This window comes from Vanellus vanellus, assembly GCF_965231255.1.
Source record: "Vanellus vanellus genome assembly, chromosome: 3".
Taxonomy (NCBI): Eukaryota; Metazoa; Chordata; class Aves; order Charadriiformes; family Charadriidae; genus Vanellus; species Vanellus vanellus.
Genome location: NC_138907.1, coordinates 103,071,911 through 103,360,268, shown reverse-complemented (window position 1 = coordinate 103,360,268; position 288,358 = coordinate 103,071,911). Strand labels below are relative to the sequence as shown.

The 288,358-nt window shown below is 38.9% G+C and overlaps 3 protein-coding genes across 5 annotated transcripts; 2 read left to right on the top strand and 1 right to left on the bottom strand.

Moving 5' to 3' along the window:
* Positions 1-45,897: 45,897 nt before the first annotated feature.
* MCPH1 (microcephalin 1) lies at positions 45,898-180,356 on the top strand (the record flags this gene model as incomplete). Its single annotated transcript, XM_082480419.1, has 14 exons — positions 45,898-45,916; positions 48,323-48,414; positions 50,791-50,909; positions 55,263-55,347; positions 55,984-56,104; positions 56,520-56,660; positions 57,907-58,002; positions 60,174-61,196; positions 66,569-66,681; positions 84,708-84,745; positions 87,881-88,043; positions 95,611-95,688; positions 177,845-178,082; positions 180,107-180,356. 14 exons carry the CDS (start codon positions 45,898-45,900, stop codon positions 180,160-180,162), a joined length of 2,382 nt encoding a protein of 793 aa, XP_082336545.1. The 3' UTR covers positions 180,163-180,356.
* ANGPT2 (angiopoietin 2) lies at positions 99,793-143,167 on the bottom strand (the record flags this gene model as incomplete). 3 transcript variants are annotated; one of them, XM_082480422.1, is made up of 8 exons in its annotated part: positions 142,750-143,167; positions 118,259-118,380; positions 116,256-116,488; positions 113,853-113,983; positions 107,212-107,313; positions 106,531-106,697; positions 102,064-102,194; positions 99,793-100,624 (listed from the first exon to the last, which is right to left on the bottom strand). In XM_082480422.1, exons 1-8 carry the CDS (start codon positions 143,032-143,034, stop codon positions 100,464-100,466), a joined length of 1,332 nt encoding a protein of 443 aa, XP_082336548.1. In that variant the 5' UTR covers positions 143,035-143,167. The 3 variants fall into 3 exon arrangements, with proteins under 3 accessions (XP_082336548.1, XP_082336546.1, XP_082336547.1); XM_082480420.1 differs by lacking the exons at positions 99,793-100,624; positions 102,064-102,194 and adding an exon at positions 120,484-120,639 and having other exon boundaries at positions 106,527-106,697; XM_082480421.1 differs by lacking the exons at positions 99,793-100,624; positions 102,064-102,194 and adding an exon at positions 120,484-120,639 and having other exon boundaries at positions 106,527-106,697; positions 113,853-113,980.
* A 32,279-nt stretch (positions 180,357-212,635) lies between the features above and the next one.
* Positions 212,636-272,639, top strand: AGPAT5 (1-acylglycerol-3-phosphate O-acyltransferase 5). The gene is made up of 8 exons (XM_082481319.1): positions 212,636-213,053; positions 230,344-230,413; positions 230,636-230,751; positions 236,795-236,884; positions 244,671-244,761; positions 256,130-256,291; positions 270,484-270,607; positions 272,227-272,639. The coding sequence occupies exons 1-8, from the start codon at positions 212,835-212,837 to the stop codon at positions 272,450-272,452; spliced, it is 1,098 nt and encodes a 365-aa protein (XP_082337445.1). The 5' UTR covers positions 212,636-212,834; the 3' UTR covers positions 272,453-272,639.
* The last annotated feature ends 15,719 nt before the right edge of the window (positions 272,640-288,358 follow it).

Sequence of the window (288,358 nt, the reverse complement as noted above, 5' to 3'; positions counted from 1 at the left end):
ATCGGCTTCCCTGGTTTACTATAAACACGACCTGAGTTTTCCAAGAGGTCTTCAACCACTGTTTCACTAAGAAAAGAGCAAACAGAAAACTAGGTCTCATCTGGCTGATGATACTGCTAAAGGGCCTGTTACGGGGCTCGCGGCTTCACCTGTAATGTGTGATAAGCAGCTTCTTTTTCCGCAGCAATGCCTCCAGATCGTGTTTTAGGATAGTTTTTTCTTGCTGAAGGCTGCTCTTTTTTACAGACCATCATAGCTACACTGGCAAAACAGCATTGAAAACCTTCCTAAGGTGATACAAAAACTACGTCCGCATTAGCAAGTCTTTAAGACAAATAGGAGAACATCTGTAGAGTGAAACAATTAGTGGTTGAGACTGGGTATTCATGACTTTTTTATATTGGACTTGCCTTAATCTGTTCCCATTGCCCAGACACTCATTTGCAGCTGGACCTCATCTAGTTTTTATTTCATCTAAAATGCAATTCATGTGTACTAAAGCCACCCCACAGTGTGAACTAAGAAAGCAATTGGGGGATGTCAGGAGATTCACTTCAAAAGTTCACTCCTGATCTGAACTAAAACACTATGTCCACATTGTCCATAAAAACAGAAGTTTTCTTCTTGTGTAAATTTACTTCCTCTTCAAATGACATAAAGTCCATTGAGTTCTTTTCTGCTCATACAAGAGCTGAGATTTTTCATGCCCGTATTCAAAGCCAACTTGCTTGTACCGGCAAAAGTCTATTTCATAGACCTGGTATACAAGTAACATCAAAGGTATATCAGCACAAAGTATTTCTAAACATGAGACAAAGATTCCTGCATGTACATCGCTCTTGTAAAAATGATAGGTATATTCATCATGCCATAGACAAGCAGAGCTGCTGACACCTAATGCCATTTCTGTATTTTCTGAATTTATTACCATTATGTAAAATGCAGCCTCAACCAGTCAATGCATAAAACTTTTATTTGTTGGACATTGGGGAGAAAAAATGAATAGAGAACACAAAGCTTCTATAGGTATGTGTATGTACATAATCCTTTATGGTTTGCACAGCAACTATCATTAATTTTAGAAGTCATCCAGTCATATTCTTCCACAAAGCTTTGAGAAAGTAAGAGTAAGCTCGCATGTACACGAAAATGATAAATGTATTCCTCTGCCTCGTGGATATTATTTATATTTACCAGTGCATTGCCCATCATTTTTATGTAATGCAATGCATTGTAATGACTTCTAAGTAAATGAACATTTTAAAATAAAATAAATCAGAGAACTTCAGGAAAGAGCTTGTTGGAATTTTTCAGTGAAACTTTTATTATTTGGGAGAGCCAATTTATCAAAGGTTTTTGTTGGATTAGCATGAATGACACTAACTGGGAAAGGCTTTTGATATCTAATATGGACATGCTAGAAACACAGGAAGAAATACGGGCAGTAGCACCACTTACATTTGCAGGTGGTCTTTCTATGTACCAGACTCTTAGGAGCCCTTCTTTCTCATGATACTTTTTTTCTGTGGGTGGTACTTTTCTTATATCTCCAATTAACTATTTATTAGTTGAGAGAGAAAGAAAGGCTATCACACATATACTAGAGCAGTGGTCTCCAAACTGGTTTGATTACACACCCCTATCGGTAAAAAATTTCTGAACGTATATGCCCGATATAGCTTTATTTATTTATAAATTATATACATTTACTTCTGTACTAATATATTACATATATTAAAAAACATACACAAAAATAGAAATTAAAAAGGATGAGATAAAATAAACACTATTTTAAAAATTATTTTATTTTATGTATTAATGGTACAACAAATAGTTTCTTCCTGCACCCCAACGGAATATCTTGAGCATCCCTGAAGTGTGCACACCCTACTTTGGAGATCACTGAACTAGAGTACTCACCTCGAAGACATGAGTCCAACTCCTTCATCTGAATCTAAAAGAGCAGGGACTTGGTTTCCCACAGAAACTTCTTCCAAGGAGTCTTGACTTTGCTACGATAGTTAAGATTGTAGTACCACATTCCTTTTGTCCAAATTCTTCTCTCATACCACTAGAAAGAACATGTGCTGTCATTTCAGCTATCATGAGCCTTGCCCATTTGCAAGACAACTCACTAGATTTTCAGTATGAAGTAGTAACAACATGTCTGTATTCAGTAAAACTGCCATTACCCAACAGAATGACTCAAAAAGAGATGTCTGTCTGTACTTCTGTAAAAGCATCACAGCTACTTTCAAATTATTATTACCTAGCCACCTTTAATACATACTCAAATAACTCTCAAACATAATTGTTCTTAAAGTTACACGCAACAGAGCTCATTCAGTCTTCTTTAAGCTCAGATCTAATCGCTTAATACCCATTTCTAAGTGCCGTACAGGAAGTCCCAAAAAGCATATGAGTCTTGCTTTACTGGATGCCTGCCTCTGCTTGCCTGGTTTCCTAGATGCCCGAGTCACTAATACACTAATAAACTAATGCTCAAGTCACTATTACATGTGCAGAGTGCCTTTTCCAAAGAGATATGCACCTCTCTCTTCCTTAATGGGCCACGGCTAACCAGGTTTAGCACGCAGGAACCCAATCTCTGCCCATGCTATGGGAAGCCTGAAAAATTAGTTGCAGTCAGCAATACAATTAATTTCATCTGCTGTGATGGTAGGTTGTACACCATTTGTATAATGACTATCTGTTAGAGAACTCACCTAATGGTTAGAATATAGAGCAGCCTGAGCTCATCCCAGGAGATGTGGGATTAACCATCTGGCTTTCAGTTATCGTGAGGTAGAAGATATGCCATCTGCCTTCAAAACTTATCTGCTGTATACAGAAAATAGTCAGAAGGTGGTCCAGGACAGGCCTGCTCTCTAATGGCTAGACAATTCATGGAACAGAGACATTTAAAGCTCTGATTATGGTCTGGAGCCACGACTCAAAAGTCTCTTTTTTAATAACAAGTGTTCTCGCTGCTACAACCAGACTTACCCCTGCTGGGTGTTCATCTGGTCCTGTGATACTTTTCACTATGTAAGGGTACAAGATGCAAGAGAAGGCACGGAAAGTTCATTTATTCATATTGGAAAAGAAAAGAGTGCTACTTTTAGTCAGTAAATTTTAAGTCGCGTAATACATGAATATGAAAAGCTACTGATGAGACCATAACTATAGCTACCTTTCTAATACATCTTTGTGAAATCCTAGATATGATACAGTCATAATTTAATCATGGCAGTAATAACATTACTTCTGGTAAGCAATTAACACAATGCATTTTACATTGCTGATATAAAATCATTAATATATCTTGTCATTCCAGTGCATCAGCAAACGGTTGATTTTGCTATAAAGTAGAGTCATCCTGCTACACCAGCCCAGAGGAAGCTCGCTCCCGGGCTGCATTGTTAATTCAGGGTTCTTGCTCCCAGTTGAGAGATTGGTTCCAGGCAGGTACTCAGTACTCTGCCTCCCTCTTAGGTATGTAAAATTGTAGAGTTTTAGCTTGAAATACAGAAAAACAGTGCTATTTAGTTAAATTCTGTTTCACATAAGTTCATATTCAGTTTACAATTGCCTTTTCCGAACATTTGGGTAAGCAAAGCTTCACCTATACAAATGCCCACAGAAACCCATTTCCGAATCCACAAAATGCATGTATTTTAGTTTGGTGCCAAAACAATAATTGTCTTAAGTGGAAGTAGAAGTGGAGACTGGTTATATGCTTCACAGCAAATCAGAAACAGTAAGATAGGTTCGGCTGACCAGTCACAGCCTGCATATGAGACTGTGTTTATGAATTCCTGAAGGAAGAAAAACACTGTTCTAGTCCTACACAAACTGATCTTATCACATGCTCTTTGACCCTTCTGAAATATTAAGAATCATGTTAAAAAACATTGGCATGTAAAATGGACGTCGTGAAAAGGCAAACTGTGCCCTTCCAATAGTAAATAATCCAGAATTCATACTCTGCCACAGAATCTTGTCTAGAATATTATCATGCAGAAAAACCCTGGAGATGTATATTTAGAATAAGGATGACTTTGGATTACTTTTCTCCTGTACCTGACTTCCTGAGGCCCCATGAAATTATGAGATCACCAATGCCCAGTTGTATCACACAGCTCTTCCTATCCAAAAGCACTAAAAAACCCTCAAATTAATCACTTCAGACACCATCAGAGTGTAGCAGTATACAGGCCAAAGCTTAGGGAAAACAATTAAGTGTTTCTAGATTGTATACCTACAATATTGCAATTAACCTCAGTATATTCTTATATATGGATACTTACATGAATTTGCATAGGAAGCTCTTGCTTATCCTACTTGCATTCATTGTATGTGTTTATTCAGTGCAACGCATTCATCATTCACTGAACGCTCAGCTTCAATAAATAAAAGCTTTCTTCCACTGACATAATACGTATATATGTTTTCTTGCCACAACTGCCTCCTTAACCCATTCGCTTCAGCTCTCCCATCCACATGTCCCTTGAAGCTGGTTTCTGTCTCTGATCTGCCTCATGCCTGTTTCTGATCTTCTTTAGGTTACTCAAGTTCTGATACCTTCCTCCCCAAGGGCTGTGGGGCAGGCAATGAACATGGGATTTACAAATGTTGGAGGCAGGGAGCAGCAGCAAGAAGGAAACCAAAAACATGCAAAGGATTCAGAAGATCATGAAAAGGAAGAGAGTGCATCGGGTGAACTGTAAAGTATCAAGGATAATCAGGAGTTTATTTTCTGAGCACTCAAATTTTCAGAAATAAAAAGTTATGTATTAGCTGTTTTCAGAGTAGATCTCTCAGACTATTGTTCAAAATACATATGCATACACATATACATTCCTTTCTTCAGGGCAGAAAGCAGATTTGCTTCACAGTCTGTGAAGCTCAAAGAAATCCTTAGTGCTGAGAAAACAAAAGTACCTATTGACACAATCACGTCTAATTGATGTCTAGGAATTATGATGACGCTTGGTCTCACTGGCTGCAGTAGCAGCCTTTATTGAAAAACTGCTAAGAATTCTAAATGTAAGACAAAACCCTGTTTTGTCAAAAATGAACATGGAGGGAACAGGGGGAAAACAAAGACAGCAGGCACAAGCAGCAGACCACTGCTTTAGCACTCTCCTGAGCACTCAGAAAGACAGCAAATGATCTTGCCAGTACACCTCAAGCCTAGACTTGAAAACTTGAAAGCCCCTGTATCGTGTCAGTGCAGATACCGGTGATGGTTTTTTGAGCTTATTCAGGCACACGTCTCCTAATATGGTCTCCTCAAACTTTCATGGTTAAAATGTCCCATAATGCCACAGTCAGTATACATTACGTGTTATTTCCATTTCTAATGTCAAAGTTACAAGTTAAACCAAAATGACATTTTTCTGTTTGAAAATATTTCTCCAGTAGCAAGCCACAGATCTGCAACACTAGCTAGCACTGTGTTTTATTTTTTTTAGATCCATTTGCAGAAAATTAAATATGTGGTTTATATCCACTTTTATGCTTAACATAATGGCAGCTACATCAAAAAGTTAGTATATCTCTGGTCCAAGATTTCATACATTCTTCTCCAGATGACAGAAACAAGTCCTATACAAATGTTTTCAAATAAATATAAACATTTATTTAAAGTAGTTACTCACAGGAAAGGTTTGGGTTTTTTTCCCCAGAAATATTACCTGCAGTCTGTTTCTGGAAGCAACCTCTCTGCTTTAAATGGTTTCTGTAGTGTTTACAAACTCTTCGGACCTGCAGTCCATTGAGAATACAACTGAAACCGCATGTTGTCTCACCCTACGCCACTTTGTAGTATTGCCTACAATACGGCTTGAACACTGCCAGTGCAACACTGATAACTGACTACCCTTCTTCATTCTTGTCTTTTTCTAACACCAAACGTAGGATATGCTTCCCTTTCAAGCTCCAGCCCATTCCTGACCTAACAGCTCTCATTCAGTTTGGAAACGATAACTCTCACCTCCTGTTATTCCACGAGGTCAGCCTCCACTGTCCACTTACTCAATTTTCTAACAACATTTTCACCATGTCCCATGACAAATTCATGTAGAATTTTCACTAAGCATTTGCAAAGACTTTCTTTCGCCTTCTTCAAGTCACTTGTTGAAACTCTGATTTACAGCTAAGATCACTGTCAATCATGTTAACTGATATCTCACCGTGTCTTTATTCTCACCCATTTTAAGCATTTTAAGCATCCTTTCTTCTGTCCTGCGCATGGACTGTAAAATACTTAGGAACTATCTTTTTGTTCAGGGTTTGACTCACAGATTATGACTAGCATTCCTATGTGCAGATAGGAAGATAATATATGATTTAAATTAGTAATTTTTGTAAGGAACATCAAGAAGAAAGGCATTTGTAGGAGAAGAGCAGTACTTCATAATGCCGCGCTGAGGCTTTTGATCAGTATCTACCCAGAAAAAAGAATGCCACCCACTAAGATGGTAATACAGATGAGTCATTAAAAGCATCCAGGAGAGTTTTTGCAGTAATCATTTGACTTAAGTCAGGCAAACCTACATAACATGAAGAGAAAAAGAGTTCAACATAGCAAGGCAGAAGAAATGAAGGGGTGGAGAGTGTTTTTTAAAATGAATTCTTTTGTTTATCTAACATAGAGCTACACCATAAGAATCCGACTTTTTCCACAATTGTTATTCCATGTTCATATCTAATGACTTGGAACATAAAGAGCTCATTTAATACAGTCATTGCTGTTTACAGTGTTTAAAAATTCATGAACTCATTGTGTAAGCCCACTTGCTGAGATACATGCTAAATATTCTTCCCTGAAAACAGTGCCACACCTGCATAAAAGAAAATTGGGTATACATCAGGGAAAAAAGGTGCAAAAGATGATGTGCAGAACTATTTCTGTACAATATTTACCTGTCTCAACTTGCACTGAAGAAAATACTATAATTAAATAACCCTGGAGTTTATCAGAGCAATTTATTTTATAACACTAATGTACATCAGACATACGGTGGTACATAACAAGAAGCAGGATGTGCCACAATGCTTGCTTCCCATGAGTCCTAGTTTGCATGTATGTTATACAGACTGTGCTACAGAAATAACAGAATAGATTCATTGTTTGTTTGGGTTTTTTTTCTAAGAGGAACACTCTAAATATCAAGCATTCTTTACAGAAAGCACAAAGTTAAAATAATACTTGAGGGCAGCTTTAGAAAGGAATGATCAATGGGAAGAATAACAGTTTTTCTCTTTTATTTATTATGGTAGCATTTGAGGACCCCACACTTGGACCAGAAAACCATTGTGCTTGGAACTGTGCAAGAGTATAAAAAAAAAAAGAGAAGAAAACATTGCTGAACCTATAACCCCAACTTCATCGTGACTTGATTTTGATTTTATAACACATAGGTATACTGAGCTTTATACTCCACTCAGAATGCAAAGCTCAGATGCACTTTGCAGTCAAGTGCAATTTTTTAGCTTTATTCAGGCTATAATAGGAAAGGTCTGCTTATATGCACAAGCACTTCCAAAAGTTTAGATAAAAGCATCTCTCGTAGGTAATTCATAATACTTTTTACACAACAAGATGAAGACGAAAGAAGTTTGCTTCCTAAAAATGGGATGGAACATCAAGAAAGCATGTAGATTTGGTTCTGTATGCAACCTGAACAATTTCTCAATCTTAAAACTCATGGAAACCTTGACAATCTCTGTTATGTTCAAAACATGAGGGTACATCAACACTACTTATTTGGAACACGATATTACAAGAAATTCCAGCTGTGGTAGACCTTTAATTTTGTGATGACATAGCAAAAATATTGAAAGAAATAATGGTATGGCACCAACCTCAAAGTACTATTGTCTGTGGACATCAAACTTGTTAAATACAACTAAGCCTGGGGTTTGCACGATGGCAGAAATATTTAAGAAAAGAATGTAAACACATGAGGTAAGTTACTCATTGTGTTAGACTGAAAATGTCCTCCAGAAGTTTCATCAAGAATGTTGTTTGCTAAAACATCTGCCAAAATGAGAGTTTTCATTTCCTTGGAGCTTTGCTTACTCTATGCCTGAATGACTCCAGGAAAACAAGATTCTCTGCTTAACTACCTCAGAAAGCGGAAAGCATGCAAAAAGTTATTTTAATTACCACTCAATAAAAATTAATATTCAATTTTGTTGAGGTTTTCTTCACGGTCGCAATACTCTGATGGCAAATATTGCTCTACCTTATGTACCGAAAGTCTTCTTTTTCTTGTCTGAATAAATACTGTTTTCAGTCTGGCAACAAAGAAGAACAGACATTAACTTCAGTAAATAATTTACCACCAATAAAATAGTTGCTTTCTGGAATTTGGCAGAGCAAAACATTGAAACCATAATACTCTGCAGTGGTCATAACCTGAATCAGAAAAAAATCACCATATAGATGTAAACATCCACACTGAATTTATGTTTATCATTTCATTCACACGTTCAGCATAGTAAACCATGCACTGTTGTTAAGTTCCTCTCTTGTATGTGATCAGGCAAAACTATAAACCTGAACTTGTGATATTATACATCATTTTAATGTTCATGTTAACAGAGGACATTATTTAACTCAATACAATCTGTTCACTTGCCTACTCACTAATTAGGGGGAAAAAATAGAAGTATTTGTGGTGAAAAGTATCACAGTTAAAAGGAGAATGCATGGCTACTTCAAAATCATGGAAGTTCCAACAGTCAAATGTTATTGCTTTTAAGATATTGATTTCCAAAAGCAGCATTTGTGATGCATGATGCTGCAATACTGTCTCCTTAAGGGTTAGGAGATTGGTAATTATTTTTTCTGGACAAATCAACCAGTCAAGTCTGCAAACAGCAAATCTTTCTTTCTTGCTGCTGGTCTCCCTTGTCACCTTATCTTGGCACATTTCCCTTTCCCTTCCTAGCCAGCAGCTATTTGAATAGCACGCTATTGCAAATGTCAGTGAGGGTTTTTTTACACTTTTCCAAAGGTGTTTCTCATTTTTCTTTTGCTGGTCAGACAAGTTAATTTGCAATTTTGCAATAAACAATTTAAGCAAGATGGGAGAATAACTGAAAAAGGCATCGAGTGTTAATAGCGTGATTAGTTCCAATACACAGTATTCAAGGCAAACCAGTTTGTTCCCACTCGGTGGGACTGATTGGACATACAGAAGGTTAAGATATGGTTGTTTAGGTCAAGGCTCTTTGTTTGGAGCTGGTAATGACACTCTGATACATTCCCAACATCAGCTGTCATGGCTCCTAAGGAATCAGCAAAAAGGTTGCAACACACTCTCTGCTGACTTCCTTCCACTAACAAACGGGAGTTTCTGTCAAACACCTTTCTCCACAGTATGAAACCCAAGTGAAGCTGTGGTAGTAGTGCTTTTTAGCAAGGTACTTCTCTGGGGTACTGGAAAAGGCAAGTTTTGCATTATGAATGTGCTACAGCTTCTTTTCCAAACTTTAGTTTGGTTTAATTCTTTAGGTTTAGTTGAGAATGCCTCCAGTGCCTATGCACTGTGCTCCCTTGGGTGCCATGGTCCAAGGCAGGTGGAGAAGGCAGAGGCAGGCACAGCAGAACCCTCTTCTCACCCAGAAAGCCATCTCTGATGGCTCCCCCTTAGCACATGGATAAAGAGAGGCAGAATGGCTGGATCCCTTATAGTTGCATACTTTGACAAAATTATCCAGGCAATGAAGCTGAAAAAAAGCCTCTGCGAATTGTGTGGACAACAGTGGATAAGTTAACCTTTTGGATGAATCAAAGCTATGATTTCTTGATAAGCTGCTCAGTGAATGCAAGCTGAGTGCAGGCTGAATACAAGCTGAATCCTCAGTGAATATATTGGTTAGTTAACTGATGTTTCACTTGAAATATATATTCCTCAACTGACCTATCAATATCAAAGAATTTTGTGAAAGTATTGCTTCCTCTTTTGGATTACTTATCATGCCTGATTTCTATCTTTTGTAGCTGCTAACCAAAATAACTCTGTGGACTTTTAAATATTGCAAAGATATTTTTCATCCAGAATTACCAGGGTTTCTCTTTCCTTGCCCCTTTTCATGTAAGACCCTTTCACTATCATGTATGAAATACCTGTTGTGATCATTTACACAAAAACTGCATTATCTATTGCTTTCATTTGCCCTTCATTTCTCTGTACTTCATGAATTTACAAGGAAAGATGTGTTAGGGAACAGACAAAGCCACATATCTGGCATATCTATTTCTCTTTGGATCATGTTAGGAGTGGATAGCCAGGAACTCAGTGATAAGCATTAGAAGTACTGCATCTGAAACATTATTTTTGAAAGCAGAAAATTAAAAACTTCGGCTGGAGTTGTGAAGCCTTTGAATGGGTGTCAGAATTCAGACCATGCAGACCTCACTTTATTTTATTTTGTTCTTTCTAAAGATATGCTGCTCAATCCATCCTCCCATGCACAATCACACACAAAAAAAAACCCCATATGCTGGTCCAATGATGGAATAAATCCCATGGCTAAAAAAGCCAATATACAGCTGTGAGCAAGTGATAAAGCTACCTGCCAGCTCAGCTGTAAAGGCATGTAGGAAGGTTTTTTCCTCCCTCTGGAACAATGTGAATAGGGTTGTGATTGCTACCTGTGGAGTTTTATCACATAAAGCAAAATGCCCATGTTGTGTTGCAACATTTCATCGGTGTCTCATCACTCTTTATTGGATATGTAATGACAGTTCAAAACTGCATGGCAACCTTCCTTTGAAATATGATGTTGTCAGGAAGCCTGACACCATGGTAGTTCCCTCCCTTCTTTTAAACAGCAAGCCCAGTCCTGAAGAACTTTCATGTGAAAAATTCCAAATCCAAAGCAATGCTTTAGTCAAAAAATGCTGATTCACTGAAACAAAAATATTTTGTATAAGCATCTTGCTTTCAGCAATGCATAGCACAAACATAGGCAGGCTCTTAAGCAGAAAAAGATCCGGTTCTGATCTCTTCCTAGCTAACCTGGAAGGCAATTTGGACCCTGGGTCACAAGTTTAACGATTTTAAGAGGTTAGCCACATATGTATGAAAACTGGAGATCCTAAGGTTTCCAGGCCTGGATCTGAAGAAAAATCCACTATGTATACAGGACTGGGGTCAGAGACCGCGACAATGAATTTCTATTGCAACAGGACTCCTGAAGTTGGTGAGTGACAATTCAGAGCACACAGCTCGGGAGCCTGGAGAATGCAGGATAAGCAGAAACTCAGGGCTTCGACACCTCCTGGTGTGAATTTGTGAGCCTGGAGAAACTCAGAGCAACAGCCTAAGCCACAGTTTTCCGTGTTTATAGCCTCCCAAGAGTTAGAACAGGAGTTCTTAGTTCAAGAGGGGCCTCCCAAGCTGTCCTCCCCCAAAACCACTGGAAAAATAATTGCGCACAGTGCTGGAATGTGTAATGAATCATATTGTTAGAGGGTGTAAACTCAGGTGATAGTCAGTGTGCTTCCTCAAGCTGGGGACAAGGTTCACAGAGCCTATGGACCACATGTCAAACCGCTATTCTTCTGAGACTCTTGCAGCCTTGTATTGTCTATCATGCTTTGATAGGTTCCTGAAGATTTTAGACGTTGATAAGCTCCTGCAAAATGGTTAATTACAATATATGGCCATTTAGTGATTTCAGTGGACTTCATGTGAGAGCCCAATGTGCTTCTGGATGTTTAAAAGCACTAAAAGTCATCCTCACTCTATTCACACTTAAGCTAAAGGGGCATTCGAGACATAAAGTCAAGATAGTGTTAAGTATCTTTAAATATAGTCCTCTATACTCTTCTAGGTATATGGTTAGTAACTATCAATCATGATTGTGCAAGGATGAAGATTTTATAGGCTGGAAACTATCTAAATATAAATAATCTGCTGAACCGCGTGCAGCACAGCTACATATAAAAGTGTACATAGGCCCCAGAGAGAGTAAAACTCATAATTCAGCAAGGTACCACCTTATGATGGACACAGATAAATTAATTCTTACACTGTGAACAACAGGTTGCTTAGCAACAGGCAAACATAAGATAGACTAAACTGGTATATTATATTCAGGGTTTCAGAAAGGCTAATTTTACAAAGCTCAGGAAAATCTGAACACAGCTGTTTAAAAGGACCCAAAGGACGGTCTCACCAGTGCACCGTACAATGGCACTAATACTTTTCTCTACTGGAAATACTTTAACAGATACATCCTTGGGTTACCTGCCCTTTTAACAGACTCATCCTATTGTTACACTCTGGCTGACCCAGATCATTCTCCTTTGTTGTCATTTCCAACTGATCAGCCCCCAGCTTCTGGAAGAAATTCTTGTTATTAGTCCCTAAATGCATGACCTGGCACTTTTCATTATTAAATGTAATCCTATTCTATTACTGCAGTCCTTGAGGTCATCCAATTTCTTCTTTGTACTGATAATACTTCCCAAATTTTGTCATCAGCAAATTTCATTACCACATTCCTACTATTTCTGCCAAGACCATTAATTAAACTATTATATGAGATCAACCTCCAAAACCAGTCCTTGAGGAACTCTACAGGCAATCTCTTTCCATCACAATTCTTCCTTCAACCAACATGTTGTCATATTGTCTTCAGCCAGTTTTCCTCTCAGCTCCTGTATTTCTATCCATTTTCGCTATTCTTCATTTTAACTAATATCTTCCCAAATGGTGGTGTACTTAATGCCCAGATGTAGAGCAGATAAAATGTCTTGAATTTCCATTACTTTCCAAATCATCTAAGAGTGATAAGGAGCTTTATATTGCCATGACTCATAGTCAGGATTCTCAAACTGGTTAGCTGGCAAACCTAGTATGATTTATGTGCATATAACAAACACCAGGACAGCAGGGAAATTTCAGAAGAAAAGATATGTGATCATCTCAGGTAATATCTTTAATGAAAGCAATGATTTAGACCTCTGAATAACTAGGTTGTCATCAAAACCAAGCAAAATTGTGGAGAAACCCAGAAATGCTGATAAAGGATTTCTCCAAAAACTTAAAATAGCAATACAATTAATGTCAGGAATTTTGATTTTTATGGAAAACAGATCTCATCAAACAAAAGTGATTTCATTCTTTCATAAAACTGATGAATGGAATTATATACACTTTATATATAGACTTGGAAAGCATTCGATATGCACTGCTTTACACTGTGATTAATGAAACAGCATCATACAATACCAATAAAGCCCATGGTAAATAGGTTAAAAGCTACCATGGACAGTATATACACTGAATCTTAGGCTGACCTTGGAGTCACCCAGAAGGATTGCCCTGTCTGGTTTCTATTATACATTGTACTACCCAGCAAAGCCACCCAGGATATGGGGTAGCTTTTCTTTTCTTTTTTTTTTTTTTTTTTATATAATTCATGGAGTGAGATAGAAAGAGATGAACTAGCATGCAAAAGTGCCAGAAATCATTGTTATTTGGAAAATTTAATACTCAAAGATTGCATATGCAAGTGAGCTTGAAATACCTTTTGAAAATGTATGAACTTATCCATCAAGCAAAGTCAGATTCATCCTGGAAATTGAAGGGAGTCTCTGAAATGGGGCTGGACAACCCCTGTGATCAAGCTAAAAGACTGACAGAGGAGGAAAGGCTGAGAACTTGGACTCAAGGGCAATCTGATTACGATGCAGTATAAGAGGCTACCGTACTGAAATACCTTCAAGATCTGCAGTCACTGAAAAGTTTTCCATTGACTGGGAGCGTTTTTCTGTCAGTCCCAAAGGAACTGGTTCAAAGCCTGATTCTATTCAACATTTTCATTAGCGAGCTAGTTACAAATTACTACACATGACCATACAGTTAGCAGAGTGATAAATAACGATGAGGAAAAGGAATCATGCAGAACAATCTGTCTCACTTGCTCAGTTTGTTTTTTATTTAAACAGCATATAATTTAGTAATGCAAAATGCAAAGTTATAATTGTAGAAACCAAGAATAGAGGTAAAACCTACAAGTATGACAGACTGTATCCTGAAAAGCAGTGACTAAAAAGCATCTAAGACTCATAGCAGATTAGCAACTAAACATAAACTCCTGGTGTGTTGCTATCACCGTGCTGTATACAGTCCTGGTGAGAGTAATCCAAGGAGATTGCAACTAGGTCTAGGACATATGTCTAGAAAAAGTTGTTGATAATTCAGCAGTATAGAAAAGAATACAGAATAATTTGAGGGTTGTAGAAAATGCCTTTTAGTGAGGGATAAAATAGATCATCCAGTTTTATCGAAAAGATGAAGCTATGAGATGATTACAGAATATAAGTGTATTTGCAGGGATAAAACACCAGGTGCTAAGGCTATTTAATCCAGAAGGAGAAAGCAAAGAAGGAACCAGCAGTTTGAAGTTGAATCCACAGAAAATCATGTGAAAGCTCAGGCACAAAATTCCAGCGATGAGAATGTGTAACCACTGAATTTTCCCATTACTAACAAAAATCAATTACAGATTTGATCTATTTTCAAAAGATGTGCCTTAGAAAAACAATGTGAAATGCAATGATTTGTTATGAGCAACTGGATGATCAAGCAATTTTGGCCTTCAATTTATGCATGCCAAACAAATGACAACATAATCTCTATCATATGTCAAACATTCTCTGTAGTTCCTAGAATTTACCAAAAAAGACTATGAAAATATTTTTTTGTATTTAAGAAATATTATTAGTGTCTCTTTCATCTTTCTCCAGCAGTAAAATAAATCCTTTAATATCAGGAGTATAACTGTGCAGACATTTAAAGAAGAGTGAAACGATCACTAACACATTGTGGAAATGTAATAATTAAATATAAATTGCTTTTTCACACATAATATGACAAGTGCAAGGTCTGATATTTTAGCAATGACATGATTGATAGAAAGTACTCAACACATTCCATTTCCTTTTCAATGATCTGCCCTGCCAATGGTATACAGCTCCCATTTCTACACTGATGGATCACGAAATACTGGATCTTAATCCTGTCACTGATACATTACAGAATATTGCCTGTCCTGGGCTTCAGGCCATATTGAAAGAAATTCAGCATTTGTGGTGGAAGCAGAAAGAATGAAATATTTCGCTAGCAAGATATTTTTCTTCCCCTGCTTTTCAAAAGAGAATGTGCATCTTGAAACTAATCAGTGGCTTAGAATGTTAAAAGAAATCCCAACAGAACTTTATGGGCAAAGTGGAGTAACAGAAATAGGTATTGGATGGATATTAAAACCACATCATCATCATCAGTGGCAGACTTATGAATGTGTTTAGACCTTAAAAGAAAGCCAGTGCAAACATCTGAAGTGCAAATAAAGTACAGAATTACTATTGATAGCAGTAGAGTAGAGTAGAGTAGAGTAGAATATTTTCAGTTGGAAGGGACCTACAATGATCTAGTCCAAATGCCTCACCAATTCAGGGCTGACCAAAAGTTAAAACCTGTTGTTAATGGCATTGTCTCTTAAACACTGACAGGCTTGGGGCATCAACCACCTCTCTAGGAAGCCTGTTCTGGTGTTTGACCACCCTCCTGGTAAAGAAATGCTTCCTGATGTCCACTCTAAACCTCTCCTGACACAGCTTTGAACCATTCCCACACGTCCTATCACTGACTACTAGGTAGAAGAGCTCAGCATCTCTCTCTCCACTTCCCTTCCTCAGGAAGCTGTAGGGAGCAATGAGATCACTCTTCAGTCTCCTTTTCTCCAAACTAGACAAACCTAAAGTCCTTAGCTGCTCCTCACAGGACATTCCGTCCACCCCTTTCACCAGTTTTGTTGCCCTCTAGATGCATTCAAGGACCTTCACATCCTTAAATTGCGGGGCTCAGAACTGCACACAGTGCTCAAAGTGAGGCCACACCAACACTGAACGCAGCTGGTTATACTGTGTTTGATGCACCCCATCATATTTGTTATATGATGCAAAAAATTACAAAGACTGTGTGATTTATGCCAGATGTGGGATGGATATTCATACAAGTTACTTAGAAAAAATACAACAGATGGGATCGACTCCTGAGTGGGATGACAGGCAAAGTTAACACAAAGGACTGCCTTACTAATTTTCTTTTGAAAATCCTTAGGTCAGCCTTCAACACAAGGACAGATAATGTTTGGAAGCAAATGTCGTTAACAGTTATTTTGCAAAGCCACTCAAGGAAGCTAGAACTAGTTGTGGAAAGCACTTGCCACTGGTTAGAGATCTTCAGGACTCATGTTCAAGGAATACTTTATACCATATACTAATACTCCACAAAAAAGCATATGTGCCTTGAGCTTGTGTTGGAATGGATTAAAAGACATTAAGACACTGTAAAAACATATAGATGTACTTTTATGTTTCTCATGAAAATTCCTCTTCAATCAAATGCTTTATAATGGGAAAATGAAAAACTATTTTTGTTTCTTTTTCTAAAGCTAATGTTTTGCCTTTTTTCTGACAGGTTCACATGCGTAAAGATTAGCAGGGTCTGTATCAAAGGCATATAGAAAAATACCGCAAAAATTACTTTTGGGGAAAAATGAAAACAAAAAGGGGGGGGGGGGGGGGGGGAAGGAAAGGGAAGACTCCCCAGTGGCCAACTGAGAAGAGAAGTGATGGAAGTGATGGGAGTCCTCCCCAGGAGGTGTCCACCAACATCACTGAAAGTTTACAGAGGTGCAAGTGAAAAGCAGACTACAGAAACAGAAAGAGAAGGCCCTTAGCACTACAAAGGCTAAGGAACCTAAGGCACTGTGCAACTTCACCGATACATTCCAACATTAAATTATAGAAAAAAAGTCTCAGTAATTGTGAGGAGCAACAGAATTTGAACTCAAAAAAGGATTCTTGGTTTCATCAATTAATTCAACAGTTCCAGTCATTGGGGAAAAATGTGCCTTTTCATTTGGCTTCTCGGGTGCTAATCAATTCTTAATTATCTTTAACCGTATTGACCTGCTCCCACTGTTTGTGCCATATAGATTAATGAATGACATTCTAAAGAACACAATATCACACTTGGAGAGTAAGGGATTCATGTATTATTCACTCTACATAAATATATGCTGTTACCCCTTTTTGACCTAAGCAGTTAGTCAGACTTTGGGACTGGCAGGTTGTTTGTGTGAGGAGGTGCTGTTAATGCAATCTTGTTTATTTACATCAACATTAAAAAATACAGTTATTTTTTCTCTGAACACAGAAAGAAATAAGTCTTTTAGTTTACAGCTCTGCCCTGGAGTTCTCAGTCCCTAAAGCTGCCTTTCTCAGGACCGCATTCCCAAGACTGGTTCAGGCTATGCCTGGTACTTCCTTGGCAGCTCCTCTCTTTTCAACTCTGAGTTTTCTACCTTAACAACACAACAGACCAAAAAATCTCGCCAGCCTTTCATCTGCTTTTCTTTCATACCCAGAAATATGTACCCAGGTTTGGGACTGACGCTGCAGTCTAGTTCTTTGAAGAACTAACTGCTTTTTTTCCCAGTGGTTGTGCTTCTCTCTCTTGATGCAGAAACAACGCATTTGGAGGAGGTGAGGGGCTTGAGAGGTCAAAGCACAAAACATAAGAGGGAAAATGCTGTTGTGTAGGCACAGTAGGGAAGAGGACAGAAGAAGTCACTGCACATAAACAGAGAAACACATGCCTCAGGAAAACCCAGGAAAGAAAGAAAATAGACTTGCAGAGATGAAACTGAAACTGGAAAATTATTTGAGTACTTACTCATGTTCACAAGGCTTTTTTTCCCATGGTGCCCACAGCCAAGTGCAACAAGCGTGTGGAATACAATCCCTCCCAATATGCTATACTGAAAAAAAATATTCCTAATTTTGTTTGTAATGCTGAGAAAAAGGGGAAGGATATTCTGAATTTGTGCCTTGTTCAGCTGAACATAGAAGTGCCTTTCTGTTTTTTGCTGTTCTTTTCCTAAGCTAACCTAATTTCTCCTGATCAGAGATTGAGTGATTTATTCTGGCTTCTGCCAAATGTCATGGCAGCCAACAATCTGTCAGAGCCTACCCTCGCCTCTTCCATGCTCTGCTATTCCTATGAGGGCAGTTGGGACAGGTGTTTGGAGAAGGGTGTTCTGACTTTATGGAATGGAAAGGTTGAGGTCCTTGGGTCACATTTTTTTCTGCAGCTTTAATGGTTTCGTACCAAGCAGGAATCTGGCTTCAGAATTATGATGGATGAGTCCTTTGTCTGACTCGCTGATCTGGACAGGAGTGAGGTAAGTGAGAACTGGTCCAGCATTTTAAACCAAGGGCTGTAAAACAATGAAGCATATTTTTTCTGTTGATGAAAATAAAAAAGGTTACATGGAGACAGACCAGGTACACAGAAGACTCAGTGATATACCTATAAATGTGCACAGAATGAAAACAACCCCTGCATACAGAAGCCAAAAAAACCCCCAACCTTGTCTGACCTTATGCTCATTTAGAGCCTGTTTTGATAGATGAGGTGGGATTTGAGCGGGTACTTGAATCCGTTGCATATGCTCTCCTGAGGTCTACTCTAAAAGCGCAGTTACTCTAGTTCTCTTGCACAGAGTACAAGTGCAATAACAGCTTTCAAAGACTGCCAGGTAATAATATCATGCCAGGAGCCATGTCACTAATAAATACTGAATTGAAAGAGTATTTGCAGTGCCTTGGTATATCAAGAATTGATCCAAGTACTTCTCACAATTTAATCCTGAACTGTATATATTTTCAGAATTTAATACTTTGAAAGGGATAAACCCGTCATCAATTATTGCCCTATTCAAAACCCTGGGCTTTTCCAAGGATAGATATGTATCTTTGTGTGTGGTGACATGAACGGTGATAGCACAGTTTACAAATCCCTGTCCAAAGCAGAGATTCTATTCTTTACTATGGATTTTCCAATGTTTTAAGTATCTTTAGATATTCTGCACCATGCAGTCAAACTCTTTACAGGAATATGTGTGCTTATGTAATGGTTGCTGCATCAGGGCCCATATGTTTGCTTTACTGCATGGGAGCACGAACATGCTATTTTAATTCTCTCTTTACTGTTTTCATCTAAAGAACAACATTTTCCCCATCTGGTCCATGACTAAATATGTAACTAGAGTTACTATAACCTGAAGAGAAGTGAAAGCCAGGAGGAAGATGGGGATGAAAAGGAGGCTGAGGGGAGACCTTATTGCTCTCTACAACTACCTGAAAGGAGGTTGTAGAGAGGTGGGTGTTGGTCTCTTCTCACAAGTTACAACTGATAGGACAAGAGGAAATGGTGTCAAGTTGCGCCAGGGGAGGTTTAGGTTAGACATTAGGAAAAACTTCTACACTGACAGGGTTATCAAAGACTGGAACAGGCTGCCCAAGGAAGTGGTTGAATCGCCATCCTTGGATGTATTTAAAAGCCATCTAGATATGGTGCTCAGGGACATGGTTTAGAAGTGGGCCCAGCAGAGTTAGATAACGGTTGGACTTGATGATCTTAAAGGTCTTTTCCAGCCATAACGATTCTATGATTCTATGTGTCCTGGGGAAAACATGAAGGAAAAGGAGGTTCTTGCACTCTGCCGCTAAGTGCAGCATGAGCGGGGGCCTGTATCAAGTGCCTCTACACAAATGGATGCAGTGTGGGAAATGAACAAGAGGAATCACAAGTTCTTGCATATCTGTAGAGAAGTGATATCCCTGGGATAGAGAAATGTGGTGGGACAGCTCACATGACTAAGTGCTGCAATCACTTTTTGTCTAATTTTTTTTTACTTCAGAGGACAGACCAACACAGGTGACATTCTGGTATGCATGTTACATACACCTGATCAGGAATACAAGAAGATGAAAGCTTCTTTAGACACATCACCTTCACATGCCTTGGTATGCATGGGGACTTCAGCCACCCTGATATCTGCTGGGAGGACACACAGTTGGGTGCAAACAATCTGGGAGACTTCTGGAGTGTGTTGACAAGTAGTTGAGTTCCTCCTGATGAAAGGGATCAACTGACTAGGGAGATGCTCTGCTGGACCTATTACTCTCACATAACTAAGAATTGGCCAAAGATGTGAAGGTCAAGGGCAGCCTTGGCTGCAGTGACCTTAAGATTGTGGAGTTTAAAATTCTGAGAAAAGTGAGCAAGACGAGTAGTAGAATCACAACTGTAAACATAAGGAGAGCAAATTTCAGCTTGTCAGGAATCTGCCTGGCAGGATGCCATGGGAGACATTTTCAAACAAACCTGAAAACTCAGGGAAGCAGCTATTACCTTTCGAAATACTTACACATTTATGCAAGTTCTACTATGCGATGTCCATACCTTCACTATAGTGATACTAATGCAGAGTAGAGAGACAATGACTAATCACCATCTACTCAGCTCTTCAAAAATGTGAGCTGAAATTAGAAGACTATGCTAGAGTCTAAATCTGAAGACTAAGTGGTGGTTAAGATTTGCCTAAGATATGTACTATAGGCAATGTAGACGATGTGGATTATATAATGCATATATTTATTATGATGAACATCTAATATTTATATAACAATTGAAAAAAATCCATGTGTCTTAGTTGGGCCCTAAATATGTATACAATCATGTATATCAAAGCGGGAAGGTTGTTATGAAGATATAACACCTGTAAATGTTCATCAAAGTGAATTTTGGGTTTTCACGATTTTCTAAAGCCTACCCCTTGTTAAAGTATAGATTAGGAAACATAACCTCAAATAAGCAAGTACGGACAGGGGGTGGAGCACACTATACAGGAGTCACAAGACTTTAAGCAAGGAATATTTTCTAGGCTTGTATACAGTAAAGGGAGAACATCTTCTCTAGAAAGCACCTCAGAGCAAAACAAACTAAGCTGCTATTCTGAAGTATTTAATAAAGGGACCTCTATCAAACACTGAGGAACCCTGGAGAAATTAGCCTCCTGTGCCTTAAGTTAGCTGTTGCAAATAACCCCTGATACTCTGCTTTATACTATGTCTTTTCTATAAAAGTACATCAAATAATTAGACTGTCATAAAAATATGGCAAAGGTACTTGTGCAGATGAGGAAGGCTTCTTTGATGCAAATTTGAATTTTGAACTTTATGAGATATATGATGATATTATAGTAAATCAGAAAGAATCCCTGTGGTTGGGAAGACAAAGATAAAAGCAGAGCATGGATTTATTCTGCCTCCATTTCTCTCTCTTTGACCATTAGTTGGAATCCTAAACTAATGAGTAAAGGAAAAAATATAATGTTAATATTTAAATATTAACGTTCTCTTACTTTAAAAAAGTAGTCTTTTTTTCTTACCTTTATTTACCATTTAATCATTCCATTTGTGTAGGGAACATTTAGACCCTCATTCTACGGTCTATGAACATAACGTTTTTTTCTACTTAAAATAGAAAAAAAAAATCTGCTAAACTGTAAGACGAGTTAGCCAAATGTCTAATGAAACTTGTTTACATAGCACTGTAATAAAATATAGATGTTATGTATGTGCATCCTAAGTACGTCACATCACCAGTCTAAAACATTTTATATCACCCTGAAGGTCTTTCTAGGCAACAGTTTGAAGCTAATTTTTTGTTTACTCTGGCATTTTTTTTCCTATTTATATGCCTTGAATATGTACAAGGTTAACTTTGAAAGAGGTGATGCATTCCCTCTGTGCTTTCCATATTGGGAAAGATATTTTGGATATGTATCTGTTTTATCTTTATTTGAAAGGATTTCACGAATAGATTGTTTTATACTTCTCTTCATGATCAAAAGAGAAAAAGACCTGGATAAGCCATGATCAAAAGAAATTTAAAAACAATCCCATAATAATTCATTTGAGCATAAATAAAGAAATAAAGGCAAGTCAAATAAGACTGAACAGACAGATGGCAAATAAAAATCATAAATAAATAACACTAAACTTATGACTGTGCATAAGACCTTTCATGCAGTACAAAGAATCTACAAAGACAAAATCAGTAGCAAATAGTGTTTTTACTCTTTCTATGTAAAATTTAATTTTCTGCTTAGGATTTAAAAGATGTGTAGTAAAGATATCTTGTTTCTGCAATTTTGCAGGGACTATTGCGTATCTATTATAGCTTGATATGAAGAACGATTTTTATAAAGGAAAACCATCAGAATAACCACCATCTATGTGATAGAAATGTCCTTGAATTCAAAAAAGAAAGGCAAAAAAAAGAAAAGCTGAAATTCCAGTATCCTCAGTGCAACATTTGGTGTAAAAACATTGAAATGAAAATATTGGTAAGTCTTTAAGCTCAGCAGTTGATTCAGTATTGAATACAGTTTCAAAGGCTGTAGGAAGTATGACAGCGCAGTAGATTTCAAACCTGTACAAATTTAGAGATACTTTTTTAGTGAGTAATTGTACTGAATTCCATGGAATTTTCAGGATAGAAAAGTTATTTTGCTTATGCATGCTTTAAGGCAATTACGATGCTGTAAATATTCATTAATTTATCAGTGGGGTAGACCAATAATTAAGTCAATCAACATAAGGTAACAAACTCAGTTTTCACTTGCAATTTTAAATAATCTCTAATATGCCCAATCACCATATTATGACATGGAATTCACTCAACATCAAATAGAGGATGACTTACTCATATAAGAGGTGAATTTAAAAGATTTGTGAGAGAAATCTGTATGGATTCTCTCCAAAATCAATGATGAAAATAAACTTCTCACGTGAAAAAAACGAGCAGTTTAATTAGGGTCCAACTCTGAGCCATCCATAGAAGGAGCCTTTCAATTAGCTATTAGAAAAGCCTAGAGAAACTAGGATAAGATAGGTATTATGAGCACCCTCCTCTGTCAGTATAAAATTGGAACCACGGCTGCTGAATGGTTATTACAGCTTAGGGTGCAAAACCTTAAATTAATTCTCATTAGGTCTGAAATAAGAGGAGAACAAAATCCCTAAGGTTATATCTAAATGGATTAAAGGAGAATGGACAATAAATGGTTACACCTTCTAGTCCTGAACTTCAAAATAATGACATGGGAATGCATTTCCTGGGATGTCCCAAGTGATTTACAGATTTATCATTCTTTTCCAATATTAGTATTACCACTGAACCCTGAGGCCACTGTCAGACTTTCAACAGATAGTGTTCAACATCTTCAACAGTTTAAAGACAAGAAGACAAGTAACATTAGAGTGAGGGATAAAAGCCTAAAGTCATATACACGTATACTAAATTACTTATCTACATCTGGCAATTTCTTGCAATTTTACAGATAAGATTGGTGGGACTGCTTGTTATTCAGGTTGGCTGACATTTCCCATTATAGCATTCAGCACTTAGCTGCATATATTGTTGCAAAACTTTATCAGTTTCAACTGAAACTTTTTAATTCATAGGCCAAACGCCTTGGGAAAATCTTTGTCAAGCTGATTCAGGTCCTCCTGAGGGTAAATACGGGGTAAGTTATATTGTAAACTCAAGGAAAAAGCATTCTGAGGGCTATTTGTGCTGTGAAGATCTGGTACCCAAATGCTTTGACTTAAGGCATATTTCTAAAATGTGCCTTATCTAACTTCATGCAAATATATCTAAAATTGTCCAAGTTAGAAAACTCGGGATGTTGCCATTCATGCACGGTCTGTAAAAACTTTTGATCTTAACAGCTTTGGCTTGGTGTAGATGCTTTCTTCGCTGGGTGAGCCTGCTTCAGCCAGCGCAGAGTAATAGTTTCTACACAGCTGCTGGTTTGGATGGCTGTGAGCCATGGGTCGTCCAGGAGCAAATTCTGTACATAGAGCAGGAGTGTTCTCCTCTGCGTTCACTGGGCACTGAGGCACTGCAGACATTCAGAACTGAAAAAGAAACAAGCTGGGCCTAAATGGGTAGGAGAGAGTGAATCAGGGCCAAAAAAAAAGGAAAGGCAGTACAAAATTGGATCTCGGAGTGCTGTGGGTAACTGCAACCGCACAACAGTAGAAACTGGAAAGTGAAACCACAAATGGGTTAGCAAAGACACAGCAAGACACAGGGAAAAAGAAGAGGCAGGGAACAGGGTGCATGTAGGTACAAAGAAAGAACCAGAGGCATTAGCGAGCAAAATTAGCTGGCAAGGCACTGGGGCTGAGATTGGGAGGGGAACTGGATAGGGCAAGTGCGAGGCAGTGGGACAGATCTCAGGAAGAGCTGGGGTACTGGAGGGAACCAGGGCAAGGCCCGTACCGTGCCGTGGCTGTAGGAATGCAGGCACAGGAGGAATCAGAAGACTAATTTAAAAGTAAAGGAAGACAGACCTGGGACTAAGCAAAAAAACTGAGGAAAAGATAGGGTCTGACTGGTCCAGAAGATTAAGAGTGGCATAGAAAGTACAATAGAAGTCTGGAGTGAGGGGAGCAGTTGGATATTGCCCTTTTGCATCCTGTCACCATGGAAAAGGCAGAGGACAAGTTCTGGGTAAAGCCTACTTGCTTAGTTGAACAGTCTCCTAGTTATTCAATAAATTACTTAAAAAGGAGTCATTTGATCACCAGGTAATGCAGTCAAGTGGCCAGGGAAGGCATGCCTGTTCTTTATGTGCTAATTTCAAAGCTCTTAGCACAATATCTTAGATTCTCAACTTGTAAAAAATGCTGGAAGAGAACCCCAGTGTCAAGATCGGGGTCCATAAGGTTGAAATTCACTTTATTCTCCAAATCTGGCAGTGACAAATGACCAGTATGGCAAGAGAAACTTAATTTACTACTGAATCACAAATTACTACAAACCATTACTGTGAAGCCACTAAGGAAAAGACAATATAAGTTTGAGTTTTATCCGTTTATGAACATGTTTACTTGACATGGTCATTGGTAAAAACAGGAAGCAGTCTTAGAAGCAGTTTGAAAAAATCCGTGTCTTGTGCTTTTAGTAAAATTATACAGAGCTACACTTTTTGTTTGGAAAATAATACACTTCTCAAACACATGTAGCAATACAGTAGCATTTTTTCATTTTCCTGTTTTATACTGGGGAGGTATTTATCTTTCAGTATCATAAATAACAAATTCTGTACCACTCTGCACATTAAATGATGCCAGAGCATAAAAGTGGCAATGCTGTTTCATATTACAAGAATATAAATAGATAAAATGTAAGACACTTCAAAGTATTTTCAGGAACTTTAAATTTTATTATCGATATGTAAATAAGTGGTAAAAGATGATAAAGATAAGTTTTCAGTGCTATAAAATTTATACCGACTAAATTATCTTCATATATATGTGAGTGAGAGGAAGAGGTTGCAATGCCTCACAGATCAAACACATTACCATAATTTCCTACACGCCCTGAGACACCTACCTGACACAGTAACTTTCATTCACTTGTGCCGAACTTTTCAGCTTTCTGAAAAAACAGCTGAGAAATGCATTCCCAATTTCTCTTTAAGATTTCCCTTCTAACCCTCCAAAAGACTTTCTTATCTTTCTACTATTTAAAAAAAATGGGGTTTAAGCATTACTAAGATAACATCATGAACGTCTGGCTCTTTTTACTGCCTTCCATCAGTCTGTTTGAATATTCATGCCTATAGGTTTTCATCTTGGTTGTTAACGTTGCCACTAAATATCACAGCTAGCAAAATCTGAGCAAAATCCTCCAGCACTGCAAGCAGTGACACAAGTAGTTTCAAGTCATGACATGAATTTCATATAATATGTAATCAGTAGCACATAGTAAATGGTCAGAAAACAAAAAAAATCTGTTCTCTCATCTTACAATGCTCTAGCATCTTCGGTATTATTTGCAGTTACATAACTTTAAAACTGCAGTTGTGATTGTGCAGTTAATGGCTTCCTTACGAATTTGCTATTTCACTTAAAGATAGTTTCAAGTTTTGGGCTTCATTCAGATACTGTCACTGTTGCAGGATTTTTCTCTGTGGCTGTCTTTGCAACACGACTTGCTTTTAAAAAAGTCACACAGTTAATTTGCTAAAACCTCTTAGAGTAAATCCTTTAAAAAATGTTTTTAATGCATTTTTAAAAGGATCACTACAAAATATTAGAATTACGTTGTAATGCATATATGTGGGGATAATTACCCTGCTAAGCACTCAAATTACAACAAAAAAAGGCTGTAATGTTTTGCAAAGCAATTGTTCTATCTTTGCTAAATTACAACCTTAATTGTAACTCAGCAAATGTTTCTACGCACCTGTAACAAACATTATGAACAGGATGATTCTGATTACACATTTTTTTCAACAGATTATATCTTCCTTCTCTAGTTCACCTGTCTTGCAGCCCTGACAAATTCCAAAGCAGAGGAGCACCATCTAGTTGTTCCTATACCAAAGCTGCTGCTCTTTTCTCTAGAAGTATGTACCGCTTTTGATAGTATCAGAGATTATTATAAACATTAAGATGTTAAACAAATATAATGGCTTTAGGTATATCTAAGCATGAGCTCCCTTTTTACTGTTTAATATTTATTTCTACATGAATGCAAGAAGATATTCAAGCAAGGAAGAACTTAGCATATTAGATTTGCTTGGCTGTATTGTGTGTGTTTGCAAGTAGGATTTGATAGATAGACAGAGGACATCTCTGCATCACGCATCAGCCGGAATGATCTCAGGAATTCCTTTGTCCTGTTCTCAGAGATGGGAGCCAGACCTGCTGGCACATTCAGCCTCTTGTCAAAGTCCTCAGCAAAGAGGAAAGTAGTAGATGTATGAGACGCAGCTTGCTAATGTGGGATACACCCACATGCCTCTTGCAGCCTCTCCTAAAGTAAACACCTATCACTCAGGTGGGTTTAGCTTTTTCACTTTTAAATTTAACTGTAATATTTTTTTCACTGTTTGGGGCAAAACAATCAGGACTTTTAGTCCTAATTTTAGCAGCATTCTCCTTATTGAATACAGCATAGGTATTTTATGCAGACTGCAGAAAAGTGCAGAGTCAGGATCTTTGTTGTAATCAGCTCACCCGCAGACTGATATTGCAGACTATCCACTGAAAAATTTAAATGGATAATTTTACCTATGAATTCTATAGTTTGTCATACAGTATATGTATTACTACCAGAAGAAGTACTTGGCAAAAACATAATACCTAAGGAAACCTATATAAGTCTGCCTATAAAAGAGTCTGGCAGGGGAACTAAGAAGGTCATTGTATCATTTTTACAGTTTCCCAAGAGCAAATTATCTTCATCCTGAAAAACTTCCTAAGGCTGCATATCCAAAGGCACCTGGAGACCTACACTATATTCTAGACATTAATTTAAGAAATCCAAATAGACTGTAATACACAGAAGAAAAACTATCTTGTCATAGGCATATTTCTTTGCCCTTGGCTGTTTAAAAAAAAAAAAAAAACAACCAAAAACCCAAAAAAAACCAACACACCAAAATCCAACACTTCCAAGTTACAAACTAAACAGGCTCAATCATTGGACTGGTATGAATAAAGTCAGCTCTGTATTGACCTATTCTCAGAGACAACAAAATATGAGTAAACCAAAGGTGGAGAATTGTGTACAGGTCTATAGACTTAATGACAGAGTTGCTAGGGGACAGCAGGGAAAAGCACAAAGCACATTTATGTATGTCTTTAGTGTTAAGGTAGAGCTTGTAAAGAGTTATTAATTGACTGAAGAAAGAAAGGTACTAAAGAGCTTGAGAAACAATACTTTAAGTTATTCAAGGTAGAAGCTTGTCTTAACCTGTTATATAATTCACTTTATAAAAGTTGGTACCCTGGGAAGCAGATGGATGCTACAAATTCAATTCTTTGAAAGAACTGTTAGAAGCAGCTTTCTGTGACTCCTAATGAGGTCAAGGTTTAATATGAAATGAACTAAAGCATTCTAATATTGGAAAAGAACATTTAAAGTTAAAATCACCAAAATGTATTTTCATGAACAAGTGCTAACGGTAGGAATGTTACCCTTCTTCAGCTTTGCTTCTCTAGGAACCACTAAGCTAGACAGACTGCAAAGACTGAAAGAAAAAAACCCCAACTTTTAAAACAGCAGATGCCATCTCATTTTCTGTTTGGATCCTGGAATCCTGCTGAACGTTCCTAATCTGGATCCTGAAAATCATCCTGACCTGTCACATAAATACAAATAAAAATAAAACAAACCAAATAATAATAAACACAAATACAGAAGAGCTGGTAATTCACATTTAGAAATTAAAATACTCAGTACATTTTATAGAACAGTATTAGGACCTACTGTGTTTATTAAATCAAAGCCTGGTAACCCTGAACTAGTTAAAAAGAGCCAGAAAAATAAACAGAGGAAATAGTTCAATATGGATATCAGTAAACTACCCCCACTGGAAGTGTCAGAATATTAAAACAAAGTCACTGGCAAATCTCCAAGATAACAGCTGTACCATACCCAGCAAAGTCATACATCATAACAAACAATCTCTGTAGGAAGAGAGACCATCTAAATAAAACCAAAAATGGTTCTGATTCTCTGCTTCTTGGGAAGATCTAGAATGTTAGCCAACACTTTGCTGGGTTGCTCTTGATGATCAGCCTAGCCACAGTGCCCCAGATCGCTATGTGCTTTCTGCATTCATGCATGAAATCCTTCAAACATCTTGCTTAAACCCTGAGGAGTGTGGTGTCCTTCTACAAGCAAACTCTTCCATAGATCTTTGTAAGATGCAGCAAGGCATTCCTGTCACTTTGTCAACCCCTTTTTGTCTATACTGCACAAATTAGTTGATACACATCACTGTTACAGATGCTGCTGCCTTTCACCAACCACACTGACCACATTGTGTCAGTATGTGAAAAAACAGGTCATTTGTGAGACTGCGAAAAGTCAAGAAAGAGTCTGAGCTGCCCAAGACACCTCTACCTAGAAAGGAGCAAAATCCAGCACAGTAATGTCCCACTTTATCCCACATCTAGTCTTTATTCACAATGAAAGGTAAGAATTGTTCCATGCATCTCCAATGGGATGGTAATTCCACATCTGCTGCTGAGTTGAGGAATGAATATCAACCTTGTTGCAGACAAGAGGAGACAGCAGTAAAGACATCTCAAGCACTTAGAAATACCACAGATACTAGAAAAACATTCAAGCCCACTCTGTGGGCAGCATGTTCCTACCACGGGACCAGGGTTGTATTTATTTTGAGGACAAGGAGAGCTATCACTTCAGAAGAACTATGAGAGAACAGAAAGAGCCTAGCGTTAAGCTGTGACCCGGTCTCCAATTTTCTACCTAAGCTATGGGTAGTCAGCACAAGTGTCTCACTTTTTGTTCACATCACACGGACTGCTACAAGATGCTATTTACTCTTGGGTCCACAGAAGCAGCCTGAGCAAGGAGAATGAATGCTCTAGAACTGTCCTCCTCCCTCCCACACCTTCCTCTTCCAACACCCTGGTAAACTGCTGGCCAAGAACCAAGGGGCAGGAATCTGCAGAGGAACTGGTGTTGCTGCAGCTGCTGTTCCTGGTCCAAAATGAAGTTTCCAGGCATTTTTTTTTTTCGTTTGTTTTTCAAGAGGGAAAAGGCAGGACAATGGTGAGGTCAAAAGAGCAGCAAGGGAGGTGTTATGACAGTGTGTCAAAGGAAAGTACACTCACCAATCTGGCAATGGGGGGTAGTCAGCTCTACTCCGTTAGAGAGTAACACTAAAACTTTTGGTTCTTTTCTGGGTTTGGGTGGGGTATTTTTATGGTCCGTACAAATTCACTGTTAGCTTGGCTTATTGCTACAATGTTTGTCCAAGGAAAGATTCAGATTAGACATAGAGTAGCCACTATAATGAGCAGAGACTGCTCATTTCAGGTGAGAGAGAGGTGGTGTTGCTGGTGGGCAGGAAGCACCAAGGACATCATTGGTGGTGTCAGGCAATTTAACTTTTCATTTCCAGTACTGAGGAAACTCCCTTTTTCTCTTCTTTGTGTAATAGAAATTCAGATAAGAACTCATGCAGTCAGTAAGTAGCGGGTTTGCTTTGTAAATGCAGTTGGCCAATTTGGTAAGTGTACTACATGGCTGATGATTCTAGTAACATTTTTTTTCCCTGAAGATTTTTCTTTATTTAATGTTTGTGAACAAATGTAGGAGCCAACAGACATTGCCCAAGACTTGTTTCCTTACTAACAATCCTACCTGGACCTCAGCCATGTTCCTTCCCTGCTACTCTTTTATTTTTCTGAAATCGTCTTGCTCTCTCTGCTTCCTCTTTCTCTGTTGGAAATACTGTTGATGGGAGAGGAAAGCACTCTCTCCTTAAAGAATATGTACAACTCCATCCTGTTTACTCCACTTTCAGACTGACCTCCTGGTCAAACCAGCAGAGCTACACCATTTTATCACAATAAATTACAGCCTCTTGAAACAATGAAACTTGAGTTGAAATATTTCTGCTGAGTATAACAGGACATAAGGGCACCTAGAAAAAAAGCAATGAACAAACATTAACTAATTAATTCTTATACCATTCCCATGCTACAGGGAAGTAGGAATGATTAAATCAGAGTGAGAAAACAGATGCATCTCCTGACATCTTGAAAACATATCATTGAAGATTTCTCACGTTAAAAAGCCACACTACCCCACACTACCATGTTGGTACCTGTTTATATTCAGAAATGAAACCCTTCAGTCATTATCTATGAATCACTTTGGTTACCCTTGAATTTAGTAAATAATACCTTTATCTCTGCTGGTCAGATAGCCTACTTTCAGAGCAGGACAGCAAGAGCAATGTTCCTATGATGTAAAATAAAACTATTGCAAAAATTGCTAGCTGTGTTTCCTTTTTAGTTTCTAGGTGACTTCTGAAACCCATCTGAGGTTGAAAAGTTATGCATAGTTTTAAAAAATTAAGAAACTGCTTTCCCTGCAGCATTTCAGATTAATAATGCTCCTGATTTTTTCTTTGTAACCAGAAGCATAGATCAGCTTTGATTCATGTAAAGATCATCTTCTGGGGTGTTTCTTTCTTGTGATGTGATGGATATAATCTAATTTTCTGAAACTTGATATGTCTGTTTTACTAGCAGTTTTTTTCTTTATTCTTGCTTTCACACCCCGCCCACCCCAAACTATGTACATTTCCTGTCTTCACCAATCAGACACAACTTTTGCAGCAATACATGCCATATCCTGGCTTCACAGTCCGGGTGCAGCGATCCTGATGTTACGATCACAGACAGGTCTGGGACAAGGACATGATTTTCCTTTTTCTCTCTGAGGCCAGATACGAATAAAGTCCTGAATTTTTTTCTCATACAACATAGGGTCACAGTCTGCAAAAAGCAAGGATCATCACTGAATAATGCAAAGAAAAGATGCCATGTATAACAGTTGTCAAAAATGAGGCTGTAGTTCATAATATGCTGTCTTTAACAATGAAGCACACTAAAGTTTCTCATCCTCAAGAGCTCCTTCTGGCCCCTCCTACTTGCTCTGAATCAGATCACCAAAGTGAAATAAAATTCTTCCAAAAAATGGGCCTTGGAAGAGAAGACATTACCTTTAACCTGAGTGCAGCCAACAGTGTATCATGAACATGTAACAGCTTACTGCCACTAAGAGGGGACAGCAAACAACAGTGGTGTTACAGTGGGTGTATGGAAGAGAAAATTTCTTAAACCTGTTTCACCTTCAGAGATATTTTATGATGGATGTACTGCATGAAAATTGTGTGCCCAACTACTTAAGGTCTCTGCATTTAAAACAAAAGGAGCCAAATGTTATCCTTGCTGTTGTCGTGAAGTTCAAAATGCCCCTGATATTTATCATACTGAGAATTACAATGAGCCTAATTTGTAGTAGACTTATTCAACTGTTGAAAAGCATACATCACCTAGTAATATTTTCTCCAGGCTTCTTGTAAGATATACACATACTGGATCCAAAGTTCTCCCCTTACAGGAAGAGAAAAAGACATAAACCTCACTCAAAAAGACATAGACCTCCTTCATCCTATTGTTTCTCCCGAGCTTTGCTGCTCCTGAAGTTTTTCTCTCTAAGTTTCTCTCTTTGTCTCTTCCTCAGACCCAAGAGACATTCAAATCCTTTTTATAACCCAATATATTGCCAGTAAGAACTCCATGTTCCAACAGGAAGGCAAAGCAGATGAATTCCACATCACTGAGTATATTCGTAGAGCATGAATCCTTTTACAATCCCATTTGAGACTTTATATACTGCTTTTTATTTGAGCAAGTATAGTGATGCAACTTTTTTCCTAATAATATATTCACTTCCTTTTTGTCTGACACAAATTTGCTGCTATCTGCAAGTCCTACATGAGAGTGCAATGAACTATTTCTTTGCCCTCGTATTCTGCTATTTTTGAGAATGTTTAGGATTAATTTTTCCAAACCAATAAACAGTTTTAGATGCTCAATCCAAACTTTTCTACATACCTTGTTTCAGAGGAAGGCAGATGATATTTTCTAAGACTATCAGCAACTTAGCAAGATAAAAGAAGTTAACACAGGCCATGAACATGCAGTGAATGTGTCATTCCACTGTAACAATTCATGTACACACTTTGCCTCTTGTAAACATTTTCTTGCTAGTCAGTAAGAAAGGGTAATCAATCATTCACTTGCTTCTAGGTAAGAGCAGTTACTTTTTGGCAGTTATTGGACAAGGTGTTGTGCTGTAAATTAACAGATGAATTCCATAGTGACTTCACTACAGGCCTGTATCTTAACAACAAAAATGTTCTATACAGTAGCCACACTGAAATTTAGGCACCCAAAATTATTATTAAAAGTCTAATCATGGGTCTGGAGCCTACTGCTCATACCCAAACTGCTTTTACTGCCAGCCATATCCTTGTGAGTCTCAGGCCTTAGTCTCTAGCCAACAAAAACTGAAGTGAAAACTTCAACTAGATGAATAGAAATCAGTTTTGACATGTTATGTAGCACTGCTGGGCTGCATGAAAGAATAACTTTTTAACCTTATCAACAAGCATATGGAAATGTAACACGTGTGGCAGATTAACACGATACAGCAAAAACAATTAATCTTTTCGTTCACATAGTGTCTAGCTTTGTGTTACACAATATATCAGAACTGCATTATGTGAAAGAATACAGAAACTAAAGTAGCTAGACAACTACCTCAAAATAATCTCATTCTTGGACTTTGTCCAAAACAATCTTTACTTTAAAACTTTAGGATGCCTTATAAAAGTCAAATAAGAGCCCTGTTATGAGTCGGTAGCTTTCACTGTTTTCCAGTCTGTGGATCTCTATAGCTTTTCCAGTAGATCTATATGTCACTTTAAATTTTCTCATCCAGTGGATTATTGCATAACAAATACTGTTCATATTGCAAATCCCTAGGATGTGATCCCTGTATCTGTAGCTCACAAGGTAGAAACACTGCCTTAATAAATATAATTCTTGTAAGTGTTCTGCAATCATTACATAATGACATTGATCACTTTTAATGGGGGAGTACTCTTTTACTTTGTTTTGTTACATTTTGAACAGTCTGACAAAGTTGCTTACTCTTCTGATAGGTTTTGTTGTATTCTGATGATCCAAATACATTCTTTCTCTGCCTTGCTGAAAGAGAAATTTGAATCCAGCTTCAAAAAGCTAAAAAGCAAATGGGTTAATCTTTAGTGCTCCCAAGTCTCCCATCTGCCATTTACCTTCTTCCTTATAATCCATTTCTGAATTATATTCCATTTAATATTAAATAGGCCATATTCATTACTGGCTTGACTAGAACTGCATAAAAGATTAGTTTGATCCCTGATGACTAAAAATATATGATGAGCAATAGAAACAACCAAACTGGATTTGCTCTACTTGAACATAAATGGATGTTTATCTAACATTTGTCATTTGCTCTTTCACTGCTTGTCTATAGTCTGCTTGCACATGCAACAGTACTGAGAGTTATACTTAGTTCTGTTATACTCCTTCCATCCAATTACTGTGATAACAGATTAACTAAGCAGAGCTAGAGGCACACTAAAAACTTTTCATAGCTCTTATTCTAGATACTGTTTAAACATATTTGAAGAGGACAAGCAGAATAAAACAAACAAACAAACAAAAACAAACACAAAAAATTTCCAGATCAATCATTTCATTAGAATGTACACTACAAAAAAAACCACCAACCATTAGAAAATGAGATGAGAACGCCAGTTGATTTTATCCATTTTTATAAATGCTGCACTAAAGACTAAGAGCTCCATAACATCCTGGAAGACAGCATTCCCAATGATGATCTGTTCATAGAATCATAGAATATCTCAAGTTGGAAGGGACCCATAAGGATCATCAAGTCCAACTCCCTGCTCCTCCCAGGACTACCTAAAATTAAACCATAGGACCAAGAGTATCGTGCTTCCCTGGGGAGCCTGTTCCAGTGATCAGCCACCCTCTCAGTGAAGAACCTTTTCCTAACGTCCAATCTGAACTTCCCCTGATGCAGCTTCAGCCCATTTCCTCGTGTACTATTGCTGGTCACAGGAGAGAGGAGATCAGCACCTCCCTCTCCACTGCACCCCTTTGAGGACGTTGTAGACTGCAATGAGGTCACCCTTGGTCTTCTTGTCTCCAAGCTGAACAAACCAAGTGACCTCAGTCACTCCCTTTAAGTTTTGCCCCCAAGACCTTTCACCATCCTGGTCACCCTCCTCTGGACACACTTTTAATCATTTCATGTCCTTCTTATATCCAGGTGCCCAAAACTGCACACAGTACTTGAGGTGGGGCCACACCAGTACAGTGAAGAGTGGGACAATCACCTCCCTTGACCAGCTAGCTACACTGTGCTTGATGCACCCCAGGACACAGTTGGATGTTTTGGCTGCCAGGGCACACTGTTGATTCATATTCAACTTGCCATCAACCCAACCCCCCAGATGTCTTTCTGCAAGGCTGCTCTCCAGCCTCTCATCCCCCAATTTGTATGTATAAACAGGATTACCCTGTCCCAGGTGGAGGATCTGGCACTTGCTCTTGTTACATTTCATATGGTTGGTGATTGCTCTGCTCTCTAGTCTATACAGATCTCTCTGTAAGGCCTCTCTACCGTCGAGGGAGTCCAAAGCTCCTCCGAGCTTAGTAGCATCAGCAAACTTACTTAATGTACTATTGATTCCTTCATCCAGATCATTTATAAAAACATTGAAGAGCATTGGCCTTAAAATTGAGCCCTGGGGAACCACACTGGTGACAGGCTGCCAGTCTGATGCAACCCCATTTACTATAACCCTTTGAGCCTGACCCGTCATCCAATTTCTCAACCAACAAATTATGGACTTGTCTAGCTGTGTGCTGGACATTTTATCCAGAAGGATACTGTGAGAGACAGTATCAAAAGCTACCACATCTACTGGCTTCCCTTGGCCACCTAGATGGGTGACCTTGTCATAAAAGGAAATCAAGTTGGTTAAGCAGGACCTTTCCCTTGTGAACCCATGCTAGCGATAACCAATGACTGCATTGTCTCTCAAGTGTTTTTCAATAACTCCCAGAATAACGTCCTCCATTATTTTACCAGGCACTGAAGGGTCTTTCTTCTTCCCCTTCTTGAAAATTGGGACAACATTTGCCAGCTTCCAGTTGACTGGGACCTCTCCAGACCCCCAAGACCATTAAAAAATAATAGAGAGAGGTCCCACAATAAGCCAGCTCTTTCAGTATCGTGGGATGAATCCCATCGGGCACCATAGATTTATGTGCATCTAGCTGGAGCAGCAAGTCCTGAACAAGTTCAGAATTGGTTGTGAGTTTTTCACTCCCCTAGTCACAATCTTCCAACACAGGGCTCTGGGCGTCCCAGGAGCCATCAGTGTTGAAGACAGAGGTGAAGAAGGCATTGAATGTCTCTACTTTGTTTACATCTCTATTTGTGAGGTGACCGACACCATCAAGCAATGGACCGATGTTACCTCTGATTGTCCCGTTGCTATTAACATATTTTTAAAAGCCCTTTTTATTGTCCTTCAGAGTGCTGGCCAGCTTGAACTCAAGCTTTCACCACACCAATTTTCTCTCTACAGTGGTGAACAGCATCTCTGTAGTGCTCCCATGTCACTGGACCTTGCTTCCAATGTCCATACAGTTTCCTTTTCTGCCTAAATTCTAGATTACTGCTTAGCCAAGCCAGCCTTTTATGCAGCTTGCTTGACTTCAACGCTTTGGAATTGCCTGCTTCTGCACTCTTAAGAGATGGCTCTTAAAAAGTGACTAGCATTCACGGATCCCAATACCTTCAAAAGCAGATTCCCATGTGACCTTACTAACTAGTTCCTTCAGCAGGCCGAAGGATATGTTCTCTCCATAGGGTCAAAGTTTTGCTGGCCGCTTTTCTCCTGTGGCCAGTGATTTGAAACTCAACTACTTTGTGGTCACTATGACCAAGACAGCAACCAGTCACCACTTCGCCCATGAGTTCCTCTCTGTTTACAAACAAGGAGGCCACCCTTCCTAGGCAGCTCCATTAGTACCTGCACCATGACGTTATCTTCACCGTGCTTCAGAAATTTCCTGGACCTGTTTGTGTCTGCTGTATGATATTCCCAGTTGATATCTGGGAAGTTAAAATCACCCATAAGGACAAGGGCAGTTGATCTAGAGATATCCCCTAATTCCTTGTGGAATAATTCATCGGTGTCATCGTCCTGGCTGAGTGGTCAATAGTAGACTCCCACAACAACATCCACTTCATTTGCTTTCCCTTTCATCCTTATCCAGAGGCTCTCAACTGTGTCGTCACCAACTGTAAGTGTGATATAACCGCCTCGCCTGCCTCGCCTGTCCCTCCTAAATAATTACTGTCCATCACAGCACCCCAGTCACAGGACTCATCCCACCAGGTTTTGCTTATGCGAATGATATAGCTCTGGGACTGGGCCAAAGCTTCTAGCTCCTCTTGCATATTCCTCACACTGTGTGCATTAGTATAAAGACATTTCAAATGTACTCCAGTGTACTCAGCGCATTGTGGGCCGTGCTAGCATACTGCCCCTCAAACACTGGCATGCCATCCCCAGGCTTATCTCTAGCAACCCCTTTCCCCCTTCAAATCAGGTTTAAAGCTCTTTCAATGAGCCCTGCACAAAGATCCTTTCCCCTTTTGAGACAGGTATACCCCATCTGTTGCCACCAGGCCTGGTGTCATGTAGACCAATTCACAATCAAAAAACCCAAAGTTCTGCTGGTGACACCAGTCTCAGACACAGGTATTGATCTGCTGGGTCTTCCTGTGCCTTCCCTCATCATTCCCTGCAACTGGAAGGGTAAAGGAGAACACTATTTGTGCTCCTGATCCCTTAAGCAGTTGTCCCAAGGCCCTGAAGTCTCTTCTGATTGCCCTTGGACTTCTTATTGCAACTTCATTGCTGCCTACATGAAAAATCAATAACGGATATTAATCTGAGGGCCATACCAGGGTAGGAAGTTTTCTCGTCACTTCTTTGACCCGGTCCCCAGGGAGGCAGCCAACCTGTTCTTCTCTAAAAGATCAGGCTGCAGGTGGTTTTGTTCCAGGTGGTTTTGTTTCATCTTTAGAACACTGGCCCGATCTACAGCACAAGGTGAAAGATGTCAGGACTGTTGTGTGGGTGCAGTTCCACAGCAGTTTACACTAGTCCAAGTCAGATGTGCTTTGGCCCCTCCCTCAATCATGTGGCCCTGTCCCCTGCTTCACACAAGCAATGTTCCTCAGAAGTCATGCAGTGACCTAGTTCAGGGAGGTGATCTAGCTGAAAATTCACAGAATTAAAGAATAAATCCAGTTGGAAGGGATCTTGGGAGTTTGTCTAGTCAGGTGCAACACTGAACTGAGACAATGTTTGCTTGGGTATTTGTGCACTCAGCTCTCAAAATTCTCCAAGAACTGATATTCCACAACTTCTCTGGGCAACCTGCTCCATTGCTTGGCTGCCCAGCTCCCTTGGTCTCTTCTCAAAAGATACATGCTCCAGCCATCGTGATGGCCCTTCACTGAACGTGCTCCAGTTTACCCATGTATTTCTTGTACAGGAAGAACCAAAACCAGACTGTATTACTGCCAGAGGTCCTTCCTGCCTAGGTGTAGGACTTTGAGTATATCCTTGTTGAATTTAATGAGGTTCCCGTTGGCCCATTCAAGTCCCTCTGAATGGCAGTCTTACACTCAGACCCCACCCCCGTGTTGGAGTCATTGACAAACTTAATGGATTCCTCTCTTATAGCATCAAGGCTCTCACAAATTGGAGTTTAAGAAATATAAAAATACGTACTCTGGGTCAGAGTTTACCTAACCAAGTAACCTGTCTCAGATAGAGTCTCAACCTACTTATGGCTTCAGGATTTCCTGAACTTGCCATAGTTGTGATATATATAGTGGCCCCCAGTGTATTTTCCTTCCAGCCTCCATCTGAATTCTGTGATCACTTCTCTCATCCACAACACCCGGCTGCCAGGAGTTCTACAGTTTAAGTTCCTTTTGTGTGGGGGAAAAAAAAAAACAAACACTTTTTCTTTTGTTATGAATCTGCCTTCTGCTGATTTCTTTTGATGCCCCTACTTCTTTATTAGAAAGAGAGAGCAAACAGCCTCTCTGCAATCGCCCTCTCCAGGCCACTCATCATTCTGTACATCCCTTTTTATATCCTCCCCTCAGTTGACTGTTTTCCAGTTCATTTTGAGGCCCACTTAATCATACAGAATCTATCACGGCACTCACACTTCTCTGAACCTGAACTCTACTGCACCCTACTTAACTTGGGAGACAAGATCTGCTGACAGGATGTGGGCAAACTACAGTTATAAGTATAGGAGCGTTCCTTGTTTTGCTCTCAATTCCTGAAGAGATAGTAACAGAGGGCTCCTTTCCTGTGTGTACCACTTCATCATTAATACATGTCAGAAGAACTAGTTGCAAGTAAAGCACTTCAGATGCCTTCAAATGAGCTTTGGTTGTTCATGTCGGGGAGATATAAGAAGTTCACACTTACCATTGTTCTCTTTGCTATGTGCACTGCTTCAGGAGCTGAGTCAGCGGCAGCAAATGTGAATCAGCACCTTTCCTGCCTCAGTTCACAGCCTGAACTCCAAATGCACCCTACCATCACTTTTCTTGAGACTCGCATAAACTGTGGAGCTCACAGCAGGAGATGGAAACCTCTTAAATCGCTCTCATGTGTATCACCAAGACCTGCCTGAAAACATGCAATGGGACAATATTTTTAAACAGTATCTTTTGGGCTGCTTTGCCAAGTGAGAATAGAATCATGAAGCATTTCGGATACTCATCCTTAATGCTGTCTTCCATAGTCTGGACTTGCATCTCCACGAAGAGTTGTATGAAAAGAAAGCAGTCTGCAGTCAGCGGTCCAGTTCTACATTGCTTGGGAAAATCACAAACCTTCAGCACAGAATTTTAGTGCAGAGGTCAGATAAACTGGCTTTCCCACCCCTTCACAGCTGCAGTCAGAGCCTGAACCGCAGGCAGTGAAAACTGTTCAGAGGGCAGATGCATAAGCCTTCCGCACCAGCATGAACAACACAGACACCTGCTTATTAGCATGTTGTTGAGTCACGCTCTCAATTACATGATGGGCTGTTATTTTTCAGCATGGTACCGTGTTTTTCTTCTGTGATAGGCCTCTGGGGTCATAGTACGTCAAAGACGTCTTACTTGGTGAGGTAAAACTTAACAAGGGTAGGTTTCTATCCTATTATCAGTGTTTCACAAACACAAAATAAAGCTAGTGCTGTGTCAGCAGATTAGCTGTGGATTTAAAAGGGGTGATTTCTTAAATTACAGTGTAGAAAGCGAAAATCAAATTGGTGTCACTGCCTCAGCTGAAAGAAAAAAAATAACTGCTTTTTCCTTTCCTGAAGAAGGTCTCATATTTACTTCATGTAATTTTCCTGATCGTGAACATCAGCATTGGAAAATGAACAAAGTCATCTCATTGATGAGAACATTTAACAATTTTGTAAGACTACATAATTCATAACATTGCACTTTCTTCGTGACAAGAAATAAATGTCCCTCATAATTTTTTCCACATTCCATCAAACACAAATAAGGAGTGAAACTATCAGTAAAGGTTTTTGACAATGATAAATGTACATCCATCTGATAAGCTTATGCAACCTTTTTTTCCTCCAAATTGCTCCCAATGGCTATTAAAAAACCCTAATTTTTTTTCTTTGCTTGGTTTACTAATATATACTAATACTCTACATAATATATACTAAAATAGACAGGGAAAATACAAGATAAGAATTTCCCCTTGTCTCTTTAGATTGAATTACTCTGCAAAACAGAAAAGCTTTCATTGTTCCGTGGAACAGAAGTGGAAAGCTAAAACACGCCTTTTTAAGCATCAGTCAAAGGAGGAAAACAGGAAAACAAACAAGCCCCTGTTGGCAATCTCAGAAGGCATTTTGCTTCTGGAGAAGCAATGAGACTACAATGCCTTTGAGACTACTGAAGCATGACTCCTATATCTTATTTACAACAGTTCAACACAAACTACTGCCAGCAGGTGTGTCAGATTACTATGTGGTCCAAAAAATGGCAGCATCAGACTTTTCTTTCACTAGTATGACCCCAATTTTGAGATATAATTAGCACCACTTTCAGCTGACTTCCTGGCCTGTAATTCTACTGTGTGTCATCAAAATTCAGTTCTAACCAGCTGGAGGTGGCCATTCCTGGGCTTAAATATGTCTTCCTGGTGCTAACTGGTCAGAAACAATTTTGCTGACTTTTATACCAACTAGGTCAGAAGAAAGAAAAAGGCATTTAGGGGCAACATATGGCATAGGGAAGGGTCAAAAATTGTCAATTGCATAAATTAGGATTCCTGAGATCATGCTAGCATATACCTCTTTTTCAGAAGAAAATTGTTTTCTAGACAAAGGTAACAAAGATCAAATCTATGTTGCTTAAATAAACCATTTGATAGATGTTATTACTGAATATGAAGAAGAGGGTTTGTTCAAGAAGTCCTAAGAGGGGAAGGTAGATAGAGATAAGACGGGTCACAGCAGAGGGATAACTAAAGATTCTAATGGAGATCCTGAATCAGCAGTTAAGACCCAGCCATCGCTCCAGTTAAGCCTTAGATCCAGTTAAGATCCCATCTTACTTACTATTTTAATTATGAGCTTGGAAATAAAGAAGGTGTGTGCTAATGAAACTTGCAGATGGCCCGAACAGAGGCTTTATTAAAACAGAGGCAGACCGGAATATAGAAACAATTGGATGAGCTCACATATTGGAATGCAATGAAATTAGAAACTAATAAACAAGCAGCTACAATATTTCCAGCTCGTAGGCTGGAAATATTAGTTTATTGCAGAATAATTATGTGTCCCTGAGAAAGGCCACATACTATCCTAGGGCGGATTATGTAAAGTCCAGTATTAACATCATGGTACACGACAGCTGAAATAATGTAGAATTTTGTATGACACTTAGAAAGCGACATTCAAAATGTAACAGGCATAGACAAGAGAAGTGTTAGTTACTGAGAAAATGAGGAGTCTACTTTGTCAGAGGAAACTGATAGTTAATGTGGACAATAAGAGACGCTTTCTGGAGCCTCCTCCACGAAGGCAACATGCGAGTTTGCACCTTTCCATCCCTGCATCTGTAATGGCCAAGTAGCATCATAGAGAAGATGATAACTCCAAATATTTTTTTGTATACAAGCATTCAGGTGTTAAATACACAGACTGATGGACTGGGGTTTACTACTTCAGGAGAAGTAATGCATCCCAAATTTTTAAGTTTATTTGGGACTCATGAATCACACTTGGAAATTTAAGAATACCAAAAATATACAAAAGGTTAAAACTGTTGTTTGTTCGAACTGGAAACAGGCCTATAAAGCCAACCAACCAACAAAACAAACAAACATCACCCAATAATGATTACAAAAAACTAGACTGTACTTAATAATAACAAACCTCCTCAGTTTTTCTAGGTATCTTTCACATGCTTAATGTCAAGTCTTAGAAGTAATTCATAGCTCACCATCTGAACTCTGTTTCTGAGAAATTAACCTTGTCTCTGTGTTACAGCCTTACAAAATACCACCCCAAAGATCCCTTCCAATTTGTATCAATTAATTAAGGACTGGCTGAGAGTCAATCTTGTGAATTACCAAAGAAATATTTGAGAATACAGCTCCTTTTTAGATTTTACTTAATTTTGGAAAACTACTGCATGGTAGGTTTTTGTAGTTTTTCAAGATTGTTTGAATGCCTGGGAAACATTTAGGTGTTCATCTGACTATTACTTCTTTGGGACTATTACGTCTTTTTGATTAGGAGGTCAACTGAAATGTAACTTTCACCAGTCCTTCCTTTTTCAATATAATATAACCTGTAAAACTCTTTCTTCCCAGTGCAGCATTCTATAACCTGTATGTCCCAGTGAGTACTGACTGTACAGAAACTGTGTTAATCTTACAGTTTATGCTAGATTCCTAGCTTTATAGATACCATGAAATTGCGTATCATCAAGCCAAACAACATGCCTATTAAGAGGACGCTTACATTAAGTTTACTTCCGTCCCATTTGTTGTCATTTTCAGGAGTCCATTATTTCACCAAAGCTGAAACAGCCTGATGTATTCAAACTGGTAAAATAGCAGCTGAAAAATATATTGCTGCTTTCTGTAAATACTTCAGGACAATAAATGCTAAGGAGGAATGGACAGCAAGACAATACTTGCACAAGAACAGCAAGCTATTAACTACCAGGGGAATTTGAAGTTTTGTCACCATCCAAGAATGAAGTTTTTGTAAAGCTTGAAGTAACCATGAGGTGAAAACTTCAACAGTTTAAGACAAAACTGTAAAGTCATGAGATGCTTTCAGTATTGTATGTATTTGCCTCTATAATAAAAAAGGTGGGTAACTCTAGTCCAATGTTCTCAGGAGTAGTCCTAGTCTGCTCCGATAATGACTTGTATCAGCTTCTTGCAGCTACTACTCTTCATTGTCTCTACCAGTGTAGAATCAGAGCATACAGGTATAATTTTTAAATATAATATATATATTAAATATATATTTTAAATATAATAATATAAAATATTTCAGCATATTTCCCTTTAGAGTCTATAAAACCTGTTACTACTTTTCAGTTAAAGGCTAAAACACAGCCTGTGGGTTTTTTTACTGAAGGTCTTCAGTCTTCTATCCTAGATTAGGTATAATGCATGGACACATACGTATAGACTGATGGATTTTAATTATGCTGAAATTTCCCTCTCTCTGGATATTACTTTTATTAGGACCGCTAGCTCTAGGATCCTGTTGTTTGTGTCAGCTTTGGTCATGCGGACTGAGTTGAACTATGCAACTAACACAGCTGGAAACTATTCACAAAAACATGAAGTTTTCATGGATGTAATCAAGACAGTACCATCATTTTCTTATGGTGGTACTATCTTAGCTGTCTCTCATTAGACAGTTTCCTATCCCATACCAATCCAAAGAGATTGTGTGGTTGTGTCCAATGTTGAACTAATGCTTTTACCCATGCTTTTTTGAATTTGATCTGCTTGCTCATTTCCTGAACACCCTAGTTTCATTACATGTGTTTCCAAACTCCATTGAAAGCTCACAGCTACTTATTCTACCCATAAAGATAATCACTAATTTAGAAACGGTTCTGAATCTCAGGAAGCACTAACTCAGTGACAAGACTCCCATTAATTTCAGTGGGGCCAGAGTTTCAGAGATTAAATGCTGCCTCTTCGATGTTATAATTTCTATATCTCCACACACAACAGAGCTCTCACTGAGCAGAACGTTATCTCCAGCAGTGTTGAGAACTGAATCTGGCTGACAGCGTACATTTAAACCTCCCCTACCTGCACTTCTGGAATTGCCTTCAGACGAACGTTCATAAACACTGCATTAAGACTAGACTCCCTTTTCCTTGAGCCACAGTTGAGAACCCTCATAAAAATATTTCATTATTGCCTAGCATAGAGCTGTGTAACATACTGTCAGAAGTATAAAGGATAACCAAATACATACAAACATCTATACGTAGATTGATTGGTCACTTTATTCACATAGTGAATACATAGATGAAAAGAAGTCTGCCACAGGTTCAGAAGACAGAGCACTCAAGAGCTTGTGCTCAACACCTGCATAGATCTAGGGTCGTATTAATGCCTTGGGAATTAAACAAATTGTATCGATGCTAAAATATTATATAGTAGATTAAGATATCTCAGATAGCATTGGTATAGCCCTCTGCTTGGTAGACTCCCAGGGGTCAAGATTTGAGCTTTTCCATGAGAGCAAGAACGGGCAAGATGGACCACACCAAAGCCTTTTTAGGTCAGCACTGCCTCTCCAGTGGGAAATGACTGAAGAAAGAACAAAAGAAAAGAAAATCTCAAAGTGTTCACTATACCTTCTCAGAGTCCAGCAATCTGCAACTTCGCTTTATTGAGGTAAAGGAGGTTTTGTACGTTTTTTATAGTCCTAAAATGGATTTCATGAGTTTGCTGAAATTTGCTTCTAGAAACCATGTGGTTTGCCAGCAGTCTGAGCACACTTCCACAGCCTGATGAGGTGCAATGTAGAAACATCTCTTCCGAGAAGGCCCCATCTGCTAGTTTCATTTGGTGCCCACTAGTTCTCGTCGGGAACACACTGCTCCATGTTCACCTTCTTCACGTGCTCGCGATTTTAGAGACTCTAGCACATCTGCCTTCCACCATTCCTTTTCCAGGCTGACAAGTCTTTGTCTGAATAGCTACTTCTCATATGGAAATCATGTAGTATCCTTGTTTTCCATCTCTTTGTTTTTCCATTTCTGCTGCATTATTTTTCAGGTGAAGAAATGAGGATTGTTCATTGAAGATTTCAGAACAGCACTGATACGTACAACCATATAGCAATGCCTGTGCTTCTGAGCTGTGCGAGTTGCATAATAAAGCCGTGCAGTATCATTTTCCTTTAAAAAAGATGTGCTCCTCCTTTCTCATCGTAAATCTCCTTATACTCACTAATTCCATTATTTTATTATAAATTTTTTCATTTTTTCCTGGGGAAGACATCAGGTTTTATCTCTCTTCTCTCTGGTATCACATTGCTGCAGTCCAGCCTCCTAGCACCAAAGGCATTTCACACAAGGGTGAGCTTACTATAGTTAATAGTACAGTTGCCCTCCAGTAATTTTGGATGCTTCAGTAAATGCCACCTGGCCATGCCCATTTGTTAATCCCCACTTTGTTGGCATTTTCTGTTTGTTTTTTGTTTTTTTTTTCGACTTCAGACACCGCAGTCTGAGCCACCAGAGAGTTCAGAGGACACTGGTTCCCTAACGCACCTTCCTGCAAGGTAAAATTCCTCAGAGAAGCCTCCCGGCAGACTCCTCACGGCGAACACTGACACAGAAATTTCACTTATCGTTTAACTTTTTGAAAAGTTTTTTGAAAAGTCAATTTAAAAGGGCCAGCCAAGTCAATTTAAAAGGGCTAGCTTTTTGAGAAGTTTTTGAACACTGTTTTCAGAGGCATTCGGCTGTCCCGGGACTCCCCCAGCGCCACACTGAACTGGAGCTGGCTGAGGCAGAACACACCGAAGTCTAAAAAGGACTTTTAAGACGCCAGAACGACTCTGTATCCCTGACTTTTACACCGACGGCGCTCGAACGCCGCCCCTCACACCTTCGGCCCGCAGGCTCCCCCTCACTCAACCTGCCGCCACCACCGTTCAACCGCCACCGCCGCTCGGCGGACAGGCGGGCCCGGCACTTCCCTCGGCGGCGGCCGGGCACAAAGCGCAGGCGCGGCGGGTCCAGGCGCTCAGAGCGCAGGCCCGGTGACGCGGCGTGGAGGCGGGTTTGAACGGTGGCGGGTACCGGAGCCTCTTGGCGCTGCGCCGCGCCGCTAATGGAGCCCGTCCTGAAAGGTATCGGCTCGTCCGCTGTGTGGGGGACAGGGCTGGCGGCCGGGCCGCGCTTCTCACCGCGCGGCTGAGGGGGAGCCGCTGGGCTGGAGCGGGCCGGTTTTACAGCGCTGCTCCTGCACCCCATCTCCTTGCGGCCCTTTCCCCGGTGCTTCTCGGCGGAAAGCAGGGGCCGCTGTGGGGGCTCCGGCTCGCCTTCGCCGCTCGCCTCCTTCCCTGCCCGGTTCTTTCCCTGGGGGCGGCCCAGCGCCCAGGCCGGGATGGGCCCTAGCCCTCGGGGCGGCTCAGGCTTCAGCTCGACCGCGTAGCGGCGTGCAGCCCCGCCGCGGGTGGGAAGCCCTCCCGTGGGTGCGGGAGGGAGAGGGCTTTGCTGCGGGGCTGCTTTAACTAATGGCGAATCCGCTCGAAACCGGCGGCGGGGCCTGGCGGCCGGGCCGCTCCCGGCGTGAGGCGGGTTGTGCCCCGCCGCAGGCCCGGCGGGGGTGTGTGGCCGCTGGGGGCGGGCGGGGCTGGAAGTGAGGAGGGCCCTTCGGGCAGGGGATGGAGCGGCTGCCGCTTGGGGTGGCTCCCGGGAGGGCACCGCCGCCGCCCCCGCACGTCGGTGCCCTCCTCGCTGTTCCTGTCCCGGTCAGCCGTGGGCTGACCCTGTCTGAGTTCTTCCGCTTCTTTCTAAATTTCTGCCTCGCTAGGTTGCCCCCTTACGTCTGTTTTTTTCCCCGCTCTCCCCGCCTTCTCTGAGGCCTTCTAGCATAAGTTGCCCTTTACAAGACCCGAGCTCTACTCAGAGCTCTTCTAGTTCAAAAAAGGTCCAAGCCCTTCCTCATTTTTCTTTTCCATCAGCTGTACAAAAGCTACAAAGTGCCTTGTCTTTTGTTGGGAGTGTGTTTGATTAGCTGAAATTGGCTAATTATTGTAAAATACAACTCTGATCCTACCGCAGGTGCATGCAGCTTTGAAGTAACGTTCTTTTAAGTTCCTAGTTTGACCTTCACTGAAATGCTCCAACCTGTTTCTCTAGGGGAATTATAACCATGAAGGTTCTAAAATATTTGATGTAAGAGGAAGGTTTTTGTTTGGTTGGTTGTTTGGGTTTTTTCAAATCTGAGTGCAGTATTTTTCAGAATAGAGCAATCAAAAAGAGCAACTCTGGCAAGAGCTGCCTGGTCCGGTAGTAGAATGAACACAATTAAAAGTGCATTGGAGTAGATTTGTCTAAAGTTCCCATGTATATCTGAGTCATAGTACTGATAATAAGACTTTTCCCTGTGTTTTGGCTAAGGAGATGTTTACGTTCCATATTTCTCTTGTACGCTAAAAGTATTTCTAGCAATTCTAAAAATACGTTAATCTTTATAAAAGTACTTCTACTGTTGGAGCCTGATTCTAGTTTTCATTTAGAAAGAAGACATGACACTACATAATAGTGAATCAGAAAGACATAGATAGTAAATAAGATAGTTAAGTAGTAGTGGTCAAGGCTGGCCCTTTTAAATTGACGCTTTCAGGTTTATTCATGAGTTCTGAGAGTTGTCTGGCCTGTAGTTTCTGTGAAGTTGTTTTTGGTGAACCGGCATTCTTCCGGTTTTCTGGAACTTTCCTGATTCATCATTCAAAATGGGAAATTGGCATGGCCAATGGAACTGTAGGTCCCTTTCGTGCCTGTCCTAAGTAAAATTAATGAAGGGATTGTTATGAGTTTAATTTGCTTATCCCTCCATGTCAATACATCTGGGTTTGTTTGTTTAAAGACCTTCTCAACCAAGGCTGATTTCATTCCTTGAAGAGATTATTAATCTGATTAATAAAAGAAGCTACTTAAATGTGATATACAAAAATTTACTTAAAGCAGCTGACATGAAATTGTATTAGCCACTGTGATATGTACTTAATTTGGGGTGATTCAATATAAATCAGGTGGAACTTGAAGTCAATTGGAAATTGTCAAATAATATTTCTGCAGAGTTTTCTGGGGCTTTGGGGAAGGAATAATTCCATTACGTTTATTTCATTATGTTCTGTAACTTGCATTTCATGAATTTGTCTTTAACATTTTTTATTAACCTGAAGATTAGCAGTAATTAAACAATGACAAGAGTCAGCAGTTATGCAAAGATACTGCATTGCTGCTTAAGCTGGTATTGTGTTTTAAATTGACCAACTGAAAAATTGTTTAACTACCGTCAAACTTCTTCATTTGTTTCATTGCAACTAATTTAAGGGACAGAAATACTCTAAAAATAACATTCTGCTGCTAACATCTGATACGCAGTTTATTAAAAGCTGTATTTGCTACTGAGTGCAATACGTATAAAAGCAAAATTTTGTTATTTTGTTGGAAAGGCAGTTTGACCAGTTTTACCATAGTATGTACTTCATTAGCTGTTTGTTGTTTTCTCTCTTCTGATCCAGGTATTTCCGCATTTGTAGACGTTTGGTCATCTAACAGAACAGCAAATTACTCAAAAACCTTTGAACAGCAACTTCTTGATATGGGAGCAAATGTAAGGAAACTTCTGAAATAAATAGAATAGGAAAGCTCTTAAGCAGAACAAGCAAGCTAGTTTGTTATGTATATTTCTTTGTAGTATGAGTTTTTAAAGTGCAGGAAGGAAGATAATCACAGACCTGAGAACAGACAAATGTGCTGTAAAAGTCTTACTAGTGACAGATGGGAAATGCATTTAAAGCTTCACTATATCTATAAACCTCTTTGTATGGTAATATGATAGCATGCATTTGTTATGAAGTATTGGGCTTGCTGCATACTGTGGGCAAACCAAATTGAAGTGTTGAAAACCTGTGGTTTACAACCTTATGTTGTTTTGTTGTCTTTAACTTGTAGGCAGCTGCTCTGTTGTTACTACAATATTTTTTAACCCAAGTACTATGACATCTTATTTTTCCATTCACTCTCCCACAAATGTGATTCAGCTCCAGAAAGTGCTAGTAAAAATATGTCTAAGAGTCTTTGTATATGTCACAGTGATTTTTTTGCATATCAAGTATAGTTGACTTGTAGGTGCGAAATATGTTTAATTGCCAGCTGTAAAATTTCAGCCAGAGGCCAAAGTCAAACTGGCATCTTCCCTTCTTGCACACTATCACTGGTTAATGGAGATTTTTACAGCCCACTTCATGTTCTAAATAACACTTGCGTGAACTGCCAGTGCTTTTTAAGTGGGCATGTGTGGATGTATCTTACCGTAATTTAGGAAATTTTGCTAATCTCCCCAAAGCCTCTCTTTCTGGATGAATTTAGCTGAAATAGTGTGACAGAACAGTAGAATGACTGTTTTTATTATAAAAGCAATTGCAACTCTTGGTAAATAACTTGAGTAAGAAATATTTCTTGTTCTTTTGTGCTGTACTATCAGATCTATGTAATTCTGTTCTGATGATATTAGATTTTTCTCGCAGAAAATAAGACAACAGCGTAAGGCTTCAGAATTCTTCAAGTTGATCAAAAAGTAGCCAGATATGGTGGAAAGTACAGGCAGATGATACAGATGACCCTATGCAGCAGATCCCTATGACTGAAAAGGGGTAGTCCTGCCCCTTCACTATTCCAGACACTTTCCTTTAATTGGGCTGAGCATGTGATAGTAAACTGACTTAGCTCACTGTGTCGGCAAATAAAATTGTAAATTAGTTTCTCACTAGATTGTTGATTCAGACGTCTCAAGCTGAAGTCAGCTGAGCAGCAGAGGATATCCAGGTTAAGAGAGGAGACAGAGAGCAGGGAGGGATGTGTAAGGTGATGCTCCTCCCTAATTTGGAGGCAAAGCTATATCAAGCATCTGTCTCCTTAGGACATGGACTGTGAGCCGGAGAGTAGCATAAGCAAGTAAGCAATTGTATCTGGAGTCATAACTTATTCCAAAAGAAATTCATTGGTCCTGTATACCTAGATACTTAAATATCATGGGGTTTTTTTTTTTGTCTTCTGAGAAGCAATAAATCAGTGTGCCACCAGAAATTTTTGAAAAAGCTGAGTAGTTTTCTTAAAGTCAAATATAGATCCAATGTGTTGGGAGCAAAGTATAGTGATATAGCTGAGAGCACAACAGAGAGCTACAGAGCTATTTCCGTTTGGGTGTGCTGAGAAGAGGCTGCTGTAAAATATGAATTGTATTCATTTCACCATGTCAGTAATCACAACTGATCAAACAGTTTTATATGTAGGGTGTTTAGTCTCCAAAAAAGGAAACTTTGTGAAGAATGGAGTATCTAGAACTAAAAAGTTATCACTTAGTTGACAGTAGAGGCTGATAACTGAAAATTTGATCAGTTGTACAATGCAATGAAAATGTCAGGTGTGATATTAGACTTAAGTTTTCAGTGTTTCTCACTTTTTAAAGTGTTCCCATATTTTTTTTTTTTTTTTGTAGTACCTTTAGCCTTCCCTTAAAACCAGAAGTGATCTTTATTGATGAGAATTATTTTAAAGGATGAGGTTAGCTGTACACTTTAAGCCTGTGAGTTCTTTGCTAAATAAAAGATGGCATTTGGATAGTGACAACTACCTTCTCTACTGGCTGTTGCATTAGAAGTGATGTTGGGCTACATAAATAAAAATGTTGTGAGATTAGTGATTCAGCTAGAGTAGGGAGATGAAAACGGTAACCTAGAGAAAAGTTTGAAACAAAAGGCTGCTCTAACCCTCTAGCATGTGTTGCATTGGCTTCACTAATGAGACTTGAGTTTTGATTGCTTGAGGCTTCTTGCGAAGATGGGAAAGATCAAGAGTCCTTGACATAATGTTTAACATAAGGTTTTGTGCTAATGATTTGTGCGTTAAAAATGGACTGCACAGGCTAGTTTCATTATCATTTTCTGATTATCTGACTTAAAGATGAACTCTCTGTGCACTTCTGCAGGTTTCAAAAACTTTAAACAAGCGTGTGACCCATGTAGTCTTCAAAGACGGACGTTTGGCTACATGGAGAAAAGCACAGAAGATGGATGTAAAAATAGTCTCTGTACTCTGGGTGGAGAAGTGAGTACTCATGAATATAATGAATGTGACCCATTCCAGAGATAATGGATTCTAGTACTGTTTTATTTAAAAACTTAAGTACATTACCTGTTTTTTTTTAATGTACTTGAAATGGTAATAAATCTATGAGTAAATGATAGCTTTCCTATGACATTATTCCTATTATAAAGCATGTTACTTACATAAAAAGGTAAAATGTTCACTCTTGAAAAATGAATGTGTTGAAACAGTTCCATAGTATATTTGTTAACCATTCAGTGTTCCACTCCTGATGCTCTCAGATGGCATACACAAGCAGTGAAGACCAGATATTTATGTTGAATAGTATTCTTCCATTTTCATATGAAAAAGCACATTTCATCAGGGACAGTTTTTGTACTTAATTCCAGGAGACAGAATATTTCCTAGCAAGAAAGGAAAAGATCCGTATGTAGTCTGGCTTTTAAGACATTTGGCAGGTTGAGAACAGCACTGCTTGAAGATTCTCAATTACCATATGGAAAAAGTTAAATAAAAAAAAAAATATCAAATTTCAACTGAGCAGCCAGTCCCTGAGAATTTGCTAGTCCATAGCTGCTTCTCTGAGTTTACAAAGTTGTTGTGAGGACTAATTTAGATTTCAGATGAAGTGTAGCAACACGGAGTTAAGAGTATGCATATACTCAAACATTCCAGTTGATAAATTGCTGTGGTGATGAAAATTAGAATATAAGTCAAGTAAAGAAGCCCTTGCCTATAGCAATTGTAATATGCATGGAGAGAGAGAAGTCTGCTAAGGGCAAAAGTCTAAAAAAAAAAAAAAGGGGGGGGGGGGGCGGGGGGGGGGCAAAACCAAGTTTTGCAACCATATAAATGTAGTACATCCTCAAGACTTGTGATGCAAATCTGTTTGCCAAAAAAGAAATTCATGCAGTTCTGCAGAAGCAGGGCTTTCCTTTTTTTTTTTTTTTTTTTTTTTTTTTTTTTTTTAATAGTGTCAGATACAGAAGTTACAGCTGCACAACCCAGCAAGCTTTAACGTTGAGGAAGAAATACCTTAAGTGCTCAAAAATGAGGGTGATGCGAAATTTTATTTATATGAATATATCTTTCTGGGACCTGGTGTTATCTGAGTGCGTGAGAATGATGGTCTATTCGGCAGGAATCTTTGGTTATAAAATTGAATGTGCTCTTCAGATGGCTGAATGTATAAACGCAGAATTTGAAAGCTTAGTCACAAGAACTATAAACTATTTGAGGACTTGAATGTGCTATAGTAAAGAGGATCCCAGAAAAGTCCAGGTGAGTAGCATCTGCAGTGGAAGGAGAATGAGAGCACCTTACAGGGGAGAGTTTAGGACATGTCGTAGAGAAATGCTGTCTCTGTAACAGCAGTTCCACCGCAAGAGCCTCCTCTGCAATATTGGAAGGTATTGAGCGGATGCATGCTGTAGAAAGCTCAGACATAGAGAGAGCTGGATATGTGATACTGTAGGGGACAGCATGGAGCTTTGAGATCCATATGTAAAAAAGCTTCCAGAAACTTTAACTGCTGCTGGATACCAGCAGAAATGATCTGGAGGGAAATCTTAAGCTGTTTGGTAGGAAACAGAGAGGCTGGCATCTTCCTGGTATTTTTTGAAGTGTTCCTGGTATCATGCTCTGGACAAGGCAAGGTCTTGGTCTATGGCTTAGAAGATGAGATTCAGTGGAACTAGGAGAATCATCTGAAATGATGTATTTTGTTGCGGAGGAGGACCCAAGCTGTGTATTATGGTTGAACTTCTCTGGAATCTTCTTCTTCTGCCTTTTAGTTAAAAGTTAATGCCAAAGGGTACACGAGAACATACAACTTAGATTGATGTATATTCTAGGCAGAATTCATAGGAATATCATATCCTTGAGCAAGGTATAGGTCAGGAGTGGTAGAAGCTTACATAAGAGATAGTAATGAATAGTCTCACTAGTCATAGGGTTATTCAAATGAGGCACAGACAATGCAAAATTACAATGAGTCTGTGCTAGCATACACGCTAAATTTTTTTGTGATAAGATGAGGGAACTGGAGTGCCTGACTTTAAATTATATGCCTAGTATGTCAACATCTCAGAAACTTGGTAGGCAGAAGACAGTCTGTTGAACCCTGGGAAAATGTAAACAGGAAGGACTGAATAGTATGTGCCAGTAAAATAGTGGTCCTGTATGAATGGAAGCTTAGTTTGAACCTGAAAACTGTAAGCAAATAATGCAGAGTTTGTAGGAGTTGAAGTTTTTGTGTTACTAAAAAAAGATGGCTTGATTAACCAGCTGCTCCATTCAATAGCAAGTGGAATGTTCTCAGAATGGTCAGGAATGCTGTAAAATGCCCTTTTAGGAAATGTAATAGTAAGGGGAAACTTTCTAGTGTAGACTGGACATTGTGTGACTCCTGTTGGAGCGCAGTGCAAATGTTTTAGTCATTGCTTGGTCTTGGTTTGCGGGTGGTTGTTCGAATTATTTCAGAGAACTTTCTTGTAAGTATGGCTACAGTATAAAATCAGTGTTCATACTGGAACACCAAAACCCAAAAGGTTCTGTGACAGTGCTCAAATTTAAAAAGGAGTCTACTTAAAATGGAAAAATTTCTGCTAAGAAGCAGCTAAGACAGTGAAGGGAATAAAATTCTTGCTGGTGTCAAGGAGACTATTTAAAGCATAAGTCCTTTTAAGCATATCAGAAAGTAGATGATCATCACATTGTGTGAGGGGAAAATTAAGATTTTGGGGACTCAGAGTAAATATTTTTGTAGCATTGTTACCTCAGCAGTAATCAAAAATCAAATGGAATGGAACATAGAACTTCATGTTGTGGAATGACGGCATTTTATCATGGTTACATATGGAATGTTGCAGTATGCAAAATGAATGACAGCTTTGGGATCACTGAAAAATAATATTTTAGTGCTTCTTCAACTCAAATACCTCCATGAGCAACCTAAAAAAACCCCCAGAACCCATCAACAAAAAGAGCCCTACATGACATAAAATTGCTACAGTCTGTGTTCAAGTTAAGTACACTTCATACTTCTAATTCAAACCCATAATTGGAAAACTCTGCCCGTGTATTCTTAGTACAGTAGCTCACTTATGTACTAATAAGATAGAGAAATCATTTACATTCAGATTTGTCTGCAGAGTAAAAAATTCTTATATTTAATGGTCAAATTTTCTTCTGTTTAGCTTATCTGAATCAATGAAATCTCTGAATTAATGTAAATTTTAATGTAGTCTTCATCTATGGTGATTAATATCCAGCATTTAATAACAGCCACTGTAGTCCAGCGTGTTGAATATCATCTCTATTTGATGCTCCAGAGACATCTAAACCTAGTTAGTTTGACAGATAGATGTAGTGGTTTGGCTCTTTTCTTTATTCAAAACTGAGTAACTAAGCATTAGATTATAATTCTACAGATACAAACTTTGTAGCAGTTAGATCACTAGGTGTCACTAGAATCACAGTTTTGAATGACTTCTAGGGGAATTCTAGTGTAGTCTATTAAGGTTCTGTACTCTTTGCCATAATTGGTTTTATTATTTATTGCTTGAGAATAAAACTGTATTTACCTATTTTGATCAAAAGACATTTAATTTATGTATTAATAACCAAATTCTTGTCTCAACATCATCCTTAGTGTTCATAAATACAGTAGATTGTATCATTTTCCAAGATAACATTAGTCCCACTGTTCTCAAATCAGTCTTTGAAATGAAAAGACAGGAAAAACTAGGGGTAAGGTATGAGTTGGATTTTTGGGTTTGTAATTAAAAAAAAGTTTGCATAAATATAGATTGCTTCTCAGTAAGGAGCTGGTTTTAGTGTTGCATGTACAAAGAGAAGGCAGAAGGCTGAGAGTAATGGGTAAGATGTAAAAGCCAAGATGAGAGGAAGCCTCCTTCCTCATTTGCCTAAATGGAAGAATTTCCTCACCCTGCCCTGCCGTGACATTCTGGAGATTGTAGTTGGAAGTTTACTGACATCACAGTGACCAAGTTAAGGTTAAGTTCACTAGCTAGAGAACAATGAAAGCCTACAGTCCTCACAACAGTCAGGGCAAGACTTGAGATTCATGAGAATCTGGCCAGAAGGACTTCATACAGTGATTTTTTTGAATGCGTGGAAAATAACATATGAGTGGGAATCTTTGACTTCTAGAACAGCCATTTAGAGGTCATCATTAGGAAAAAAAAAATTGTATCATGTCCTATATTTGGTGTGTAATATGTAGATTTTTTTTTTTTTTAGCATTGCAGTAGGTAATTACATTGCAGAACAAACAAACAAAAAAGAAGAACAAAAACCAAAACACCAAACCTGCTCTGATTTATTATACAGGTGTCGAGAAACCGGAGTACATGTTGATGAATCCTTATTTCCTGCAATAGACACTAATGAAGGATTACCACTACTGCTCAAAAAAGTGAGTGTGGGATTTTTATTTTTTTAAAATAGGCCTAGAATAGTAAACTTTAAAGTTTGAACTTGACTTCCTGACTTCAGGCATTTAAGTTTTTATTTTCAGAACATTCTGTAAATTGTACCTATCCATCTGAGTAATTTTTTTATGAGTAGGCTATGGGTGTGAAGGTGTGACATCTTATCTGAAGAAAGGGTGATAAAAGTAGAGATTTATATTGGTAAATAAAGAAACAAAGATTTAAATTAAAACCACATAATGATTAGCTAATCAAAAAAACACAACTGCCATGTGGGTTATGTTTCACTGAATTGTGACGAACCCTAAAATCCTGGTATTTAAAAAAAAATAACAATCTTTCAAGGCTTAGCTTAGCTACAGGCAAAAAAGAAAAGATGGTGACTTAGTCTCTTTTTCACTAAAATCTAATCTGAAAAAATCTGTTAGGTTCTTTCTTCTTTCATAGTAAAGTTCATGTTGGAAAATGTTAACTTCTACAATTATCTGTGAATCTTAAGGAGGTGATAAGTAGCATAGAGTTAAAAATTGATAATAAATACTGCAATAAAGTGGTAGGCAAAGAGTAGTTACTTCTGGCAGTTTTATAACATATAATTAATAGTTTTGTGTGTCTTGTAGCACAAATGTATGCAGCCAAAAGACTTTGTTGAAAAAACTCCAGAAAATGATAGAAAGCTGCAGAGAAAACTGGACAAGATGGCCAAAGAATTAGCTGTACAAAAGACAGCAATTAATGCTGGTAAGACCTACTTTGGACTAAGGTTCAAATATCCTAAGTTATTTCTTTGAAGCAGTTGATGGGTTTGGGTTTTTGGTTGATTGGGTTTTTTTGTTTGTTTGTTTTTAACTTTTATGCATCTCACCATAGAAATAAAGTTGACTTACTTTTTACAGAGTTCTTTGCAAATTTGTGGTATTAAGGCATATCTAGTGATGTTAGGTACAAGATGAGGCTTTGAGCAACCTGGTCTAGTGGGAGGTGTCCCTGCCCACAGCATGGAGTTTGGAACAAGATGATCTTTAAGGTCCCTTCCAACCTAAACCATTCTATGAAACCTATTTTTTTTCAAGTTTTTTTGAAAAAAAAATGAAACCTCATCTAAAGCTGTTATAACTTCTAAATATTAATGTAAAAATGCAATTTCTTTGTGTAGAAACTGATGTACCGGTTTTACTATTTGAAGACAATGGTTCGCTTGTATACAGCCCTGTTAATAAGATAAAAGTTCAATACAGTGCAATGGAAAGAAGAATAAAGGAGATGAAGGAAAAAAGAGAAAATCTTTCTCCTACAGGTAAGAAGTTAAATTTTATTTACCTATGAACATGCACAAATGACTACCATCTTTATTGCTGAATTTTTAGTGTGCTTATCTTGCTCTGGCCTTCAGAATTTTTTTCATATCTTCCTTGATTGCATGTCTTCCCTTCTTCAGGTGTTTCAAGTAGGTGTGAATTCTTTAGCTTTTAGTTTCTTTCTATTTAAAGGCACAAAAAATCATGAAAGATAATGACTGCAAAAAGGAAGTTCTTAATCACTAGACTGCTCAAGAAGACTAATATTTAAGCTAGACTTTCTAAACATGTAAATTGATATTATCACATTTGGTTAAACTTTACAGCGATGTTCTAAATCTTATTTCCTGTTAAGTTTTAATGTGAATGCTGTATTTGACAAAGGTTGTAATGTTGTTATTCCCAGGCCAACAGTTTAAAAAGGAGTCCAAAATTGATGAGACTTCTGTCCAGCTACTGAAGAACAGGATTTAAAAAAATAAATCCATTTGAATGACCTAATTGAATAAATCTAGTTGATTTCAAAACGCAGATCCTGCTGAATTAAATCTAGATTGCAGTTTTCAAGTAATTTTTTTGTGTTTGCATTACCTTACTGTGAAAGTATTGAGGCCTAAGTCATTAGGTTTTGCCAGTTATTATAAAAACTGTTGAAATGTGGAACATCTTTTGAGGGGAGCAGGATCTGTAGTAGTTGAAATTTTAAGAAGTCTATGTCAACTAGACTGTCAGTTTATAATTTCAAAAATAATTGTGGTAGGAAAGTAAGGAACCAGAGATACATGTATGAAAAATTAAGTCTCACTTATTTTAGTGTGGCTTTTATTTGTTTTCTCTGAGTTTTAAGGTAGTAACTTCAAATGTTTTGAAAACCATTTCTGCTATATCAAGGCTTTGCTGCTAATAACAGAATTTGACAGATTCTTTAGTAAAAGGCCTCAACTGTCTTAGGAAGGCGTATAATATTTTCTGAATGGTTTGCCATCATTCTTTAGTTTCAGAAATGTGGTCCTGAGTTATCCAGAAAAAAATTTCCTTAAAACTGTGTAATATCTAATAGGTTTTTTTGTTAGCATGTAAATTTGAGATACTGTTGAGTAGTCTAGAATTATTTATATGTTTATATTAGTTGGCAAAGCAATGAGTTGTCTCTTACAACTGAGCTGTTTTGAAATATGATTAAATGGGGTGGAAATCTGTATATTTGCAAATAGGGCTAATGAGTTATTATTTACATATTCCTAGCTTCACAAATGTCTCGGATACCTCCAAGTAGTTCACCAGGAGACTGCCCACAGTCTACTTGTGTCTTAACTGATTCAGAAGATTCATTGTTACCAGGTAACTAACACTTTATATATTACAGAAATTAAAAATAATACATGCCCTGTATATCGTATTTTGGAAAATATATTTTTTATGGTATACTGAAATGGGAACTCTATATGTTTGCTCTATCATTATGTTTAAAGCTGAATTATTTTAGTTTTTCTTAACTGGCAAAGTATATAGAATATACTATATAAGAATTCAATGAAAACAGAGCATGAGGAATCATACTGGGTAAATGCTGTGCCTTACTGCTGTGTTGCTTGCCTCACCTCTGCTTCTTTCCTCACACCGTTCCCCATTAATGTCGTCTTGTCCTGGCATTGTGTCGGTCTTCTCTGCTGTTACAGTGATCTTGTATAGAATACAGATGTGGAAAGCAAAAAAGAGAACTGAATGAGAGAGACCTCAGAACTGAAATGTCTTCCAAATTTTCAATCAAAAAAACTTGAATTTAAAAGGAAACCTAATGTGTTTTCCAGCTTAAGTATTCAGAGATCAAAGAAATGACAAAGAGTAAAGGTAAATCAGCTTTTAAAATGTTTTATGGTTGCAGATAAATTCAAGTCGTTTATCAAGGTTCTTATTCTCAAAGTTAAGGGTTTGTTCTTGTGGTTTGGCATAGTAGCAGGACGTAAGCGAGAAGGTTATTGTGCTACATCAGTGGTCATCAACAGCATTAATCATGCATAGAGTGGGTATGTACTTCAGACCTCACCTCTTCTGTCAGTCAAATGAGCAAAAAGCTGAAGTCAGATGCTAGTGTTTGATCTCAGTAGAAAAGTAAGGAGAAAGCAGTATTTAGAATTCATAATGAGGGCCACTTGAGCAGCCTGCTTACTCTCCATTCTACTCCAATAGTATACGTCATGCTGTTTTCAAGTGTTGCATTTTGTTGACATCATATAGGAATTCTGTCATGCTGGCTTACATGAGAACAGGGGTGGTATCGTGTAGCCCAAGACAGCTTGGTATGTCTTCGTACAATGTTAGGGAGGAGTAATAGCTTAATACTGGAAGTAGCATAGCTGTGCCAACAAACTTTTATTTTGGTAAATAAGTTGTGTGCTGCTGAGGTTGAACATCGTGATTTGAGAGCTTTACCTTGAGTATGTCCCTCCAGCATTACAACTGCGCAATGTAATTTTACATTAAGAATAGACCTCCACATCCCATGCTAATATTCAGTGTAGCTTCCATCTCTGCTTTGTGACAGTGGCCCTTTTTTTTTTTGTGCTTGCAAGATACATGTGAGTATGTTGGTTAATAATGGTAAAAAAAGTTCAAGAATCCAGTTTAATTTGAAGATTGAAGCTAAGACTGTTTCAATAGTCAATATGCTAGTCTGATCATGTCATGTGAAACTTTTCCTTTCGTCTCCATATAATTAATTTTCCTTAATTTAGCTAGCTACACCATATGTTTAAAAACATTATTTATATTTAGTAAGCAAATAACATCAAGACTTCCCCTAAAACCTACAGAAGCACTTACAGAAGTAGTATTGCTGAAACGTTGCACTCAATGTGTATTTAAACAAAAGCATCTATTGCAATAATTAGATCGTAGAACAAGTTTTTTAAAAGTGTATTATGAATAATCAGAGATGCTAGCCTCATTCAGAGGAATTTATTGTGAAGACCCCCAAAATCGTTTCATAAGAATAGCTACAAGAAAGGATATATTTTTCCACATTGAAATTATTTTTAATACATTGTGTTGATGTATGTGGTATGCTACTATGATGTTGTATTTAATTTCACCTTAACTGCAGAAACTACAAGGTGATGGTAATGCTGTGGTAGTAAAAATGATTATTGAGTTTCGGGTATTACTATAGATAGCTTTATCAATGTAAAATCTTGCTGGTTTTCTCCATAAATGCAAGAGTAAAAGGGAGTTGTTCTGCTGCTTTGGTTCAAGAAAGAGCAGAACAGGACTTACAGGTACTTACCGCATAAGAAGATATGATAGCTAGACCTATTGTATCTTCTTGTCAACATAGAATGTGCTTTGTTTCTAATCCATTTTCTGTTTAGTCTTTGATGACTTACCATATAATATCCAGAGAAGTGGCTAAATCCTTGGTTTTTTCTTTCAGTAGTTTCATATGTATTTTACTAAGAAATTGGTACTCTTGCTGTTTTAAGTACATTTATATTGCCACTTGTCATATGTTGCAGGAGAGCAAATGAAAGACTGCTTGAACTCAAGTTATGATTATCTTTGGGGCACTGATAGATTAAAGGGACAGAAAACAGAGTCAGTAAAACACGCCTCTGATACTTGGACTGATATTCATGTATCCATGAGTGCATCAGTGAATTCTCCTTCACATAGCTATGAGCAGAAGAACTTAACGCCAAAACAACATAGCAGAAGAAGCTTAAGAAAGGTACAGATTTTGCAGCAGACTTTGGATGAAAAATTGTCTTCAGAGAAGAAAGATCTAAAAAAGTTTCCAAAGAAAAATCAGAGGGATGAAAATAGCATGACTACTTCCTCTGCAAAAGAAAGTTCTCTCCTCCAGTTCAAGGGCATGGGTCATATTACTCCTTCCAAAAAAATAGTTAAGTTAAATACTGTTGCTGCTTTAATTGATGGTCTCTCTAATTCACCTATGAATAGTGAAGACTTAAATGCACGTTCATTGGATAGACAATTCCCTGTTGACAGAAATGATTGTATTCTTGGAGAAAAGAAGAGGAAGAAACTACAAACACTACCTAGTTTGAAACTGGCTACCTCAGAACTGGGTGCATCAGGGTCTAAAGAGTTCTTGCAAGCAATTACTACATATAGCAAGTCATCTTGTGCTGAAGATGCTTCTTATGACGACTTCTTTTCATCATCTAATTTTAATGAAAATGAAGTAGAGGTACAAGGACGAAAGGAATCACAGAATCTTCCTGAAGTTTCTTGTAAAGACTCTTCTACAAGCATGGACTCACTTAGTGTGAGTTTCTGTAAGCCACGTAATACTTCCAAGAAAAGGAAGAATAAGTCTATTCCAGAAAATGATCTTCCAGTAAAGAAAAACTCCAAACCAGCTGAACATCCTGGAAATGTGCCATTAAATTATATGTCAGATGGTGAAAAAGCTGACACTGCAGAAGCTCTAGATTCTGATTATGTGAATAGGCTGCCTCAGCATGCTCATGAAAAACCCAACAGAACAAATGTGAATTACTGTACTCATACTACTGGTAAGTTGCCACATAGAGCTGGAAAATGAAAAGATATCACACTGCATTAGATATACTCATGCAACTAAATTTCAAAATGAACTGCCATTCCCAAAGGGAAAAATATTTCAGAATTACACCAAAAGAAGAGAATGCTGCAGTACTGACATTATTTTTTAGTAAAATAAACAGGTGCATAGGTTCTAAAAGAACACTTATTTGTTTTGCCATACGTTACAAACACAAAGAAGTCACCAAGAGATAAGGAAACTGTGCTCACGAAATGCAACAAAAGTAATGTGAGCCTGCCTTTTCCTTAATGCTTGGTATTCTGTAAACTTTCTACTGCTATTCAAAATCTGTTTAAGAAACCAAGGTCTTTATGTTTTAAATGTTATGGTGCTCTTGTAAATTGTTTATAAGTAACTCCTCATCATAGGCCCCTTGTTCAAACTATTTTTATTTCACAAGTTAAAATTTCTACTTTAGATTAATTGCAGTTAAGGGCATAAAATCTGTAGTGGAAACAAATATTTGTGTTAGCAATTTCTAACTTGTGCTATGATGAAGATTAAGAAATTTGAGGGCATGTGCAAGAGTTGAAATGTAAGCATCTTTTTTCAACCATTGCTTTTTTTTGTATGGAACCAATCTTAGTTTTTAATAATAATTTTGAGAGTATTTTTTATATTTGAGCGTTTTCAAGTTGGTTTAGCCTAAGTCATTTCAATGTAAATGTATACCAGAATATTGAAGCTCAGGAACTTCCCTGAAAAATGCTGCTAACTTGCATTGGGGTAATCATTTCCAGATTTTGATATTTTTGAGCTCTGTTTGTCAAGCTTTACATAGGACTAATTATAATTGTATATTTTAGTTATTCATTTTCCCTAGAAAATTCTGCAGCTGTGCATCAATTAATTATATAAAATTAATTATTAACTGAAGGAGCTCACCAAACCTGGTATCAGCCTTATGAAATCATGCAGTGGAAGCGTTGAACGCTGACTGTGCCAATGTCCATGGGTAATAAGTTGATGAACTATGAGCTGCTATTTTGGGTTCACTACATCTGTATTTTAATACCTCAAGTGCATCGTTATAACATAGTTTTTTAAAAAAAAGTTGATACAGGTGTATGTTACACAAGTATAAATGTACCCCCACAAATGTATGAACCTACTGTATGTGGTTTTTGCCATGTGGAGATGCACTGGATGATGATCCTTAAATTACGCATTTCTTAATGTCAAAGAGCTGTCTGTTTTTCATTAAACAATCATGAAAACAAATGGGAAAGGAGAAAATGTTTACTACCTTTAAAATTAGGTACACCAGTTACTTTTAGAGTTAATTCTAACTTTTAAATTCTAATGATTAAATTATGATCAATGTTCTAGCATGTTATGCTTTTATTTCCTCACTAGACAACTTGTTTAAGGTAACAGATTTTGGAGGAGAGGAAAAAGGAACAGTGTTCAGCAAACAAAAGTTATCTGGTGTTTATGCTTTTTATCCTTTTTGTTAGGAACTTTTGTAAGTTTAAATTTGTGTTTCTAGTGATTTTAATAATATTTGTGATTTATCAGTGATGGCTGTTTTCCCAAGTATAATGTATTCACCTTCGTGCATCTATTGCATATTCAAGTAGAACCTAAAGTTTGACAGCTCAGATGAGCTCACTTAAAAATCGAAGGAGTCAATAATGAAAGATGAGTTGTATTTTCCCTAATAATGCAAGTTCTGTGGAAGAAAATGAAAATCTTGTTTTAAACTTACTACTGTGACAATCTATGATGGAATAATTGATTTTTATTAAATATAGGTATAATATTTCTTTTGTGTGTGTGTGAATGTAAGTTTTTTTTCTTGTCCCTGTTAATTAGTAAATAAATAGTAAATTGCTCTGGTTTTTCTGGATGTTGTACATGATTTGAAAACTGGTAAATACACTATATTATTTTTAAAAGCTAAAGAGTTCTTTTCATTCATCACATATATACAGTTAGGAGTAATCAAATATCCATATAAGATTTAATAATATCTGTATAAATTTTAAATATCAAACATTTTTCTTGCCCTTTTTTTTTTCCTTGTGATTTTAGGTCAGTGGCACTCTTACCCAATGTCTTTAACAACGAGTAAGATTTGATAAGCTTTCTTCCACAGACTACTTGGAACATTTGCTTTTGAAGTGGAAGTGTAAGCTAATCCGAAACTAACTTTTCAAGTCCTAATGCTTATGTTGTAGCAAATTTCAAGTTCCTTTGTAGGGTAAACTTAAGGCTGCCCAATTATTCTGCTGAACAGCACAGGAATAAACATGGCTACTTATTTTCATTTTACTCCAAGTCAAATCAAGAAGGGAACTGTCACAGACACAAGTCTTGAAATTAATTAGCTTTATAAGAATATTAAAAGATGCTTTCCTGTTCACTTTTTCTCAGCTTTGTTTCTGGAGATGAAATAATTTTTCTGTTCTTCTGATTAAACCAGCCCTACCTGATAAATTTCAGTGCTCTGTAATCAATAAGTGCTGTGTAACTGGGTTTCGTGTGTCAATGCCCAAATTTTTAGCAGTTACAAAGTGAGGATAAATGGTGGCTTTTCTCTATCATGAATATAAGTTTATGGAAATGCAATAATGGTGGGCTTTCAGAAGACTTGAGGAAATTATGTTCTGAATAGCAAAAACTTGGTATTTGCCCATGCTGGAATAATAACTACAATAATAATAACAACACAAGTTGTTAAATATTCTGTCCGTACGTACTTGAAGGATTACTAATGATGACAAATTCAAGCTTACTTTCTTCATAGTTGGGGTAAATAACTGTGGATATGTACAAAATAGTAGATATGATATAGCTTAATTTCAGTGACACCTTGTTATGATATTCTGAAGTTGAATGCTATAGATAAATTTTTTATTAGATATACATGATTGATTTGATTGATCAAAACTATCTCATTGTGCCTAATCATTACTTTGCTTTTTAACTCAAAATATCAAATGGAATTTTGAAGATAGTATTCTGGTTCAAAACTTCTCACTGATGCTAAAAGATCATGAATGAGTAGAAGCTTAAATTGCAAATTAAAGTCACTTTAATTTGTTATAATACTTCAGAGGGCTATCAGAGTTGTTGATTTTGGATACCTGTCATTGAGCAATGAAGAGATTTTAGGGGATCTAATGGACCACAGTAGCATGAGTTACCTGTGTTTTTGAGCTAAATTTAGGGATAACTAACAGCAGATGGAATCGCTTCAAAAAGTTCTGTTGACTTTATCTGAAATACCCTAAGAAAAGCTGCTAAAGATGAAACCTCCTTACTCGTGACTCAGCAATTGCTTTAAAAAGAAGCAACTGGGGGAAAGCAGACAATTGATGGTGAAGGTTGAGACCTACATGATGGAAAAGCTAGCAAGTGCTTGAGAAGTCCTGATAGTCAGGAGAGAAGTAGGAACTGGGCTGCAAAGAGTAGTCCTTATTTATATGATGCGTAAGATCCCCAAGTTGATAATCAGAGATGATGGACATCGTCCCCCCTTCCTGCTTTCCTGTAAATATGAGGAACCAATGAGTGCGAACCCTAACTGGAAAGAGGTCCAAACATACAGGTCTTGAGACTTTAATCCCAAGTAGGGCAAGAGCTGTGGACCTTGAGCATTCAGACCAAGAGTGGCAAAAGGAATATTACACCACTTCTCACTGCCAACCCAAAGCCACCCCTCCAAAAAACCCCAAACCAGTACATCGTCCTTTTACAGTAACTGAAGTGACTTACTGGAAATGAACAGAAGTATACATTGCTTTACCTGCATCTACTTGGGGTAAAGCAATGGAGTAGATGATCTCCTGACATCCTTTGCAGTCCTGTGGTGTTTGTTTTGGTTTTTTTTTTTTTTTAATTCAAAATAAATGTTTTTAAAAATCTGTTTTCCAAGTAAAAAGAGTTAAATTAAAATTTCTTAGTTTTTTTTATTGTGTGGCAAGATCTTTTGTCCTCTTCCACTTGCCATCAGTCTTGCCCTGTGATTGAAGATGATGGGCCTTGGTGCAATACCAAATAAAATCAACATAGTTAAGTAATTAATCCTCCCTTTGTTAAATGACACTTTGTGTTTAAATATTGGATTTAAGTTAATGATTGTACCTGAAAGCCATGTTTACTTGTATTGTGCAAAAATTACAGTGCTACTGTGTAAATTAGTGAGAAGTTTGCAACTTCATTTTGAAGAAGTGATGAAGTTTTGACTAATTTAAAGGTTATCATTTTAAGATAAGTAATCAATAATGGAAAATGTTTGTCATCATTAGTTGTGCTGTAATTTTTTATTGTTGTTTTTCTGTCATATCAAGGATTGAGAGTTCAAGTAGCTGGCAGGAAAAACAAATTTTTCTTACTTATATATGCAGTCAGACTAGTAAATATGGATAGTACCCTTCAGTATTTTCCAGAAGTAATCAGAAGAACCTTACTTGTGAGGAGCTGAATTTAGACCACTTTTTATTTTTAGGCCACTAGTTATTAAACTGTAACTGGTCTCATGCATTTCTTTGAAATGAAAAATTTACAAATGTCCTGAAGTAGACTCCATTGAATTAAATTTGGGAAAAATTATCTGCTTAAATTTTCAGTAATGAAAACTTCATTGATCGAAAGATAGATCAAAGTTTTTCATCTTATGCAAGCCACATAATTTCTCAAATTATTCAAAAGTTTATTATTTAATGCTTATAAAAGTCACCCTGACCGTGTTGAAGAATTAAATATATGTTAATACTCAAAATAGGTGGTGAAAAATACTGCTTTTTGGCAGCTAAACTAGAGTACGTTCTTATGGATGGTGCCTTTTTCTAGATAATTACACTGATAAACTGCATGCGCCTGCAATCCTTGCCTGCGAACAGCTTACTAGATTTGCTTGCAAAGTGTTGTTTGAAAACATGTTTCAGACCTTCAGGTCATTTGAGATAAATGCAGTGTGTACTGAAAGCATTGACATTTCAATAACAAAGGAAAACTGTAGCCACCGCTGCTTCAAACTCTCAAAACAACTCTGTGTTCAGAGAAACTGCAAATTTTGTAATAAATAGAAAGCAAATTAGCTGATTGTCTGCTTGCGGTTGTATTGGATATCGGGAGTTCTACAACTAGTTTATTTACAAGATCAGATACTGAAAGATGAATTCAGAAATTTGAATGTCACTCTTTTTTCCATAACTGAAATACAGTGGAAAAATAACTGGTACAAATTACTAACTCTTAATTGTATCTTAATTGTTCGTAGCTCGTGCTACGATGAAATAATTGGTGGTGGTTTCATTTAACAAGATTGGATTTTTCATTTCAAGTTTCTAAATTTTTAATACACTTGGTTTCTAGGTGATGAAAATGAAGTTTCAGATTGTCATGTTACTGATGGCTCTTGCAAAGTTTTTAACGAAAAAAAGAATAAGCACAATGGGGGGTTAAGAAAAACTAGAAGACTCCGAAAGGTCAGTTTAACTGGACGTATTTTTTAAGATCTTTCTTTTTCTTGGAGAATCACCAAGTGCCTTTGTATGTACAAAAAAGAAATACATTCTTTATGCACTATCAACTTAAAAACTTTTCTGAGTCTTACTTTCCTTGAAATGTTATGCAAATGGTCTTCAAAGACAATATGTATAACCATGGAACTCTGATTTCTGGTAATTTGTGGTGGCCAAGTCCTGCCAAGTTGACGTAAAGGAGGTTGGTAAGCCAGCTCAAGATATTTTAGTTGAAAAGCCGCTGAAGTAACCTGAAAAGATGCCTATCATTTTTTGGAGGAGTTACTAAATGGGGTAGGGGGTTTTGTTTGTTTTAGAGTGGGTTATCCCCAGTAGATCTTTCTTCAGGATAAAGATGCAGTGATTTCTTCTAAAGCTAAATTTCTTAACTTACTATTTGAGCTCAATTTGGATGCAAAAAAAAAGACAGGTGAGAGGATTGGGTTGGCACTGAATTTTTTAAGGTGTTCTTCCCTTATAAAAGTTTTGTTCTAAGTAAACATAAAACTGATAAGGAAAATAAGTAATTATTTTTATTAGGAAGTCATACAATTAAAATTAGCAATAAATTGTTTTGAGAATGGTAAGTTCTAAAGCATGAAAAGATGTCTGACGTAACATTATATGAAAGAGATTTGACAGATGTTTCCTTGGTAGCTATTGGTGAAGTTTCAGAGAGATCGATCACAGATTTCGATCGTTGTTAATGAAAAGTTCTGAGCAGGTGCAATTACTAGGCTGCTCAACCATTTAAACATCCTGAAGATTCAATATTAATCCCATGGACCAGCGATCTTCTCTGGGTTAAAATTATTATTTGACTTGTTGCCTGCATCTTACTGCTTGTGACTTTTTCTAAGTATTTGTTCACTTTCTTTTCCTAAATATATATTATTTGTATAACTAATAACTAGGTATTATGTAGAATGTATAAATCAACTCCACTCTAGATCCATGTCATATAGAAACATTATAAGTGTACTTTTTAGGCAAAATCACCTCTCCAGAACAATTTCGTTTCCTGCCACAGAAATCTGACTAAAGCTGCTAAATGTATATCCGCAGTCAGTGGCTCTACCTAAGGCTATTTGCAGAAACGGTGCCTGGAGATTTACCAGATTTGTGGTACTGATTCCTTCTCCTGTATAATTATGCTACAAGAGCATTATGCAATAGTACTAGTTTTGATTTCATTTCTCTTAAGAAAAGATCTCAACATAACTGTTACATACTGACAAGAAACAAAAAAGAATACGAAGTTCTTTTTTAATGTTCCACTTTTTCAGTCCAGGGGCCAAATATTGGCCTTGCAGTCAAAGGTGATGTCTTTGAATGGTTCTGCTTGGTCTCTGCTAAGCTTTCTTTTGCAAAGCATGCTCTGTGAGGTGTTTCAGTAGCCAAAGCTAAGTAGTAGATGGAGAAAATTCCTGTTCAGTGTTTTTAAAAATGGCTCCCTTCATCTGTCCGTTACAGCCAGTTGATAATACAGTTGGACTCAAATGTCAATAACATAGCAGTGCATACTTTCTTTCGTGTCATGAATGTTTTTGGAGTTTTTTTATAGTTTTAAAGGTTTCCAGTTGCAGTATGGCTGTGCAAATTGATATAGAGACAATGTTGGGGTGTTTTTTTTGATTGAAACATAAAAAGAACTTCACAAAAAGATTTTTATGTGATTTAACCAGTCTGGCAACCAGACTTGCACTGAAAAATTTTACTGCATCTTTTCCTTGAGCCATTGTCTGTTAGTATATATTAAATTTTTATGAATATGTCTTTCTAAGATCTATTTTCCAATGTTTGTATGCATGCATACATGCAAAATATATAAAGCCAATGTTGGAGATCCCTAGGAAATTTAGTGAAGCAATTTTAAGAGCATATTGTTTTGAACAAAATCAAACTATCTAAATTTTTTTAAAGAATTAAGTTGCAAAGCTTCTCTAGTACCAGTCACAACATGTTCTTGAAGCTTTTTAAAAACAACCAAACATTATATAAATTTTTGATAAACACTTTTTTCAATGGCTGCAGCTTAAACATTGCAACATTTTGCTAATGTTTGGCAAAGTGAAAGTGAAGATAAGTTAGAAAATTTGTTTCCTTTGCCCAAAGCAAAAAGTGTATGAGAGAAATAGCACATTTTTTTTTTAAAAAAATTCATTGAATCATAGTATTGTGAAGAATTTTCTAATGTTTATTTAAACCTTAAAGTTTATGTTAAAAATACAAGTGCAAAAGAAATGGCATTTCCTAGCTATTTTAATGGACTAATGTTTCCAGAAATGTGACTATGTGAATTTCTAGGCCTTTTATATTTAAAAATAAATTAAAAAAAAAAAAACTTTAAATTATGATCATTGTAGAGTGTATACATTTTTGTAGTGAATAGTACCAATATGAGGCTTCAGATCATATTGCTGGTGTTCTGGGAATCTGTTGTAAGTGTAGTCTGTTAAATTCATTACTTAGCTGTAAGTCTCTTCATTTGGGAAGCAATGTAAATAGCAGTTAAGTTTTTTGTCATAGAAAAAGAGTTTGAAATCTAATACCCCTTTAAAAATATTTTAGGTGTTTACTGAATATAATTCCTGGACAATGTATGAATTGAAAATTTTTAGAGTACTTTAGTTGTAACTCATTCACATTGTCTACTGCAATGAACACTACAATTATAACTCATTCGCTATGGTGAAGGCATGTCAGTAGGCATTTGGATTTCACTATGTTATGGTATTTTTAAAAAGCCATACAAAAATATCTGTAGGAATTAAGACCAGGCATAAGTGTTAACATTGTTTACCTCCATGGTTATTTCAATTTGTCATTTGTAGTTTCTTTAATATAAATCAAGCTGTCGATTTGGCATTTCTCTGCTGTGCTGCTGTGTTATGCATTTGTTTTCTTCAAAACCTCATGCAGGTTGAGTTTCTTGTATATTGATTTAGCTGAAGTTAAAATAAAGAATGACTTTGTTAAGGTACATTTATATCACAATTTTAGGTTAAAAGTACTCATATTTTCTTTCTTTATCTATACTATTTATATAAGCATGCTTATTGTACTCTTAATATGGTAGACTTCTAATCAGTTATCTAAAATTGTACTGTCAACTAACAAAAACCTTGAAGACAGAGCAGTTTATAACGACAGCTGCAGGCATGTAGGGGGAAGACAAGTAAGATTTTTCAGGAATTTTTAATAGCACCAGGATCAAGTTTTTGATTTTAAAACGCCACCACCCCAAAAAAAAAAACCCTGGAGTTTTGGTGTGTTGTACATATTCAAATGTACTGCATAAAGGTAGATTTATAAAACTGGGGTATAGGTTTGAAATTCTTGGTTTTGAGACATGACAACCCATAATTGAGGATAGTTCCAGATTCTTCTCATGCACAGCTGGCAAGGATTAATCATGGAATTGTCCAGATTGGAAGGGACCTATAAGATCATCAAGTCCAACCATCAACCTAATACTGCCAAAACCACCACTGAACCATGTCCCTAAGCACCACAACTACCCATCTTTTAAATACCTCTAGGGATGTTGATTCCAACTCTTCCCTGGGCAGCCTGTTCCAATGTTTGAGAAACCTTTTGGTGAAGAAATTTTTCCCAACATTCAATCTAAACCTCCCCTGGCATAACTTGAGGCCATTTCCTCTTGTCCTATCACTTGTTACTTGGGAGAAGAGACTGACACCCACCTCGCTACAACCTCCTTTCAGGTAGTTGTAGAGAGTGATAAGGTCTCCCCTAAGCCTCCTTTTCTCCAGACTAAACAACCTGAGTTCTCTCAGCCATTCCTCATAAGACTTGTGCTCTAGACCCCTCACCAACTTTGTTGCCCTTCTCTGGACATGCTCCAGCACCTCAATGTCTTTCTTGTAGTGAGGGGCCCAAAATTGAACACTGTATTTGAGGTGGGGCCTCACCAGTGCCGAGTACAGATCACCTCCCTAGTTCTGCTGGCCACACTATTCCTGATACAGGCCAGGATGCTGTTGACCGTATTGGTCACATGGGCACACTGCTGGCTCATATTCAGCCGGCTGTCCACCAACACCCCCAGGTCCTTTTCTGCCAGGCAGCTTTCCAGCCACTTTTCCCAAAGCCTGTAGCACTGCATGGGGTTGTTGTGACTCAAGCGCAGGACCCAGCACTTGGCCTTGTTGAACCTCATACCATTGGCCTTGGGCTATTGGTCCAACCTGTCCAGATCTCTCTGTAGACCCATCCTACTCTCAAGCAGATCAACACTCCCACCCAACTTGGTGTCATCTGCAAACTTACTGAGGGTGCAGTCGATCCCCTCGTCCAGGTTGTTGATAAAGATATTAAAGAGAATTGGCTATAATACTGATCCCTGGGGAACACTGCTCGTGACCGGCCCCCAACTGGATTTAACTCCGTTCACCAACCACTCTTTGAGCCCGGCCTTTCAGCCAGTTTTTTTACCCTATGAAGAGTACACCCATCCAAGCCATGAGCAGCCAGTTTGTCCAGGAGAATGCTGTGGGAAATGGTATTGAAGGCTTTACTACAGTCTAGGTAGACAGCTTCCACAGCCTTTCCCTCATCCACTAAGCAGGTCATCTTGTCATAGAAGGAGATTGGGTTTGTCAAGCAGGACCAGCCTTTAATGAACCCATGCTGACTGGGCCTGATGACCTGGTTGTCCTGCATGTGCTGCATGATGGCAATCAAGATGATCTGTTCCATAACCTTCCCAGGCACCGGCATCAGACTGAGGCCTGTAGTTCGCCAGATCTTCCTTCCGGCCCTTCTTGTGTATGTGGATTAATTCCTATGAATGTCAGCAGGTGGCTTCCCTGGTCTAGAAATCTAAGTTGATGATACTGGATTGCAGGGATAAAATAAACCTTTTATGTGTTGTGATGCATTTTTCAATTATTCCATGGAATTAAATACATAGTTCTTTGTTGCTTTGCACAGGAAGGACGAAGTGATATAGCTAAAAATCATAAAGCCAAAAATGTATTCAAACAAATTTAGTTACAGTGGCATTAATGTGTTGGTATGAGGGTTGAGTGCTCATTTCATTGCTTAATGTCACAAAAATGTTTACATTTATTCCAACACTTGTTACATGTCATAAATGTAAACATTTTGTACTTTAAATAGATCAGAGGAAGAGTCATTATGAATAACCAGTTAACTGACATTTTTATTCAAGTAAAAATTTGTTTCATATTTTTAGAAGGATATGAGAGGTGATAGGTATCTTTTAAAGGATCTAACGGTATCACATCACTAGAAATGCAATTGGAGTAAATTTTACAATCAAAAAAACCCTTAAAATACTGTCTTCTGAGTGAATAGAACAAACTCTTCAACTATGTGAAAAAAAGTTAACCATCATGAGGGATAATTAAAACCATATTTTCATAGAGAAGACAGTATGGACATAACTGAAATTTCTTCAGTTTTGTTTTCAAACAGATTCATCTTGGCTTGTATTTCTGTAGCTCTTGGATTTGGGTGAAGGTAAAGTTATCAACACTGAAGTTGAGATTTTTGAGAGAAGAGGAAACTTTTACAAAGTATCTAAGCTTATGCTGTGGAACAATTAGTGTGAAGCAGGCCATTGTTAGATCCTGTTATCAAATTCCTTTTTAAAAATATTTTATTTGTGGCAAAACAAATTTTAATATCCTTCCAATTTTGATTTTGTAGTTGCTTTGAATAAGTACATATTTTAAACACTGATACTTGAAATGTTACTGACTTCCAGCTTCAAATGAACAGTAAACTAGTGTGAATTAGACAAGGTGGAAGCATGCAAGCTTATTTACAGTTAACAGTGAAGAAACTGAAACTAGGTACACGTTTATGATCTGGGGAAAATACTTGATTTAATGGGGGTGGTACACAAGTGGTCATTGAAAATTATTCAAATTGATTGTTTCGGGTGTAAAGATGAGACAAGTGACTGAAGCTACAAATTATAAGAGTGCTTGCATGGTACCATTGAGAAACTTTTATGCTATTGGCAGATGAAATATTCTATAAACGGCTGGGAGAAGTCTCAAGATCGCGAGCTCTAGTCCTCGTGGGAGACTTCAATTTGCCGGACATCTGCTGGGAATACAATACAGCAGGGAGGGAACAGTCTAGAAAGTTCCTGGAAGGTACTGGGGATAACTTCTTAACACAACTAGTGAAAGAGCCAACTAGGGAAGGTGCCCTGCTGGATCTGTTGTTTGTAAACAGGGAAGGTCTTGTGGGGGATGTGATGGTCGGAGGCCGTCTTGGCAACAGTGACCATGAAATGATAGAGTTTTCAATTCTGGGAGAAGCAAGGAAGGGGGTCAGCAGAACTGCCACCTTGGACTTCCGGAAAGCGGACTTTGGGCTCTTCAGGAGCCTGGTTGACAAAGTCCCCTGGGAGGCAGTCCTCCAGGGCAAAGGAGCCCAGGAAGCCTGGATGTCTTTCAAGACGGAAGTCCTAAAGGCGCAGGAGCAGGCTGTCCCCGTGTGCCGTAAGACAAGCCGTCGGGGAAAAAGACCGGCCTGGCTAAGCAGGGAGCTAGTGTTGCAGCTTAGGGAAAAAAAGAGGATATACGGCCTTTGGAAGGAAGGGCAGGCCATCCAGGAGGATTACAAAGAGGTAGTAAAGCGATGTAGGGAAAAAATCAGAAGGGCCAAAGCTCAGCTAGAGCTAAACCTGGCTTCTGTTGTCAAGGACAACAAAAAAAGTTTCTATAAATATATTAGCGATAAAAAGAGGACCAAGGATAATATCTGTCCTCTAGTAGATGGGGCTGGTAACATAGTAACCAAGGATGAGGAAAAGGCTGAGGTACTTAATGCCGTCTTTGCCTCAGTCTTCAGCAGTAGGACCAGTTGTTCCTTGAATTCTCCGACCCCTGAGCTAGAATACAGGGATGGGGAGCAGAGTGAAGCCCCTGTAGTCCAAAGGGAAATGGTGAGGGACCTGCTTCAGCACCTGGAGGTGCACAAGTCTATGGGGCCGGATGGGATCCATCCAAGGGTGCTGAGGGAGCTGGCGGAAGTGCTCACCGGCCCACTGTGCATCATTTATGAACAGTCCTGGATAACCGGGGAGATCCCAGCTGACTGGAGGTTGGCAAATGTGACGCCCATCCATAAGAAGGGCCGGAAGGAGGATCCAGGGAACTACAGGCCAGTCAGTCTGACATCGGTGCCTGGGAAGGTCATGGAGCAGATCATCCTCAGTGCCATCACACGGCACATGCAAGAGAACAGGGTGATCAGGCCCAGTCAGCATGGCTTTGTGAAAGGCAGGTCATGCCTGTCAAACCTGATCTCCTTCTATGACAAGGTGACCCACTTGGTGGACGAGGGAAAAGCTGTGGATGTTATCTACCTGGATTTTTGCAAGGCTTTTGACACCGTTTCCCATAGCATTCTCCTGGAGAAACTGGCTGCTCATGGCCTGGACAGGTATACTCTTCGTTGGGTAAAAAACTGGCTGGATGGCCGTGTCCAGAGAGTGGTGGTAAATGGAGTTAAATCCAGTTGGTGTCCAGTGACGAGTGGTGTCCCCCAGGGATCGGTGCTGGGGCCCGTTCTCTTTAATATCTTTATCAACGATCTGGATGAGGGGATCGAATGCACCCTCAGTAAGTTCGCAGACGACACTAAACTAGGGGGGCGTGTTGATCTGCTTGAGGGTAGATTGGCTCTGCAGAGGGATCTGGACAGGCTGGACAGATGGGCTGAGGCCAATGGTATGAGGTTCAACAAGGCCAAGTGTCGGGTCCTGCACAGTCCTACAGACTGGGGGCGGAGTGGCTCGAAAGCTGCCTGGCAGAAAAGGACCTGGGGGTGTTGGTGGACAGCCGGCTGAGCATGAGCCAGCAGTGTGCCCAGGCAGCCAAGAAGGCCAACGCCATCCTGGCCTGCATCAGGAATAGTGTGGTGAGCCGGACTAGGGAAGTAATCATCCCCCTGTACTCGGCACTGGTGAGGCCTCACCTCGAGTACTGTGTTCAGTTTTGGGCCCCTCACTACAAGAAGGACATTGAGGTGTTGGAGCGTGTCCAGAGAAGGGCTACAAAGCTGGTGAAGGGTCTGGAGGACAAACCTTATGAGGAACGACTGAGGGATCTGGGGTTGTTTAGCCTGGAGAAGAGGAGGCTGAGGGGAGACCTTATCACCCTCTACAACTACCTGAAAGGAGGTTTTAGAGAGATGGGAGCTGACCTCTTCTCCCTGGCGACAAGTGATAGGACAAGAGGAAATGGGTTCAAGTTATGTCAGGGCAGGTTTAGATTGGATATTAGGAAGCATTTTTTCACTGAAGGGGTTATTAAACATTGGAATAAGCTGCCCAGGGAGGTGGTGGATTCACCATCCCTGGAGGTGTTTAAGAAAAGGGTAGATGAGGTGCTTAGGGACATGGTTTAGGAGTGGTGGTGTTTTTATCAGGGTAGGTTAATGGTTGGACTTGATGATCTTAAAGGTCCCTTCCAACCTCACTGATTCTATGATTCTATGAAATGTCTGGTGCTGTGGGTTTTTTTTTATCCGTATCTGATTTGAACCTAGAATGTTTCTTTTTCACAAGATGTTTCATCTTACGTGAAGTAACCCTGAAAGCGTCTGACCAACTCTAGCTGATGACAACTGAATAGTTGATTATTGTTAAACTGTAGTTATCCAGCTGACTCAACATAAAGTTGAAGAAAGAAGTTGTTGGGAAAGAAGCTTTTGAGCAGACTACATTGTAGGACAAGTAACTTTGAAAGTGTCTAGTGATAAAAGGATCTAATGTTGTACATCACCGCAGAAAATTTTCTTCCTTGGAGTGCCTGAAATATGCCACTGAATAGGGCATTGAAATCCAAGAAGAAAGTTTGTTTTTACTGGCAAGACACAGCTTATGCTATTGCTATACCCAAACTAGCTGTGGTAAGTTTTTGTTCCAAATGTCCAGGTTTTGTAAAAATATTGGCATTTGAGAACAAAATGTCATATTGATAAGTACTGTTAGTATTTGTTTCATATAAGTGGAATATGCAGATACTCATTTGATAAAATACTTCTTTCTTTTGGTATAAAATTAAGTAATGAAAAATTCTAAGAACTTCATATTGGCATAATGGATTTAAAAAATACTGAATGCTCTAAGAGTGATGTATAGGAAAAACAGTATCAGCAAGGCTAATATGAGATGGCTAAAATCACTGAAAAATATTCTTATTAAATATTTGAAAAGCACAGTTTCAAAATAGTGCCTGTGACTTCGTACTTACTGGTCATGCTCAAACTTTTCAGATGATAGCACTGTAAAGGATGCCTTTGTATCCTATGGTTTGAGACAGTTTTATAAATCCTGCTGTATGTTTAATCTCACGATTATTTTCACTCAACCTTTGTAAGACAGTTCTGGTTCTGGACTTCGTCCAGCTAGTGAATTTGTCCCCCCATGCTGCTTCCACAACGAGTTGAGGGCTTCCAGAACAGAAGCCATACTCTTGGTACCTGCTGCTGCACCTTACGGTGCATGCTTTGTGCCATGTCCTAATGGCAACAGCTTTGTTACCACCACTTAGGGATGCTACCATTCCTGCCAGGAAAACCTTCTGTAGGTGGACCTAGTGGGCTGACTTATGGTCTTAGGTCCCAAGAAATCATTCTATTTATGATTGGTTTCATGCTAGCTATTCTGGACTACCTATTGAAGTGCTATGGTCTATTTCTTAACCTGAAAAAAGTGTCTTTTCAAGTCAATACCTTTCTATGGCAAAAGGCACAGCCTCCTCTCAACTCTAATTTTAGGGTGTTTCCTGTTGTTCCAGGGACACTTGCAGCTGCTTGGAACACTGGAAACGCGCTGTGACAGTGATGTAGCAGGTGGTTGACTTTGCAGTTTGTCATCTTAGAAGGCAGTGTAGTTAAGACCCAGGAGCTGAATCTGCCCAAGTTTTTATAAAAAAATCATCACTAAATTTCTGTTCAGTCAACAAAGTAACATTTTGGTTCTTTTTGGAACCTTATTAAAGAAATAGTGGCTTAAGTTTATGGAGCATTTTGGTTTTTGTATACATAGAATTAAGAAAAAAAAACCTCCACTTTTTTGGTTTTGGTAGGGTTTTTTGGTGGTTTGTTTTATTTTGTTATTTGCTTTGTTTTGTTTTTTTTTTTTTTTTCCCAGAAGATTGGTAGGTATGGTGATTTTTGGTCCGGAGACTTTTTATGAGGTCTTATGTAAAGTCAGAACATATTCTTTGTTATTACCTTTAGGCAAGTAGGAAACTGCTCGAGACCTATCTATGGTGAACAGTAGATAGGGACAAGCACCAAGAAGAAAATCCTAATCCCAAGGGTCGTGGTTTAGGCAAGTGTCCCTGGGACATCAAACCAGGACATTAAGTTATTTGGAGTACATCTATACCATCTCCATACTTTTCTTTAAAAATATTTGTATACTATGGTTTGAGACAGTTTTATAAATCCTGCTGTATGTTTAATCTCACGATTATTTTCACTCAACCTTTGTAAGACAGTTCTGGTTCTGGACTTCGTCCAGCTAGTGAATTTGTCCCCCATGCTGCTTCCACAACGAGTTGAGGGCTTCCAGAACAGATTTGGATAATGGTGGAAGGGAAGCTTGGGTGCGAGATACAGATGCACCTCTTTCTGGCTTAGAGCGTGAGGGGAGCAGCGCATAAACATTGTGGAAGAAGTGAGAGCATACAGTCCGTGCTTGGGATATGCACACCTCACTGCTGAAAATGTCTATGTATGCTGTAATGTAACTCTCGTTATTGGTAAAACACAATTTTTTCTAGTTTTGGGGTACATGGTTACATTTGTGAAACACTAAGGTAATAACTGTCGTGCCAGAAAACCAAATAATCCATTGGACTGCAGCTGGTTTGGCAAAGAATCAGTGTAAAATTGAAAGTATTTTCCTTCTTGGCATCAGAAACCACCAGGAGGAAAAGCGACTGCTGGTTAGATCCTCTCTTTTTGGGAAATTTAACTCTTGGAAAAATGAACGCCCTACATAAACCTACTGGTATCTGGCATGACTCTATAGGCCGGAAATCCTTTAGTTCATAGAGCTGCTTTCTAAATCATAGCCTCACAGCTCTTGAAAGTTGTTGTAAATCAATCTGAACAAAAGGCTTCATAAACTCCGTTTCATCAGCATTTGATATGTCTTCATTAACACTTTTCTTAATAATTTAACAAATACCACCATTCTTTTCTACATTGAAATTAAACATTTTATGGATTAGTGGTGTGATCTTTGTTGAATAGAATTATGAGCTCACAAAGAAGTCTGCATGGTACAGGAATATAAATATGTAATCAGTTAAATAGGAAAAAATCGTGCACATTATTCCTTAATAGATGTACTACATCCTACTAGTATAAAGAATCAGAAATGCTGAAAAAAGTGGCTGTTGATATAAGTACACACTACAAAAACCCTTTTTTTGAAAGAATTGTGTGCATGTATGATTAATTCAATCCTTCAAGATCCTAAAAATTAAAAAAAAAATGTAGGTTTTATTTTAGTTATTCTACCCTTCATAATATTGCTGTTGCACCTCAAAGCCTTCAATAAGTATTGTTCAGTTGTTTAGCACATTTTCTAGAGACAGTAAAGCTTTAACTCAGGTTGCTGTCTATCTGAAACAAGTGGGTTATAATCATGTCAGCAGGCTATTTACTAAGTTTACAGTCTTGTATCTTAACATGAACCTAATGTAAATCCAGCCTTGACTTTTTGGGAGATGAGAGAGATTCACTCCTACATCATGCTTAATTTTTTGTTGAAAGGGTATGAACTATTTTTGTTAACCTAGGTGAAGGTTTTCAGCAGGAAAAACAAACAAACAAACAAACAAACTGTGCCTGACTTTCTCACAGATCATTTGGGAAGGTGAGTAAACATTGGACAGTATTTGGTGCTAATGGCAGAATTAATTTATGCCTTAGTGTGGTCTTTAAAATGTTTCTGCTTCCATGTATGAATTTTCTCTGTAGCATAGTGTTGCCCCATGATAGCCCTTGTTCCTCTTTCTCCCGTCTTGTGACTTTTTTGGGGTGAGGGAGTGTCTGTCCTTCACCTAAGCTTTCATGTTCTGTTAGCTATTTTATAGTTTAGATTCCTTTTCCTCCCCTTAGCATCCCACTTCTTGAACTTCACTTCTGTCACATTGGCAGTCTCATCCTCTCTGTCTCCTCAGTTTTCACATTATATGGTCTAGAGGTGAAACTTTCCTAGGAAAAGACAGTTGAGAACTGGGCTGCTTCTTTTCCTGAGCAATGCTGACTGGGAAGCCAGACCCTAATTTGTACCTGTTGGAAAGGCTTGGGCTTCCCATCAGAATGGGAATCACTGCTGCCTATGCTTGCAGAAATTGTAATCGTGCTTGTTGGCTTTTTTCATGTCATATTGATTGACTCTGAAATTTTTGATTGCAGTCAAAGGGATGGGAAGGAGCATCTGCTCTCCCTTTAATCTTTGTCTGTCCTACCAGAAAAAGTCAGTCTCTAGTTTTGCTAATGATCACAGCCAGACAAACCTGCTGCAGAATGCTGTGAAAGCTGTCCCTTGCAGTTTTATATCTTCCATGGCTGATTTTTTGTTTTTATTTTTTTTTTAACATAGGTGTTAGCTATTATGGTTGCATGGAAAAAACTGAAAATGTCAGGAAGTTGTAAACTGTGACACTGCTAGTCTGAAAAGTCTGAAGCTATTCATCATCCTTAATCTTGGCAACAGAAGTTCTAGGTGTTCCTATGTCTGTGATTACAGGATTTCTCATCTTTGTCTGTGAAGGAAAGCTGATGCCCAAGCACCAGTGATGTCATCTTATTTTTCTGTCTTGTTATAGCTTTATTTTTTTCATCTTTCCCCATGTTAGTATTGATTTAGTTAGGATGGGTGCATTTTTCATATCTTCCTAGGACCAAAGCAGAGGGCCTATATTTGGTCAGGAAATTACAGTTGAAACTGAGTTTGCAGCCAGAGGAAACTGGGAAAATATCAGTATCAAAGGACTGATAAGTGGAGAAAGGACAGCCAGAAAGTAAATTATAGCTTTGAATAATTGCTGTTTAAAACTACTGAATAGTAATAATTCATTACAATTACCAATTACTTTCAGCTATGAGCCACAATTACTTGAATAGAATAAATTCATGTAGCACGATTTATAGATTGTTTCTAAAAACACCCTGAAAGTTTTGGATCCTCACTACAACCTTCCTAGATAAAAGTAGAGTGAAATTAACCTGATTCTTGAATATACCCATGCTTCACATGGTTGTGTTTTTTGGCTCATGTATTAGTAGGACTAAAGTTTGTTACTTCTGAAATACAGCTGTAAAGATCAAAAGTGAGTATATGAGTTCTGAACCAATTTCAGAACTATCGAATGGACCTACAATAGCCAGATAAAAAAGGGACTGGAAGAGTACAAACCAGATAGCATAATAATCTTGTACACTTTATTTGAATGTACATGCACTTCTTTCCCCTGCCTCCCACCCAGCCCCTTTCTAAAAGTCCTTTATTGCTGGTATATTGACTAAACCACATCGGATAAGTACCTCGGTGAGTCCTGAAGGTGAAGGTCTTTTTTTACTCCATCACAATATACATCTAAGATTGAGAGTACACTGAAGCTTATTTCTTTCAGAACTTCAGTCGACTTTAAGGCATAAGAGGAGCATTTGGACTAAGTAATACACAATTCAAAAGTAGCATTTATTGGTTGAAATCCTTTCTTGAAAAAAAACAAAGGCCTGCGTTCTTCACCTGAAGACAAAATGAGATCTAATTTACTTAGGCTGGAATTTAACCAGTCACAAATGCAAAACCGTTCCTGCTAAGTCAATTATTATCGTGAAAGCACTTTATTTTTGAGAACTGGAAAAACATATTTTATGGTCACATTTTAATTCATATGTCACCTATGAAAAACAAATTGTGACATTCTTAAGGAAACAAAATTTGAATTTTTTTCTTGAAAAGCAGGTTGTACAAAAACAGGGCTTTTCTCATATTGTCCTTCAGCTCCAAGAAACACCTGCTCAAACTTAGAAGAAGGAAAATACATTTTGAGGTTGAATGCATCTTTTGTGATATAGGTCAGTTAACATACAGGAAGCATCACATCATCTTTTAAAGTACTGGGAAGATTTACAAATACTATTTCTTTTGAGCTACTGAAATGCATGTTTTATATTTCAGATGACTTAGAAAAATCTTGTTATTGGCAGACTCTAAAGAAATACTTAATGCAACTGTGGTCCTAAGAAATATATAAAGGAAAGCTCAAGCATGTCGTTTATAATACAGCCTGTATTCCAGACCTAAAAAATAATTCAGACAGAAATGTGTTCTGATTTAGAGTACAGATATGCAGCTCTTCAGGATTCTGAGATTAATGATAAATAAAGGGGCCAGTTAGCTCAATAGCACCTTTTCCACTGTTTTATTAATAATAATCCTGCTACAGATGTGTATTAGAACTCATAATGATGCTCAGCAGATGTCTTTTTGCTGGTCAGAAAAAAAAATGCTAGCTCAAAAAATTTTTTTGCAATAAAAGCAACATGTAAAATAAAACAGACACAAAGAGCATAGAAGAAAAATTGTGTAGCAAGGGGGGGGAAGCAATTGAAAAATGTACAACCAAAAATTAAAACATAGTTTGAATAAGTTTTCTGCTTGGTAACTGTAATTAAAGAGGACTGCTTGTCTTACTGAAGCAATAAAACAAAATGTTGTCTGCTTAGCGAATGACCTCTAACTTGCAAAAATATGCAGTTCTGAATGAAGATGAAATAATAGTTTTGAAAGAAATTAAATTTATTCCTATTTCTACCTTTTGTATGCATTCTTCTGCATTCTTGAGTCTTTGGATTGCTTTGAGGTGCACTGGCAGAACACTTGCCCAGAATACTGACCATACCATCTTATATGCTCTGTGTTGTAGCATAAAAGGTACAAATCAAAAGTTGACTTTGCAGGGTAATGTCAGGACAGGCTGCAGGTCTCCGAATTTGTGTGGATCCAGTATTTTCACTTCCCTATAGAAAAGGTATTAAGGAACTGTTAACAAACATTTCAGCTCTGAAGCTGAAGAAGCAGCTGCAGGATATCAAGCTGCTCTGGCCTTGGTTTATATTAATGCTTTGGGTTTTTTTAACCCAAGTTTGGCAAAAGTAGTGGTCTGATTAGTAATACTTCCATGACATTTCATTTATAAAAAGTTGTAAGGATGGGTATTTTTCTGCACATTCTAAACAGGCACATCTGATTTCAGAGCTCGTATTATACAAGGGCCCCAAGAACTTAGCACAATTATTTTGTGGGGATTTAACTCCAGACTTTTAGCCAAAGAGCTTGCTTCTGATGACAGCTTGGCTTGGCTTCAGATACTGAAGGAGAACATCATGACCATGCTGAAGCATCAATCATATTTGACATAGATGATGTTTTGAGCCCAGAAAGATTGGACAGAGAAGAGTAAAACCTTGCTTTAAACCATGTTTTGTGCCTTCCCAGGCTGTCAGATGCCAGGGTCCTTCAATGTTCAGGAGTTTATGCCAATCCAACAACGTGTATTAAGACAGTATGAGGTATGTCTTCACAATTGTGTAATGTGGCCCCATGTCTGATTTCAGTCATCTGACCTAACCTTTGCAGTATGGTGCCTAATATTGCAGTCCTTCTGCCACAAGAACTATCACTCAGTGTCTTGTTAGATGTCTTCTTGAGTGTATGTACTTAAAATTTTGACTTCATATTATTTAATATTTAATACTAATAATATTAATGTGGTGATAGATATATTTAATATATATTGTTGCATTGTTATTATTTTTGCTCAAATCCTTTGAGTATAAAACTCAAATGTGGAATTGAAGCTGTGAAGTTCGTGGAACTTCCAAGAGCAATTAAATGTGACTGTTTATTTGGAGGTGAAAGTAATGCAGTACAAAGTCTTTTGGCTAAGAACACAAGAAATTTTGATTACAGATAAGTGCATATTATCTTCTCTTCAATTGTCAGGCTAACAGTAGGGTAGAGACATCAACAGTATTGCTGGCAACAAGTTAGAATTTGGAAACTTACATTTCCAAAAATACTACGTAGAATTTCTCTCAAAGAAATATTTCAATGTAAGAGATTCATCCTTTCTTCATTTGAAGCTTTATTCCATTCTATTATTGATTGGTTTTACATTTTCACATTTTATATATTTTCAGTTCAGAAGTATTGTATAGCTTACATAATATTGTCTGAGTGCATGTTTATCATGAGATAAAGAATTATTGAATGTGCTACCTGTTGCTTCTGAAGACTTAAATAGTATCTGGATTTTATGGTTTTCAAATTTACCCAACCACAGAATGAAATTATCATGTGTATGTTGAAAAGATTACTTCTTATGTTATCTTTAACATGTAGCTTGTCAATGGTATCTAAATTATGTTTTATTTGTGCAAAGATTGTTCATATAATGAATACCTATATAGTCATGGTGCACACTATTAGTCTACAGTCTATTAGTCTACAGAGATAATTCTGAGGAACTCCATTCTCAAATGTGATGAATTGCTTGAACACTTAATGGAGAGCAGTTCTGTACTGATAAGAGAGAACAGATGGAGTTGCATCAGAGTATGTTCTCTCTTCTGTTCTGTGATTCATTACTGGGTAAAATGAGTTGCCCTCAAGTAGTCTTTGGCCTATGCTACCAGCCGTAATCCAATTAAAAATATTTTTATGGTCCCAGCTCAATACATTACTCAAAGGAAACTGAATTTTAGCAGAGACTTTGGGAGCTTACTGCTTGTGGTTGTGGTAATATACTGGGGGGACAGAAAAGGGAGTGATTATTTCTTATGGAGCAGTAGTTATCTAGCGAAATAATTTGAATTTCATATATTGATTTTGAAAATTAGTTGTTTGAAATCATTGTATAAAATCAGTCAATCTACTTTTTCTACAAAAGTAAAATGTTTATGTATACATATTTGTGCATGTTTGTGGAGCTACAGGTAATTCTTAGCTAAGATTTTCAAAACCTCTTCTTACATATATTTTTTGATGACCATGTTATGCTCAGTTACTTATTTCTCTGATACTGCTAAAATTCATGTTCTGTCCTACCTTTGTGCATGCTGGAGGCTTCCATGGTCATTGCTGATGACCAAAGGATACTCCTTCCTCTTCTGACTTCTACAATACTAATTCTTAAAAATCTTATTTAAAATCTGTGTGGGGCAAACACTCCTACTTTGCACATATGCTATGGGGGGTATTGCGGGGGAAAGGTGTCTCAGAATTGCTGGTTTAAGTTTTGCAGTACTCTGAGTATACCTTGTATGTTATGTTACTCAGACAACTTTTATTCACTAGACAAGGTTTAAGAGTGAATGTTTACATAAAAGCCTGCACTTAAAATACTAAAGTTGTGCAGCAAAAAAAAAAAAAAAGCTACAGTATCAAATTAAAATAATTAAAATTATACCTAACAATAAATATACTCTTGTTTCTGCTGCATGTCAGCCAGTTTCTGCCTTTCTTTTGGAAGAAACTGGAATAATTTTAAATTGCACGTTTTCTTTGTTGAAGTTAAGCTGCCTTTTCCTTTCTATCTGATCAGAAGCCCAAGGTAAAAGACAAATTCTATCCTCTTTTTCTGTGGCATTCCAGACTGGAAATTCTTTGCTTTTTGTTTTTACTAATGAAAAATTCCATTCCTGTTTTCTACTATATTGGATCCATTGATACCAGACGTGATGAAGGGGATTCCTTCCTTCCTTGCCCTCAAAATTTAATATTTCTAGTATATGTGTTAATTAGTACAGCCTCTTTCCCAGGTGATACTGTAACTATGAAGAAGTTTAGTCCTTTTAATGGAACAGTTTCTAATTTAAGTTTTTTTTCAAAGGGAAAAACTTCACAGATTTTTGATGTTTTCTTGTCTCTTTCATGTCTCTAGCCAACAAGGACGCTGGTTATGACGAGTATGTCTTCTGAGTAAGTATTAAACATTTTGACTCTTTAGTCAGCACACCATTTAAACTTGAATGTTGATAATCTTTTTATGCCTATACAAAATGAAATTTATCTTTGGGCTGTGTGTTAAAACACTTTATTCTGTATTCTAGTTAGAAACATCTACGTACATGCCTATGTTGTTGCTGTCTACATTGTATGTGTATGTATGTGTTGCTATGGTGCAGACTGAAGTAGTTGTTCCATAGGTGAGCTCAACAGGGCTTCAGAGCAATAAAACTAAAATCTTAAGCAAGTTTCGAATTTTTCTGAAGGAAATGTAAAAAGCAGTAGTGTAGTAAATGGTTCAGACTTTCAGCCCAAGACTTAGCTTTTTCCCCATGCATTTTAATTATTTCTATTTAAAAAGTCATAATCTGAAACATCAGTTTAAAATGTTTTCTTTCATACAAGTAGTTGCTGAATAAATATCAGTTGTAGGCTTTTTAGCCACTTAGTTTCAAAACATTAGAAGCAGCTGCCACTGCATATTTTGGGGGAGAGTTAATAATTTTCTGGCATGCTCTTATCATTCTCTTAAAAGTCTTACTGCATAAAGAACATCCAACAAAAACACAATTCCATATTTCATACTACACTTGCTTACAGTTTTTTGAATTCTTTTTCAAAACTCAAGATATTTCTGCTAACCACAAATCTGTTTCAGGTTTGAAGTAATCAAATCTTGACAGTTACATATATATAAGTATTCAGAAACAGCACTTAGTGCGTATCCTTTTAGAAGTTCTTTGTAAATGGTTGTCAATAGCTATTAACAAGTGTACTAATATATGTGTCAGAAACAGCAAATGGAATTAATAATTTTCTTGACTGGATGCTAGTAACACCAAGACTATAAAATGCACTTTGCAAGTCATGCAACACAGGATCATTGTGGGGGAGATAAAGATAATAGTTACAGCACAGTTAGGAGTAGTGGAAAACAGGCCTAAATCTGCCTAAAAGAGGAGAACAAATCCTGGCACAGCTGGGAAAAAGTTCTTTTGTTGAAAGAGGTCATTAATATATTATTTCTTTTAGGTTGCTTGTAGTTGATTTTTCCCACTAGCCAATTACTGTTTCATTAAATAAGAATTTCTGCTGATAACAATTGCTTTTCTTCAGAACTTCTTCATCAAGATTGTGCTTTGGGCTGTCTACAATTGTAGTCATTCATCAACTTTTAAATGGGAGAAGGGATAGGGACTGCTTCTGAAAGAGCTAAAGAACAGAAAATAGTCCTCCAAAATACCACTCAATGGCCAAAATCCAATTCTTCTACCCAGTAGCTACAGCCTCAAAAGTGGTTCATTAGAATTTAAATTTTAAGATTCATGAGTTCTGTGGTTTCATGGCATCAGGTTTTCAGGTTATAATAAACGCTGCTCACTGATTCACAACCAGCAGCTGCCTGTTTTTCTGAATCATAAAATCAGTGAAATTTTGCTGTAAATTTGCATCTGACTGAGGTATAAACTGGTGCGTTTTCACTGCAGTTTGTAAGATATCTTAAATTAAATTCTCGTACAACAGGACTTTGTCCTCTTACTGTAAGGAATTTTGTGTAGACACAAGAATGAACTAAGGAAAGGTTCAAATAGAGCGTGGAAATGCATCCCCTGAGCCTGTAGGCTAGACAGGGCCAGCCCCTATGGGTTGCAAGCTTGCAAAAGCATTCACTTGTAGGCTACGATGAGGAAAAGCTCATAAAACGAAAAAGGAATAGTAAATATTCTAGTACCAGTCGAAGCCATATCGGGTCAGTTGTTTGATTTGATTTGATTTGATGCTGCGGGACATGGTTTAGTAGTAACTTGGCAGTGCTAGGTTAACGGTTGAACTTGATGATCTTAAAGGTTTCTTCCAATCATAACGATTCTATGATTCTATGATTTCTCTTTTTAAGTGTCTCCACATACAATATCACCTTTTGACTTAAGTGGGAAGTTAATTAGCTACATTGTTTTTAATATTCAATTATTTCTTTGAAACTTCTTGATAAATAGATTGCTGCATTCTCTGTGAAGAATTGTGTGCAGTTTTGCTAGAGTACCTCTAAGCAGTGTTTGTTTAAGCTGTGGTATTTTGGGAGTTTTAACTGAGTTACTTTATGTGGAATGAAATTTAGTGGGAATGAAAGTAAACCCAGAGGCATCTGGAGATGTTCTGAGTGCGCTTACGTTATATCAGTGATCAACGTAAATGTTTTACCTGAGATGATCACAATTGTGACAGATGTGACTGTGTTCAAGGGTTGTACTTAATCTTGAGTTTTATCTTGAGTAGCATGCCGTGGGCATTTCCAAGTCATCTGGGAGAAGCAGAGAGGGCACTGCGCCTTCATTTACAGATCTTTAATGACCATTTATAATAATGATTTATAAAAATAATCATTAATAAGAACTAAATTGTTCTCATGCAACAGCTTTTCTCTAGTGATACCAAGATCTGTCTGTTTTAATGATATATTTCTGTGCTTCAGTGTGGCTATGTAGAGAACTCAAATTAGAATTCCAGTTATAGGTGGCCATTCTGGATTTTATATTTAACTTTATAGGTTTAATTATAATTGTATTTAAGGATAAATGAATTTTTAATTGAAACATGGGCTCATATGTATAGGTTGCAAGCCAGAACTTAAGACTTCTCTCTAAATTTAGACACAGCATTTTATTCAGATGCTGAAAATCTGGTGCTTCCTAATGAAAACCACTTAAGAGTGCCGTGTCTAAATGTTTACATTTCCTGGTAATACTTTTTTGATAGTACTACAAAAGCAACCAAGAATGAAGCTCTGTTGTACTAGGCATTGTACACAAACAATATGTTAGATAAATCCTGACTCAAAAAGCTTCTATTTAAACAGACAGGACAGATGTGGGGGACAAAAGAGCTTTGAAGTGCAAGTAGATATGATTGGTGATGACAGAAAAGGGTCTGTTTGGACTCTGTGGGAAGGCTACTGAATTTAGAGATAGCAAATAGTTAGAGGCTCAGTGAGAAAAGGATAAGAAATGATTAGTGAGGAAAGAAAGGAGGTGAGTTTGAGTTATATGCTTTTATGATCTGCATATCCATTCAACAATGTATGGGTTTTTTTCTTTTTCTTCTTTTTAGGAAGCAAAATACAATAATTCAGGTGGTAAATAAACTTGGAGACTTTTTGTTCTCAGATGATGTATGTGAAACAACAAGTCATGTAGTTACCGGGAGTCCTCGTCGTACCTTGAATGTTATGCTAGGAATTGCTCGTGGGTGTTGGATTGTTTCTTATGAATGGGTAAGAAATATTTTTTTTTTTTTTAATTTTACTACAGAGAAAATTAAACTTATTTTGTATATTGATATTTATCAGCTGTATACCCATGTTTGTGTCCGTGCTACCTACAATGGTGCAATGTTCAGATATTCAGGTGTACCTAGAATTAGCTCAATTAGAGGAAATTTGTCTGTGTGAAGCTCTATTACCGTGACTTATGGTCTTTCAGCCCTTAATCTAACCAAAGTATTCCTGTATTGTACCTCAGTTTGTATTTTAGAAATGCCTGAAGTCTTATCTAATAGATAAGAAACTCATGTTACATGCTTTATTTTTGGACAGATTAAAGGCTAACCAGAGCATTTCTGCTCAACAATAGCCAAGTCATACTATTCCGTTTGAATTTTTCCTATACTGATTTAATATATTTCTGTTGTGTTCTGAAACACACATTGTGTTCAGCACTGGTAAAAATGAAATGAATTGTTAGATATTTTGCTGCGTAGTGGGAAAGCTGTAAAATATTAAAAAAAAAAAAAAAAAAGAGGAGAGCTCTTTGTAGATGAGTAGTTTGGAGACTGTAATTTACAGAAATTGCTCCCAGATATCCAGATCAAATAATCACTGTGTATCCTCAAAATTTCTTCGGGACTGCTACATAGAGTTACCAGACTGTTACTATAAAGACAAGATAATCTTGAATTGCTATACTGGGTTCGTCTGGGATGAAGTTAATTTTCTTTATCGTAGTCTGTGTGGTGCTTTCTTTTAGACTGATGACCAAAACAGTGGTGATAATCCCACCAGTGTTTTAGCTATTGTTCAACAGTGCTTACACAGCATCAAGGTGTTCTCTGTTTTTTGGTCAGCCCCTCCCAGCAAGTAGGCTGGGGGCGCACAAGAAATTGGGAGGGGACTCAGCTGGGACAGCTGACCCCAACTGATCAAAGAGATTTTCCATACTGTGTGACATCATGCTCAGCTATAAAACTGGGAGGTTTTTTTCCAAAGCAGCCATTGCTCATAGACTGGCTGGGCATCAATCTGCTGGTGGGAATGATTACTTTTACATTTAAACTTTTTTTCTGCTTCACTTATTAACCATCTTTATCTTAATCTATAAGGTTGGTTTTCTTCTTGCTTTTGCCTTTCCAGTTCTCTCCCCCATCCTGGAGTGAGTGAGTAGTGGCCAGGTGGGGAGTTTACCTGGGTTAAACCACCTCAATTGTTCACTGCAATAATAGAGATTAACCACTCAGTCTGGCATTACAGTTGACAGTTTTTCAGATTTCCTCATGTTTCCAGGGCTATAAAACATAGCTGTTGGAATTTATATGGAAATAGTTCTTAGTCTTATTTAGAAAAGGGTTGTAGAGTAACTTTAAATTTCTTGGTTTCCTTTTTCTTATAAATACTTCAAAATTTAGTTGTTGGGTTGAAAACAAACTCCTGTTGCCTTTTTGTTTTCAAGATGTCTGACGCTTACCAGTGTGAAGCTTGTACATGTAGTTATCTGAAGAAGCTGTTGTGGTATACTTTGGGGTTTTCAGAAGTTCTTGGTGATTAATTTTCCTTGGAATAAAGGGGTTTACATCTTTGGTCACCTTAACAATGTAATGTGCCTGTGTAGCAAAAAAGACCCATAGCATCCTTGGTTGCATTAAGGGGAACATATTTGAGCATGCGATTTGGACAAGACAATCTCCACAGGTCCATTCCAGCCTCAACTATTATATGATTCTATGCATCTATGAATGAAATGCATAAAATATCTGTCCCGCACTTAGCTTTGTATGGAGTTTTAAACAAGTAACAACGTATTTGCTATAAGTTACTTTCTCCTAATTGGGTAGTCAAACACGAGAGCTGTATATTTCCTTGAGAAAAAGCTCCAAATAACTACCAAGATAGCTAAAGATGTAGATAACTACTACAAAAATACAATGAAATAGTTTCCTGTCTTTATACGTAAGGCAGTATTTGGATAATCAGTATTCTGGCAACTGCTGTCCTGGAATTTCATTGCCCGTTTTATGCACTGCGCTTCTGTGAACCAATTCATGGTGAAAACATCAGCACATGATCTTCATAAACCAGTATTGGCTAGTAGCAATGCCAAATTTTCTCCTGCTCTCTACAGACTCATCACAGGGTCATCTATATCCCTCATACAACCTCAGTAAGTTAAATGGAATTGTTCCAAGGATTAGTTTGTTCTTGTAAATATTATTGAATCAAATGCTGAAGCTGTCTTCACTCGTTTTACTGATGCTATTTAGAGAATTCTGAAGTTACTAGGAGAGCTGCATGAGAAGGAACTAGAATATAACTTCAGAAATCAGTTCTCCAAATCACAAGTTTTTTCAATCTTATATTGCTGTGAATATTGCTATTTTTAATTTTTTTAGAAATGTGCTTAAATCTTTCACTGAGGCTGGGTACAACTTTGTCCATAAATGTCTAATCCCTCAAGTAATTAAGTCATTTATTTCACTGAAAGAAAATAGTGCTTTGAACTTTTTAAAAAATTATTTATTAATCTGGTTAAATCTATGCATCTTATTATGTAAGATCATTATTGTCATATTTCTAATTATGTCACTGGCATAATTTTGCCATCTTTTCACCCAAATTTGTTAACTGAATACTTCGACTAGAGAAGAGAAAGCTGAAGCCTTACTTAATCATTATGAGGAAATCTGTAGAAACGTAGTCAGGAGAATTTCATTTAAGCAAAATAATTTTTCCTTTTATTAATGCTACAATACTGCATCCTTTAAATGCTTTTCTACACTGTAGTCAATCCTACCATAAGTACTTTCATTGTTAAAATAATTCAAATTAGACAATTAAAATAATCAGTCTGGAGAAATCAGTAGTACCTTTTAAACAAGGTATTAATTTTGAACTGTGGCGATTGTCTTTTGGAAGATGTTTCTCAATGTTTTAAGAAGCTGAAATATAATTTACCTCTGCCTTTTGACTTGTAGCATGGAGAGATAATTTAGGCTGCAACATTTTTTTTCTTCTTCTGAGCAAAAATTAAAATGATCTTTTTAAAGATGGATGTTGGAGAAATCTCAAATGTATAAATACCATATGATTATTGAGTGTGCTAGCTGGATGTGTAAGAGGCCTTAAATAATGACTAGTCAAACAATGTGTTTTCAGACCCTTGAGAACTTGATGTTTGACATAAATGTTCGTATAGAGTGTGAACAAAAGAACATAGCTGTTTTGGATATGCAAAGGAAAACTTTGAACCGAGGCTAACCTTATAGCTGTATAACCTGCAGGACACTTGTTGGACCTCTGTGTCATAAAGGTTGCCTGCTACAGAATTAGATAAAATAGTCCATACTTGAAGACAAAGTAACAGAAGGTTGATCAACTTGATTCTAGAGTCCAAGGGAAAACATTCTTTAAAGTTATAAGTCCACAGAAAAATTATGCTTTTTCTACTCTCCTTTTCCCTCCCTATTTCCTCCTTTCATGGGTCCTCCATGACCAGCAAGAGTGCATTCTACAGGAATCTGATACATTCTTAACATCTCAGTTATCAGCTGTATTTTCCTAACTTCTGATACTCCTATATCCATTATTCATGCTTGATCCATACTGTACTGCTTTATCATTACATTTTAAGCTAAATCTTTTGTAACTGCACATTTGAAAACTTCTGGATAGCTCTTCCTTTTGAGTATAAACCCATTTATATTCTGAAGTATTTCAGCTTTTCTTAGCCCTTTTGCTGCATTACAAGGAACTGTTGAATATGAAGATGTTAACGACTTAACAAGAAAAAGGAGTTTACTCAAGAATAATATTGCAAATCATAACCTGTTTTTGTCCTACATGAATTTAAAGCTTTTTTTTTTTTTAGTGTTGCTATGAAAATATACTGGTTGAAAATTTGTATCTGGCAAAGTCAGAAGCAAACTTTCAGTGACTTAGAATGGAGAGCTCTTGCCTTTGTGTTCATGAAAACTGAATGTTTTAGTGAGTGGTGACCTAATTATTTACTGCAGGACCTGTTCATGAACTCTGTATCTAATTTTCCTTTTATCTAGGAAAGGAGATACCATGCCTTTGTACTCAATTCCAGAACCATGATAGACAAGCATTAATCCATCTTTTGTTAAGACAAACAAAATTCATTTCTAAACAAAATTCTGTAAATACTACAGGGATTCATAGAGGTTGTAACTGTAAAATTGGCCTGGAAAAGGAAATGGGATTACTTAATCATAACTAATCATTTGGGTTTATGTTTTAATCTGTTTGGGTTGTTTGCCAGTTACTTTTGGTACAAACATGATTTTGGTACTATAAGGACACGACGTGCACATTATACAGCATGATACATCTGTTCCTGCTCAAGATTATTTACGAAGAAATTATTTGCATGCATCATGTCTCTAAGAGTTACAATTTTCTTGGTTCAGTTAAAGTTGATTTATACTGCGATTAAAAGAGAAATGACTTCAATTCACAAGTTACTTTTATTTGCAATAAATATAAACAGCTGTAAGTATAAAGCTAACAGATTTCAATATTCTTATTGTAAACTGTAAAAAGTAATTGTAAAAAATATACACACCTTGAAATTTATAACTTCAAATCCTAAGTTGCAGTCTTAACTGTGTGATTTTAAGAAGTTACTATACTCTTCTTCACAGAATCATAGAATGGTTTGGGTTGGAAGGGACCTTGAAGATCATCTAGTTCCAACCCCCCTGCCATGGGCAGGGACACCTCCCACTAGACCAGGTTGCTCAAAGCCCCATCCAGCCTGGCCTTAGACACCTCCAGGGATGGGGAATGCACAACTTCCCTGGGCAACCTGTTCCAGTGCCTCACACCCTCAGAGTGAAAAATTTCTTCCTAATATCTAATCTAAATCTCCCCTCTTTCAGTTTAAAGGCATTCCCCTTTGTCCTATCACTACACTCCCTGATGAAGACTCCGTCTCCACCGTTTCTGTAGGCCCCCTTTAAGTACTGGAAGGGGCTATGAGGTCACCCCGGAGTCTTCTCTTCTCCAGGGTGAAGAGAGCTAAAGGCATTATTAGGTTTTGAGTATTTTTTTAAAGGCCATTGATTTATTAATGTGCTTAACTCTTAATTTTAGGTTTGGTATGATATAATGAATGTAGAAATTACTTTGTCTTTTTGTACAGCTGTTGCATTTGCAAATATTTGGTTGTGCATTTTCTAAAAGTAAACATAATGTCCTTTGGGTTTTTGTAATGAAGTTCAACAGTAAGTTTGAAGATGTGCTGCTTTTCATTATCAACAAAAAATCACCGTTCACTTCCAATAGCCTGGAAAATTGGACATCTGCCCTCCCCTCACAAGTAAAACACCACTTGCCACACAGAGCACCAGCTTTTGTAGTGGTTCGTATTGGAGGTTACTGGTTGCTCTGAAAGTTGTCAAGCATAAGCTACTTGACTAAAGACTATAGAACTTTTTGATAACAACATTACTTCCTGAATTCAGTTTGCAATTTGCTTCTTGTAGCAACAGATTTGGGGCAAAAGAGCCCTTTACAGAAAGTTATTTTCCTGTGTACAATTAGTCCATTTTATAAGATTTACGTTACTAGTTTATAATCGGTCTGTTCAGCTTAGAATTTTGTTTAGTTAGTGAGCTGTAACATTGTAAAGGATAACTTTATCATGCTTGATATATATTATGCCAGTTTTTGTCTGAGGAACATCTCATAGAACTGCTTCCCAAATTTTATGAGGTGAAGTTTTATAATTTAAAATAAAACTAATATGGGTTTGTATGGCATCTTCCAAAAAAAAATAATAAAACAAAAAACAGAATATTTCAGTTATTTGTGAATCAAGCATGGGAATAATTTCAAGCACTGATGGGATTCAGCTTGTCCTAAGGTGAATAACGACAACAGTTTAATGGTGCATGGCTGTGCTAACAGTAAGAAACAGACATCATCTATTTGAAATGGCTAGAGAACTATTTAGGGAAAATCTGACTGCCAGAGGTAGAATTATCCTAAACACAGGGATTTACTTTCTAATAAATCACATATATCCCATTTTGGGGGTATACGTACGCTTCTTGTTCACTTAATACTACCTGTGGCTGTAGGAGCGGTATTGGTGGGCTGCTGTGGTTTTTGAGGTCGCACGTATGAATAGTGCTGTCTCCCACTAGTGGGTAACAATGCTTTTTTTGACTCGTATTTCAGGCGTGCCAAATGGCAACTACAGGAAGGATGTTGCAAAGCTCAAGTATCTGTAAAAGAGGAATTGAATTGTGTGACAGTGGACAAACTTGGCAAATAAATTACCAGTCTTTTACCTATATGAGAAGCTTTATGGCTCAGCTCACAATGATGAAGCCAATGGCAAAAATGAACTCCTCTTCCATCAGAACGTGCTTCAGAATTTAGACTGTCTAGAAATTAGTAGGACAATGCCCTTTATACAACTCAAGGACAGAGCCATGGTAGGAACTTCAGCGTCTTTCCATTTTCCCATAAAGAAGATATTTTTACCGCTTGAGGGATAGTCTCTGAACATCCTTTGTGAGGCTTTTAATATTACAGTCTATCAGTTGCAACTTATAATGATAAATTGTTTTGAAGAATGGTTTAGAAAATCCACCCAGGAAAAATGCTAGATGAAGTAGTTTGGGGGAAGTTTAAAAAAAATAAATAAATTAAAAATAGTGTGTTTCAGAAGCTGAAAATATAACCAGTTCAAGTAGGTTTTTTTCTGTTAACCATTTTGTGATGGCCATGATGGAAACAGAAGTCTGAAAGTAGTCCAAAGTGTTATGATGCTTGGAGACTAGCAATCTTATTGATCCAGCATTTCAGAGCTCAGTTGAATGTAAATGATCGTGTATTTTCCAGACAGTCAGTACTCTGCACCATTAGCAACCTTTTTTTATGCTTTAGAATGTGACGTTGACAGAGGAGGATACCAAAGAGAATTAAATTGAGCTTTTCTTCTTTGCAAGATAATTTATATATGTAATGTGGATTATATACAACAGTTGCATAATCCCAGTCAGTAGTAGGAGTTGATACTGGTCCAATATTGTTTAACATCATTTATGATCTGGATGATGGGGAAGAGTACACCCTCAGCACGTTTGCAGATGTTGCAAAAGTGTGAGGAGTGTTTGATACACCAGATGGGTGTTGCCATTCAGAGGGACGTAGACAGGCTGGAGAAATGGGCCAACAGGAACCTCTTGAAGTTCTGTGATTAGATGAACCAAGAGAACAGAACTGAATAGTATGACTTCCCTTTTCAATATTTACTCTAATTTTATGTATCATGATGCAAAAAGTTGACTTTTCTAATATCCTCACAAGGTTTTAAAATTTAATGTAGCTATGCATAGAAATATCACTTTGGTATTTTAATGTTTTGTTTCAGTTGTAAAATTCATACCTTTCTGCTTGATTTTTCAGCGAATCGTTTGGTTTGGGTAAATGAAATATCAAACCAACTATTGCAACTGCGCTGTTACTTCTAATTACACGTTCAAAGAGTTTGCCTTTTTAGAAATTATAAGAGTTCTACTTACTGCTTAATTTATTTTAGGTTCTCTGGTCTTTGGAATTGGGCCATTGGATCTCAGAGGAACCATACGAGCTTTCATCCAGCTTCCCTGCAGCTCCTGTAAGTTTAATGGCCCTTTAAGCTTGTAAACTTTCTTTTGTTTATCTGGAAAATGATTGGCCCTCTAAATAGGTTTTGTGAACAAGAAGGCCCACTAGAAAAAAATACTTTTTTAAAGCAAATACTGTAAGGAGTTATTTTCTCCTTCGACCAATACTTTTTGAAGTGTGTGCAAAAACTTTGGTATGGCATGGAATATGCAAAAAGTTGATTCACCCTATAACATCTGAATAAACTAGCCTCTTACTTAAGTATAAAAGTCCTTTAATGTATTTGTGGCGTATTTTATTTCTATCTCTCCTTGTATATAAACTGGAGAAGCATGTTATCACCTAGCAGAAAGATTATTTTTGCCATGGACTCGGTATTTTCAGTCCAGAAATTGCTTTGGCAGTGGAAAATTATTGTTGGCTTTTAAAACTACTAAGTAGGTAAAATGAAGCATTTTTCTTGCCTTTAATGATCATTCTCAAGTACTGAATTGTGAACTAGTGCAAAAGTGCGTATGTGGTGGCATGGTGTATCTGTGCAGACCCAAGTGTATCTGCATTCCATGTGTTGTAATTGATTAAACAGTAATTTTATTTTGATTTTAACACAAGCAGAATTCTAGCAGGTTACTAATCAATCACTCTAATAGTTTTACCAATAAAGGTTTCTCTTATATTGTAGCAGCTAATTAAATATACTATCATCTGCTACTTGTTTCTCACAGTTTCATACAGGCTTTAAGGAAAGAACGTTTAATGGGTTTTGAACTTTATTTTTACTGTAATGTTATTAACTATTAAAACTTATTTTTAACATTTTTTCCAAATCTGTAATTTGTGTAAATGTACATGTCCAAGATGAAGGCTTTATTTCATAAATTGTATGTTTCCAAAGTGTAGGGAAAATGTAACAGTTATTCTGAAATAAGACCAAAGAAATGAATCATCTGTTATTGGGTGGTATTTTTTCTAAAAGGAGAAAGTAGATTTTTTGGTATAGCAAATACATTAAGAATGGTAAAACTTAATGTGAAAAATAAATAAAAAGCATGTTCTTTTTTTGCCCCCATTTTGTATTCTTATGAAAAAAAGAACACAGTACTTCAGATTAAGCTGTTCTTAGTTTTCTGTTTCTTCTTGGACTACCTTTTTTAATATCCAAGTATGCTATCAGTAACAACTTACATAGCATTCTTTGGAATTGATTCCTGCTGGAGTTGTTTTTTAGATTCTATTTACAGTTTTTATTCCTGAAGTAGAAGTAAGGAGGGCTCGAGAGATTGTGAGAAGATTGAAGGAGGTTATGGTGTTGCTGAGAGCCTAAATCACTTCTATTTGCAGTGTGCTCCTCTTGCACAGTGTCCAAGGTGATATTTCCATCACCTTTCCAATCATTCCTTATTTGAGTCATTCCGTTTTCTTACTGTAAAGAATATCTTATTTTTAAAGGTACGGTTATTATTTGATCATGAATGCTGTTTATATTCCCTTCCTTTTCTTATTATTTCTTTTCTGCTCCCTAAGAAGTATTCGGAGAAAATGAAACTGCATTCTAGTTTTATATACCATTTATTGGATTACAGGAAGGAATTAAAAGAAGGGGTTATCTTGCTGTTATATTTTAATTGTTTGTACCAAGTCCAAAGCAGTTGTTGCAGCCTTCTTTTCCCTATTATTGCATTCCTTCCGAAATGTCCTCCTCTCATTTCACTTCAGTGTTTGCAGTTTAAGCTGTGCAATCTCATTTAGATAAAATGTCAGTTAAAAATAAATTCACTCTAAAAGTTTACATTTGTGTTGGTAAACTACTCCATTTTCCAAAAAAAGAAAAAGTATCATTCAACATCTACATCAATGTCTTCAATCACTTTCCCAGAATAGTCATCAAAAAGCTTTAAGCTTTATAAAGACTTTTTTCCAACAAATCAAAACTAGCCATGCAATATTTAATTATTCTTGTCATATAGCGTTTTCTTACTACAATAATGAAGGTTAACATCAACTGGAAGTTAGCACTATTTTCCTTTGCCTGGTTGAACGTTCATACTGTGCCAGATTCCATCATGGTTTTGAAGAATCATAGAATCATGGAATCATAGAATGGTTTAGGTTGGAAAGGACCTTGAAGATCATCAAGTTCCAACCCCCCTGGCCATAGGCAGGGACACTTCCCACTAGACCAGGTTGCCCAAGGCCACGTCCAGCCTGGCCTTGAACACCTCCAGGGATGGGGCCTCAACAACCTCTCTGGGCAACCTGTTCCAGTGCCTTACCACCCTCAAAGTGAAAAACTTCTTCCTAATGATCAATCTGAACCCACCCTCTTCCAGTATAAAGCCATTCCCCCTCGTCCTATTACTACATGCCCTAGTAAAAGTCCTTCCCCAGCTCTCTTGTAGGCCCCCTTTATTTGATTTTGTATTTATTTTTTTTTAGATTATTGGGCTGGGTATACTCACTATTTCAAATATTGGGAGTATTTTCTTTAGTTGTCTGATTAAATGCAATGAAGCGGGAAATACAGTAATCTAGACTCAGCGTTTCTATTAAATTTAATAGAAACATAAAATATTTTTGATTAGAAGGGGACCTGTGACAGTTGTCTAGTCCAACGCTCTGCTCCAAGGGACTTGTCCAGTCCACCCTCATGGTAATAAATGAAGAAATTAAAAAGAAAATCCAATTTCCCCAACTTGAACTTGTGTTTGCTGCCTCTTGTCCCTGTCTCTTGTCCCATTGCTGTGCACCTCCAAGAAGGGCCTGGCTCTGTCTTCAGTGTGTCCTTGATCGGGCAGCTGTAGACAGCAGTAAGGTCTCCCCTTCCCTTTCTCTTCTCCAGGCTGGAAAAAGTCCAGCTCTCTCGGCCTCTCTTGGTAGCCCGCGTGCTTCTCTTGCTGTCGTGTGCTTCTTGGTATGTCTAGCCCCTTTACTAGTTTGGTGGCCCTCTACTAGACCTGCTTTTTAAGACATTTCTTAGAAATTCATAAAAGCAATTTTGTGAAGTATTTTTTTAGTTTGGCATGTGTTTATCCTTACAAGTCTGCCAGGAGAAACAATAAAACACTTAAACAGTAATCTTAAATACATTCAGATTATTTTATGCAACTCTTCAGATGATGACTGTTAATTTACAGTCATTTAAAATAATTAATTTACAGTTATTTAAAATAAGAGCATGAAGTAATATTAGAAGTATTTTTTGTCTCAGCTACCCCTTTAGTAATGTTGACATATTTTCAGTGAAGAATGGTGGAGGTATGAATGGTAGGGTACTCTGACAGCAGTTTTAACGATTGTCAGTATCAAATGAAGAGTTTTCTTCCATCTTTCTCAAAGTCATTTACTGTTTTTAAGATACAATGCCTTTTGTTAAGTAAGCCTCCAGAAATGTTGTGTCTGGGGGTTTTGTTTTGGTATGAGATATGTTCTTGTCTTGTAACTAATTCAGTCACCTGCTGAAATTAAAAATTTACTAATTACTTTAAGGCAAAGACTAAGCATGAGAATTAAAACCTAAAGTTAATTTGGGGAAAAACTTGTACAAAATTATTTTGTGTCATTTATGAAGGAGTATCTTCTCAATCTGAACTCCATATGTATAGTCTACAATATTAAAACATTCAATAATAACAAAATTTAAAAAGCAAAAATCACCCAGTAATTTATTCACATTGTGTCATACATTGAGGGCCTACCTACAGAGAATTTCTAGGGAGAAGTCCTAACCTTGCTGAAAAAAAACCAACAGTATGACCTTAGGTAACATTCAGATTTTTTTTCCTGTTTTTAAAATGTAGTAACTTGTATGAGCCTAAATTTAATTGTATCAAAGAATATGTATATGGTTTTTAGTTAGGTTATTTTTACAAAACCATACTACAGCACCAGGTGATAACTGATTGTCATAGACAACTGGACATTTGGTGTTAATGCCATTGTCTCGGTTTGTAAAATACTGATCAGTTATTTTACAGGTAAATGACAAGGAAAGGAAAAAAGTGCAATCTTCATAAAAATATAAAGAAACACATACCATATTGTAATTTGCAGGGATTTTTGTAACTTAAAGATAGTGACTGTAATAAGTACAAACTGAAAGAAATGGTGACTTTTGTACACAGTATTTCCCAATAATAAATGCCAAGTACTTAAATGCTATTTGTCCTCTGTTAAATAAAGTAATACAGGCTATTGGGAAAAAATCCCTGAATAAGTGTAAGAAACTGTTTAGGAGACTATGGTGGGAAAGAATGTATTCTTTAACTACAGTATTGAGCTAATTACAGGACAGTATTTTTTTTATGTACATAAAAGGCAAACATGACACAGAGATAAATAGTTCTAGATCTAGTTAAGTGTTTTATATTAGAGTAATGTTTAAAGTTCAGTGATGAGGCAAAATGCATATTTCTAAAACTATTTTAGGTATTTTTCACAGTTCCAGTTATTTACTAACACATACATAACATAAATGATCAGTAAAACAGAGTCCTTAAGTCGTCTGACAGTTTCTTGGAGGTTCTTTTTATTCAGTCATTTGGCCAAATCACTATTATACCAGGTTGATGCTTTAGACACTGTGTCTAGTTGAATAGTATGAGCTTTAGCTGATCAAGGCTGTTGCAATTCAGGAATTGTACTGAAGTGATCCCATCAGAACACTAGCGCAGAAACACTAGTTTTCTGTGCTTGAAAATGAGATAAGTTGCAAATGTGTGTTTATATGCTCAGCAAATGAAGTCTTTGAAAACTATACAATACATAATTCACATAATGCAAAAGCATTTAGAAATCTGCTGGTCGAATCATCATAGTCGTGGCTTTGAGAGAGTATCCCGAGCCTTTCCAGTAGTACCACTTGATACCGTTGAATTTGTTGTTGTTCTGTCGTAATGGATAATACATTCCATTGAGGTTAGAAGGACCACACGCATCAAACCACCATCCTGCAAGACAGAAAACAAAGAAAAACATCAGCAGATGAAAATGTTACAACAGGTAATTTTTAACAGTATATAAGGACGCTTTGTCCTGAAATGAAAAAGAAATCCAAAACCAGGATTTCATTCTTATGATTTGGAAGTGTCAGTATAAAATATGTCCCTCAAACTCAGCAAGGAAATCTATTTATGTATTCATTACATATTCTTGACTCTTATGTAACACATAGTAGTTTAAAATTGAGAAGGGAAGGCCCTCAATCAAGCTTAGTTTATGATCGAGATCAAACATTGTTGACGGTCTCAGGGCAGAGCTTGACTTGAACTATAACAATATTGAGTCGTCTTTGTTTTTTATCCATTCTTTGGTAAATTCCTATTCTTCACAGATTTAAACTCCTTTCTTAGTTGTTTTTAGAGGATTAGTTCAGTTATCTGTTTCAGTTCCCTGTGCAGATTAGTTCAAAAACCCTGTGCTGAAACTTTGTACGAAGGAAAAGGAGAAAAAAGCAAGCCAAACTTGTACCCTTGTGGTCCTGACCTGTTAGTGGGTCATAAGCAAAATTTATTTGTATTAATAAGATAATATTTTTATACTTCTGTTATGATGGCGATAATGTGTGTGTTCTGTTTTGTAGGGCAGTAATCCAATTATCCTTTTGGATAAACTGAAGCTGTCTTTTGTCTTGCAACTTGTGCTATAGGGAAACAAACCATTCCTTAAGAGATAACAGGAAGAGAAGTCAAATTTACAAAGCAGTTTGTATACATTTCAGAATGTGGAATTCTAGATTGACAAATCATAGAGTGGCTTGTGTGGTTCCAGATAAAAATACCACCTAAAACTCCAATAACTAGTGAACAATCATTAGAAAAATGTAGATATCTCATAATTGTGGTGTATCTTAAATTTATATGTTGCCATTTCATAATTATATTGAAATATGGAATTAAATTTATGTACCATTCTGTGGCATATACAGTATACAGCAACTTTGGGGCTTTTCTTCTCCTCTGGATAGTTAGGAAATTGGTTTGTGCCTAAAGAATCAGGACACATTTCACTGACCAACTGAATCTCTAAAACAAGGTTTTGCCGGGGGGTGGGGGGGTGGGGTGGTTAAGTGTTTTGATCTCTGAGACTATGTTATCTCATTCCTTGGAAGAATCTGCTGTCACTCTGTTTAGTTCCCCAATTACAGACTTTCTTGTACCTCAATTTGAGAAACTGTTTTTTTCTCCAGTTTTAACTTCTATTTTTTAACTAACCTTTGTCCAATGATAAAATATTTCATTTGGAGTCACCGTACTAGCATTTCTATCTGTGAGTTTTGGACTTCTTCAATAGTCAAAATTCACTAAGTCAAAATTAGTACTATTTATCTCACAGACAATTTCAGTGCCAATAAAAATAGGAAGAATGAGAAACAAAAAAACATTCCTACCTCCTGTTAGCATTTGTGAACATTTGCAAATACATTTGTCATTGTCTGCATCCTTTGTGCTAAAATCATTTCCTGGTTGGCTTATACTACTTATTTTGCCCGCTGTCCCAGTAAGTCCTTTAAGGTAGATCCTGTAGAAGTGAAGAATGGAAAAACAATTATTATGTGGAAGTTAACGGTAGTTGGTCTGCAAAATAATGATGGAATAGTTTGCAATAAATATCCTGTTCAAATAGTTCAGTTCTCTTCTGGCCAATGTACTGTTGTAAGCTGTTTTGCAGCATAATGTTTTCATATGAGTGGAAATGGTCAGCACAATATTCCAATGAACAGCCTTCACATTTTTAGAGATGACTGTTTTGTTCATGTTATATTAGAAGAAAATGAGAGCAGGTAGATAATAACTCCTGGAACTTTTCATATATATCATTCATTTCTTAATACTGTAAGTAGATTGTGTGCAATTATTTTTATTAATTGAGTTCAAAAGTTTAAACCAATTTTTTTTTTTATTCCTATTTTGCTGTTAGCACAACATGGCAATGTAGCATTACAACTTTGCATCTATTAGAGGTAACAGCATTACCTGGACTACTAATTGCCAACTAGTAACTGATATTTTAGGAGTTTCTCAATATTTCCCTTTCCTAAATACTCTTCCTTTTCACATCCTTCACAGATTTATTAGTGTTAATAGAACATAGAATCATTTAGGTTGGCAAAGACCTTTAAGATCATCGAGCCCAACTGTTAACCTAACACTGCCAAAACCACCACTAAACCATGTCCCTAAGCACCACGTCTAAACATCTTTTAAATACCTCCAGGGATGGCGAATCAACCACTTCGCTGGGCAGCCTGTTCCAATGTTTGACAACCCTTTTGGTGAAGAAATTTTTCCTAATATCCAATCTAAACCCACCCCAGTGCAACTTGAGGCCATTTCCTCTTGTGCTATTGGGTACCTGTTACTTGGGAGAAGAGACTTGACACCCATCTCTCTACAACCTCCTTTCAGGTACTTGTAGAGAACGATAAGGTCTCCCCTCAGCCTCCTTTTCTCCAGACTAAACAACCCCAGTTCCCTCAGCCATGCCTCCTAAGACTTGTGCTCTAGACCCCTCACCAACTTTGTTGCCCTTCTCTGGACATGCTCCAGCACCTCAGTGTCTTTCTTGTACCTTGTACCTCTTGACCCAAAACTGAACACTGTATTTGAGGTGGGGCCTCACCAGTGCCGAGTACAGGGGGAAGATCACCTCCCTAGTCCTGCTGGCCACACTATTCCTGATACAGGCCAGGATGCTGTTGACTGTATTGGTCACATGGGCACACTGCTGGCTCATATTCAGCGGGCTGTCGACCAACGACTGCAAGTCCTTTTCTGCCAGGCAGCTTTCCAGCCACTTTTCCCAAAGCCTATAGCGCTGCATGGGGTTGTTGTGATCCAAGTGCAGGACCCAGCACTTGGCCTTGTTGAACCTCATACCACTGGCCTAGGCCCATCAGTCCAACCTGTCCAAATCTCTCTGTAGAGCTATCCTACCCTCAAGCAGGTCGACACTCCCACCTAACTTGGTGTCGTTTGCAAACTTACTGAGGGTGCACTTGATCACCTCATCCAGTTCACTGATAAAGATTAAACAAAATAGAGGTATTTAAGTTTGCTTCAATTCCCTGGCAAGTTAAGCTTTCAGTGAGGCTGCTATTGTTTGTATCTGCTTACACAGATGCAAATGCAGTCTTGGTGGGGAGAGACACAGGGCACTGAACTGGGGAGGCGATTACACAGCTATTACTGTGTTATGTGGAATTGGAAGGACTTGAACCCCCTCCTCCTACAGTATCTCTTTGGTGATTGCATTTCTGAATCTAATAGCTCATCCTTCTCAGAGATATTCTATTTAAGGGTGTGATCTGACTCTGAGGAGAACTAACTTGGCCATGGATCAGTCCTTTTCTTGCATGTAATTCTCTGCTTATGATAGAAGTTGTCTTTTGGTAGTTTAACAGATTATTTTAACCCAAATTTATTCCCTATTTGAAAATATTAAGAATGAATGAAATTTTTATTCATTTAGGTTTCAAAAGATCAGCTCATTACAGATTTTCTCAAAAATCTCTTTCAAAAAGTTAAATGTTCTATTTATTCTTAAGGTGAGTTCAAAATTCTGTAAGCCAATTTCTAACATAAATGGTATGAAAGGTTCCAAGTATATAAACCTAGGCTTGACTTTCAAATATCATTTGAAGTCAATGTAAGCAGAGAATTTTCTTTTTTTTACTATTCAATTTTTAAAAGAAGATGAGAGGCAATAGTTGTAAATTGAAATGCGAGGTTCTGACTGGATATCAGGAAAACCTTTTTCACCATGAGGACAGACAAGCAGTGGAATAGGTTGTGCAGTCTCCACCTTTGGAGGTTATCGAGACCCAACTGGATAAAGCCCTGAGCAATATGGCTGACCTCATAGCTTTGAGATCAGGAAGTTTGACTCAAATGAAGTCCATTCTGATCTCAGTTTCTCTATAAATCTATGAAATTTTAGTTTTATGACCCAACTGATAATCTTTCCAGCATTCAGAATGTATTAAAGTTTTCAATGTAATGAAAGTTATTCTTAATTCAGTACTTTCTTAGGTTTTTTCTTTTTCATAATGTTAAGTATCTTCTTTAATCCACTGCATTCTACGATGCATTGCATGTTTGGTTGCATTTTAAAATAAAGTATCTATTTACAGACGACCATCTTAGTTTTCAGTAATTATTTTTTAATATTGTAAGTGGACAAGGGTAATGACCCATTTTGCAAAGGTTGCCTTTATAAGTATTTTAAAGCATTACTTTAAAAAAATCTCTGCTGTAGATTCTGACTGTTTCCAGATGAAAAAATATTTGCTTTGGAGTTGAGACAACTGTATACTACTAAGGCGTTGAGATCCAATGTTTTGGAGGAGGGAGATGCTGATAGTTTTGGATTGCTTTGCATATAAGACTTGAGTTGAAGTAACAGAGAGCATCTGTCTTATGAGGAAAGCCTGAGAGACCTGGGTCTGTTTAGCCTGGAGAACAGAAGACTGAGAGGGGATCTCATCAATGCTTATCAATATCTAAAGCATGGGTGTCAAAAGGATGGGGCCAGACTCTTTTCAGTGGTGTCCAGTGACAGGACAAGGGGCAATGGGCACAAACTGGAACACAGGAAATTCCATCTCAATATTAGGAAAAAACTTCTTTACTTTGAGGGTGACAGAGCACTGGAACAGGCTGCCCAGAGAGGCTGTGGAGCCTCCTTCTCTGGAGATATTCAAAACCCACGTGGATGTGATTCTGTGTGATCTGCTTTAGCAGGGGGGTTGGACTAGATGATCTCTGAAGGTCCCTTCAAAGCCCTACCATTCTGTGAACAGCATCAATTCTCTCAAGTGTCAGACTGACTTAGTTTACAACAAATAGCTGCTAAGAATCTTGGAGAAATTAATCTAAATTCAGGTAATTTTTCTGTCCAGTCACCTAAAGCTCCAGGAATCTGTAAGATTCTTATAAAGAAACATTTCCTGGACTATGTAGTAGGAAAGCATCTGTTATACTGTAGAGTCTCTCATTTCTTCTATAACCAATCAAACAATGTCTACTGCTTTTACAGAGAAACTGGAGAATGAAGTATGAATTGCCATATATTTCAGCTGTGGCCGATACTGTTTCAAAATGTATAACACTGATACTATTTAAAATGTATAATACTATCATAATATTTATTTATATATAAAGTATGTATTTAAAACATATGTTATTTCCTATTTTAACCAAATATGTAAGAAGAAGTTGTGAAGCCTTACATTTTACAGAATGATGGGAGCATAACTAATTGGTCTATTAAAATCTGGTGTTTAAACTGACAAGTTTGTAGGGGGTGAAACTGGACATTTGCTATTAGCTTCATTTTCACTGGTAGAATCGTTATTCTTTGAGAATCCAATCCAGTGGGTCATGGAAGGAGAAGACAGCATTACCTCACTGTGCCCTTCATGATGACAGTACAGCTCCCACTAGCCACTGACTTAAGTGGAAAATCTCCTTGCACTACTGTTCATCTTAGTCATCCACCTTCCAGAAATGTATCTATTGCCCGGAATCAGGATTTGATAGCAACTGCAGACATGTTCCTATTGCTCTGAATATTGTGCACTGCCGTCTGCGATATTGACAAGTATATCCTATATCATATCATCTTGTGTGTTACTCTCACCCAGTGTGCACTAGCAAAATATACATTGTCTCCGTTGGGGAAAAAAAAAATACTATTAACACCGTTTTAAGCAATAGCTGAAAAATGGAGCAAACATTATTTTCTGTGTGAATTGAAAAAAAAATCATAATTTGTATGAAATAAGGTCATTTATCTACACAGTCTAGAATGATTATTATCAGCTCTTTTTTTATTCAGACCTGATTTTTCTGCTTACCTGTATTTTAGTTCTTCATTTGCTAGAGAGAAGTGGTCATACAGTGAATATGCCTCATTTCCTTCCCAGTCTTTCAGGTGTATTTTAAGAACGTAGCGCTTCTGATTAGTCAGTTGAGAAACAAACTCATTTCCCAGCCAGTACTCCCCAGCAGGATCACCAAATCCCTGTAATTCAAGTTGTATATTTAAATAGCTTTGGCTTGTTTTTTCTTTCAGTTTGAAACGATAACTTTATCTGTTTTTAAGTTTAATAGTTTTCAATCTGTCAACTAAGAATTTTACTGTCTCTGTGAGGGTTATAGATCTGTAATATTTCAAAAAGTTAATTTCAGCAAAGACAAACTCAGGAATTGGAAATAGTGAATTAATATTACTTAGTAGATTTGAAGCAGTTTCTACTGTTGCCACTAGAAACACAAATATAAATAACTAAAAAAATGTGGACATATCATGGAACAGTTGATTAAAGAAAAGTGAGTTTTCTCTTTAAAAACAAACATCACACTTGCAAGTCTGCTGAGGCAAACAACTCGTACTACTCTGACATTCCAAAATGAACATCTAAGGACAAAGACTACTTCTAAAACCTGCTTACATTCTAAGGATGCTATTAATATAACTTTATTATATCAGATTTGAGATAATAACTAATGTTAAGGCTTCAGAAAACATTGCTTACCATCTTGTACTCTTTCCATGTCCGGTGAAAGTCCACACTGCCGTCTTCACGTCTCTGAATAACAGTCCAACCACCTCCACCAGTTTCCATGTCACAGTAGGCCTAACAGAATAAGCATGTAACAGCGTAAGTACAGGGAGTCATGGGAAAACAAAAATAGAAAACATGTACTTTGCATAATTCTGTATCATAGAATCATAGAAGGGTTGGAAGGGACCTTGAAGATCATCTAGTTCCAACCCCCCTGCCATGAGCAGGGACACCTCCCACTAGACCAGGCTGCTCAAAGCCCCATCCAGCCTGGCCTTGAACACCTCTTCCAGGGGTGGGGCACCCACAACATCCCTGGGCAACTTGTTCCAGTGTCTCACCACCCTCAGAGTAAAGAATTTCTTCCTAATATTTAATCTAGATCTACCCTCTTTCAGCTTAAAACCGTTACCCCTTGTCCTATCACCACACTCCTTAGTAAAGAGTCCCTCCTCTGTAGAGTGGCATGTTTGAAATTGTTCAAGTGCAAAATGTGTATTAACCTAACAATGCTGTTTTTCATAGCTTTCATACAAATCAGTTGTTGTTGTCCGCAAATAAATGTGTTTCCTAAGTATATATCACGCTTAACAGAATACAAATAACAATTTAAAAATATCTGATAGCTGGTGTTAAAGGAAGAAAAAACTGAATGTAGCTTCTGATTCTATACTTCCCTCTTGCACTGATATTTTTGTGAGTTCCCTGATGAAATATTTTTCCTGAAAGATGGTTTCACTCCTCCAGCTTTTTTTTGAGCGATCCATTCAAATTTCCCGTGGTTTGTCAGAGTTAAATTCAGGAAGTAAGCAATCTGAAATATGTTTTTATTTCCACTGTCATTGTCCTATACTTTTGCAGACGGTCTCACCCCAAAATTAAATTTAGGTGTAGAACTACTATTACCTGAAAGTTAAATCTTGAAGCCATGTTGTTATATATACAGACTGCAATGAATATCTTATATTCTAGAACAAAAAAGTAATGACTACAAGATGTTTCCAAATATTGATAACTCATCTTTGATTTTGCCAAGTTATTGCTAAACATTTTAACTGTTAGACATCCTCAAAATTAATTGAAAAAGTATGACTTCAGAGAAGCCAGAGTTTCCTTCTGTTCTGTGGCAGTGGTTTGTGTCATTTTAGGAAGTAAAGTTCCTAAACTCAGCCAGAGCCTTACCATTCAGAAAGGAGTTCTGAGATGATTAGGGGACTGGAAGACCTCTCTTATGAAGAAAGACTGAGGGAATTGGGTCTTTTTAGTCTGGAAAAAAGACGGTTGAGGGGGGACCTGATCCATGCTTATAAATACTTAAAGGGTGGGTGCCAGGAGGATGGGGCCAGGCTCTTTTCGGTGGTGCCCAGTGACAGGACAAGAGGTAACGGGCACAAACTTGAGTATAGGAAGTTCCACCTAAACATGAGGAGGAACTTCTTTACCTTGAAGGTGGTAGAGCACTGGAACAGGCTGCCCAGGGAGGTGGTGGAGTCTCCATATCTGGAGACATTCAAAACCCACCTGGATGAGTTCCTGTGCAACCTGCTCTAAGGTGTCCCTGCTCTGGCAGGGGGGTTGGACTAGATGATCTCCAGAGGTCCCTTCCAACCCTATGATTCTATGAACTGAAACAAATAATAAGAAATTGAAGAAGTCTATATAAATCTCATGTAGATTTTTCTTACCAGTAACAATTTTATAAAGTTTATGTAAATTTGGGAATATCATTTTTTCCTCACCAAAAAATTTCATGTCAGTCATCTATAAGTGCTTCTAAAAGATGCCGGTTTTATGGCCTTGGAGAGGGAAATCCTTTTCTTTCTTGGGTGGAAAGTTGAGAAGGTTATTGCTGTTTGAGATTTCAGTGTATGGTTTCTATCTGCTGTACCTCGTGGTTGCACACTTGCCCCCTGGAACTAGCTAAAAAGTGAAAATGCTTTTTACCACCTCTTAAGTAAGCATCATACAGTGAAATGTTGTGCTTTCAGGCCTGACTGGCAATCCGGAACCCTGTCTTTCACGCCCTCGTATGTGCAGCTTCGCTCATGAAATCATTCCTTTGCTTTCCAGATCATTTCCCGAGAAATCAATTCGCTGACTAAACAAGATGAAAATATTTACCATAAAACTAGGAAATTCAAATTTACATACACACTTGGTTTTTTTAATTTGGGAAAAAATAAAATCAATGAATAAAAATGGTAGTAAAGATTACAGGAAGAAAATTAATGAAATAAGTTGATCTGGTTTTATTACTTTTTACTAAAAATACTTAAGTGAATGATATATATTCATAAGTAATTTTAAGGATGGAGATACACTTCAGTAAAATGAAGATTAAGGAAAGGATTTGCTTTGTTTAACATAAACCCAATAAATTGCTGTGTCAGTCTGCAGAGGGAACGATTTCTTCATGATGTATGTGAAAGATGAGGGGAGAGGAAGCATTTATTTGGACTATAAATTCTTTTTTTAAAAAATCTTCATTCTTCAGTAAAATGATATGCATATGAGGCTTTCTCTAACACTCATTACTAGAACAGAACTCTTCTGACCTTTCAGCCTAGCCTGGGTTTTATATTCAAAAGGAAGAAATGTAACATTTCATAAAACAAGTAAAAATAGATACCAAGATTAGGCAGGCAGCAGGAGTCTTCAAACAGATGCCAAAAAGAATAAAGAGATTAGCCTCTCAAATTACAACAAATTGGCAGGGGGAATATTTGATTTATCTTGTGAACTGCTTCAGTACCTACAGTTCTAGCAGCTGTAGCACTGTTAGAGCTAAGGTCAGCCGTTTATATTTTTCACCTTCAGCTACAGATCAGTGCTGTATTTTTGAATATACTGTAATGTACATGTAACCAGAAGTAGTCCCCTTTCCAACAATGATAAGCGCATAAGCTGTGAGCAGTCAATTTGATGTCTTCACTGCCTAGGAAGTTGACTTTCAGAGCAAGTAGTTTTTCTTCTTTCTTCTTGTACACTAGGATATTTGGAGTACAAGTGTTTTCAGACCTCCTTTCTGAATGGTAAGGCTCTGGCTGAGTTATCAGGATGAAGATCCACTACAGTTTTTATACCAAAGCAAGTGCGGCTGCCACATCTGTGCGGTGTCTCTTTGCATTACTTTTGGCTGTTGTCTGAACAATTTTGGATCATGATGCTTGATGATTTTGTATGCTGTTGTCTCTAGCTCTTAGAGATGCGACTAGATAGGAATAGCGGTCTTAGTTTCCTTGTTGTGGAAAAAATAACTGCATGCATGGATTTTAATGTAATTTAACATAATACCAGTTACCAATGAAAAAGACAGATGATGAGACTTCCAAAAATCACAAAAAAACCCACCCTCATCTGACTTCTTACTGTATTGGAGAAGCTACACGTTTGTTCCTTTTTAATGCTTGGGGTTAGAAACAATTTGTGTTGTGTGTACTTTAAACATAAAGTCTATGGCATGGGCTGCTTTTGAAATGAGTAGCTAGTTGTCTGGATGATCACTTTTTAGGAAAGTTATGCAAAACCATTTTGTCGGTAAATTCAAACTTTGCCCAAATCACTTTCTGCAAGAAAGTTTTGGTTAAAAAGGCCTTGCCTCGGAATGTGTGTTGGTTCTGGGACGAAAACTCAGCTCAGCAGGGGTGAAAATAGGGAAGAGCTTAGCCACTGCTTCAGCCACTGTTTGGCGATTTGGGTTAATATGTTGGTAATAGTTATAGTAACAGTTGAGCTAATATATTAGGGTCATAGAGACCCAACTCTTCTGCCTGGTTAAGACCAGGAGGTTAATTGGTTCGGATGACTGCTGTAAACATGAAGCTATTTACTTTTCATGGGTTTGCCCCTGCCATTTTTCCTCGCGTCAGCAGTCCTTTGCTGGTTTTCCTCAGTGTTTTTAAAAGGACTTAGCTTTTGTCCTGGTGCAGAACAGGAAAGCTTGAAGGCTTGAAAATATTAATGGAATGAAATAATTGTTTTCCTCTCAGCTCCCGTATGTAATTCTTTAGTTTTGGATTATGATGGGAGACAAATTAGTAAAGTGGGATAAGTTACAGATTACACAGAAGTTGTTTATAAGCCTGTTGGGAGGTCAGAAGGTGTTACAAGAGGAAAAGACAAAAACATAAACAGCAGTGCAGCACTTTTGGCAAATAAAAAAGGTCATTCTGTTTCCTGGTCCGAGTGGCCATCCACATCATAAACAGTTGAAAATGGTTTAATGTGTTGATTATCCCTAAACCTTCACTTCCCTTGACAACTCCTCTTATGCATTTGTATTTGTATTTGTATAAAAAATCTGCATCAGATTAGAACCTTTTAGTCTTTTATTTTCATGTCATACCATAAATCATATCATACCATAAGTTTTCATGTCATACCATAAGTAAAAGCTTCATTGTCTTTTTCATTCTATCTGAAGTGGGCAGAATAAGATTAAAAGTCTTTAGTATTATTAAATGAATGACTAATTTAATTATAACATTTTAGCTACTCTTTTTAACCTAGTCAATTACCAAAATGGGTATTTTTGTTAAGTGTTTTAAGCCTCCATATTCAAATGTAAAGCATTGTATATGTATTTTATAGTCCAGGAAATTTGCGATTGTACTTTTGTTTCAGGGATAGAATATTTTAGTAAGTTTTAGTTTTGTAGAAATGTGCATTTCTCTGGCTTCTCAGATCATATAAATTGCCTAAACATTTATGGCTTTGAAACTGCAGTGTTAAAGTTTATGACAGAAATTTTCATTCTGTAGTATGTCATGCACTTGCGTCTGCTTTTAGAAAATGTGCATGCTCTGTGTATTATATTTGATAGTAAAATTAAAACCAAAGGTATAAGTTTGAGGCAAGTAATATTTAGAGATTTAAGGAATGTAACCCTTTCAAAGATGTCTAACAGACTGATGCAATCTATTACTTTAGAGATGCAGTAGCTTGCATCTCCTTTAGCATTTAAAATTGTGATTGTAGATATCTTTGCTATTTAAATACCAATGTGCTTCATGTGTAATAAAACATTTTATTGCATCTTATGTAACTAATTTTCCCGTGAAACAGATGTATTGAATATAGACTAGACTACTCCAAAGGAAAACCAGCCTCCTTTTTTTTTTTCCTTAAGAGAAGCAGACTGCAGATATCATAATTTCTTTAGATGATATCTGCAAAAATTCCACAGTTTATGTATTGTATTTTATAGATCTTACCCAAACAAATTGCTTACTTCCTTTATTTGAGAGCTTTGTAAGGGTAAAGATCACAAAGTCTGGCTTGGGCTAGATGAAGTTCTGGCACTTCAAAGACTAGTCACTGGTGAACTTAATTTCTAAACCTTTACTATCAAAACTTGGGGAAAAAAATGCTTTGTCAGACTTTTACCAATTACTTTTCCACAAGCGCCCTCATTTTTCTCTGCTTTTTACACTTTCTGTTAGTTTTTTTTTTTCCCCCAAGTATTTCTGATATAATAAAGTAGAGCCTTAGGAATCCCATAAAATGCTTCCGTTCTTGTAAGGAAATGCTTACAATATGAAATTATAAAATAAAAACATTAGGAAAACGAAATATTTTTCTAACAAATATATTAAGCATTTTTGTTTATATGCAAATATCCCTTAGCCTCCTGTGTGTCCCTGCTCTGCTGGAAAAGTTGGAAACAAACGTTCACCGTTTGAGCCCCACTCCTCAGAATGCTCACTGCAGTTTTTGGTTCTTTATCCTCACAGGACTTTTCTCCCTTTCAGATTTTATTGATTGTTTCAACTGAATTATACTATCAGAAGCTTTACCATTGTATTTACTTAAGTAAATGGAGCATCTCTGTCAGGCATCCAGTGTTTCACCCACTGAGTGCTATTTTTAGCTCAAGGCCTCTTCTATAGAGGTATGGTGTATTGCTTTAAATTAACTTTACATTCAAGTTCATTTCAGTTAAACACATAGGGGAAAAAATATTCGTAAAGGAATTTAAACTGATCTAGTGAAACTACTGCAAACTCTTGCCTTTTATTTAAATCAGAGCAGTATTTTCTAGGAAAGTCCTCCCTGTTACCCAGTGTCAGTTGTGCTGATCTAATTGCCAATCTAATTGTTATGCAAATGCTCTTAAAACTCTGCATAACAACGAACTGGAACCCATATATGAGTCCAGTACTAGTAGTGTGCTTACATGAGTGCTGTTCCATGCCCCTGATTTTACGTCCTTTTGCCATCTGAAGGGACTTGGGCATATGAAGGAACTAAAAACTTAGAGGAGACAGGAGACTGCTGATCATGCAAAGCAATTGTGTTGGAGTTAAAGATTTTATAAATAAATTACAGCACTATATTGCTTAAATTGTGTTAATTATGTGGAAACAAAGAATGAAATTCGGGCATGCTGAAGTGAACAAGACACTCATTCATTTCAACTGATCCAAGATTTCACCTGAAGGGACTTTCTTCTTCCTGTGAGATACTCAGATCTACAAGTGATGAAATGCTCATAAAAAAACATGGTATGTAATACACCCCACTATTAACTAGCCTTTAAAATAGCATATTTACCAGATCAAATAACTTTTTAACACACAGTATGCCTAGGTAGCACTTTATAGCCATCCTACCTTCTTTTCCTGTGCAGTGTTCGGAACTGTTAAAGTGTAGATTCCATTTGTTGTCAGTCCAGATTTGAAAGCTTCAGCACAGTCTTTGAAGCTGATTTGCTCCTCTTTAGCTATGAAGTTGTTCTTAGCTGCTAAAAATACAATAGAAATTGAAGGCATTAGAGGAGATGAATAAAAGTTACTAAAAAGCAATTAATGATGTAATCAGCTTAAAGCTTTGCAGTTCTGAAAAATATGCCTGGTCTTGAAAGAAATGACAGAGCAAGGTATTATGTGTGGTGTTACTTTATATTATTTAGAGACGTTATTCTGATATGAGCATGCTTGTTTGATAGGTTGAAAAGTGCTGACACTTACGAATATGTTGAATAAGAAAACCTAGGATATAGCATCTCGTTCAGCTGAACAGTTTCTGCTTCCATTCATTGCCTTTGCTGGACTCCTACATGCATCACAACCTCTGCATGCATTAACTACTATTACAAACGTATCTAACTAGCAGCTAATTATATTAATAATGACCTTTGGCCAGTACTCTAGTAGTGTGAAATCTAACATAAGAGTTATGAAATCTTTTATATACAGCTGATTGGAATAACAACTCTTAGAAAGTTTTAGCTAGTTTTTTTGCCCCCGTGCTGAGCAGGAACAACTTTGTATGTACCAAGTTGAAGCTTGGTAGCTCAGCCCAATCCAGTAAGAAAACATCCCTTCTGGAATTCGTTTGTGTGAAAAATACCTTTTAATATGCCTAAGCCTTCTTATTTTACAGAACAATCTAAGGCTCATCTTTTTGTTCAGTTCTTTATTAACTATGGAGGTTGGAATTTCCTGGCATTTCGCCTGCTGACTGATATTTCATATTTGACCCTTTTGGGGTTGGTTCTGTGTATTTTCCCTTTTAATTTAATCTAACAGGCACAGCCAGTTAGTACAAAGTTTTAGGTGTCATATAAATACATGCTTATATTACAGTTGCTTATTATGTTCTTTTTAGCTTGCTTATTCATTATTTACCTGTTTACATGCTTTGCTTTAAATATAAAAATAACACATTCGGTGTTTTAATTGCTTTTCCACACTCTATTGTTTGTATACTGTCTTAGAAGCTTTCCCTGCTAATTTTGTCTTTTTGGCAAACATTCATTATTTTTTCCACTCTGGGTTTAACAGTGTTGTAGCCAACATGACTTTGACTTGTTTACTTATTTGTGCACTAGCATAGCAGATAACATCAGCAGGAACATGTACAGCCTTGGTAATGGTATTTAAGGGGATAGTGTCGGTTATTAAGACAAAAAACTGGGGATTTACTTTGTTCAGAAAAACCTACTACATCATATTATTTAGGACACTACTGAAAGTGAGGACTTCCAAACACCTTTTTCCTTTCTTGTGATCCAACTTACAGTAATGTAGCAGAGTCCATCTATACTGTCTTTTAAGTTGTAATGACAACTATTTTAAAATTTTCCTAGTATTTAATTTGAACTCTTTTTTTTAGAGGTTCTATATGCTTGTGTATTTCCAGCCCTGAACTTCACAGGCAAACATGTCAGATTCTTTAGTCTTTCATTTAGTACAGCTATACCTTCTTAATTTGTCAAAGTTCCATGTTAGACATGAAATTCAAGGTAAGGAATTTGTTCATTTGTTTAAATCCTGTTTAGCCATAACTTTCAGTTTATGGTTTGTGGGGGTTTTTTTTATGGAGCATGTGAATCTGCATGAATTTGGAAGCTGTGCTCGCTGGCTATGATTTGTTGCAGAGCTGTCAGGCATTTAGGGGTGAAATTATTGCCTATAAAATATGTTAGGCTGAGGGATTTTTAGGATGAACAGGGAAGCTTCAGTGAAAGACTGGGGGACTTTTGGGAGTCCCTGCTGTCCTGGGCTGGTGCTTTCTGTTGTTTGGGGCATACGTAGACGCTAAAACCTGGGCCAGTGCTCATTCCTTTGCCTTTAATAGCCACTGTAATTTGTCCTTTCTTTGATCAACTCTATGTGCATAGAGCAATGAGAGGTGGCAGCAGTAACTTTTGCGAGCCAGGAAGAAAAGCTGCAGACCTATATCATGCAGTCCAACCTAGACACGTGCTCAAGGCAGTGCGTATTGCCAGTTGGATTTTGTTGGACCACTGAAGAAGTGGGCAGGCAAACCAATATAAACCACAGAAGACAAGCAGAACGTTGAAAAGAAACTACATAAATGTTTTCGTTGAGCCCCCCCACCACCCCTAACAAATAGGTTAATTAACTCAGATGCAGAATTTAAGGCGAAAAAAGTTATACTTTTTGAAAAGCAGAAGCACGAGGAAAATGGTTGTAAGACTTTATGGGTAATAATGTACACAAATTAGGGAAGGTCAGTCAAATGATATAAGCATGTCTGCTTTTACTTACAGTTTGGTGTAGATATCATAGTAAGCAAGTTATGAACAGTCTCCATCAGATCATGTTGCTGTTTTTGCAGAACTGAGTTGTTTACTGTAGCTGTAACTAACTGCTTTTCTAGTTCTTCTATAATAGAATTCTGTCTGGCTACTAGGACTTGAAGCTGATCTTTTTCATCTTTTATTGACTTCAGCTGAAGTGTGTGCTTGTCCTCCATCTCAAGAACTCTTTTTTCTAAAAAGCTAAATAAAAGTTTACAATTAGGCTTTCAAAACCAGTTGTGAGCTGATGTAAAGAGAATCAAGCCTGTTGCAGAAGTTTCTTTCTTCATAAGTGCTCAACTTCATTCTCTGATGCTGTGCATGCAGTAGAAAGCTAAATGAAAGCTGATTTTAGTTTGATATGTATGCTTTAATTTATTATATAACTAATTTATTATATAACTAATTAGTACATTAATAGACAACATTATCGAGTATAGTTTGTATCGCAGGCTTTTAAAGTGTAACAGTTGGGTGTCTGATAATTCAACATTATGAAAGGAAAGGTGTAGTTTGGTCCTGAAAAAAGAATAGTAGTGCTAGTAGTACAGGGGGTATAAAAAGGATGTAGACCGAAAGTTAACCATTACTTATAACTATGAAGTGTCTTGAATACCATTCTCTTATAGGTTAGGCATAATAGTGAAAGATTTAATGTTTTTACCCTATTACTTATTTCAAGATGAACCTATGAATTTTTCAAATGTCCTATAATTATAATAAAATATATACTTAAATAAGTGTTATGGCGTTAAGACAGGGAAACGTGCAAATAGCTACTTGATGTGTTACCCATCTCCGGTTCTGGGGCTGGCGTAAGTGACTGGCTGGAAAACTATTTCATTAGTAATTATTCTGATGCAGACTTTGAGAAAGCTGATGTTAAAAGATGCATGGCTGGAAGGGAGAAGTTCACCTAAAATCCATTACCGGTACTGAAAAAATCCTGAACCTTATAATTATGTTTCAAGCAGCTTAGCTCGATGTCAGATTGTCTTTTGTTCAGTGATCAACAATACTTTTGTGTTTACATGGGTTTTACAAGGGTAGTCTAAAGTCTACCAAGTTCAATACAAAAAAAAAAAAAGACATTTTAAAATTCAGTATTTACTTTGCTTTCCATTTGAGAAGGATGCTTGTTTTTATTAAGCTGGTAGATAAAACCTTTAGGCAGCATATATAAATGTAGCAGAGTAGTGAACAAAAATGTCAAAACATGTCTCCTGGTTTTTTTAAGCTAATTCTTTTAAAATAAAAAGCACTTTGCACATATGGTTCTCATTGAAAAACATGGCTTTGAAGGAGAAAACTTACTGTTATTGCTGCTTTTAGGTTTCTCTGTAAACTATTTATTGCCAAAAGTAAAATAAGACCCCAGTGGCATGAAAACGAAACTAGCTGAAAAAAGGTACGAGGCTTTGGACAACAGAAATGGACAGGAGTAATATTTGGTTATCGGTCTGAATTCAAAAGATTGATTAGTAAGGAACGTTGAATATGAGTAGTATTTGACTTTTCTCACCAGGTTAGAAAAAAAAAAAAAAGTGGCGATGACATGATTGCATATTAGGATAGCTGCATACTACGTGGAAATAAAATTTTAGAGATGTGGTTGCCCTGGCTTAGTTTGGATCAGGCGACGTAATCCATAACTTCATCTGGATAATTCTAAAAAGCTCTATGAATCGGCTACAGCTGAAGTACTGAGAAGTATTTCAGTTTTAACCTTAAGTTCCTCGTATAAAGGAGAACTTTATATAATGAAGAATGATATATAAACACAACACAAGAAGAATAAACCTGCGTGATTCTCTAGGCCTTTAATAATATATGACCTTTGTAATGAGCATAGCTGGGTGTGGGGAGCTTCTGTACAAGGCCTTATTTTCCTACTTAAGTACATTTGTTTCTAAAACCACTAGAAAGTCACTTCAGGGAAAAGCGTTTTATTGGGTTGATAGGCAAACTTACCTGTTTTTTTCTTGTAATTTAGTTATCTCGTTGGTCTGATCCGAAATCTGTCTTTCAAGTTTGTTTGTTGAAAGAGAGTGTTCCAAAAGCTGAAGTTCAAGTCTGGTTGTCTGGTTTAGTACCTAAATAAAATTTAAAAAGCTTTTAAAATCAATACACTTCTTCTAAACAAACTGTAATTTCTTTATGTTGTGAAATCATGCAAATCTCTACTTAGGCCTATAATTAAAAAAATATTTTGAACACGTAATTTGAGCACAAATGCTCATAGAATTAGAATGAAGAAGAATACACAGAGTTGCACTAATTTTGTTGTTACACTACCATATATCATTGGGAATGTTTCAGTAGTATGCCACGTTCCTGATCAATGGCTGAGAGTTGCTGTGTACTTTAGTTTTGCTGTCACACCTTCTCCTCTGTTATGATATTCTTATTGCATTACTGGAACTATTATGGTTGTTGTTCAGGGAATAATTTGAGTTGTTTTCTCAGTCTGGCGTAGAAAGAAAGCACTTTGCATATCTCTCACTGATTGAAATCTTGACCCAGTCCTGAAACTGCTAGATAGTTCCCTCTTGGCTATTTTCCTGAATCCCAAATGATATTTTAAAGTGTTTATCAGGTGCACCACACTTTTGTTGATTCATTCCTTGCGTTTTAATGTCACCTTTTCTATATGTATTGTTTGCTGTCTAAATTTATTTGCATCTTTAAATGAAGGAATGCAAATATTAGGAAACATGGAAGATACTTTTCTGTTTGTATCGGATTGCATTACTTTGAGGCAAGTTTTCTAGAAATATTTTCTCATTGTTTTAGAACAGCTTTTTTTAATTCAGCAGAATTTGGCTTTCCTTGGCAGGAAGAATTGATTACTCATGTCCTTCATGTTAAACATTCATTCAGGACATGATTTCACACTTAAGTGTAATTGAAAACTATTGCCAGAAGTAAGTGTCCTTGAGAGACCAATTGTTTGGTTAATTTCCTTATGTTGTTAATTAAGCCCTTAACCCAGTCACCAATAATTTCAAGCAGAGAAGGAAAGTTACAGTGATGATTTTCTTCCTCTAAGAAGAAAATAATTGAATAATTTCCATAAAGACGTTACTGTGGATGAATAAATACGTTCTCTCAACATGTGCAAAATACTGGGCTCCTGAATAAGGCAACCAGAAAGCTGAATTTAGTGCGCCTGAGAACTATGGACTATCAGTTTATCGAATTCATTGGATTAATGCTATGGGCAGTAAAATGTCTAACAAGGATTTTAGGTTTTGCATGCTGTTTACATTATATAAAAAGTTATGTGCTGCATTCTGTATTCATTATTTGTTTTGGGAATTATATATCTGAATTTTCCTACCACGTTAGCAACACTACAGATACATCCCATTCTACATTGGTTGGACTTGTCCTTATAACACATTAAAATCTGCATCATATTTCACAAGCTGTCTTATTGTAGTTAATGCTTTTCAATTAAAGCAAAAATTAAAGATAAACTCATTATTTTTTTCTGTTTGAAATAATTTAGAGAATAATATGTGCAGTGGCAAGTTTACTTCTGTGTGAGTATACTTTTCTCGTAGCCTCCTCCTAACTCCTTTTTTCTTGACTCATCTATGATTGGTTTCTTTATCCCTCTGTTAAATAACAATAATATAGTACATTTTGCTGGAAATGAACCGTTATCCCACTTACAGCGTCTCTGAAAACATTCATTAAAGCGACGCATTTTTCTTGATAAGAATCTTTAAAAAATACAAAGGAAAATTTAAATGTAAAAAAGCAGTTATCCTGGTAAATGGAACAAAGGCAGTTTGAAGGAACTCTCTTTTAGCTAAGAACTGGTGGTGGGTGGTGAATAATAACAGAGACGTACAACAAGGGTTGCATAAAAGCATACTAGTACCCAACTGATGCTGGGATATAGTATAGTAGTTTTAAGTATATTAGCTTTAAAGATGAATGTAACATGAAGTATGCTAAACATACTTCCAATTCGGCTGAAATGAAAGTCTTCTGAGTGACAACAGCGGGCTTGAGATGGAACTATGTATTACCAAATACTAATGTCTCCTTAAGATGGGTAGAGCTGTTGATTATAATGATTGACTTCAAATTGTGGAACTGACTAGTTTAACACTTAACTGTGTTAAATGTATAGTTGTAGGTGTTTGGGAAGCAGAAGCATTTTTAGGTTGAAATTCATTACTTACTTGTGCTTCAACATCTGTTAATTTGCGGGTCTGCTCAGCTGTTTGATTTAGTAAGTTTGTGCCTATTTCAATCATTACTGCAGTCTGGTTCTGCACTGCAGTTTGCTGGATCTCTACCATTTCTTTCTTCATACTGTCTTGGATGTAATTCTCAAGCTACATGGGAAAGGAAAGAGAGAAGATAGTTGCATTCCTTAAATGTTGGAGGGGGGGTAGTACAGTAAGCCTGCTGGCTGCCTTGCTAAACGAATTTGTTCCTTGTCTGCTATGCATTTATGTGAAGTTTCCCAATGTTAAGCTCTGTGAGAGGAAGGGCAAATGTGACAAGGAATGTGTGGCCACCCCTTTGCCAAAGGCAGGAACAGAGATTTGCAGGAGGTAGGTAGAAGGCACGGTGGTGAGAATGCTTGCGGGCACCTGGAAGCTTCTCTGCCTTAGTGCTCCCACCATCGTAACCTTTAGAGGAGCTTCACCAGCTTTGGCAGCAATAGGAATTTTTTTACAAGACAAAAGCTTCAGAGTTTAGTCATCTTCCTGTATCTAGACTTAAATATTTTCAAAAGCATTTTTCGTCACATGACTAAGTCAGATGTCACTTAACACTGTTATGTGCACTTTTTTATCTGAGAGAATTTCAAATAAAGACATGAAACAGCAGGAAAACCTATAAATACTTTAAATGCTTAATATTTAGGAATGCAAAAGCTGTTTTAAATACTTGATTCTGAAGTCATTTCTGTGTCTAAACTAATAAGGCTTTCTTGGTAGTCATTTTATAACCCTGTACACTGCTCTGTTAGGAAAGCAAGGAGAAAATAAATAGCAAGGAGAAAATTCAAGTAACCTTTCATGAAGTCTTTCTTTCCATGTGTCTGGATTATCCAAAAGCTTTTCTCCATGCTGTTTTAATATCATTTTCTCAATAACTTTGCAAATATTTCATATTTCTTTCATGAGTCATTGCTTGTGTTTGAACTCTTAAAAATCCAACCCACGTAATTTCATTTTTTTGTTGTTGACTGGGGAAATTTCTAGAAATTTCTAGAATCAAACTTCTACTTCACTCCACCATTGTTCTAGCAAGAGAACCATAATAATTTTTGAGCTTCATGTTGTACCTACAAAGAGGATACTAGCTAACAACAAATAGCTAGTGTCATTAAGCACAAATTATAAGACATCACCGATTCTTAATCTAAGGAAAATGGTAAAACATGTTGATATCTTGATTTTTTAAAATATTATTTTCATAATGCTATCGTGATATGAATAATGGCTTGTAGTGAGGAGGAGCTTTGACCGTTATTGTATGGCTACTTTCCATATCAGTAAGGAAGAAGCAGCTTATGATTTAATACTCTATCAAACCCCCATTCAGATATAGCCATTCCACTTCTGACCAGCTACAGGTCAACTGGCAGATCTGTCAGCTTGGAATGTTTCCCCCTTAAATATTACTTGAGCAAGGACTGGATTATTTTTTTTTCTGACTTCACAGTTGTTTTTTAAAAGTCGCAAATGAAGAAAACAGGGTGTATTAAGAAGTTAAAACCTCTAAAACTGGAAGTGTATTCTTATTTTGAAGTAAGCATTATTACTTTTTGTCCAGCGTGACCAAACTTTCAAAGCAGTATTTTTGTATTCACTCCATTGGCCCCGTGCAGCTGGTGAACTGCAGTGCACAACAGAGATTTCAGATCTGGCACAAGCTTTGACCCACATCTACTATGCTGCTGCCTAAGTGTACTTACTTCTCAGGTGCACCACAAGGATTTAAAACTAGCCTTTGCACAGCCTTTAGATGCTCTTTGCATAATAACCTTTCTGATTACTAAAAGCAAGCATACAGTCAACTAGGTTTTGGCATGATAATTTAACATGGGTATCTTCAATCACCATCACTCTACAGCAATTAGAGTTGTTCCCTATTCACAGGATCTGTTCTTAAGTGTTACCTTTTGCTCCTGGATATTCCTCATTTTCTAAAACTTCCCCACCCAGAGACAAATCTAACTTGACCAAACATGTTGGCATTTTTTTCAAACTTTGGTGATATATTTTAGCTCTGCTTCTTTTCTGCTAAACTAGGATCAGTGGCTTTTAATTGTGTAGTAATAGTAAGACATCTTTGGTTCTTGATGATTAGGCTATGAGATGTCAGAGTACAGTGATAATTTAATATAAAAAGCAGTGCAAGATGGTATTTAGTACACCGTAGTCCAAGAAGATGTGCAAAATTCTGAAAGCTTTTATATAGGTAAATAGAAGTAGTTTTTCACTAGTTAGATGCTGCTCCCTGAAGACAGTGAACAACAATTAATATGTGTCCCTCTGGAAAGGCTAGACATCTGGGGAGTAAACAGTTTGTATGAGTCCAAAATAACTTTAGCAACTGAAGCTGGAGAACCATACGTCATTACAGACAACTTGGAAAAGACCTTTGTTTAATGCCCCTCTGTTAAAAGAAAGCGAAGGGAGATCTCCAGAATGCATTTTATTTGCCTCAGTACCACAGTCAAGTATTTTAATGCCTTTACAAAGACCAAGGATATGGGCTCACCTGGCAGACTCAATGCACATTTGCAGTTAGAAGGGACATGGGGAAAAAAAAAGGACATATAGAGAAAAAAAGGCGTGAGACACCGCGGGTATCAGAGCGCTACCACATGGAGAGCACTGAAAATATTCTGTTGTCTTTAATTTAGAAAAAAGGCCCAAGAAAAAAAGAAAGAAGGCAATAAATAGATGAGCAAAGAAAGTCTGATCAAGACCTTTGACTCTTTCATGAGATAATTGTGGATATTAAACCTCATTCTTCAAGGTTGGTTCCTCGCTCACCAGAGAGAGATCAGAATGAGAATCTGAGCAAGCTCATCTCTGCAAATAGGATTAGAGAACTGCACGACTTCTTTGAAAACGTTATCACTGAGTTATTCCAAAACACACTACTACAAAATGAGTTAATTCTGGTCTTAAAGGTAAGGTAAACATTTTATGGTAGGCTTAGGCAATTGCCCAGTTAAAACACACAGCTGTAAGGTTGCTCTGATTACAGTACGCAAAACCTGTGATTACAATTTAAGGCATCTGGTGGTTCTGGTTGCCAGATTTTTATACCCCTTGTCACTGCGTTTGCAATCTTAGAAAGCAGTTTTGTTTGGACACACAGATCTGCATTTTCATAATTTATCTTACTTGAAAATCTGGAAGTATAAGCCTATCTGCATGTATCTAACCTCTTTCAAATAATATCTCGTTCATGTGATGTATTCTATCTCATTAAAGTATTCTCCTGACTCCAGTTCAACAGTTTGTCTTCACATCTGTTTTTCAACTTACAAATATTAAGTAAGTAACTTAGGGAATATGGTATTTCTGCTGACTTGAAAGCATTAAATATGAACATCAAAAGGGATTTATTTTAAGATTTAAAGCCAGTTTCATGATCTGGCTCATCTATTGTAATTTAGAGCAACATGAAACATCAAAATGATATTGACCTATTAAGTGGCTTTGGAGCTTCTTGTGGTTTTTTTTTCCCTAAATCTCCTACAAAGCATGATTACATAAACCCCTTCTGTTCTTTCCTTCATATTCACTAATCCTCTCCCACTTTTGTGCATTCTCTGCATGTACACATCATAAAATCTCTTTTCCTGACCTGAGCCAAGATACGCCCTCTTTGCTTATATTCCCCTCTCTTTTCATCATACAACGCAAAATTCTATAAAGTAGGACTTTTTACAACTACATTTCATTTCTTTTTTAGCGGCAGGTGCTTACTGTCCTCTTTCTGCAAAGATGAATAAAAGAACTGCTTTCATCCAAAACGCGCGTCATCTCCCACTGACCTTAGTGAGAGCAGAACCTGTTCCCATTGTGTGCTCTGGGAAAGCGAGGCCCTTGGGTTTCCCTGAGAGGGAGGTGGAAGAACTTTTTCAATAGAGGCCGCCAAGGCTGAGCTTCATCGGCAACACTGAGGATTAGCAGCCATTTTGCAAGACTGCAGTTCCTTGTGGCGCTCTTCTTCGTAGAGTACTATTCATCAGCTCCTGCCAAGGAGCCTCCTTCCTTTAGAAGCAGGCGCACTTTCTGAATTTCTGAAGCGGGGAGACTAGCTTGGGGCATTTTACAAGAGGGAAGGGCACAGGAATGAAATGCTTCAGTCCCCATCCATGAGTTGGGAAGCTTGCCAGTTTGGTTTGTACCGCATGTCTGTCTTCTCCAATATTTTGCTCAAATTTGGAAGGTGCAGCAGGGATTATTTGCCAGATCTCTCCTTTGCCACATGGCTAGTTACAGGATGATAGTTTTAATCTCTTTTTAATTCAATGAATAGCTGGCATATAAGACTTTTGTTGATATATGTTAACCTTGATTACATGATAGTTATTTTGGGCACAGTAATTGTCAAAACCTAATAGCTGACTACTAGTGAGGCATCTTCTTTCAGAAATTCTGCTTTTGAAGGAGTAAGTCAATCAATTAATCCTGTCTTAAGGCAATTGCAGGGGAGAGGGAAAGGGGTATATAAATACATTCAGATTTGAAAGATGGAATACTTAGCTGATAGCATTTCAGTGATTCTTTGTGGGATTTTTTCATGAAATGAACTATTTTTTGTGTAAGGCTTTGGCTGGCATGTATTCTTGAAGAAAGTAAATATAAAAATGAAAGCACAGATGGGGAAAAAGCATGTCTCAAAGTATGCTTAAATTGCAAAAACAGCTGGGAAAATTGAAAAAAATCATTTCACAATTAAGGTTTGTAATATAGTTATGGTGATGCATTTTTAGAGAGACAAAATTCTCTAAGGTCATCAATTTGGGGCTGTCATGCTTCATTACTTCAAATCATATAAAATCATAAAATTTGACAAACGTAGTTTAGCTAAGTTGCCAAAAGAGCGAGGACAGATCAATCATATTGGAGCACGTTCCAAAACATTGTTTTATAGCCAAGACTGTCTTTTTTTAAGCAAGCTTGAAATTGGCAAGAAAGAAAAGACAACATGTAGAGTATGTGTTAAAATAAATTTGTTTTCTAACCATTGGCAGAGATATTATTAATCCTTTATGAAGGGTTGCCAATACTTATTTAAATGAAGAGCCTTCCTGATTGCCATTGTATGGTTTCTGTCCATATTACAGAACAATTTTCCAAAGAATCAATAACTTATTTGTGCATTTTGTAGACACTTTAACTTACCATTTTTTCATTTAAAGTTTTAAATGAGGTCTTGCTTTTGTTCTTTGCTGCCAAATGGTTAGCCTATACTAATTAAACAGTTGTGCTTCTGGCAGCATTTATAACTATGTGAATATATACATTCCTTCTCTACTAAATGCTACCCCATATAAATGGTACAAATCATAGTGGCTGCTAGTTCCATTTTATAGAATTTGTCAGTTATTGGAGCAGTCTTTCCAAATAGAGTTTGATGATTTTCTTATTGTTTATAATCTGATTCTGTCAACTGTAATATTGATTTTCAGAGAGAGATAACGTTAATCATGAGTTTCTACATACTGCTGTGTCCCCTAGAAGAAGTAGGTAGATGGCTGGAGCTGCATGATCCTTTGTATCCACCCCTAAGATCATCAGAATCTATCAAGGTCTTTTTTCCTTGAATCAAATACGGATTACTAGACTAAGCAATGTACTACTTTCAGAGAATTCATCTATAAGCCTAAGAAAATTCCAAAAACACTGTTTTGGGGGTTTCTCATAACTTGGCTGCTGAAATCTGAAGATAGTCTTTATTCTTACAATGGAGCATCCATTCTAAAACTGTACCTGCTAAGAGAAATAGCAAAGAGGTCAAAGTTTATCTGCAGTCATATCTCTATAGCCCTGTATTTAGATCAGCAGATTCATTGCATGAAAAAGTCATTAGCTGCATAAACTTAGCAACTGCTATGTGTGATATACTCTATGAAGCTCAGCTGCATTTGCATTGCTCATTCTATCTAGCAGTTGCTTGCTGGCCAAATGGAGAGGTCAGGAGCCTCCATGCCCCGGCCACGTGTTCCTGCTCCCTTCCTTGCACCGACTCTCACATTTGTTGTTGGACTTTTGACTAAGCCTGGAGGCACCAACCGAAAAGAAAACAAGGACAGCTTCCTGTCAAGTTTGTGGACTGTGGATTTCTGCTAGATGTCAAAACTGTTACTAAGATAACTGTGGCTGTTGATAGTTTAGAAAAGTTATTTTAAGAAGTAAGATCATTTAAAATTATATGCTAGGGTTTTAAATACAGACTTTGCCTAATATTCTTCTAAGGATATCGGTGCATATGAAGGTCATTATCTTCCTCTGATTGCAGTGACAACTGATTGTTCTCCTGCCATTAATTTGAAGTTTTAGATCCTTCATATTCTTGGTAGCGGCGGTCTGATAAATATGGAACAATTTAACTAAAACTACCTTTCTTCATATTTTCAAGGGAGAAAACCAAAGAATATGCATAAGGTTTCCATAAGAAACAGCTATATTTCTATTCAAACCTTAACTGTGCTTAGTAATTAATTTACAAAATAGTTCAAAAGAACTTGCAGAAGAAGAGGTTGTATTACAACACATATTGCATGCTTAGTCATCTAATGTAGATACAGAGACATTGCAGGAGTAATGACATGTCTGTAGTGTTTTTCCTCTATTTCTTGTTTTGAATTTCCAAAAGTGGAGTAGATCCAGTAGAAAACCTAGCAACAAAAAATACAACCAGCAAATACAAGGCATTTTTAAAATATGCGTTGAAGCTACAGTATTTGACATGTATCAAACAGTCAAAAGCTTTTTGAGTTACTGGTCTTGCATCGCTACAAAAATTGTCCTGTGCTTTATTCAGAACTTATCTTTGTGAATTTAAACCAGAGGAACTTAATCAGCCCTTCCAATACCTGTAGTCATCATCCTGACATTTTTTTCCCTAAGATGTTCAGTTTTTACACAAAAGTGAGCAAGATGGAAAATGAACTTAAGGATCCATAACCAATTTCGCTTAGTTCTAGTGACAGGGCAAAATAAGAAAACTGCTTATAAGTCTCATTGGTTCTTTTTCTGAATACTTCTTCAGAGTACAGATGAGACCCTCCTACTTCTCGTACTCCAGATGTCTTGAGTTATCTTTAACCCAGTAGTGCTTGGTCTTGGTTGCCTTGCCTTGTTTCAGAGTGGATTGCAGCCACATCTAGTTTCTTCAGGAGTCATCTGAAGTAGAATTTAGCCCATAATTTGAAACATTTTTTTCAAACTCTGTGCCAGTGTGCAACTGTCTCACTGTAGAAGGTCATCCATATAAGCCACAGAATCCTTAAATTTCTGATTCACAGGTACATTTTTGTATATAAAGACAGAAAATATAGTTTTGTCAGTCTATTTTAACAGATTTCACTTTCAATTAAAATACTAAATGTGTAAATTGTTTATTTGTACTATAATTGAAGTCTGCACACTAGGAAGGGTTTGTTGGGATCAGCGTATCTTTTTGGATCCTATTGAACATGGATAACAGTGGAATGTAATGTAGTCTTTATAAAAGGAAGAAAACACTGTCTCAGTTTCATCACAGCAGTTCATACAGGCAATATGAAGCATTTTACCTACATATATATATATATGCCACACATGCCGCTTAACGTGCATATATGTAATGAATGGAGCACCATATTGCCAGGCTCTCCGTGTGTGCTTCTATCTGTTTTTCCACATCACGGCAATGTATTGGTGTTCTGAAGACAAAATACTGTAAAAATTTCAATTTTGCAGACAGTTTTGTTCTCTTTAAAATAGCGTTTCATACTTGTTTTTACAATCTGTCAATGTTGCTACTGCTTAAAGTTAGAATAAAAATGGAAGAATCCTTATCCCTTCCAAGATCCATTAATCTTGACAGACCTAAGGGAACACATTTTTAAAGGGCATTGCATCAATCCCCATCAATCAGACCTTAAGCTATTTTAAATCAGCTTTTAATAAAATAATATATTTCTCTATGTTTTCTGAAAGTCAGTTATCAATTTTAGTAGCTTGTAACTTTTGGAAAAAATTAGTGCACCACAGAAGAAAAAAGCAATCATGCCTGGAAAAGAGACATTTTAAATTGCCTTTGTTTTCTTTTTTTTTTTTTTTTCTTTTCCTGGGGCAGGAAGTCCCAATGGACTATGTGTTGTTTCTCAAGGGAGGGGAAAAAAATCTTTTGGGAATGTATATGGGAATGCTTGAGATGTCTCTACGCTATTAGCTTCTTACATGCCCCATCGAGCATGTCTGCCTGTCCAGACCTCCAGCTAAGATTTTTCTCTTATCTCATTTTCCTGTCAGCAAACAAAAGGTGAAAGTAACATCATAAATGAATACTAGCTGAAAGTGAGCTGTGATTTATTGGAAAATATTCAAGCTAAAATTGTGTAATAAAATACTAAAGGTTTAAAAATACTCTCAAAATAGTAAATACAGACTTTAAAGTAAATGATACGCAGGAGATGTTTCAGTTAATGCCACTTGTGCATTAAATGAAAGCTTACCAATTTATTCTCATGTCTGATTAGATCTCATTTAGAGGAAGCTATTTGTTATGCTTTTACAATTTACACTCTCTAGCTGGAGGAAAAAATTCCCCCCTTCATTGGCATTAATCTACTTGAATAAAAAACAAATATTTCATTAATATAACATGGAACGAAATGCATGAAATGCCTTAATTGTCTGCAAATGTTTATGAAGGACAACTTTCACTCTGTGTTCTTGACTGGAAGTATTTTGTACCTTATACTAAAAGCAGTTACAGCTTGATCATACTCTCTACTGTATGTTTTGAACTAACTACAAAAGTTACAATCAAACTGATGACCTAGAAAAAGCAAAAGAATGCGTAGGAAAAGCAAAGAGACTTTGAGAGCTGAAACTATCCCAAAGGATGTCTTAGAGTTGAGCTCCCACCACTCCAGACACTGAGCTTGTATTGTACACATGGTGTTGCACTACTGCTTTCCTATCTGCGCATGCATTTTCACGTGGTTTGTCACTTGGAGGATGACATAAGTTCTTTATACTGTATTTGATGCATATACTTTTTACAGTGTATTCCTTTAGGAGACGTAAATAAAATTGCAAATGAAAATATTCTTGAGATTCAAAAAAATGTTCTTAATAGAAGCTAAATAGTCAACTTGACAAACCTTTTAATAGTGTGAATTTCTATATGGGTAAAGAAATAATTTAAAATCAAAATTTAACAACAATATCTTCAGAACTAGAATCATTTATTTGGTGATTAACTGTTCTCATTAAGAGTTAAGGATATTCATTAAGGCAGTAATCTAAGATTCTGAATCACCATTTTTCAGGATCACAACTGAGTGCTATTTCTCTTAGAAATCAGGGAAGGAATTCATAAAGTTCCCATTAGTCTAAAAATAAAGAATAAATAAATAAATAGTGTGAGTCATGAATGGCATTTTGCCGAAGTTCAGTAGCACTGAAGCCAGGAAGACAAGAATCAAAATGATGCTTCTGCCATTCACTGAAATGAATACAAATATTCCTCATTATGTGCAACAAGCCATCAACATTCAAAATTAGGATTCCTTATTTATGAACAGTATAAGAAATACTGCCAATGGATATTTAATTTTTAAATACTAGGTTATAGGATTGGGCTATAATTTCACAAATTGAATATTCAAAGTTTTTGGCAACAATCCTACATGTTTTAAGTCATATTTTGTACTTGCGTGCTACCACCAGGGAATCAGGACTTTACCAGGCTGTAAAGAGAAGATTCAGCCCTAAAAAGCCACATTTGAATAAACACTTGCTATCCCAGATCTAAAGTTATCCTTTCCCATTTGTGTATATTGTCCATTCCACTGAGCGATAGGCAGCTGAAATAAACTTACTGTCAGGTATGCTGGTGGGGTTACGTATGACATTTTTCATGAAAGACATAGGCTATGTAGCCTTATAAACTTTACAAAATTTTTAGTGACTTTTTATCTGTTGCAGATTTTTCTTAATATAAAACCATTTATCTTTTTTCTCTTGACTTATATATATCAAGTGATTTTTTTTTATTAATTCCTCTTTCAACAGGACAGCCTATTTTAGAGAATAGCTCATGATGTGATGGAGCAAATCATAGTGCAATTTTCTGAGGAAATATGAAGCAAATTCCTCTTTTCAAAATATGTTATTGGGGAAGTGAAAAAGAGCTAGGCATTCCCAGTTCATTCTCAGCATTGCTTTCTAGGGAAGCAGTCATCTTGCATTCCACTTCCAACCAGAAGGAGGAATGATTTGGAGTTCAAGGATCAAACTAGTTAGGAAGCTGTGGAACACAATTAGTCCCTTTTGTAAGCTATAAAACTGGGTGTCTCCTGTTTCAAAGCTGTGTTCACAGAGCATCTTTCAGCATGAAAAATCATTAGGTTTTTTTTCAAACTTCACAGATAAAGGAAACTGAAAGCATTTTGAGTAGTTCTTAAACTTTGCAACATACTGGCTTCTAAATATAGTTTATGGAGCTTGTAGAAGATTTTTTTGTTGAAGAAGAAGCCTCAATGATGATGCTACCAAGACAGAGCCAGTCATTTGAACTGAAGGCCTGCCAATTTTTGAATGCTCAAGACTTTGAGACATTGCACGTGTCAGTTGCTGATTTCAGTTTTGAAGGACTGAATTTCTCTACTAAGAACTCACACACTGATTTTCCTGTACATTTGCAAAAAAAAAAAAGAAAAAAAACAAGTCACTTAGAACCGCAGATTTCCTCTCTTAAGTGCTGTGGTTCTTTTTTTAAGACATGCTACATCTTTCTTTCCACTGTTTCCATGGCTAATATGCTAGACAGGAGAGATGATGTGTCTGAAAAGCTGCTGTATTTTTCATCACCAGTCTGAAAATTCCTTGCTTGCCAGACCAGATCTGTCAGAGAACTTCCCTGAGGTTTCCAAAACACTGGGTGGGGGAAGCAGTACCCCAAAACCAAAATGGACTTGACTGTGACTACAGAAAGCCCTAAGTTCTGCCTTAACTTAGGGAAGCTCAGGTGGTCACCTCTTCTTAATTAAAAAAACGAGCATCTTCATATGTTCTTGTCAAATACCACTTATTTATTTTCTTTCGCTGTGCCATTAGCACAGTTAAGAGTCTTTAAAGCAAAAGCTTCTGAGGAATTCCATGCTTGAAAGATAAAACAGGAAGCTACTTATTATGAGTGGACAAACACAGATATTTGGAAGTAAGATCAGCACGTATAGACAGCATATTGCAGAAACAATGTAGTGTGTGATGCAGAAAAAAAATATATTTTAAACTATGTAATCCTGATTAAAAAAAAAAAAAGATTGCCTCAGTAGCTCAGATTATCCATCTAAAAGCAGGCAGTTTAGTTTGCTGGAACAGAACCAAGAAGAAAAGTCTTTCCAACCATTGCTTCCAAAAGTTCCTCTTTGTCTCTGGTGCCCCACTGAGCACTCAGGAGGTGGTGGAAAGTCACCTCTTGAGTTCCAGTCAGTGCTCCTGAAAGCCTGAAACCGGGCAGCTACCAGTTGGTGCCTTTCTATGAAGACCAGAAACTGAAGCCAGATCCTCGCAAAACAAACAAAGCTATTGGCATTAGCCATGATAGAAGAGGAGGAAATCTCAGCAAAAATGGCTGAGAAGCAGAGCTATGCACTGTAGGATGGGTATTTTATGGGAGGAAACTGTCCCTGTCTATCAAGAGCTGATGGAATGGGCCACCGAAGAGGGAGACTTTTACATGGATGCACGGCTCTGCTCTCAAGATGAGTAACCACATCTAGCAACGCAGAAAGCACGGTGTCATTGCTACTGCAAGCAGCTCGCCAGAAAAAGAAGCTATCTGTCTTAATACGCAGGAGAAGTATGCATGTAGGTGACGGTTAAAAAGAAGTTTAACAACGAGGACAAAACAATCCAGAACTGAGAATCCTGAATGACAAGGGAAGCAGAGAAAAGAGAGTTCAGACTGGACAGCCAGGAAGCTGAATGGTCTTAATGAAGGGAAAGAAGAAGGGGGGAGTGGAGGGGGAGGAACTGAATCTGCGTGAGCGGAATTTTTAAAATGGATGTGCAGGGATAGGAATTCATAAAGGCAATGAGCTTCCGAAGGGGGCTGGAAGACTCATCTTAAAGTTGGCTGAGGGAAGGAATTGTTTGGTTGGCTTGAAGGTTAAAAAACATTGTGAAGTTGGAAGGAAATTCCCCGAGGAAAATGGTGAGTGCGAAGGGCTTGACTGGATGAAACCCTTGGGAAATGTTACTCCCACATGGACAAGAGGGACAAGAAAAGGAAAATGTGTATTTCCTTGTGATTAAAATTATCACTTTTTTCTTTTCCAATAGGATCCTTAGTAGTTAGAGGTAGTCCATATGAAGTAAGCCTTACAGCCCATGTCTGATTTACCATTTTACTCCATTATCAACTTCAAATAGTTCAAAACCAAAAAAGTTTCACCTTTTGAGTCAAACGAGTTTTTAGATAGATCAGATGAAATCTCAGTTTCACTAAAAAGTCAGTGGGAATTTTTTTACTTGCCTTGAGTGGAACTTGGTTTTTGTATGCTGTCCTCAGAGCCTTTTTAAAATAATCAAGTTTACCATAACAAAGAAGCTGAACTCAAGACATGGATAAGTTTTCTCTAGATGCAAGTCAAATAAACAGGGGGAAAAAAATAGGGTATTACAAACTATATTTAAACTTTCTTCCGTAGCTGGTAAACTGTAGTTGTCAGAATCCTTGCTTGTATGTGGTAAGTTTTCAACAGGGTCAGATTGTTTATATTTGTTGCAGTTTACAGTCTTTCTAAGGGTTAGGTTATTAGTCTTGGGGTTCACCTTCTAGTTATTTGAACTTTGTTCCATCGTGCCAGAGTAGTTTTCAGAAAACATTCCCAGTAAGGCTCCGGTAGCAGTTATAACAGGGTTTTTTAATTTGCTATTACTTTACAGGCAATCATTATATCTGACAGAAAATCTGGCATCAGGATGGAAGTTTGACATAAGTGAAAACACAGGGATAGTTAATATGGTCAAAGTTCAGACCTCACGCAAGGAAGCTTAGTTTTATTTAAGTCAATTCCTTAGAAGCAGAAAAATACAAGATTTTTGTCTGGTTTTACTCATTCACTTAAGTTGTCTTTTGCCTACTTTATCCACTTTTTAAAAGTTGTATTAAGAAACTGGAAGTTGATGTTCCCTTTGAATAGTTGAATTACCCTGTTTATAGAGAAGCTTTCTGTAAAGAAAAGCAAATACATGGAAATTGCTTCATTAAGTCTTTACCAGGGAATTTTCTTGAACATTGAACTGTCTGAATGGACAGGATATTTGTTAATGCAATAGGAAAGTATGGCAAGTGTGTTTTCCGTTGCTACATATATTTCAATCTCGATCTACAGCTTTTTTGATGTTTGAACGTTGAGTTTTTGCACAGCTGAGATTGTCAGTTGACAGCTGATGCTGTGGAAAAATGAGGCTACTGCTTCTTGACCGATTGGCACATTCTCCTTAAGGGGCTGGTTTATATTTCCCATCAAAACGGTGGGTTTGAACTACTGCCTTACAGGTGGTTACACCTTGCAAGTGGAAACTGGGGAGAAAATCCTTGTACGGAAGCAGTTGTACAGAACGTGATGTTGTAGTTCCAAGGAAAAGACTTAAAGGAAGTGTATGAAGTGTCTTAGTATGATCTCTACAAGTTCTTTGGAGGAAGGTAAGATGATTTTTAGGTGCCAGCTATGATAATTAAACCTCTTGGCTTACTCAAATACCTCAGTGAAAGACTATACATCAGGTCATATGATGAAAGGCAGGCCTCCGCGACACTGACGTCCTATCATATGTAGGGGAGCTGCTGGTGGGGTAAGGGCTACGGCTATTGCCCAGGAAATGTCCTTTCCACTGTGCTGGGTGTCTCCCCATTCCCACACCCTGACAGAATGGAACAAAAGAGGCTTTTTCCTTCCAGGATCACGCACGTCAGGTGCAGGCCTGACCCAAAAAGCAAGCACAGCGATGAAGCTGATACCGTGAGTACAGGAGGTGAATGACTCTTAATGCAGCGTGAGAATGAACAGGTCTGCAGAGCTATTGTTTGGACGGGGCTTAATGCACTGCTCAGTCCTTTTTATACCAGAGATTTGAAGAAGATCCTACCATTTTTAAATGGATACAATTTTTCTTTCTCCAATGAGAACTACTAGCTTTTCTCCCTGTCAAAAAGTTCTGTTAAGCAGAGTTATAATTAAAGATTAAACATTTGCCTAGGGTGTCCTCATGTGGTTTTGGCAAACGTTTTTCTCAAAAATCATGCTAAAACATTGCTTCTGAAGTAGCTCAAATGATGACAGTTGTGTGACTGATTATGCTGTACCACACCAGAACGCTCTAATGTGCTAGTTTTGTCTTCATACTGAAATACTCTGGTCCTTGTGTATGCTCTAGCACAGCTTTTGAAATGCATGTAGCTATTTTCAGTTTCTTGATAATTACATTATTAAAAGGTATGACAGAGTCTAAAAACTGAATGCATCTTAAAGAATTTCAGCTGCAACATTGAGAGAGCTGTAACATATCAAGCAAGGTGCCTTTTCCCCCCTTCTGGAAACCTGAATAATAAGATGTCATAGCTAGCTATTCAATAAAATAGTCTGTCAAGCTCTCAGCTGTGTTACCACACCACACTGATTTTAATCCCTGACCAAAATCAATGATAGAAAGTTGATATGTTGCTCCCCAGACAGTAAAGGAACCCCATATAGTTGCCTTTTTTTTTAAGCTCTATCATGATGCTTGAGACTTGAATATAAATACAAAACTGAAAAGATAATTTCTTTTCCTACAGTATTAAAGGGAGTTTGAGCAAAGTTAGGACACTATATGCTGCTTGGGTTTAACAGGAATCTCTAGAGAGTTGTATTGGAAAGAAAGTTGCTGTCATCTAAGAAATCAGAAGTATTTGCTTATCTAGAGAGGGAAACTTTTCACTTCTTACAGTTTCTGTGAATAATGTAACTCTGTGAAGAATTCTAGATTTCCATCCATAATTTTACCAACAGAGAGAAATGTTAACAGAGAGAAGGTTGCATATTCTATCAGCCTTCTCTTTTTACCAGGAAGACCTTGTAATGACCTTAGTAGGCTCCTAGAAGATTATTAGATAAACTGATAAAGCTTTGTATGGGCAGTATAAAGACAGCAGAAAAGTGCCTGTAGCTTCTCTCCCTTTTCCAGACTAAGCCATAATGTGGTGGAAGTTGGAATGAAAAGAGACAGATATCTCGTAATCATACAAATTGCAGGATACTTTGCTGAGCTTTGTAAACAACATTTAATTTTAGGGTTAACCTGTTCCACAAGCAGATAAAAACTAATAGGATTTTCAGTAATTATTTGGAACGTGGTAAACATAAAAAAAAAAAAAGGCATTTAAGGAATAGTAATGTATTTAATGTATTTTCCTAGGCAGCCTGAAAACTGACACAGTGAGTGTTTGCAGAACTATTTAGGTGTGGGATTTTTTTTTATACAAAACACGGATCTGGACTTTGTAACTTTAAGGATTCTTTAACATTTCCTATGAGCTTAGTTTACTTGGAATAGACTTTAGGTTCACCAAGCAGTATTTAATTTACTCTCATTAGAGAATAAATGCAATTCTTTTTTCCTGTGCTCCATTTCCTAGAGATATGTCTGTTAAAGGAAATGAAATGATCACAGTATTTCCAGTTGTAAAGCAATTTTTCACTTTCTGTGTGTCTGTGAGGTTATTTGGCTTAATTTGTTCCACTGTGGAATGTGCCATATCTGTAAGGCATTTCTGAGTATTAAATTACTATGCCATACCTTTTTTTTTCCCCCAGATGCTTAGCCCTATGAGATTATCTGATGTCCCTATTATTTTTTTTTTACCTGTAATTTCCATTTAGTTAGTCTAAGAATTTCAAAGACTAAAATGCCAGATAAAATTGTCTGTGCTTATTTCTGAAAGTTATTACTCAGTGCCACAGAAACTCTCTTTTTCTTGAAGGTTATGTTGATATTTATGGTCAGCTGTTTAGCTGTTATTACCAGAGAGAGATTTCCTAGGGTCCTTTTGGACTACCAACACATTTTCTATGTGTGACATCCTTGTTTCATATACTAGTACATAATGAAATATCTTTTTATTCAAGAGCCATCTTCTCCCATCTTCCCTTCTGCAGTCTCTATGGGTATCCTTAAGGGTCCCATCAGTATCTTTATTGCTAACTAGATGCCAGAACCCTTTTTCTCTGAAGTACAACTTGCATCTTCTGTTCCAGGAAGAATTTTTTTACCATAAGGGTGGTGAGATGCTGGAACAGGTTGCCCAGACAAGTTTTGGATGCCCCATCCCTGGAGGTGTTCAAAGTCAGATTAGATGGGGCTTTGGGCAACCCAATCTAGTGGAAGATGTCCATGGCAGGCGGGTTGGACTAGATGATCTTTGAAGGTCTCTTCCAGTCCAAACATTTCTGTGATTCTATGATTCTATCAGGATGTGAAATGGGGAGACACCAAACTCTCTGGATAGGCCATCAGTCCCGATTTGACTCTTGTACCTAAGCTGTTTTAACAGGTGGGAAGCATTATGTTTATCTGTCTATTCGTATCATATTTGCAGCCTAGTCCACATTTCTACTCTCTACCTATTGTCTCTTGATTCTGAGGCTTACAGACTTCAGTGCCAAAGTAGTATCCCAGGATGGGGACCATGCAGCATATGCCTTTTGCAACTTCTTCAGCAATGCTGATAAATCTGCTTCTTCAAGAGGGATTTCTTTTAAGATTTCCATTCCTCTGTTTTGCTCTCTTCCAGCCTGGAGAGACAGCCTGAACTTACATTAGGGAGCTAATTAATATAGACTGAATCATCTGATGAGACTCTGGGTTTGCTAAGCTCCAGAGAAGGATCTGAGAGTGGCACCTCTCTGTTGCAGACCCTAATCTAAGGTCTGAGACAACGCCTTCGAAGTCAGTTGGCAGCATTTTGCATGTCTAGCCCTATAATAATGGTAATGGTGGAGGAAGACAGTCTTACTTTGCCCCCATCCTGGCTTTCAGCCAAAGAGCTATGTAAAATTCCATGAAGTAACAGATGCAACAGGAGGGTCTTGCATTAAAGTGTGTAAAAGGTTGTTAAATAAATCGTGGTTTACTAAGCTGCCTTGGTTTACTGTAAGAAGTATTGTAAATCAAATAATGTATAATGTGGTATATTTTCAAAACCACAAATACTGTAGTATGAAAAGGACAGTTTAATACCATCACTGAAGATATGAGATGTCATATTTTGAAGGTCAGAAATGGGTATCTGTGTCCTCTGGGCAAAATTCCGTTCTAAGTAATACATATGTGATAGCTTGTTTCTTGTGATTAGGGAGCAAGCAAATGATACCGGTTGTTTCCCGTGGTAAATTATGGGGAGGTGCATGTTATTGAATTTGCTCATAATTAACAACAAAAAAGCAGCAGTAGCAAGGTAATTGTCTGTTTAAGAAACACCATTCTGAAGCTCCATCTCTCTGCAAAAGTTTCTAAGATATTTTAAAGGTTATGCTGTTAAGTTTTGTATGTTAAGAGGGTATGCAAACAAAAAGGACTGGAAAATGTCAACTCAAGCAACTCCAGGCTCATTTCCTATACGTGCACTTGAAGAAAGAGAAAAAAGAAGAAAAACAAAGCACTCGATGTCAATAATTAGTCGAGAAAGTCTCTCAATTTGCTGTTTGCACCAGTCAAGGATGAGAAGTTTATGATCACATTAATAACAAAGCACACAAAACTATATCTTGACTGCTAGTAAGACTAGTTCAGTAAAACAAGCCTCTGTTTATCCCATTTTTTATTGATAACATCTTGGAAATGGCGAGCTCTTAGCTTCAGTTTTGTCTTGTAGATCTGTACAAGAAAATCTCTAGTCGTCTTTGTTGATTTTGTACAACTTCATACCTGTATCACCATTTTGGTGTTTGTGGAAGGATGCAGAAACAGTCTTCACAACATAGTTTCTAAACTATGTTCAAAAAGTGTCATTTCAAATCCTTTCACAGAAATTTACCTACAGGAGATATAACAACGAACTGCATAATGAGATCATTTAAAGTAGCGTGGAAACTTTATCCGGTAACATGTACCAATATGAAAAGAAAAAAGTATTTTCTTTCGGGTTCTGCCAGTACTCTTTTGCTTAGCAAATACATAGTTGATAGAAACAAGCACTTTTCACAATAAGTGAAAACAGATGCATTACTTAAGAAAGGAATGCGGCTCTTGATTCAGAGAATCATCTCTTGCGTACTTCAAAATCCAACACTGTACAATATATTTGTCCTTGTCCATTGTGTGCAGATGTTTTTGGATGACGGCATGTCAGAATATCTTTTCGTGTTCAAGATATGAAATTCAGTACAATTATGACAATAATTATAACCTTTCATTGGTAATTACTCATCAAAAATTATAAGCATTCATTCCCCTGTATCTTAAAACATCTGATTTTTTGTTCTTAGGGAAGAAACGCATTTCAAAGTGACAAAGCGTTTTTAGCTTTCAGGGCATCATGACAAGGAAAAACAAATCTCAGCTCAGAGTATCCAAAGATACTGCATCTCTATCGGCTAAGTGTCCCCCTCCTCGTCTGCTGGGCTGGTTCGGGATGAAATTCTGGGTTTAGGTTTAAATGTTGACTCAAAACTTTTATTTTCTGATCTTTTGATCTGCTGATAAACTACAAATAAATTACCTATATCCCATATGCTATAATCAATTTCATCATACATTGTTTTCAGCTGTTTATAACAGGAAAGACTAAGAAAATATGAGCCATTTCTTTTACACTGTTGCTTTGAACAGTCATATCTTCTGAATCATACGATCTAGTTTACGTACTAGTACATTTAAGTAGCTTCAAGTCAGCATTCAATTATTTCAATGTCTTAAAACCAGAAAAAATGCAGTTCTTTGGGTAGAAATGTTGTGATTCAAATGGTAAAGCTGCCATTAATTCAGATAGAAATTTGTTTAATTTTGGAACTTACAGGAATTGCCTGTCTTTTAGGAATATCTGAAATCCTGATGTTTTTCCACTAAAACCAAAATAAAATATAATAGCCAACTTATGTATATACATTTAAAATTTTGTCTTGTATCTCAGCTGTATACCAATCTGCTATCCTCTCAAATTAGTTGAAAATCTTATTATCGAGAGGTTTGTTCCCCCTGCCCACACGTGCATTAAAAAAAAAAAATCTTACACTTCAATACAAATGGGTCCCCAGGTAGTGAAAGTCAAAGAAGAAAGTTCATTTCAGGTATATTATTGTACAGTTGATGTAGGGTTTTGGCCTTTGCTCTACAGCATCGTTCACTGGCTTGCTGCGAAACACTGGATTAGACGGAGTAGTGGTTTGTTCTAGTATGCCATCTGAATGCTTAAACATAATCTACTTTTGAAAAGACATTCCAGTTTTATGTATGGTACGAGGTACAGTAGTGGCATAAGGCATTAATACAGTTCAGACCAAAACAAACGTGTTTTCCTGAAGCAGCAATTTGTAGCAATTGTAGAACAAAGTCTTCTGCTGCCTATGCGGGAGCAGATCAGAAGAGAACCTGGAGCTACGTAACTCATTTTCTTCCCATTGTGTTTGTCCATTAACCAGATGAAGCGCACACTTCCCATCTGTTCCATTCATACAGCCTAGTGTTCATTCAGAAACAGAATGTTTCCTTTAGTTGATGGATTAAAGGCAGGAGGGGGGGGGGGGGAGGAGTGTAAAAATGTTTTGGGATGTGCAGTACTTCAGGAACAACGTTTAAAAGTGAATTCATACTAAAATCTTGTAATGTATTTTTTTTTTACACAACTTCAAAACAAAACAGGTGCTGCCTCTTCAATGAGCAAAAAAAACCCCAACCTTTTTTTTAAAAAGCAAGAGCTAAAGCAGTTTTTCTGTGCAATTGCTGAGAAGTTAAAGTCAGGTAATTTTTTTAATCAATCTTATAGTACACTTTCAATACAGGATAAAAACTAAGTGAATTTTTTTTTTTGCAATGTCTTGATTAATCTAGTATTATTTTTCGTAAGTTCAACCTAGGAATGTGTATTAGTGACCTTAAAAAAACAGCAAGTAAACTTTGTAAGCAACTTTAAAGGTTATTGTTTGCTTTTCATTTTCACTTGCAGACCAGGTGTCTCTAGCAAAGCAAATCTGAGGAAAAGCGACTTTTGTTGGAGTCTCTTTGTGAACAAAACAGATGACATAAAGATAAAGAGCAGGTGTTAAAATAGTGAAAAAGGCAAACAGCAGTTATTTTACAGGATGTTTAGCTGTGGCACAGCTAGGAAAAAAACAGGCTATTCTAAAGCATCTTATTTGGAAATCTGTGCTCAAATAAAGGAAACATATTTCTGTCTTGTAAAACAGAAAATCTGCCTTTTGATCCCCCAAAGAATGACTTAGATATACTTATCCTACTCGTCTTGTAACTGATTTCCCAGGGACTGACAGGAAAAAGCATAGTTTTTACTAAATAAGGATGCTGGAATTTGCTTACTGGTTTCTGTTTACCTGATGCCACTTATGATACTGTGTTTGCCTACTTAAGTGGCATTTAGCACTGGAGTCTTGTGTGTGATTTTACTACTTATATTAGGAAATTGCTTAGCAGCTGGGTAGATTAGACTGGTTTACTTTGTGTGTTTTTCATCCTGCATTGCACATCTGTTAATGTTGGTCTTAACATTACAATAGTGAGCATTGTACATTAATAAGTAGAAAGGTAGGTATGTGGAGGGAAGTAAGAAGAAAAAAACAAAAAAAAAACCACAAAAGCTACTGAACTGACATTATTTGGATGTCAAAATTAAGCATCCTAAAGCCATAAAGACAGATTTAGAGGCCCACACTGCAGCCTTCAACTGTATGCACTTTGGATTGAACCTTCAAGGTTCATTTTCAGGTAGATGACAACACTCTGCTTTGAAGTGTGACTTCTGTTTCTTACACACAAATTCACTAGTGGGTTTCTTTGATTGTATCATTCTGCAACTTTGTAACTGACGAGAGAAGTGAACCCTAATGCAAAATTATTTCAGTCATGTAAGAAGTGGCTACTCATTGTAGAGAATTGTGAGTTCTTTCCATTCGCAACAAATATTTCTTTCTTTATGAAAAAAAAGTCTTGTGACGTCACTTGAACAGTTATTTGGAGATACTATGTCAGCTGCTGAGTTAAGTCCTCAAAACACTTATTGCCTAGAAGATAAGCATCTTGGTATGGGACGTAAAGACTCATAAATTTACTACACAATTAAACTATACTATCATACTTTTTCAGGTTCCAGTGAAATAAAGGTTTATTAAATCAAAATCTATTGAACCGTATAGCATTTAGAATCAAATGAGTTTCTACAAAAATGTGGAATACTGATCAGGTTTATTCTCCAGCAATAATAAGAACCTACACATTGTTTTTCTGTTCTTTCAGATATGGTTTTACAAATGTTGCCACTTCAGCAGTAAACATGTCATTTTCCCTTAGTTACAGTGGAGTTGCATAAAGCTATGTGGCATCTGCAACACCTTTTCCAGAATATTTTTCCCTTCAGTATTTGAGTGGAAATGTTACAAGATGCAAAGGAAATCCGCTAATGAATTTCTTGAAATTCTATCACTTCATTAGACTAATTTCATTGCAAGTCAGACTTGCAGTCCTTGCTTAGAATTCCAATTACCATTCTTTATCAGTGGGGCTTAATATGTTAATTTCTGAACGCAAGTTTTGAAATCAAGTTTCAAATAACATTTTTCAAACATGCCTCAGATAAAGGTACATTCTGAATTCTTTAAATAGAGATAAAGTAGCCCCTGTCAGTTAATTTGAAATCAGTAGCTGGTTCTTTCCTGTCAGAAATTTCAGACATGCTTGCAGTCTGCCTGTGTATGTAATTACTTTTTGTTGAAGCAACTCAAATGTAATTGACAAACTTTGAAGCAGGAGCTCTGCGCAGCAGTGCAGTCCTCTGTTCCTTGCTAGTCAGGAAAATCACGTTTTCAAACTTCAAAACAACTTTGTGATTGAAAGGTAATTCCGAAATTTAGTTTAGATAATGCATTTTGTGAATTTAGAAACTGTTAGAAGAAAAAAAAAAAAAAAAGAAAGAAAGAACACGATGAAATAGATAAGACTTTTAGAATAGAACTGCTATTATCCTACCTTCATTAGCCACTGAGTGTTGTTTTCCATGATGTTTTCAAGTAGTTGCAGTCTTTGAACCGAATCATCGTAATCTAAAGGTGCATCCCTTTGCACTGCGTTGGACACGAACGAAGTCGAGGAGCGGCAGTTGTCCGTCTCGGGCAAGAGGAAGGTATAACTGCATGACCCGTGCTGGACCTGGTACTGCTTCTTGCCTATCGTCTCCATGCTCTTGCTAAAGGAGTTGTAGCCTGAAGCTAAGAAAACACTGCAGCCCCAAAAGAAGTAAACACTCAGCTGCATTTTAACTCCTGCCCTAACCCAGCCGACCCCGAGTCGCCGCAGCGCAAAATAGCGGGAGCCCGCACCTCAGCTAACCTGCGCCGAAACCCAGCGCTCTGCTGCCATGTGCCGTCCCAGCCAGGGCTGGGCTTGGGGGGGCTTGCTTGGTTGCTTGGGTTTTTTTCACTCTCCCAGTTGCAAACTGGGAAGCGTGCCGTCCCCTCTCCCCGGCCGCCGTGCCCTCAGCTGTCAGATGCGGAAAGCACAAGCGAGTCCCCTGGAAGCCGCGGGGGGAGCCGGTCCCGCTTGGCCCCCGCAAGCCCTGCGGTGCGGCTTTCTCCTCCCCGCCCGGGGCAGGAATCAATCTCGGGACCCGAATCAATCACTTTCCTGCCCTTATATGATAAGTTGATAAGAGCAGGCAGACATGTGGAGCGGAGCTGCTCCTCCCTCCCGCCTTCGCCAGTGCCTTCCTGCGGGGGGGAGGAGGGGGACGGGGGAGGGGGGGGGGGGGGGGAAGGACGACGGGGACACACACATTCGCAAAGCGGAGCTGGAGAGAGGGGCGGGGGGGAGCGCCCGCCCGGGCGCGGAGCGGCGCGGAGCTGCGCGGAGCGTGAGGAAACCCCAGGGAGGAGCCGGCAGCAACAGGACCCCTGCGAATTCCTGCAGCACGGCTTTAATTAAGAATTTCCTAGACAGAGCAATCAGTTCCGATAGCCTCCGACTATGCTTGTAAATTAGTTGTGGCGGTAGGCATTTATAAACACCGTCCAAAAAAAAAGAAAAATACAACCCAAACTTAAAAAAAAAAAAAAAGTTCCTGGGCTTGTTAGTACTTCTTAAAGAATTTACTTTTTTAAAAAATGCGCTGAACCAAGATGTAATTTCGTTTGTGTTTAAGGCATTGTGTAATTACAGAGAAAGACACTGTCCTAAGCGCACAAAGGCAGACTTGGGCATGTCCTTGCAAAGAGAACAAGAGAGGGGGTTTAATTAAAAGTTTTCAGTCGAGCACAGGCTTTGTATTTTGCTGAATCTCTGAGATGAATACTCATTTTTAGGCATGTCTTTCCAGAGTTAAGCGTTTTCAAGCCTTTTTTTTTTTTTAAAGGCTTTTTTGTCTGTGTTAAATGGCTAACTTTGGAAGTGCTAACATTAGCAAGAGCTACAAATCACAAGTCAGCTGGGACTGGAAGAGGGAATAGCTATCCAGAGACAGTGGCAGTAAGGCATGTCTCAGGAAGTGGCATGGCTGAATAGCAGTTACCCTGTCAGCTTTTGCTAGCCCGATTCCGTGCCCTTGGAAGTGGGAAATACCTCTAAAAGGTGAGGGAAAAATCTCAGAACGTCAGTATTTGAAATGTATATGTAAGAGTAAAAAGGAGCTTCCCCTTACTTCCCACTCCCATGTTCTCTGCAATGATCAGTGATCTTGAAAAAGCGGAAAATTACTAACCAGCTTACCAAACCCTGGGAAAGAGTTGATTCCACTGAAATTTTGGAAAAGTTTACTTCTCTGTTTTACAAAATGTCTACTTGAAACCAGCACAATAGGATACTGACTCCCGAAGACAAACTGCCTAAGAGTTTTGCTAGGTCTGGATCTGGCAGCTGTTCCCTAAACAAAGGGAATGCCATGCTAGTCAAACTAACATGAGTTACAAACCAAAGTTTCCTATATGAGGAAAATCCCAGTGTGCCTCAGGATCTCTCAGGAATAGACTTTCTTACACAACTTGTTATATTTCATATAGTGTATTAATGTGGCTTTTACTTTTTAAATCATGGAAGCTGTGTTTAGGGATTGTGAAAAATAGTTGTAGTAGCTAAAATGTGTGCCTTACGTTGTTGAAAACTGTTGGGATTTCTTTGCATAATACGTAGTTACCTCTGGAATGGAAAATCTCTAGAATTCAATTCTGGAGACTTCCAGAAAGGCTCAAATTATACTTGGACTATGACCTGTGAAACCAATTTGTCAGATTTTCTTCCTGTGTGGAGTGTTCATCTGCCACTGTTCATCCTTCCAGCCAGACAAAATGGAGGAATATGTTTGGAACTTGGGATACAGTCAACATTATTTTCTACAAAATGTACATATTTGTACATATAAATTATGCATTCTCCATCCCTTTAACTTTGTACATCAATAGCAAAGCAAATTAATGTGACATCTACCTGCATTGTTAAGGAAGTTTCAAAAGCTTTCTCCATAGTAATTGCCGCTTTTCAATATATTGAAATATTTGAAAGAATGCCTAATTCCATGGGAATACCAGTCTTCTGCAAGGTACTTGAGAAACCTACTATTATGCAACGAGGACAGCATGTAGGTAGGATTAGATTTATACACTAGACCTTGTGAAGCATTTCTAGGTATCTAACCAGACATTCAAATTCAACATTCGCTTTTATTTGAATATTTTTTATTAATTTTCTAAGTTAAATGAGAATTTCCTGTTGTGACCTATACTTGTCCTTAAATTGATCTGCTCTGTCCTTTCTCTTCCTCTCCCAGCTAGCCCATAGAATATCCAGCCCTCAATAGAGTAGTGCTGAAAACAGGAATGCTTCAGCCCTGAAAGCATCTCTCTCCTAAATGATGAGGAACTGGAAGTTAATCTTCATTTTTCTGATTATATTTTCACGCATTTTTTAATCCCTTAGTTAGACATTAAACGGAAAGATGAGACTGGCCAGTGTAGTCTTTTCAGAGTTTTGTTTTTAATTATTAGACTTCTACTCAAGGGACTCTACATATATAAAAGAGAAGATTTAACGGACGCTGAGAATTCGTTAGACAGGATCTCCGTGAGAGGCTTGATTAAATCGAACGTTTTGGAATTGCTATGAAGCTTGCCATCAGTATGCCACACTGGTGAGTCAGTTCACCAACATAATCTGGCAGCCCAGTTTCGCTGGGTTTTTGAGGAGAGACTGGAGTGTCTCTAAAGGCTTGAACTGGAGTCTGTTTTCTGTTTGGAAAGGCCGAGGCATGACCCCGGGAGGCCCTTGAGCCGTAATGGGGCCAGGAACAAAACTGAACTTGGAGGCTGCCTAACAAGGCTTGCTGTACCTTGGACCTCCACTAGGGAGAACTGTGGTTGTATGAATACTGGAAAGAGAAACTAATTCACCTTTTTACTGGTTTTAGTTTTTTTTTTTTTTGCGTTGTTTTTTTTTTTTTTTTTGTGGGGTTTGGTTTTGAGGGTTTGGTTTTTTTTTTTTGAATGAATGAATGAATGAATGGCCAGTTGCTATGCCAGCTGTCAGCAGTTCGGGGAAAAGGTATGGAAAGTGCAGGTATTATTCTGAGAAGTGACAACGAATGACTAACGGAAGACGCTTACCAGCACAGCAGGCACCACCAGTTAGCTACTCTGCTGGGCGTCTCGTCTAGCTCTTGGAGTGACACCCTGAGCTTCACCAGGGTAATGTCTTCCCCAGCTTTTCCTTGATACTTCCAGGCTATAGGGGCAATAACTGGAATACAACGCCCAACACACACACGTCACTGAGGGAGGGTTTTGCCATTTCCCCATCTGGGTCCAACAGACTCATATTGCTTTAGTGAAGTGCTTTTTCCCACTGCCCAAGAAAGTTAGTGAGCGTTCACCTTGCCAACAAAATAAATATACATCCCTTTAACCCTTCACTACAGGGTAGTGCCGTATTTGGTGCATCTTTTGGAGCATTTGATTGTGATCCTTCACCCTTTCTATCCCTTTGGGAGCAGCTTTCCCAGCTGTGGAGGAGGAAGTGGTCTTCTCTGCCTCCCCAGGGAGTCAAAGCCAGTCAGAGTTCAGGGGGAAAGAAAGTAGTAACAGCTAAATTTAGAAAACTGGTGTGAAAAGTAAGGCAAGTTAAATACATTTTTGTCCTTGAAAACTGAGGAGGAGGAAGGAAGATGCCTGAATACAGCCTTTCTACTGAGCCTCAGAGGCATAATAACAAGTCTGCCTGCAGGGCAGGGCTTATTCCAGAAAAGCTGAATGACAGAGAAGATCTGTCTCCCGCCAGTTGTGAGAAGGAATATCTCATTGTTAGACATGTTGAAGTAGGAAGGAATGTAAATAATTTGGCATGGAATCTTATATATGCCAGTAGGAAATCAAGCAAAAAGTTGCAATTCAGACCAGTTGCTTCCTCTCGGTGTTTTTTTCATGTTCATCATTCTCTTCATCTTTTATTTCTGCTGTCGATACAGAGTGGTACATTTATTCTGCAAATGGAAATATAGCTGCTTAGCCTGTGATTTGCTGCTTGCTCTATAGCGGAGTGTATACAGTATTTGACATAAGATAGCAAATAGCGGCTTAGTATATTTAAAGTACAAATTAGATCTTTCCCTTTTTAGAAAGAAGATAACCCACTCTACAGAACTCACCTTATAAGAAGAGCTGAAATGTGTATTTTGTCAAAACTAAACATTTAGAACGTTTTGCCAGATGTGTTGCAGGCAATTTCCTTTCCTGGGAAACAGTAAATTCCCTTACTCAGCCAATCCTGTTTTTATTCCATACAGCATATGACTAAGCTGCTTTGAGAGAGATGCCTGAATACCACTAACATTATCTTTCCAATTATCATTTTCCTTACAGCTGCACAGCTTCTGTTTGACAGGCAAATACAGAGATCTTGTGAGATCTCTGATAGAAAAGGAACTATACAAGTTTTTGAGGTAATGTAAGAAAATGTTGACTTGGCTTTAGTCAGCTATCTCCAGACTTTGCCACCTAAAACTTTCAAGATGTTGATTTAGTAGATAAGCAAGTTCTCATTTCAGCAGTTTTCTTGTTTTAGCAAGGGAAAAATACGTAATGAAATATGTTCAAAATAAAGGCAGAACAATGTAAACAAGTAGGTTTTGGTGCCGCATTCTTGTAGGGATATTTGATCTACATATATAAATGAAAATGCTGCAGTGTGAGAATATGGAACTTCAAAATCAAATCTGAGATGAAAAATTATCTGAAACTTGGAATAAATAATGAAGTATTTTATATATTCCTGGTATTTACATTCCTCACATTTTGATACTCAATGTTCAGTCCCCACCTTTGGTTCCTGGTACTTTAATATCAGTTTATGGTAGTTCCATTTGCTGGCTTCAAAATATTTTCTTTCACTGGGAGTATTTTAGCATGTTTCTCAGGAACAAATGTCAACAAGGACAAGACTCATGAACTCAAGACTTAAAAAAACAGGGAACAAGATCTTGGACCCTACTAGATTTTTAGTCTGCTGAAAATCTTAAGCTGTTTTGAGACCTTAAACTCTCTTTCAAAGACAGGAGTGCCAGATTAGTATGTTTTCTGATAAGCCAAACCGAATTGTTTTCATCAAGACCCATAGTTAGTTCTTTAGCAGTTCTAAAGTTAGTGGCGATATCTTACCAGTCGTTCCTCTTTTCCCCACCATTTGCCTATTTTCCTTTTTATTCGGTCTGAACTTCTCTATCGGTCTCTCATGACTGCTTTCGCAAAATCTCAGAATTCCCCTCACTTTCTCAGCTGCTGCTTATTTCGAATCACTCAGAACATCTGGTGTAACATCTTGTGGATTCATAGTTGTCTTAATGTTTCGTCTCTGATGTTCCCCCACGTCTCCTTTGAGTGCCCTTTCTTTCGGGGGAGGGCATTTACCCAGTAATTCTCATATTGTACTTTCGCCGAAGGGACAGGAGGTCAATATTCTGATCCGCTAAAAATTTCAGTTACCGCTCTGTCTCGGTGACTCAGTCTGTTTGTTCCCATCTTGCCTTGTAACATCCAATCCATCATTTCAGTACACGGTATTTTTCCTGGATGTCACGCCATGAGTGGAAGCATAATGCCGCTAAAAGCAGACTTTGTATCTTCCCTTGGCAATGCTCGCATGCTACCCCCTTTCTCTCTTCCACAGTTGATACTGCCACTAGCCTTCAATGCATTTAAATCTATAATCTGCAAGTTATGCTTACATCCCTTTGTTCCTTTGGCATTTTGTTTTCTCCTTTTTTTAACGCTATGCTTTTATTAATGTCTCTAAAATTCCTGTGCTGATCCTCATCATCACCTCATTGAGTTTTGTAACATATTCTGTCTGGCTACTCCACAACACTTGAAATGTGACTTGCTTATGGAGCTTATTGTATTACTTCTACCTCTCTTTGTAAATTACATTCAACTTTATTTTCGTAAGAATTGTTCTACAACTGTCAGAGCTTCACACAAGTAGACTACTTAATTGCTTCTAATTGGCATTCATTTTTGGAATCTCTAAATTCAGTACCTCTCCCACCAAATATGTCAGCTTCGTTGCTTACTTTGCAGACACTGGCTGGATTGGCTTTCTTGGACTGTCTTGGTTATATTTGGGATGTCTTTTCTGAGTTAATCTGACATTTAACATGACCATATTTTCCACTTATAGACTTATTTTGATATCCTACTTTTGTTATATAACATCTGCTCGAGGGTTTTTGACTGAGATTATGTTAACATTAAAATAAATTATATACATATATATACACATATTTATATAGAATCATAGAATAGTTTGTGTTGGAAGGGACATTTAAAGGTCATCTAGTCCAACCCCCCAGCAATGAGCAGGGACATCTTCAACTAGATCTGGTTGCTCAGAGCCCCATCCACCCTGACCTTGCATGTTTCCAGGGATGGGGCATCTACCACTTCTGTGGGCAACCTGTTCCAGTGTTTCCATATTTGTATATGCTTAGTATGTTGTAGATGCCACCGTGCCTACAATATAATTGGTCATGTTAATTTAGATTGGGACTTTGTGGTAGCACATCTTGAGCAACAGTGATAACATGAATGAATGGTTTTTTTTAAATTCCTGTCATTATCACTTCCCCATTCCAAAACCTTCTTAAATGCGAAATGCTTCTTACTTTTTACTGTTTCATTACTTTTATAGTGATGCCCTTTATCAATCCAAATTTTTAAGGGATATCTAAAGCAGAATACACAAATATCTATAAAACTGTAATCTATACAAATAATGTCTGCAGATATCTAAGAAGATTCTCATAACGTATTAATGAACTTCCTATTGTAGGACAGATGGTAGTTTCTTTCACTGTGAGCATTTTTTAATAATGAATGTTATTTTAAATCTTTGAAAGATGAATCATCCACACACAGAAGCAGGAAGTGAGTCCCAGGATTATGAAGAATAGGTGCTGTACGTCCTTCCTCCTTAACATTTTTATATTGTTTGGCTATAGTGCCCGAAGTCTGTGCTCATTCTCTTCAGAGTTACGTGATGACAGCTAACTTTAGCTGGTACCAAGTGTAATCACATCTTAAACTCAAATAGCATGAGTTCAAAATTAACATGGAAATTACAGCTCATGTTGAGGATCTTACAATTGGACTGCTGAATATCTTTGACAGTCTTAAGTGCTGTGCCCTGTCTATCTCCTATACTGGGCAAAACATAATAACAGCACTTGTTTAAACAGGTTACCATTGGTTTGAAAGTGAATGAAATGAAATAACTTGTGTGCGAATGCATAGCAACTAGCCCTAGCAAGGCCTTTAAAACCTGTTTTTAAAAACTGTTTCCACAGCACATGCATATTTCCTCTTCATTGTTGAACTATATGTGAAAAAACTAACAGATATTCTTACTCTATATGCTCATATACTGTTTATATGCTCTTTGAAAAATGTCTTTTTAATTACAATGTTGTGCATTTGGATAATTCAAACCTAAAATCTTTCGGGAAGGTTTTGACTTTTGTTGTGTAATGTGAATGTTGCATTATGTTGATGTGAAAAGGCAGCAGACTGTGAAGGAATCCAGAAGGCTTTTGGAAAATGAGAAATCTGCCTTACTGACATCTTAAAGAAAAATGCATATGCCGTTTGTTTAAAGGAATGTATTTTTAAAACGTCTAAGCAGTTGACACTAATCTAGCCTTACAAATAACCTCAGTCCCTGTGATTTAAACCCTTCCTCTTGTAAGCAGTCATTCAGGTTAGCGGAAGGTTCTCTCATCTGGTAATAGCACACTTATTTGATAATAACAGCATGTCATACTTCCGAAGAGCATGTTCAAGTTAAGAATCTGAATTCAAAGATAAACTGATGTCAAAGAGAGAATGAAAAGGAAGTGAGAAACTGTGTAAGAGGAATAAACAAAGCTTTCAGAGAGAGAGAGGACGTTTATGGCAACAGTAAGGTACCTAGTTCCTGACATCTGTTTCCCTCAAGAAAAAAATACAGTACATACGCTAACCTTTTTAGGGAGAGAGCAAGAAAAATATTTGCAGCATATTTTCATATATTCATATTTGTTGAACTGTATTATAGATGTGTAACTTGAAGAGCAACTGCAAACTATTTTTACACTCCATAAAGATAACTCTTTGCTTTTTTCAATACTAATAAACATAGTTCGGTAATAGTTCTCAAATACAGTGCGCACCCTCTTGCTGATTCTGCCACAAAAAGTAGCATTCTTTTTATCATTGGTCTTACTGCTGCACAGGAAAAGGAAGGAAGCAAAGTATTTTTTTTTTCCCTGGTTAGTCAGGCATCAGAACCCATGATGGGACAGGAGAAAGATTACCTGCATGCCAGTAGTCCTTTGAGCTTGGACTCCTTGCCTCCATACAACCATCTAGTGAAACTCCCGATGCTGTGTAAATATTAACAGAAGTACCTCACTGGCTGCGTAACAGTCTGTTCTGTATCTCTCCAAATAAATCATTTGCGGAATGTGGAATGTGTACAGAAGATCAAATCTCTTATGAGAATCCTATCATTTATGTGGTGTATTTTCTTCCCAACACAAACCAATTAGAAAGTCCTCTTACTGGTCTTTCACTTTACCTAAATCTGAATTATTACTCGGGTAGTTTCACTGCACAAAGAAAATTCAAGTCTTTGAAAATCTTTATTTTGTCCCACTAGAAATACATGCATAGGAAATTTGGAGACTGTCATTGGTGATGTCTGTATTGTTTGAACTTGAATCCCCATTCAGGCTAGCCACAGCCAGACTGACTTATATTTACAAATCCTATCAAATATGTCAAACTTAGCTTACTATCTTCAGTTTAAACTCGAGTATAGAAGGTCTTGCTTGTAGCTGTATGTTCTCACTTGATTTTTAAGTCAATATCTTCAGTCAAATCTGTGATCAAATTCTAATAAGGCTTCACCTTTAGTATTAAATGATACATTATCAGTTGTTACTGCTTTGTATGTAGCCTGTGGGATGTTAGTAACAGCGATGTCCAGTGAATAGCATTTTCTTGAACATAAATAACTTCGTATCTAATTCATCAAATTAATTATCAACTGTTATTTTACTAATTTCTGCTTTCCTTTGCTTGTTTGCCCAGCCACGTATCAATTTTAAGAAGAAAAATGCATGCATTAAAGTTAAAATATTTACTAGATGATGCCATGACAATTAGAAGAATATCTCCTAACTCAGCCAACTTCAAATATTTTCCTCCTCTATTAATGAAGATCGTATCATTGCATAGTGTGTCAAGGTGGCTTTCTTTGATTAAATACAAAGATCAGGTCTCCCAAGGCTTCAGGATTTCTCTCTGTTGATCAGAAGGGGACCCTTGAGTAATAAACTCAGATGAAAGCGCCTGAAGTTAGGTGAAATGATTGCCATGAAGTTCACTAGACAGTACAAATGCTGGCTTCTTCCTACTATAAGAACCTTGTTGCTGTGAACAGCATGGGAAGGCCAGGAGCCATTTCCAAACCACTTTTCTGCAGAAGGTGATGAGAACTGAGGATAAAACCGCCTAATTTCTTGTATTTTGCTAAAAGATCTCATTTGACTTACTGAAAGAAGTGATGGTTATTCCAGATTTCAGATGCGTTTCATTGTCTTAAAGTGCTTAAAGTGCTGTTGTTAATATAATTTTTCATTTTATTACAATTTTCAGGCTATTATATCCAAACTTTATTGTTTTGACTCTCATCTCTTTCAGTAATGGATTCACTTGGACTATGAATTGATTAAAAAACAGTACACCGAGAAATTACATAGAATCACAGAATGGTCAGGGTTGGAAGGCACCTCAGGAGATCATTGAGTCCAACCCCCCCGCCAGAGCAGGGTCACCTACAGCAGGTTGCACAGGATGGCACCCAGGCAGGTTTTGAATAAATCCAGAGAAGGAGACTCCACAACCTCTCTGGGCAGCCTGTGCCAGTGATCTGCCACTCTCAAAGTGATGAAGTTCCTCCTTGTGTTTAGATGGAACTTCTAAATAGATTATTCGCTCTCAAAAGAGAATTCTTTTACGCGGTAGGCACATTTTTCAAGGTTAAGAGCACTATACTTTTGGTAAATGTCGCCTGAAACATTAAAGCAGTGCCTGTTCTGGAACTCGACTGTAGCCCATGGCGAGGAAGGACGGGCTAGCAATGCACTGAGTTTTCAGCCAGCTGCGAAGTATTCCAGGCAGGACTACAGTAGCCAGGGAAATGGTTAGGAGTCATGGCCTAAAACTTGTTTTAATTTCATACCAAGTATAAAGAAATATTTTCTGAGGCTAAGATCTATGAGGCTGTAGAAAAGCCTCTCATGAGAAGCGGTGGAATCCCTGTTGCATGAGTAATTTAATATAGATGGGCAAAACACTGAAATATGTAAAGGAAAACCCTGTGCTGGCAGCAGTAAGAATTAAGTGACCAAATAAGCTTTTTCATCTCTTAATTTCTTTCGTTAAACCTCATCGCTTTGCTGAAAGAAAGAAAAATGTTTATCTTGGACCTTCATGTGAAAAGTGCTTATAGAAAAAATATCCCTCTTCAGATGATAAAAACATAATTAATATATTTGAAATAATTCTTGCATTTTCTCACAGCCATGAAATTAAAACTGTCAGCCACAAGCTAATATTAATGCCTGCAAACTGCTAAATGCAATTATTTCAATATAATGCAGCAGTGGTTTTAATATTGGACATTATTATGATTTTAGATTTCATTGCAATAGTGAAACAACTTCATTTAATATTATTAATTCTAGAGCAACATGCAAAAGAATATAGTTAGTCCTATTACTAAAAGCATCAGAGTGAGACTGGTTCATAGACTATTATTGCCCACACATGAATCTGCTTGGCTAACTGAGACATTTACAACCAGACAAATTATTCTCAACTATCAATAGCTTAATTGCTACTTTTGTTTTCAGATTTTTTAAAAAAATAATACTTATTTAAACATGCTTACAATGAATAATGTAAAAAAATGCACTTCACAGACATCATCAACATAACAAGCCACAAAGTTTACATCAAAATCAGACTGCTCTTCTTTTTTTTCACTTAAGACAGATTATTTTCTGGCTTTTAAAACTTCTATTTTGGAACATTTATTCTATGTGAGGCGAGCTTCTTTGTATTCATATATTTTACCTTTCTGGCTCTTCAATAGGGTGGAGGAAAACCTACCTAACTCTGCTGGCCCACGATTTTAGAATGCAGTACACCCAATAAAGAAAAACAACACGTACTTTTAAGATAGAGATGTCAATAAATGGATAGCCTGGAGGACCAAGAAAAAAAGCAATGCTTTAAGGGCAAACTGTGGGCCTCTCATTTAGAGGGCTTTTCTAGTTTCAGTCAGAACCTTTTTCTGACATGTCTAGCATGCACAATGGTCAGAAGCTGCTGAAGTAAACAAAATGTGGGTCTGTTCTCCATTATTATAATTTGCAGATACCCTGTGTCTGCTCACATAGAATGGCCCAAGGCTTTTAAAGCTGTTAATGACATGAACAGTGGCCAAGAAGTGTCTTTATTTGAAATACAAGCGTATTTTAAAAGTAAACCAGAACGCGTGAATCCTCAACCAGTTGCCATTTGCATTAACTTTACACAGTGAGGCTTTATTTTAAAGATACAGATTTCTCACCAAACATTCACTGGGCTAGTTAAACAACTGGAAGTATTTTCAAGATGTGTCACCACTAGTTAAAATATTGGCTTTCACGGCTGGTCCAAATGAGAATCAGGCTTTACAGTAAGCGAAACTCGGTTCCCTCGCATTGATTTCTCAACGTTCATAAATTCATTAAATGCTCATTCATCAAATTCCATCTCTTTGCTGGCTCTTCCATGCCAGAATGAGGCATCTGTTTCCAAAAAATGAAGTGGCAGATGGTTTAGTAAGTACTGCCCCATATTACAGCTGGGGGAATAAAGTAATGCAAATGAATAGAAGACAGAAATGAAGGCACTCAGGATTAGAAATAAGACAGCGAAGCTTTCTTATCTTGCCTTTTATTTTTCCTACTTAATTTTCTTTTACTAAAAGTAGCATTGAAAGTCCTAAATACTCGATGTTGATATTCAGGACAGTTTGGGACTGTGTAACCACTCTGCATATGGACATCACATACACTGTGGTTGGTACTGCATCATGCAGGTTTTATCTGTGTATGCATCGTGTCATTTTTCCAGTTTACTAGGCATCTGAAAAACAGCCTGGTTTCTATGAAAACATGTGGAAAACCACGTCCCATATGCTTTTCATATGAGACGCAAGACTTGACTGTGTGATACAGGACATCCCCTGTTATGTGGGACATATGCCAAGCCCAGCAAAAAGAAAAGATACAGGCAAGAGAACAAAACCAGAGGAATAAAAGATTACTAAATCCTTATTCTGTTTTTAATGTATATATTCTGGTCTGGTCTCGGCTGTTATAGTCCACTTTTAACAACATCTCTGAGCTGGAGTAGTCATGTATTCTGTACTGCCTAGTCTGTTTAATGTTTTACGGTTAAAACTTTAAAATATTTAATGTTCATAAGTGAATGACAGTCAGATTTTCAAAGGTAATGCTCAATACAGGCTTCGAGTCTTCCAAAAATCTTAGTACATCCCCCTTGGCATCTTTAGCTAACAAGGTATCTCTGATCCATAAGCATGGAAAAGCACAAAAACCTTTTAATATGTTATGTGTGGGAGTACTTTAGGTTATATTTGAAAGCTGAACTGCAGCTGTTGTAAATTTTCTCAACAGTTTTGGGGTAAAAACCAAATGTTACCTTGTTTGGGGGCATACCAGTGTTGCCAGCCATTTTGGTCTGTTGCATCCTGGATTATGAACTAATTAGATTAAATGATAGTTTAAATTTAGGGGAAATAATAATTTTCCTCATGGCTATAGAAGCCTGAAAATATTACTCTGCAAAATGGCAATAGAAGGCAGCAAATAAATTAAAAGCATAATTTTGTTTTTAGCATGATTTCTGAGCAGAATCCTGATTTCTGAGTAGTTCAGTCAGCAATCCGGGACATGTAAATTCCACTGAAAGTGTCATTGTAAGACTTTTCTTTCACATTTTGGAAGAGTGAAAGCTAAAGCTGATAATATTCCACAGATTTGACTTTGCTTTTGAAACTTTTTTGCTTGTATCTATTTATATGTCTAATACTGTTCAGCCTCTATTGGCATTTATGTGTTTATTATACCTAACGAGAAGGAAGTCCTCTCAGTACCTTTGATTCTGTTGAAAACTTCAAATTAAATTGGAATTGGGTATCCTGCCTACAGGACCACAGTACGATCCACAGTTTCATGCAGGTTTCACTTACTAAAACTTACTGTGGTGGCTGCAGGTAGAAATTTTATAATGTGCCCAGTAATGCATGTGGAGGTGTATCTAAGAACTTCAACTCCCGGTCTAACAGAAGGAATCCTGAGAATATTTACCTTCATTTATCATGTTTTCAGTATTAACTATACTGTACTATAGTACTAGAGGCGGCAGAAACCACCTACCTTCATGGTCTCACTTTGAATATTCGGTCAAAGAAGGTGCTACCAGGCCACCGCTTTCTGCAAGTCATATGCCGCTTCTCTGTCTGATATGCTACTGCTGGTAGTTTGTCTGTGTTACATCTGTGAAACTCGGAATAATCCCTATATTCATTTGATTCATTGCTACAGACAAGAAAGAAAGGAACTTTTATATATTCAGGATGAGAATGCAAATGACTATTTTTATTTAATAAAGACAGATTGTTGAGCCTGGCACTAATTTTATCCTTTATTACCAGTGAAGACATGAGAACTTGAAGTACATCCTGCTTCCATACCGGGGAAATTGGCTCAAACTGGAAGGAGGAAGACATAGCGTAGTTTTTTGTGGACTGTGTCCTTTCAATGTTAGTTTACAAAGGCATTCTGAGTCAAAAGGCCAATTTTATCCAAAAGATTTTTTTAAGACATACGTAGCATATTTAGACATACGTAGCATATTCAGGCAAAACGGCCAACACGAAACAGTTTCAGAAACCTGTTGGACTTTATGGATGCATCTGATTATTGCTCAGGAGCCCATTCGGGGAAGGATGCCCACCTACCTGTATGGCTTCTCTGGCTGATGTACTTGATTTATGCACTTGAGCACATGATCATGTCCTGCAAGGATTTACAAATAGCTTGTGACACCACAACTAGCTGCTAAAGAGAGCTCTGTTTTAGCTACATAGCTAATTCTCCAGGATAAAAATCAGTGTCTGTAATTCCTTTTTACCACTTTGCAGTCCTGGCTGTAGATCTCACTAATAGACCCCGATGCCTTGCTACGCTTCGGTCGGAAAAACTTTTCATTGGTTACTTCGCTTGTAATTTTATTGTATGCATGCCACCAGTTTCCTCTCTGCATTCGACTGGTTCGGACTAACATGGAAATGAAAAATGAGTGAATGTAAATTTTTTGCTAAACGAAGTCGCTAAGTGTTGACAGGATGGCTGATTCCAGCCCAGAATTCTCTCTGCGTATAAACATAGAATGCATTTCATAAACCAAAACTGCAGGTTTTGGTTGTTTGCTTTTGGCTTTTGTTCCAAGTTTCTTAAGAGGAGATGATCCTCCAATAAGAAGAAACCCTAGGATGTGTTTCCATCATTTTTTATGGGAAATACTGTGATAACAAGGGACCAGAAGAGCAAGCAAAACCTGGAGTAAGGAAGCTGAAATGAAGGTATAGGTACTAAGAAGAACAGAGCCAGGCCCAGTCATCTTTGCAGCCAATATTCATTGCTAGGAAGAAACAGAGGTTTAAATTGTTCTATTGATGTATTTTTCTTAGATTTCTGGCTTGCTGCAATTGTAACACATTCTACTTTTACATCATTGTCTGAACTGTAACCTCTCACTTCTAGAAAATCAGCATTTTGGGAAGCTGTGTTATCATATAAAAACACAATCAAAGTTTTATTTTGGTCTTTTTTTCCACAGTAGCAAAAGCCTGGTTAAGTTTATGTGCCTCTATCTTTATTTTCTCTTCTGGTGATTCTACACTGTGATTGTGTTTGCCTGTATGATTCATTACAGGCTTGCTGGCAGATGGTCACGTACACTTTGCAAGAGTGCTTGATGCTAATAATAATCAGCTTTTAGCTTTTATTTTTTTTTAATATTTTTTTTCCTAGGGTAAGTAATGCATCTTATCCTAATGCCTAGAAAATCATGGGTTTTTTTCCAGTCACTGCCATCTAAATACTTTTATCCTTCAGTAAAAAAGGGTTCTCTGTACATGTTCAACATACAACATGGGTGAAAGTTAAATTGCATGTATGGATGGCAGTGACAGAAGAATTAGTGTTCTGTTTTCCTTATATGAACAAGGTGGAAGAATTAAGTGTTTCATGAGACCAGTGTGTGCTAGAAAACCTCCTGGCTCCTGCAAACGAATGATTTTTTGTTGGTTAAGTCACTGGAGCCCCACAGGGGCTATATAGCTAAAGCTTCAGAAATCCTGCTTTGTCTCACTTGATCCCCACACTTGTTATGGTAGAAGGAAATTGTTTATGTATGTTTTATTACATAACAGTAAATCAAGCTTATATGCAGTGTTTATCTGTAATGGTTAAAATGCTGTCAGTCCAAAATACATTCCATTTATTTAAATGGTGAAATTGTAAAGTACTACTTCTATGTAGTGCAGTAAAATGTGTATACGAGTAACGTTGTTTTATAAGAGGGGAAAATGTGTTGAATTATATGCTCTTATCATTATGACACAGACATATTTCATGTTTTTTTAATACCAGGACTAACATGTAGTTCTAGATGGAACAGCTGAAGAAGCTACATTACGGTGGAACATTGTGGGAACTGTTTATAGCCATCTTTAAGTTGGAAAAGGAAAATTTCTAGTCTAGCGGTTTTAGTGGAGACAGCTGTTAAGATGCTCGTGTTGACTTTTGTTTATCATAATTATAGTACAGTATATCCAGGCAATAAAATTAGTTATAAATATGACACCCTCAAAACACAATGTCGTGCAATGGTTCCAGCAAAAAGTGAATCTTAGTCATTTAATTAAAGTGTCCTTATTTTTAACAAATTCCTTTCTCAGTTTCTTCATTTAGTCATAAGCAAAAGGATGTATTGCAACTCTATGTATGTAAACCGTAGGACACTAAAGTCTATCACAAGGTCTCTACGGTGTAGGATCATGGCCTACAGACCTGATAAGATATTTTTCTGAATGTAATTCTCTGAGTGTCATTCATTTCCTGAGAGCATTAGAAAGTACATTTTAGCTGCTACAGCTCCTCTTCTCAGACTCTTTCATAGTGTGTCTAAGCTACAGTTTTAACTGCTGCATTCTCTGCATTTGCCCAGAGAAGTTATGGAGGCCCCATCCCTGGAGGTGTTCAAGGCCAGGCTGGATGGGGCTTTGAGCAACCTGGTCTGGTGGGAGGTGTCCCAGCCCAGAGCAGGGGGCTGGAACTAGATGATCTTCAAGGTCCCTTCCAACCTAAACCATTCTATTATTCTATGATTCTGTCCTCCAAAATTGAGGCTGAAGTAATTCACAGCTCATATGAAGAAAATACTCCTTGAACTTGTGCCAAATTCTGTCTTGCTAGTCATAGTTTCACTGATATAAAAATTGTAAGAGGCTCCTTTGATTCTTAACTCACATACCTTTTCTCCAACCACACAGAAAAAAAAAATCCATTTTAAAATTTACTCATAAGATAGTTGCAGAACCAAATTCCAACTTCAGCTGATTTATTTTGCATTGTTTTTGATTTATTGTGCTTGTGAGTATATGTATGTATATAGAGACATACTTCTTTTCTTGTTCTTACTATTTTGTGATTTATTACGTGTTGTTGAGATTCTGTTGTAGACCTTGGAGGCTTTTTCAAAGACAAGAAGTCCCATTGTCATGTTTTTCTTACAATGATTTATGTCTTGTGTGTATTGAAGTTATTTATCAGAACTATTTAAAAGATCATCCGAATTCATAATTTTTAAAAACACTGTTATTTAATAATTGCCTAAAGTTGGTCCCAGAGGCTGCAATCAAAAAAGGGCCTCACTTTGCTAGCCGGTATGTTACTATTACAAAGGTAGTATTTCTTCATTATTTTCCACTGAACATAAAACCTAACTTTGCATCTTAACACATTGTGCAAATCCAAAACAAAAGACAGTGTCTGCCCCAAGGACCTTTTCATCTACAGAAGAATATTTACGTCCTTTTTTTCCCCGTCTGGCTGAAAGGTTACGCTTTACCCATATTCCATTTTGCCAGATTTATTTGTGGCCCGGAGGCTTTATCAACTTCATTTCACGTGGAAGACTCTGGCAATAGTTGACATGAGGGACTTTTACCTGTGGAGCTGATTCCAGGCAGCCTGATTCTTGCTTCAATAGTCTTTGCTGCATGCCATGACTATTTTTAAAGCTATTGCAGAGAAAGGAGCTTAAGGGCAGTAAGTTTGCCCGAGGGAGGGGAGTTTTATGGGTTGTCTGAATGGGGTGGAATTTTGTTGGCTGTTTTAACAGTAACTGTTAATTAGTATCTTTTAAACTAATATGTTTTGGACAGTCCAGGGGAAAAGTATAAAAATTCTGTTTAATACTAACTTCCTAGAATCAAAGGAAATAAACATTTAAGGGTCAGCTTAAAAGGGTCCTCGTTAGCATGTTAAAACTGAAAAACTTGTTCCTAAAGCTTTAGTGGTCTACCACAAGTTTTGCTTAGCCTCAGAGATTCCTGCCTGAATCGAGATAAGTTTTAAATGGCTGAAAGAGCTGCAGTTTCAACACAAAGTGAGGTCAAACTCTACAGGTTTTATTGAGTAGTATTACTGAAATTCTGTGTTTAGTCTAACACGAAGGAGGTAAACAGTGATGATGTTGATTAAGAAGTTTTGCACAAAACTTTGTCATGTGATATTATATAGTTGTGTTGATTGTGGGTTAGAGGAAAAACTGTAAAATAGGAAATGCATAAGTAATTGAAAGCTCTGTTTGTCCCATCCCATTGAGTTTTTGGTGTGGCTCAGCACGTGCTTATAAGACAAAATATGTGCCTTCTTGCAGTAGGATAGTGTGATCCTGTCATATTCTCAGTGCTGTGTGGATTGGGCTGGTTGCTGCTTACTTATGTAGGAGATGCATGAAGGAGATACATTGGTTCATCTGACGTGCAATTAGACAATGTTTTTCCTTGGGTTTTCCTGTTTTTTCTGGAGGTTGATGAGATCATTTCTCAAATTTCAGATTTTTTTAGGATTAACTGGACTATTTCTATTTTCATGCTGTCTTTGGAGGATGTTGCAGATATGGTAGTGGCTATTTCTGTTATCAGAAGTCTTCAGCATCCTCTACTGGCTTCAGCCATTTACAGTCCATGTTTCTTCTACTGTGTTCCAGATTTGTCTAGAACAAAACCCTGAGCAGCCGACTTGGGTTTTAACTGCATTTACCTGAGAAATTACCTCTGCTTTATAAGAAAAAGAAGCAGTGCTCTCCACAAAGACCTAATGTGCACATGGACACCTTTTAGCAATAGTTGTTTTACTTATCCAAAATGGCATTTGTTTGATTAATTATAATTATATGTTATAATGTCATTTTAAGTTTGAGCTTCTGCCTTGGTGAATCAGCGCTTCCAATTCGCAGTTAAATAAATTTAGGAAAGAAACCACATATGTTGTAATATATAGGCTCTGTTGTGCTTAACCAGACAATTACATTATGTTGTGTTTGCAGGTCTGGTGTTTAACTTTTTGTGGGAAGTTGTCTTTCTCATGGTAATTGCAAATGAACTAGACAGAGGTCTTTCATCTTGAGTCTAAACATTAACAAAAACTGTGAAAATTAAGGAAAGAGGGCATTGTAAAGGATTCTTATTACTCTGATCTCATAGATTATGCTGAGGAAAGCACAGGATCATTTCTGTTAAAAAAAAAAGATTTTCAAATGATACGCTGAAGGATCTAGCAACTTATAATGATAGGTGAATTTTGCTGTACAGAATAATGTATTTCAAGTATTTTGGTGTTCTAAAAATGTTTTTGAATCACTTCACACAGATGGTATTATGTTTGTATGGCATTAGGGGAATAGATTATTACTTTTAATAGCTTTCATGAGACACTATTAGTGGAAACCTTGTTACCTGTGTTTTATCTCAGAGAACTGCATACCATAATTAAGTGCACTCCAAAAGCCAAATTAAACTGAATGAACGAAGTAACCAGTAAGGATGTTCTCTTGAGCATTCATTCTTACCATGATGAATGATGCTTGTTTTTCTCTTCTCTTTAATTAGAATGTTTCTACATTTGCCAAAGAAAATGTTGGAATGCAGACAAAAACTGAAATTATAGGAACAGGGCTTGATGTAATAGCTTATTTGTAAAGGAAACACAACTTGTTTGGTATTTTATTGAAACAGGAAGTTCAGAACCTCAGTACACACAAGCACAACAAATTCTCAGGTGCTAGTTGAGTCATCTGTTGTTGGAAGTAGTCTCATAGAAGGCTTCCCCTTGATTTAGTTTTAATCTTCAATTAACAAAGGGAAGGAAATTACATACAGATTTAGTTGGAGATAATGTGCAGAGCTCTCTGTTGCTTTTTAGCTGTCACCCTGATGTGCATGCTTTGCGAGTATATCACGTTGGCCCAACCAGAGTGTGTCCGGGTGAATATATTCAGCATTTAATGAGCAAAAGAAACCTGATATATTACATTTATGAAATAATATGTCTTGCTTAATCGAAATACTCTGATTTTTTCCTCCTTATAGTCATCTCATACCTGATTGCAGCTTTACTGCAAGCTGTAGAGGTAATCATCTCTGATAAGGTGATAACTGATAAAAATACTTTTTTAAGTTTAGTATGGGTTTATTTAGTTTTGAATTGTCATGTTTGTTTATAATAATAGGTCTGTTATACAGCAGGGCAGAGCACAACGATACCATGTAGCTTTGTTTAGCTGTGAAATCTTTAAAAGGCACTTGAGAGTTTGTATGTGTATCTTCTCTGTAGAAGGCTTAGCTCTTCCCCTCCTTCAAAGGTCTGTATGACACTGGCCTTCTTTGAATGCAAAGGATTTTACTAAATTCCCTCCAAGTCCCATCATTACTCTTCCTCTGTTTAACCCCAAGAGTACTCCCGTGTTGTGCAGTGAGTTCTCCTTTCCTCCATCAATAGTCTGAGCAATGATGGCTTTGTAGCCCTCCCAGTACTGCTCCATAGCGTAAGGATAAGTGCATTAGCACTTTAATCAATAATGTCATTTTAAGAAAAAATTCCATGGATTGCATTAGAACTATCATGTCAGCTCCTAAATATTAAAGTTAATATAATTTTAAAAAGAAAAACAGACATATGAACTAGTGGGTGTGCAGGACATTTTTAAAGCTTTGCCCTTATGCAGGGCTAGCTAGATTAGATTCTTTTTTCCCATCCTCTGGGTAGTGTATATACTTTAGTATAGTATGTATGTGTACAAATAGTACCTTCTGTTACATCATGGTAGTTTGTATTGCTATAGCGCTAAAGCTATTCCTGATATGCCCACCTTATTCCCTCTGATTTTAGTGGAAGTTCTGGATTGGGACAGAGCCAGAGATGGTAAATATTTATTTACAAGCTTTTACTAGAAAAGTAGTGTGTAAGAGAGGAGTTATTGAGCACTTGTATTTTATCTAAGCTATCCAGTTGTTTAACTAGAAGGTAACCAGTAATTTGGCTTGAAGACCACAACCGTTTCGGGGCTTCAGTGTATTTATCCTGCATCTAAGCTCAAATACCCGCTTGCTCGTATTTTACATACAGTACTTGCTGAGTATCCTTTGGTTTTCAAATTGCAACTGCTTGCTTATGCAGTGACAACCTCTTGAAAAGGCTTTCTGCTCTCACTAAAGCACTTCAGATAAAATCCAGATAGACTAAAAAGCAGTAGCCTCTCCGCCCTGCATCATTCTTAGACCAAGGGTGGTAGGAATATTGGAAAGGAACTCAGAAAGGAGGACAGGGTCAGCAGTTTGACCCTACAAACTTTGCCCGGCTAGCTTGAGAAGTCGCTGAAAGTCCACTACCATAATAAGTCTGCCTAGTTCTCTGTATTTAACCATGTCCCAGCTGGCAGGCTCAAATTAAAAACAAAACCAAATTCCATATGGAATTTATAACTAATTCTTTTTAAAAGAAGTTTAATTTTTTATTTTATTTTATCTTCATTAAGATAGTTCCTGCAAATATCAGATAAGTCAAATGAATATTGCTCTGTTATCTTTGTAACTAAAAAATTTAAACTAGAAGTGATAAAAAAGAAAAAAAGTCAAAAAGTTATCACATCTTGAAGCCCCAGATGCATTTGAAGTCGTAATCAGGAGTAAGATTATATTCTAAATGAGATATATGTTCTAAAATGGCTTCATCTTATTTGCAGCAACAACTGAGATCCAGTGCTAGAAGTTTCTTTTCCTTCAGCATTTGATAAGGTTACTGACACAGTGTCTACTTTGCCTCTATAGACTCTTAAGAAGAAAGCAGTGAGGGAATATTCTGCAAATGTGTTTGGTCTATCAGCTCACAAGCTGATAAGCGTCAACTCCTCAAAACAGATATTGGAACCAGTTATTTTTAGAAGGGCGTCATTTGGTACCATGCACAACTTATCACTGTGGTTTGTGAATTATATTTTCACTTTGTTAAAATAAACCCTTTTCAAAGGCTTGCCATTAACTCGAAAAATTCTCTGGTTCAAAAAAAAAAAAAAAGAAAGGAGAATAACAAAGAGAATAAATTTGGTGTCAAGTACTATGCCTTTACCCTACCAGCTTTCATAGCTTTAAAATTACTCCATATGCACAACATAAATCATTCTCCCTCAGTGATACAGAAGACCATCCCAGCTTGCTGTCACAGTATAGTTCTTTCTCCTGTATTCTTATATTATTGTTATGCTAAAAACTACAAGAGTTCGTGAAAAGAATGTTCAAATAGAAAATGTCATGTCCTTCGTTTAGCATCTCTGAAGAAAGTGATGCTCTCGAATCTTTTCTTGAGTAAATGTCAATATTTAAAAATTTGATTGACAAAAAGGACTTGGTCAAATATTTAAAACTTTTTTTTTTTACTTTATGTGCTGGCAGCTGCACTTGCCACCCTTAGGGATGGAGGATTAAATGTCTTTGCTTTCCATACTGCCTATGGGATCTTTTCTTCCAATTTGTGATATAGATTAAGTGAAGAAGAGGTGTTATTACACATAAAGAAGTATTGCTGGCCAAGGAGTACTAATCAGAGAAATTGTAAACCAGAAGTGATTGTGATAGTAGTTCCATCAGGAGTTTCTGAAAGCAACCTGAACCTGGTCTACTTTTGCAGTTGGCGGCGTTCCACAGCAGTGGCGTCCAGTTGTATGCTGCCAGGTAATCTCTTTGAGTGGGTTTATTTCAGTAGTTCTCAGACAATTTTAAATACTTTTCTCTGTTGAACATTGATGTAATTTCAACTGACCCTTTAGTTCATATTTTAAAAACCAATTGCACCCGGCTAATTATCATTGTAGTGCATGTATTTCACTGTAAGTACAGAGGTTTGTACGTAACTTCTGAATGCCACTCTGGGTTTCTGCTGTGCTCAGTCATTACCATGCATGTTTTTTAAACAATTTAAGAAAAAAACAGCTTTTAATGTACATCACTTTTTCATTAATGCGTGGTCTGTTATGTTGTAATACATTAGGTGCTGAACAGAAACATTTTATATTTTTGTTGATGAGGAAATACTTTAAGCTGTCCTACTTAGAGGGTATGTTTTTCCTCTGTTGATTCTAAAAAAAAAAAAAAAGCGTTAAAAGAACAAAGCAACTTTTTTTAAAAGTAATTTGCTGATGCCTGTTTTTTTAAAGCCAGGTCCATTTTATTTGTCTCGCTGCAACATATCAAAAAAAGATTGAGAAAAATCAATCCTAAGAAATTTGAAGGAAAACGAACTCACTGTGTTCAAGCTTTGACATATTTTATAAAGCTGTTGAAAACCAAACCATGAAAGCCAGATTTATGAGCTTTTTTAAAGTTATTTGTAGATTCCCAAGACGATTGTGTTCCCATCACTTACTGTAGCCTTTAAAACTCAAATGACGCTTAAAAATATTCATGTTTGGCACACACTGAGTTACTGCTGGGCGTTGCAATGGCATTCAGCTAAAACTAAAGAGTAGGGAGAAGAACGTACTCTGCCTTCACTTAAATCCTTTCAGTCTGTTGAGGTAGAGCAAAAGGACTCGCATATTCATATTTTAAAGATAAAACTAGGAATTATTTTTAATGTTAAGATTACTTTTATTGTGAGCTAATACAACTGTTTGGGGAACAAGCCTTTTGGGAGCATCTGTGTAACCCTTCACATTTGCCAGGCTTTTCCTTTCAACAAGATCACTCACTTTGTTATTACTGGATTAGAAAACTCTTTTATTTATCAAAGCATTATTCATCTGCACTTTGCCAGGTATAGCAAATCTGTTGACAGCACTGGATTTATCATTTACTGTTAAAGGAGAATGGAAGGATTCCCCACGTCCCTAAGCCAGCAAAACAAATGTCATTCTTGAAGCTCGCTGCACAATATCCTGTGTTGATTAAAAAAGAAAGTTGGACTGTCCAAACTGATTCAATATCTGAAAATTCTAAGGTAGCTGAAATGAGCTTATAACTTTTAATGTATTTTATGCAAATACTAGGCTTCCGTGCCTTGTATCTTCATTAAGTGTACTATTTAACCATGGGGAACATAACAAGTTGTTTTCCAGGAACTGCAGCATGTTATTTGCTCATGGAATTTCTGTTTCGGTGCGGTCTTTCGTCGGTGACATATACTTAGCCGGAAGTGTGTTCTTTCAGTCTGTGTAAATGCAAGTGTGCTTACTCCCGCGTGATTAAACATTGCTATTGACTTCATTAGTACTTCATTCCTTAAGATACTCTGCTGAAATTAATGACCTATTCGTAGATTAGGTACTGGTCTTATGCAATAGGTACTAGTCTGTTTGAAAAAAACCCAACAAACAATTGGTCTTATGTGGATTGGAAGAGTTCAGTAAGCCTAGAGGATACTATATATAAAATATGGGTAAATGGTTGCAATGTGAGGGGTTAAATGCCAAGATGCAACTAATGTTCCTCCTTCCTGTTGCCATGTGAGAATGAACTATGAGATAACAATGAGGGCAAGTTGCAACTGTTATTAAAAAAATAGGCCAGATTTAGTTGACGTCATTATTTTTGTGCAGGTAATAATTCAGTTTGAAAGAAGCATCCCATACCTATATCACTACCCCATTACATCAGCCAGAAGTGACTCCATGCTCACTTGTGGCTGTGTCTATAAGCCAGTAATGCAGAGGAATGGAAAGGGATCTGCAGAGTGCGTGAGGTAGTGCCGAGAGCACCTCGTTCACAACACACGCTTCAGGTCTCTGGGCTCGTTCCAGTCTACTCCCCTGAACTGAGCACATCTTCTGACTGCATTACATCCAAAAGGAGTACAGTCTGTGCCCTTGATGGCTGCTCCACAGTGGGAACCAAAAGTACACTCAATAGGAATGACCAAGAGATTAGTTTCAAAAGTGCACTCCCAGCGTGAACTAAACCAGTAAGAATGTAAGTATCTTTTTTTGCTGAAGGTCTTGTGAGGATATATCCAGCTAGAATAGATCTTTGTCACCAGTGAGGGAAAACACGTCCATGTATATATTACATACCTTTTAAAGTCATGGCTGGTTGTCTAAAGCAAATTATTTGGAGGCTGAGGTTTTCTTGGTTTGTATGTTGGCTCAACTGCATTTGTTCAACTGTCAGTTGAGTTAAGGGAAAAGACTTCCTGATTTTACTTTATTTCCTTTGCATTTTTGAGACACGTGAACTTGTACACATTTGAAAACTGAATTAGATGGAGAGTCCCACCAACGGTCCCAGATACAAAATGGTAGATTCAGTATGGCTCACTTAGATCTGCTGCACAGAGAGGATCCATATATGCTCAAATCAGCTCTTTGTCATACAGGTAATGAGGCCACCACATGTTGGAATCAATGGCATAAAACATACAGCTATCCCATCCATATGCTGCATTTGTTGTCTAGGATTTTGCTAAGCTACCAGGCTGGAAAATCTAATTGATCATGACCTAAAGTAGTAGAACTGTAGATTAACTCTGTCCATTCTTTAATTACGAAACTGTCTTCATCTCAACCCGTGAGTTTTCACCCTTCTGATTCTCCCCCCCCATCCCACTGAGGTGGAGGGGCAGCAAGCAGCTGTGTGGTGCTTAGCCGCGTACCGGGTTAAACCATGACAGACTGGAATTAAAATAACCTTGAGAGATGTAAGGAATGATCAGAAATAGGTGTGATGGAGTTCAGTAAGGACAAGTGCAAAGTAGGGAGAAATAATCACCTGCAGAAACACAAGATGAGATCCACAATGCGATATTTCTGCCAAAAGAGCAACTGAGTGTTTTAGAGGATCCAAAACAATATATGCCACCAATGTCACACTCCGATAAAAGAAGCAGGCGTACCAGGATGTGTTAACAGGAATGCTATACGTAAGAGACATGAATTATTTGCAGCGTGCAGAGCAGTGGTAGGGCCTGAGCTGGAATACGGTGTCTGGCTTTGGGCACTGCACTTCAGGAAAGATGTGGATCCATTGGAGAGCATCCAGGGGAGAATAACAAAATGATCAGAGGTCTACAAAATATGACCCGTGAGCGAAGACTGAAAGAACTGTGTTTGTTTAGTCTAGAGAAGAGAAGACTGAGGGGAGACATGATAACAGTCTTCAAATATTTAAAAGGTTGTTGCAAATAGGAAGAGAATAAATTGTTCTCCGTGTCCCTTGGCACTAGGACAAGAAGTAACGGGCTCAAAATGCAGCAGAGGCAATTTAGGTTATATTATTAAGAAAAGCTTTCTAACTGCAAGAGAAGATAAGCACTGGACTCGATTATGTAGGGAGGTGGAGAATGTCTGTCTTTGAATTTTCCTGGGATCCTCGGGGGCTTGTCGCTTGTAGTACATGTAACCCTCATGCTGTGCCAGGGACGCAGGGCACAGAGTTGTACGTGCCACGCTCGTATACCGCTTTGGAGAGATGCATGGCACACTGCTGCTTTATTGATATTTGGGTGAGGAAAACACCTCCCAATTAGAATTGGTAATTATTTGCAGAATTTTGACATAAATTTGCAATCGCAGTTTGCGGTCTTATCACTGCCTGCTCATCACTTGATTTTAATTCTCTTGAAATAAGACAAAACCAAGGATGGACAAGTTCTTGAGGTATTTCTGAAGCAAGGTTTAAATTTCTAATCCTGAAAAAATCCTTCCTTCATTAGCTAATCTGTAATGAGAGGATTTTTTTTTTAAATTTCAAAAAGAATTATTTTGTGTTGAAACCAAATGCAAATATATTTAGTTCAGAACCTTTTTGAAGTTATAAACAGATAGTTATAGTAAAGTGGCCACATCTTACCATCTTAGCAGACTGTTTTTAAGTGATGCATATTGGAAATACAGCTCCTTGATTTAGAAGTCATACTTATCCTCAAAAGGGAAAAGACTTATTGTTTTACCCTAATTTGTTTTTTATTAATCTATAGTTGATAATGTTGATATTACATAGTATTTAAAAATAGTTCTACCTCTGGAAAACAAGGAAATTAAACTAAAAATAAATTATTCTGTTATCTTTTTTCCTGCAAAAATTTGCTATGCCGGAAAAAATGGTTCAAACATCTTCCAGTATAATTTTGAATATCTGCCAAACAGTAGATTTATTTGCCAAACAATTTCATACAGTATTCCCGCTGGGACTCAGTCTTTCAGAGAATAAATTGGTGAAATTAACTTTTCTTATCAGTCTATGGGATTCGAGAGAAGCAAGGTTGTCTGCCAACATGCAGTGGAAAGAAACAATATCTGCTAAATTGTCTGGATTCTAGCCTTCTTCCCTTCGCCCTCGTCTTGGCCAGGAAACACTTACATGAAGGACTATACAGAGGAGGGGGAAAAAAATGTGTTTTGAAGAATTTTCCAGATAATATAGTCTTGACTGCATGCCATTTCTCCTTCTTTTACTTTCCTTTTTATTTTTCAAGACCAGACATGGAACTTTTTTTTTTTCCTGGACCAAATTTTCCACTCTATCTCCCTCCGCTTCTGGCTCCCAGCTCAATGCACCAGTCTTCTTCCACCATACAAACATATATCAGGTTTGCCCATAGGTATTCTCAGTTTGTATGTATGTGCTGGGGTGCTAGTATAGCCTTCTCAAGCATACAAGAAGTATGTTCTCACTTCAGTCTGTCTGAAGGCTTACACTTCTCTAATTTGACAGAAAGGGAGCTTCTATTTTAGCCAAGTGATACTGATAACCAATGGAAAAGCGTTGTTTCAATAAATAATCAGAAACAGGGATGCAATATTTGTAAATAGTTTGCCTGAATGTTGCAGGTTGAGTTTTGCTCTGAGAATGAAAAAGATCGCTAGCAATAGCAAATGCATTTCGTGCAAAAGAATGGAATGAGGTTCCTGGTGCTGTTGAGATAATAGTATGGTAGCATGGCTTGAGCCAGTTGGGGTCCTGCATCCGTCTGGTGTTCCATTATTTTGGATAAGATTCTTCAAAGCTGAAGATCTATTTCTCTGTGAAACAGTTTGCTGAAGGAAGTTGTTTGCAGCTCTTAACACGCTCTTTTATACTGGAGTGCACCAATTTAGTTATCTAGTAAAGCTTTTCAGTGTAATTTTTAATTAAAGATTTTAGTGAATATTATTTCAATGTTAATAAAATAACAGCAAAGTACTAAAATAAATTACGGAGAAGTCAAGCTAAAATGCTGAACGTTAAAGTAGAAAATGTATGTCACACATTGTTCCTACGAAAAACAGAGTTACTGTTTGGTTAGTTGCTTCTATTCTCCTATTAAACCCGATATTTAGCAAGATGAAAACCAGCACATTTCTCCTTTGTCCTGCAGGAGTACTGCATTGTTAACACAAACTTCCTTGATCCCTGTAGGGTCCTGCAGATTCTGCAAATTCCTCCCTGCAGGATAACTGGACTTTCAGAAGTCTGCACGCTGCAATACGCTCTTCTTTATCAGGAGCAGGCTGATGCTCCACTTGTGTGGATGTGTGTGAGCCCTGGATCTTTACATGTACATGGGGTGCCACATATGTGTTTTTCTTTTAAATTTTTTCTAAATGACGGACTGTCTGAAAACGCATATAACCGTGCAAGTGTAATGCATCCTAACAGTGTTTTAGCTTTGAGTGCGTTCTTCACAAGCATTTTGTACAGAATTATAGTAACTGGAAATGTAAACATTACTTGGCCAGTATATTTATCCATACTGAAATCATATAAATATTAAAATCTTAGAGCTTAATATTTCCGCAGCAACATCACCAAATTACACTACATGAATATGCTATTTTATCTGTCTCTTTTTGTTAAATTTGTAGATTATCAAACCATAAAGTCTGGGGTTTTGATTTTATTTTATGGTTTTCTGTCATTTAATAGTTGCAGAGTGGTACAGTAATCCATAAGATGTCAACAGTCCTATCCTTTTCTTTTTAGTGAAAACGAGCAATTTCTTAGCAACATCAAATGAAATAATACTTGCTCTTTATATAGATATAAACCATAAAATATTCAATCTTCTGTCTTCAAACTTTTGTCTGCAATTTTATCTTCTGCTGTTTTCATTTAATAAAAATTATTTATTATTTTTGCAAGTAACAGTAACCAAAATATAATTATAGCTTTCCATAAGTTCAGTAAAAACTTCATTAAAAAATAGCCTTTTCAAATAGGTGTTGGTAAGGTTTCCCATCTTATATTAAATACTAAAATAGTAATGATGAAATAAATCATAAGTTTGTTTTTGTAGATTTATTTATCTCTGGTGAATAAGAGAAATTAATAATAAAGATTTACTGTTATGCATACATTGATTGTGTAATGCATGCACAAATTTTAGCACATAATTATTACAGATAGCTACATTATTTACATTTTAAGCTAGTACTTCACATTCTAGCCTACAAATATGATTTCTATTAATTGTAATAAATCATAACCATATTCTTCATTCAGTTTTTGTGAAGTATTATTCTTCTAATAGCATTTTAGACTAGAAATGTCTTCATGTGCTCTTTTCTGGAATTATACTGAAAATTGTGTCCTCTACTTAGGACATTATCAGTTTCAATACCGAAAATTTTCCAAGTACATCAAGAAGAACTAGTTTTGTTTCATTTTCTGTTGCATGAATCCAAGTATCCATTCAGAGATAATACCTTTGTGGGAATTGATGGCTATCTCCTGAGCCTCATAAAAAGATCACACCCTTGGACTTTTATGGGGATTGTGCGTTTCTTCCTGCACGCCACCCAGAAGGAGCTATTTTCATAAAGTTCAAGGCAAAGTTGCAAAGTTTTAGAGGTTTTTTTTTTAAATATATGCTGTTTTGTTTTGTGGGGATTGAAAATCAGTTACGGGAGGGACAATGGTTGGTGAAACGTTTGGTGGGGTATTTTCATAATGAAGAAAGGCTCTGTTTCTTTATCATACATCCCTCATAAGTTTTAGTTCTGTCGAGAGTGATTTTTTTTTTCCCTTTCAAAACTGAGGTCCAAACAAAAATCTAAATTAATGGTACATTTATGAGAAATGTGTACATCTGAGGCGTCTTCCTGCCGGTCACAGGGCTAGAGAAAGAATGAGGTTAACACTTAAGATCTTACCAAAAAGAGTAAATAGATGCTTTCATAACATTTTGTTTTTCTATCCATCTGCTAACAACTATAATTAGAAACGAAAATTGGTGCTGTCTGTTATAATAGGGACGGACACAGTTGTAACCGTAACTACCGACTGATACATACACAATTTGTGGAAATAGTCACTTTTGGGGTCTGATATTTTCCCAGGCTTGGTCTCCGCTGTGGAATTATTTATTTATTTGTAAAAGCTTACGCGAAATGTGTATGGTTTCAAAGGGCTGGGAGCACCCCTGGAGTGCCGCGAAGGCTTTGATGTTGCAAAAGCAGCTGAGTCAATTCAGGGGTAAGAGCGAGATTGTGCCCTCGCATCCCACCGCCGGACCCTGTGTGGTCAGCTAGCTGCCTTTCCAGCAACGGGCTGGTGGCGTTTCTTTCAGGATAGCGGGCCAGAAAGCAAAGTTAACCTTTCAGCCTACTCTCTGAGCTCTGAACGTAAACGCTGTGATTTTTCCCTCTCTCTTAAGACCTGTGCGCAGACCCAGTGCGCTTGGGCAGATCCAACACAGCCTGTCGGGGAAGCTGTGGTGGTGGTGATCCAGACGAAGGAAACATAAAGATGACGTTCCGTGCTGAAGCTTTCCTTTGACGATGCCACCGAGATGTACTGTGTTCTTACCCTGTCCTCCTCTCAAATGCACTGATAATACACACAGCTGCAATTTTAAAGGCAGTTTAAGAAAATCCTCTCTAAAGCGTGTCAGCATTTCACTTTCCTGGGTTCCTTTAATATGTACTAAATGTACAGAATAAAACACGCTATTTATGGACATCAGGCAAGGAGGCCGCTCAAAATTCTGATTTCCTGATTTGATGGTTAGCTGTGTACACGTTTGCTTTTAATAGTAATTTAATCAAACAATTCTTTCTATAGGAAGATGTATCATATGAATGAGATTTCAATACAGTGGCAGTGAATAAATTCTTTCAGGCGAAATGTTTGAGGAAGTGGGAATACAATTAGCCCTTTTAAATAATATTCCCTAAAATACATGAAATAGCAGGATTGCAACAAGTTGTATTTGATGTTTTCTATCTAACAAAGGTCCTATTGCATTTTTAAGATAACAGCTTCTCAATCCTAATAATTCTCATCTTTAAAATCTTAAGAGTTCCAGGTTGACAAAAACTGTCACTTCTGTCTTTTCGAGTTTAATCTGATTTATTTTAGATAAACTAGCATTAAAGCCTCTTGGTAGTTGTCTGTCTCCTATTGGTTGCAGGTGGTTTACCCCAATAAACAATTCCAGAGAGCTCTGTGTCAGATCAACTGAGATGGCATTGTGTCTGTCATGAGGCTGTTCTGAGGTCCATGTGAAGGGATTGTTATTTTTCACTATAGTGCGTTCTTTCATTTATTGACCTTGCTTACCACAAGCACTTTTCTCGTTTCATAATTGCACAGTTTTTTAATTCATTAAAATAAATTATTGCAGTCCTGGTAATACCAAAATCATGACACTGCTTTGTACATCGGAGATTGCAAAGTGTTTCATGTTCTTGAGCTAGTCCCATTTTAAGACACTGATCATGGCCTCTAAGCCTCACAGGACCCATCAGCAAGTGGTACTCGTAGCGAATCCCAAGTGTGATACCATATATTAAAACCATACGATGATTAGTTTTCTGTATTTCATGACATCAAGATGCCCAGCAGACAGATATTCATAGAAGAGCATTCTGCTCAGGTGGAGGTAGACAGTACTCTACCGAGTCCAAAACCAGATCTTCTGCACGTGTGTAAAGTATTGGGTGCCAATTTATGTACAAGACGGGCTATCAGATATGTTCAATGAGTTTAGGTGCTCCGAAATCTGCAGTTTAACTCTGCTTCGATACTGCAATCAACAAAATTATTTAGCAGCTGTTTGACTTCCATGAGAGAGGATTAGGCGCTGTGTCACTCATAAAGCTAAGTTCACAGAAGAATAGAAAATAAAGGGTATTTCTTGGACTGCGCTTAAGTCTTTTTGGCCTTTTCACCCATAGCAGTCACTGTCTTTGTAACTTGCTGAATTCAGAATGCAAAGAATCGATTTTATTTTCAGCAGAGCAGCCAAGGAATTAACGATCAGAGAGAGCTGAATTATTTATTGATGGAGGAGATCTCACAATTCAGATAGTGATTGACTTCTCCGAGAAGAGCAGAGGACAGTGGCACAGAACCCCTGAGCCATGAAGTCTCGTGTTAGCACGGGCTTCGTGCTTTGCAGGTGCTTCATCTAGCTAATTGATCAGAAGTGCTAAGGCAATTCACTTTGACTTTTATCTAGGGATCTGTGAACATGACATGGAACCGTTCAGCTTTATAAACGCCTGTAACCCAGGTGAAGACTCTTACTTTGGCTGCACATCTGCCAAGCCCATATATTATTGCATTAAATTCTTAAGAGCCTATGGTTTCACAGCAGGTTTGCGCCACGACTGGAGGAAGGAATCCACTCAACCAGCAATTTCTTCCACTGTTCCAGTTACACCCCCTCACTGATTACAGTTTCACATTCAGCCATCTCATATAAACCAGATACATACAGAGTGACCTTTCCTCTATGTAATGTGCTCATGTTGATCATCTGTATGTAAAATTCCAAGCGCCATATAATATGAAACATTTATTTTTGTTCTCGTCTTACTATTAACTCCAGTCTCATTACAAATTTTCCAAATTTTGACAAGAGATACAGAATCAGACGTGTTACATACATTAATTTGGCAGGTCAATGCCAACCTCGCTCTAAGAAATCACAGAATCACAGAATCACAGAATCACAGAATCACAGAATTATCAGAGTTGGAAGGGACCTCTAGAGATCATCTAGTCCAACTCTCCTGCTAAAGCAGGATTGCCTAGAGCACATTTCTCAGGACTGCATCCAGGCGGGTCTTGAAAATCTCCAGGGAAGGGGACTCCACAACCTCCCTGGGCAGCCTGTTCCAGTGCTCTGTCACCCGAACCGTAAAGAACTGTTTCCGTGTATTTGAACGGAACTTCCTGTGTTCTAACTTGTGCCCATTGCCCCTCGTCCTGTCACTTGGAACCAATGAAAAGAGCCTGGCTCCATCCTTCTTCAACCCACCCTTTAGATACTTGTATGCCATAATCAGGTCTCCCCTCAGCCTTCTCTTCTCCAGGCTAAAGAGTCCCAGCTCTCTCAGCCTTTCCTCATAAGGGAGGTGCTCCAAGCCCTTAATCATCTTAGTTGCCCTTCGCTGGACTCGCTCCAGCAGTTCCCTGTCCCTCTTGAACTGGGGAGCCCAAAACTGGACACAGTATTCCAGTTGTGGCCTCACCAGTGCCGAGTAGAGGGGGAGAATGACCTCCCTCGACCTACTGGCCACACTCTTCCCTATGCAGCCCAGGATTCCATTGGCCTTTTTGGCTACAAGGGCACATTGCTGGGCCATGGATAATTTACTGTCTACCACAACCCCCAGATCCTTCTCCTCCAAGCTATCTCCCAGCAGGTAAGCCCCTAACCTGTACTGGTGCCTAGCATTCTTCCTCCCCAGGTGCAGGACCTTGCACTTGGTTTTGTTGAACCTCATTAGGTTCTTCTCTGCCCAGCTCTCCAGCCTGTCCAGGTCACGCTGGATGGCAGCACAGCCCTCTGGGGTGTCAGCCACCCCACCCAGTTTGGTATCATCAGCAAACTTGCTGAGGATACACTCTGTCCCCTCATCCAGGTCATTAATGAATATATTAAACAAAATAGGACCGAGTATTGACCCCTGGGGGACACCACTGGTTACAGGCCTCCAACTAGACTCTGTGCCGCTGATCACAACCCTCTGAGTCCTGTCCCGCAGCCAACTCTCAATCCACCTCACTGTCACCTCATCTAGCCCATAAATAGAAGCTTGCTTTTTTTTTTTTATTTATTTGAGTATGAAAATTTTATATTGCATACCATGGTGTGTATACTTGTTTGTATGCACTGCTTTTATGCACACTATAGCTAAAGGAGATGGCTTTAATTGCTGAACCGCTGTCCTGCCTGGTATATACAGAGAAGAAAATTTGCCTCATATAGATCAAGCAGGTTTTTATTATAATGATCAAGTGTTACAGGCTCCACAACATTCCAGAGGACTTCTTTTTTTGTTTTTGCGGAGACGAAAGAATTTACATGAAGCAGTTTGCTCTGAGTTCTGGTACATTTGTGTCACTTCATACATCTGAGATAAAATACAGTTTGTACCTGGGTAGCACAGGAGAGGAAAAGAGGTCCTAAAGTAGTTTAAACTCTGAATTAGATATGTTTGTAAAGCTCCCTGATACAAACAGATGAGCACTATTTCTTATAAAGGCTTTCACGATTTGTATTTGTGCTGTGAGACTATAATTATTTATAATATCCTTTAGTATTTCTGTGTGATGGCCAGTGTTATAAAAATAAGAGTGTGAGATTATGGTGAAAAATAATGCCGTGAAGTGCTCTAACAAGTTTAATAGGTAAAGCTTCTGACCTATAACGAAATAGTCTCAACTCCGGTTTGGGAATTGTATTGATCAAATACAGCAAATTCTTTATATAGGTTACCCAAGAGTTTCTTATACACCTGGAAAAGTCAAGTTCATACTCGTATGCTATAATTCTTTTTTTCTGGCTTAATGAAGACAAGGATTAGTTTGACTTTGAGTGGAAACGCAACACATCATTGATTAATTAATTTCCTTGTTTCCTTAAATACAGATCTGCAGACTTCAGCGTCAACTATCAACAGGAAAATATCAGCAGAATCTCTTTTCAAACCAGCCTGTCATGTTTGTATCTCCTACCAGTCAGCCACCCTGCAAAAAGCTGATTGAACTTATACAGCTGTCAGGAGGGAAAATATGTAAAGCCTTACGTCAGGCAAAAATCTGTATAGGGAAAAACCCAGGGAAGAAGTACCAGGAAATAAAATGTTTATCAGAAAAATGGGTACTAGGTAAGACAGTAAATTTCAATTAATATAAAATATTGTGGAATATGTATTCAAAAACTGACTGTAAATAGTTCACTAAACGGAGGTTATGGAGGGAAGAAAATGGAACAGACTGCTACAGTTTTGTTTTCCGGAAGGCCGTCTCCACGGTGAGGACTTTCTCTTACCGCTAAGACTGCTTGATGTTGGTCCCGGTACTCACCACTGTAATTCTACTAAGAACAAATTTTATCCAAAGATTTTCAAATTTATTTTTTGTATGATTGTTTCATTTAGAGCAAACCAAATTATGGGGAAACCCCCATAGGATAATTGCTTTTTAAAATGGCATGTGTTTCAATTTAAGATGCAGTAAGAAAGATTTTCAACTGGTATAAACTGGCATAGCACTACTGAAATAAGGCAATTGGTACCCCCTGATAATCTCTCCTGAATTATATATTGTATATCTGAAAGACAATATTCTGCAGTCTCTATTTCACTTGCAAAAAGCTTATTTTTGAAATCTGCTGTTAAGTTTCTAAGAGTTGTTAGTCCGTTGCTTTTCCATTATGGACACCACAGTTCTCAAGGTTATCTGTTTGCAGGGAACCAGCTGTAAAATTGCAATATCTTCACCCTCAAAGAAAAGCTTTTGATAATCTATGTAGGATTCACAGCTTCCAGCCTGGCACTCTCTCTTCTTCAGACAAGATAAGGGTATTTTCCAAAAAGGGACCTTTTGCGTAGTAGAAAAATTAAGATTAAATTTACATCATACACTATGTCAGACTCCCCTAGATAGTGCCTCATTCAGACTCCAGCTATAACTGTGCTACATGAATTGATGTTATATGAGACTAGACAAGCAAGTCCTAATCTCTTGACTGTTAATGCTATCGGATCATAATGACTTAAAACCTGAAAGAAAATAGCACTAAAGAAAGGAAAAGTGAGCCATAAGGGAATATTACTCATCTAAATGCAAATGTTATTTGATACTCTCTTAAAGTGTAAGATAAAATTGTGAAGATTTGAGAGAGAGGCATAAGACGAAGGCACTGTTTATTGTGCCTTTCTCTGGCTTCAAAGAAGACTTTAAGAGCAAGTGTGGCCAGAAAAAAGTGACCAGATGAGGAAACCAGAGGGTTGTGCGTGATTAAAAATATGATGTAGTAAATTAAACACAAAAGTTTCACACAGTAGTACTCCAGTCATGAATTCCAGATGAACAAAGGTAATGATCTGAAGTGGCACGCAACGCAAGTGGCGTGTCCCGCTCTTTTACTGGTCTCGGGGAGTTCTGTCTCACCCCAGGTCCAGCATCTCATGAGCTGCCTGCGGCTGGACAGGCCACGCTCAGCCCGTCAGTGGGCTGAAGGGATCGCGTAAGCGGCTGCTAATGAAAAAGAACTCGGAATTCTTTGGGCCCTTCACGAATTTCTCAGTTCCCTTTTGCAGTCTGATGGTCCCTCTTTTAATTGTTACGTCCTGCTCACGAGGCACGGTTATCCAAGCTCCAGCTAATGGATTTTAAAGGATGAATCATCAAAACTCAGAAAAAAAAAGAAGTATTTCAATATGGCGCTTTAAAGGAAGGATACAGGCGTTTGAAACTCGGCCCCTCTCTCAGCAACTCTTTGCGTAATAGTACGAACACTGTCACCTACAAATTGCCATCTTAATCAAATAAATCAAATCAGACCTGAAATTTTGTCTAACGTTTGACACTTCACTGTCGCAATCCAGTTGGTTTGTGGCTGTCTGCTTTCTGCTGTTAATACTGACTGCCAATTAATTCACTCAGGGTTGACCACAATAAAAATCATATAGGTAGATGATGCGGCACCTTTTTTAAACTCAAGTAAATTATAAGTTCTTGTAGTATTATAATTTGACTGCTCTTTTTTTCAAGGTCCTTCTCTTTCTGGGTTCTCAGCCCCACTGAACTGTTTTATACCAAAAATTGCTCTGAAGTACATTGTTGCTTTATAATCTGTTTCTTGTGCATTTTATCTTAAATAATCCTGCTTTTTAATTTCTTTTAGATTCAGTCACTCAGCATACAATATGTCCCATGGAAAACTACATTTTTCAGCTGTGAGCTAACTCAAGAGCTTCCATATGGTTGTAAGGAAACAAGCTTACTTTGGATTCAACAAGAAACTAAGCTGTGAATAAAATTTCCAAGAAAACACAAGTTGCATATTTATAAATACAGGGAAATGTTTTCTGCATTTTTATTACTTGTGCAAGTGTTCCTCTTGTGAAATCCTTAGGTTTTTATAATAAAGTACTTCACTAATAAAATTCCTCTTGCTTTTATTTATTTGTTGAAGACCTTTGGACCTACGAGTGGAATGAATGGTTATTCACTGGGAGGAAGTGGAAAGATATTTTCTAATCTCTAAGCAAAGTTGATCATGTTACAGTGCAATTAAAAGACGTGCGTGCAGTGTGGGTAAGCATGCCTGAGCTAGCTCTGGCGCAGTCAGCAGGAGCCGCGCTACCACATGGATCCGCACAGACGCATGGATTCTGTAGGCTCCTCTACCCTGAGCGCCTCTGCAGGCAGCTGAAGGCCTGTGTTGCCATATCTTCATGGCAATTGCTAATTAAGTTTCTTTGGTAAAAGGATAAGATGTCCCGTCATGTTCAACTCACACCTGCTGGTGTAAACTTGCACTTCTAAATTGAGTTTTCAAAAGCAATCGAAACTCAGTAATTATGCTCAGATGCATAGTTAAGATCTTACTTTCTTTCAATACCTGTAATTGAATTTCAGACTGTCTACCTTACATCTAGGTTGAAACCATAAACAGTTACTGATCCTCAGTCAAATGAATTAAGACAACACGTCATTCAAGTGCTAAAATCTGTTGAAAATGGAACATATCATTAACTCCTTTAGGTGTGCTTGAAAAATGTATGTAAATGTCTTACACGTTAAATACCTCTTCAGTCTGGGGTTTTGTTTTTAGCAGGCACAAAGATTTGTATGTAACGTAAGTTGTGTTAACACCGGTTTATATCTAAATGCACAACCTCCTTTAAATATTTGCACGGTCCATCAAAATGATATATCAACATCATAGAGAGTAATATATTATCAAGTAACTTAATGGCAGCTCATAACTCAAACCTCCCAAACTCAGTGCTGCCCTCAGAGTACTGTCAGTGTCAGGCAATGGAAGCCTCATACTAAAAACAATGATTTCAAGTTAATATTATGGAACAATCAAGGCACAACGGTTTATAAATGTTGCCGTTCCATTGCATTGTTCTAACTTGTTGGGCTTTTTAAGGATTTGGAGGTACAATATCTGTAAACTTGAGGATTATACACATTTTTTCTTTAAAACAAGTTCAGCAGTATCTGGGTGGCAGGCTGCTTACAGCACAAATTGCGTTTCTATAGTTGCTCTGTAAAGTGTTAAACATACTTCTTAATGGAACAGCACCAAGTTATGATTATTTTATGGAAATTTAAATTGACTTTATTTTCAGAAACACTGAGCACCTGTAACTAACTCAAAAGCTTAAAATCTCATTTTCAAGTATCTAAGTGCTGTATAGCTCGTTTTAATATATAAGCTAAAAAATATAATTTATTGAGGTTGTTCCCTTTCTTAGTTTTCTGACGTACATTTTTATCAGCATCTTAGCTAGGAAAAGTATGTTTGATACAAAAATCGGTAATATCAGGTCTGTCTACAAATAGTACTGTTTATAACAAAACTATTCACCGATTTCCTGCAGAGCACTGGTAACATGGTATCACTCTTCACCCTTGGCCTTATGAGCCCCTTTATTAAGAAGCTAGTTGCCAAGTGCTATAGACTAAAATATAAATACTTAAATAGGTTGTGACATGTGAACATATGGTTCCCAGTAAATAATAGAATAATTTGTTTGAATTATATTGCTTAACTTTGAATATTACGACCTCCTAGTTTATTTTGTAGTCATTTCCTAAGTGTACTACACATAAAAATCTGTCACTATTAATTTATGTAATATAACATTCCAAATCATTTTCCTCATAAATCTTCTTAAGATTAATCTTAGCTATTTAAATTGTAAATTCTTGGATCAACTTGTTGGTCTTTATTAGTCACATGTGTTACAGACTTGACAATGAAAAGTCTGACATACTTTTTTCTAAATTAAAATATTTCCAATAAAACAATCTGTCAATTTTGATAATTTAATCTTAAATGATATGGTTTGATATAAATCCCTATCTATTGGCTGTTCTTGCAAAATTTGTAGTACACGGGTATATATAGCCAGCAGGAAATTAAATGCCCAATTTTGGTCTCACGTTATGGGTGACGGGAGTGCTGTCCATCCGCGCTGACTATTGCTCTGTAATAGTACACAGCAAATACAGGAGAGGTTAGAATTAAGTCCAAAGACTCGCACGTTGTACAGGCAGCACAAAAGAAATACTACTTCGTGTTTCTAGCCCGGAGTCTTTCACGCAAACAGCTTCTGACCTACGTACCCTGGTGGGGGTTCTGAACCACCTCAGAGTTTGGAAGGAAGGCACATTTCTACCTGAGACCTCAACAGGAAAAGACATTGACTCTGGTCATCCCCTCAGTAAACCAACACGGGAGGAGGAATGATGAAAACTTGATTCATTTGTCAGAAGAAATCCACCACCTGAAAAAACACCTGCACTTGATGCCAAGGCCCTAAGGATGGTAACAAGCAGAAGAAAAGGCACAAACCCCAGCAACGTGAAGCATCATTGATATGAATCAATAGTAGTTTTGAGTTGTGAGTTGATCAGTGCAAAGATCTTTAACGTACAGTGCTTAATTGACATTCTGCTGTAGTACAGCACATCCACACACCGTCTCCACTACAAAATGGTATCACGCTCACCTTATCAGGAATCTAATTTTTTTTTTTTTATTTTCCTTTTTTTTCTCTCAATATTTTTTTTTTTTTTGCGGAGGAGAGGTTGTCTTAATCTTTTTTACCCTCCGTGAATATTTTTGCCATTCATTTGTGAAAATGACCTAGCTCAGCTGCGGTCTCTCCTTTTCAGAGAGCTCCTGCACCCTGCTAAAGGCTGTCTCTAACAAAATCACATCAGCGTGACTAAAGATCTTTCTAGGTTAGCTTAATTTGATTAGGAATCTGTTTAAACTGAAATAAATTGAAAAGCCAAAAAAAAAAAAAAAAAAAAGCATTATTCCTTCCTGAGATTCACATTGGCTGAGCTGATTTTTAAAAGTAGTTTAACTCCCAGCACAGATTCTATTTTAACTTATTTCACTTGCATCGGTGGTATAGGTGATACCACTCAGATGCACAGGCCACCAATACCCCTCCCCTCCTTCCTTTTCCAGAGATAAGAAGGGGGTTTACCACTCTTTGCATACTTCACTGGGAACTCATATTGGCAAATGCAGATATACGGAGGACAAACACAGGCGTGACCTTGAAGAATGTGTTGCATCAGAATGGCAGCAAAATTGGTGTCCTCTTCAAACAGTATATCCTTAAAAATAAATTAGGATCTAAAACAATTTCTTTATAGTTAGAATGACTAATACTGTGAGATTGGCTAAGGATGTGTTTGAAAGCAAAACTGCCTGAATCTGTAAGGTGGGGGGATTATACATCTCTTTTTTCCCCTTTCTCTGTTTTTGTAATCAGTTCTAGATTGCAACTGCTTTTGGGGTGTGTATATCTAGGGAGTAAAAAAATCTCTGTATAGTCGCAGTCATCCTAGTATATGAGCCACCTGCTATTGACTTATTAAACTACAGAGTTGTTGAGCTGTTTTTATGTTTCTGGATATTTTCCTGACTCGACTATAGGCAACTTTTTGGAGATTGCTACTTTTTAAATAAAAATAACTAGTAAAAACTATTGCATCACTCGATTTTCTGTTTATAGTTCCACTATAATAAACTTGTGTTATCTTAATTGATCTGTATAGAATGTAATTTAGGCATGACCGCGTTATGTGGTGAAGTGTTATCAGCACATTCGCAGCGCTAGGACGCTGCTAGCACACACACACGCAGTGTTTGGGGAAACCTGTAATCAGCTTAGGGACTGTAAGGCAAAGGTGCTTTTAATTAGTATTTCTGAGCAGGAACTGTGGCTGCGTGGAGCCGTGTTTCTAACCCTTCTAGAACATAAAGTGGAGATATCCCAGGAACAATGTCTAGAAAGCTGATTAAACTAATTTTTTTCCTCAAGAGCAACATACAGCCCTGGAAAAAAAATGGAATATTTGCTCAGACTGAAAACTGGAAAGCATGAAAAAAGCCTGTGTCCGTGCCAGCAGTCTTTAATGACAGAGCTAATAACAGAAAACCAAATGGCTGTAGTCCTATTGCATTAAGCCGAGTTTTATTTCTGATCTCCTTTTATTGCTGCATTTCAGAATGAGCTCTTTGCACGATATGACCAAATAGCGGGCTCTGAAAGAGCAGCGCCTTTCCTACGGCACCGTGCAGCAGCTGACAATAAGATGGTTTAAAACTGCCAGTAGTAAATAAATAACAGCCGGTGTCGAGGTTATCAGCACAGGTGTCTGCTAAGAGCTTGTGCTGGGAGCCGGCAAAGCAGAGCTTTTCTTCTATTGATACAGATGTGAAACAACCCTCTCGGCACCCAGGGGCGGCTCAAACTCCTGCGCGGGGCCGAGGTGTTGCTAGGAAGCAGCCAGGTGTACCGGAGGACGGCGAGTTTCTTTTGAACCGCTGGAGCCAGCATCCTTCAGAGGGGGATGTGTGGCGTAGCGCTGGAGGCGCAGCCCTCCCGGCCTGCCGCCGGATCCGCACCTTCCTCGCCCCCGGGAACCCCGAGGTCACGCTAGCTGAGCCTTCCTACGACTTCTTCCAGGCCAGCTTGTGGTGTTTGCCTAGTAGCTTCTGTTGTCTGGCAAGCACCTGAACTATCACAAAAGACACAACCGCCCCGGGGGGTTTATTTCCCAAGCGGATTTATCAATGCCTACGATGTCTTTCATGTGGTTCTTAGGTATTAAAACAAAGAAACAAACAACAAAAAAAACCAAAGAAAACCAACCAAACAAAAAAAAAAACAACCAACCAAACAAACAAAAAAAACCAAACCCAAAGCACAGCTACATGTGAGGTGGTGAAAGGATCGGTACTACCGGTCCAGGCAGGTTTGGGCGTTTGCTTGAGGTTTGCTTTTTACTTCTTCATGACAGATTTTATGGAAGTGTACAGTTACTTCTTCTAAGAGAGAGAAAACTAGGTCTTTAGGGAGGAGTCTGCAGAGGGAGGTGGTTTCACAGTATTATTGCTGTGACGATCTTTTAACAACAGGCAAAGCAGCTGAAACTTGGAAACTTCTGTAAGTCATTACTTTCTGCAGTATATGGGTCTCTCTTAAGACCCTGCTTTTTCAAAACTTTGGATAAGAAATATACTTTAAAAATCGCAGGAGGAGATAGCTTTACAATTGAGAACTGTTACAGAGATGATCTCATGTTGAAATTACAATGCAGGGTATTTACACACACAAATCAAACAAATGCAGCCTGGAGCATGGTGTAAGGATGAAATAACTTTGTCACAGATGGAGAAACGTCCTTGATTCATAAGGGTATCGCAGTCTTTGCTACTAGGCAGTGAAGTACTGTCTGCAGATGAACAGAAACAAGAAACCCTTTTACTCGATTCAAGAAGCATAACTTTTATATTATACAGTCAAGGGGCATCATCTTTTCCTCCTCTGTATTCTTCAAATAACTACATCTTGTGTAGTGCCTACAGATTCCTTAGTCTTGTGTCAATCCAGTTCATAAAACACAGTCTGTCTGTTTTAACAGAAACTTCAAGATGAATTCGTCCCTCTCTGACAGAACGGCTGTCCAAGCCCAGAATTATAGTTTTCATCTCGACTGCTGTTATCTTTCCTTCAGTCAACACTTGCAATATCAGTTCCTCTCGTCCACCAAACTCCTGGTCCTAAGATTATTTGTGCAGTTCTTTGCCATCTTCCCTATTTTAGTCACTAATTGTTTCATACCTCCCATTCATCAAACAAACCTTCCCTTTCTCTTCTGAGCTCTCATCACTGTAGTCCCACCGTCCCCATCAGATCTGACATGTACCTGCTTTTTGATTCTCACTTTTGTTTCATGAAAGGATAACAGCCTGAAGCATTAAATCTTGAGAGGAGAGAGTGGGATGGGACAGTTAACCAGTTTCTTGCTTCTCTTTTCAGACTTCCCTTTTAGCAGTTACTGTAGAAATCCATCGTGCAGTCTCTCGTCCTCTCCATGTCCTACTTCAAAGCTCTCCACTTCTTTACCACTTGTAGTATGCTGCAACTACCTGGTTAGAGCTAGGCAGGTAGAAAGCCATACTCTGAGCTTCTGACAGGCCAAGAACTGTATATTTGCTGTTGCATTTAGATGATGTTACTCTGGTTCATCCTTCGCACGTTCCCAGATGAAGCTCTCCAGCACACTGATGTGTTTGTGAGTGGAAAAGCGCCTGGGACCATCAGTCTCTACAGAGTCATAACAGAAGAAATCCCCATCGTATTAAGGTAAGACACGGGATATGCACTTTGCACAACCCTGTGCCTATTTTTAACAAACAGTACATACTCTAACATGTTATCCCATAAAGGCTGCGTAGACTTAGATTATATGCAACACATATGACATGGTTAAGACTTAAATAACATTCCAGGCTTCCTTTCAACTCGGTTAAGGCTGGGGGTTTTTTAGATAATTTTCAGTTGTTGACTTGGTTACAAGTATGGGGAGAGGTAAAGGAAAAGCGTTTTCCAGATTTTCTGCTGTGGAGTGAAACATTCCAGCTCATTCACTCACAGACCAGAAGTTCAGTCAGGGGAAGTTTGGCTAAGTAGTCCCTGGGATCCAGAGATAAGCCTAAAGCCAAGCCGAACTGTATGCATGCAACATGGAAGATGGCATGATTTTAAACGTTCTGTGTAACATACATGGGTAAAACTCTTTCATCAGTGTGGCTAACTGAACCGACACCCAAAATTCTGCATTATACTCTTTAAATGATAAGTTGAGCAAACCCAGGGGTTTTTTATTTTAACAGTTCTGGGGAGGGGTAAGGGGTTTAGGTCAAGAAATGAACTCATATGGACCTGCTCTGATTATAGCTTAATGTGTCAATTCAGATGAAAATCAAGACACTTGGAAACAGCAGTACAAGCTCGCGGATACTTGACCTCTGTGAAGAGCCTGACTGGTCACTCTGCCACTTTTAATGTGCACTTAAAAAAATCTGGTGCTCTTCCTCCCCCCACTGATGACTGAATATTTCTGAATAACTTGAAATTCACACCCACTTGAAATGCTGACTTGGGAATACACTTTTTTGGACACATGCTTCATCATATTTCAGCTGTACACAAAGATAAGCATTTTAGAAGTTTGGAGGCAGAGCATTTCCTCCTACAGAAGAGAATTTATATTTTCCCTGACATTGCCCAGGCAACACAGGCTTGAATAAAAAATTGACGCTAAAAGCAGAGTTCTCTAGTCTGGGAATCAACACTGTTATTTTATTCCCAGCTACATTCAGTATCCTACTTGACGAAGAGAGGAATGTCCTTCATAAGTGCAGAGATGTTGAACATATTTTGATGACCCATATAAAAGCTATTAGAGGGCATGAAGATGCAAATAAAGGAATCTGGAGTCATAAAATGATCCAACTTGAGATTCACTTTTCCCTGAATTTATCTAGCCTTTTCTCCTTCTGTGCTTTCTTCTTGTCTTCCCCCCCCCCGCCCCCCCTTATTAGTAGTGGTATTTAATGCCTATTATATTAAAAAAAATGTATGAGAGACTGAAACCCATATTCTCTAAACAGCACTCTGCTGAACAGTATCATAGCCAGTGAGCTACAGAATCTAGTCTCCTCTTCTGCCTCCCCATTTGAAATCTTTTGTATACCTAGAACAGCAGTGGTAAGCCACACACAAACTAAGAAGCTACAGAAACCTCATGGGAGATATAAGCTTGAATCTGCCCAGGCTAACAACGGTGTTGTACCCAAGTCTTCACTTCTCTAGATGCCTTTATGAAGGTGACAGAGGATGCAGAGAAGGTACAGTTACTGAATGTCTTCTTTGCGCCAGTCTTTACTGCTAAGACTGGCCCCTCAGGAACCCCCAGACCCTGGAGGTAAGAGAGCGAGCCTGGAGAAAGGAAGACTTTCCCTTGGTTGAGGAGGATTGCATTGAAGATTGCTTAGGCAAACTCTACACTCACAAATCCATGGGCATTGGTGGGATGCAGCCACAAGTGCTGAGGGAGCTGGCAGATGTTATTGCGAAGCCGCTCTCCATCATCTTGGAAAGGTCATGGAGAATAGGAGAGGTGCCTGAGGACGAGTCATCTACTTTACTATCTGACATGCAATTTAGAGCGTCTACATTAGAAGCCTAGGTGAGCCATGAAGACAGCAGAAGCAGGAAGACTCCTAACAAAAGTTGTCTGAATATCCAACTGAAGTTTTCCAGGAGATTATATCATTAATGAAGAGAGGTGTGTACCTCTGCAAGCTTCCTCTCATGCCTAAATTAGATAGCGAAAGGTACAAGTGACTCAAAAGGTGTCTGCGTATTGAATTCAAGAAAGGTTCCTTACTTCCTGCCAGACTAGCAGCATCTTCCTTTGCATCTTCAGGAACGCAGGTATGCAGTGCTGATCTCCCTGTATATAAACAGATACAGTACATGTTGAAAAGGCTCAGAGAGGGGCAGCAAATTCAAACCTACAAAGTGATCTCTGTATGAGAAGTGGTTACACAGACTGGGATTCTCCTGCCTGGAAAAAGATGGCTGAGAGTGACATTGCTCTTTACACAAAATATAATCAAGCTATGCAACTTAGTGGATGTTAAAAGCTTATATGGATTTAAAAACAACTGGACACATTCAAACTGGAATAACCTGGCTCAGGAAGTTCCTGAGCTAGGAATTGTTGGAGGCCGGACAACTCTGCTGAATGGCATGGTGACTCCCTCGATCTCGATGGGACCAGTTCCAGGTGCTTTCTGGCCTTTTTGCTGCCAGGCAGCAGTTTTACAAGATATTACGTGCCTTGTAAAACTAGTTGGAAGTGATGGCTATGACGATCTACAATGGTGTGCAACACTGCAGAGAGACAACATCCTTCCTGATGATGAACCACCACATCTGGTCAGGGCAGCAGATGTGATGTGTGTTGCATCAGTGGCTATGGCACAGTTCGAGGAAGCTAATGACAGCCAAGGCTGCGATGGCTTCATTTGTGACTGTCACCCTGAATCTTACGAATACCGTACTGCCTAACCGTCATCTTTCCAACCCTGGAGGTGGAAGTCGGCATCCAAATAATCTTGGCGATCTTACATTTGTGATCCCATCATTACTGCACCAAATAAGAGGTGCCTTCCCTTTCCTGAAGTTCTTCCTACACTGCTGAAAGACCACGCCTTCCCACAGCAGCAGCAAAACCTGTCACTCTTCGTGGACCCGAGACTATAGAATGGGTATATAACCATAGGAAACGTCTAGCAAAGTAGTCAGCTCTGCCTACTCTAACTCTCCCGGCACAGATGCCACGAGCTGTTCTTTGTGGCATGCGGTGAGTAGGAACTTGCTCACTTCACGAGGACTCCCAATACAGCTGCCAACTATCTCCATGGCGGTAGTCACAAACAGATATGTGCTGCTGCTGCAAATACAGCGGTCGCAGGGAAAGCCGAAAACGGCATATTGCTCTCACTATGCTGAGACGCAAACGGCCGCCTGGCTCAGCAGTGATGCGCCACGGCACCTTCTGCAATGCTGTTCCTTGTGGTGGCTGATTTGAGAAACACCTTTTCATGGGAGCTGCCCAAACTTACCCACAGCGTAAGCCATTCCACAACACGTGGGCTCGGGCAGCGGTAGGCTGGGCACAGCGCAGTCCTGCAGTACAACCAAGAAGCATCTGGCCGAGAAATCACTATGAGGTCCTTTTTTTAACATGTTGCTGTTCACTGGAAATGTGTTCTTTGGAGAGGTACCTCTACCGCCAAGTGCTCAGATTCAGTGCTCCGGCTCATGAAACTGCATCCCTAATGAATCAGCTTTGGAAAAAATAGTTTTCCTGTCTACAGTGCTTCCTAATTATTCACACATACACCTTCCTAGCAATGACTACCAATCATTCACTACTTGAAATAATTATATTGTGCTTCTTTTTTTCCCTCCCGGAGCCATTTTTTAGCAGCTAATGGTAGCTACTAATACTACTCCTTATAGCTAAAATAATATCAGAATTCTTTCCAATTAATCAAAGAATAGTGTTCCAGGCATATTTAGGAAGCAAAAATGTTTGAAATTATCAATAAATAATCAATTATCACACTTGATCTCAACTCGATACATTTTTGCCTTTGTATTTTTGCCAGAATTAGCTTTAGTTACTGAGGTAAGAAAATCTTTGCTTTTTGCAAATCACGAGCAAGTGCTCTGCTCATAACTAATACAGTTTACTCACATCAGTGGCCTTATCTTTTCTCCGATTCTATCTTAGTAGCCGGACTCTGTAAAACCAGCAATTCACTAAGACGATTACTACTTTACTCCATAGCAAGACCGAATTCTTAAGCCACCTTCCAAATGCAGACTTTCGACTTCTAATGCAGAGGAAAAATTGTGTACAAATGTAAGATCCCAAGTTGCACACGGAAAGTACAAACACAGGAGTCTCTCAGGAAAACTGGATGGTGCAAATCGAGTGTGGGAAAATGCGAAGAGCTTCAGGTCATGGCTGACATTTAAACTCAACACCTCTGCTTCTGCGTTGCTATTACTGGTAGTCAGTGACGTAAAACACTGCTTTGCTGTGCGTTTGATATCGAGATAATTTGTACAACGAGCTGCTGAATACAGCTGCATTTACAGACTTAATAAACTCTTTCTGCAGGATATCAAGATGGGTACCTAGAAGCAATGTTTCTTTTTACCTGGCGGAGTTATGCTTTTCTGTATGACCAGTGTAAGGAAAGTACTAATATGTGCCTTTTCACAAGCGTTTTCTATGCCATAGTTATTGCCCATGATTCAGGTAACTGCATACCTGAAAACTGATAGCTAAATTTTGCAAGTTGGAAAATTCCAAAAGAAATTAGTGAGGTGATTTCCCTCCACACTTCATTTCTGCTGCACCAAAGAGGGTCAGAGGTGCTTCATCCTTGGCCATTGCCTGTGGTCTCCTTCATAAGGGGAAAGACCAACATTTGAACCGGATCAGCACAGGCTCTGTCAGTCCACTGCTCCTGAAAAACAGTCAGGTGGTCTAGTTTATGGACAAATGACGCTATTTATTTTACACGCTGTTTTTTAAATGTTTTGCTGTAAAACATTTTTCAGTCTTTTAGGGAAAGAAAATGAGCTCAGCTCTTGATGAATTTGAGGTTTGGCAAAAAGGAGGCACGCTGCAATAGGAGAAATAAGTTTGAAAATACCCTTTAAAAACATCCCACGTTGTCTTAGAGAATACTTGAGTAATATATGTATGTCTGCTAATAAGGCTGTAAATGGCTGCGTTACTGCCAATAAAAGACGCCATCTGGTAGGTCTGCCTGTTAAAACAGGTTTGTCTGCAACCTCTTAAGTCTGTTTTTTTCTTGCTGCAGGAGGTCGCTGAACCATTAAGAGAATCATAGCAGTGTTAATAAAATGATTTATGAAGTTATCAAAATGCCAGTTGTGATAAATCAGATCCCAAACTCAAGCCACTCCTAAATTGGGCTTTGTCAAACCAACTTTACCCCAGCTTTGGTCATCAGCCCTTCATACCATGATGGGTAGTAAAAGCACGAGAGCATCAAGTCAAGTGCTCATGGCTTTCTTCTTTCAACAGCGAAGTCTGAGGTCTGACCTGGGGGAGTTATTGTACATCAGCATGTGATTGCAACATCATCTGTGAAACCTGTTATACCTGATGGAGGAGGCGGAGGGGGAAAAAGGATACCTTATTTCAAAGGGTATTTTTTACCCCGAGAAACCTCTTTGTCCACTCCACTGTGGGTCACTAGAGACATACAGCCAAGTTGGGGGAAGCAGGGTAAGATAACAGAAGAACAGGCAGATAGTTTGTACATGCGCACATCCACCCCATGTCTCTATTCACAGAGATCGCGGGCACGAGGTAAGACAATCTAGACACCCAAAGCAAACATGCTTGTCCCAAAGTTTAGAAGGACCAACAAAAGCACTAGCAAGCAAAAATCAATTTTAAGTAAGAGGTTATTGCCTACATCAACTCGCAGCAGCTCTTTGCTGACCCTAAAACCATGGTAAACTGCAAATGATACGAGGTTTAAAGACACTTGCATGAATTTCAGCATTAGGCAGGGCCAAGGAAAAGCTTGGCTTAGAGCAAAAATAACAGACAACTCCCATTTCAAATGAGACATTTAAATCCACTGTTCAAAGAATAAAAAGTCTTTTTCTTCTGAAGATACCAAAAGATACCGCTTTCAATACATGAAAAAATCCGTTTATCGGTGATAGTAATTGAAAGACATTCTACTCAGGCAGAGTAAGAAGTGTTGGAAGATAGGATACTATTATTTAATAATAATAGTAATCCTTTATGAAGTTTGGGTTTGGGGATCTTTAAAGAGACGGAGTTGATTTTGCACACTGACTTCATCAATGAAGCCCAGCAGTGGGAAAGCATGCACCGCTCCGATTTCATGTTTGACATTATGCAGATAACAGTAGGAAAAGCTGCCCCTTAAATGTTTAGTTACATTAACAGTGTTATTTTATGTAATATTTTTGTACTAACGAGCTCCATTTCAATGTCTTTCTCAGGTTGTACAGGACATGAACGTTCAGATGTCAGTGTGCATCTGCTGACTGTGTTCAACTGTCAGCAGATTGGTAAAGAGATATTCCTACAGAGATCTTTAATTACAATAGCAAATTCAGGCTTGTTGCAGATAATTTTGACAAAAGCATGAAATGTTTTAGAGATTATTTTTTTTGGAAATGTGGTCAGTCACCAAGGTGCTGTGAGGATGGGGGGCCCCAGCCAGTCCAAGGAACCATCCCTGCTGCCCAGTCTGCCACCATCCCCATGCCACCATCCACGCGCCGGCAATCCTGGCTGCTGGAGCTTCAGAGGGAACCCCGCTGCAAAGCACAGCTGGGAATGTGCAAAATAATGCGCCTGGTGACACCCAGCTTCTGCTGCTGCATAGGGGAGCCCACTGAAGAAAGGGCTCAGGCACAGACTTCCAAGGATTTAAAGCATAAAGAGATCTGACACAGCAAAACAGGTAAAGAGAATGGCTCTAACATCGTGGCAGCTACCACAGGATTCCTCTAGCCACCAGTACGAATAAGCCTCTGGCAGTGGAAGATGCTAACTTGCTGTCAACAGCCACAGCTAAAGAGCAAGCGTGCAGGTCCCAGCCACCCTTCATCACTGGGCAAAGTCGGCAGGTGCTCAGGGACAGCCTCGGTGGCCACCACAGGCCCCCATGCAGGAGACCTTTCCTGTTTTCACAACATGGCGTGTGCATTGCGCCAAATTAGCGTCTTTACCTCATCTTTGATTTCTCCTAGTTGTCATCAATCTCAGCTAGCCCCATCCCGCGCTCAAAAGGTTCGTTTAATGTAACCGATGGATAAAAAGCATCTGCAACTTTTTCAATAAGATTTCTGACTTCACCCTTTTAACCCAAAGAATAACTATAAATAGTTTATAATGTCTGGGATTTCCACAGCCTAAGTGCAGCTATAAATAGCTCTAAACATTTTCCCACTTCATGCTTTTGAAAAGAACATTCTCCACTTCCTTTCTTGGAGAACCCCTGGGAATAACGCTCTAGATCGCAGCTCAGAAAATATGTATATTAGGAGAGCTCAGCGAAACGGGGCTAACAGAGCTGCTAACAGCAGCTCTCATACTCGTTTCACATGAGGAAAGGGTCGGGCGTCTTCTTGCAACGAGTTCATCCTCATAAGTCACCCCAGGAGGCTCGAGCCGGCCATTTGTCAATCAGCCCATGGGGGGTATTTCTTATTTTTGGGGGGAACGGGGGGTGTTTTCGCAAGGAATTCGTTGTTCTCCGAGCCCCGCAGGCAACGGCGGGATTTATTTGTACGCGCTCGGAAGAAGTACGTGCGTGTCCAGTGTCTGGTGTGCCAAACCACTGAAGCAGGACGCGGCCTTTCGGCTTACATTCACGCGTGACTTCCGCAGTCTCCCGCGGAGCGGGGGGCGGGAGCCTACACAAAGACCCCCGGCCCCGCGGAGCTTTTGCCGCGGGGAGGCGCGGGCAGCGCTCCGCGGGGCGGGGCCGGCTGCCTGCGCTGCCTGCGCGCGCTGCCCGCGCTGCCTGCGCGGCGGCGCCCCCTCCTGGCGCGGGGGGAGCGGCGGCTGCCTGCCTGCCTGCCTGCCCGCCTGCCTGCCTGCCTGCCTGCCTGCCCGCTTGCCTGCACGGCGGCAGAGCCGCTGCCGCCGCATCCTGCAAGGCAGGCGCACCGAGAGACGACGAAAACGAAGAGTAATTCGCCTTTTTTTTTTAATTTTTTTTTTTTTTAAAGTCCCCCACAGTCCTTTCACTTAAAAAATTCTAAAACCCCCAGTTTTACCCATGGTGCGGAGATATTTGAAGCTGAAGATCAGGAAAGACTGGAGTTTATCACTACAAAGGATGAGAAATTATTTGCTCAGTGACAGTGGATCACGTGTCTTCTAAAAAAATAGATGTTTGCAAGATGCAGCTACAGGGAATGGCTTCACACAAAAAAAAATTAGGAAGCGCAGCCCAGCAGAATGGCTCAGTTTAGAGACCCAGACCATCCATTCGGAGCGGCCCAGAAAAAAGGTCGTGTGAAAACAGAAAATCCCGTTGCGCCGTTATACCTTTTCAAAATACAGAGCAGTTTGTCGAGACCGCTTTACGCATGGCTGACATGTGTACAAAAATCTAGATGGGCAGTAATGAAAGACCACATTCAAAACAAACATTTTTAAATTGGGCCTAGGAACTGGCAGGGATGTTGAGTTCCTAATATTAGATGGCAATGACTTCTGTAAACAAGGAGCATGAGAAGAGAAAGTCCTAACCCCGTAGGACTCTGGCAACTCAGAGAACCTCCATAGTGTAAGGTGTAAAGTGTGTGATGGGTAATACTAAGAGCACAGTAAAATGGTTCAGCATAGATAAAATCAAGCTGAGATGTCTCCAGAAATTCAAACTTGCTTTCTTTTGATGCTTGAAATCAAAATAGTTTTAAGTGCATATCTATGTAATAGCAAAGTTGTATAGAAAATGAAAGCAGATTTTCTGTGATGTAAGCAAAACCAAGATGCCGGTTCCTTAAAAAGAGCCACAGCTCTTACCACCGCAGCCTATTTGCTGATTTGTTACACGGTATGCAAACTCTGCAGCCGCTTAAATGCTCAAGCACTGAACAAAGTAAGGCTTACTTCAAAAACATCTCATTTTCATTGACTCAATTTTAGTTGGTCCAGAAAAAAAGTTGTTGAGATAATGGAAAATTCCATATAACAGAGAAGATGTGACTGTGCACGGGAACAAAGAGGTCCCTGCACGGCCACCTCTCACAACATTTTTGAAGACTTTGGTCTTCACTGTAGAGGGGACACTGTAGAGGGGACTGGATTTTTTTTTTTTCTTGAATCCACTGCAGACAGAATGTGGGAACATAACAAACCTTTGCATCACAGCTGATCAACCAAAAAGAAATCATCCAATCAGTGATTCCTCTGTAGTCCACTTAAAAACGCTCCACTCATCACAGATTACCTCCATATTAAGCCAACTGTGAGAAAGTGAAGCAATGGCTCCATGGGTAGCGATAAAAGACAAGCCCGGTCTCTTGATCAGAGCGAGTAGGTAGTGACCAGCACGTACTCTCATTCAGGGTATTTTTGAATCAGCATTGAGATGCCTATACCAGCAGACCAGTAAAATGATGCTGGTGTTATGACAGTAGGAACGTAAGCCCAAAACAAAGCTAAAGAAATAACTGCAATTTTGATACACAACGCTCCTCCCTCCTTGGAAAGAGCGCTGTGAATGCACCAAGCAGTACGTTGCACTTGCAGTTACGTGGGATAATCCCAGAAATTTCTGTTAAGTATTCAAAAAACAGAAATTGTTATAGTTTCTGTCCTATTGTCACAAAGTACTCCGTAAGCACTCGTGCTTCTCAGCCCAGTTTCTTTTCCTTCCAATCTTGTTTTTCAAGTGGAACTCCTTTGCTGGTAAGCATCCATTTAAATAGTCATAGTATGAGCCATGGCCTCTGAACTGGGAATTTCATTCATCTCCCTCTGTGCAGTGTTTTTCTTTTCCACGTCCCTATCTCTGTAGGGTATAATGCAATACACTTTAATGGATACCACTCAAAATGCTGCTCCCATTTGGCATGGAGCAGGTTCTCACAGAATCCAAAAAGCCAAACGCATGTTTTCCAAACAGAAGTAATATGTCGAGAGGGTTTGGTTCAAGGAGAAGCCTTAACAGTGTTCTGGGTAAGCTCTACTATGCAGCTGAGTGGGGAAATAAGGTGAGCTAGGAAAGAGTTAAATGATCAAGCTGAAATGTTATTTAAATATCATGAATTAAAAGCTGCAGCCTAGCTGCAAAGAATAAAAAAGGGCACAAGCTTGGCAAGGTTCCTAACTCAGTAAAAGCAATGTTTAGAGAGAAAGAAATCTTTGTCTGAATGCAAAAAGGAAACTCAAATTGGCAAAATGGAGCGCGGAAAATGTATCTGGGTGATGGCAAACTGACAGAATACAAATTTCCCTCAATACAAGGATTTCCATGAATTTCAGCATGGCCACTGTCAAAGATCTCATCTTATAATATAGTCAAGGTGAAACCCCAGCAATTTCGTAGTCTATTTTTAAAACTGCATTTAATTTGCAATCGTTCCTGTCACATACTACTCTCCTCTGTTTTCCAGTCCAAGGGAGGAAGGTCAGTCACTTCTTCCCCACCCATTATAAGAAATGCTGTCTGAGAACTCAAATTCTCTCCCATTGGCACCAATGGGGCTTTTGCTGATGAGTTCAGTAGAATGTGAAGATGGACACCAGCCTCCCTGGAAAAACTGCAGCAAGTGGAAAGGAACCTAAACCTCTTGCCTCTTCAAAGGAAACCATTAGCCAGGGGAGTGAGATTACACTAAGTTGATGTGACTGCTAACTGTCACCAAAAAGGGTGGTCCCACCGCCTCCTCCGCAGGGAACCCAAGCCAGCATGGGAACGTTGAGATGGATCTGTTTGCTGATTTGAGGGAATGATTACCCTTTGTTTCTGGTGTCGATGGGTTAGTTTTCTGTGGAGTTGCCTGCTTGATGAGGTTCAACTTGTGGTCACACAGACATCTAAATCCCACCACAGGGAATCACAGAAGCAGTGTGTGAGCACAGGGCTGTGGGGAGTGGGCCCACTCCATCAAGTTGGGTATACCGTGAAGTTTCCTCATGAGAAAATGACCAGAACCTTTAGTGCTAAATCATGACAGACTAGGATGAGAGTTTCTACAGGGTACAATTAATGAGATTGCTGAGCATCCCTTTTCCTAAACGGCAAGCCTGCCATTGAAAACCGGGTGGGGAGAGTTAATTCAATTTCTTGGAGGTTTGTGTTGCTTCAGAGTGCATTCCTCCTCCCACCTCGCCCTGGCAGTGAGGAAGTCTCCACACAAGACTGTGGAGGCAGGATGTGTGCTGCCCTGGAGCTGCGAAGTCCTGATAGACTGGGTAGACCAGGCAGGGAGGTGAGGTGAGCCCCGTCAGTCAGCGTGGTGGCTGACACGATGATCTATGACTCCACAAATCCCACGGAAAGGCTCCTCTGTCTGCAGTTTTTCAATGGGTTTACTTCACCCACCACATCCTTGCCACCCAACTCACAGTGTCACCAGCAGGGAAGGACTAATAATAATTGAGCTACAGCAAATACCATCATTTCCCACAGCTCCTTTCCCTCTGAGCTGGGCACTCAGAGCTTCAACCCAACTCGGGGAAAAGGGACATTCCTCACCCAGTGTGAATGCATTCAAAACATGTCACGGTACTTTTAATGAAATCCTACTTGAAATGATAGCCTCTGTAGAATTGCCTGTAAGGAAAAACCCCAGAATATCTCAGTGAACATCTAGTTCAATTCACCATTGTTGTCTGTGACCAACGCCAAACACATCCGAGAAAAGGCCATCACTGACATGAATTCCTGCAATCGTATGAACACGTAGAAATGTCTTCCTGACTGTACCTGGGATTTGGCCAACAATACATTAATAGCCTTCTAATTTTCTCGTAGGTAGTGGTAACCACAGAGGCTCTCTATACTGAAATAATTAGGGCTTTGGAGATTCCCTAAACAAGTACCCATGAGAAAAGGGTTTCTGGGTAAGCTTTCAGGACTCTGGTAAATGGCTCAGGCTGGAATATGATAACATTATTCCTTGCAGTGACAGAAAGTAAGAAGTCACTGGAAATGGATCCCTTCAGCTGGAAATGTGTTACTACATGATCTGCTCATATTTGTTTCTGTCTTTCTATTTTCAAAGCAAAGTTGGATGAACAGTACCCATCTGCTGTGCTGGTATTGACTGATGAAACATTTTGGAAATTATCTGCTCACATACCTATACGCTTATTACAAGAGAATGATGGAAATTTAACTGTATTCAACACTTTTATAGCCAGTTTTTTTCTTATGAACCTAACTTTAGTTTTACAGGACCGGGTTCTGTGAAACTAAGGAGTACACTTGAGCTGCTGCATGGGAAATGTCTTGTTTTTAATGAGTTGCCAACTTAATGACCTGTGGGATTTCAAAGTTCCTTTTTGGTTTTAAAGGAAATGATTAATATATATTCTGTCTTTAATTACGGTGCTATAATTGTGTGAAAGGAATTCCATTCATTCTTTTCTTCACTTAAATGTTTTACATTTGTGAATGTTAGACAATGTATTCTCCTAAAAATGCCTGTAAAAGAGATATGTATAATATTATTCACTTTCAAACTGGAGAGTAATGACAATAATGGTATTCCTCAGTTTCGGGGCAAAATGTTTTGATTCTTACTTTAAAAGGATACACAAGTTGTTTAAATGATTGCTTGACTAAAATAAGGTGAATTTATATAGAAATAAAAGCCTGGCTTCAAATATCTATTAATGTAATACTGTCCCTTATTTTTTACAACAAAATATATTTTATAAAACAGGAAATCTCATGTGTGTATTTTTGTTGATACTGTAATTGGCTATAATAGCCCACTAGCAAATGTCCTAGGATAAATTTGGATAAGTGGTGGTTTATACTTCAGAAAGCAAATCTTAATCCTACTGTTCTGCCTGCATAATTTAAGGATTTTCTAGTTCTGAAAATGATACATGTCTTCTTTCTCCTGTTTTTGCCCCAAGTAATTGGGAGATTAAGTTTCCGTGTTTTTAAGAGCTTATATATGCACTGCATACAAATCTCATCCCTGTGACTCAGACATTTTGATCCCTTGGTTATCAGCCAGGCATTTTTCAACAACCTGTGAATCTCTGGAAACAAACTCTTGGATCTGACTATCCCTTATACCTAAGCACAGCCTGCTTTTGCAAAAACTTCATTTAGACAAACCTTTTTGCTGTGCGCACCACCACCCCACACAGATGCCGAACACCCTTCTCCCACTATCTACCCCACTTTCCTGTAGCCAGCACCACACCAGGTGCTCATCACCAGGGATCCCTAATTTGCTTTCCCAGGTAATTTGGCCTAGGGGCCAAGACCCACTCCTTGATTTGGGTCACAAGGACAGCATAGACTTAACCTATGAGACTGGAACCCTTTTCTTTCACATATGTCTGAAAACTTTGTTTCTTTGGGTTTTTGAGTAGTTCCCAGTCCTTTAGAAAAACATGTGAAACCTGTATTTGCTAATGAAATTCACAGCTTCTCATATGCACCTCTCCATCCTACCAGAGACAACTGGCTCTTCCCTCAGCAACACCACCGCCAAAAAAGGAACACAGGCTAGGAAAGGGCTACCTGGGTCGTCAAATCCCAGTCATCTGCTATCTCAAAACCATGTCATATAATCCATTTATGAAATTATCAAGCTCAATCTTAAAACTACTTAGGCTTTGTTGCCTCTCTACACTTGTTTGGAAGCTCTCATTTCCAAGAGATAAGCTTCTATGGTCTAACAGAAATACTTAGTATTAATCCTTCAGTGCATTGACTTGCATTTTGCACAATTACATTTAAACCCACTTCCATTTCTCCAGTTGTCATCTCCCCAGTTAACCTTCGGTGTTTTGCCTTTACAGAGCTGCAGAGGGAAGGATGTAAGTTTAACAAGTTTTTTGGATACACAAGAACTGCATTATCATTCTGCTGATAAATAGAAAATGCTCTACTATCCTAGCAAGGTTACAGTGACCTTGCTTATTAGTTCAGAAAGGAAAATATGCACTCTTTTTCTGTTAAATAAGTGTGCCAGCATCTTCTGCTAGAAGTGAAGTGCAAAGTTAAATTGCAATTAATACATCACCACAGGATTACGAGACGAAATGTCGAGGTAATTTTCACAAATGTAATTGTGTAGCCAAAAAGAAGTCCACTATATTAACTGATATAATTATAAGCTAATATATTAATGTAAGAATCAATACGGTCAAGAAAGACTTCGAAAAAGAACTGGCAAAGCAGAGAACAGATAAAAACATAAGTAAGGCTAATTTTCTGCAGCTTTCCCTCAGCTGTGTTTCTGGAAACTCTGCCTCTAAGCTTAACTGTCAGCCAAGTCAAAATGAACCAGATAAGCAACTTAGAAAAACAGGAATGATAACTTTATTTCTCTTTAAGTAGGCCTGTAGCCTTGATAATAATTTCATTGCGTCCACCCATGAACCAGCACACCCCAGGCGCTAGTCTCACGGGCCATTGCCGCTGCTGGCAGATGTTCCAACGTCCTCTGTCCTCACCCAGCTACTCAGCTTTGGGCCAGTAGGAAATAACAACAGCACAGACCGACTTTTTTTGTGGCAAAATCATTACAGAAAACATTTAACAGTAGCACTCTCAAGACCAGCCTTTGAGGAACTCCGCTTTCACGCTAGTTCTCTTTAGCCTGTTCCTCACCTTGCCTAATCTTCAGGTTCTCCACCTTAATTAATAATTTTCCATTTGGTACTGTATCAAGAAGCTGACAGAAGCTGACAACTCTATTGCATTTTTTCAGTTACCTTATCAGAGAAAAAAACCAAGTTTGTCTGGCATGAACTACTGCTGCCAAATGCAATTTGCATTTTATCCTCTTTTACAGCAACTTTAGTCTCTCTAAATCACTTTTCCCATCAAAAATAGATTTTAAATTCCTGTGAAGTCAGACTGAAAGACCATCCAGAATACCTTTCCTAAATATAGCGCCATGTATTGATATAACTGAAACCTTGCAAGCTGCAGAATCAATGTTATCTGTTTGCTTCATGCACGCAGCACATTCTGCCTATCCTCAGTAGACCATGAAAGCACTGTTGGTAGATGAGCAGTAATTTAAAAAGTCAATAAATTCCTCCTTCAGGCATTTCAAGTAGGTTAATGAGAAATGAATAAATTGTATATTGCCCAAAGTAGAATTGGATAACTTATTTGCATTTACCCAGGATTATATTACCAACCATTGTACCAGTGTTGCGGCTCCCTGCAGGCCCCTGTGGAGTAAGAACATAATTTCTGCAGTCAGTGATGATGATTCTCACCTATGTTTCAAACTTCTCTTCTCCAGAACTTTGAAAAGATACTTGAAATCATTATGTCTGAGAGGAGGAGTTAGGGGTATCTCAAAAACAGTAGGTCTATGGCATATTATGTCCTTGGTTTTACAGTCCACAATGTATGTGGTAGATAGTCCTTCCTTATTTTACTTCAGCCACCCTTGAGAGAACAACTCTGCTCTTTCTTTTCTTTTTTTTTTACATACTGTTCCTTTCAGAATGTCTTCTCAAGTAGAATACCAGTGGGCCTGGGTGTTCACACACAGTTTATCACTTTGGTTCTCCCTTTCTGGCTGCTTGGTTCTTATCTCTCCAAGCAAAAGCATTTATAAAACATGAAATAATTATTCTGCTGTGTTCTGTTTAGGGGAGGTTTTCAAACTTGGGATTTAAGAAGTTTACAAACCCATAGAATCATAGAATCATAGTATGGTTTAGGTTGGAAGGGACCTTGAAGATCATCTAGTTTCAACCCCCCTGCCATGGCCAGGGACACCTCCCACTAGACCAGGTTGCTCAAAGCCCCATCCAGCCTGGCTTTAAACACCTCCAGGGATGGGGCCCCCACAACTTCTCTGGGCAACCTATTCCAGTGTCTCACAACCCTCAGAGTAAAGAATTTGTGCCTAATACCTTATCTAAATCTACCCTCTTTCGGTTTAAAATGTTACCCCTTGTTTTCATCGCTACATTCCCTGACAAAGAGTCCCTCCCCATCTTTCTTGTAGGCCCCCTGTAAGTACTGGAAAGCTGCTGTAAGGTCTCCCTGGAGCCTTCTCTTCTCCAGGCTGAACAACCCCAACTCTCTCAGCCTGTCCTCATAGGAGAGGTGATCCAGCCCCCCAGAGGAGGGCCACAAGGATGATCCGAGGGCTAGAGAACCTCTCTTATGAGGAGATGCTGAAAGAGTTGGGGCAGTTCAGCGTGGAGAAGAGAAGGCTCCAGGGAGATCTTATTGCAGCCTTCCAGTACCTAAAGGGGGCCTACAGGAGAGCTGGGGAAGGACTTTTTACTAGGGCATGTAGCGATAGGACGAGGGGGAATGGCTTTAAACTGGAAGAGGGCAGGTTCAGATTGAATATTAGGAAGAAGTTTTTCACTTTAAGGGTGGTAAGGCACTGGAACAGGTTGCCCAGAGAGGTTGTTGAGGCCCCATCCCTGGAGGTGTTCAAGGCCAGGCTCGATGTGGCCTTGGGCAACCTGGTCTAGTGAGAGGTGTCCCTGCCTATGGCAGGGGGGTTGGAACTTGATGATCTTCAAGATCCTTTCCAACCTAAACCATTCTATGATTCTATGATTCTATGATCATTTTTGTGGCCCTCCTCTGGACCAGCTCAGGGTCAATGTCTCTCCTGTGCTGAGGGCTCCAGAGCTAGAGGCAGTGCTCCAGATGTGGTCTCATGAGAGCAGAGTAGAGGGGCAGAATCACCTCCTTCAACCTGCTGGCCATGCTTCTTTTGATGCAGCCCAGGATACAGTTGGCTTTCTGGGCTGTGAGCACACATTGCCGGCTCATGTTGAGTTTCTCATCCACCAACACCCCCAAGTCCTTCTCCTCAGGGCTGCTCCCCATCCATTCTCCACCTGGCCTGTATTTGTACATGGGATTGCCCTGGCCCACGTTCAGGACCTTGCCCTTGGCCTTGTTGAACTTCATGAGGTTTGCACAGGCCCACCTCTCAAGCCTGTCCACGTCCCTCTGGACAGCATCCCTTCCCTCCAGTGTGTCGACCGCTCCACTCGGCTTGGTGTCGCCGACAAACTTGCTGAGGGTGTACTCCATCCTAACATCCATGTCACCAACAAAGATGTTAAACAGAACCAGTTCCAGTACCGACCCCTGAGGAACAAAACAGGGAGAGTCAAGAAAAAAACAAGTAAAATGAGATGGGATTTAGAAATTGTGGCATAGAAATAAAAGATTGAAGAAATTAGATTTGTTTGCTCCAGGATAAAGAAGACTGAAGAGACATCAGGGAAGAAGTCTGATAATTACCTTCATAAAAGATGTAAAAGACTAACTAGGTATGTTTGAACTTTTCTTAATGCAAAGGGCCTGAAGCTGATAATCTCCTGAGATGTGTCAGTTTTGCATTTCTGTGCTTTTGTCTCAAGACAGAAAGTCATCACCAATGTCACCAACAGACATTTGGGGCCTGGCGATTTCACCATTAGTGCCTTTGAGCATTGAGGTTGTTGTTTTCATGCAGATATTTGTACATAAACTGTTTATTTTTATTTTCTCGAGTAGTTCTTTGCAGGATACAGGGATAAAGATGGTCTATAGCCAAAGAGCAGGGAAACCCTCTACCCTGTTATATCTATTCATTCACAGATTACAGGTGAACATACATGGAATTATGACTTTGCATGGGTGCATCTTCTATGAAGTCTCTGACTGCTGTATGTCTCATTATTCCTTTGGAGATGAACAGAGATAAGTTTTACTGACACTGGATATTATTATTAAAATTACATATATTACCCTTTTTCTTTGGTGTTACAATGTCAGGTAAGGATATCACCTTCCCTTTACAGGGTAAGGGAAAGGACATCACCTATCCTTTACAGGAAAAGGGAGTAGGTACAGTGAAGACCAACCAACTACTTCCAGCTCTGTTCTTACACCAAGGTCCCATCCATAGGCGAATGGCTTGAGCACTGTGTCTAGTGTTCTGAGACTGGAAAGTGTGATGAAAGTACTGTGGGAGGCAGTGAAAGGACTGACTGTAACTGCTGTGTCAGTCTTCTTTCTACGTCGTTTATTGCTTCTTAAACAGAAGGCTATACTTCTCCTTGTCTTATGCAATGCACCAGCATTAAAGTGAAAGACGGTCCTGCTCTGAAAAGCTGAATAGAGAAGGACAACTTTGTTTTGTGGAAGACTGTGTTATTTCAGAGTATGGTTTCTCTCTGTTAGGAACAATCCCCTATTTAGAAAAAAAAAGGCGTGAAACTACGGCTCCAGAGAACTGGAGGTGGACTGACCCAGAGCCATGAGCAATGGGAGTCCCCACGCAGCAGGCTGCCCCACAGCTGTGGACACTGAGAGCTTCAGCTATCAAGGAAGAATGAGCCTGGAAGCCCTGAGAGCCACAGCTCCCGGCACTTCCCAGATCTCTGCCAAGGAACCAGGTCAGCAAGCTGTCAGGAAGCTGGGTAAGGTTCTCATTGAGACACTAGATTTTGATGACTCAGCAAATGCTCAATTCAAAACATGTCAGAATTCTTCCAACCAGCTCTACTCACACTCTAAACAAATAAAGGGTGTGGGGAGGAAATACTGTCCTTATTTTACACCAGAGGGACTGAGGCACAGAGATATGAAGTAACTTATGCCAGGTGTTACAGAAAGTCCGCAGTCAGGAGGCAAACTTAGATTCCGTGCTGTCCCTTAATCACAAGAGTATCCTTCCTCTAAACTTAATTAATTTGCCATTACAATGACCTTGTGAGATAAGTATTACTTTCATTTTATAAACGGGAAACCAAAATAACTTGTACAACAGCAGATAGGAAGCCTGTATCTGAGCCAGGACTTGAACCCAATGTTCCTAAAGCTGCTAAGCTTTAGTAGCAAGCCTACCCGTTTCTTTTGTGAACAAGGTACGCAGACAATACACAGTTAATTTCGGATGACCACACTTACCTAACCATACTAAATGCAGCAATAGTATAGATTCCTACAGCAAAATACTTCTGCGCTCCGGTCTTGTTATACTGAAGACATACTGTCCACACAAAAATGCTGGTTTACTATGAATAAGGTATGTGGCTGTGGGATAGTACAGAACTAAAACTTTAGATAGAAGGAGGCAACCAATGCTTCCCTAAACACTCATATATACAGTTCAACTGGCTTTCTTGGTTCTGCTACACATGAGCAGCTATAGCTATACCTAGGCACACCATATAAGCTCTTTTCCCAAGTATTTTAAGCTCCCAGCTTTCCTAGGCTTCTGTATGTAAACATCAACTCATCCTTCAACTGGATTTCCACTTTGAACACAGCCCTAATTGTAGGCAAGAATGGTAGGATCACCTGGTATTAAAGTCAGTTCTGTTTTCACCAACAGACTTTGATTTCAATTGTCAGTGCTTTTCTTTGTAGTCTTATCTTTGCCGATTCTAAAATTTGGGATTGAAGTTTCCCAAACTGTGTTCTTTTAGGGAACATAGCTATGGAAAATATGCTATTTTGCTGGCATTAGTATCCTTGTAGCCTTTTTCTTTTCTACTACTTTTGGCTTTCGAAGAGGAATTTGAAAATTGACAACGTAGCGAGCAGCATTTAAGCTATGGACGTGTCTTCTGCTGCTACTGTGAAAATCTGCTCAAATTTGGCAAAGTCACAGACCTTTGGTAAATCTGTTTGCAAGTGCATAATAAAGACCTCAGAGTTTACCAACTAAAATGCACAAATCCTGTTCTCACTGAACAGCCTGTATAGATGCTGCCCTTTCTAAGAGACACTGTGCTCTGTGTCCTTTGGGCTGCCGAAGGCCCACCTGGAGGGAGGCAATAGGCTGTGCCACAGTACCTTATTTCTGCCATTCTCTCAGTGCTCTCCCTGCCAGCACCCAAGTGCCACAGAAGAGGCCACCCAAGTTACATACAAAGGGAATGAGAGCTTGACCAAAGGAGGGGGAAAAGGCAAAACTAAAACTGCTGGTCGAGGGTGAAGCTGTGGCTGAGAATTGTTGAGGGAAGGCTGGACTGTGACCAAGTAGGCAGGAAGTAAAAATTAGAATCGCTCGAGCAAGGAGACTTTGACATACAGAAGAGTGGATAACAGGATTAGGAGCTCTCGAGGGAAATTAAGAGCAAACTAGGATTCACTAGGAAAAAGAGACTGACATTGTGTGAGAAATGTGAATGGGATGCACAGGAGTCATGGGAGTAGAATTAGCTAGGTTTGCCTGGGAAGGAGACTGGGAAAAAACACGTAGAGACGGAGCAGAGCTAAGAACAAAGGATGCATTTTGGAAGGGAGACTGAGAGCTTGATGCGTGAAGGCAGGAAACAGCGTAAAGACCCTGACAAGAGGAAGGAGAAAACTTGGAGGCAGATGAAAGGTGACAGGGATCCAGCTTGATGCAAATGAGTCTTTGTTCATTAAAACACACTTTCCTCCACAATCTGTAAAGAGTCTTAAGAATCGCCATTTCTCTAGGGTCATCAAATGTATTTTAGAACCATTGGCAAAGTGTGTTTTTCCTCCTTTACTAGTTTGGTTTATTAAATGGTGACATACTATGCTAGACCTGTAACAGAGAATCTGAAAGTTATTTTTACAGATAAATCCTATGAGAGTGAACATCATGTCTTACATGAAATTTCAGGATTTATTTTTGGTAAAAGAAGAATCACTTGCAAAGTGAAACCTTAGAAGTTAGCAAATGCCATAGGTAATGCTGGCTATGCTTGCAAGATAGAAGTTACAGAACAACTTTCATATGGGGCACAACTGAGTAGAAGTCAGTCTGGAAAACAGACAGCCTAGAGGGGATATTATAGAGATCTGTAAAAATCATAAGTAGCACAGATAAAAGAGTGGAAAGGGATTTTCTGTCTCTTTCAATACAAGCTCCAAGGTATATAAAATGAAACTACAATGAGGCAGATTCAAAACAAAAGGACATGATTCTACTGCTTGCCAAAGGTGGTTGTGGAGGCTAAAAGCCAATACAGGTAAAGTGAAGAATGGATAAATACGTGTAGAATAAATCTGTTGGTTATTACTGCTGTATATATGGAAGTCCTATCTATCTCTAGACCTTGAACCAAAAATGGGAGGCTTGGAGAAGGCTGGGAGAGCATGGGAGATGCTTGCCTCATCCTTACTTCTGTATCTGCCATTCTTATTGACTTGTTGAGGGAAAAAGTATAGCTAGATCCTCAATAAGAGACTTCATAGGAGGCAGAGAAGGACTGAAACCTGCCTCAAATGATGTACAGCTGAACTTGAGTTTCCTTTTCACTGCAAGGGCATGATGCAGAAGACTGTAAGTCACACGATGAACACAACTGTGCCCACTGCCACCCAGGGACAGAAGATGGAAAGTCCTCTTGTGGGCCATGGAATTACTTCAGAACACAAGCTGGCCCACTGGGCTTCCTCACCATTTTCTGGTTGTAAAAGATATAGTCTCTGGCTAGGACATGAGGCTGAGGAATGGAACAAGTAGAGCATAGGCATCTAGTTGTGTTTCTGAGGCAGACCAGCTAGATATTGTACAGCCTTATCATGTTCTGTGTGAGGGGCAGCCAAGGAGTCCCCTTTGATGGAGGCACAAGAAGGAGCCCTGCAAGGCCAGAGTCAGAGATGGACAGGAGCTACTACAACTCTCACTTGAGATTGGAGAGGATTGCAGGGTTCAAGGAAGCCTTCGTCTCCTAGAGCAAACATGGAGAGATACAGAAGGTTATGGCCAGTGTTAGAGAAAAGGCACGCATCTAGAGGACCTATAATCTAAACTAGTCTACTTGTCTAAACTAGTGTAAGTCTAATCTAAACTAGTCTACCAGTAATATAATCTAATTATTTGTATATGTTATATTGAACAATTGCTAAGTAAATGCATCTTCAACATGAGAGATGATCATTATTCCTACCCTGCAGGCCACCCTCCTCGGTGATGGGAGGTACGAGCTTGATACCCTCAACAAACCGAATCCATGTCTAATCCAGTTCTCTATCTATGCAGGTGGAAATAGGAGGTGATGATGGCATCTCCTCTGGCCACATTTTAAAAAGTGTGTTACCAAACTCTGAGAGAGAGATCTGTGGGTTGTGGATCTCAAGTTAACAAAGTTGTTTCTGAAATCCAGAATGAGGTCCTGTGGGGCTGTTCTTAGGCCACAACACTGTGCTCAGCATTTCATTTTACCTGACTTTACACAAACACATATTGAGCCTGCTAATTTTAATCAATTGCTGCTCAGACTGATGATTTCTGTGCATCCTTTTCTGCGCTGCTTAGCTCTCTGCATGACATGCACTGCATAGAAAGCGTAGGCACCCACTCAGAATCCTGGACTCCAGGAATTCAGATGCTTAAATCCTTATTTCGATCTAGTCCTTTGGCTTTAATAGCTGTGCCTCGTTTCTCAACATATGTAAGCAGAGGTAATACCAATACATCATCTCCCAGGATATTGTTGAAGATAAGATTATCTGTAAAGGTTTACATTCTAAGCCTCCAGGCAGTTTGATTTGTATCTAATGCTATCTGGCTTTGCTTAGTCTAGCTGATAATTACAGTGAGTGAGTGACAATTGTGAAACACCATCATGTGACAAAATCCCTTGATGTTCACAGTTGGTACTTAGTGCACAGTTTATGGTTCCTTCTAGAGGTACAGTCACTATAAGATGACAGTCTGATATTTTTCCAGAGTTTGGTGAGTTTTGCCACTTCATTGGTGACAACCACTGACAGAAGAACCTAACACTAGAATAATCAGGTTCACACCAAATAATTATGCTCACACAAAACAGACTAAGCTCTTTAGGCATGGCAGACTGACGCTTTTTTCCAAAATTGCAGGCTTGTTTATTCTTTTAAATTTCAAAGTTGTTCTACAGAAGAAAATAATACCTTAACAGGTTTGAAGTCTTAATTTCCTAAGTGGAGTCCTAATCACCCTAAATGGGGTGATTTTGCTTCTTCCAGCTGAAAGTAAAAGGCCTAGGAATTAATTCTGCTGATAGATCGGCATTTTTGTTAAAGGAGGTGTAATCAGGGCCTATGCTTTCATAGGACTAGGAATTAAAAATTGTAGCAAGGATCAGAACATTTTTCTTATTTTGCCTCTGTAGTCTAGAATGTGAAAGATCAACATTCAAACTCCTGCGGCTCAATTCAGAATGATCTAGGATAAAAAGTGCCTATGAATCAAGAGAAGCAAGGACTTGATGGCAGTGTCCTAGATCTAATCACTGTGGCATACTCATTTCTTGAATGAAGTTTGAGTTTCATTCAGTTGCAGACATTTCAACCATATTACCCTATGACACTGATAAAATTATATTAGGAAATTAAGCAAACCTGAGTTCAGGAGACACTGTACCTTCCAAGTGTCTAAAAACTAAACCAGTATCTATATATTTGATAACATATACTTGATAAAGAGAGGAAACTGTATTAAAAGGGCCCGTGGAAAATATCAAATTATCAAAAGCAGAAATAAAGTGTGTCAACATGTGCATGTGTGTGTCCTGGGGGATGGTGACAGATAAAGAATGTGAAAAAGCATCAAATGGAACAAAAAAATAAAATTCAAACATTAGCATAACAAAAAATGAAAAAGAGGGGGCATATTAAAAACATGCAGAAGGTAAGACAGAGCCCAGAAAAGACAGGCAGTCTTACTTACTCATTGGTAATACAGGAGGAAAAAAAACATTCAAGGGAATCGGGAGGCAACCATTCTAAAACTGGTAAACACATATCTTATATATATAGAAGCCCAATGAATTGAAGGATCTCAGTGTTCATTTTTATCACTGGGGCAAAGGACTGAGTTAGATTCAAGACAGGAATCGCCATCTGTGTAGAACAGACATGTATATAAACACATACACAAAAGGGGTCCACAAATGGAAAATGGAAAGAATTTTATTAAGGTTGCAAAGTCAACCACTTAAATATATCAAGAAATGACTGATTAAAACTGCTTGTCTGAGTTCAACTATCATAGTTGAACTGAGCAGGTACTACTTTTCCACTAGACTTCTATTGTATTTGGTGCACAGAATGTGCATTATTTCTTGATGAGTTTGGTGTTTTGTTTCCCTTTTTATTCAAGGTATGTCATTAGGTCTTATTTATTACATGATAGCTAAACTATCCTGCAGATACAGGATTGTTCATTTCTGCAGATTTTGCAATCATTTAATATGCAGGTTTTTCAGAAGTATGAGTGAATTTATAGCCCTGTAAGGAAAGATATGATTTTATATACATGGCATCAGAGGCCTCAAGTTCATTCCTTGATATGAAGTTATTTTTATTCCCTTCACATTCTTTTCACTGCCACTCATCTTTTCAGGCTGTTCAGTGAGTCTTTACCCCCATCTCAAAAAAGCCCATACTTTAAGACCAGCCATCTTAATTTTGCCATATTTTCCCCAGTCCTCTGGCATTTCCCAATCCCAGTTCACTGCTTATTTTACAGACTGCTAATCTACATTTTCCACCCCTGATCACAGCCCCATTAACCAAACACACCTAGCTGTTCTGAATCCTAGTCTCTCTCTGCAGTCACCTTTGTGAATCAGCAGGTCTGGATCCACTTTCCAACCCCTCCTGCCATTCCAGCCACACCAGAGCGCTTATTCCTGCGTACCTGGCTCTCAGCTGGCATCAGCTTTACTGTTTCTGTGTTGTGTTGGGTTACTTTCTCCTCCCTGTATTGTGGTGAATTACTTTCTCTTCCACGTGGCCGTGTCACAGGCATCACAAAACAGAAGCCCCCTCCTGAGTTTTCTGTCCAACCTATCTTTGCTTGGTTTAGAGCACAAAAATTCCCTGCCACAAGAGGCCATGATGGGAAAAACATGCCTGCTCTGAGCGGAGGGTAGCATATGCAGTTACTCAGTGAAGACAGAAATGTACGCACCAATCAGGACCAGGAGCCCTGACAGAAATGCTGCCATGACCCCTCCTGCCCTGCGTTTCTGGAGGGGGGAAGGGAATAAAGCCCATTGAGTCTCATTACGGACACAGAAGGTCTGGTGCATGTCAAACATGAGTTCTCACTGTGGAGCTCAGCACCCCCGAGGTGGTTTGAAGAGAACATTGCCATAGTAGTTCCCCCAGTCTTATTTTGCTAAGCTCTTCCAGGATGCAATTTTCAACACACATTAAAAAACAGCTAGCACAAGGTAGATAACAGCAAAGGACAAAGTCTGTCCCAGTTAAAGTCTGGCAAAGGAAACAGATCTTAGCCAAAGGTACTGAGCATCCACTTCTTTCCAAACAATGAGATCTTCACAAGCTTTGAGATAAAACTTTTTTTTAAAACAAGGAATAAGTACTTCGCTATGGGCAAGAGCTCAGTAAGAAGGTCCCTCCGAGGTTATTATGCTGTCGTTTTCTACAAGACTTCTTCTTCTTGCATTTTCTTCAAAGGCAGCCGGAGCATCTGGCCAGTTACTGGGGATGGGAGAGGACACTGGGCAGGCAGGCAGGTGGGCAGGCAGCTGCCTGCTCTGGTGAGAACCTGGGGGAGTCAGAACGCAAACCGTTAAGCACCAAATATGTATAAACACCCGACCATCACTGTAGCTAGCAAAAGTGAGAAGCACAAATTTCTTAGTGCTCCACTTGGGACTCAGGGCAGAAAGTGCATGTGTGTGCGTGTGAAGTAAACTTTCTTCTAACCTGTGCTAGGTTAAAATTAACGCTAATTAGGGCTAATCAATTCTTAAACGCAGGTGCCCCATTTCGCATGGTGCCAAGCAGCCCTCCCACGGTAGCCTGCGGCAGCAGCCCGACACCCCCCGCCCCGCAGGGCTGCTGCAGCCACTTCTGCCTGCGGGGGCGGGAGGGGGACCGGGGACACGGCCCGGCGCCTGCTGGTAAGGAGCCCTCGCGGTCGGCGAGGCCTGCCGGGGCAGCCTCGGCGGCCCGGCCCGGCCCGACGCCTCAGGTCGCGGCCGGGGCGGAGCCACTGCGCCACCCGCCCCTCCCGGAAGTCCCCCCACAGCCGGTGAGGGGCCGCCTTCCTGCCGGCGCCGCTCCTCCTCCGGCCGGGCAATATGGTGGCAGAGGCGGCACGGGGGGAGCCGTGAGCCGGTGCCCGTTCCCGCGCGTTCCTCCGTGCTGCTTCCCTCCCGCCCGGCTGGTGGGTCTGACCGCCGCGGCGGGCGATGCGGGCGGCGGGGCTGCCGGGCTGTGTGTGAACGCGCTACCCATGTGGGTGTCCCGGTGAGGCCGGGAGGGGGGCAGCGGGAAGATGCTGCTGTCGCTGGTTCTGCACACCTACTCCATGCGCTATGTCCTGCCCGCCGCCGTCATGATGGGCACGGCGCCCACCTACGTGCTGGCCTGGGGCGCCTGGCGCCTGCTCTCCGCTGTGCTGCCCGCCCGCTTCTACCGTGAGGTGGACGACCGCCTCTACACCATCTACCAAAGCATGGTGCTCTTCTTCTTCGAGAACTACACGGGCGTGCAGGTGAGCCGGGCAGGGCAAGGGAAGGAGGGGCCGCGGCCTGCTGTGTCCCGTCCCACCCCCCCTCCGGGAGCCGGCGGCCGACGGGTATGTCGACCACGGGACCGCGGCTGCCGGCGGGCCTCCCGGCCGGCGCCTTCCTCCCCCTGCCCCGGCGCCTTTTGGCTGTCCTCGGGCCGCTCCGGCGGGCGGGAGGCGGTTGGCCTGACCAGGGCCCGCCCGCCGCCATGTGGGGTCGGCGGTCGCGGCAGGTGCGGGCTGTGCCTGTGGCCTTTCCCGGTACCGGTGAGGCGGGGCGGGGGGGGAACACGGTGTGTGTGCTCCGGATCGGCAGAGGACAGGCTTGTGTCACCTCTGGTGCTCTGGTGATGCTTTTCACGGAGTGTGTTGGTGTTGTGTTCGTTTTGCAGGTCGGGGAAACGAAAGGGATGCGACACCGGTTGTGCTCTGTCAGCCCTTGAATGGTGGCAGCCGCCTTTGCACACTTGAACCCTGTGGCCTGTGTTGCACATCTGTAGTGTTAAATTGGCAGCAGATAAGAGAACTATAATCAACTATAATCGTACTTAGTACACGTACAGGTTTTTAATAAATAGTTTACTTAACTTCTGAATTATTACAGCTTCTTGGTTTTCACGCAGTCTACCCCGTCAGTTTTTGGCCCTTAAATTCTGGATCAGCCAAGGATTGTAACTATTTGGTATCTCAGAAACTGAAGCACAAGGTTTCAGGTTAATAAGTTGGAATTGTAGGACTCCCTTGTGTGACCAGAGGGGTATTTGTGTTCAAATAATACTACTTCACTTATCTTGTGGAGTATTACACGTTTGAAAGGTTACATATTTGTCTGTAATTTGAAAAGTAAGTAAGAAGACTTTTAATTCTACATGTAAAAAATAATTACATAAATGACAGGTGCTTACTGTGCCTAAACCCAACTTTCAACGTTGTCTGAATATACAGAAGTGTATTTGAAGTTAGTGTCAGCTGTGGGTGCTTGAGAGTAAAGAATAACAAATACTTACATGTTGATTGGCAGGTGACAGAGCTGATACAAATAAGCCCTTCTTCATATTTACAGCTAAAGCATTCATCCACCGTCTTATGAAGCATTTATTTCAAAATGGGGCTAGGTCTCCCCTAAACTTCCACTCTTGAGCTGCAGTTGTAGGCCTCGCTTTGTACCAACTCTCATGGAAACCCCCAAAGCCATCTAAATATAGAATTGCGCAGTTTGATATCAGGATAAATAGAACGGATACAAAATGGAAGTGAGATCTTCTTTTAGTGGTAATTAATTTTTGATTCAGCTTGTAACTCATGTAACTTCACCCTTGCATCTTGTCGAAATTAGTTGGGTTGTAGGTTTTGTATTTGTTTTTTTTTAAAAAAAAGATAAAAAGGGGAAGAGAGTGGTATTTCACAGACTAAGTACTTCCTGTTTTATCTGCAGTCTTTTCTATGCAGCATCTTTAATGCGGATACCTTGATGTGTAGTAGCACACCTTGGCCATTAGCTGCTGAAAGTAACAGTATAGTAGTTTAATTCAACTCATTCTATGAATGAGAGCCAAACATCAAATTATAAATTGTAATAGAAAAATTATTCACGTTTCCCACAAATAGTGTGCACAGGGTAGCAACCGCTTCAAACTTTTGATAAGAACTTTTATCAAAAAAATGCTGGTGACAGAAAGGTACAGAGAGGAAAATGCTAACCAAAAGAAACAAAAAGGCAGCCATCATCTTTTGACCTCTGTTTTCTTTTATTGCATTGATAAAACTTTATCCACACAAAAAATACATGGTGGGAGACAGTACAGGTGATCACTTAGGACAATATTAGAATAGATATGCATTGTTACAGTAAGCAACAGATGATGTTAAGAGAAGAGGAGATGATATATGCATAGGTGAAATAAAGGGTAACAGAAACAAGTAAGAGAGCCCACAGAACCAATATGGCATGTCATAGGATAAATAAAATGGTAACTGACACTGAAAGGTAAATAAAAACTTGGAAAATACGATACATGTATAGAGAGGTAAGAGATAGAATCCTTAAAATTCACATATCGTTTAACTGCAAGTTATCCCTCATTTGTTTAAGGAGGAGAAACAGGGTGTCCTTTAAGACCTTCTCTTGCGAACACTGAACATGCTTAACTTAAAACGCACAGTGGAAAGTTAAGCGTGTGCCTGAGTGCTTGAGATTGGGATGGTAACCTGAGAGCTACTGTGAATTGGCTGTTTTAAGGCATGTAATTAGATGCAGAAGCGTAGCATCATTAAACTTAATCCCAAAAAACAATGCAAGAATAGTAACTTGTGTGGCTTCATAAAGGCAGCTGTAGGGCTTTAACAGCATTAAGGCATCGTACTAGCCCCGGGAGAGAGGAATTCAGCATCTCTTTTGGGTCTATTAATTTATTCAATCGATTGAAGTGTGTTGGGATATTTTTTTGTAACTGGATAAATGGGAGGCCAACAGCCTCATTCATCAGAATACTGGAACTTGTTGTGTAGCCTCACTGAAGTCATTAGGATTATACAAATGCTTAAGTGACTTAATGAATCAAAGCCGTAAGTGACTTTTTCTTAGCACTGCTGCCATCTTACTGTAATTAAAAGGTCTTTAATGATATGTACTGTTTAGCATTCTTTGGTTTGTTACCTTTAGAGTATTTGTGGGTTTTGAATACGATAACACTACAGCAGTTGAGAATGTTTGAGATATCTGATCTTAAAATAATAATTTTGCTGAAATTCCTAGTAATATGAATGGGGCCTTAATAAAGTAGAGTTGGTTTGGATCATAAACATAGATTATTTTTTGAACAATTATTTTTTTATATTTATTTTTTATTTCTTTATCTGTCAGGAAGTGATGTTTCTGTGTATCATCTGCTGTTAGTCCATCAAGTATCTAAATCTGTCTCTTCCTCACAACCGTATGCACAAGCGTATTTTTCTTATTTTTTTGTGCTCCTTGACTTGGATGTTTTGGGCCAAGTTTATTAAAAAAAAAACAAACTAGTTCATGCTAGGAAGGCATTTTATCTTTGCAGCAAGTTCTTCTAAGTTGTGAAATGTAAGTAAGGTGATAACCTGGTCTGCATGACAGAAAATCTTGGAAGACTAATAATTTCCTTTCTCTTAAGTATTTGACTTGGGATTTCAAATAATTACAGAGCTATAGTTGCTGTGAACCTTTACTGAGTATTCATGTTCTAGAGAGTGGCTCATGAAGTAACCGTAAAAGTTTCTTACTTTCTCATACTGTAAATACTTTCCCTTTTTACATTTTGTCAGACCTGTTCTTTTCCACCAAAATTATTTGTTTTACAAAGCCTAAGAGAACTTGAGCTAAGGTGGAATCAGTTTAGGTTTTCCAATAATATTAGAATTCTGTTAATGAATTGCCAAAAATAGCCCTTTCGCTGACTATCATGCAAGAGTTGGCTGTAGAAAATTGAAGAACCATTATTTAGAGTACAAAAAGTAACCCAGAACATACCAGTCCTGTAAATGAGGTAAACTGGACAAAGCTCTTCAACAATCTACAGGATTATAAACTCATAGTAATGAAAATTTGTAAATGTGGTCTGTTGGGAAGCAGCACAGAGAGAACAGCCCTGCTTTGGCCCTATGTTGCTTTTGCAACTGCAAATGCAGTTGTGTTGTTTCCCACCTGTCCTGCTGTAAGCTGCTGAAGCCCTACAGTACTCTTTTCTAGGAAGAATATATATGAGATGCTTGAACGCTGTAAAGTGAGTAGAAAGTCTTAGACAGCAAAGGATATTAATTTTATCAGCGATGAGCCAAAGCAGTCACTGACACAAACAGGTGTGCTTTGGAGGACTTGCATTTGTTTGTGCTAATAGTTGATTTGGCCTCACCTTCCTAAATCATCAAGTAGCCTGTGAACTGTGGTTGTGTTACTGCTTTTGTCTTTACTGTGTTTGGGAAGCCTGGTTTCTTACATTTTGTACAGAAAATAAACAGTTGCATCTTACCATAGAATGTGAAAACCAAAATGACTGCAAATGTGCCTGCGATTAGGACATTTGAAGGGCTGAAAGGACTAGTAATTCAATATGATGAATGCTGTCATCTCTCCATGACCCTTAGCATCTTATCCCGGTTTCTGTCAGGGTGATGAAATTAATCCCTATTGTGTTTGTGCACGTGTTTCAGATCAGATGAGGACTAGATGTTCTTCAGCTTCTTTTTGTTGTAATTGTGTTTGATATTTTGTATTGAGTGGCTGTGAAGAAATAATAAAAAATCATTACTCGGACTGCTTCCTAAAGGATCGTTTTCCATCTGAAAGGTTTTGACAATTGAATAAAATCCATGACTGAATTAATATGCATGGATTTTGTTCAGTGCTTGTGTCAGCTTTCTTCCCTACCCCTGTTTCTCACTAAATAGGATTTTTTGGAAGTGGTGCTTTCATTAAAGGCATTATGAAATTCTGGTTTTCATTGCCATTATGGGACTCTGGAAGGGCTGTGAGAATCAGATGATACCTCAGTGTTGTTTAGCAGAGCTATACTATTTCTAACAATTATTTTAGAAAATGCAAGAGATCCTTGTTAAACAATGCAGTATGCTTTCTGGATTGTTATTGAAGCTTGGACTTGCTGTGTCTCAACAAGGTTGATGACTACTTAGAATTAGAGCAAATTAAATCTTTGCAGAGATGCTGTGCTGCTGAACTCTTGACAATGCTTTCCAGTGGAGTAGAGCCCAGTCTGTATTGTCTTGTCTTTCTAGGAAATCTGTGAGGAGACCTCAGTGTCTGAGCTTGGGATGGGTGTTTAGACTCCTAGCTAGTAATTGGCCAGTTTGCATTGGAAGTGAGTGTTACGAGGTCTGTGCCCATCTTTATTCCCAGGACAGCAGCCTTCCCAGACGAGGTTATCTTTACTTACTCCCTGCTTTCCCTTTTGAAGCTGTTCAGTCATCCAACAGGTAATTCAGGAAGACCCAAAGTGGAGGTGGGAAGCAAAAGAGGCAGTGATAGTCTAATGGCCAAGTTGCAGTGTGTTCACATCATGGAGGTGCTTCTGGTTGCTGTTGGTTGTCATCTCTTTGGAACCTGGTTCTTCCCTCTCCACAGTGGGGGTGGCATCAAAACCAGGCTTCATCAAGGCAGGGTGAAGGTTCATCTTCTAACTGCTTTGTGTTGGTAGATGTGAGTGACAGGGTCTGACTCCTCTCAAGATGAGGACCCATTTCCCAGGCAAATGCCATAACTGGAGGTCAAAAGGAGACATCACTTTTCACCCTTCTTGAGTTGTGTTTGGAAAGAGAGTGTTGACAATTGCATTTTGACCGGAGCCTGGGTTTATGAACCTGCCCTTGAGTTCCTTGAGCTCTCCTCCCAGTCTGGTGGCTCAGGAGTGGGAGAGGACTGGGACAGTATGGGAGCTGGGTGGGATGACGAAGAGCTGCAGGCAAGGCAAACTTCCAAACTCGGGTGGTAGCTGAGCAGCCTCTGGGGGCTTGTGCTCTCCTAGTTCATTCCACCCGCTTGTGTTGCTGCTGCTTTGCTAAACTATGTTAGCTGTTGTGAGGCATGCTGAGAGTTTAAGATAATCACCGCTTGTCATTTATCTGTGATGGTAGAAATAATGAAATAAAGGTCTTGGGGGAGTGATAGAAATTTGGGGATTGGTGTGGTGCAAAGATCGAAAAGAAACTGGAGAACTTAGTGAAGTGAATCACTTTTGTGTGGTAAACTTTTGAAAGAAGCCCAGTGAAATTTTTCTACTGTGATACTGACTCTGTGAAGACAGTTTACCCTGGCTCATCTCATTAGAGATTTCAACGCACAGCTGTCTCCAGGTGTGTATGTCTTTTATAGTGTACGACAAAGTCCTGTGTGTTACAGTAGCAGAAATTAAGTGACACCTCATAAGCCTGAGGGATGCGGCTTTCAAATTGAGATGGATGCCTAATTTTAGACTCTTACGTTCAACTGTGGTGTGAGGCAGCAAAAATAGATACACTGGGCATGTAAACTTTGTGCTCTTTCTTTTTTAGATATTGCAAAAGTTATATTTGCATATATCTTAATTTTTGTTCTGTCTGCCTTTGGCTGTCGTTCCGAAGGTGAAGTCCTTCGTGATGCAGGTTCGTGGGGATATCAGCTAGAGTTCTGGTGTGCTGCAGATTTGGCTCTGGGGCAATCTGGAAAGAATTTGGTATGGGGATATTCCACATTCACTGGTCCTGATCATCCCCCACCTCCTGCCCAATATATGGAAAACAAAATAAATTAAAAGTGAGGTCTGTTAGCATTTTTAGAAATCCAGTATCAGCTACCTGAATTTTGGTTACCTGAACTGCTGTTTGGGTTCATAAATTAGAAGCTTTGTGTGGAGTTTTACCTAGCATATGTTTTCTAATTGGCAAATCACAGCTGAATCTGAATTTTATATCAGCCTTATCTAATACAGTCTGCAATTTAAAACTAATATGTATGTTTACATTTTAAAGTTAGCTACATATTGTTGCCCTGAGATGTTGTTGAGGCCTCATCCCTGGAGGTGTTCAAGGGCAGGCTGGACGTGGCCTTGAGCAACCTGGTCTAGTGGGAGGTGTCCCTGCCTATGGCAGGGGGGTTGGAACTCGATGATCTTTAAGGTCCTTTCCAACCTAAACCATTCTATGATTCTATATATTTTACAAAAATCCTAAAAAGTCAAGTATTTGTCAGTTAGGAAAAGCAAAGGAGTAAAAGGGCAGGTTGAATGCACTTATAAATCCTGATTCCAAGTATTTGGCCAGTAAGTTTTACGATCTCATAGTTTGATTTTAAAAATTTCTGTTTAAATATATTTAAAGTTTAATATCTTAAGATTTTTAGTATATTCAGTTCTTAATATAAGTTGTCGTAACTTTGTATAATTTGTTACATCTGAAAATACAAATGGTATTTATCATATTTTTTTTAAATTCCACTTTTTTTTTTTTAAACCTGCTTGAGTTTTATGCGCTTTCTTCTTTTTGCATTTAACTGTGTTTTGGTAGATACTGGGCCATGGAGTTATACGGTGCTCTTCCATGCCCTTTCCTTCTGCTTACATAATGTGTGCAGATCCTTTATGTAAGGATGATTGTTAATTGAGAAGTTTTTTCTCCTGGTACTCTACCCTCAGACACTGTTCTTGCTAAGAGGAGATTCTATTCATAGTTAAACATTTGACTCCAATTATTTCAAACTATTTACCTCAGGCTTACAGGGTATCCTTTTTTTCTCTGTTTTAGTTGTGTTAGATAAAGTAGGCTCATATGTCAGGGATTTTGACATTACAATTATGAGGAAGCATGTCTTCTCAGGGGAAAAATATTCTTTAATCTTTGTTCTGTCAATTTGAATTTATACTATGAAGAGATTTGGGATAAAAAAATGGGGAAATCATTTTCTTCTTTTGTTCATTTCAGTTCTGTCACATATTACTTGTCATGTTCCCTGTTATAACTAGCTCCTCAGTGTGGGACTGGGAAATCAAAGTTTATGCTAGTTTGATTTTTAAATGTAAAATTAGCTACCCATGATTTGGTCAAACCTGTATTTGAGCACATAACTAGTTGGGAAGAAAAATAATTATTTTGGATGACTTCGAATTGTATTGTGGTAGTTGCAGTAATTTTTCCTCTGGAACTTACGGATTGACTTGAAGAGTTATCTTGTCCCCTTTTCTAATGCTACTTGGGAATCTGAGGGTTTGCATGTTTCTTTTTGCGTAAGCAAACATAATGCATAGTCCCAAGCAAGCTGCAGGTGAAATGGCTCATTCACATGCTGTGGTGGTATGCAGATATTAGAGTGATTGAGGCTGGTTCAAGTTTATTGTGTCGAGGTCCGGACCCAGATTAGTTGCAGCTAGCTCAGATACCTCCCTGCATGTTCTCTTTTGCTGTGTAATGATTCCTTTGCCTCATCTTGGAAGTGCATAGTGCTTAAATTCTAAATACTTACTGAAAATGGTGTGTGGATGAGCTTTGAAAAAATCCTATTCCACAATCAGAGGCAGAGGACGTGGAGGTTTCGTAATCATCCTCTTTCCCATGCATTGATAACTTCACACCAGTTCTGTACTTGATACAAACGCTTGTGCGAGTATTACAGATACAGTCAACTCCTCCTTGGAGTCCTTGGCATTCAGAAGCAAAACAAAGTTCCTTTTTTTTTTTTTATATATATACCTCTCTTCGTCAGTGACATATACAGTGGGACCAAGTGCACCCTCAGCAAGTTTGCAGACGACACCAAGCTGAGTAGTGCGGTTGACACGCCTGAGGGACAGGATGGCATCCAGAGGGACCTGGACAGGCTGGAGAAGTGGGCCCGTGTGAAACTCATGAGGATCCTGCACCTGGGTCAGGGCAACCCTTTGTATCAATACCCTCAAGGCTGGGAGATGAAGGGATTGAGAGCAGCCCTGCTGAGAAGGACCTGGGGATACTGGTGGATGAAAAGTTGGACATGAGCTGACAGTGTACACTCGCAGCTCAGAAAGCCAACCGTATCCTGGGCCGCATCAAAAGGAAGCGTGGCCAGCAAGTCCACGGAGGTGATTCTGCCCCTCTACTCCACTCTGCTGAGACCCCACCTGGAGTACTGTGTCCAGCTCTGGAGCCCTCAGCACAGGAAAGATACGGACCTGTTGGAGTGGGTCCAGAGGAGGGCCACAAAGATGATCCAAGTGCTGGAGCACCTCTCCTTTGAGAGCAGGCTGAGAGAGTTGGGGTTGTTCAGCCCGGAGAAGAGAAGGCTCCAGGGAGACCTTATTGTGGCCTTTCAGTACTTAAAGAGGGGCTACAGGAAAGATGGGGACAAGCTTTTTAGGAGGGTCTGTTGCAGTAGGATAAGGGTTAATGGCTTTAAACTGAAAGACAGAAGATTTAGACTAGATAGAAGAAATTTTTTACAATGAGGGTGGTGAGGTGGTAGATGCCCCATCCCTGGAAACATTCCAGGTCAGGTTGGATGGGGCTCTGAGCAACCTGATCGAGTAAGATGTCCCTTCTCATTGCAGGGGGTTTAGGCTATGTGACCTTTAAAGGTCCCTTCCAACCCAAACCATTCTATGATTTTATTATAAAGAGCTCTAGCTTGAGGAACACTGTGAACTGCCACAAGGTTTACTGCTTCTGGCTGGTGTGAGGTGCTCAAAGGATAACATTTCCAGAATGTGCTTAATGTACCAAGGCACTGTAGCTTCTATTTTGGGGGGATGGATGGGATGGGACAGGACACGGACATTATGTATTTTCCACTACAGAAGAGTAATAAAGTAAACAATAGGTACATTAAATATGGGTCACTTTTTCCTTTCTTTTAAGGAAATTACAAAAATCTGTGGAAAGAAATCTTCAGAGGTGCCAAAGGATTATAAGGGAGACTGTTGCTCTCCTAATGAAACAGGTGGAATACTTCCTTCCACCCTTGTACTGGAAAGCATGTTCAGGTTTTGCATAATACCAAGATGCCAGATGTTCAGAAAAACTCTCCTGTTGAAATCTCACTTTATAAATAATCTGCTTTCACATATGCTATATATATTTGAAATATATGCAGGACTTGTTAAAAAAATGTGATTACTGGTGATTTATGGTAAAAGTTGTTTAGGTCCTCTAACCCAAGTGGTCACTGATTGTAATTATGGGTCACTCTATGGTCCATGCTACAGAATTGCACTGTAATCAAAACCAAGTCATTTTCAGAAAGTGAATGGTTTAGGCACTGAACAGTCAGATTTGTTTAGAATTTAGATGCTGAAATCTTAAAATCATGTTCATGATAAATCCTGCTTTATTTCTGTCACCAAGACCGAAACAGTTATGTTATACAGATGCCTTTTTCTTTATTTAAAGTTTCCTCAGATAGCTAAAGAGTACAGGCAGGAATGAAGTAATTGTGTGTGCTTAAAGCAAAGTTCCCAACCTGCGTGTAGCCTTCATCAGAGTGTAGAAGCAAAACTCTTGAATCTACAGAGTACTGTCAAATGGTATTTAACATATGCTGGTAGGACTGGGGACCTCAAAAAAAAAAAAAAAGTTTCAGCTCTTTTTTTTCCAATTTAAACAAACAAACAAAACCCAAAAGGGAATAAGTTATTGTTCCTCTCTTTAATTGAACAAGGTGGAGCACAAACTCACCTTACAGGATGCATCAGTTCAGTTCTCTCTAACATACACGTCCCCACAACTTCTTTAGAAAGGCGATTTAGCAGTTTGTTTTTAGAAGAGAGAATCCCCGCTCCATAGATGTACCTTCTAACAGCAGTGAGCAGCGTGTTAGGACGGGGTAGGATTTAAGATCTGCATCTGCTTTCTGTGGGCTAGATTCTGGCAATTCAAAGCTGGCAGGCTCAGTTTCACAGATGTTGGGAATCCCCTGCTGCAGCGCTGAGCTCCCCCAGAAGCCAAGAGCTCCTGTTTCTTATTGATGTGCCACAGGTAACCACTGGAGTGGTTGAATCTGATCTGGGACTGTTGTTTGTTTAAATAAATATGAATTAAGTGAAATTGTGTCAACGTACTTGGTATCGTGGAAACTTACTTTCTCTGAAATTAGCCTTTTGCTCACATTAAATATTCCAGTTTTTATGGCTGTTTCCCAGAACCACTTTGCTCTATCACATGCCCCTTCTCTAAACAATAATTACCCTCTGAATAAGAAGCTGCAGAACTATACACATCACTATCTAGGTAATGTTAGACTGGTGTAAATAAAGCGATTTGTAATGTTCTATTCTAAATCACCATGTGAGGCTTTGTTTCCAAGACTGTTTCCAAGTCTTTTTTTATGCTCAAATACAAAAAATAGTCAAATATGCACAGAACAAAAGATTCTCAAGCTGTATTTTTACTGAATTATAAATTTCATTAGAAATATTAATACATGTTTTCATTAGCTCACAAGGTTCCTCTAAGATTTTATTGATTCTGATTCTTCAGAAGGAGTTTTCCCTTAATTCACGGGTCAGTTATCTTTAATTAAGCTGAGAAACTGTAAAGCCTTTACATTCAGCATCAGAACTAGACTTCTATGCATATAGCTAATGCCATTGAATGAAGCGTAACCACTCATGTTCATAACAGTTTGTCAATTTAGACCATAGGACTAAAAGCTAGGAAGAAAGAAAAACGTAAAGACTTCATGCTTAACATAAGGTGCTTCACATTCAGTCCTGCATAATCCATATATGTTCCTAATATAGTCGTCTTACAAAAAGGAAATAAAATGGCAGTAACTTTTTTTAAGTTCTCAGCTTTCTGGTTCAATCAAATGAATGATTTAAGAAAAAAAGAAAACTGAATTACATATAGGAATCTTCTCAATATTCCCCAGAGTTTGGCCTCTTAGTAATGGTTTCCTTCACTGAAACCCAGTAAAATACATAGCTGCAGAATATTTGAGTGAACTCTCTGCTTCAATAAAATGGATTGTATTGTGATTTTATGGCTTGATGCTGAGCCTGAGCAGTACACTTCAGAGTTGTGCAATTATCTATTGAGCAGAGAGTTTCTTTAGTTAAAGAGGTTATGTGGTGTAGCAATAATGTGACCATTACCTAAAAACTGTATGTGACCTAAAGGTATTTTTAGGAAAATAATACTTAAAGGTAATTTTTTTTTTTAGATCTAGAGAAAAAGCAACTAAAAACTAAACTATGAAAGCCCTTTCTCCTTCTGTCCTATTCATATTCCTTATGCTGTACCCAAATGAAATATCTGTTAAATGTGAGTAAAAGTGCTTCTTTTATCTTCTGTGAAGAAAATAAAGATTTGAAATTCTTATGCTAATACATCTGAAAACCTGAGAAATTTGTCAGCACCAGTACAAGTTTCTCATTTGCATCCTGTCTTGAACCTGCTTCTTGTCAAGCAGGGTAAATAGATTCTGTGATCTGAGGTACTTTCTCTAGAAGCTCAAAGGACTGGTTGTGTCATCAGACAGGTTTTTAGACTGAGAGAATTTAAACAACTTCCCTTGAGATGCCTGCAGCAATGCTGCAGGAGTCAGCTTGCACAGGGTTACGTGTTGACTTTCAGAAGCCCTAATCGGTGGTTTGTTGATGCAAGCTCTGCTCTTTCACCACAAAATTATATTCAGACTTTTTAACAAACAGATGAGAAATACATCCTAGGGTGCTATTTATTTAAATAAGCACTCACGTTGTAGTAAGGCCCAACTAACAAAGACGCTCTTGTCCTGAAGAGCATGCAGTCCCAGTTATAAAAGTAGTCAAGAAATAACGAAATGAAGTGAAGGGCATGTTGTGAGGGTAGCACAGCTGAGTATATGAAGTTTGTAAGGTTGTTTTTACGTGAAGTGTTGATATCTGGAATGTTCTGTTTCTCCTCTCTTCCTCCAGGAGAGGGAAGGAATGTTCTGCTATTATCCTTCTGCTTTTATCCTTCTTTCCAGTTGCTATTGCCTTTGCTTAATGCTGATGTTTTTCCTGATCAGAATACTCTGCCTTCTCCACAAAGTGCCCCACTGCACATCGGTTTTGTTGAAGTAACAGCGAAGAAAGGAGCATCATTCTGCAATTCACACCTAATTTCTTTGAACAGAGAAGGGTTGAGAAGTCTGAGGAACCAAGAGTGAGTGTGCTGGTAGACATGTAGTGGGACATAAGATGAGTTTTTACTACCAATAACCAGCTGTGTTGCCTTACTGCCACTGAAGCAGAAGCACCAGATCTGCTTGCAGGTCAGCTCCTGAATTGCTCCCATTATCAGGCACATCCCATTATCATATTAAGGTAATCTCTTTGCTAGGAGTTTGATGTGGTCACCAGTTGACCTGCAAGCAGGTCTTCTGATAGTGTGATTACTTTTACCTCTTGAGTTATTTTTGTCATGTTTTCTGAGCTGATGTAGCTAGGATGTGATTAAATGATCTCTCTAATTTTCTTTGGTATGTACAGATTTCATAAGCAAGAAATAAAACTCTCACTCTAAATTGGGAGTGTCCACCTCGTTGAAGTGAAAACCTCTGCAAATTATGAGTTATTTAGGTGTGACTGTCATGCAGGACTGTTTTACATTGCTACGTGACCTACCATGTTAGCACAGCTGTAGTTGAATATGTTGCACTGGAAGAAGCAGAGGCTGCTAGGGAAGCTGAAACTGGTGTCACCAGATCACCCAGAAGCTTCCATTTGCATGCCTAGATCAGCCTGCTGCTGAATTAGTAAATTCTCCCATCATGAGAACCTGTAACCTCCTGCCAGTGAATCACAGCGTCCTCTGGCCACAACGCTCTGAGGTGCGTCTTGTGTCTGCTGAGCGTGTGAACAGCTCAGTGTATAGCATCCAGGGAAGCTGGGTACCAGCCTTCCCACAGGAGGGGATCTAATAGCATCCAGTTTCCTCGATTTGAGACTTCACTGAATTGAGTTTGACAGCACTGCAATGTAAATAGAAGGGGAAGACCCATATTAAAAGCATGACCCATATTAACAGCAGTACTCGTTATTGTGAACTGGGCTGTGAAGAAACCAAAGCATGGCTAAAAGCACACAGTTTAATGTTTTGTACCCAAGTAATGTTTGCAATGTTAGACTGTAAATCTGCATTTTAAATATTTTCCCTCAAATCTCTGCTTACTTTGGCTTGCTGTGTTGCACTGCCTTTTAACTTGTTTTCTTTGCTTGACTTCATTGTGCTTTTTTTTTTTTTTTAACAAAGCAGCACCTATTCAAATAGATTCCTCACTTGCTGCATTGTGGCAGACAGGACATTTATCTTCTCAGTCTTTCAAGCTGATACATGGGTAGAATGTATGCATGCTGTGACATTTGGAAAGCTATGCATAAAATATCTGAAACAGTCAGTACTTTAGCTTCTGAAACTGAAAATTGCCTTCCAAGCGTGTTCTGCACCACTTCCCTGGTGCTGGCTAGTGAGTGCCCTGCAGAGGGGAAGACCACCCCCTCTGGTGCTCTGCAGACCCCAAGAACAGCAGTGTCCTTCTGAGGAGGACTAGGAGTCTCTTAGCTACTCTCATCTCTTCAGGTTGCTTCAAAAGGGGCATGCACACGACCTGGCCCTATGGACACTTTTTTTTCTGCATTGCTGTCCCTGGTAAATCACTCAAGCGCTTGCCTTCACTGTGGTTCCCCAGATCTCTTCTGCACCAGCAGACTGAGAAGGAGCCAGAGACTGCACAGTCTCTGCTGCGAGGAATTCTGCAAAGTTAGCTACAAGAAACAGCAGGGAGTCAGAGGCTTTCTGGAGACCATGAAGAGTGCTATATCATTTCCTTCTGCAGCTATAATATACATGAGGTCATCTGCTTCACCTAAAAGCAGATTGCCAGAAATTAAAGGCTTGCCCTGGGGGGACTCTTCCCCTGCTTATCCACAAGCAGGTGAATTCTTTAGACATCATCTCAAAGGGAAAAGGGCAACGTTTCTGCAGGATTCAAAGCTCTTAACTGTTAGCCCTGCGTTGTGTAAGGTCTATGAAAATTTCCAGAAACACAACAATAAAGCAAAAATGCTTCATCCTCAGAAGGAGAGCTGTGTGGCTGCCCACAGAGTGGGTGCCTCCTGTGAACCCTGAAGAAGCCTCCAGAGAATTCAGTTGAAAGTTGCCATTCTTACCTGGTTGTAATAACAGTTGTACCATAAGTTTGTAGCTCTTAGTTCCTCACCGTGAATGTCTCATACGTGAATAGCTGTTTGCCAGCCTTTCATGAACTGTATAAGGTTTTTTTCGAGATTACTGAAATGGGCAGTGCTGAAGTAAATGATGCTGCAGTTAAAGCTGTTGCATCCTCTTAGGCTGAGCCATCTGAGCAAACAAACTAGTGTTACCAAATTTTCTCACTCTTCCCTTTGCTTTGAAATAAAATATCCCAGGTTTGTTTTGTGTTTAATGCGAACTAATTATGAATAGGAAAAGATGGGGGGGGGTATTATTTTTTTGTTGTTGTTAGTTCTGTACAACAGTATAGCTATGTATTTTATCATGAGTAAAAAATTTGGGTCCATTACATGTAAACACATGTAACTTATGGTAAGACTTAATGTTGTACATAGAAATTGCTTACAGTAACAATGAGCGGGTGTTCCTCTGGGATTAAAAAGTGAACTAGATCCAATCTTATTGAAATAAAAAATAATACAGATTAGCTGTTATATTTGGCAGTCACGATTATACATGCTTTTTTAAAGGAATGATCCTGTATATTTGTTTTTACTCAGGCAATAGTCACAAGTGAATGCTTTGAATTGTGGGTCTGATTACACTGAGATTTTGACTTTGTACATTAAAGTGGAAATTTTTACAAGTTGAAGTTATAAATTATATATTTCAAACCCTGTTTCTTGTGGGGTCAGCTCTTACAGTGTCCAGGGCAGATTCTATTTTCCTCTTGTTCTTATTTTCTTACATTTTAAAAAAGGACAGATAGCATTCAGGACCTTCTGGTTTAGTGATTTGTTGTATTGGGCCTTTTCCCTTCCTCAAAAAAAGCCTTTGCCAGAAACTGCATAGTAGAGTCTTAACTTGAAATTAAAGAAAACAGTGTTTATGGACCTACTGTGTAACACTGCTGGAAAAATATACACTTTTAAAATGAAGCTTTAACCCTCTAAGTGAGAGTAGGAAGATAATTTTTTTTTTTCAGTGGAATTTTTGCACCTGAACTGTAAGATTAGACCCTCTGACTTCTACCTTGCATTAAATAGTGTGTGGTACCTAGAGTATCAGCAGTAAGGTTATAAATTCTCCTAGAACTTTAATGAGAAAATTACTCCTACAGCTTTTCAAAATCTTGATTGAATTTCTTGGATGCGGTTCAGAATATACTTGTCAATGGGCTTGTTACAAATAATGTTCAGTTAAAATTTATTGTGCATGCTTTTTTTTGTGGAAGAATATTAATTCAAATAAATAATGTTCTCTTTATTGTATGCTGGATGATCTCTTGTTCACGTATTTACTGAATATCTCAGTTTGCTGATATTTGGGTTCTTGCCTTGAAAACAAAATTTGATTAACAGTGCAGTTGCATTTTTTTAAGAAGAAGGAACAGCATGAATGTAAACCATACAGCTTTATGTGGGGTTTTTGCCTAGCATTACAATACAAGGCGTTACCCATCCGGTATCACAGGTTAACTGAGAGGTAGACAGATTTTCCAGAGGTGCTCGTAAAGATCTTCTACAAGGATCAATATGTGACTTCACATACTAAATGATATTAATCAAGATCTGAATATTAGTTTGATCTTCCTGATGAAATTCCCAGATGGTCCAGACTAGGGAAGTGGTGATAGTAAGTGGGTAAACCTTCCAAACAGTGCATTGGGTTTGGTGAATGGAGTGACTTTGAAGAAGAGTGTATGTTTAATGCAGCTAACTTCTAGAAACAAGGAGTACAGGCATTGGTATTGGCAGAGCAAGGGGGGGGAATGCTGCCTGGAATGTACTGGTTGGAAAAACCAAGCTTCATTAGATAATGAAAGTATTTATTAAAAATAATTAAGCAGCTGCATGGATTCTTCAATTCACAATTGAAATGGTTTAATTCATTTCTCATCTTATATTTGAAATAGAAGTAATTTAATTAATCCATTTAAAAGCTGACTTGGATTACTGCTTCAGCATCTGGCTTTGTAGTCATGCTCTCAGAAGGTTATTTCACTAGAAGGCAATTACCTTTCAGAGGGGAAACTACAAGGTTAAAGGGTGGCTTTAATGTAACAGAAAAAAGAACGTAACAAAAGCTGCTAGCTGGAAGCTGATGACCAATTTAAAGACACTTCTCAACCTCATGCTTCTTTTTAGTTCTTGATGATTAAAATCATGGCAAATGCTTGAAATTTTGTTCCCAATCTAATCCAGGAAAATCTACCATTTTAGTTTGATAACAAGTGTCTGGCTGAAGCACATCTTATTCATTGGATGTATAAAGTTAAATGGTGGTTTTGTATGTCTGTGGTTCTTCTTTACCTTTAATTATATTAATGTAGGGATCTTGTGGATGTAGGTCAGCTTCCATGGATCCAGTTCTTGGGCCAAAGCACAGGAACAGAATAGCTTTCTTTAAGCCCTCATTAATTAATATTCACTGCTTTGTTGATAAGTCAGTTGTATTCATGATGAGTACTGGTGCGGTGATGGAGTGTTTTTCTGGTAATGGTACTAACTCGCTGGCAGTTTTTCTAGTAAATAGCTAATTACTGCAGTGGATCTCATAGCTGCCTAATGCAATGAAAATAAATAATAAAGTAATACTAAATTTCTTTTTTTAGGTAATAATCTACGGGGATTTGCCAAAAAATAAAGAAAATGTAATATATTTATCAAATCATCAGTGTACAGGTTTGTATTTTTTGGTTTTTTTTGTTTGTCTTTGCACTTTTATAGATTTAAAAAATCTGCTTATCTTGTGATCTGTGTGTCTTTCCAGCCTTCCCCTAATGATCAGGAACTTCGAGTTCAGAAACCTTTAATGATATTTATATGTACAACATGCACTTTTTGTTTCATCAGTGGCAATTAAAAACTAGTTTAACTAAACATCTTGGGCTTTTGTCTTTGCAGTTGATTGGATTATTGCAGACATGCTGGCAATTAGGCAGAATGCTCTTGGGCATGTCCGGTATGTCTTGAAAGATGGATTAAAATGGCTTCCACTGTACGGGTGGTATTTTTCACAGGTAAGCTCGTTCACTTTTCCCTTGCTGTTTGTGGGTCAAATATGTAAGATGTACTCCTTCCATGTATCATATATGCATGGAAGATGTAGTTCTGAGCTGGCACTTGTTTATTTGAACATGAAAGTAGCTGATTTCACTCACTGTAGTTACATGTGTACCTTAGTTGAGAGACAATTATGAAAGAATCTGTTTACTTTTCTAAATTAATACTTTTTATGAATGGTGTTTATTACTAGAATTAAAAATGCGGAGTGTGTTAGAAGCATTTCAGAATATTCTAGAACTTTGTTCTTTTTACAATCCAAAACCCCACTTAGGTGTAAACAAGCCTTTTTTTCTGTGTATGGGTTGTTTTTTTTTATTATGCTACAAATTGGAAGTAAATTGACGTTGCTGTGGTGTACTTATTTATTTTTCAATGGTTTGGTTTTAGCACAATATAAAAGAGGAAAACTGCACTTTGCTATAGTGTGGAGGAAAAGCAAACCCCAGCCTTGGAGAAAGTGTTGATGGTTTTGCTTTGGACTTCAGTTAAGCAAAAATGCTGTAAACCTGAGTCTAACAATATTACTGTTACTACTTTTTACTTTTCCCTCTTTCTACATAATGCTGCTCTTCTTCCCTTTAGTTTGAGAGCTCGACCTGATGTGACTCAAAATTATACAGTTACTGAAAAAACAGTGGGCCACATTCACTGCACAGCCAACATACTAAGTGGATGTGGTCTTTGATCTAAAATGGTGGAGAACGGTGTAGATGGCATTCACCTCCCTAAAATCATCTCTGAATTTTTCATGTCTGTTTTGTGTTTTTTCTGGAAGCAGGACTATTTCTATATACAAATGAAATAGAATGTAGAGGTGGATGGTTTGGGAATTATTGGTACATTTGGCTAGATGAACAGAAATGGCTTCGTAGTATTTATCTCAGGATTTAGATGGGTGCTTAGTTGTTAGAAAAGAAATGGATTAAGTTTTGGGTAACTGTTCCAAAGTGCCTGTTCCATAAGATTTTTCTCCTTTGGCTTCTGTCTTTGATTTTTATCTGTTCCCTGAACAGTAGTCTGCTTTCTGCCCATGCCCCTCTACCCAGTCAAAGAAAAGGAAAAAAACACTTAGAAAAATATTTCTAGTAGTATTAGACAGTTTGATTGAATTGACTGTCAGCCCTGTCCAAGAGGATAGAATCATAGAATCGTCTAGGTTGGAAGGGGCCTTTAAGATCATGGAGTCCAACCATCAACCTAACACTGCCAAAACCACCACTAAGCCATGTCCCTAAGCACTACATCTACCTGTCTTTTAAATACCTCCAGGGATTGTGACTCTGCCACTCCCCTGGGCAGCCTGTTCCAATGTTTGACAACCCTTTCAGTGAAGAACTCTTTTCTAATATCCAATCTAAACCTCTCCTGGTGTAACTTGAGGACATTTCCTCTTGTCCTGTCACTTGCTACTTGGGAGAAGAGATTGACCCCCACCTTGCTACAATCTCCTTCCAGGTAGTTGTAGAGAGTGATAAGGTCTCCCCTAAGCCTCCTTTTCTCCAGACTAAACAACCCCAGTTCCCTCAGCCACTCCTCATAAGACTTGTGCTCTAGACCCCTCACCAGCTTTGTTGCCCTTCTCTGGATGGGGGATATTGAGAGAAATACTACACTGGGTATGATTTCAACTATATATTAGTTTGTAAAGGAATATATGAAGAGTAGACAACGTATGTCCAAATAAGGCTTTACTCTATTCCCCATCCTTGGCTGCATGTTCCTAACAGCTTGCACTCTTGCATCCATAAGTCAAGTCAGATCAGTTGATTGCTAGAACCAGCAAAAGGGGGAAAGTTTTGATATATGGCCATGGGTGGGGAGGCAGGATAGCCCTTGTGTGGCAATTGACTCTCAAACTTTGCCTCCAAGAAGCTAATGTAAGTTGAATTGGGTTTAGAGAGCATTGGGTACAGATCCATGAACTGCCTAATTGTATGCTGAAGAACAGGAAGCGCCTTAAACGGTGGCCTTTCTCAGCAATCAGATGTAGCTTTGTAGGTACCTGATTTGAACAGGGGTTTAGAGTCTTGGATCATGTCATATAAGATGCCCATCTCTAGGGTGTGAACTGTCTCACCATGTTATCTTAGAGCACAGGCAGTGGTTGAGGTGTCTGTTCAACGTGTAAGAGGTTAGAGTGTCTCCCAAGATATTGGGACATCCAGGTCTGATATTTTCAGCTTGATGGTTGAAAATGTTTGTTGTCTTCTGGATGAGTGCCTTTGACAGCAAGTAGGCTATAAATCTAGTCTGGAGCATGGGTGGTTGCCATCCTTTGTTGTAAAATCACTACGTTTAGAAAAGAATATGCTGCAGAGAAAATAAGAAAACTGTTCATGATTTCTTTTTATTGGTGGGTTTGCTGTCCCAGTCCCCTAAACGAAATACTGACTGTTCACACCTTTTCATACCTCACTGGGAGAAAATAGACTTCTCTGTTATCCAATGCTTGTCCCCACTGACTCTGGTTCTCTACATTTTTCTTGCACTAAAGTGAGCAGTCTGCTGCATGGAAATGTTTTGCTCTTTGTCCTTGCCTGTAGTCATTACATTGGTGGTGATTTAAGTCTGCTTTAATTAAAATGCAGACAGGATATATATTCCATCCGCTATCATTAAATGTCCAGAAATTACTTTTTTCCAGATTTTGGAAAATTACTATTGCTATCTGGAATATCCAGCGCTCAGTTTCCTGACTGCTGTATGGACTGTTAAAAGAAGGTTCCTGTGGAAATTAATCTGAATGTAGCCTACATTTTTAATCAAAGCATAGATATTAAATAAAATCTGTTGAGTTTCGGATTCCTCAAAACACAAAACTACAAGATTTAGTGGGGGGTCATTATACATATTTTTTATATATATATATTTAATTCAGTGACACAAATGAAAGGCAGTTTACTAATAGTGGTGATGTGTGTGTGTTTAAATGACCAAGACGGGATGCAGCAGGACTGCAGTGCAAGCTAATAGGTATTTTTATTGTTTTTATCACACCAAACAGTGCAAAAACATAAAACACTTCCTGCCCTTCCTGTTGATGTTCTGTCAGTGATGTCACTTACACTCCACTAAAAGTTTCCAGAGCCACGTAGCTACACCATGCTCACGGAATTCATATTCCCTACCTCAGGTAAACATCCTGTTTGGAAATAAACGTGGTCTGGATGTCCAGGAGAGCGAAATTCAGGCACAAAGGAAGTATATTTGTAAACATAATCCATTGTTGACTGAGAGAGGGGCTTTTAAAGTACAGCGGAAAAAAATTATAACCTTAAAAACAGTACTTCCAGAAATCTGTTTTGAAAAGCGTTCATATATTTGATCTCTTACTGCAAAGGAAATGCAATACAAATTGGGGAATTTGAGCTATATACAATTGCATAACTAGCATTCTTCTTTGGAGGCAGATATCTAATAGCAAGAAAAGAAAAGAACCACTTAAATTAACCTGTTACATTCCAGGTTTGATTTATTATGTAGAGCTATTTCTTTTTATAAAACTGGCTTTATTATTTTTGGGTGGATCTGAAATTTTTTTTTGCCCTATCTTTCTCCACCAAAATGCAGCTAGCTCCTATTCATCTTATACCACCTGGTGAGGCTGGGATGTAATTCGGATAAATATTTTTGATATTCCAGAGTTTGCTTGACTTTTTAAGGTAGGAAGTATGTCTTTGTCTTTTCTGTTATTCAGCATCAGCTTATGCACCCTTTTGGTTGTTACTGAATTTTAGCTAAATATTTACCTAGTATGGCAGCTTGCCTCTCTTTAGCTTTGTAACGCTGTGCCATAGGGGAGCTGACATACTGATGTAGTTGGGTTGTATGCGGTGAATGGTGATCTCGCAGTATGTAATTTGTCTGTTCTTACGTTAAGTGACTGTATACTCGTATTTACTTGAGAAGTACACATCTATTTCTGAGCATTAAAAAGTCTGAGGTGGGGACACCCTGACTTTGGTGTTGTGGTGTGCCTAAGCAAACAGTTCAACAGTAACTTGATTTCTCCAAGTTCACAAATTAAACAAGGAAAAAGGTGGTTCAGTATTTTCCCAGTTTACTTCAGCCGGTTAGTAATTTGATAAGTAAGTGAAGACTTTGATTCCAGCCTTCCCTTATTTATCGGAACTAGTCCTATCTGAGCTCACACACAATGATGACTTACTAATTACATGGAAGTCTTGTGTAGTAGGTGCATTATTTCTCATACCAAACTGAGTTTGCCCTTCCTGAAAGCAGTTGTTGTGGTGAGTGTACAGAAATACTTCCCTTTAATGGTGTCAGATCTTAAAAACTGTCTTACATGTGGAGCGTGTAGATAACATGTGGCTCTCTGTTTTCTGCACAGCTGATGGAACATTTTTCTGTTCATGCCATTATCTGTCTGGGACTGGTAAACTGCTTGTGGGGTGGTGTTGATACGATGCTCCAGCCTGCTAAAGGCCAAGCTCAGTGGACTGGGGGATTCTGTTCTTGGTTTTGTGCCCTGCCAGCCACAGCAGCACAGCTGAGTGTTGCAGCTGGCTGCTTCATCTTGGAAGGGAACCACAGACATTAATGCTAAGACAGAATATTTAATATGGAGTTAATGCACCATTGACTTTCTGTTCCTTTTCACTGCAGCTTTTGGAGAACAAAAGTCACGTCAAGTACCACTAGCTAAGCAGCTGCACGGCCATCTCTGCACACTATGAAAAGCAAAGGCCAAAAGCACTTTGCATAACCGCATCTTCTGTCTGTCTGCTCCTAACCCCTCAAACTTTATTCCTGTCCATGCCATGCAAATAAAATAATAGCTCCCCACACACACCACCTCCTCTGTTTCTACAGTGTACTGTAACTTTTCCCGAGATAAGACATTTGAATGAAGTTCAGCTCTTAGTGGTTTTAATCTTACTGTCATCTTTCTGTTAAGAGTGTGTAAAACCATAAATAGCCAGAAATCATCTGACAGATCCTAACGCCAATAGTCAGGGTAGGCAGAAAAGAGTATTACCAAGTTAGGGAATCGGTTAGAAAACCCATGAAAACCATGTACCTTAAAAATGAAATTCTGTTATATGAAAGCTATTTTTTTTAATTATTTTTTTTTTTTACAGAATTCATTGTCTCAGTAGTCCATTTTGGAGCACGTTTGTTTACATCCTCTTGTAGTTATGCTGTAGATAAAAGAAAGTGGGGGAAGAGGGAAATGATGAGGCAAATTTTATTTCTTTATAACCAGCTTTCTATGTGTGTACTTTGCCATAGTCCTTTTACTGAAGTTTTTATGATAAGTTGTATGGAACATGTTATAAAATGAATATTTTCCAGGAAATGGTCTAACTTTTTATAATGATTTTCAGTAAAAATACTTCTATAAATTCTTTTGCCTTCTAAAGATTTTGTGTTACTTATTCAATTATTATCTCAGTATATAACTTCTTTAACAAAAGTTTGATTCTGCAATAAAGTGCATAGAAGTTTTCAAGACTTAGGCTAGTTACTTTTGTGCTACTCATAGATTTTGTATGTCTAGGTATAATACTTGTAATTCCTGTATTTGCCTTAGTCACTAAGAGCAGGCACATAAAATTGAAAACATTGGCCTATAAGTACTTGTATGTGAGTAACTTAAATTGTGTGATTTTTCTCTTGATATACAAGTTAAGCTGCTTTTCAGTGTTGTTAGGAATAGATAGATCCCTGGGGTCGGTTCCAATGCTGTCTTCCAGTTAATTATTTAACACCTTTAAAAGAGACACTTCAGGTGTCTTAGGATATTTATTCTTTTTTAGATCTGATCTTTATTTAAACAGATTTTGTGAACTTAAGTACATGCAAATGTAAAATTAGTTTCAGGTGCTTTCATCCTAGGAGAAAATGTCTTATGGGCAATTTGCAGCATGAGTCATAAAGGTGGCTTGTCGCTGTCGTCTTGTTTGTTCTTTTATCAACTATTCTACATTAAACTACTTAAATATTTAATACTTTTTTTTTTTTTTTCTCTGTTAGCATGGAGGAGTCTATGTAAAAAGAAGTGCCAAATTCAATGAAAAAGAAATGAGAGAGAAGTTGCGGGCCCAGATGAAAGCTGAGACTCCGGTAAGATTATACCTTCCTTCGCCCCTTTCTCATTTCTTTGACCTTTTTTAATGGCAAAGGCTTATTGGAGAAATGAGCCATGCCTGATACCTACAAACTACAAGAAGGTAATAATGGATTTGTTTTCTTTCTGTATTTTTACAGTTACTTTCCATGATTAGAGTGATACCTCTAATTAAACTTGGGAAAATTTGACTAGTCCTTTATGAATCATACAAACTTTGTGACTCTGTCTGTAGAGGGCAGGGGGCGTCTGGACTTAATCTTAGAACATGAACGTAACACCTTCCTTGAGAAACCACTGTTAGTGTTCCCTATGTTTCAAAAGACAACATTTTGACTACTGCAGTAAGACTGCAGTCAGAGAGTGGTATTTTTGTAAAATACCAGTTGTTTGATCTTCTGAAAGTCAAGAACAATTCCTACCAAATCTTAATTAGTCATCCCAATGATCAATCATTTTTAATGGCAGTGACATATTAGAACTGAGTAACTTTGTCTGCTCTGCCTGAAGGAGAAAAAAAAAAAAAAAACAACCAACAACAAAAGAACCCGAACGCTTGATAATTTTCTATTTGAAGAGTGATTGCTAGTGCCAAGTGACTTTTCTCATGACTCCCTGTATGGTTTGTGGCTCAGTGGTTAGAATCACTGTGCTTAAATGCTGTGCATTAAAATGTTTTCTGCCTTTTTGGCTAGACTTAAAAAACCAACTCAGCAAGCCTTGATATAGAACAGTTACGCTTTCATTTTATTTAAAATGATATGATTAGGACTTGCCACTCCAAATACTGTCAAACCTTTTATGAGCTGAGGCTTGGGTAAAAGGAATGCATAGGTTGTTTTGACCTTCATAATAGTTGTCTTATTTTTTATTTTTTCGAGATAGTGTGTTTATGTTTGTGCAGTGAGCTGGCCTTATGCTTACGGAGAGGCTTAAAGCATCCCTATTTAAGAGAGTGCTCAAACTCATTTTGTCTTGAACTAAGATTTAGCATGAACAAGGTTTTTTTGTTTTTAATTAAGATAAGAAAGTGGATCTGTTTCTAGTTTTTAGTGTATAAGTTATGAATGCCAGAAATACATTATGACAACTAAACTTTTCCTGTCTGATGTCTAATCTAATGATGTCCCCATGGAGAAGATGGCCATGTTCAGTAGTGGTAACTTGTGCCCACATTACCAGGGAGGGTCCTGGGATGTGAAAAAGGCTGCATAGCGTCAAGTTATTTTCTGTATGTCAGTGGCAAAGATTCTACTTTCAGCAAAACTGACGGTGTAATGGAATAAGCAAAGACAAATTGCAGGATGTAGGAAACCTATTTGTAGTCATCCCCCTAAGCAATTGCTCCCCCTGCAGAGTGCTGGTTAACTTGGTTTTAGTTAATCTGGATTAAATATCCTAGCAGGGTGTTTTCCTGCACAGGCCCATGGATTTACTTGCTAGCCAGACAGGCAGCTTCTCGTTAATTATGGCTTTCTGGCTTCCCTCTGCACCCCCTAAAATGCAGAAATGCAGGGGTTTGTTGTAAATATAAGGGTTTGGTTGTAATAGGAGTCTTGATTTGAATTCTGCATTAAATTAGGCTGCTTTATAAAAATGTGGATTTTTTTTTTTTAGTACAATCTTAGGAAGATGTGCCTAGAAACTCATAACTCATCTAATTCTGCATCTCTTTGTAAACCGGCAAATGATGTTCAGTGTTGCTCCAGTGCTCTAAATTGACTGGACAGGCTGGTGTTTGATTTTAGCCCTATTGGAACGTAAGCAGAGGTTTAAGCGTAAAGCTTTTCTTTAAAGCTACATCCACCATGGTTTCTGCTTTCTATGGTGGATGTCTACATGTGATAAATAAATGAAATAAATCCAGAAGGCTTTTTTTCTGGAGTTATCTTTCTTCTCCTTCCACAGTTGTGTGTGGATTGAAAACCTACACCTAACCTACCTAAGCTAATGCCAAATGAATTTGGGACCACTTGGGTACATTTGGGTTTTGGTGTAATTTGGCTATCTGGAAGCTCAGTGGTGTTGGAAATGGGCACAGAACCTCGACATGATTACCAGGCAGTCATTGCCGTTTTCATCCCATTATCTAGGGTAGCAGTATAGAAGAGAAATCATTGTAACTGCTGCAGAAATGCATTCTGTTTTAAATCTCTTTCAGTCAAACCACGGAGGGAGTGACACTTAAGTTTTACAACACCAAAGCTGTCAAAAGCCTATTTACTGAGACAAATGTTTGCATCTGCTGGGGTAAAAGACACAGAGCATTGAGTTGTCATTTGAGGGAAGAATAAATTCTCTATAATCCACTTTATCGGAGAATTTAAATGTCGATGCTGTAAATGTCCTTTAACCTACAATTACTACTGAGAGAAGAATGTGATAACCTGTGTCCTTACTGCATTATTCATGAAGAAACTTTGCAGTTCTGCAACTTAGCCTGATGTTCACAACCAGCCATATTGCTTTTAAAGTTAATAGATTTTAATCAGTAAAGCAAGTACCCCCTGAACTCATCAGCTGCATGTGAAAATAATTAATTTACTGCTCTGGAACTTTTATTAAAATTTATGCACTGGATGCTACAGCTCAGGGTGGACTTGTCCTCAGTTTAGTGAGTAGCTGTTGTTGCTTGGTCATTCTGCGTGAATATGGTGGAGTTCTTTCTTTAATGTAGTGCTAGAGAAAAGCTTGCCTTTCAGCTTCTAAGGAAAGAATTATATGCCAATAGAGAGGAGATGGACGGGAATCTGTGTCAAGGGTCACTTTGTTATTTACAGTTTCTCTCCACATACAGTTTAAACAAAAGAATCCGAATGATTAATGTTCAGTCTGTCTGGAGACATCACTGTTCCCATTAAGAAAGTGAAGACGTGTAGAAAGGCAGAACCAGTCTTCTGTTCTCGTTAGCATAGCAAGGCCTGTAGTTGTTTTACTGCTTCATGTCATGTGGTTGTTCCTTTTTTTTTTAAAAAAAAAAAAAAAAAAAGAGAAAAGTAAATTGGAGGTGGAACACGGAGAGGAAAACTAAGCCTGCCTCTTGGCCTCTATATTTGCAGTAGAACTGGATTAGTGATCTGGTATGCTTGATTTTATGTAGGGACGGTGGACTGCTGATGCTCCTTGTTTGCCTAGTCTTACAGCTTCTACCCACCAGCCTGCCTTAAACAGCCCCTTTTTCTGTCCTGCTGTTCGCAGTTGGTCGACACTTCTTCCCAGATTTAGCGCAGCAATATTAGACATGCGCAAAACTGATGCTAGACTGAAATGGCGTTGCACTTGTGTTTTCTTCGTGGAGATCCTGAACTAATACATTTTCTTATTTCTCTCTGAAAATTATTTTGCTTCTCGAACTGTCATTGAACTATACGCTCAAATGGTTCATTATTGGGCCTTTTTTTGGCAAAACTCGGATGAAATGATGTGATTTTGTTTAAAATTACATAAAATCTGGCTGATTGTTAACAAATGGCAATCTTATGTCTTGTGAGAGCAGAGACTGTCACAACAGTTTGAAGGACACTTTTGTGTTAATGTTCTTTTAATGTAAGCCATAACAAGATGAACACATTTCTCAATGTAACAACATATGCAGCCAACACTTCATATACTCAATCTGCTTGTTTTATAAAGAAAGTTGACTCTTCTGAACAGCAAACTATTCAGTTTGGTAACTGAAAATGTAACATAGTTCTTTTTATCATGCATCAAGAGTAGGAAATCTACATTCTGACATGTGGGATTTAACCCGTTACAGCCAATATTTATCTGGTTACTATGTGTTTTGGTTTTGCCATTCATTCATTCACAGAATAAATCTTTGTCATGTGAAGCAGTGCTAATCAAACAGTAAAACCTGGAGGGGACAGGTACATTAATACAGCTGCTATAAGGCTTAATGTAATTATTTTGTCATATAGTTACTAATTTGAAAATCCCTGACAACTTCTTTGTAAGTCCTGGATGTCCTTGCCTGCTTTCCTCACATCACCTTTTGTATTTTGTTCCAACTGTACCAGATACACTTTCAAATACCATATCTTTTTCAGTTATTGATCTGAGTATTAATGTTTCTCATCCAGTTCACCAGAAGCATATCTTGTAGGCAGTGGTCTGATATGATTCAGATAGGAATCTGTCTAGTTGTCAGGATGCAATAACAATAATATTAAAACTAAGCAAATGCATTGCTTAATATAATTTTGAACTTTGTAAATAAAAATAATTGTTTTCCTCCTGTCACCCACCCGGGAACAGCACAGTAAATGCAAGATGTCTTTAGTCAGTAGTTACCACTTCTTGACGCCCTATGTCCTTCTACAGTGGCAGCTACTCTCCAGAACACCCTCCAAAGCCCTGTCCTCAGCCAGGCTTTCTCTTTATTGCCTCTTCTCACTGTACGTGTATTGGTATCTGAGCTGACTTTGTTCTTTACTCCAGGGACTCATGTTGCTTTGTGCCCCTTTCCCCTGCTCCACCCATACCAGCTCCTTTGGGGCACTCTGGTCTGTCTAAAGGACTTCCTCAGCTGCCCTTCTCCTTGCTCTGTAAGCATGGTCCTTTTCGGTGCAATTGCTATTTCTTTTTGCCTAGGAGACCTTGGCAATACTGGGGAAATGAATAGAGTTGCTCTTTGGGTGAAAAATGTTACCATCATCCGTTAATTTCATTTGTGGATTGTGGCAAGTGCACTGATGTTACACTGGAGACTGCGGATAACCCCTGCCTCTTTTCTGGTTTTCCAGCTCCAACAAGAGTCAGTAGGGTTTTACTAAATGAATCCTGATCCACTCCTTGAAGCTTTCACATTGATGAGAGATAGGAAGTGTATTGACACCCACCCATTACACAGAAACAGGCATGGAAGTACTGTGTAACTGAACACAGGGACCTAGTCTGCTTGGGTTAAAATTGGTATATCAGTGAATGAGGGACTGTTGTAATGCAAAATTTTCTATGTCATTTTGAACATGAGCACCATATTTTGCAGTCACTGTGATAAAGTGTGTAACTTTTATGTAGTTTATTGCCCTAAATGAAAAATTATGTATAAAAAAAATGCCTTGCTTGCTAGTGTTTCTTGCTTGTTGCTTGCCTTGCTAGTGTTTCTAGGCAGTTAAAATGTTCCTACAACTCAACAGTTCCTAATCCAGGTTCAAGGGATTATTTAGTTATTAAAAACTTATAGATTTGCAGTTCTTATAATCTTTGGAAATAGTGCTTAAGGATTTAGCTTATGCTGCCCATGGTGGGGGAATAGAAAAGCCAGTCATAAAAGTAGATTTGGTAGGCTGAATTGCACTGGCAGAGTATCTTTGTTTTGTGCAGAACTGTACGTGAGTATAAGTAGGACATCTATTTACATTCATAAATTTTACTCAGGTAAAGTAGTCCTAATGAACTACATATTAGGTTTCTATATGCTGAATTAAAAGCAAAGGCCACTTCTCGTCTTGTTGGTATGCGTTCAATTCTGAGATATTCGGATTCCGGTCAATAAACCTGTTCAGCTGCTGTGTTTTAGACGTTTAGAAGAGTAATCAAAATACAATTTCAACCTCTGCTTTGTATTACACTGTAGGACTGGAGTAAGTAGATACATTCTCCGTTGTGTAATCAGCTTTTAGTGGCTGATTATCTGCTTTGAAGACCCGTAATGTTGTTGCATGGTTTAAAGTGCTGATCTCTGTACCACAAGTGGTACTCCTGTCCTGTGTGCTTCACTTCCTTTGCTCTGTCAATTCCTACCCGTTAGAGCCATTATATTACCCTTTGGAGCTGAGCATTTGTTCTTTAATGAAGAGGGGGAGTAACCTCATCTTTAAATACCATTTTAAGGATCCAAATTAAGTGGTTTGAATGTAAGCGCATTTATGAAAAAAATGCATCTGGATTTGAATATTATGCCCTTTCCAGCTAACTCTAAAAAGTTTTACTTAGTCACTTAAATATCTCAACAGTGTACTTCATAGATGAAATGTATACATGACTGGGGGAAGTGTGGACTTCAGCTGGGTCTAAGGATTCCTGTACTCATCCTTGTGCTTATGCTACTGTCATGTTAGAAAAAAGTAAGCATTTTGTCTCTTAAACCCATTTTCTTTTGTTCTTTCCCCACCAAATCTGTATACATCTTGGGTTTCTGCCTGTCCTTGAACTTTCGTGGACTTCACCTGCCTCTGCAGTCTGCCAGTTCTCCCCAAACATGCCATGACAAGTACAGCCTTTCCTCTAGCTCTCTTTACTCCACTCTACTGACACTGGGTTTGCCATTCTTAATTTTTTTCTTTTGTTTTCCTCTGCCAGATTCTAGGCTATGTACTCAGTTCTCTTCTTTCTTGCACTCCTGCTAGCTTCGCTGGTTGGCATAGTTCCTAGATTTCTTCCCTCCTCTGCATTTTAGTGCATCTTTCAACCTTCCTCATTGTGGGGTGATTCTGGAGAGTTTGTTGCTGGGTCCTGTCTTTCTGCATTCAGCCTTTTCTCTAGCTGTTCTGCAATCATTTAGCGCACATACCAGCGCACTGATGTTTTGCGGGCCAGAAGCACAAAGTTATATTCCTGTGTCTGTCTTCTGAGCTTTTATTTTACTTTGCATCTTTTCATGATGTGCACTCTCACTTGTCATTGTCTTCCTGTACTCACTGATAACCCTCCTTTGGCTGTTGTGTTAATCCACTGTCTTGTCTTCTTTCAAATATTTCTTGAGACTTACTTCTGCAAAGATAACAAACTAGTTAGTCTAGGCACAATAGGCATGATTTTACTGTGAATGTGTTAGTTGACATTCAACTCCATGCTAGTTACCATTTGTGGCAGTAGCCTTTTCGTCTGCAGATGAGCCCCCAGTGTGAAATTTTCACTTCTAAAGTAACGTTTTACATCAACTTTGTATGTAGGAGATTATGAAAGACACACACAAAAGAGAGACATGGAAACCTCTGTTCTGTTTCAAAAGCAAATAGAAAATTCATCAAATTTGACTGCCTCTATTTGAGTACATTATTTTACATTCAGATATGCAGATACTTAGGTAACTTTTACCTGTGTAATGATTTGAGAACCCATGGATGGTTATTGCTGAGTAGGCAAGCAAATTAATTTACTTGGCAAATGTAACTTTGCATGCATGCATGCTTGAAGGAATGTGATTCTAAAGTTCATATTATGCTAAACTATCAGCTTAAGTTCATAATATATTTAATATCTAATACAGTGAGATGCAGAAAGGCACATAAGATAGCTGATCTATCATAATTTCAATTAATAGTATATCCGATTATGAATGAAATTAAATGCAGAATTCAGTGTAAAGAAAGATTAGATGCAAGATCGGTATTAAAGCAAAAAATTATTATTTAGGTCATCTGTGACATGCCATGGGGCAGATGCTGTGTTTTGAGTTGAATATTACTTGGGGGTCTTTAATTATTTGACTGTCTTCTCAAAATCTCCTCTTATCCCACTTAACAAAACAGATACTGTTGTTGGTATCAGCTGCTCCTGACTTGCTCACTTCTGTTGACGCTTGCTATCTGCCTTCCTAAATCACCTGGGCAACTTTCTATGGTGTACATTCAAAGAAAATTATTTTGAACCCCAAACAGTAAGTTTCTTAGAGCTAAGAAATTTTAGCTCAAGTATTCTGATTTTCTTTGGATCCTTACAGTAATCAATGGTGGGAACTAAATACAGTATGGACCTGTCAAGTGATGAAAATTTCTGTAAAAGCTTACATTCAGTATAAGAACTTGTCTGTTTTGTTTCTTTTTAATCCCACAGATGTATTTAGTGATTTTTCCAGAGGGGACTCGTTACAACCCAGAAATACCAAAAGTCATTGCAGATAGTCAATCATTTGCTGAAAAGGAAGGTAAGCAAAAAAAGTTTTTAATCATTCCTTTGTTACAGTGTTAATAAATGTTATATAAAATTGTTATATAATATGAAGATGATCTCACCTTAGCTGGACTGTTAAGCCTGCCTGATTGATACTTAAGTGTTAGAATAGCATAAGCCAGAGTTTCTCATATTGCAGAGTAAAATGAGAGTAGCTTATATACTGATATTGTGCAAGAGTATTCATTCTCAAGAAAGTTTTTAATTTCTGTCTGTATCTGTGTATTTATGGACAATTTTTTTCTTGCTCCTTCAGGGATGTAGGAATTACCTACGTCCCTGGATCGGGGCACGGTTCTCTATCTAAGTTGACATTATAACTCCAATTACGGTTGTTACTCGATACAAAAAATATTTTGCATAGACATTGTTGTGCCTTAAAAGAAAGTCTTTCATCACATCATTTTTAATTACTGTTAGTACTACCATGGCTTTTTGGTTTTGTTCCCCTCTCACCTTCCAGTCTCACCCTTCCTTGGTTGAACTTTATTATGTAGTCGCTTTGACTGTCGGCGTTGTCTCTATAACCACAGAATTACTTAATCTTTGGAAAAGCTTGACAAAATATCGAAGGGTCCCAAGCTTTTTCATTTTTCTCACATCATATGCACAATACACGTAAACTTTTAAGTCCAACAGTACAGTGAACACGTTTCCTGGGTTTGTTTTTTCCTGTTGACCAAAAGTGAAATAATTCACTCTGAAGGTAAACAAAGAATAACAAATAGGTCTGGTAAATTCATTTCTGTGACACACTGAAATGAATTCACAAGTCTGTGAATCAGCCTGTTGATATCATCAAGCTATTAAGTATTGTTAGCTCTTGTCCAAAAGGATATATGCTTTTCTTCTCCTCCTTGGGAAGAATGGAATTTGTTTGCGTGTATGAGCAGGAGAGCTTAAGTCATAATGTATTTATTCATCACTTCAGTTTCCTGTCGGAAATGAAAGTCAAATGTTTCATTTAGGTTGGCAGTTCTTTGACAGTTCAGAGGGGCTGTTTGATAGGGTGTTTTTTTTAACTCTCTCCTCCTCTTTCAGGGAAAAGAAAGGGCTCTTGTTGTCATTATTTTAATAAACCTCTTAATTATGTCTACAGTCTGCAAAACAGTAAAACACTGCTTTTGTGCTTTCAGAGCGCCTGTTCATTTCTTCTAGTGCTTTTCTCTCTGGTATTGGTGTGCTTTTATTTTGTAAGGGTTATTCTTTTTAAAAATTCTCAAGGCAAATATGTATTAAACAGGATGCATCTCCTATTCTACCGCAGAATCCTCTTGATCTGCTTTTCCTCATTGCTAAATTCTTTTGTTGTCAGTCTCTCCTCAACGTTTACATGGAGAGGGTGGGAAGCAGTCTGTATCGGACCTTGCTCCCCTGTAAGTTGATGGGAGGATTGATACTCGAACTAGAGCATCTCTTGTACAAGCATACTGAGAAGCAGGGATGACTGACACCGAAAGCTGCATACCAAACTATTCTGATGGCTAAGAGCCGCAAGGCACGTACCAGTACATCAGGGAGCTGCGAGGACAGGGCTCTCTGCATGGCTGCTGGCAGGAGATGGCGATGACTTCGTGGTGTCCCACCATGCCTCTGTGCACCAGTGCCAGCCCCAGCCTGGGGCTTCCACCCAGCAGCCCCAGTGCCACCACGATCCTGGCTGCTGGCAGTGTGCTGGGGCTGCAGCATGGGAGCCGTGACCAAACGCCTCACCAGTTGGTCACGTGTAGATTGAGTGCTGGCTGTGCTTCTTGTAGGCGTGCGAAGGCTGTTATGCGACACTGCTGAGCTGAACTAAAAACGCCCAGTCGCATGGTCATCTAAAAGATCCTCGGAGCTTCTTATTTCCTACAGTTTTAGGAAAGTTAGTAATGCTCAGTCGCTCTGCCAGTGAGAGGAATGGGGATGTACTGTAACTTCTAGTTTAAAATATGTACTTCATTCCTCATGGAGATATAAAGAAGTCTGATAATTTAGTCTTGTTGTCTTAGTATATTTGTTACAGAGCATAGTGCTTTAGTGTTGGCTTTACAGACATGTAGGGGAAATTGTTTGTTTTATACATTAAAATGTAAGCTTTATAATAATTTTTCACTACATTTTTGCACAATTTATATGTTGAGAAAATAGTGCAAGTGTAATATTGGAAAAAGTGGTTTAATTAAGAAGGATTAAACTTCATACTTATGTTAGGACCAGAGATATTGTACCCAAAGACAACAAAGCTGTTCCTAGAGCACAAGCATAACTCATGTTTATCAAGCTGTCTCAAATACTGTTTTTGACATAAGTGTCTGTGTATGTTTTAGTAGTTTTGCAGAGGGGAAGTATGAAAAGGTTTTGTGGGGTTTGTGCTTACTTTTATTCTCCATGAGCTGGATTCTCTTCTACAGAAGGTTCATTGGTTTAAGCAGAATTATTGGGCTGAACTTAATTACCTGGTCTTAGCATGACCAGCTGATGAGCTGCATCTCATATCTTGATGTTCTTTTTAAGTAAACTCCAGTTTTGGAAACAGTTACTGCCTCTTTACAAGTGGTCCTAGGACTGGTTCAGCAAAAAGAAATTTGGAAAAAAAAAAGTCTTAGGTTGACATCCAAAGACATACTTTCATAGTGCTGATTTCAACTATTATGTCTTTCCTCACTGATATGAATATATAAATAAATCTTTTCTGCCTGTGAATAGGATGGAAGGATATCAAACAGCAAAAGAATTTTGAAAGAGAGGCAACTTTTTAAAATACTGATACTTCATGTCACAGTTTGTTCTGCCATAGGACTTGGGTTCTACACAAAACCTTGACTCCTAGCTAGATGGACTTCCTCTCTCTGAAACACGGGAAAATCAAGCACACGGGGTAGATTCAATAGATCTGGGTAGATCTAGATATGAATAAGTTGAGACTGAAGGCTAAAAAGCACAGAGAAAATTATAGGGAAGGAGCAGGGCCATGTACTTTCTTACTATTTTTAGAAGTCAATAAAGGATATTGTACCATAAAAAATTAAACCCATGAACTGGTCTTGCAAATTTGTCATTAACTACCTTGCCAAGTTCAAGTTGAATGTACTGCCAGGATTTGTTTATTAAAACTGAAGAATGCCAAAACCATCTAGAAGTAAAAATGGTAAAATTAAGGCATTCATATTCCTGGTTTTCATGCTGGAGACTGAGACATGCATATTAGCCTTCAGCACTGATGGATTTGACACAACAAAACTCTTTTCTAATTAATTTGAACTCTGTTGTAAGTTCTGTCTGCTGTAACTGTATTCAGGGAGATATGAAAAGTTGTGTATTTCCAGGAGTACTGGTTTTATGGTGATAAACTGAGAATGTTATCATCTAAGGGTAATGCTAGTACCCTCAGAAACTAAAGATTACTCATTCTACACATTTTACAAGTGATAGAAAACTCCAATTGGGTCAGAATTTTACCCAGGATAGAACAGGCAGCACTGTAAAATCAAAATACATTTGTTTGATTGCATCGGGGAAGGAAAAATGCACTTTCTGAAAGTTTAAAAACATGAGCAAAAATTACCTCTCTAAAACTAAGTTGTTTGGTTGTATATCATAGGATTAACACAGGAGTTATTCACAGAACAAGTTAAATTCTGTAGGGTTGAGAAAATTTATCATCTATTTATCTTTGTTGGCCAAAATAGCAATGTTTGCTGGGGTTTCACAGCCACAGCAAACCACATAAGCAATGTTGCCAGAATATCAGATAATGTCCTCTGTCAGGTTTTCACATTTCTGTTGAAGGCAAATGAAACCTCCCCACTTCCAAAATGATGGGGGTATGTGCCATGTAGCTGGATTTGAACCAGATGCTATTTGTTGTCCTCTCCTTGTGGGAAGTAGGTGGCTGCATGAGGTGATTCCAGCAATTGCTACCAGGAAGGGCTCTCTTTTTCTCCGGGTTTCAGTATGGTTGGTGACTATATGTTTTTAGTGGGACATCTTGCAAGATTCTCATAATCAAATGATAGAGGGAGATATTTCTCCCTCTCTCTCTCGAAGGTCTAAGAATGCAAAGGTATGTGTTTTGCCCCTTGTCCTCTGTGCTTTTGACATCCAGCTTCCACTACAGAATCACAGAATCACAGAATTATCAGAGTTGGAAGGGACCTCAAGAGATCATCTAGTCCAACTCTCCTGCTAAAGCAGGATTGCCTAGAGCACATTACTCAGGACTGCATCCAGGCGGGTCTTGAAAATCTCCAGGGAAGGGGACTCCACAACCTCCCTGGGCAGCCTGTTCCAGTGCTCTGTCACCCGAACCGTAAAGAACTGTTTCCGTGTATTTGAACGGAACTTCCTGTGTTCTAACTTGTGCCCATTGCCCCTCGTCCTGTCACTTGGAACCAATGAAAAGAGCCTGGCTCCATCCTTCTTCAACCCACCCTTTAGATACTTGTACGCCATAATAAGGTCTCCCCTCAGCCTTCTCTTCTCCAGGCTAAAGAGTCCCAGCTCTCTCAGCCTTTCCTCATAAGGCAGATGCTCCAAGCCCTTAATCATCTTAGTTGCCCTTCGCTGGACTCGCTCCAGCAGTTCCCTGTCCCTCTTGAACTGGGGAGCCCAAAACTGGACACAGTATTCCAGTTGTGGCCTCACCAGTGCCGAGTAGAGGGGGAGAATGACCTCCCTCGACCTACTGGCCACACTCTTCCCTATGCAGCCCAGGATTCCATTGGCCTTTTTGGCGACAAGGGCACATTGCTGGGCCATGGATAATTTACTGTCTACCACAACCCCCAGATCCTTCTCCTCCAAGCTATCTCCCAGCAGGTAAGCCCCTAACCTGTACTGGTGCCTAGCATTCTTCCTCCCCAGGTGCAGGACCTTGCACTTGGTTTTGTTGAACCTCATTAGGTTCTTCTCTGCCCACTACTTTAGTACATAGTCAGTAATCTTAGGTTAGAGTTTGCTTTAGTTTTCCATTGTAAGGGAGTAATGGGCTAACGTGATTCCCATCTTCAAAATCTGGTGCATTCTTTCAGTTGACTTACGTATTGGTGTCACCCTTTAGGCTCTGATCTGTAACTTTAGGCATCTTAAAAGTGCAGCGATTCTTCCGCACTAATCAGTGGGCTTGAGTTGCTGAATCCAGGGAATTATAATATGTAGGCGGCACTCATATTTTCATATGGATTTAACTCTAATCTTGTCATAAAGTTAGAAGTGGTAATTTTTATTTTATGTATTTATTTCAAATTGTAAGTCTTCTAAGGTTGGGTCTTTTTAATGGTACTCGACTATAAAACAAAATTTCTATAAAACCCACAAAATACATGATTATTATTTTTTGTACTAGCTTCTGGTATAAAATTTGTTCCATTTATGTTACCAAAATATATATGTATAGATTTCTGATCATTTTCTAGGAGTTAGACCTCTATAATGTTCTAAACAACCACAACTTTCTTAGGCTTAGTAGAATATGAATTTTATCATGTTAAAATGTTAAGAAATGGCATTCTGAAGATTTGAAAATAAATAGGAATAATCCAAAGCCCTCCTACTTCTAGTGTTACTAACTCTGAAGAGTCACAGAGAAAGGGATAAGAACCTTGTTAAATTTAACTTGGCTTGCTGTTGCTGAATGAAGATAAAACAATCTTCCCTGATGAAAGGCATTTATGTAAGTTTGTACTAATGTTTGATTTCTAAGAAAGGTCATTTAATCAAGCAAACATTTCAGGTATTCATTTATTATCTCCCTTGTTTTTATGCAGAAAAGTTGCAAATGTAAATGTTTTTTAATGTTAAGTTTATCTTGACTAGTATCATGCTTTCTACTAAGATGTTTGTGCGTGCAGGATATGCTTATCTCAAAATTGCTTTTACAGATCATGTAAAAAAGAGGTATTTCAACTGAACTAATCGAAAATGTTTCCCTTCTAGATCTTGGCATTGCTTTTACATTGTGTTTTAAAGCAATCTAAAGTATTTAATATCCAGAAATGTTATTTGGAACTGTCTCTAAAAAATAGCTTTTGGTGATATTTTTTCCACATACTTTCACGTAAGCAAGCTTGATGCAAATGTGCACAGTAAGATGTGGAAAGGAGAATGTAATTTTTAAAAAGAGCGGGGAGGATACATTCAGAGGCCCGTTCTCTTTAATATCTTTATCAATGATCTGGATGAGGGGATCGAATGCACCCTCAGTAAGTTCGCAGACGCCACTAAACTAGGGGGGCTTGTTGATCTGCTTGAGGGTAGATTGGCTCTGCAGAGGGATCTGGACAGGCTGGACAGATGGGCTGAGGCCAATGCTATGAGGTTCAACAAGGCCAAGTGTCGGGTCCTGCACTTGGGTCACAACAACCCCATGCAGCGCTACAGACTGGGGGCAGAGTGGCTCGAAAGCTGCCTGGCAGAAAAGGACCTGGGGGTGTTGGTGGACAGCCGGCTGAGCATGAGCCACCAGTGTGCCCAGGCAGCCAAGAAGGCCAACACCATTCTGGCCTGCATCAGGAATAGTGTGGTGAGCCGGACTAGGGAAGTAATCATCCCCCTGTACTCGGCACTGGTGAGGCCTCACCTCGAGTACTGTGTTCAGTTTTGGGCCCCTCACTACAAGAAGGACATTGAGGTGTTGGAGCGTGTCCAGAGAAGGGCTACAAAGCTGGTGAAGGGTCTGGAGGACAAACCTTATGAGGAACGACTGAGGGAACTGGGGTTGTTTAGCCTGGAGAAGAAGAGGCTGAGGGGAGACCTTGTCACCCTCTACAACTACCTGAAAGGAGGTTTTAGAGAGATGGGAGCTGACCTCTTCTCCCTGGTGACAAGTGATAGGACAAGAGGAAACGGGTTCAAGTTATGTCAGGGCAGGTTTAGATTGGATATTAGGAAGCATTTTTTCACTGAAGGGGTTATTAAACATTGGAATAGGCTGCCCAGAGAGGTGGTGGATTCACCAACCCTGGAGGTGTTTAAGAAAAGGGTAGATGAGGTGCTTAGGGACATGGTTTAGAAGTGGTGGTGTTTTTATCAGGGTAGGTTAATGGTTGGACTTGATGATCTTAAAGGTCCCTTCCAACCTCACTGATTCTATGATTCTATGATTCTATGATTTGATTGAATAGCATTTGAGGGACATACCATTAAGATGAAGAAAGGATTTCTGTTACTGAGAGTCATCCTTAGGAAATTAAGTTGAGGAAAGCAAGAAGTATCTTGTATTTCTGGAGATAACCATCAGGGAAGAAAGTGTCCCAAAGTGTGGCGTCTCCTGTGTTTCACAGTGGGATAGTCATACTTTTCTTGAGAGGATTACTTGCATTTCATATACTTTAGTTCATGGTCACAGAAAACACTTTTTACAAGAGCGTACAGTTTTTAAATACTGTGACCAGCTGAGTCCTGTTTATGTAAGTTGATGGACTACTAGCATACAAATGGATGAGCTCTCCCACTGTATGTCATTTTATAATTCTAACTCTGGACTCTGGTTTCAATAAGCAAGGCTTCCATCACTGGGAACATTCCAGAAGGCTGGTGGGAACTCAGTGTTGCATGAGTACTTGGGACACCCCAGGTAACTGCAAAGCTCTCAGTCTAATATCACTCCTGCACTCACATACATGTGAAAAAGGAAAATTAAGGAAAGAAAGATTTAATTGGTATTGAAATCAATTAATTGTTTTTTACCCTGCTTTCAGTTTTTGTATTACTGTCCATTATAGGGCGAAAAATCCCTCAGACTAATTCTGACGTCCACTTTCAGTGAGCACGTAACTTTTGTGGACGAAATGTGGTAATGGTAATGTAATATGCATAAGGTATTCTTAATTTAGAGCTGGTTGGTTTTTATTGTTTTCATTTAATAATGTTGTGTGTGGTACAAATGACTAATGGAGTCCAAGTCTGAAAATGTAGATGGCCTGCCTGCACTGAACAGCAGATTTTGGCCTGGGTGAACAGAAGAAGAAGAGAGATCATAGAATCACAGAATGATAGGGGTTGGAAGGGATCTTCAGAGATCATCTAGTCCAACCCCCCTGCCGAATCAGGGTCACCTAGAGCAGGTTGGACAGGAACGCATCCAGACGGGTTTTGAGTATCTCCAGAGAAGGAGACTCCACAACCTCTCTGGGCAGCCTCTTCCAGTGATCTGTCACCCTCAAAGTAAAGAAGTTTTTCCTCATGTTGAGATGGAATTTCCCGAGATCTTCCCCATAGAGTTGTATTCAGCTATTACGTATGTAGCTTCACCCTGAGAGGTTAGATAAATGGTGTTTTGTTTGGTGTTTTTTGTTCTTTTGTGTTTAGATGAAAAATTAATTTTGTAGATGTTAATGATTTGGGCCTTTGTATTTCCCAAACTAAAACATTATTTTATTTTGTTCAGTTTTCTTGCAGACTTTCTAAAGTAATTCTGCATCTTACTACAGTCTAGTAAATAGTAGATATTTGAAGTACCATTGCTCACCATATTTCTTCAGATTTTCACATTATTTTCATATTTTTTTATGTCTGTTTATAATTTAAAAGTTTGCTGACATAGAAGAGCAAAGCTATAGCATTTTAAGGTAGAGTATTACATTATTAGAAATCTAGTTCGTTTTCTTTGGCATTTAAAATAAAATCTCATGACCTCAAATACTTTGACAGAAAGTCCTAACTTAGTATTGCACAACATTAAAAACAGTTTAAGCACAGTGTGTTTTGTGAATTCGATGCAGGCAGCTTGCCAAGGTAACTATACTGTGACTACTTGGGTTTAAATTCTGTTATGTTGATTTTAGCAAAGATCATGAAGTAACTGCAAGAATGTGTGGTTAATGTTTTTATTAAACAGATTCTTTAAAAGGATGTGCTGAACTCCTGTTGTTGCTGCATGTTTGTCATGCACAGGAGTGTTTCTGAATAATGGATTATGGACTTTCTTTATTGATTTTAATTAGATGCATACTCATTTTGTACTTAAACCTTCAAGAGTTCACTGGTAGCCCATGGAGTAAGAGGGGCTTATTCTACAATTGCACTTCACAGATTGTCACTGGCCATATTCATCACTAAAACTGACCATGGATTCAAAACAATGAGCACCAAATAGTCTTAGATACTTAAATTAATTTGTCTAGAGGATTCATTTCTCACTGAAGCCTGTTTTACCTTTTTCTTCCCCACAGTTTGCTTAAGGGGAAGATGAGTTGGGCAGGAAAGAAATTACAGTGTTTTTAGAATATGTTTGGGAATTTGGATCCACGAGAGTTGTGTTGAGTGGAATGTCCACTCTAATATGGTTGCTGACACAACGCTAGAATATTCAGTGCTTCATTTACAGAGTAAACATTTGGAAACATAACATAATTAGCTGTTTGATGTAAAGTTCACAAGCTAAGAAAACACTACCACCGTGTTATGCTTCAAAATATTTACATGATCCATATAACGTTTTGCATAGACAGTTATCACTATTGCCAGTAAAGCTCAGAACAATGACTTCAGAAGGAGTGCTAGTAAATAACCTTTTATCTCTGTGTTCAGACAAGGAGATTCTTGGCAAATATTAAGAAATCAAGATAATGATTATACTGAAATTTTCAAATATAAGAATGTTAGAGCAGTTTAGAAACTAGCATTATCTTACAGTGTTCAATAGATATTTTCATAGTTTTAGATCAAAGTATGCTTTGCCCAACAAGGGAGAGAAGTTCAGTACAAAATTGGGACATAATATAATATCTTTTGAGGTGCTTTTGCAAGCAGAAAAATATCAAAAGCAATACCACAATACTTTGGTTTAGAAAAATTTCTGCTTTATCAGGAACCAGTAGCACCAATGGCTGGTTCTTTAAAAATGGACTGAAGACTAAGCTGGTGAAAAATAAGGCTACAAAGGAATAATTGCAATTTTGCTCTAATAGTTCTTTTTGAGAAAGATCCACATCTTATAGCAAAACAGTGAAAATTTTTGCATAATATGCTTTTATTTTCATAGAAGCACTTTCAAGTTAGTGTGGAAGAGCTGTGTTCAAATCATGAAAAAGTTTGAGGGGTTTTTTGTTTGTTCCCATTTTGAAAGTCTTTATATGTTAAAATGCTGGAAATAGAATAGAGTTTATACTTTTGAGTCCAGTGTGTTTGTATGTTCTTAAGTATGCTCTAGATGGAAGTGTTCAGCTGAAGCAAGCATGGATATGAAATACTGTTAAGACTTGCAGAGTGCTGTTAAACCTGATGTTCTTGTGTCCTTGTCACACCAATCTCTGTGTGTTGGCCTCGATGGTTAAGGACAGCAGTTGATTTCTCCAACTGTGGATTTGTTAGTAGCCAAGTCAATTGTAATAGGTTGTTTGCAGGGAAACAGAGGTCTCCTCCTTACTGTCGGTTCTCAGTGCTATATTATCCCCTTCCGTGCTTAGTTTTCTGCTGGGATGGTGAGTTGAATCAGCTGGTGGGAGGGGGGTGCCAGAGCAATACAAGGTTGGCAGCAGGAACAAGCCCACAGAAAAGAGCAGTAAATGGAAGAACCGCAAGGATAAAATGGAATGTCCCATTTTCTGTAGCAGCAAGTCATTGCGGTGGGCTGAAGCTGTTTTGAGTCTAACTGCTTTCCCCCATCCTTCCCCAAAGTGAGGACCCTCAGAGTAACCATATCTAACGTCCCAGAATGTGCCATTACGCAGAAGGAAGCTAAAGCAGGGAAAGCTAGAATCTATAGTAGAAAATAGCAAAACGTGCTGAAATTTCTGATGGGTTGGTAGCTTTGGAGAAATGTAACATCCTGTTTAAACATGCGTAGTTTAAGACAACCACTGTTTTTTTACCATAGTGCAGTATTAGGATTCAGCATGTAGACAAAATTGGTTTGTCCTTTGGAAGTAAAATGCCAGATGAGCATGAGGCATGCTTAAAATTATCTGTGCTTATGTCTGGCCTAGCAAATCTGTTTCTGATACAGAATTTCAGGAGGTGTTGTCCTGTGCATTTAGTATTTCTCCGGTAATTTGCTCTTTTTTTTTTTTTTTTTTGCCTTAGTTGGACAAACATAAAGAGAAGTGCTGTTTCATTGCTCATAAGCCAGATTAAAAACATCACTGCTTCTAGAGCAGGAGCTGTAAAAAGGACTCTTTTGTTGAGCAGCCTTTTTGTCATAATATGCTTCAGAATTCCAGTTTTATCTTCTGCATGTGGTCAGTAGAGCATATGCAGTGTGCACACGTGCATGTTCTCTCAACTGAGAATTGAGATTAAAAATAAACCTTTTGTGATTTTGAGTGAGGGTGCTGAAGTTCCTTGGCATGGTGTTCGTTTTGTGAATGAAGTCCAGTTTACTTTCAAACACTGTAATTATTTTTTTTTTTCTGCCCCTCTAGGACTTGCTATATTAAAGCATGTGCTAACACCACGCGTGAAGGCAACTCACGTAGCCATTGACACAATGAAGGACTATCTGGATGCAGTGTATGATGTGACTGTAGCTTATGAAGGTACTGTGGACCACAAAGGGCAAAGAAAACTGGCACCATCTATGACAGGTGAGTTGATGTATATTAGACATGCTACAGGAATATACTTGTTAATATACAGAACCAACTTCAGGTGATTTGTATTGTATTGTTCTGAAGATAATCTCCGCAGTGCTTCAGCCATGTCACCACACCTTGGGAGGGCATTGTTCATCAGGGACTAGGCTTTACAGTAGTTACCTGTGACATTCCTGCCCTCCTCTTCCCTATTTCATGTAGAGAATATGTCTGTAGTCAAATTCTGCATACAAATGTTTGGAGTTAAAATGAACTTGGGGCCATAGGCAGCAGGTGCCATTTACCTTCGTGTTTCTTCTAGCACTGGGATTTGGCGTCATTGTAAATTCTTTCTCTGTCTTTCCCTCTGCTGTGCCATATATGTGTACATGTGATGTAGTTGCTGACATGCATGTATTTTAAAGGGAAAATGTGTAGTAATAGTATCTTACTGGCAATTTTTCAAATTGCTATGCATACCCAGTAACCTTACAAACACTGAACAGCATTTTATGCAAGTGGACTTTACTTGCTGTAGTATTTTAAGCCGCCTACAACACCTTAAAAGAGTGGGGTAGATTCGTTGCACGTTCCTCGAGCAATCTAACCAAAAAATAAGTTGTGGGGTTTCTGTTGGGGAAGACTCTGGGACAGAGAGCTTCAGGGTTTGCTGACTTTTGATTGTGCTTGGTGGTGGATTATTTTCATTTATTTATTTAAGTAGTTCACTTATCTGCACCGTCAATGGAGGGCCAGACATTATCTCTCTCTCCAGTTGAAACTGATGTGTTACTCAGCCATATCTGTGTACAACTGTCTGTTGCTAGTTCGCTCAAAGCGGTACTTCGGAGTCTTTTGCACTACTGATACCAAGGGAAAAAAAAAAAAAAGCCATAGTAGTTCCACAGAGCTGTTTAAACTTTTGAGCAAGGGATCAGTGTTGCCTGAGGAACCTGCAGGGAACTTCTTGGCTAACTCCCTGCTCCTCAGCTGGCCCAGTGTCACTGGGACTTGTTCCTTGTACTGCTAAAAATAGTTTGCAGTGCGGCTGTTTCCATGTCACTCAATATCAGGTGTAACTCCTTGAGGTGGTGTGAAGTTCACATGAACTCCTTGCAGGGGCTGTTTGCTTAGAATTCCTGGAATTATCTGTTTTTACATTTTCACCATATTTAAAATTCTTCTGGGTAGGTGGGCAACAAAAGTGTGTATTAACCGTGTATTAACACTTACGTAGTACTGTAAGGTCTTAGGATGGTTTTATTTTACAGACATTTTGTTCCCAACATGCATTTTTTTGTGGCTAAATATCAAAAGTGTGTTTTATAATTTAACATTTTTTATTTATAATTTTCTTATGAACTTGATTTTATAGAATTTTATGATTTAAAGTTTTGGGTTTTTTTTAAATACCTTATGACCCTCTTATAGACTCACTTGAAGAATGGCAGTCTCCCTCTTGTCTTATCACCCAACCCTTTTCAAGACCCCCTTCAAAACAAATAGGATTGTTTCCCCTTCCCTGCAGCATATCTTGTTTTGTGACTTAATAATTAGGCAGCTTCAACCATTCTCATGCTGGACTTCTCACTGCCTCATGGTTAATTAAACTATTAAAATGTCATTACCTAATGATAAGATGGCAAATGTTCAAATTCCTTATGAGACCTCTGGACCTCCCAGTTTGCATGAAGCATGATATAATTATGAAAGGGGATCCAACAAACTGAATTTCCCTGTTGGCTTTCTTGTGTCCGGTGTCAAGTGATAATCAGATGGCTCGGGGTGGCTACTCCACGTGCAGCCTTTTGGAACCCCCACTGCAGGCAGTCCAGGCATATCTTTCAGCCACCCTTGCTGTTAGGGCTGGGTGAAAATACAGGCAGTAACATAGAATGAAGTGCAGCCAACCAGTTGTTACCCATTACGGAAGAGATAAATGAAATATCCATCCAGGACATTCCACGCTATTGTGGCAGTCACATGTATTCAATATAATATAAATTATGTAGATTAAGGACACTTTATAAATTACAGCATGGAACATAGTTGTCATTCTTTTAGGCCCTCCAGACACAAACTGGAAGAAAAACAATTTCTGTTCTAAGGGGTCAGGATCATTTCACCATTTGTTATGCAGAAGTCTAACTGGTCTGTTCAGGAATATAGTATAACAAGAATTGAATTACGCGTTGTTATGCATTGGATATTTTTCAGCATTATTGCCCTTTTACGGTACTAAAATTAGTTATAAAGTGTCATTTTCACGTGTGCATTTCATATGAGCATTTCATATTTGTGTCTGTGCTGAATGAGAATTTTGCTTTTCATTCTCATCGGAATAAAATGGCAGTGCAATCCTGGTAATTTTTAAAAGATAAGGTTGACATGTCTTTTTCAATCTAGCAACTCTGATTGAAATTTATTGCATGGAAAACAAACTTCTGATAAACACAACTTTACTTGAGGACTGTATTTCCCATAGTATGACATTTCCCATGTGAATGAAAACTGAATTCCACGCAGATATAATATGTTTCTTGAAATGCATTTTACTTTCAGTTCTATAAATCGCAATTCCTCAGAAGAGCCTGTGCGACTTCTGGAATAAACCATATTTACTCAGGGATGTGGTCAGGCCTTGGCTACTGTCTCCCATAGTAAACATAACAGGTTAAAAACAACATTTTTAGTGACTGTGAGTAGCTCTACCACAATTTACCTGAGAAATTGTGTTAGTAGACTGTAAATGGGAAAAAAATCTGAAGAAAAAATGAATGGCATTTTAAATTTTGTAACGTGGAACTCTTAGTGTAAATAGCCTTTCTTAGCAAAACTAGATTTTTTTTTTTCAATCCATCAAGCTTAAATACCATAATGTTGACTTGCTCAACAGGATTAAAACAAAACATAGTATACTAGCAACTGGAAAATAGACATTCACCATCCTTTCTGCATTAGCTCTTTGAGAAGAACAGTGGATGCCAGGCACACCTGATAATATGGTACCTTTTTAGAGCAGGCAAATTATTATAGTATATCCTTTCAAGTGTGTTGAACATTTTGTCACTTTTTATGCATTTTAATACTTTGTTGGCACTTTCCAGCTGCAAGTTGTTTGTTTTAGAAGACGTCAAATTTGATTAGTCTTAGACAGGGACTAAGATTAGATTAGCTTTAGACAGGGACGTTGCTTTCTGCTTTTGCTTCACATCCAATGGATGCATTTTTTTTTTCCTACCATTTATTCGTTATTCATCCCTTTTTGTTCCAACAAGTTTGGATCTTGATACGTTTCCAGTGGAAACTTGTCCTGCACATGGCAGCCTTTCTAAATAATAGCGATTTCCCACAGATTTCTCCCCTCTCACTACTGAGGATGGTTTGTCCAGATCATTAATGAAAGAACACGATGGCCCTGCTTAGGGAGGACCATGCTGCTAGACAGTATTTATTTGCAGTCATTAGAATAAGATGCAAATAATCATATGGGCACATATGCACAGCTGAAGTGCATCTCAGGTACTGAGTTCTGAAGAACTATTTAGAAGGGAAAAGGAGAGGGAGAAACTCTTGTGCTGGATTTGTTGATATTGTTTTACTCCACTGTCATTAAGTAAAAAGTAGAAATAAGCTTGGGAAGAAAGAATGAGAACCTAGTTTTCTCCCTTCTGAATGAATATCCTAAGTGTTCACATCCAGCTTTGCCTGGTGTTAAGGGGCAGGTCTCGTAGAACGTGGGAACTGTTGTCATTCTTGCACCTGAAAGACCATTATGCACACAGCTACATCTTTATTATTCTGCCTGAAGGCTTTAACATAACCAGATGGTATTTATCTGGCCATTGTAGATGAAAGCGTGTGTGAAATAGCAGCATGTGACAATGATAAACACTGAATAAAAATAGCAAGTGTATGTAGACTCTGTCTTAAAGAAGTCAGAGGAATTCCTGAGAATTATTGACTCTGCTGTATATCAATTCCAGAACAAACACTTTGAAAGCGTGTGTATGTGTGCATTTCTGAAAATCTGTACATCACTTTGATCGGTATAATTTGAGGAGGTCAGACTGGCCTAACTTCCCTAGGGGAAATTACACTTTTCCAAATGCGTGCACTTTTTTGGGACCCAGTTAGACAGTGAAGTACAGGGCAACAGAAAAGAAACTGGAGCAATAGAAACCAGTTTTTGTCTGGACTGTGGCCCAAATTTGATCACATCCATTGTCTTTCAAAGTCCAAAGGATGGTAACAAGTACATGGTTATAGATATGTTGAAAGAATTAAAAAAATAAATCTATAAACTGATAAACAGTAACAGGAATGTAAAATAGTCCAAAGTAAGATTTATAGTGGTGAAATGACTAACAATCCGCTCAGATCTCTGCTAGCTATCATGTTTTTATTGCATGAAGGAGTACTGAAAAGTAAATGGCAATTATTTTAGAGCAACCGAAGAAAGGATGTAAGTTAGAACTGAGGCTGGACATCAGCATTGGTGAAATCTGCATTAAGTGTGAGATGGCTTTTTAACATGTATAGTAAATCTCACATCAAGAACTTGTCATTCTGCATCTGTTCAAGCAAAATTTAACTACCTACCTTTCATATTTCAAAATGTAATTTTCAATTGAAATATATTTGAGGAATTTTTATAACAACACTAGTTAGCAACATAGTTCTATGATATTCTATAATTTTTTTTTATTGAAAGGAAAACCCTGGGTTTATTTTGTTTAAAATAGTACAATACAACTTTTTTAATAACATGATTTCACCAGGTACCACAAAATAAGTACATTATCACTCAGGTTTAAATTGAATGCATTTTCACTTGTCTTCTGTAGGACTAGATCTGTCATTATAGAAACCCTGTAGTTTCCTACTAGAAGTAGTTTGAGTAACATGAAAGCCAATCTGTTGATTTGTGGATGACTTATTTGAAATGGCACTTTGAACACAGATGTGGACATATGCATCAATATTCTGCAGATAATGACGGTCTGGGTAAATGCAAAGTATTTTTGTACTGTAACAATTAAACATTGTACTTCTGCTTGATAATAACAACGTTTCACTGAAGAGAAGCATCAGTTTATGGGAATGTATACAGACCTTGCTGTAGTTCTTCACAGGACTCCAAAAATCGGAGAAAATGAAGGTCAGTGTGAGCATGAGTAAAATCTCTGCTTCTTTACCTATCTCAAAACAAGGACATAAAGATGACTGTATTTGGAGTCCCTGTAGCCCATTTTCTTGTCTCCACCAACAACTAAACTTGGATGCCTAAGAAAGAGTGTAAGAATAAGGCAAGCGTAAATGATTCTTCCTTTTCCCAAGTCAAAAACACTTGTGGGCGCTGCATCTGTATGTTAATAACACCCCCCTCAACCGGGTTAATAACCCCTTCAGCACCCCTTCGAGCCCAGAGTGTGCATTCCTCTGATTGTAAACTGTGACCTTGTGTATCTCAGTTACTCTCAAGCAGCTCTTGAGGTAAGTATCTATAGCTTCCCTTTGGGAATCTGTGATCAGAAAGCACACGGTCATCAGAAAACCGCTGCTACACAGAGGATTTTGGAAGTATTTACACTGGAGATTCATAAAATTACCCTGCACCCTGGGCCTCATGCACATGGGAGAGGAAGCGTTCAGCTCCCCAGGCACCGTTTATGTACAACAGCTCGAGGAACTCCTGATCCTTATGCAAAAGTGTATCTAAACCCTGAGCATAACAAAAACAATTTTAATTTCTTAACACTGTCAGGTTTGGCCAGAAATATGTTGCTGCTTTGAGAGCCCATGTTTATTTTTGCTTTTTTTGTGCATCGGAGTCCTTTTCTTCTATTCTGTTTGTGGTACTGTTCTCTGTTTATCAAAACAGACTGTCTGAAGGAAAAGCAAAAACATCAATACTAGCAGTACTGGCATAGTTCCGAACAGATCCTGTTTATTTGCTAGAGAGAGCATTGTTTTGAACTGGCTCAGTCCTTATATCTTTTCTTGCCTTTTTTCTAATTGCATAGTTCAACTTTTTTTTTTCCCCGCTTCTGAAACTTCAAAAATGATCCAACAAAGACACAGATATTTCCTAAATTTGCTCCTTTTGAGTTGCAAGCAGTGGGAGACCCTTTAGATGTAATCCACAGACCTAACCTGATCCAGGTTCTGTTGCTGGCAGCCCATTGATCAAAACTGTTATGCTTTTGTAGGAAACCTCCTGCTAACTTGGCCAACATACAATACTCACAAATTGTTATAGAGCAGTACAAAGGCCAGAATGCATCTGTTAGAATAACAGATTAAAGCCACTTGAAGGTTGTTTCAGTGAACTACATACAATGTGCAAGTACGATGGGTCTTCAACAAATACCATCTTGTTTCAGCAAGACAGCTTGCAATGACACTATGCTGCTCTCCAGTGCAAATACCAGTATAAAAACTATATGTACCTTTTTCTAATAATTTTGAAAGATCCTTTAGATCTGGGCATCTTGGATGCCCATCTAAGATACCTTAGAAGGTACAGGTATGTTATTATTTACCCTTGAATTTGCAGGATTTGTTGAGCTGTAGTTCTTACCTGCCATCTTCAGGATTTTATTTTTTTAAGCTGTGATACCCTTCCCTCTGCTTCCCTTCTTCAAACTGAAAATTTGTCCCTTTTACTCTCTCCTTGTTTGTAATGCAGGTGCTTTTTCTCCTTAAATGTTTTCGTTTGCCTTTTCTGTGGGCGTCTCTGAGTCCACTACATCCTCCTTGAGACAGAGACCAGAACTGCACACGGTATTTAAAATGTGGATTCACAATCTTTTTTTATACCTGCAAAGTGACTTACTTTGCCCTGTTCTCAATGTCCTTGCTGATGATGCTGCCCAGTATTTGGGGGAAATAGAGGCTGCTGCTGCATAATTGAGAGGACGGTTTGAGAGAAGGGTCAGTGACTCCCAAATGGTAACCACCAATTCCAAGTTAAGCATCATGTAATCAGGCTTTAAGTTATTTTTCCCCATGTTTATTTACGCTGAAGCTCAGTTGCCACATTTTCACCCTGTTTGCTCAGCCTTGAGGTCCTTTTGGAGTTCAGCCACCATTTGAGAACCCAAAAGAGCTTAGGATCTTCTGAAAAAGATGTGAAATACTGGAGGGCTCACTGTTTGCTCCCTTCTTCAGCTCATCGGCCATGACACAGAATAAAACCAGTCCTAGTGTCAATCCCTGGAGGACCCCAATGGCTGGGTCTTTTCCATCCTGAAAAGTGACCATTAAGTCCTTCCATTTGCTTCCTCTCCTTTAAGCAGCTTTCGGTTTATAAAGCATAATTTCCTCTAATCCCTTGGCAGCTTAATTTCTTTAATAGCCTTCAGTGTGGAACCCTGTCCAAGGCTTTATGAAAATTCAAACATATCGTGTCCATTGAATCCCCTTTATCCGCCTACTCCTTGACACTGTTGTAGAAATCCAGCAAATTGGTGAGACAGGATTTTCCTTTACAGAATCCACACCAACTCTTTTCCAACAGATTGTGATTATCTCTGTGCTTAGTGATCTTATTATAGACCCTGCTGTCCTACCCAGCGATGTAAGACTCTTTGGTTTGTATTTCCCAGCATCATCTCTAAAGCCCTCGTTTGTAGAAGGGAAACTCCCCATTTTTCTGGCACAAAGGCTGGTTGTGATGATAGGTTACACATTTTTGTTTTTGAATTCCACATTTGAAAGCTTTTGGATGAATGCTGTCTGGTTTTGGTGACTTCCTGACATCCAACTTGTTTATTTAGTCTGATACTTTCTGTCTGTTTACTTATTGATCTAGTTCCTTTGAGCAATCTGGTACAAAGAATGCAATGAGTGTAGGAATCAAACATTTTCAGCAAGAAAGAATAATGCAAACAAATATTTGAGCTTCTCTTGCATGGGTTTATACTTTACCATGAGTGCTGCTCTTCACACCTTTGTCATCCAGCAGTCCCACCAGTGCCTTAGCTGGTTTACTGCTTTTAATATATTCAAAAAAGTTAAAATTGTTAGAGCGTCCTTTTGCATTTTTCAAGTTCCTTTTTAGTCCTCTTAATTTTATGTTTACATTTGGCATGAGCGGTTTTGTGGCTTTTCCTTATTTGGACAAGTTTTCCATTCCACAAAGAGGAGAAGGTAGGAATATAGTGGTAGCCCCCTTAATTTTCCCATTAAGCCATACAGGTGGGTTTCAGACCCACCCAGACTTTTTCTTTTGCAGTGTTACACATCTTTTATGTGGTTTTCCAATACCAGTTTTTCTAGGGTTTGGTGTTTGGAGTTTTTTTTTTAATAGCCTCTAGGCTGCCTCCTTTTGGACTTTTAGGGTGTTTTGACACTTTGCCTTCCCCCCCCCCCCCCCATTACATAGTTCCTTTAATTCTGCGTTTATGCGCTGGATGCATTAAGACTCTTTCTCTACGATGCTGAAATTAATTGTATTATGGTTGCAGAGCACTTCTCACTAACAAGGTGCACCGTTCAAGACCACATCAGGAATGGCATTTTTTCTTGTGGGTTTTCCTACTAGTTGTTCCAGGAAACAATCTCTTTTCTTTTTTTTTCCTCTGGTGTTTTTGATTGGTTGGTTGGTTTGGTTGGTTTGGGGTTTGTTTGGTTTTTATCCCCCTCTACACCTCATCCTGATGGAGCATCGATGCAGTTTGAGAAAGGTAGCTGGAATCTCACGCTCCTGCTATCAGTTCTGGACTTGCAGCTCTTAATCTGGCTTCACAGTTCTGGTCACTATTATCAAACTCATCAGGAAGTAATTCAATATATCTGTCTAATATATATTTTATATATGTCTAATATATTATTTTATAGTCTGGGACTTACATTCACAAAGATTTAATTGTGTTTCTGTCCCCTTATTATATAAAGCTATTACACTTTATATAATCCTTCATGCACACTACCATTCCCTCACCTGTACCTCCTATTCTGTCATTCCTATAAATCTGCTAGCCTGGGAACATTGCATGCTCCTTCGGAGTCACCAGGATACCTGCCTTACAGGGGTAATCTCTTGATGCCAGTAAATCTTGTTCTCCTGTCTTCGTGTTTAGGCTTCTCATCTTTGTGCAGAGGCACTTCTGAGTTTTGCCCTCACATTGAATTTTAGCCACATCCACCTCATGTGTTAAGTGCATCTGAACAGGTTGCTCTCCTGATCTTCAACTTTCCCTGCGTGCTGGTTGAAATGCTCTCTAACTTTTTCAGTTTTCATGGCTAGCATCCTGGCTTAGTAATGATTCAGGCGCATCCCATTTCTCTCGTCTCAACAGGTCCCCCAGCTCCTAAGGTGTTTACTCCCTGTGCTGTGCCCCTCATGTACGTGTGGAGGCTCTGATCTCTGTGTGCATCTCAGTCCTTGCGCAGGGAATTGGCAGTATTTCGGAGAGTGCTGTTCCTCAGGTCCCAGGCTTGTCTCCTGGCTGCAAGCTTCAATGTAGCCTGCAGAACATCCACGCCATGCTACCCTACATCAGCAGTACCAGAGGGTGCTGGTGCTGCTCACTGCTTCACCGCTCCCCAGGTGAACCCATCTAAACAACCTTTGCTGTACCCTGGATGTTTGCTTTCCCGTCTAGTGCCGCTTTGCCGTACCATTGCTTTATTTTGTTAGAGCAAACTGTGAAATAGTTTCCTGTCAGCTCAGCTTGAGGTGATGGAAAGCGTGAAGCTGAGAAACAACGCAGCGCTTAAATTTGTGTTTGTTTTGCCGATTGACTGTTAATTTGGTATACAAAGTATATGGAAGTGGAGAGGAGGGATTTCTTCTTTTGAGGAGGAGATAGAACTGCTTTGGTAGCTGAATGCATAAGTCCAGACTAATGAAAATTTTAAAAGTGAAGAAAGCATCTACAGTTGAGAGATGAATGTCTTTGTGATCATGGTTTTGCCTGTAAAACTATATACACCACAACACACAATGTTATGTTACTGAAGAGAGGTATTCTCTCACTTTTTAAATACTCATTACTTAGAATAATTATACATTTTTCAGATTTCGGTTTACTGTGATATCACTTTCAGTTTATCACAAACATTATTGAAATCTGTTGAAACAGGAGAGAATTGGGGGCGCTCTAGGTGGACACAACTATGTCAGGCTTCAGTTTGTCCTTTCTCCATTTTGAAGGACTTTGACAATAATTATGTTGCCATAAAAGAGCCAATGTAGGAGGTTGAAATCTGAGCTACTTTATTGCTGTTGTATTTAAAGTGCATATAAAAATAGACTTCATTAGTAATTGAAAACTGGAATATCTGTTTAAGCCTAATGCCACTGTCACAACTTTCTTAAGGGGCAAGGCAAATAATGTGGAGTGGTGGAATGAACTTCTGTGGTAGCATTAAGGGGAAGGTGGTCTGAGGCCATTTGTGTGGCCCTTCTCAGTTACAGGTGTGTCTGTGCTTTGGAGCTTCTCTCCTTCCCTCACTTTCCCTGATAATGTTGATAATTCAAAGCAGAATTAATTGGCTTTTGAACGTGAGGACTTGAAAACCTGTAGAATTTTGTAGAAGCCCCAGCGAGCAAATCACCCTCCCAAAACATTTGTGTGCAGTTAAAAGTTCTGTGGATCTGATTGCTTTCCTGAAGGCTGTCGCACCCTCTTCATTAATCCTAGTTCTGCACTGAATCCTTCAGTCCTGTGTTAGAGTGAATCCTGTCGCACAGAAGGAGGGCTACAGTGTCACAGTTTAAGAACAAAAATGCTTGATCCACCTTATTCTTTTCAATTCCTTCTTTCTGCCATGGTTGGTCACTAGAAGCATTATAAACATTATGCACTTGTATCTGTTATTTACCCAGATAGAAAGTTTTATTAGGGACTTATCTCCCACACAAAAGTCAGTCCACTTGGCTCCCACACAAGTTGTTAGTGTTCATTTAACCCAAATCGTACTCAGTTCTTGATTGAGTAATGCTGTCCCCAATATAATGTTTGATTATAATGCATGATTTGCACTTATGTTTTGTCTTTTGAAGGAAAGTTCAGGCTTGCTTGTTCCTGCTGTTAATTATGACAAATTCTGGCAAGTTTAGGGATCTGAAAAGCCAGTCAGATGTTGGCCTTAAGGGCTAGTGTCCCTGAAGTTGGATGTAATTTGCACATAATAAATTGCTTCAATAAGATTTTGTTTCTTAGCTTAATTACATAAGTCTTTTGGGACTTAAGCTAATGTGAAATTAGGGGCATGGGACCACCACAAACCTTTAGACGTTGTGGTGATAAAATCCAGCTGTTTCTTCTCAAAAACAACCTCTCAATGTTTTGTTCTTATCCGCTGGTGTTCCTATGTGATTGCACTGACATTGCGCATCTAAGAAAAAAAAAATTTGATTAGCCACATTAAGCCCTGAAATGAATTGGATAATTAAAAACTAGTCAGATTCCCTGACTAGCTTGATTGCAGACGTTACAGTGTCATCTGCAGATGTCCCGGATGCCCAGGCTATGGATAAAATAGCCTTGAATCGATGGGTGGGAATCATGGTCCTCTCTAGGGGAGCACCTGCAGTTGCAGATCACACAGCCTTCGGCAAGGCTCTCCTGAGTCCCAAACTCAAGGGAGAGCAGGGCTGTGAAGAAGAGCATTGGGATTTACAAAGGTGGGAAATGAAGACAGAAGTTTTAGGATCTTCACATTAGGAGACTCAGTTTTGACTGGTTGAAGACAACCAGTGTGGGAAGCAGTAAGAATCAACTTGCATTGGCACTTGGGCATAAGGTAGAAAACAAGCAGCAACGCTTAAATATTTGTGCGGGTTTTTTTGCTTTTTAAGCAGATTTATAGAGTTGCTGTATTTCAGCTTTGGTGGGGGAAGGTGTTTCTTTTGAAATATTTATGTTTTATTCCTGTTTTGTTAACTAGAGCTTATTATTGATAATGTACTCTGTTGCTGTCTTTAAATGACCAAATATCAATGTTTTTTTAAACAGCATAACATTAGCTTTAAAAATACCTTTTAACTATTAATAATGCTATCTCATCTAACTTAGCATTTTGCTTGATTTATGGTTTTCCTTAATAATTTATAACTGAGATTATAAATAACATCAGGAAAGAGTGGTTTGTTCCTACACAGAATAACCTATGTGCTATGAAGCAAAAGAAACATACACTGTACAATGCACAGAATGTTGCAAATACCGTTTAAAGCTAGATCTTCAGCCCTAGCTGAATATGCATAGCATAGATGCTTTTTGTAGGAGTCTAGCACAAAAAAGACCGTATCATCTGGCTTCCAGGCATTTGTTTTCTAGATAGTTTTGCATATTTTTAGAATGCTCCACTTAATAGGTAATGCCACTCAAAAAGAGGATTTATACATCAGTGAACGTTATAAGCATTTAAGACATGGATAATATGTCTATCATCTCAAAATATTAATAGTATGCTTTTAGGTGCTCGTATAGTGAATGACCTTCATATAGTGGCCTGGATAGTACCCTCAGAGAAACAGACTGAGGAAATCCTTTCTTCCCATTAAAAGCAAGAGGAAAAACCTGCTTTCAGATACACGAACACTGATATCTTTGTGGTTAGTGAAAGCATTGCACATCAACCTGAAGACAGTGTCCGTACCTACCATCGTTTTGGACTCCAGCTTGCCTACCATCTAATAGCTGTAGCTAGGAGATGGTTTTACCAGAAGGCTTTTAGCGACAGTTGTGCTTGGTGCTCCATGGCTAAGAGCGGGGCTTGTTTGTGGTTAGAGCCCTGGGCCATTTCTTCCGTTGGTGGTGCATGGGCCACATTGCTCCCTTTACGCTACAGTGTGGTTCAGTGAAGGGCGCGCTCTGCCTGAGGAGTAGACAAAACTGTACGCAGCACCTTGCAAACTTCTGCATCAAAATGCTGTAAGACTTTACTGATCTCTTTATCACTTCTCCTTCCCTCCCCCTCTACAAGCACGCAAACGCATTTGCGTGAACAGGCTTTTAAAATTCTTTAAGGCAGTTTCTAGTGTATGATAAGGATTGCTTTAACAGCCAAGTCCTTAAAAATAAATAATCCTGTAAAGAAGAAAAACAAATAGGGGGATATCTGCTTGGCAGACAATAATAAAGATGTACATGCAGTGACAATTATTTTGCACAGTCATTCCTCGAGATACCCCTAACAGTTATGGGTCAAAGTCTCCTGTACATCTGCACTGCTGTCCAAAAAATGTCAACAACCTAAAAGGACCACCCAGTCTGTGTTAAATTTGTTGCCCATCTGTATTGTAGGAAGACACTTCAGGTCCTTTTTCAAAATATAAAGATTGCCCAGATTCCCAAGGACTTCCATCCTCACGTCATGCATCTCTCTGTACAGGGATGCTATGGTTACTGCAATACCCCTTGCTACTGATAAAAGCAAATGATCACTAATACACAAATACAGGGGTGTTTTTCATCCCATACACAGTATTTTTACCACTTGTTAGTTGTAAGAAATCCCACAAGGCTACTTGACTAACGGAGTTTTGTTTGCAACTGGCTTAATGCTTGCTTGCTAAATTTTTCTAGGGGCAAATTGAGGAAATGGGGGAGGGGGAATTACAATAGGGCTGTCTTGAGCTTTGTAATGCTGTATGACAGAAGAAAAATGAAGGGATGCAAAATGGAAAGCAGTATTTTGTTCTGAGTCTTTTACCCGGTTACACTTTTTAATTATAGGTTCTTACTTAAGCTGAAGCCCACTTCCTCCTGGACATTCTTTGGGAAATCACTATAATTCAGATTTTGTCATCCAGGAGCAAACAAAATGTAGATTTTTAAAAGGACAAGCAAAGAGTATTACTAACTTTATTCAAAATTGCAGGCTGGATGATTTGATGACATTGAAGTTATTGCATCCCACACTATACAGAATGAGTAGATTGCTGCTGACGTAAAAGTTTAACATTTTCAAGCACAGCATTTTACAGTTAGCAGGGTGCATTTTAGGACAATGTTTCCACGCTGCACATGATAATGGGCCACGTTTTTAAAAACATGTAGGCCAGATGGCTTCTGAGTTCAGTGAAGTGCTCAGGATCCAAACATAAAGAAGAGAGGCTTTTGAAAACTGAAGTTATGCTTCCAAGGCACTTACAGCTATGAGGTCAGGTTTTCAGCGTATTTTAGACAAATAAATGCCCTACAGTGTTTCTGTAATGCAGTCCTGTTCTTTTGCTCTCTTTTTAGAGTTTCTTTGCAAGGAATGCCCAAGAGTTCATATTTTCATTGATCGAATTGAACTGAAGGACATTCCAGAAGAGCAGATGTATATGAGAAGGTGGCTTCATGAACGTTTTGAAATAAAGGATAAGTGAGTAGCAATATGTAGAACTTCCTCTTTAAATAAGCTGGCATCCTTCTTTTATATTAGCAGATGTAGTCATGATTTCAGTAGGGCTCTCTGAATAGAGGTGGTGTCGGTAGTCCTGTGTATATTTGGTATAAACCTTTGTGGTTAAAGCTTTGTTCAGGAGATTGAGATTCCTGCATTTCAGACCTTCCTTAGACTGAAGGGCTGTGAATCCATGTTTCAGGCAAGACTCATTCATCTGAATACTCTGCATTTGTCTTCTTGAAACTGAGTTATGCACAGCCGTGGAATATAAGATGCCCGAGGTAGACAAGCAAGCAAAAAGAGTTTGATTGTAGCCTCGTAATTAGAGTTAGAAAGGGACAGGTCTTGATCTAATCTCTTCTGCCAAAATTGTTTAATTTGTCTTGCATCAGACAGCGACTGGATAGTAACACAAGTAACCCTGAGTTCCCTACCTTCACTGGGGAAATAAGTGAAGAAGTTTTATCTGTCCATCTTTGAATCATGGCAGAAATAAAGTGCCTGGCTCCCTCCAGCATCTCCAGATAAGGTCACTAGTGAACATATACAACAGACCTTGTGCCTAAATGTGAGATTTAAGTATTGTTTGAGAGATGATGGTTTGATTTGCCACATCTGAAGTCCAACTTAAGGGAGCTAATTCTGTTTACCTTCTAAATCCCTGAATACATTTCTATGAGTTAGAAAATTCCCTGGTTCTTCAGATATGTCCTGCTTTAAAATTGTTTTGCCGGTCTTACACTCCATGGAAGTAAAAAATTGATTAATTTGTCCTGTGATCTTTGAATCCATGTAAAAGTTAACACGCCTGTCTGTAAACATGGCACCATTTCTAAAGTGTCTTAGAAGTTCCGGATTGCTAAGTTATTTTTCCTTTCTTCACTTTTGAGAGGGAAGAAAGTCTGAATTTCATTTTATAGACAAGTGAAATAAAAGGCTGTCCAGTGGCCCACAAGTAGTCTCCTGGTGAAGACCAGCAAAACTGAACCCTGATCATCTGTGTTTCATTGTAGACTCCTGTTGACTGGAACATCTTTCCTGGGACAAAAGCAGTCTGTAGGGAAAATTTAGAGATACTTGAAACAAAACCTCAGAATTTTTGAATCCATTTATTACTGGTTTTCAAAACTAGGAGAAAAAAAAATTACTACTAAACCTATAGTGTAGCATTTTACTCTTGCGTGTTTGTTACGAGTTTATTTAATGAAGATAATACTACCCTGCCTTCAGTGTTCAATACCTGTGTGTATTTTGTCCTATGATATTTCCCAGTACTCTGGGCTTATTTGCTAAATGCTGAACGATGAGGGTTCTTTTCAACTTTTATATTCAGTGTTAAAATTGGTCCCTCCGAAAAATCTGCTTTTGTTGCTCCCAAGGGTTCAGGTTGAGTACCCTGACGTGCAATGGTACTTTGAACACTTCGTATTCTTAAGGCATACTGATTGCTTAAACTTGTCTCATATAAGCTGCTACGAATTGTTAAATCATTTGTTAAATAACGTGTGATTAGAAGCAGTTATCGGATGAAAGTAAGTTGCTTAAAACTTTTTAGGCTAATGCATAACTGACCGTCTCCTTTTGTCTGCTTTTAGGTTACTAATAGAGTTTTATGATGCGAAGGATTCTAAAAGAAGAAATAAGTTCCCTGGAAAAAGTGTTCATTCCAAACTAAGCCTCAAGAAAACTTTGCCATCTTTGCTGTTTTTAGGTGGCCTGACTGCTAGTATGCTTCTGACAGAATCTGGAAGGAAACTTTATGTAAAAACATGGATATATGGGACTTTAATTGGCTGCCTGTGGGTTAGCATTAAACCATAAGCAGATGTTAGTCTCCAATCAGTGAAATGTGCAGTCTTTTCTTGCACATTGCACCAAACTTTTTCCTGACTTTATAGTAAAAAAGTGTAAATAAAGCCTTATTGATCAAACATCGGAAATAATAGAATTTGTGACTTAAGGCTCTGTGTGGTTGGTCTGGGGAAAATAAATGTAGATTTTCAAATTTGCTACTGATTTTTGCTGGAATAATGACAGATAAGCCGAGTCATATGATAAATTGCTTTCCCCATGAACTAATATCCATCTCTAAATGCAGATTCGATGAAGTACGAGTTATGCATAAGGGTGTCTTAACTGGACCGGTGAATGTATTTACAGAGATTAATTTAGGGTATATATTTATTATTCTGATATTCATGTTGAATTTTCGTTACTCTTAGATGCAACTGAGCTGCTGCAATGCACCGATCCCAGCTGTCTCGCAACTAAAATCAAAACTTTTTTTCTTTTTTTTTTTTTGTTTAATTTTGCTTTTCAGTTTTAGCTAAATACTGTGTTCTTTAAAAGGGACTATGCAAGCTAGCAAATCACGAGGCGTTACCTGGAGCAGAATAAAATGTTCCTGAGAACTACTGTTCATGGGGAAGAAGCTCTGTTTATCTAGTGCATGATTTTTGATTATATTACAGTGTTAGCTGGTTATTTTACATATGCAAAACATTAAATTTTACTGAGCAAACAGCTTATTTTGCGCACCCTGTAGCTGTGCATAAAAGGAACGTATGCAGTATAATGATGAAATGTTAAGTTTTTGTTTCTGGCCTAACCAGACTGTAGCCTACCTTGTGTCTGCGTTATCCCTAGCGCCTCAAGAGTTTCAGCTGAGCTCACGGACCTTTCGTGTGTACGTGCCATAAGCAGTGGTGAACGCTCAGAAGTTTCCTGTTAACCTCTGGAACTTCTGGAAGCAAACTGTCGTTTGGGAGCGTAAGGGTATGGTAACGAGGAACCTTCAGATGTTCCTGCTAAATCCGAAGCATGTGCCTTTTCCTACTAATCTGATTTAGCCTGATGTTTTGTAATCTGGCACTCATCTCCGTGCTGTAATGTCACACTAGTTTCTCAAATCGTTCTAGGCGATGCAGACTGCACTGGGATTGAAGTCACGGGGTTGATGTATACGATTTGCACAATAGATGCGTAGTGAAAGAAATGCATATCCTGTCAGTATTTCACCTGCTTGAAAACACACTTCAAAAAGCAAAATCAGCAAACCCTTTCTACCAGAAAGTCTGTGATTCCCATGGCTGGTATTTTTGTTGGGGAAACACCATTTCCTGATATCAAGGGAATATTCTATATGCACAGCGGTGGGGTAGGAGAGAGGATGTACTTTATCTTCTTCCTTGAGGGAATTAGATTCCCTGTATCAAAGTGAAAGAACTAGAGAATATTTTTATATCACACTTGCAAGCTTTAAATGTGCATCTCTTTTTAGCTTCAGTACAATTTGTCTTGCATTAGAGTCCATTGTGAGTTAAATGTCTCTTAAAATTACAACTCAGTTTTTCAGATTCCACCATTGCCAGTTAATTAAAGATACTGCTTTTACTGTGTGGGGTTTTTTTTACAGTATTTTATAGAGTAATTACAGTTCCACCTTAAAATCGTTCGGTACAACGTTCAGTTTGCAGTTCTGTGTCCTTCCATAATGGATTTTGTCACTGGAGTTATTTATATCAGTGATTGATTCAGGATATGTTGATGAACCATTTTAAAAACAATGACTGGGAACAATGTTGAAAAACAGTATTGTTATAAGGCTGTGAAACCAGAAAAAAAAATCAAAACAAAACAAAACAAAACCCCAACTATTTTATGTAACAGCCAAATGTGCTCACATGTAGTTCTTCCTATTCTCAGCTGACTGCTTCCAGTGGGTATAACCAGAAGGCAGCGTTCCTCAGTTAGCGTGATTTTTCAATCATGGAATGAAATTTTACTCTGACATGACTAAATTTCTTTGTAACAGCTAAGAATAACATTTAGTTATACATCAAAAATAAATGCAAACTGCTTAATTCATTTGTAGAAGAATAACTGCTATTTTGGAGAGCCTAATTACCACGAAATACTGGATCTCTCTCGCTGTTTAAGTACCAGGAATATAATTGACGCAGTGCTACAAACAAACATGATGTTTATTTTGAACCTTATTATCTATGTTAATCTTAATTATTTTCTTTTCCCTTGCCATTAATTTATAAAGTTTTGAAACTGTAATTTGCTGATGTATTTGACGTTGGGAGTATCACATGCTATTTCTAAATATGCACTGATATTAACTTGAAATATTTCTTCATTAAAATAAGAAGAGCCAATGCTCATTCAACTTTTCTGTCCTGTCTACTTGTTCTATTTTTTCCCCACTTCTATGTTTGTAACCGGCTTAACAGGAACTGCTTACAAAAAGGCTACGAGTGTGGTTTTAAGTCCTTGGCAGAAGGATTTGTGTGAGAAGCAGTCAATGAGAAGAAAACAACTTTTTCTTTTTTTTTTTTCCATGCAGCTAAAAAATGTGTTAGAATCAGTTTGTGCTTGTTCCAATGCAACACACGGCCAGGTCGGTCGAATTGGAACAGCTTTCCACCTGGGAATGCCAGCACCGCTTGTTGCTTGTTAGTGATGCCCGTTAACGTGCAGTACTGCAGTTCTGGCCAGGAGTCCGGCTCCGCGGCAATAAGCCTTGCACAGACACCACTGGCAGAGCGGATGGGCCCGGGGGGTGGGCAGAGGTATTGCAAACAAATACACGGAGTATTTCTCGGTAACGTATGCCACCTAAGCTTTAGTGACGTATTAAATCAGAGAGGGACCTGTACGCTCAAAAACTTATTTTCACAGCTGTATGAGTAGATCTGATAAAAAAACACTTTGCTTCCACACAAGTACGGCTCAGTTCACATGCATAAACGTATATGTAAACCTTTTATAGCTGGCAACACCAGCACTATGTGCTCGTTCCACAACGTTATTCTTGTGTTTACCTTTGTGGAAGGAATTGGGCTAGTAAGGAGGCATTAACTTAAATAATGGAGAACACAAAAAGTGAAGTGAGACAGAAAACGAAAGCACTGAGTGATGCTACAGTGAAGAAAGACTGGTTAGGACAAGGGAGGGGCGATCACTCGGGAAAGACAAGAGCGAGTGGCCAGAATTGGCGAGTTCTCTGAAGCTCCGTGCCTGGTCTGGGCTTTGCAGCTGCCCCAGCCTGCTGCGCTCTTCTGCTGACTCCTCTGAAGCATTTTCTTAGTGTTAATAGTTGGGTTTTCTCCCTTCAGTAGAACGTAGCATACCTGTAAAACTGTTTTATTAGTACTTAAAAATTGGGTCCTGATTATTTTGGCGTTTTAGCATGCATAGAATATATATACCCACTTTGGGGGAGAGAGAGGTAACTATTTTAGGATTGGATAACGAAGGTGACCGGGAGCAGGTTTGGTATTTTTGGCTTGGTGTTAAAAATGGAGGAAGAGACTTCTCCCCCCACCAGCTCCAAATAAAAAACACTTATAATGGCAGAAATTTCAACCACTCCCAGAAAGGCAATGGAAAACCAGTTAATACATTCAAGATCTTGGCACCTGCTTTATAAAGGCTTTTCCTTTATAAATATGGAAAACACAGTTTGGTCCTACCCTGCAGTTCTAGGTCACCTTTTAAGTGGAGTGGCTCTGATGACAGGGCTTGAAGTGAACACAATGGGGTTTCTCCTGTCCTCATCTGTTTCATGTTCTTGCCCGTCTCTGGAGCTCGGTCGTTCCAGTGAAGCATGTTGCACAATTTGCTGAGCATAAGACCAAAAAAAAAAAAAAATTTAGTTTGTGTAATGGCAAAAGTCACGGAACTGAAGCAAAACACAGAGCAAGTCCAGAGAAGGAATAGCAATGATAATCTAATACAAAAAAAAAGATTAGAAACATCAGCTCCAGTCAGGCATGACCACATCTGATTGATTCCAGGGCAGATTTGTTTTCCGTGTAGGGACCAATTTCCCTGTCAGCGTGGTGAATATTTCTCCTACCTGTCTGCTTTCAGTCCCAGATCTGCAGCCCTACCCTGCACTGACTGACTCTTCTTTTCCTAACGAGGAACCCATCATCACTTTTCAGGCACTCATGTGAATCTCAGGTTTCCTCCATTCTCCTCCTGGACCCAAAGTACCCACCTCCAAGCTACATTCTCCTTTTGGGGACTGGCATGTGGTGGGCAAATACTACCGGAGAGGTTGGGGTCTGTTGCTGGTGGGCTGGAAGTAGATGTTGCTGTTCAGAGAGGGGTTATTGGTAAGTCTGGACTGGACATCCAAGATGGATCTCACTCCAGCTTCTGCCAGAGCTTGCTTTTCCACTGACAGTTTGCACGGCAGTAAGTAAATGTGAAGACTAGAAGCTACCCTGAAAAATAATGATTTGTTCCTGGCTTGTATTTTTAATGTGAAAACTGCATTAGTTATGCTTGTACAAACTGTTTCACAGCCGTTCTGTCTCCCTTTCAGCTCGTGTGGGAACTCAGTTTTTCGAAGGATATTTTGATGCCTCTGTTTGTGTTCCCCGCATGACTAATTCGAACTGGAGCCATTTCAACCTGTTTGCCCCACTGGCCCAGAGATAACTACAGAGGACGCGGATGTTTAAGGGCAGAAGTTGCTGTTGGTCCTCTGGCTGTGCAGCAGCAGCCGGAGCTGCTGGTTGGAGCTGCCAGGCTTCCCACAAAGCCTCTGCAATAAACAGGCCCCTCAAATCCCAGTCCCACCACCATAGCCTGAGACAGTCATCATCATGGGCTGCCAGTACAAAGGGTTTTGGGAAGAGGAAGGTCCTAAAACCCACGTGGCTTGGTTGCAAAGTGTCCAGGACCTGGTGTTCTCTCCAGAGAGCCCCTCCAAAAGGTGGGCTGAGGCTCAATTCATGCTTTGATGCATGGATGGGCAACAAGTTGGAGAATGATGCCTACTTCAGGGCATCAAAGCCCAGTCACTGGAACGGGAAGTAGGAGATATGGCCTCAACATCTCCCAGCCTGAGGAGGACCAGAGCTATGGTACTCCCTCCACCACCCCATCTCCTCAGGGACTTGTGCCAAGCTATCCGGAGTAGCACGGCTTTTCACCTCTTTAGGCTGCTCTGGCAAAAGGTCAGAAAACACTTCGAGATTTGTAGGACCAGCATGGCTGTAACCGGTGCTGAAGGCATCGGCTGGGTACACAGATGTCTGCCTTCAGCTTCAGCCCTGGCTCATTCTCCACCCAAAAATGGGTGACCCTGGGGACGAGGTGGAACCAGAGATGACCCTGCATGCCCACACCAGCGTGCCTGTGGTTGTAGCCTCCAGGCTGCGGTTACAATATGAGAAAAAGGGGAAGGGTTCTGCCCTAAAAGTGCCATGTTTGAAGCGTCTGTCTTTGTTAGGAGTGAGCTTTGACCGGCGTGGGCGCCAGCAGACCTTGTCGCCATGCCCCCTGCTTTGGTCCCACGCTCTCCACACCAAGATCGTCCTTCCCTGTCAGCGACGCCTACAAAGGCTGAAATTGCCAAAGCAATTTTGAATTTCTGGATGCAGCCAGCCCCTGGCCTGACTCGCCTGTGCAACTATTTCATCCAGTTGGGAGCACAGGGGAAACTGAGCGAGAGAGAATTTAATTTGCAGTTGGCCAAGATGGGAGAGTTACCACCATAATGATCCCCAAAAGTATCAAATGCTGTACAACATCGTTAGGCACAAATAAAAGGATATGCAGAGTTCTCAAGGCTGAAACCTGAACTGGAGGTATTAAGTTAAATTACTTTTCATGCTGTATGCATAACCGTCCCTTGTTAAGGGTTTCGCTTATGTTTTAGCAGCCATTTTACATCTCCTATAGTCTAACATTGCACTTTTAGCAGAAACATTACAGATCCAGAAAATGGCACTGCCTTTACGTCAGTTTGCACCTGAGTCTTTTAAAGTCTTGTGTGATAAAGAGGCTATAAAAATTTTCCCCTAGTCTGTATAATCTATGAGCGCTTTTTGGTTTCTATAAACTATGAAGTCTTCACCTCTTGTCAGACAAGGTATAAAAGAAGTTGGTTTGACATCAAGGTGCTCCTGTTGACCACAAAGGATTGCGTTAGTGTGGTCATGTACCGATGAATGTTGAAAAGGTTTTTAAACAACACAGTTTTTTATAGCTGGGGAGGATAAATTAAGACACAGAATTACTTCTTTCTGGAACCACGCACTTGTAGATAGGACTCGACTGCAGTCCAAGGCCCACCTGCTTTTCTAACAAGAGAGAAATAACTATAGATGAATAACATAATCCCCACTGCTGTTTAAAAAGACAGAAAAGCAGAAGTTGCTGAAGAAATAGTGATTTTATTGTCCAGAAAAGGAAAGGCATTCCAAACAGCTGACAAATAATTTTGCATAGCAAATAGTACTCCTGCCAGTACAGGATATGGTATTGTTTTCGATGTTTAAACAGTAATAAGAGACTGCGTATACATATCCTGATACTCTCAATTGTACTCCTGTTCTGGGACAAGATAACGAGAGATTCAAGAAGTCGCAATACTTAAAACACATCCCCTTTTGCACCGCAGGACTGGAAATGCCAAGTGGCTGCTGTCGCTGGCTTGGCCTCTGCATCCCTTCGGAAAGCCAGCTGATGCTTTCGGAGCTGGTTTAAAACCAACAATTATTTTTGGCAGCAAAACATGTATAAAAGCAAAGGTGCGAGCAGGGACACGTCCCGTAACCAAGAACGCTGGCCACACTGATAAAAACTGTGTGACCCACCAACAAGCCCTTGCAGAAAGTGGGAACGGGAACTCGAGCCAAATGGTGGAGCTGCAGTCACGGGGAGGTGACGAGGTGCCCATCTGACCAGGGAATCTCAGAGCAAGTGGTGGGCACTGGCAGCGCCGCTGGGTGTACGCAGCCTGCACCGCAGAGGCAGCGTCTCCGGGGGCCAGACCAGGCTCAGCTGAAGTAAATGGGGATTTACATTCCTTTTTTGGTTCTTTTTTTCTATTTTTGTTTTTTTTTTTTTTTCGTTTTGGTTTGGGTTTTTTTTTTTTTAGTAGGATAAATTTTATGCTTTAGAAGAAAAAGCCTCTCCAAATTTTATGACATCCCGGAAAGGAAGGAGTGCTCCCAAGCCCTCGAAGTTTGGTATAACTTTTCTGTCAAACGATACCATAGAATAACTGGATAAGGGTCTGCCGGGCTGCACCTTCTCCCCTCTCCCTTCTTCCTCAGCTCAGGCCAGATTCTTCCACACGCACTTAAGAGTTTTGCACCCCTTTTTCCTTAGGTGCCTGACTTAAGTTAAGTCTAGTGCACAGAAGAATTTAGGACTTGCATCTGCTGTAGAAGGCAACGGGAACATATAAAGTCCGTCCACCCACCCCTATATAGCAGTCTCCTGATAGAGCAAATGTATTTCTTGGATTGAATAATTGGGAAATACTTCCAGGCTCTGGTTTTCTGTTTGCAATACAATGGTAACGCTCTTCCTTGCATTTTGGGGGTGTTCAATGTGCACTTTGTTTTGTGATGTTTTGGAGCTATTTTTATTACATCCACCATGACAGCATCAGGAGGAAATGTGTGACTCTGTCTTCGTAACCAGCTTTATTTAACGTAGTCAGAAAGGTATGGGAACGCTGCCTGAGTGAACTCAAGTGTTCCTAAGTGAGCTCAGAATAATGTGTAAAGAGGGGCCGAAATGAGATCCCCCACACCTTTTCCCCGCGCACCGTTGCCTTGCCAGGATCCTTGCTTTGCCACGGATCAGTCTTCTCTCTGTCCTCCGATCTCCCCTCAGTCTCCGCACGCTTTGGGACCCTCCAGCTCTCTGCCAGGGTTCATTCTGTCTGCTCCGAGTCTACTTTTCCAAAATATCTTCTCTTCTTGTACGTCTCATCTCCTCTGAATTCAGTTCAGCTGACGTCCTTCGTGCAGCCTGGAAACAAAAAGGTGAAAAAAAATTAAAATTCCATGCTTTCGACTCTGAGTGTCTGAATTTAGAGCTGCTCCGGCCTGAAGAAGTTAGGAATTGCGATTGCTGGGAAGTGCTGCTCCGGGTCCCGGAGCATGTCCCATGCTCATGAACTCACCAGAGAACGAAGCCTGCAAGCTCTAGCTGGCCTCTGGTGAGCACGTGTGAGCTACAGCTGGCTTGGGTTTTTTCCAAAGCCTTATGAATTGGCCAACTTGGGACAGACTTTTCACTGAGATTAGAAAAAGTCCCTCTCAGCAGTAAGGTTACTTTTTTGTCCAGTTCCAAGTCTCTCTTCCAATAAGAAAAGCCCCACAGCTTTTGGAAGAAGATTGCCAAAGTATTGGGAGGGGGATGTGGGCTTTTGTTTGTCTTACATCTGGCCATGGTTAGGTTATGGAAAAGGGATGCTCTCAGAAATGTGGAACTGTTCTGGCTGAAAACTTTGAAGAAAACCCAGCCTTCAACACACACCTGGCAAGGAAAGCTTTGGTGTAAATATTTGCTGATTAGGCAAAATAAACCCAGGATTGAGACGGCAAGATGCGTTGGGCAGTCCTAACCCCAGGTCGCGCTACCAGCCATGTACATAACTTGCTTCTTTCCCTCCCTCAGCCTTGAACTCTGAGAAAATTCAAACTTGAGGACCGATGTGGGATTGGCTGTGGTTTGGATCAGATTTGGCTCGATCTTTGTTTTTAACTGGGTGTCTTCAGTGACTCCATTTTATGGCTGTGCATATCTCAGATTCTGCTTTCCATGTAATGAAGTTGGGCTCCTTGAGCCAACCCCAATAATACGCCAAGACAGCTTTGCTGTACTAATGAGGTTATAAAGGTTTAACTAAACCAAAGGGCTGAAGCAGAGTGTAGCTAAGTCATGTACAGGATATCCAGGTGTTTTTCTTCCTCGTGTCGGTAAATACTGTATTTGCTCCACTGAGTATTAATTTCTAACAACTGTTCCGGAGTATACTTTCATCGTCCAGCGCTGATGTGTCTCTCAAGTGCCCAGAACCAGTCCTGCCACCCAGGTGAGGTCCGTGGGGCTATAACCAAACTGGCTGGCTGATATTACCAAATTCTGCCTGGCAGAAGTGTGAGACTTTGATCATAAAATGCATTAGAAACATGAGACTTAAGGCCAGGGGAAGAATGCAGCCCTTAATTAAAAAGAAAAAAAAAGATTTCTGTCGTTAAGCGGACCCAGCAGCACACAGTTCCGCAGTCGTACAGTGTGCCAGTACTACGTGTTCAGCAGCAGCCACGTAGCTCGTGTCTTCAGGCTCACGGGGCTCCTTTTTGGGGTTTCAGCATCCTCCGTAGCCCCTAAGACAAGCGGCCGGCCTGCCAGGACAGCTGGAGTTTACATCTTTATGCTGCGCGAGCCGGCTGTGAGAGGCAGAGCTGTAAAACCCCAGCGCTCTGCCAAGTCCCACGTCCCTCTCTTTGCTGGATCAAAGAGGTCCTCTTACACCACCTGCCATCTCAGCGACTCTGTTGAGTTTGCGGAGGAGCAGAGCCAAGGAGCAGCTTCAGGCAAACAGCAGAGGTCTCGGTCAGGAGGCAGCAAGTACGAGCCCAGCAGCTCGTCCAGTGTTTGTTAGGACCTAATTTGTTCACAACGGCAGCGGCTCAGCCTGCGTCTTGGATTAAACCCCGGGATTTGGGCCCAGCTGACACATGGCGGTGTGGATGCTGTCTTACAGGTTGCCTGACACGAGCCTCCCCTTGCTCATACCCACTCCCGCAGCGCTCGGCTGGCGCGGTCCTGTGGGGCTCCCTCCCGCCTTTCCTCTGCCGTGGGAAAGTTTGTCTTCACGTCACTTCTGAAGTCATCACCGCCCAGGCTGCAGCGATGAGCACAGGGGTACCAACTACTTTTCCCCGTGCAAACGAACTCAAACTCGTCTATCGTCTCAGCAAGCCGCCCACAGTCACCAGCGGGTGACACCTCCTGTCCCTGCAAGCTCAGGGACTGCAGCAGTGCACCTCGTGGCATCTGCCCGTGGGACTCCGGCCAGCGTGCACCCATGCGTGCCCGCAGCAGGGCACACCGACATACAGGGGACTGCACGTGTGTTTCAGCGTGAGGACTGGGTTTTGGGTTTTTTTTTTTCCATTTCTCCATGTTTTTCCACATTAAACTGCAAATGCAGAAGGGACATGCTGGTGTTAATTGCAGTGAAAAGGTCAACCCCAGATCTTTCTGTGCGGTTTATGAAGCTTGAACCCTGAGTTGTCTTGCCTGCACAGCTTTTGTAACATGGTGGCTACTCTAAGGTAGTCAATACATATTAAGAAGGCGCTTTCTGTAAGACAGGTATTCCCTGAGGAGTCCTGTGCCGGAGCGCTGGGAAACCGGGGCTGTGGGACGGGCTCCCTTTGCCTGCCCTTTGCAGGTCATCCCGCTTTGCCCCCAGCAAACCCCAGGTGTAGCCACAGGGGAGAGCTGCCATCTTTCCTTCCCTGCGTGATGCCAGATGGCGCGTGGGAGAAACAAGGCTGGAAGGGACCTCGGCAGCAAACCCCAAACTCTAGTGGCAGGGATAACAGCAGCACTGGGAACACGGGTGCAAATGTCCAGGATAGGGACTATAGAGTCAGAATATCCAGGGCAGGGACTATAACAGGAGAGAAAATTAGGCTACAGAGTGCGTTGCCAGCATTTGCGGCTGCCCAGCATAAATTTGTCGCTCCGGCAGGGTTTTGCCAAGGGAGGGAAAGGGAAGGCGGTGGGACGCTCCGGCAACCGGCCCAGCGTTAGCGTTTACCACCATCTCGTGGTGAACCAGAAGACACCAGCTCTGCTCCGCTTCCACTTCATTAATAGCAAGGGGAGGGAAGGGGCTGTGAGCCGACCCTCACGTACAGTCAGTGCTGTCCCCGGTGGAGAGAAGATGCCGGGAACTCACTGACCAGGCTTGACCAAGGGTGAGGGAAGCATCACCAGGTTCATTCCCTGGAGATCACAGGCGACGTGCAGTATGTGCCAAGCCCAGGACAGGCCCAAGAAAGTCTACCTGACAGATCTACGCTGGTCTACACTCACAGGGTCACAAAACTTTAGTAAGAGATCTGCCTTCCAAGGAGCCCTCGGTCCTGAGGGGTGGTGCAAGAGGACATGATGCTTCTCCTCCAACACTGGCAAAAACCCTCTGCGTTTGGAAGGAGATAAAAACACAACTTCCCTGCTCCTTTTCCTGTGGGACGGTAAAATACGTGAAACCAGCAGCAGTAGCAAGTCAGGTTCACAGTGAAATAAACCATGGAAATCAATTTAGAAAACAGAATTTCATGGGAGGGCAGAGGAGGAAGAGGGCTGCCAAAACGACAGGGAAGATTTATGGTTTCCTGCTGAAAATATGTGAAGCAGTTTTGAGCTTTGTTTTAGCTGCTTTCAGAAAGCAGTGACAGAGTAACAAGCCTTAATGCACAATGCTTTATGTAGGAAACTCCCTTAATGCACAGTGGACTAATTTCTACATTTGAGATTCTCCCCAGCCTGATAATAAATCCAAAAAGGTCTCGGGGGTGTGCAGTGTCGGGGTTAGTGAGATGCAATCTGAACCAAAGGGAGCCGCGGATTAAGGCAACACAAACCCAGTGATGCTTACTGAGCGCCCTCAGAAAACAAAGTAAGTATCTAAACAACTGCTCATCTCATGAGCTGGGTGTTTTACATCTGCTTTACCCACACAGAGCCTAATCAGCTGGACCTCCATTTCAAAGTATTGACTAACCTGTGGCTACAGGAACAAACTATCTTTTTTCCCCCGCTTCCATCTCTTACTTTGCGGCAAAACCAGGGAGAGGAAGAGAGAGCCCTGTGCTCTGACTTTCATCTCCTCCAGAAAAAAATCAAAGACTTTCTCCTCCCCTTTTTGAGGGATCCCTAGTGAGGACTGTTTTGCCTGTGGATCCCGTGCCAAGCTCCCTGCATTCTTTCGCTCACTTCTTGGCTGTCCCGGCTAGAAAGAGGGCGTCTGATTTAAATTTGTGGGTGGTGATCAGTGCACCCATGAGCTATAGCTGAGCAGACAAAGCATTTGGCATCACATAACTTAAGACATCCACAACGTACACAGTTACAGCTGATCCGGACTCCTTTATAGGAGACAGAGGAGCCCAAACCCTTTTACTTCCCTATACTGTCACTCGGGAGATAAATGCATTTCCAGTGGTTCCTTCATCTAAACAATTTTAGGCATTGATTCCAGGATGAGGTGAAGCGGAGCTGAGCCTGATTCCTTATATTGACTCTGACGGATGTGAGGGCGATCTGGCTGCGACATCTGTCACCCCATTGATTGCCAGGGTTGATTCGGCTGATCTGGCTGGCTAGGCGGGTGTCCCCTTCCTCCCTCACCGCTCCATGTGCGTCCCTCCCGAAGCTGCGCGCTCGGTCGAAGAGGACGACCTTCCCCGATAGAGACGTACCGTTCATCGGTCAAGGGTATACGGTAGCTGCGCTCCCCTGCTAGAACCTCCAAACAAGCTCAAGGTCTATTTGTAGGAGAACGTAGGGTAATTTTTGAGGGAATGGCTTCAAGCTCCAACAGGGTAGATTCAGACTGAACATTAGGAAAGAATTTTTCACAGAAAGAGTGGTCGGGCATTGGAATAGACTGCCCAGGGAGGTGGTTGAGTCACCATCCCTGGATGTGTTTAAGAGACGTTTAGATGTGGCGTTGGGGGATATGGTGTAGGGGAGATCTTTGTAGAGTAGGGTAGATGGTTGGACTCGATGATCCCAAGGGTCTCTTCCAACCTAGACAATTCTATGATTCTATGATTCTGTGTCTGCTGGATGTAAGGAGAGCACAGCCTGAGCAGCTCAGTCACAGATATCCGCAATGCCAGTTGCCAGCGCTGAGCCAGGTGGACACTGGTCCCTGTCCCTCTACCTCCACCAGGGCACAGGAGACCTCTCAGCTCCTGCAGCCCAGGGGAAAGGGCTGTAGGCGGTTCAGCCACCCCTGAGCAGAGGGGTCCCCTCCTGCCGTCCTCTGCTCCTGGCCTGGGGCGCAGAGGTTGACGTGGGGATGCCACCCTCCTGCGGGCTGTTAAAAATGATAGCTGAGCTGCCAAAGCACCACACCAAAGCACCTGCCGTGTGTGCCTGGTTTCGATTCTCTGTCTTGACATCCTCACACAGGGTATTCCACCCTCCTCCTTTTTGGGGATGGGGCTAGGGAGAGATCTGCCCTCTCGTAGAGTCTCCTTCCTCTGCGTTTTGTTGATATATCCAGCTGATACGGAGCTACTTGTGTTATACTGTGGAGAACGACAGGAGCTGAGTTATATTTAGCAATGTTCCCATACAAAAGATCAGTCGTGTTAGGCAATGTTTGATGTACTGCATCTAGTGAAGTACATGACTAAATGCCATGCTCTAATCCAGACATTTCTATTGCCCAAGCAAACAGGAAGCCCAGAAAGTGCAATTATGTGCCTACTTTTAGAAGGAAAAATCTAAACCATGGTTAGATCTATTTCTACCTTACTCTGGACACTTCTAAAATGCATTTCAGGGCAGTCAGTGGTGCGCTTACAGGATGACCAAGAAAAAACCCAACCAAGCTTACCACCATTACCCAAGCTCAAAGCTCTGCAGAGTGAGATGGCCGGGGCCATGGACTCTGCGCGGTGTTCAGCCATAGCACGTCGTTCCCACTGGATTCGGAGTAAGTTGGTCCTACCCAGTTTTCAACAAACTTGCATTAAAGCTTTTGAGTCACTGGACTGTTATAAGTTTTATTTCTCCTCTCAAGCAAGATCACTTGCTCTGCGGTGTTAACGATCCCTAAGCATTCCTGTTGTTTGACTTTCCATGCAGAGTGATGCATGATGAGAGCGGGGCTGTATTATATTACATTATAATAGTGTTTCTCAAACTGATATAATGAAATACCTGCAGCGGAGCCAGAACGTCCGAGGCATCCTGGTGTGTACTCAACAACATACCATAGGCAGCTGTGCATATTTCTATCCGCGCAGCTCACGGTCAAAGAAAACCGCAGAGCAGAAAATGGAGGAATTTGTCTAGTCTCGCATTAGAGGACTGGGCGCTACGACAGGGCTGGGTTTATTTGCAGAGCACATTGGGGGCTTGTCTTCTCAAGTGAACTGTGGAAGGACAGACAAAGCAGGATCACCCCTCTAGAAACAGGCAGTCACTGTAACTTCTGGCCTCCCTAATACACTTACTGCAGCCTACAGCCTCCCTCACCACCACACCATACCCCTTATCTTCAGGATCTAACACATGCTTTTACTGCTCACAGAGAACATAACTTATATTGCCAACAGCTTGGTTTATATTTAGTTGTTATTAAAAGCCGGGGGAAGCAAATAAAAGACACTATTGGCTCCGAGAAGCTCTCTGCTCTGCAGGCAGTCAGATGAGATGACCTTGAGAGCTCCTCCATCGCTGGTTGCTGCGGTAATCACTGCTGCTGAGAAAATGAGCCTGAACAGGATGAATTCAGCACACAATTTCATTACATTTTTCTGTTTTGTTTTGTTTTGTTTTTTTTATGGAAAAGCCTCCACACTCTCAGCTTTCAACTTTGTTTCTCTGTCGTTCAGTTGTCCTAAAGGTTTCTGTCCTCACTTCATGCTGTCTTCCCTCTTTTTGTTCCCTTCCCTGTGGTTTCTAGATCACTGCTCTCTTAGCCAGACACACTGTGTATTTCTTTGTGTGGTGTTTTCTTGTATCCTTGCTATTTCTGTTACTTTAGCTTGCCCCCTCCCTCTGTCTTTTACCTCTCTTCACTTTGGGGTACTCTTTTCCCCACCTGCTTTTCCCTTGTGCTTTTTGTGTCCTGGCTTACATACTGTTACTTGGACTGGTTGTTTATTTTCGTATGTAAAACCCATTGCATTTCTTTAATCTTCTGTAGCACAGTCTCACCATCACTTACACTACATGGACTTCGTTGATTTCAGAGGCACCGGCAAGAATAAGAGACTAATCCAATTTGAAAGATATCAGGACCCAGATAGTACAAAGTGGCAAAACGAGGAAGAGGAAGCTTACGATAATCCTTAAGCTAGATGCTCATGTGTTGTGAAGGGAAAACTCTGCGGGGTGTATGGTTTTCTTAGAGCCAGGAGCAGCAGGAGACCTGCTGGCACAGCGGCCATGGGCAGGCTGGGCACGCCGTAGACTCACGTGAGCTTTCCAGAGCCCAGCATATAAAGCCGCCTGCGCGACTTCCCGGCATCCTTACGCAAGAGCAATGTATTCCTCCACTAGCCACAGTCCCACATTAGGTACTAGAAGTGAATTTGGGGCTACAGATGTCTGGGGAAACTTGTGTTATACAACCTGCATTTATATCGCCTTTTTCCCCAAAGCTCCTCTTTGTCCCACGTTATCTGTCTCTGGGCTATGAAACGCAACAGACATCTGTCCCTTTGTTCAAAGAATCTGCTGATGCAATTTGTTAAAGACAGAGGAGTATTAGGATTAGGGAGACAATGTCTATTTATGAAAACAGCACTGTCAGTCCAGTCCCTAGCGTGAGGCAGTTATACAGCACAGCAGCACCTTACCTCGCCTTAGTTTATTCCCTGGCTTGTACTTGGGTCAGCAGGACAGCAGCTTAATTGCCAGACTGTGCCAAGGAAAATGCGCCAGCAAAATTAAAGAACCAGATTTAATAACAATGGGTATCCGAGCCAGGTTGTCAGTTATGTCAGTCACCTTTCTGATGGCTGAGCTCGCAGGGCTGGTAACGCTGCTAGCAGAGTGACTGCTAACAGGGTAAGGCTTCCAAACAGCAGTTTATTAACATGCATTCATAACAAGTTGCGTCTAATCCAGCCTTATTTAGTCACAATGATTTAATATCTGAAACATGCTCATCCTATATAATCCCCATTAGATATGTTCAAA

Bases quoted from the DNA above. Each gene is read 5' to 3' on its own strand.
- AGPAT5 (XM_082481319.1), top strand. From the start codon at position 212,835: ATGCTGCTGTCGCTGGTTCTGCACACCTACTCCATGCGCTATGTCCTG. The intron at 230,414-230,635 runs GTTTGTATTTTT...TTGTCTTTGCAG, and splicing joins ATCAAATCATCAGTGTACAG to TTGATTGGATTATTGCAGAC. The intron at 230,752-236,794 runs GTAAGCTCGTTC...TTTCTCTGTTAG, and splicing joins ACGGGTGGTATTTTTCACAG to CATGGAGGAGTCTATGTAAA.